This window comes from Achroia grisella, unplaced genomic scaffold, assembly GCF_030625045.1.
Source record: "Achroia grisella isolate CSIRO2021 unplaced genomic scaffold, CSIRO_AGI_Agris_v1 utg660, whole genome shotgun sequence".
NCBI lineage: Eukaryota > Metazoa > Arthropoda > Insecta > Lepidoptera > Pyralidae > Achroia > Achroia grisella.
In genome coordinates, this window is record NW_026712984.1 from 6,994,718 (window position 1) to 7,216,921 (window position 222,204).

General features: G+C 34.4%; 10 protein-coding genes across 11 annotated transcripts; 3 read left to right on the forward strand and 7 right to left on the reverse strand.

The window, feature by feature from the left end:
• The first annotated feature begins 638 nt into the window (after positions 1 to 638).
• On the forward strand, positions 639 to 22,127 carry LOC131849702 (neuropilin and tolloid-like protein 1). The gene is made up of 13 exons (XM_059199814.1): positions 639 to 645; positions 1,763 to 2,230; positions 5,832 to 5,917; positions 7,199 to 7,373; positions 8,378 to 8,523; positions 9,938 to 10,035; positions 11,717 to 11,898; positions 12,309 to 12,427; positions 12,759 to 12,896; positions 13,090 to 13,257; positions 16,312 to 16,612; positions 17,491 to 17,634; positions 21,886 to 22,127. The coding sequence occupies exons 1-13, from the start codon at positions 639 to 641 to the stop codon at positions 21,972 to 21,974; spliced, it is 2,121 nt and encodes a 706-aa protein (XP_059055797.1). The 3' UTR covers positions 21,975 to 22,127.
• Positions 22,128 to 52,457: 30,330 nt separating this feature from the next.
• On the reverse strand, positions 52,458 to 56,058 carry LOC131849703 (uncharacterized). The gene is made up of 2 exons (XM_059199815.1): positions 55,980 to 56,058; positions 52,458 to 53,226 (listed from the first exon to the last, which is right to left on the reverse strand). Exon 2 carries the CDS (start codon positions 53,196 to 53,198, stop codon positions 52,458 to 52,460), a length of 741 nt encoding a protein of 246 aa, XP_059055798.1. The 5' UTR covers positions 53,199 to 53,226; positions 55,980 to 56,058.
• A 339-nt stretch (positions 56,059 to 56,397) lies between these two features.
• Positions 56,398 to 57,471, reverse strand: LOC131849704 (uncharacterized). Its single transcript, XM_059199816.1, has one exon. The coding sequence runs from the start codon at positions 57,469 to 57,471 to the stop codon at positions 56,398 to 56,400; it is 1,074 nt and encodes a 357-aa protein (XP_059055799.1).
• Positions 57,472 to 114,003: 56,532 nt separating this feature from the next.
• LOC131849630 (digestive cysteine proteinase 1) lies at positions 114,004 to 135,421 on the reverse strand. Its single transcript, XM_059199740.1, has 15 exons — positions 135,301 to 135,421; positions 133,334 to 133,421; positions 128,213 to 128,318; positions 125,649 to 125,772; positions 125,210 to 125,345; positions 123,873 to 123,988; positions 121,455 to 121,569; positions 120,471 to 120,551; positions 119,762 to 119,883; positions 118,877 to 118,978; positions 118,329 to 118,455; positions 117,440 to 117,545; positions 115,368 to 115,457; positions 114,703 to 114,800; positions 114,004 to 114,224 (listed from the first exon to the last, which is right to left on the reverse strand). The coding sequence occupies exons 1-15, from the start codon at positions 135,365 to 135,367 to the stop codon at positions 114,038 to 114,040; spliced, it is 1,665 nt and encodes a 554-aa protein (XP_059055723.1). The 5' UTR covers positions 135,368 to 135,421; the 3' UTR covers positions 114,004 to 114,037.
• A 430-nt stretch (positions 135,422 to 135,851) lies between these two features.
• On the forward strand, positions 135,852 to 140,152 carry LOC131849629 (gastrulation defective protein 1 homolog). The gene is made up of 4 exons (XM_059199739.1): positions 135,852 to 136,526; positions 137,724 to 137,835; positions 138,532 to 138,727; positions 138,992 to 140,152. Exons 1-4 carry the CDS (start codon positions 136,002 to 136,004, stop codon positions 140,118 to 140,120), a joined length of 1,962 nt encoding a protein of 653 aa, XP_059055722.1. The 5' UTR covers positions 135,852 to 136,001; the 3' UTR covers positions 140,121 to 140,152.
• A 1,024-nt stretch (positions 140,153 to 141,176) lies between these two features.
• On the reverse strand, positions 141,177 to 148,921 carry LOC131849789 (large ribosomal subunit protein mL39-like). The gene is made up of 8 exons (XM_059199909.1): positions 148,766 to 148,921; positions 148,516 to 148,695; positions 147,493 to 147,593; positions 145,383 to 145,524; positions 144,363 to 144,581; positions 143,765 to 143,878; positions 142,274 to 142,389; positions 141,177 to 141,313 (listed from the first exon to the last, which is right to left on the reverse strand). The coding sequence occupies exons 1-8, from the start codon at positions 148,836 to 148,838 to the stop codon at positions 141,236 to 141,238; spliced, it is 1,023 nt and encodes a 340-aa protein (XP_059055892.1). The 5' UTR covers positions 148,839 to 148,921; the 3' UTR covers positions 141,177 to 141,235.
• A 4,561-nt stretch (positions 148,922 to 153,482) lies between these two features.
• On the reverse strand, positions 153,483 to 154,324 carry LOC131849829 (EKC/KEOPS complex subunit TP53RK-like). Its single transcript, XM_059199955.1, has one exon. The coding sequence runs from the start codon at positions 154,212 to 154,214 to the stop codon at positions 153,483 to 153,485; it is 732 nt and encodes a 243-aa protein (XP_059055938.1). The 5' UTR covers positions 154,215 to 154,324.
• A 791-nt stretch (positions 154,325 to 155,115) lies between these two features.
• On the forward strand, positions 155,116 to 199,029 carry LOC131849587 (coactosin-like protein). 2 transcript variants are annotated; one of them, XM_059199686.1, is made up of 5 exons: positions 155,116 to 155,481; positions 189,310 to 189,392; positions 190,009 to 190,119; positions 191,868 to 191,997; positions 198,841 to 199,029. In XM_059199686.1, the coding sequence occupies exons 1-5, from the start codon at positions 155,428 to 155,430 to the stop codon at positions 198,955 to 198,957; spliced, it is 495 nt and encodes a 164-aa protein (XP_059055669.1). In that variant the 5' UTR covers positions 155,116 to 155,427; the 3' UTR covers positions 198,958 to 199,029. The 2 variants fall into 2 exon arrangements, with proteins under 2 accessions (XP_059055669.1, XP_059055668.1); XM_059199685.1 differs by lacking the exon at positions 155,116 to 155,481 and adding an exon at positions 187,657 to 188,123.
• On the reverse strand, positions 196,916 to 198,821 carry LOC131849586 (origin recognition complex subunit 5-like). Its single transcript, XM_059199684.1, is given in 2 exon segments — positions 196,916 to 197,694; positions 197,697 to 198,821. Coding segments are annotated over 2 exon segments (1,386 nt in total). The 5' UTR covers positions 198,571 to 198,821; the 3' UTR covers positions 196,916 to 197,182.
• A 3,957-nt stretch (positions 199,030 to 202,986) lies between the features above and the next one.
• On the reverse strand, positions 202,987 to 218,192 carry LOC131849579 (probable aminopeptidase NPEPL1). Its single transcript, XM_059199674.1, has 12 exons — positions 217,995 to 218,192; positions 215,964 to 216,127; positions 215,093 to 215,275; positions 214,248 to 214,407; positions 212,358 to 212,530; positions 211,527 to 211,754; positions 209,331 to 209,476; positions 208,292 to 208,356; positions 207,194 to 207,285; positions 205,536 to 205,712; positions 204,271 to 204,381; positions 202,987 to 203,302 (listed from the first exon to the last, which is right to left on the reverse strand). Exons 2-12 carry the CDS (start codon positions 216,117 to 216,119, stop codon positions 203,135 to 203,137), a joined length of 1,659 nt encoding a protein of 552 aa, XP_059055657.1. The 5' UTR covers positions 216,120 to 216,127; positions 217,995 to 218,192; the 3' UTR covers positions 202,987 to 203,134.
• Positions 218,193 to 222,204: the final 4,012 nt, after the last annotated feature.

A 222,204-nucleotide genomic window follows, 5' to 3' on the forward strand; every position in this document is an offset into this window, starting at 1 on the left:
GATAAAATGTGACTCATATAGTCACATTTTATCGGAGGTTGACTGTATAGGGTCGTCATTCTGTTCTATTTTAATTATGTATGTAGTTTATAATATGTATGTAGTTTATGTAAGTGTATCTAGTTTAATATATGAATATTATTGTGTACATAAATTTTAATTCATATAATATTTATTATTATTTTTCTTTATTATCATTATATATTTGTTACCTTTTAGTTTTCTCCTGTTCATGTCATTTAACCTACCTGTTCGATGTTTAAATCCGTTTCCCTAAGGTTGCCTTGAAAAGATTGCTTTTAGCAATAAGGCCGCCTTATTGTAACGATACATGTGTCTTTTGTTATATTGTTTGTGCTTCTTCTTTACTGTACGTTGCAAATAAAGTATATTCTATCTATCTATCTATCTATCTATTTTATTATTTAATTGATTTAAATTATTTTATTTAATTCCGCTATCATTAGCATGTGTGAGATCACAAATATTCAGTGCGGAAACCTGACCACCGCTACTGGAAGCGTTACGACTTTCTCCATTGGTGATCAAATTCCGACTGTTATTAACTCTACAGCAATAATGTGATACGTGTTTCGTCTCTGAACTAAACATCATTAGACATCGCATATAGCTCGGATATGGCTTGTAAGCTTAGTGTTGACTGTTCGGCGACGAAACTGCGACTCTTGCACAGTTGCGGAACAGTGCATATGCAAATGGCAGTAGAATTAAACAAAATGATAGAAAACAATTACGTTGTCTATTTCATGAATATTCGAAAAAGGAATATATTTTAGTAGATTTTATTCATATAAAATTATAAATCTAACATTTATTATAAATAATTTGCTCAGTAAGTAGGCTAGGTAAGTTATTTGCTCATTCTTCTTGTACTGTATCTCTCTCTGAATTGTGCTGTTATATCGTTTTATTTACAAAAAAAAGAAGCAAAACAAATTGTATATATGACGCTGACTATCACGTCCACCTTTCACGCAATATGATTTATTATCTGTGTTAACTCACAATTTATGGCGGGAAAAAATGGCTGTACACTATGGAATTTGGCCTTTGGTATAAATCAACTAGAGAGGTGTGTAGGTGGGTATGAAATTCGAGATTGACATTGCACATTTCGAGAGCGAAAATTATACCTGATTTATAAATGAAATGGCAAACAAACTTCCTGAGTTTGTTTACCTTTATGGCTTCGGCCCCTCTACATACAAATCGATGTATGATACCACTACGATGTAAATTTTTTAGAAGTAATCGTCCTTCAAATAAACTTAATGCAAGCACTTTTGAATAGTCATATTTTTTTTATTTTACCACTAATTCAGAACGCAGACTCATCGCAAGAAGAATGAGCAAGATACTTACGTGTAGGTCTTTTCCATAAATGTTTTTAAATGAATACACATTAACAGAGAGGCATGTGTTAATTAATATAGAAACCAAACTCGATGAAATACAACCAATATCAACATTTCCCACTACTCAGATGTTTGTATAAATAATTTTTAGAATTATTCGAAACTACTAGACTTGTTCCAAAAAAAAACTGAGATAAACATAGCCCTATGTTTATGTCATTTGTATGAACAATCCAATACAGTACAAATTTTGGAAATAAAATATGCAAACAATAATATAAACTGAATTTTCAGTACAACGAAAGCAAAATCTTTACATTAACTATAACAATAGATTTTAGTTTAAATACTTTTTATATTTGACCATTCTTCTCTTTTTGTTCCAGTTTGTTCCACGATCGACACAGCATCGGAGCAAACAGCCGTTCATGACAGCAGGCGAGCCGTACGCTTCATGGATAACCGACTAGACAATATAAATACTACACTAAAAACAAATAGGACCAATTTGAATAATATTAAATATAATGGTAGAAATAAAATTGTAGAAGACGAAATATACACATCGAATGATGATATTGTAAAGAATTTTGAAATGCACAAGATTAGAATGAGAAATTTCAATGAGAAAATGAGTACAGTGCAGTATGGACCGAAGAGGAAAGTGTACACGAAGAGGGATCGATCACACATGGAGATGCCTAGGAAGAGGATGAAGCGGTCACAAGATAGCCGCTGTGAAGCATTTGAATATCACGGTCAAGACCAGAAGCAAATAAAGCATCCGTATCCTAGAGATGATGCTAACAATACCAATTATCATAGCAACATACATTGCGTCACTGTAATAAATGGTGAGTTCTGTTTATTTATTTATAAAGTAGATAGATAGATAGATCGATTTATTGCCAACATAACACAAATAATACAATTTAAAATAAGACCCAAAATAAGAAATAAAAAATAATATAGAAAGTTGGCAATAGGAGCTGTCTCAGTTGTTGCTGATATAAGTACAACCTCAATGATGTGCACCTAAACAGCGCTGGTTTTCAGGGTTTTTTTTAACAATACAGAGATACATATAAATTTATTATATTTAAGGTAACAAAACAAAATATTCAATAAGATCTGAAATAAAATATAAATAAATATATATATAACTCAAAGGTGACTGACATTGTGATCTATCAACACACAGCCCAAACCACTGGGGGGATCGGGCTGAAATTTGGCATGCAGGTAGATGTCATAACGTAGGCGTCCGCTAAGAAAGGATTTTAATAAATTCTACCCCCAAGGGGATAAAAAAGGGGACGAAAGTTTGTTTGAAACTTTGTCAATTTTAAACTGATCGGACTGAGACTTTGCATACATAAAGCTACTATGACGTAGGCATCACCTAAGAAAGGATTTTAATAAATTCCACCCCTAAGGGGATAAATTAACGCGAGCGAAACCGCGGGCAAAAGCTAGTTTATAATATAAGAAGCGAGTGGAAACGGACCAGTACAAAGCAAGGCGACGTACCGTAGCAAATACCAGCACGTATTGTCATATAAGCAAGTAGTTCCACTATGAGACAAGTTCTACAATTCACTTGGCAAACGCATCGCCCAAGATATTGTTCCGACTTCAGTATTTGTGTCACGGAACATTCCACTTTGGAACAAGGCGCAAATCTCTGGGTACATAACGGAATATTCTTGAGCAAACTTTCATAAAAATGATATTGCACTATCGCTGGGATTTACTGAGCCGTTTTTGAAGTTATTTAAGTTTGTATACACAGAGATTTCATTTCAAAATATGTTAGTGAACGGATGCAGATTTTGTTATGCACAACAAAAATCTGCAGATTTTACCAAACTGATGAGGAAACGCCACTACACATCCTATGTATGTGGTTGTAGCCCACTCATGCATAAACGTAATATCTCCTTTGGAAAGTTTACACTCTATCCTGAGGTGATAAAAACCATCGCTCCTAAGAATATCCTTCAATTCTTGTCCCTGACGAGTCTAGGCAGCGAACTCTGAATAGCGCAAAAATGTTGGTCATTGCTACAGGTCCAAGCACCTGATAATGGCCCAATACACCGATAAAAAAAATGTTAGTGAAAAATAAATTTTTAATTTAAATAAACTAAGGTAATTCAAGTTAACGCATATAACAAGTATGGTAACGCTTCTCTTAGCGGTGGTCAGGTTTTCGCATTGAATGTTTGTGGTCTCACTCATGCTAATTGTACCGCAATTAAGTAAATTAATATAACTCCATTAAGTAGTAAAAGGAACTTAATAAAATGTGTCCTGAAAATACTTTTTTTAATTTTCTGATCTTTATATATTTGTATGTATGTATGTACGTGTATGTAGTTATATTTGTATACTAGCTGTTCCGTGGAATTTAAGTTTATTTTTCTAAAATAAAAGTAGTCTAAGTTACTCCTTATTACATCAGCTACCTTCCAAAAAAAGTCCCTTCAAAATCGGTCCAGTCATTTCAGAGATTAGCCGGAACAAACAGACAGACAGACAAAAATTGTAAAAAAAATATTTTGGTGTATATGTACCGTACATTTATATTCATATGCATGTAGTAAAAAACGTTTGTATCAATATTACAAACAGACACTCCAATTTTATTTATATGTATAGATTTCAAATACCTTGTGGTCGCTGTAAGCTCCTTAGGAGGCTGTAGCAAGCTTACAGGAAATTAAGGGATGTAAGGCAGACTAGACGGCCGGTGGGGTTGGAATGAGAAATGGCGATAAATTAAGTGATAATACGAAACAGAAGAAATTTGCGGTACTTCTCTTTGTTTTTATCTATACATATAAATAAAATTGGAGTGTCTGTTTGTAATATTGCAATAACCGTTTTTTACTACATGCATATGAATATAAATACGGTACGTACAACAAAATAACATTTTTTCCAATTTTTGTCTGTCTGTCTGTCTGTTTGTTCCGGCTAATCTTCAGAGATGGCTGGACCGATTTTGACTGAATTTATTTTGCCAGGTAGCTGATGAAATAAAGAGTAACTTAGGCTTCTTTTATTTTAGAAAAATTAAGTTAAATTCCACGCAGATGAAGTCGCGTACAGCTAGTGTTATATACATATAATGCAAACGTTGTTGAGCCCTAAAATATATCGCTATTAAAAAAATAGGGGTTGATGGTAGGATGGTGAAAATTACGGATATTACGGATATACGAACAACTGAATATTCTTAAACAAACTTTCATAAAAATGATATTGCTCCTTCACCGAGATTTAGTGAACCATTTTTGAAGTTATTTAAGTTTGTATACACGAAAATTTCATTTAAAAATATGTTAGTGAAAATTGAACAAACCTATAACAAACCTAGACCTACCAACCTAGGCACAACAAAAGTTTACATATTTTGACAAACTGAAGAGGAAACGCCACTACACATCCTATGTGGTTGTAACCCACTCATGTATAAACGTAATATCTCCTTTGGAAAGTTTACACTCTATCCTGAGGAGATAAAAACCATCGCTCCTAAGAATATCCATCAATTCTTGTCCCTGACGGGTCTAGCTAGCGAACTCTGAAAAAGGGCGAGCACGATAGATCTATGTAGGTCGCAGTGCTACAGGTCCATGCACCTGACAATAGCCCTACAACAAATAAATAAAAAAAATTAGGAGCTATGGTTTTCATATAGGATAGACATTCCTTAGTAAACTTTCCAAAGTAGATATTACGCTTATGGATGAGTGCAGTAGCCCACTCGCTCCTAAGAATACCCTTCAATTATTGTCCCGGGTCAGCCCGAGCACAGTTAATCTCTTTAGGTCGCAGTACTGGAGGTCCAAGCAGTGTGCCCGGATTGAAAATTGGCGATAAATTAAGTGATAATACGAAAATTAAGAAATTTTGCGATACTTCTCTTTATTTATTTTATATACATATACAAGCTATCTCGGCATTTGTTTAGCATAAAAATGCATCGCTATTTAAAAATAGGGGTTGATGATAGAATGGTGATAATTTAGGGTTGTATCACTTTTTTATTGTTGCATCAGAAGAAACATATATACCTAAATAAACGGTTTTTTTTGGGTTGAGATAAGAGAGACGAGTCACCCTCTTATCGTATTTATATTTGACAGCCTCGGTGGTCTAGTGGTTTAGCACATGGCTATACTATCCGATTATCATGGGTTCGATTCCTCGCACGGTACAAACATTTGTATTCATGAGTATGATTGTTTGTATCGGTCTGGGTGTTTTCTATGTATAATATGTATTTATTTAGAAAAAATGTATCCATGTATTTATATCAGTTGTCTAGTATCCATAACACAAGCTCTGCTTAGCTTGGGACTAGATGGCGCTGTGTGAATTGTCCTGAGATATTATTATATTATTATTATTATGTATTGTGTTTTTTAAAGTCTTCTTTCTTTCCAGGTTCGGAGTCGTCAGTAATAGAGCTGACATTTGTAGATATCTTCCGTATAGAATATCACCCGGAATGTGCCTATGATTATTTAGAAGTAAGTACTGCTCTATAAACTTTAACAATACAAAAATAAATAAGGATAAAATGAACTCGCTTCCGATATCTGTTCGCTTAGATCTCTTAAACTACGAAACGGATTTTAATGCCCTTTGTAGCAATAGATAGATGCAAGAAGAATGTTTAGCTAGAATTATCCTTAAATAAATTTAAACATCTGTTAAGTCATATTTACTATGCAAAGCCACTCGCTAAATGATTACTTGAATGACATGCATGCATGGCAATAGTTATTCATGCACGGGATTTTCTTTTAATCTTAGATATAGACACCTATATAAATACATTCATTCATTCATAACTTTCTTAAATTATGGATGATTGAATCAATTTATATTCACCGACAAGAGCATAGCTCTTGCTGTGCTCTTGTCGGTGGAGCTCCCGACACCTTCCACGATCTTCCATCAGTCCTTTTAGCTGTTGATACGACACGACTCCAACTTTTTCTTTTATACCTATATAAATAAACATTGTAAATATACTAGCTTTTAAAAGAAACAATAAGAATTTCAATTGAGTTTCTTGCCAGTTCTTCTCAGTTGAATCTGTATACTGAATCAGACGGTAGGGAAAAAATTATAATACAAAATATTTGACGCTCATAAGCAGGTATATGGATTTTTGACTTTGAATTTAAATTTATATGCATAATATACACCTGCGTAGCCGGGGCGGATAGAAAAAATCAAATTAAACATTACTAAGTTTCTATTCTCAAAGACTATAGAGTCTACAGCATAGACAAATAATATTAAAGATAAACAATATTGATCTATTCTTTATTTGACCATACACTTTAACAATAAACAAAAGAGTATATACATATATGTGTGTATACTCACATATATACGAGAAATGTTTTTTTTATTCATTTAGTGTATTTTTTTGTGTATAATTAAAAAAATATTTATATTCTGTACTTCTCTATATTCTTATATATAAAATTCTCGTGTCACAGTTTTCGTTCCCATAGTCCTCCGAAACGGCTTGACCGATTCTCATGACATTTTGTGAGCGTATTGAGTAGGTCTGAGAAATAGAAATAGATATATTTATTTTAAGGCAAAACAACGTTTGCCGGGACAGGTAGTAAACTATAAGTTTCGTACTCGTCCGTCCGCGCAATTTTCATAAAAAAGGGTACAGAGTTTTAACTTCTTTATTCTACACACACACATAGTAAATGAAATTATATAGAATAAATGTAATGTACAAGGGCGAACTTCATATATTAATATATAGTTTCTCTTCTCAGATTCGTGATGGTTCAAAAGGATACTCATCATTACTTGGAAAACTTTGTGGGCATCAATTCCCCCGACAGATAAGGACGACAGGTCCATACGCCTGGTTGAAATTCCACTCTGATGATACTATTGAATATGAGGGATTCCATATTAACGTCGCAATTTTGAGTGGATACAACAGCCGTAAGTAATAATCATAATAACACCAGCGCCTGCACTACAATTTTCTTAAATCCTTAGTAATAACATCTCTTTCGACAACCTCTCCCACACCTGGCTGAGGCCCATGTGGGTACTACCTTCTTTTATAACAACCTATTTCTGCCACCAAGATACATGCTTTCTGGGGGGAAAGGGGATTGTTAATGTGGACTGATGGCCCCATTACCAGCCATGTACTATGTCAGGTTGACCTACATTCGATTCCGCTGGAAACCATCGTTATGAATCGTCTTAGCGAATTTGTCACGATGGGCTTACTGATCTGACCTCATGCTCATCTTATCATCCTCCACTAGAGCCCCGCCAGCGTAAACCGTTAGCACAGGCGGGTCCATTCCATTATCATCCATAAAAAAACATGCTTTCTGTTTTAGTTGAAAAGTGAGATATAGAATAGGCAGTGAAATTGCACGATAAAAGGAATGTTACGCTTGCCAACTTTTTTTACATGAAATAAACTATATTCAGATCTGTGAAGAATATTAAACATTATTATAGAAAAATGAACAGTATTATATTTATTTATTGTTTGAAATATATATTTTCAGAGCTTCTCGCCCAACTTACTAATTTACAATCTATTTTAAAAACTTCATACGCTTCTCCACAAATATAATTGAAATTAAAATAAATTTATGTGAGCGTCTAAGTATAAGACATAATAATGTGTTTGCATTTTATTGCTGAAAACAGTATTTTGTATACTTTATTTCTGGTCAACAATAAAAAGTATAATTTAGTAAAAAAACAATATAATACTGTTTAAAACAGTATAGTTGGCAACCTTAAGCTTAGTCCTCCAGACTAGCAATGCACAAATGCTATCACAATCACCATATAATAACGTGATGTCTAGCGTTGTTCATGTATATAGACATCAATTAACACTGTTCCATCAGGTGGACCATCGAAGATCCGTAAGCATTAACTTAGCTCGCAACTTTTATCGCCATTTTTCCCCACAGATAGAATACCAGACGAGTGCTACGAAGAGCTTGAGGGAATGTACGGCGATATAAATTCAGTGAAGATAGACCCGGCGTGTATTACTGGCAGTATGGGTCAGGCCCTAGACATCCTTTGGACCATCAGATCACCTGCTAACACTAGGGTATAGTAAAATTTCAATAGAGTATCTTTTAATTTGTTTGATGACTATTATAACCCCGTCATATTACTCCTAGTGAAGGTCAAGTCCTAAACATCCTTTGAACCTATCGCATCACCTAACACTATGGTGTAGTAAAATAGCAATAGAGTAACTTTTAACCTGTTTGGTAACTATTATGGACCAAGCATGTATTACTGGCAGTATGGGTCCAGCCCTAGACATCTTGTTGGACCATCAGATCACCTCCTAACACTATGGTATAGTAAAATATCAATAGAGTAGCTTTTAATACGTTTGGTAACAATTATGGACCAAGCATGTGTTACTGGCAGTATGGGTCCAGCCCTAGGATGTCTAGACATCCTTTTAGACCATCAAATCACCTTCTAACACTAGGCTATAGTAAAATAGCAATAGAGTAACTTTTAATCTGTGTGGCAACTATTATAGACCAAGCATATATTACTGGTAGTATGGGTCCAGCCCTAGACATCCTTTTGGACTATCAAATCACCTCCTTACACTAGAGTACAATAAATTTATAATAGTGTAACTTTTAATACGTTTGGTAACTATTATGGACCAAGCATGTTTTACTGACAGTATGGGTCCAGCCCTAGACATCCTTTTGGACATCAAATCACCTCCTAACACTAGGGTATAATAAATTTATAATAGTGAAACTTTTAATACGTTTGGTAACTATTATGGACCAAGCATGTATTATTGACAGTATGGGTCCAGCCCTAGACATCCTTTTGGACCATCAAATCACCTCCTAACACTAGAGTATAATAAATTTATAATAGTGAAACTTTTAATACATTTGGTAACTATTATGGACGAAGCATGTGTAACTGGCAGTATGGGTTCAGCCCTAGACATCTTTTTGGACCATCAAATCACCTCCTAACACTTATAATACGTCTGATAATTATTATAGACCCGGCATGTATTACTGGTAGTATGGGTACAGCCCTAGACGTCCTTTTGGACCATCAGATCACCTCCAAACACTAGGGTCATTTTCAATCAAGTAACATTTAATTCATTTCGATACTATTTTCATACATTTCTACATGCTGTTAGCCTGTACTCGCATAATGGCTTTTTTATCCGAGAGACTGTTCATAGGCCGCCATTTTGTGCCCCACTACTCTAGAAAGACCGGTAGTGATGAACATTATTCATTGATTTATTTTCAACTAGCTTCGATTTCACCTACGTGTAAAATATTATAGCCTATGTGTTATTCTGATGTAATAGTTATATTATTGTAAAGTTTAATTCAAGTACATTCAGTAGTTTTTGCGGCAAAGAGTAACAAACATCCACACTCACTAACTTCAGCGTTTATAATTTTAGTAAGATTACTAAGATATGTTCAATAATAATAATATTTTTTAAATTTCAGATATTTCTAGACTTTACATCGTTTATACTAGCGAAACCTAATGAATGTGAGGAAAATGTTATACAAGTTTTTGGATCCGTACTAGAATTTGATGCCAAGTAAGTATACCTAAATATATATAACTCAAAGGTGACTAACTGATATAGTGATCTATCAACGCACAGCCCTAACCACTGCACGGATCGGTCTGAAATTTGGCATGCAGGTAGACGTTATGACGTAGGCATCCGCTAAGAAAGGATTTTGATCGAGGGGATAAAATAGAGGATGAAAGTTTGGATGAAACTTTGTCAATTTTAACTTTTGTCAATTTGTCGGGCTGAGACTTTGCAGGCATAAAGCTACTATGACATAGGCATTCCCTAAGAAAGTATTTTGATAAATTCCACCCCCAAGGGGATAAAGTAGGAGATGAAACTTTGTATAAATCTTATTAGATTTTCGACTGATTGAAGTAAAATTAAAGATTGGAGCTACTATGATGAAGACGTTCGCTTAAATAGGATTTTGATAAATTCCACCCCATGGGGATAAAATAAGGGATGATGCAGGGTAAATGTATTAGTTTCAACCTATCAGTACCGAAAGGAACGAATAAATTAAGACGAACAAAATAAGTTTTAGTTCTTTAGGCTACTTTTATTTTAGAAAAATAAAGTTAAATTGTCGCGGGAACAGCTAGTCGTTTATATATAGGTATATTTACTTTATTGCCCATTGGTAGTGAAGCCGAGGTATCTGATGAACATGATGAGTCAGAGGTATTGAGGATTTACCAGGCAAAATTCGGAGATAAAGGAAAATGCGACTAATACGACAACGATATATAATAGAATGTTACAAAAAGAATGTGTCAAGAAAAATTAATTAATAAATAAAATTCAAAAATAATGTAACCGCCTTTTAATATACTTTCATTGTTCTTTGCTATTATATATTATATAGTTATTATTATTTCCTTAGTCTCGTGTGAAAGACGATATGTATAAAAATCAAATCAGAATTCATTTATTCATGTAGGACATTTAGCCGCTTATGGACGTCAAAGTTTATGTATCAATAAGTTTCCTTACCATAATATACAAATACTGTGGTATTTCTTTAAGTCAGGCTACATGGCCTATATTATAAATACCTTATAGACTAACATACATAAAAATTAATAATAAAATATACATTCGAATTATCTCTATGGTCAGTGCACTAACGACAGCAATCTGCCACGGTAGCGCCGATATACCACCTTCGGCCAGTAGTCTTTCATGAAGGTGGGCAGCATATTGGTGGGGACCCGGCCCACAAACGCTTTGAAACTCGCGTTGTGACTCGACTCCAGCTGCGTCAACTTCAATGTCAGGTTACTTCTTGTCCGTATGTAGTCGACCTCTTGAAGTACCATGTGGTCCGACCGCTGATTGCCATTCTAGTTGAAGAGAATTTGTTGTATTATTATTTATGATATTTACTGAGCAAAGCCTATTGCTAAACGATTACTTGAATGACGAGCGTGCATGGCAATAGTTGCTCATGCACGGGATTTTCATTTAATATTAGACACCTATATAAATATATATTGTAAATAAACTGGCTTTTAAAAAAAAGTAATTCAATTGAGTTTCTTGCCAGTTCTTCTCAATTGGATGTATCTACTGAACTGGACGGTAGGGAAAAATTAAAATTATAATGTAAAAAATTTGACTTTCTTAAGCGGCTAAAATGTCCTACGTGAATAAATGATTTTTGAATTTGAATTTGAATTAATTTTATAAATCTTCGCAGATTGGCTCACTACTGCGGCTCCATGGCGAATTCAGTTCAAACTAAGGGAAGGGATAGTAAGGGTGTAGGGGATGATGGTAACCTGATGTATGTTCGTATGTACGCTTCGAAAGCTGCGAAAACGGCCACTAACTTCACTGCCACATTCACTGCTTTTAAAACCCTTGATCCTAATATAGACGGTAAGTTAGTTATTATTATAAAAGTTTTTCAAGAAGAATATATTAACAAGGACAAATGAGCTTGCGATACATCTGATGGTAAGGATTAGCCGCCCGAGCACCCGCTACATCAAGGGGCTTGCTCTTTTCTAGAAGGTTTCAAAATCGTATCGGTTCGGAAGTACCATTGCTGGAAGGTGATTCCTTATTGTGGTTGTGCGTGGCAAATTTTTTCTTTAATTTCCATGATGTAGCTATGCAGACTTAAGTGTCCCTCTACCTCTTTCTATTTTTCACTCGTTAATCATCATCTACTGCTTCTTCCTTCTCACCTCGTTATCTCTCATCTCGTTTATTTGGGGTCTGCGTAATTTTCCCTCAATAAAGATCTTCATAAATTCATCGTGCCGTAATAAGTTTTATCTGTCTAGAATCCTGTGATGAAGACCAATTCAACTGCGAAGATAATACGTGTATAGCGAAGTCACTTATATGCAACGACCATGCAAACTGCAGATTGAAAACTGACGAAGACGGTGACTTATGCGCGGTAAGTATTCAGTATTTTAGTAATGACTGGCTCAGCCGTCATACTCGTGAACAGGTACGATCGATCCCCCATCCAATTCAAATGGGGATTGAAATCACGACTGCCTGAGCCGAGGTCGAATCTGCAGCGGTTCCCTCAGTTAAAGTCATCCATCAGGAGTTGGCCTACAGCCGCTCTATAAGAATATTCTCTCGTTTGGAGTGCCAGCTGCTAACATTAGAGTAATTCGGAAAAAAGCTGATAGGAACTGATCTGTTCTGATTACTGACTGATTTATTTTGTTACTAAATTTTTACTTCACATATTAATATAATGATTTAATGTTGTTTAGGCTGAGACCAAGTCGTTGATAAGCCAAACGCACATCCTGGTGATTCTGGTTATCTTCTCCCTCATCCTGTCTGGCATGAGCTTCGTTTTCCTGTTCAAATGCATCAGGAAACTGTACCAGGACCACAAAATCATCAAAGTTAGTATATATTATTATATTTTTTAGTGGGTGTGGGAACTAAGAATGGAGTGTCCACCCTGCGAGAGGATCTACTCCTTAAGCATACTGTAAACATTACACAGTGTCGCTTCTTTTTAGTCGCTTGGGGTAATTAAAATTTGTAGTAATTAAAAATAAGATATATATATATAGCTGATATTATTTTCTCCAGGAACATATAAGGCAATCGTGTGAAGACCGGCTGGACAGTTTAGTGAGCAGACGGCTCACACTTGACGCCCAGAGACTGCAGAGGGACAGTGAACCCCGACCTAGTCTAGAAAGGGACAACCATACCAACGAAATGTTTAAGCAACAAAGAAGCTTCTCCAAACATAAGGTATGTCTTAATCTACGCAAATAAAATTTAGTCTCTGTAATTTTAAATCAACCATTAAATGCATATGAAAGTAAGTATATACTTATATCACAAATAAATAAAAAAAAGTCTCAATTCTTCTTCTTCTTTGCACTATCCCACATTATTTGGAGTCGTCTTAACTCTACTAAAAATAAATAAGGCTCGACTATTTATAATTTATGAAATTTATTTTGAAATTATTTCAAAATGCAAAACATTGAAAAACAGATTTTCATTTAACGCTACTGAAAGTATATACGTATAGCCCATGAGCCCACGACGGCCAGACATACGTCATATTAGTAAACGTGAAAGTTCTTGTATGTGTGTCCCCAACACAGGTGAGAACGATCCCCAAACATGAAACCTGGATCGTGGTTCCTTTGGCAGGTAACAGGTAACAAAGGTGTAAAAAATTTCATATCAAATTCGTTATTTTAAGAAACTTCATATTTTCATATGTTGTTCGTAGCATTATTATAACTTGCGCTGCTCATTGCCAGACACTTAGTGTGGTTCCAACCCCCCGCCGGACCCCCCTAAACTATACTATTTTATAAATAAACTTACGTCATTTTAATAAAGCTAACTAATTTTTACGAGCTTACTAAGCGAACCAATTTTTACGAGAATCTCACTCGAATATAACAAATGTTATAATAAAAGTTCCGGTTTTATTTTAAGTAGACCAATTTCATTTTAGAAAATTTTATTTCACACGTGAGATAGCGCAAGTAACTGCTAGTCTGTAATAATAATTAATAGTGCATACTACTATTATAAATATGAAAGTGTGTCTGTCTATTTGTTATCTTTATTGATTATTTTCATCAACGGAGAGTCAGTCAGAACGAGCATAAACGACAACCTACAATTTATATTATAAATGCGAGAATGTCTCTCAGATTATATCACTGAAATTTATTATAGGATTAACACGAGGATATCAATTATATATAGAATGTCAATTATAAAAAGAATCATCAAAATTGGAAATATTAATATACTTTTATTAATATTTCCAATTTTTTTACTGCATTTTACGCTTAATCTTAACCAATTCTTTACCGATTTTGATGATTCTTTTTATAATTGTTATCCTATATACATTTGATATCCGATATAGATATCCAGAAATAGATTTATTCAAATAAACTTTATATAATCACTATTGAATAGTCATATATTTTTTGTATAATCTACCGCTCATTCGAAAAGCTGACTCATCACAAGAAGAACGAGCAAGAGACTTGCGTGTTGCTCTTTTAAATAAATATTGTTCAGCATTACATATTTATGACATTGTGTGAATATAAACAAGAAAATATACATATTCCACGTCCATATATTTATATATTATAATATATATATATAAAATTCTCGTGTTGGTATATATAAAATTCTCGATTTTATCATTTTATATGCATATTTAGTCTGAGAATCGGCTATCTATTTTTCATACTCCTAAGTGAGGGTTGTCTAGACCGATTTTTTTTTGACAATATTTTTTATTTCTATATTCTGTTAGATCGTCCGCGAGAATTTTACTTTATATTTCTAAAATAAAATCTATTTTTCATAACAAAAAAAGTGAAAATCGGGCCATTTCAGAGAATAGCCGGAACAAACAGACCGACAGACAGACAGACAAAAATTGTAAAATATGTTATTTTTTTGTATGACGTATTTATATTCATATGCATGTAGTAAAAAACGGTTATTTCAATATTACAAACAGACACTCCAATTTTATTTATATGTATAGATGTGGCGTTAAAAATACATATGACTCTAAATTGTCACCCTTCTATCACCAACCCCTATTTTTTAATTGCGATTTTAATTTATATACTATAACTACGTTTTTAGTGTCAACTAGTACATCTTTTAAGACATCTTTTTACTATAAAAAGATGTGTTCGGCTGTATTTATTCGTTAATCTCAAAAACTGTTGAACGCTGACATTATTGAATTGTCTAGCTGTCTGTATTCGTTAGTCTCCGCAAGTTCGGAGCGAGGACTTTATTAAATTTTTCATCATTCGATTTATTCCCGAGAGAGAGTAATATAATAATATAAATGTAATTTTTTTAATCGTTACTGATAGAAAATCTCTCCTACTACTGTCAACAAGAAAAAAGTATTATATATATATATTTATAATACTAGTATTATATCTTCGGTGAAATAGAAAAATATCAGTATTCAAAATTTACATTTTTTACAAGACTAGCATTTAAACTTTTGTTTTTTAATTTATAAATTACTGTTTCCTTTATAGTTTTAAATTTACACAAAAGTATTATATATCATTTTAAAATTATTTAGACAATGATTAAGACGGCGCGGTTAATTTAATTGACTTATATTTCAATTCGCTTCAAAATCCATTGCGTAATTTTAAAGATCAAAGCATACATAGGGACGGACAGACAGCGACGGCGACTTTGTATTATACTATGTAATGGTTAAGATTTTGTATCATAAAGCTAGCTAGCCATATAGAAGCGGTATCGTGACTCGGGAGGGGTTGGTGGTTGAGAATTTTTCTAATATTCATTCGCTTATTATTATGCTGCATAGAGATCGGCCAGTCAATATTCCACTGTGCATAATTGAGCGTATAAGAACTTAAACCTTATAAAAATTCCCACCCCTCTTACCCTCTCTACCCATCTTCTCGCTCTGTGTAGCTTCAGTTTATGAAACGGTAAAATAAGAAAGTAGGTTTATTAATACAGAAATTTCTAGATTATCATGTTTTTCATAGTTATAATAAATAAATAATAATCCTACACAATTTACACAGCGCCATCTAGTCCCAAGATAAGCAGTTCTTGTGTTATGGGTACTAGAACATAAATACATATATATATAAAAAACCCAGACCGATACAAACAATCAAACACTCGTGAATACAAATGTTTGTACCGTACTAGGAATAAAACCTGCGACTATCGGTAGTAAAGCTGTATGTTAAACCGCTAGACTACCGGGAATTTAAAAACTAATTACTTCTTCTCATTCCACAGGATAGCATAGATTCCGACTTCATTCAAGAAACGCATTTAGACGTGGACAGTGAACCCTGGAGAAGAGATGTAGACAGAGTTCCAATAGAAGTAGAAGATATACGAATTGAAAGGAACGGAAGAACAAGACGTAGCGATTTCAGTAAACGAGAGGAATCTATGAGGAGTAAGTCGAGAGACTCTAAAGAGAGAGAGAAGAAGGAAATAAGAGATGTGTCAGTCGGTGCGCCTGATACGAAAGAATCTAGTTGTCAGACTAGAGAGAGTCTGTTCCAGACTGATCCGCCGGCTAGTTCTGAAGGTAAGTTATTTGTAAAGGTAAGTTCATTCTGATGGCAAATTAATTCTGAAAGTAAGTTTAAATGTAAGTTAGTTCTGAAAGTAAGTTAGTTTCGAAAGTAAGATAATTATAAAAGTAAATTAGTTTTGAAGGTAAGTTAATTCTGAAAATAAGTTAGTTGTGAAGGTAAGTTAATTCTGAAATTAAGTTAGTTCTGAATGTAAGTTAATTCTGAAAGTAGGTTAATTCTGAAAGTAGGTTAGTTCTGAAGGTATGTTCTGTCTCACATTCTTCTGCCGCTAATCGGGGTATCCAAAATCCAGCTACAGAATTTGTTATTCATTAAAAATAACTCAATAATGAAGTAAAAAATATTTATAAAGTTTTTTCATTTTAATTATAATTTTTAACAAAGAAAATAGATTATTTAACAATATTGAGAAATGTCACAGAGTAGATAGTTACGTTTACAAAACACAGCTTACAAAGGAAGCTGCTTCTGAAAGAAGTGATTCTGTGGTATCCAAGCTGACGAATTTTATAGTCTGCCTCGATAAAATATTAAATATATATAAAACAGAGTTGTCGCCGCTGTCTGTTGTACACTGTCTGCTTAGCATAGCCTGGGACTAAACTAGACTAGACTACTATAAAACAAAGTCGCTGTCGCTGTCTGTCCGTACCTATGTATGCTTAAATCTTTTAAACTACGCAACGGATTTTGAGGCGGTTTTTTTAATAGATAGAGTGATTCAAGAGGAAGGTTTATATATGTAAACAACAATATATGTATATAACAAACATCTATCCATACTTACAAACTTTCGCATTATGCGTTGTAAAATGCGTTATTTGATGATGCTGTGAATTGTCCTGAGATAATATTAATTTTATACCAGGATCAGGCAGCAACAGCCGAGGATTCTCTACCTTCGGTTACTCAGGCGCTACCATAGTGAGACCCTCACCACCAGCCACCACCAACACTTCCGAAGTCACCATCGAGCTGTTAAGTCAAGTACCCCATCAAGATTCTGGCAAACGTAAGTACCAACTTTCAGACTTTTAAGTCTTGTTAAATATTCTATTTTATATATAGCATTCCTGGTTTTTTTTTTATAATAAGGAAATAACCCTGGACAATTAACACAGCGCCATCTAGTCTCACGGTGATCAGATTTGGTGTTATGGATGTTAGACAACCTATATAACTACTTTGTTTTGTAAATACTTAATAATAATCTCAGGACAATTCACACAGCGCCATCTAGACCCAAGTTGAGCTAGCTAAAGCTTGTGTTATGGGTTACTAGATAACTGATACAAATACATAGATATTTTATTTTTTCGTAACTACATACATAATATACAAAGAAAACACCCAGACCGATACAAACAATCATACTCAGGAATACAAATGTTTATACCATGCGAGGAATCGAACCCGCGACCATCGAAAGTAAAGCGGTGTGCTAAACTGCTAGATTACGGAGGCCATTAAATTTATTGGATGACTAGCTGTTCCCGCGACTTCGTCCGCGTGGAATTTATCTAAAATAAAAGTAGCCTAAGTTGCTCATTATTACATCAGCTACCTGCTAATAAAAGTCCCGTCAAAATCGGTCCAGCCATTTCAGAGATTAGCCGGAACAAACAGACAGACAGACAAAAATTGTAAAAAATGTTATTTTGGTTTAGGTATCGTATTTATATTCATATGCATGTAGTAAAAAACGATAAATTCAATATTACAAACAGACACTCCAATTTTATTTATATGTATAGATATATAGATAATGGAGTGATGCACCCTATACGCTAACGGTTTACGCTGACTATAATCAGATATGTACAATGTTAGTTTAAAAAAATTATCCCTCATTTATGTCAATAACATATAAACAAGAAAATTTAATAGAACAATACTTATTTACACTGTGTTTACACAAACAAAGTTTGTTTAAATTTAATATAATTTCTTTCATTGTCAAGCAATACTTCGTTTGCTTGAGCAATCCTTAATTAAAATCATTTGTTTAATCAAACACAATAATTTGTTTATACAAATTCGAAATATGAATTTCGAACACGTGAATGTATTAATATAATTAGCTCATTTGGTATGATAAAGGTAATTCAATTATTGATTTCCAATTTGGTACCAATGTACTAAATAATAAAGTACTTTATCAATTGAACTTGAATTGTTTGAAGTAGTTCAAAGGATGATTTGGATAGATAATTATTGTATTGAAATAGGGTTGCCATCTCAAAAATTTGAAAACCAAGAGACACAAGAAAACGCCGGATTTTAGAGTCCAGAACTCGGACATGTCAATAGGTTTTTTAACATAGTCAGTGTAATAAAAAATAGTTACAATGTCTTATTTTTTTTTATTTTCAGACCTTAAAATTAAATGTATTATTTTTTTCTCATCATTTTAAATGTACCTAACAAAACAGACTCTTATTACAGTTTGCTACAAATTGTTTTAATAATGGATACGATTTTTTTTGTTCTGAAAATAAAACGCAAATCTAAATACGAGTATATATAACAAAGGTGACTGACTGACATAGTGATCCACCAACGCACAGCCCAAACCACTGGACGGATCGGGCTGAAATTTGACATGCAGGTAGATGTTATGACGTAGGCATTCGCTAAGAAAGAATTTTGTTTAATTATACCCCCAAGGAGATAAAATAGGGGATGAAAGTTTGTATGAAACTTTGTCAATTATAAAACGATAGGGGGCGAGTGCAGATGGCACTCCAAACCCGCGGAAGGACTTATGGAGCTCTTGACGGATACGACTTTTTATAATCATAACATCGGTCCCCGTTTGAAATGGACGGGGGATCAATCGGAGGGGATTCTTACTGGGGTAGTCAATGATGTCGTCGACAGAAGACGTTGTTGTAAAACAAACTCAAAATATCTTTATTCATGTAGGTCTATTACAGACTCTTACGATATCTCAAATCTATCATCATTGGAGAGTCAGCCAATAATATTTATTCGTTTTTTTGGTATCACCTAGATTTGAACTCATTTTTTTGTATCGCCTAAATTTACTCACAACCTCTTTGGCGTAATTAATAGTGATATATGAAGACCTAAATTCACATAACAATAATGATATAATCAAATCACCCAATATATAAAACTCTTGTGTCACAGTGTTCGTAACAAAAGCCCTCCAAACGGATTGACTATTTTTTATGAAACTCGGGTATGTATGCAAAAGGTCTAAAAATAGGAAATAAACTATTTTAGTATATATAGTTTCATTTACCCTAGTGAGAAGGGTGGTCCACCCCTAAAAATACTTTATTTATTTTTTTCGACAAATTATTTTTCATTCAATCAGTTAGTCTTATACGATTTATAATATACTTTAAAAAAATTGGCTATTCAAATGTGTTATGGTTTTAAAGTTTATTTGAATAAACTTTATTTCTATTTATATTTCTCGTATATTCCAACGCTGATCGTAAATGAGGATCCTAAATTTAACTATATTAAGTTTATTTGAATAAATATAATTATCTATTACTCATATATGGCAACACTAATGAACGAGGCACCTATATTTAACTATATTAAGTTTATTTTAATAATTGTTAATTAAAATATCATATACATATATGATAGGCAAGACCTCCACCGACAAGAGCGTAGCTCTTAAATTATGAATGGATGAATAAATACATATATGTAGCAATTCAAATGAATGAGGCACCTAAATTTAATAAATCCATTAGCAATTATTACGTTTGTAATCACATAGTTTATTTTAATAAAGATTAAATATATTTATCATATATGGCAACCCTGATCGTGAATGAAGCACCTAAATTTAGCTATATTAAGTTTATTTTAATAAATATTAATTATAATATCATATACATATTATATGTAGCAATTCAAATGAATGAGGCACCTAAATTTAACATCTCCATTAGCAATTATTAGGTTTGTAATCACATTGTAATAATTGTCTACACTGGGCCGCACACTCAATTAGCGATCGGAAATTGGTTTCAGCTTCACAGAGAGTTCGTAATTTAGAACTGAAAATGGTTAGCGACTTGTTCTAAGTTAGATTAACTTGCATTGAACATATTGTATGGCGATCTGTAGTCGGATTAACAATATTCCGCTGCAAATTCATAGTAATGTTTTATCGATAGAAATTATTTATGTTGCCGTCAATCGAGCTTACTTGATCGCATTTTTTTAATTGAAATGAATTTATATTGCATTACAACTGTAACAGAAACAGTTTTATATAGTGTTACATAATTAGCCCACTGTTCTGAAACATGCTTACAAAGTAGTTACATTAGCATAGTTAACTTATTAAGTAACTGGAACTTCTTATTTAGTATGCTCGTAGTTAACTGTTAACGACCTCGGTGGTCTAGCGGTTTAGCACACCTCTTTACGACCGATGGTCGCGGATTCGATTCCTCGTCGAATGATACAATGTATTCATGAGTATGATTGTTTGTATCGGTCTGGGTGCTTTCTAATTAGAAATATAAATAATATATATTATGTACTAGTTGTTATTACATCAGCTATATACCAAAAATAGTCCCGTCAAAATCAGTCCAGCCATTCCAAAGAGTAGCCGGAACAAACAGACAGACAGACATACAAAAATTGTAATAAATGTTATTTTGGTGTATGTACCGTATTTACGAGTATATTCATATGCATATAGTAAAAAACGGTTATTTCAATATTACAAACTGACACTCAAATTTTATTAATATGTATAGATATATTTAAAAAATGTATCGAATGGTCGCGGGTTCGATTCCTCGCAGAGCACAAACTATGTATTAGTATCAGTTATTTAGTACCCATAACACAAGTTTAGCTCACTTAGGTCTAGATGGCGCTGTGTGAATTGAGAGATTATTATTATATCTATTAAAATAAGATTTATATCAAAATACTAACTGAGCCGCATAACGTTGTTTTGCCGTATAAATTAATATTGCTATTATAAAATTGGTGATTGAAGTGTGAAAATTTAGGAATGTATGTATTTTAATTGCTACCTTATGAAATTTAAACATTATGTGCGAAAAAATTTAAATTCTAATTTGGGGTGGACGGACTACCCTTGTCACTTAGGGGATGTGCATAGTATACCTACTATTCTCACTTGTCCAGAACCCCGATACTTGCTTGTATACTCAAGCTTTTCAATATTTATCCCGGACAATCGTGACGCGTGATCTTTCCACATCATTTTAGCCATATTTTTTTGTTACAGAAAAGAAAATCCCAGACCGTCGCCCCATGAGCACGGAGACGACTCGATCCGCTCCTGACGTCATTATAGTCTCGAAACCGATTGGCTGAGGGTGACCTTTGGGGCCCCCGCCGTGGGCCCCAATCCCCCCCGAATACTGGGACTGTAGCACCCCCCGGGAACCGAGAACATGTCCCGAGGGTTCCTACCATCCGCACACATGTCACTTTGACAGTCTCTCCAAGAGCGTGTCATTTGAGGACTGCGAAGGATATTACAGTAAATATTTCGATGAAGGACCAAAACTGATTTACGATTATTGTCTAAAAAGTGATTTTAATTGTAAGAAATCGAAGACATTGCCTAGAAATCTTGGCTCGTCAGTGGATTGTAAACCTAAAGTGTATCCGCAGAGAAGTGTGTGCTTTTATGGAATTGATGATGAAGTGTCGTGCCCAAGAAACAAGACTGTAGTGGTTCGAGCTGACATCGAAGCGCCTAGATAACAAATGTTCAATACCCAACTAAACTTTTGACTTTCGATGCTCTCATTGAAATATCAGTTGTTTTTATTGTAGAATGTGTTTTTAATTCATCATGTTTATGATTAGATGCTCTCTAATTGTGTTATCTGTTGTCATGAAAGATTTTGTTGCCTAAATCTAAGTTTGTTTGTCGAAAATTTATATTAAAATGTTATTATGAAAGTTATATTTGGAGATATAATTATATATTAAACTCGAATTCCGAAGCGAGTACACAGTGTGGTCATTATAAATTACTAAAATCAAGGGACCAATTCAAAGCATATAACTTTTATTTCCACGCCAAATAAAAAGTTCGAATTTTATTACTAAACAATTTTATTGCATAAAGTATATATTTTTGCGGGCAAGTTTGCTTTTGAAACTGTGTTTAAAAGACGAGATACGCTAGTATTACAGGGCAGATACCTCTGGAATGGCAACACATTTAAAACAACATTTATTCATATTGTAAAGCTTTAATTTGGGCTAAAAAGGACTTGTATCCAGAGCCGTAAAACATATTAATTAAAAAAATATATATTCAAAAAAGCAACACGCAAGTTTCTTTCTCATTCTTCTTGTGATGAGTCTGCGTTCCGAATGAGTGGTAGAATATAAAAATATGACTATTCTAAAGTGCTTGTATTGAGTTTATTTGAATAAAGAGTATTTCTATTTCATGATGGGTGATACGTTCATGATATGATAACGTGATGTTCGTGATGCTTTACATGTATATAGTATACTACCGGTTCTGTTCGTGTATCAGAAAATTAAATAGTGTAAAGGGAACTTGTATATAAAAATCATTACACTAGTGAATAATAGAGTAACTTTTATCAATACATAATTATAGGTCGTTTCTGTTTAAATGGAAGTGATCAATGAGAAGAAAATATAGTATATATATCGCCACACTGTGAACCTACTTCGGTTCGATTCTCGCTCGGTTGATGAAAGATTCTAACGCATTGGATCAGATTCTATTCGATAGAAGCTTTGTTGAAATTACAACTGTCCCGTGTATATCTGTTACTACATTACTACTATTATTATTATCCTTGCTTCTTCATTATAAATGCGAAAATAGCTCTGTCTGTCTGTCTCGCTTTCACCTCAAAACTACTGAACCGATTTAAATTAAATTTGGTAAACAGATAATCTAAACCCTGAGAAAGGACATAGGCTAATTTTTAATGAGAATAACGGGTTGTAAGGGGTTGAAAGGGGAGATGAAATTTGTATGTAATAATCGTCTTTTTTAAAGCTTGGACCTTGGAACTTATTTCTTAGGCTTTTGATTAAATTTTTATTTTTATTTATTCATTTATTTCAGGCAACTAGGCCCATATTATAAATACCTTATAGACTAACATACATATAATATAATATTTAAAAACTAATACAATAATATTGTCTGTGTGATCACGGCACTGAAGACGGCAATCTGCCACGGTAGCGCCGATACACCACACCTTTCGGCCAGTAGTCCTCTTTCATGAAGGTGGGCAGCAAGTCGGTGGGGACCAGGGCCACAAACGCTTTGAAACTCGCGTTGTGACTCGACTTCAGCTGCGTTAAATATAAATAAGTAGGACAATTAAAGTAAAAATGTTACCCTTAAGAGAGTTAAATAAAATAGGAGATGAACATTTGTATGGAAAATCATTTTTTAAACTAGAACGCTGAAACTTTTTTCTTCGGCTGTTTTGCGTTATATAATTGAATATTTTTTCATTATTTGGTCAAGGTCACTATACTACATATATATATAACACGCGGAGGAAGTTGTGGGTACAGCTAGTTACATATTTATGGTTTTTGTTTTAAATGATGATAATGGATTGGTGCACTCACCTGCGCTAACGGTTTACGCTGGCGGGGCACCAGTGGAGGATGATAAGATGAACATGAAGTCAGATCAGTTAGCCCAACGTGACAAATTCATCGGGAATGTATCACGATGGTTTTCAGGGGGAACCGCGTGGAGGTCGATCTGACATGGTACATTGCCAGCAATGAGATCATCAGTCCACATTACTAACAATCCCCTTCCCCCACATATTTATGGTTAAACAGTCAATACAGGCTGTATAGGACTCGTCTACTACCTTTATTGTATTCTTTTTTACAATAAAACTTCATTATCCGTGGCTAAAAAGAACTACCAAAGTAGAATTTGTTTTTCGGACTAATGCTATTGACCGCAGCTGACCTTTACAGCTTCACTGGACCATAGAGGGCGAGTGCAGATGGCACTCCAAACCCGCGGAAGACTTATGAAGCGGCTGAAGGCCAACTCCTGTCTGACGAATGCGATTTTAGTCTGAGGGTACGACGAGGAGTTCGAACCTCGGCTCTGGCCGTCGTAATTTTAAACCCCGTTTAAATTGAACGAAAGATGGATCTCGGAGGGTTCCAGATCAGAATTAGTATAATTTTAAGATATGTGTGGAATGAAAGCCAAATGTTATTTTGCTATCAACGCCATCCAGTAAGAAAAATAGGAAACAATACACATTTATTTTATCTTGCAGGAATGTTGGTAGTGCAGTGCGGTATGGTTTAACAAAACCGTACGTATTATCGGCTTCTAATAGTGCAAAATATAGATATCAACACCCATATGTACTGTTATAAATATCATTAAATCTGACACTGTTTCGATGACCGTTAGAGTTTTTTAGAACAAAATGACGGGGCGAGAACATGTTTGTTCTTTTTCTAAAAATTTTTAAAAGTCTTCCATCCAATATTGGATTTTTTTGGACAATTAATTAAACAGTTGATGAATCTTAGTTTATTTATTAAAATTAGGTAAAAAATATATACATTTAAATACGGAAAAGTTGGCTAAAGATTTCATTAACGCCCACGGAACTCGCTGGAAATAGAAAATTTTGCAATCCTTTAAAGTAGTTCTCGAAAATTCCACTAACATATTAAACAGCGAGTTCCGTGGGTGCGAAGCGAGAAACAGCCCGTATGTTCACAAAATGATGTTAATTTAAATAAATTAGATGCAAAATATAGTTGTAAGTAGACCAAATTAGTTGTAATAGAGATTGCACAAGTATTTGCAATATCAAAAAACAAAACCTGTACAGAAATATCAATTTTTGGAATTTAAATTTAGTGTATAAATATGAAGAGATGTACTGAGTACATACTTTCAATTTGGTATATTTAATACACAATTATAGCGTGTCTTTTTATCGAAATAAAAGTATATAAACTCTCAATCTAAGTCTGTTTAGGCTGGTGATATACAGTCGGTTGCTCGTCAGGTATACGTCAAACGATTGGCACGTTTAATTGTTGCGCCCATCTCTAAATACGGCGGAGTTGGCCAACTGGGTTAACCGACTGTATATCATCAACCTAATTATTCAACATAATTTTCAAAGGATTTTATTTCGAGTTTTCTGTTTCTTGTGCCGGTATTTTTTTTTTAATATCTGAGAGTATTATTAGCTTTAAGTTTGACTTTTAGAATGAAAGTTTTTAAATAAACCTGGTTCTTAATAGTGGGCGGTCTGTTTACATTGTATATAATCATAACTTGGCCGTTTTATTTTAAAACCAATTTCGATGAAAAGACCAACTACATTACATTAATATAAATATTATGAATTGGTTATTAAATATGCCAAGTATATGGTAAATATCAGAGTATATAACATGTTAAAGGCCTCTTCACACGATACGATTTCCGTCTGATCGGTTGGTTTTATCGTCCGCCATGATTGAGTCGATCCTATTCAACTGATGGGATAAAATGAATAGGTCTTTTATAGGAATGGGTAATTACTTTTACAATAAGATTACGAAGGATAATTTGAATCTATTTGTCAACAAAATCTCGTAGTAAACGGTAACTGATCGGACAAGGAATTTTTCAATATTTAAATTAATAATAATAACTCAAGATAATTCACACAGCGCTATCTATTCCCAAGATAAGCAATGCTTAAAGGTTTTTAACAACTGATGAGAAGCATAAATTTTTTTTTTTAAATCCATTTACAAGTATTAAATACATATACACGATTACCCAGACTATGTTACTTATAAATAGCCTTATACCTTACGAGAAGATGAACTTGCGATCATCGGAAATGTGCACGATGTGCTAGACCAAAAACAAATCTTTGCTTTATTTTTTGTATTGGATGAACTTAAAAATACGTAACTCAATTTCAAAAATATTTTGCACATAGAAAGCACATCATTAGTGAGGTTGTATAAAAAAAATATTCCTACAATAATAAAAACCGTACGATAAATTTAAATGTGAATGTAGATTATATCAGACAAAATGATAGAGATATGAACTACCTTGTATATGAAAATAAAGAAAATATTTAGCAGATTAGACTATACTCTGTAACGAGAGGTTTAAGTGTAATCGTCTGTCGTAGTATGGGCATGTAATACGTAGGAATGAAAATCATATCTTAAGGAAGGTGTTACATATAAATGTGGATGGTTATAAGGGCAGAGAAAGACCGAAAAAGATATGGACTGTGTGAAAGACGAACAGGGATGAATGGAAGAGAAAAACGTATTACGCCGACCCTAAATAAATGGGATAAAGAAGAAACAGATGATGACTATACTGTGTAACGTTATGTTACACTGTTTGAAGAAATACTATTACATAATATTGTTCCAAACTGATGTAATATGCGATTCATGCGCAAAGTTTATAGGACTCAAACCGTCCGATCTGACGACAAATCGTATCGTGTGCAGACGCTTTAATAGAATGTAAATTATGATGACAGCTGAATTTGCGGCGCTTGTACGTATTATCTTGTTTGAATTCGTGTTACAAATTTAACATTGTGTGACTTTGTTGTTACTAATAAATATAGAATTGGTTATAAAACTTTAATAAACAAAAGGCCGATGCTATAACCAATTATTGCTTGTTACAATGGAACTTTTTCGGCCGAACTCGCCCGGCCTCTTTGTAACTCTGTTTAAATGAATTTGCCTTTGAACAAATAGAATTAATTCACTTGGTATTCGGCCATTTTGGAAAAGCGGTTCTTGTCATATTTTGGACCGACTTCGAAAAAGGTGGATGCTGTTTTTTTTAAACAGTCGAAATGGAACTTGACTAGTGATGTCCGCTATAGATAAATAACCCTGGACAATTATCATAGCGCCGTCTAGTTCAAGGATAAGCAGAGCTTGTATTATGGGTACTAGACAACTGATATAAATGCTTAGATTTTTTTATAAATACATAGAAAATACCCAGACACATGCAAAAAGTCATACTAGCAGTCAAATATTTGCACCGTGCGAGCTATCGAACCCGCGACGATGAAGTAAAGCAGTACGAAAACCACTAGCCTACCAAGGCCGTTACATCCATGCAATCCAAAAGGAATTCGAACAAATATTCTTACAAAATTTCTATTTGAAATAAAACAAAATTATCCGTAGTTTATTAGGAGCGTATTTCTCATAAACTACAATGCGTATCCACCAGTACTCCACTGCCTCTATAAAGAGATTTGGTCCCAAAATTTCGTAGCAAAATTCCCGGCGCCTTGGTCGTAACTTTGGAACAGAAATTAAAACTTTGTACGCGTTCTGCCCTTTGAAACGAGTTGGATTGCTGAGAAGTGGCACCGCTGTCAAGATATAAATAATTCGCCGGCGAAATTTTGAAATGACTCTGTCAGCTGGAGGTCCGAAATTCCGTGAATATCTCAATTGGAAACGGTACTTTTCTTCATAGTACCTATAATACTGCATATTTTTAATATCCCAAATTTTACACAACGCCATCTAGTGGCTGGTAGGCAAAGCTTGTTATGGGTACTAGACAACTGATACAATTACTTGGACATCACTAGCTCTGCTTATCGTGGGACTAGATGGCGCTGTGTCAATTGTCCAGGGTTATTTATTAATTATTATTATTATTATTAACTGTACAACAATTCAAGATATATAAAATAAACTAAGAAAATTAAGTACATCAAAAACATGCAGACATGGCTGTATGGGCGCAGTTCCCTTTGCCTTAAATTTAAAGGACAAACAGAAACAAAAAAAAATAGTATTTCCATAAATTTATTTTATTTTATTTATTTTAACCATAAAATTCATATTAGCCAATAATAAATAAATTGTTTTTTTTTTAATTATTTTGTAATGAACTAAATATCATTGTAACATATATATATTAAGTTGTAGTGTAAAAGATATATCAAATGCTAAATTATATGTAAATGTACTAAATTTATTAATTATATTATTTATTGAGGTTTATACAGGTATATTGGACTATCATATTTAAATTAACTTTAACGGCTCAGCACTACGCCTGCTATGGTCAGAGGTTTGATTCCTGGCATGGTACAAACATTTTGTATTCATGAATACGATTGTTTATACAAGCCTGGGTATTTTCTATGTATATCATATATTTATTTACAAAATAAATGAATTTAAGTATTTCTACCAGTTTATAATATACCCATAACACGAGATCTGCTTAGCTTGGGACTAGATGGCGCTGTGTGAATTGTCCTGAGATATAATTTTGATAATATCAATTTTGCGTTGTAATGATCATAAATAAAAATATTATTATATCATAAGAAGTTCATATGTACATGATAGTGTAATAAACCTCTAAGATATACATACATATAGCTTACGCTGGTTGTTTCTGTTCCGTTGTAATACTTGTACGTTTGTTTGTTAGTGTATATAGTGTACAAATAACTTATTATAGTTTATTATATTGTTAAATTTTTAAGTAAATAAATTTTAAGGAATTTTTATTTAGTCGTTTTATTATCTATCAACTTAAAGGTACAGTTGGTTATGCTGTCTAGATTGTAACTTACCTTCCACATACTCAAATTACCTAATATGCTTCGTATACAACTATACTAATATTATAAAGCTGAAAAATTTGTTTGTTTGAACGCGCTAATTTCAAGAACTATTGGCTCGAATTGAAATATTTTGTAGTGGATAGTCCATTTGTCGAGTAAGGCTAAAGCTACCTATAAGATATGCTATATAACATTACGCTACAACCATCTATTGGTCGTAACATAATGTTATATAGCAAATAAACATTTTTCACTGATACTTCGCTAAGCATCAGTGATAAATGTTACAAAAACGGGGAAAATTATTCATATTTGAAGGCTGAACGAAGTCGCCGGCACAGCTAATAGAATATATCGGTGTTTTTTCGGACTACTCTAATGGTGTTGGCCGCAGCTGAACTTTACGGCTACCGGAAGATAGGGGGCGAGTGCAGATGGCACTCCAAACCCGCGGAAGGACTTATGGAGCGGCTGAAGGCCAACTCCCGCCTCACGGATACCTCGGCTCAGGCCGTCGTAATATCAATCCCCGTTTGAATTAGACGAGGGATCGATCGGAGGGGTTATTCTTACTGGGATAGTCAAACGTATCGTCGACAGAAGACGTTGTTGTAAAGGAAACAAAACCAAAATCAAAATATCTATTACAGACTCTAACGATATCTCAAATCTATCTATCGATCGGAGGGGACCATCTATTGGTCGTAGCGTAATGTTATATAGCTTAAAGCCTTACTCGACAAAGGACTCGGCCTCACGGATACGACTTTAGTCCGTCGCAATATCATATCAATCCCCGTTTGAATTAGACGAGAGATCGATCGGAGGGGGAATGTATCGGTCATTATGCTTTTATACGTTCTTACACGCGCAAATTTGCTTTCAAGCAAGAAAGAAAGAGCATGTAAATGTAGACAATTTTTTTTTTATTGGATTGTTTGGGCTATTGTCAGATGTGTAGCACCTGTAGCACTGCGACCTACATAGATCTATTGTGCTCGCCCTTTTCAGAGTTCGCTACCTAGACCCGTCAATGAAATGTAGACAAACTGAACGAGAAAGACAGCAATTCAGTTCGCGCATTCCCATGTCTTATGTGAATATATAACTCTGAGTTTCAATAAAAAAAACTATTGAACACCTCTATACATATATATAAAATTGGAGTGTCTGTTTGTAATATTGAAATAACCGTTTTTTACTACATGCATATGAATATACATACGGTACATACACCAAAATAACATTTTTTATAATTTTTGACTGTCTGTATGTTTGTTCCGGCTAATCTCTGGAATGGCTGGACCGATTTTAACGGATCTTTTTTTGGCAGGTAGCTGGTGAAATAAGGAGTAATATAGGCTACTTTTATTTTAGAAAAATAAAGGTAATTTTCAAGCGGACGATGTCGCGAGAACAGCTAGTTTGTAATAAGCCTGCAATAAATATAATGATAATGGGTCCTTGTGCTTTCAAACGGAACTTGGGGAATTGGTCTCGACAAATGTTATTAAGGGAGATTTTCTCGAGAGAGTGGATGTATCGGCTATTGTAGCGTCAGTAGAAAAAGTTGTCTGTGAGTGCTAAGTTTAGTACAGTCAGCAACCAATAGCAAGTACCAAACAATGTAACGGTACGTTGCTAGGAATGTACCATGTCAGGTTCTGAGTGAAACCATCGCAATGATGAATTTGTCACTATGGGCTAACTGACATGACCTCATACTTGTTCTGTCATAGATATATAGATTTTTTTTATAAATATATACATAATATACATATAAAACACGCAGACCGATACAAACAATCATACTCATGAATCAAATTTTTGCACCGATCGAGGAATCAAAACCGCGAACATCGAAAGTAAAGCGGTGTGCTAAACCACACCACCGAGGTCGTGATATATATAAATATAATTTACTTTTGTCAGGGCATGCCTGAGTAGAAGTATACTAGCCATGCATAGCAAAAAAAATTAAAAAATCACTCTAGAACATTTTAGGAAAATTTATTAAAGGAAAGATTTTTTATGTTACAATTATTTCCTTTTTAAATTTGGTACAACAAACAAGTACATTCATATCTCTGAAATAAGACCAAAGTCTCTACAAAGAGATTGCATGAAGAAAATAAAATATAAACCGTACCTGAACACAGCTGCACCTAAGGTTTTATCTTAAATTCCTGACATCATAACAAAATGAAAATCTCCCTGAAGGGATCATACATACTGGTGCATTTTTAATATTAAATGTTTTATTTAATAACTAGCTACACGCCCGAGCTTCGCACGTGTGTACATGTATTATATATATACCTTCCTCTAGAATCACTCTATCTATTAAAAAATCCGCTGCGTAGTTTTAAAGATTTGTGCATACATAGGAACAGACAGCGACAGCGACTTTATTTTATAGTATGTAATAATTTAATTTAATAAACTACGGATAATTCTATAACAAAACTGCAGAATGGTTGAACTGCCCCGTCTCATATATATATTTATGTATATATATACTCATACAGCCCGATCCATCCGTGGTTTGAGCTGTGCGTTGATAGATCACTATTAAAAAAAAACTTTCTTAACGGATGCCTACGTCATAACATCTACCTGCATGCCAAATTTCAGGTTCAGTCACCTGAAATTTGGCATGCAGGTAGATGTTATGTCGTAGGCATCCGCTAAGAAAGGATTTTGATTTATTCTACCCCCCAAGTGGATAAAATAGGAGATGAAAGTTTGTACGAAACTTTGTCAATTTTAAACCGATCGGGCTGAGACTTTGCATGCATAAAGCTACTATGACATAGGCATCCCCTAAGAAAGGATTTTGATAATTTCCACCTCTAAGGGGATAAATTAACGACAGCGTAGCCGTGGACAAAAGCTAGTTTAGAATATAAAACACATTTCTTATTGGCCAGTTACAACAGTGTGGACACACGTTTACAATGCAGCTCCTAGTATTTATTGTCACAATCTCCCAAAACGGTGGACTCTCCTGAAAATAATACTAATAGAGTGAACTCGGACGTTGCAACGGTAATGGGACAAATGCGAAGTGATATCCTCAAAAACTAACTCCAAAATTATCTTAGTAATATTATAAACGCGAGTGTGGATGTATGGTTGGATCTATATACCGAACTGGACGGTAGGGAAAAAATAAAATTATAATGTAAAAATTTGACGTTCATAAGCGGCTAAAATGTCCTACATGAATAAATGATTTTTGAATTTGAATTTGAATGGATGTTAGTTTCTCTTTGACGCAAAAATCATGAATGGATTTTAATGAAACTTTACAATAAAATAGCTTATACATCAGAATAATACATAGGCTATAATTTAAAAAAATATTAGGTAAAATGGGGGAAACATAATGCAAGTGTGACGCAGACGAGGTCACGGGTCAGCTAATTAAACATAAAAACAAGTCAAAACGTATATATTAATTAATACACACGCACACCACTCCAAACCTTTAATTAGACAAGTGCAGCTCTCGAGTACGGATGTCGGGTGTCGACGCAGGTGTCTCGACTCGCTCTTGCCGACACTAATTGCTCTCGCAGCCAGGTGAATGAGATTTAATTTAGTTTTCTGCACCGATGTCACTTAATCTTTACTTTCTGATTGTTGTGTGTACTGTAAATTAAACCTATACTAATACTAGCTGACCCAGTTGTCATGTAAATTAAAATAGCTGTTAAAAAATAGGGGTTGATGATAGAAGGGTGATAATTTAGGATTGTATGTATTTTTAATGGCACATTATAAAAAATATGCGTGTGTCCACAATTTTTTTTAAAATGTTAGGGGTGGACAACCCTTATCATTAAGGGGTATGAAAAATAGATAGTAGCTGATTCTCAGAACTACTGAATACGCATATAAAATTTCATAAAAATCGGTCAAGCCGTTTTGGAGAAGCATGGTAACTAACATCGTGACACGAGAATTTTATATATAAGATTATAAATTAGCTGTGCCCGTGGTTACAGCCACGTGATTTTTTTACTTATGTGTTATTCTGATTTATAAGCTATATTATTGTAAAGTTTCATTAAAATTCATTTAGTAATTTATTCGTGAAATGGTAACATAACATATATCTTACAAACTTATAAAGATGCTAAAGTGTATCTTTCTATATGCAGCACCACGGGGTAGCTTTCTTATAATATTTACTGAAAATAGGTTTTCATTTTATACAGACAAAGTCATAGGTTACGCCTAGCTAGAAGAAAATAGTATCACACATTCAGTTCATAAACTGTCAACACAAAGAAATAAACATGATACGTCCGTATTAAGGTCCTGTCTCACTACAGGGCCACAAGCGACGAAACTAAGAAAAAAATTAATATTGTAAACAAGAAGGTACCTGCGACTTCAACTTACTGTTCTGTCTTATATCGATACCCCGTCCAATTCAAACGGGGATCGAAATTACGACGGCCTGAACCCGGGATTGAACCCCGGTGCCCTCAGACTAAAGTCGTATCCGTCAGGAGGGAGTTGGCCTAAATTCGGTCGATAAGTCCTTTCGCGAGTTTGAAGTGCCATCTGCACTCGCCCCCTATCGTCCTGTGAAGCTGTAAAGGCCAGTTGCGGCCAACAGCATTAGAGTTGTCCGAAATAAAACGAGTACACAAGCGGCAACGCTAAAAAAAAATGAAATTCTCACTAATATCATAAACTACAAGGTACCGACTTCATTTGCTTTTTTGAGGTTAATGTTAAATCACTCTGGGATTGGATAGGTTGATGCGCAAATGTAGCGTGAAAGAGAAACATGTATGCAAGAGAGAGAAAGTAACACGGAAACAAAAGAGGCAAATATACTTCTTACAGCTCGGCGATATATCTTAATATTTCATCCGCAGCCCTTCATCATTGAGACAAGTGCCTTATATGTGGACGATGTAAGCTCGCATGCACGGACGGAGCATCCATATTAATGTTACTAGCGACCGCCTGCGGCTTCCCTTGCATTTCAGATTAATACTTGAATATAGTTTCTAAAGTACACTATGTTACTGTCACGGAATAAAAGATATGTTGACATTATTACTAGCTTTAAAGATTTGTAGGGAATGGTCTGCTCTAATCACTACGACTGATTTAATAATAATAATATATCAGGACAATTCACACAGCGCCATCTAGTCCCAAACTAAGCAGAGCTTGTGTTATGGGTAATAGACAACTGATATAAATAAATGAATGCATTTTTTTTAATAAATACATATTATACATAAAAACCACCCAGACCAATACAAACGATCATACTCATGAATACAAATGTTCGTACCGTGCGAGGAATCGAACCCACGACCATCGGATAGTAAAGCGATGTGCTAAACCACTAAACCACCGAGGCGGTCAGGTAATATTATTGTGTACTAGCTGATCCTTACATACTATCCTTTTAAATTATAGTCTATGTTTTGTATTCTGATGTATAAGCTATGTTACATCAAAATTCGTTTAGTAGTTTTTACGTGAAAGAGTAACAAACATCCGTTCTCACAAACTTACGCATTTATAATGTGAGTAAGATTTATATTTGACTCAAATTTTTTTTTTCGCATCAATCATTACCCACTCTGTACCACATATGCCACTGTTTTAGGTTGACTGGATGAGACAAAGACAAACTTGCTGTCCCCAAGTATCGTAAAAGTCAATAGGTATTTTATGGCAATAGGTATAAAAATTTACAATAAGACACCAAAGGATATATTGGAATTACCCTTCAATAAATTCAAAACATCTGTTAAATCATATTTACTGAGCAAAGCCTATTACTCACTAAACGATTAATTGAATGACGAGCGTGCATGGCAATAGTTGTTCATGTACGGGATTTTCATTTAATGTTAGACATAGACACCTATATAAATATCTATTCATTGTAAAAAAACTGGCTTTTAAAAAAAAGTAATTCAATTTTCTTGCCAGTTCTTCTCAATTGAATCTATATACCGAACTGGACGGTAGGGAAAAAAAATTCTAAAGTAAAAACTTGACGTTCATAAGCGGCTGAAATGTCCTACATGAATAAATGATTTTAGAATTTGAATTTGAGTTCTCTTAAAAGAGCAACACACAAGTTTCTTGTTTTTTTTTTTTTTATTTTTTTTAGTATATTTTCATAATTCAATACAAACAATTACAAAAAACAATCATTGTAATCCAACGCGGCACATCGAGGCAGCGTACCCAAGATACTGGCAGCGTTTCTTGTTCATTCTTCTTACGATGAAACAGCGTTCCCAATGAGCCATAGATTGAAAAAAAAATGTGATTACTATTCAAAAGTGCTTCCATGTAAGTTTATTTGAATAAATAATTTTCTATTCTATTCTACTCTATAAGATCTAATTAATTGACTAATAATCAGTGTTACCAACAATACAAAAGTGTCTCCAACAAAATTATTCTCAAATTTACCATATATACAATAGCTACTCGCCCCGGCTTCGCACGGGTCTGCATTTATAATATATATATACCTTCCTCTTGAATCCCTCTATCTACTAAAAAAACCGCTTCAAAATCCGTTGCGTAGTTTTAAAGATTTAAGCATACATAGAGACGGGCAGACAGCGACAGCGACTTTGTTTTATACCATGTAGATTATAAATATTTTATGTGTTTAAGTGCGCTGTTGTATAAATTTATAAGGATGTACAACCCTAATAGTAGTAAGTACTAAGAACCAACGAAGACCCTCAGACCACGAGCTGTGTAGACAATAAGCCAAGTTGTTGTAACGGCTTGGTAACATACGGGAACAAACGCAGACATAGTGCAACTAGACGCATCATTTTCCTTTTTTTTATTTACCAGGTCACAAACAACGTTTACATTTTACATCGACATGGAAACCGCTACACACTCATCTATGTCCAATTAAATAACATAAAAGAAGCAATACAATATGCTTGTGTTAGGGTTCACATGGATATTTTCGAAAAATACGACATTTTATATTAAACGAAGGTAGTTTCATTATTACTCGGTATCGTCAAACTAGTTGCATATAACCCCCACTCATATCTTCTATGTATGAAAGGGAGGGTTTTTGTAGGCCGCGGCAACCTCCCCACGGGCCCACCCGTTCCACCCCGACCACACTTTTCGTCTGACCTCAAACACTCAATATCGCGCATTCAACCGGGCGACTGCGCAGGGCTCCACACCGGGCCCCCGGGCGCCCCTCCGATCGATCCCCCGTCCAATTCAAACGGGGATCGAAATTACGACGGGCTGAGCCTTTCGAACCCCTAGTGGTGCACAATTTGTGCTGGTTGTATTTTAATTGCTAAAGTGAATTGTGTTAGAGACATAGTTAAATTAATGTTATATAGTTGTTATTTTATTATAATACATACTTTTACTAGTACATAGAGTTGATATATCTTACACTTGTTACATTCGTTTGGTTTAATTCTCATACTATTATTTAAAAATATTATATACTAGCTGTACCCGCGTGGAATTTAACTTTATTTTATCTATAATAAAAGATTTTTTATAAAATACAAGTAGCCTAAGTTACTCCTTATTACATCAGCTACCTGCCAATAAAAGTCCCGTTAAAATTGGTCCAACCATTACAGAGATATACAGACAGAAAAATTGTAAAAAATGTTATTTTGGTGTATGTACCATATTTATATTCATATGCATGTAGTAAAAAACGGTTATTTCAATATTACAAACAGACACTCCAATTTTATTTATATATATAGAGTACACAACTAGACGTAACTTTTTTTAATTTATAAGGACACTAACAAGATTTACACCAACACAATTACATTACATATAACACACTAGCTGACCCCACAAATGTTGTTTTGCCATATACATCTAAGTGCTAATATCGCTATTAAAAAATAGGGGTTAGTGGGAGATGGGTGAAAATTTAGATGTAGGCGAGGCCCGCATATGTTACTACCTGTGGCAAGATTAGTGTAAAATAATTAGGGTGTAAAAAAATCATGTATTTTATCAGTGTGACCTCGACAATGTACCTGTGCCGCCTACACTACACCACTAAGGAGCAGGACATTGTATACTATATACGGACCAAAAGTAACCTGACATTATTACTTTTGGTCCGTATGTATTAGAAGTAGATATTTAAAATATGAGCCAATAGCCTAAATTAAATCCTTACTTATATTATAAATGCGAAAATAACTCTGTCTGTCTCGCTTTCACGCCAAAACTATTAAGCCGATTTAAATGAAATTTGTTACACAGATAGTCTTCACCCTGAGAAAGGTCATAGGCTACTTTTTAATGCGAAAAAAGGGTTGTATTTCGGTTGAAAAGGGAGATCAATAGTTGTATGGAAGTATCGTCATTTTTAAAACTAGAAGCTTGATCTTATTTTTTAGGCCGTTGATTAAATATAAATAAAGAAAAAGGTTGCAAGGGGTTGAAATGGGAGATGTAAGGTTGTGTGGAAGTATCGTCATTTTTAAAGCTAGAAGCTTGAATCTTATTTTTTAGGCCATTGATTAAATATAAATAAAGAAAAAGCTTGCAAGGAGTTGAAATGGGAGATGTAAGGTTGTATGGAAGTATCGTCATTTTTAAAGCTAGAAGCTTGAATCTTATTTTTTAGGCCATTGATTAAATATAAATAAAGAAAAAGGTTGCAAGGAGTTGAAATGGGAGATGTAAGGTTGTATGGAAGTATCGTCATTTTTAAAGCTAGAGGAAAAAGGGTTGTAAGGAATTAAAAGGGAGATGAAAGATTGTCTGGAAGTATCGTCATTTTTACAGCTAGAGGAAAAAGGGTTGTAGGGAATTAAAAGGGATATGAAAGATTGTCTGAAGTCTCGTCATTTTTAAAGCTAGAGGAAAAAGGGTTGTAAGTAATTAAAAGGGAGATGAAAGATTGTCTGGAAGTATCGTCATTTTAAAGCTAGAGGAAAAAGGGTTGTATATATATATATATATGAAAGATTGTCTGGAAGTATCGTCATTTTTAAAACTAGCGGAAAAAGGGTTGTAAGGAATTAAAAGGGAGATGAAAGATTGTCTGGAATATCGTCAGTTTTAAAGCTAGAGGAAAAAGGGTTGTAAGGAATTAAAAGGGAGATAAAAGATTGTCTGGAAGTATCGTCATTTTTAAAGCTAGAGGAAAAAGGGTTGTAAGGAATTAAAAGGGAGATGAAAGATTGTCTGGAAGTATCGTCATTTTTAAAACTAGCGGAAAAAGGGTTGTAAGGAATTAAAAGGGAGATGAAAGATTGTCTGGAATATCGTCAGTTTTAAAGCTAGAGGAAAAAGGGTTGTAAGGAATTAAAAGGGAGATGAAAGATTGTCTGGAATATCGTCAGTTTTAAAGCTAGAGGAAAAAGGGTTGTAAGGAATTAAAAGGGAGATGTAAGGTTGTATGGAAGTATCGTCATTTTTAAAGCTAGAGGAAAAAGGGTTGTAAGGAATTAAAAGGGAGATGTAAGGTTGTATGGAAGTATCGTCATTTTTAAAGCTAGAGGAAAAATGGTTGTAAGGAATTAAAAGGGAGATGAAAGATTGTCTGGAAGTATCGTCATTTTTAAAGCTAGAGGGAAAATGGTTGTAAGGAATTAAAAGGGAGATGAAAGATTGTCTGGAAGTATCGTCATTTTTAAAGCTAGAGGAAAAAGGGTTGTAAGGAATTAAAAGGGAGATGTAAGGTTGTATGGAAGTATCGTCATTTTTAAAGCTAGAGGAAAAATGGTTGTAAGGAATTAAAAGGGAGATGAAAAATTGTCTGGAAGTATCGTCATTTTTAAAGCTAGAGGGAAAATGGTTGTAAGGAATTAAAAGGGAGATGAAAGATTGTCTGGAAGTATCGTCATTTTTAAAGCTAGAGGGAAAATGGTTGTAAGGAATTAAAAGGGAGATGAAAGATTGTCTGGAAGTATCGTCATTTTTAAAGCTAGAGGAAAAATGGTTGTAAGGAATTAAAAGGGAGATGAAAGATTGTCTGGAAGTATCGTCATTTTTAAAGCTAGAGGAAAAAGGGTTGTAAGGAATTAAAAGGGAGATGAAAGATTGTCTGGAAGTATCGTCATTTTTAAAGCTAGAGGGAAAATGGTTGTAAGGAATTAAAAGGGAGATGAAAGATTGTCTGGAAGTGTCGTCATTTTTAAAGCTAGAGGAATAAGGGTTGTAAGGAATTAAAAGGGAGATGAAAGATTGTCTTGAAGTATCGTCATTTTTAAAGCTAGAGGGAAAAGGGTTGTAGGGAATTAAAAGAGAGATGAAAGATTGTCTGGAAGTATCGTCATTTTTAAAGCTAGAAACATGAAACTTATTTTTTAGGCTGGTGAATGAATTGGATGGAATTATGTATGGAAATTCGACATTTTTGAAGCTAGAACGATGAAATTTTTTATTTGTCTTTCATTGGCTTAGATTACTAAATATATTTTTTATTATTCGGTGAAGGTCACTATTTTACGAGAACGAAGTCGCGAGTACAGCTAGTAAATAAATAAAAATAAATAAAAAAAATACATTTCCAGATGTTTTGTATCCGTAACACCTACCCACCTAGCCAGTTATTCCCAGGCCGCAGCTACGACTGATATCAAGTACTTGACTATTATTCTAGCTCCTACGTAAGCATAACTTGTTTTTACATCTGATCTCATTCAAGCTGAAATCTGACAGGAAACTAGATAAAACCCACGACTTTGCACATTTATATATATATATATATATTTATATTATGTGTTATTTTTATTGTAATATAACTGTATATTTGAATTTCACATTGTACTAACTGTTCCCGCGACTTCATCCGCGTGGAATTTAACTTTATTTTTCTAAAATAAAAGTAGCCTAAAGAAGTAAAAATTATTTTAGTCGTCTTAGTTTCTTCGTTCCATTAGGTACTGATAGATTCAAACTAATAGATTTACATCCTGCATAATCCCTTATTTTATCCCCATGGGACTAGATGGCGCTGTGTTAATTGTCCAGAGTTATTTATTTACCTCGCTGTGCTCACGGTTTGACCCGCATGAAATTTATAGCCTATATGTTATTCTGATGTATATGAAAGATTAACAAATATCCATCCATATTCACAAACTGTCGCGTTTATAATATTAATACGATTATACATATAAACGGAATAAAACACACAAAGTCGCGGGTTTAACTAGTTCAGAATGAATGTACAGTACCAGGATCCCAGAGGTCCACAGGAATCAATTTGACGTCCGGCCGTGATCTAAAACAATCTGCATGTACCGTCTTCATGCGGCGGTAAGCAGGTATACCCTAGCAAATGTCAACTCGGCGAATTTCCCGACGGGTTACAATCGATATACAGTGGAGTTTACTTATATTTGTTGCTTGAACGATAGAGGGAAACAGGGAAATGCATAGAGACGATATATAAACTAAATTTTTTATAGTATACAGTTCTACATAGTGTGGAGTTTATATCAATTTGGTGCTTGAACGATAGAGGGAAAGATGGAAATGCATAGAGACGACATATTAACTAAGTTTTTTATAGTATACGATTCTACATAGTGTGGGATTTACTTCAATTTGTTGCTTGAACGATAGAGGGAAACATGGAAATGCATAGAGACGACATATCAACTAAGTTTTTTATAGTATACAGTTCTACATAGTGTGGAGTTTATATCTATTTGTTGATTGAACGATAGAGGGAACCAGGGAAATACATAGAGACGGCATATTAACTAAGCTTTTTATAGTATACAATTTCTACATAGTGTGGAGTTTATATCTATTTGTTGATTGAACGATAGAGGGAAACATGGAAATGCATAGAGACGACATATCAACTAAGATTTTTATAGTATACAGTTCTACATAGTGTGGAGTTTATATCTATTTGTTGATTGAACGATAGAGGGAACCAGGGAAATACATAGAGACGGCATATTAACTAAGATTTTTATAGTATACAATTTCTACATAGTGTGGAGTTTATTTCTATTGGTTGCATGAACAATAGAGAGAAACAGGGAAATGGATAGAGACAACATATTATTAAAGTTTTTTATACTATAAAATTTTACTACAAAGTCGACTGCGTGCTCTGTGTCCATTATTTTTGTTTCATGGTTTGTAGATTTTTTTTAATGGGTGATGATAAATTCAGGTCATCCCATAGTGACAAATTCACGCAGGAACTTATCAAGATGGTTTTCAGGGGGAACTTCGTGCCATGGTAATGGTAAATCTGCCAGGGTACATTGTTAGCCAGTTCCCCCGCTGATTATAAGTTTGTTTATGGATGATAATCACAACCCCTTTCCCCTGCTTTTTAAATTGTAACTTGGCACAAGGAATAAGATATAACAGTTATATATCAGGATATGAAGGTATGCCATTTTACTATTTTGACAGTCTAAGTGATCTTGAAGTTTAGCATACCTGCTTCCGATGGTCTCGGGTTCAATTCCTCGCACGGTACAAACATTTGTATTCATGAGTGTGATTGTTTATATCGGACTGAGTGCTTTCTATAGATATTATGCATTTATAAATATTTCATATACACATATAGGTGTTTTCTATGTATATCATGTATGTACTCGAACTTTATTAAATTTAACTATATTTATTAACACTGCGTATTAATCCCCTACAGTATGTACTTAAATAATTAATCTATGCATTTATATCAGTTGTCTAGTACCTACAACGCAAGCCGTTTTAACTAGATGGCGCTGTGTGAATTGTCTTGAGAAAAAAATGTGATACCGCTCTGTGAATGGTCTTAAAAAAATACGATAAAATGTCGATAAATATAATCTATAATTTCCTTATCTCTCTAGATTATATTAATTTATTTTTTAAATTAATTATACGATTAAACATAAACGTTTTATGTTGCTGACGTAACGATATTAAACTTGTTTTGTTTACTAACGTTTTAATTAATTATCAGCATTACACGTAACATCTGATAGTATCAAGTTGTTTACGATAATAACGGAATTTTGTGTCTCTAATATCCTTAATTTTTCCATACAAAAATATCGTTATTGAAAATATTCCGCTTTGAGTACAATGACCTCTATAACAACAGTTAACGCTTCATATTATATTTTGGTATATGAACAATTCATAAAGCGCCGTCTATTATAAATCTGCCTGAAAAAAGATTTAAATGTCATATAAAACACTTTTTTATAGGAAAACTGAAAATCCATAGCACTGACAATATTATCTGATTACACTAATAATGAGCGCGTAGCGATTTCTATGTTGATTATCACATGCCTCTTACTTGTTATACTGTAATTATTTATATATAAAAAATCTATTCAAAAGAGCAACACACAAGTTTCTTGCTCATTCTTATTGTGATAAAACTGCATTTCGAATGAGTTGTAGAATCAAAATATGACTATTCAAAAGTGCTTATTTGACTAAAGATTTCTATTTCTGTTTCTAGACCCAAGTTAAGCTAGATAAAGCTTGTGTTATGGGTACTAGACAACTAATACAAACAAATATATATATTTTTTTAATACGTACATTTATATATAGAAAATACCCAGACCGATACAAACAATCATGCTCATGAATACAAATGTTTGTACCGTGCGAGGAATCGAACCCGCAACCATCGGAAGTAAGGCGGTGTACTAGATCGTTGGATCACCGAAGCTGTGAAATGTATTATGTATTATATAAAGAAAGAAAGAAAATACGTTTATTTGATACACATAAACAATAATAAAAAAACAAATTTTATTTTATATGACGCTTTTGCTTTCCATAGACATAAGTCCTTTTTGGGTTTTTTTGGTTTTAAATTCTTTGTTTTTCTTTCATTTGCTCTACGAAAATTATTGTGTTAAGTATGTTCCCAGTAATATAGGTTCTTTCCTATTCCCTTATACTTTATTCACTGATCCATCAATTTACAAAGATTAACACAAAGATGAAAAACCGCCCAACAGGCTGATCTCTGAAATGGCTGGACCGATTTTGACGGGAGTTTTATTGGCAGGTAGCTGATGTAATAAGGAGTAACTTAGATTACTTTTAATTTAAAAAATAAGCTAGTATTAAATATAATTTGTCTCTTTACGGTGGAAATTTAATTGTCTCTGGAACTGGTCCAGTGTTGAATGGAAAATATCTATATTTCTATACGAGACAAGAATTTCATTGTGTAGGCAAGACATTCGAACTATTGTATTATAAAAAGTATTATTTAAGTAAACCTGATGATAGATGATGTATCTAAAAATTTCACTTCAAATAACGTAAAGAGATAGCAACCCTAAGTAAATGTCATCTAATTACTCTGTATTATGCCAATAATAAATCATGGCTTACATTAGCTACATTTATCTGCGTCCGAACAAAACAGGGCTGAGTGGCGAATTTGTTATTTAGGTAGGGCTAAGGGAGTAACTAAATGGATCACGCTTATTCTTCGCTTATTAACAACTTAGATAAGTTGTTAATAAGCGAAGAATGAGCGTGCGTCAATCAACATAGAAACCGCTACACACTCGATCCTTGTGCAATCATCTGATTGCACGCTCATTCTTCGCTTATTAACAACTTATCTAAATTGTTAATAAGCGAAGAATGAGCGTGATCCATTTAGTTATTCACTTAGCCCTACCTAAATAACAAATTCGCCACTCAGCCCTGTTTGGTTCGGACGCAGATAAACTTATCTAAGTTGTTAATAAGCGAAGAATGAGCGTGCAATCAGATGATTGCACAAGGATCGAGTGTGTAGCGGTTTCTATGTTGATTGACGCATGCCTCCTTGTTAATCTGTAAAAATAAAAATAATCTTTATTCAAATAAACTTAATATAACACTTTTTAATACTCACATTCTTTTATATTCTACCACTCATTCGGATTGCAGATTTATCACAAGAAGAACGGGCAAGAAACTTGCATGTGGCTCTTTTTTAATACTCACATTGTTATTATTATATCACTCATTAGGAACGCAAACTCATCACAAGAAGAACGAGCAATACACTTGGGTGTTGCTCTTTTAAATAAATGTTAACAACATTTATTATATATATTATAGAATTTGTACACAACAAACAATATATTATAGAATATCATATTTAAGAATTTTCTGTGAATCCAGACTGCCAATAGCAAAGTTGACATAAATAAGTAATTAAGGATTTCATTTTTAAAAATTACTACATCCAAATGTGCTCAGTTTCGTTCTTGGCATACTTGTAAACGATGACTAAAATTTTCCATCACAGCGCGTCAAATAAGCTCTGTAATGCTTGACATTCCTCGGATATTTGGTTTAAGTTCATCAATTGAGCGCGGGTTTGTTCCGTAGACCATTGACTTAAAGTACCCCATAAGTCCATTGGACTCAGATCCGGACTTAGGTGGCCAAGCAATGTCTCCTCTTCGAGATATCACTTTGTTACGGAAAAGTTTTACGACCTTTGTGTGTGATGAGTTACGGCACAGATACATAGTCGCAAACTATGGATAATAAAGTCAAAGTCACTAAGAGGACACTGGAGAGGGCTATGTTTGGAGTTTCTCTGTGTGATCGTATCAAAAATGAAGAGATCCGCAGAAGAATTAAAGTAACCGACATAGCCCGCAGAATTGCTGAAGTGGCAATGGGCAGAGCACATAGCTCATAGGATATATTGCCTTTCGAGCGGTAAATTCCTCAAGTGGCAACCGCGGACCAGAAGACGCAATGTGCGAATGCTTCCGATACTAAACCGACGATCTGGTCAAGAACGCTGGAAAGCGTTGGATGCGAGCAGCGCAGAACCGATCCTCCTGGAAATTTTTGGGGGAGGCCTTTGTTCAGCAGTGTACGTCATCCGGGATGAAATGATGATGATGATGATGAGAGAAAAGGTAAAGGACGACGAGCATAGAGGTGTTAGCGATGGACGGTTGCGCCATCTTATTCATACCGGGTTGAAGCCGGGAAAATTCTGCAACTCTGGTTTTAAAAAATCCTCGAACTTTGTACCATTTGGTTAGTTTTTAATAAACTTCATAAACTAGGAAATTCACAATTATATTTCACAATACACAGTCGGTAAGAAGATTAGTTTAAACAGTAATTCTGGTATGTAATACGGTGTACAAGAAGACATAGAAATGTTTGCAAACTTGCTCATAGTCGAGACAACAAATATTTGGCGTACATAAATGGAATTGCTTTACCAAGAACTTGTCATGAGGCATTCAATTATTTACAGTAAACTAGCTTTGCCCGAGACTTTGTCCGCGTGGAATACCCAATACCGTTGACCAAATAAAGACAAAATCTAACCCAAAATCTTTCGTCGTTCTAGCTTCAAAAATTACGAATTTCCATACAAACTTTTATCTCCTATTTTTTATCCACTTATAGTAAATTTTTTTACTAACTGTTATATTTGCTTTAAAAATGACTATACCTCAATATTTATATATTTATTTATTGACATCAAAAACTAAGCGAGCCTTACAGCTTCCTAATATGCTCACTTAGGAAAAATTATGCAAGAAATATGTATATTAAAACAATAAAAACCTACAATTTTACGTATTATTTAGGACATCCATTGCCATTCTGCTAAAACTCAACAAGTTACCTCTTAATATGTCCACCTCAGGAAATCGGTTAACGACAACATATAATCTTTCGTCTCTCCTTACAACCCTTTATCGCATTGAATGGTAGCCTACTTCCTTTCTTAGCGTCTAGACTATCATATATTTGTACCAAATTATATTTAAATCGGATCTGTAGTTTTGGCGTGAAAGCGAAACAGACAGACAGAGTTACTTTCGCATTTATATTAGTCAGGACGTAAGTACTAGCACTGGCTTCACACGGATGTAATGTTCCTAACATCACATTTTTTTTATTTTTCGTATATAATAATAATAATAATAATAATATCAGGACAATTCACACAGCGCCATCTAGACCCAAGTTAAGCTAGCTAAAGCTTGTGTTATGGGTACTAGATTACTGATACAAATACATAGATAATTTTTTTTTCGTAAATTTATTTCCGATACAAACAATTGTACTCATGAATACAAATGTTTGTGCCGTGCGAGGAATCGAACCCGCGACCATCGGACGTAAAGCGGTGTGCTAGCCCGCTAGACCACCGAGGTCGTCAATTAAATATTCAATATAAAAATAAATATTCTGTACTATAATATGTACATATTTATTTATTAGGAAACCAACAGCTTACAATCTAATCAACAGTATATATCTAGAGAAACCTAATAAGCTTTTAGAGATAAGTCCACTTTTGCTCACTCTGTATATATTTAAGTTTCAACTGTATTTAAAAGTGAAATAGAGAATATATATATATATATAATAGGTTTTCAAACTTAACAAAAGAAAATAAAACAGAATGTGGCAGAAACAGAAGAGAATAATGATTAACTTATAAGTACAAATAAAACATTCCAAATTTCACAATACATAACTAATAGAAGAGTTATATATTATACATTTATTTGATATTATTATACATTTAAACCTACCTCTTAAATCACTGTACCTATTGCTGAAAACTGTATTAAATCCATTAAGTAGTTTAAAAGATTTGAGCAAATAGACAGCATAAGCTTCATTTTATACTATACTAGCTACTTGCCCCGGCTTCGTACAGGTGTACATATGTTATATATATATAAACCTTCCTCTTGAATCACCCTATCTATTAAAAGAAACCGCTTCAAAATCCGTTACGTAATTTTAAAGATTTAAGTATATATAGGGACGGACAGACAGCGACAGCGACTTTGTTTTATACTATGTAATGGTTAAGATACGTTTACAGTAATACATATACATATTATATGAACTTCTTTGTTCTTAAGCGTCTATATCTTCTATATATATATTAAATTTATTTCAGTAAATAAATATAATATGCACAGAGAGATTAAGGCCATATGAGATTCTCTACGACCTAACCTTTGGGTAAAAGCAGAAAGCGATTGAAGGGCAGTTATGGGAAAAGGCACACCTTTAGTATTTACCTAACTTATAGTAAATATATCAACACGAATATATTTACATAACAATAATTTAGACATCTATACATATAAATAAAATTGGAGTGTCTGTTTGTAATATTTAAATAACCGTTTTTACTGCATACATGTGAATATAAATACGTACACCAAAATAACATTTTTTACAATTTTTGTCTGTCTGTCTGTCAGTCTGTTTGTTCCGGCTAATTTCTGAAATGGCTGGACCTATTTTGACGGGACTTTTTTTGGCAAGTGGCTGATGTAATAAGGTGTAACTTAGGCTATTTTGATTTTAGAAAAATTCTTTCATTTTAGAAAAATAAAAATAAATTGCACGCGGACGAAGTCGCGGGAACAGATAGTATATAATCATAACATAGTATAAAATAAAGTCGCTGTCGCTGTCTGTCCTTATGTATGCTTAAATCTTTAAAACTTCGCAACAGAATTTGAAGCGGTTTTTTAATAGATAGAGTGATTCAAGAGGAAGATTTTTATATATAACGAAACGAATATGGCGAAACCGGGGCGAGTAGCTAGTTTTTTTTATAAAAATAACCTAATGCAATGCACAGAATGCTGTCTAGTCCCAAGATAAGCAGAGCTTAAATAAAAAATAATTTAATATATTTTTTAAACAACAAACAATCAAATTAATACTTAGGATTTATTACTATTTTTATATTATACATAGAAAACACTCAGACCAATACAAACAATCATACTCATGAAAATTAATATTTGCATCGAGGAATCGAACTGTCGACCATAGATAATGTCCGTTTAAAAAACAACTCTATTTACATAGCTATACAATACACATTTCAAAAGAAACCCATGTATTATTTACTTATTAATATTATAAACGCGAAAATTTGTGATTATGAATGCAATTGTTACTCTTTCACGCAAAAACTACTGAACGGATTTTGATGAAACTTTACAGTAACATAGCTTGTCTCCTGTGTGTCAGACTGTGCATCAGAGTTTGTTATTGACAAATTCCATAGTGGACATTGTCAATACCAAACTCCGATGCACAGTTCAACAATACATTATTTCGACTTTTGGTTTTTATAAAGAATAAATTTATAGCAACTAGCTGTGGAACAATTAGAAGCAGTAATAAAAGTACATAATTGTTGTGTATTCAGAGCCATAAAAATATGTGTCTATGTTTATGATTAATTACCTTGTCTATGGTCTGTCGGTGTGTCGAGTCGAGTCATATAACAAAGAGTTGTCTTGTTAAATATAATCATATATAATAAAGGAGTCATATATAATACATATGCAGTATTATTAATAATATAACAACATATATAGCATAGCATAGTATAGAGCAACGAGCAAACACGAAAATAATAATATCAACTAACTCGAAGATATAGAAATAATAAAAATTATAACGCCTGATCAATACAATTAGCAAAAGCTACGGCTACAATATTGGCTTTAACATAACATCAGAATAACACTATAAATTTCATACAGGAGATAAGTAACGGACACAACTAGTAATCTATATAATCGTATATAAAATTCTCGTGTTACTTGGCATACTCGTCCGAAATGGCTTAACTAATTTCGATGAAATTTTAAACGTATAATCGATAAGTCTGACATTTTTTATACCTCGTAAGTAATATGGAAGGCTCACACAATAAAATTTTTGACAATAAAATTTTTTGGAGGTGGCATCAAAAATACAATTTTTCCCCCACCTACTTACTACCACCAACCCCTATTTTTTTAATAGCGATATTAATTTATATGGCAATACAACGTTTGACGGGTCAACTAGTATTTACATAGTACAAAACAAAGTAGCCGCTATTGTCTGTTCGCTTATATGTTTTAAACTACGCAACTGATTTTAATGCAGTTTTCAGCAATAGATAGAATGATTCAAGGAGAACGTTTATCCTTCAATTCTTGTCCCTGACGGGTCTAAATTAACTTTGGATAAGGGCAAGCACAATAGATCTGTAAGTCGTAGTGCCACAGATCTCAATACATGACAATAGGCCACAACCCTCTGAAACGTTTGTTACCTTTTTTAAAGGCGAGATTATTGAAAAATCAAGCATTAACTGTTATAGTTGATTTTATTGAGAGAAAATACAGTAGCATGTTATCAATGTAACAGGAATAATCTGTTCAACAAACACACCCAACACCAAACAAACAATCTGTGATATTGATCAACCATCATAAAAATAAAAATAAAAAAAAAAACAAATTATATGTAGGTAGTTTGAACTAGAGATCAAGGTAAAATTAAATTATATGTTGCAGTAAATATATGCTTAGGTACAAACAAAAAACATATAACACCCTCAATGAAAAGAAATGCATCCAAAGCCGGGACGAGTAGCTAGTATATATCGTCGCTTGAATAGAAAAATGCCAGTATTCAAAATCTACATTTTTTTTTTCAAGACAAGCATTTCAAGTTTTTTTTTAATTAATTTAAATTATTTTTTCCTTTAAAGTTTTAAATTTACACAGAAGTGTTATATATCATTTTAAAAGTGTTTAGATAATGATTAAGACGGAGTGGTTAATTTAATCTAAATATATAACTCAAAGGTGACTGTCATAGTCATCTATCAATGCACAGCCCAAACCACTGGACGGATCGGGCTGAAATTTGGCATGCAGGTAGATCCGCTAAGAAAGGATTTTGACTAATTCTACCCCCAAAGGGATAAAATAGGGGATGAAAGTTTGTATAAAACTTTGTCAATTTTAAACAAATCGGGCTGAGACTTTGCATGCATAAAGCTACTATGACGTAGGCATCCCCTAAGAAAGGATTTTAATAAATTCCACCCCTAAGGGGATAAATTAACGCCAGCGAAGCCACGGGCAAAAGCTAGTTGACTTATATAAAAGGAGGCAATTCTAGCTTGTAATTTAGAAAAATGTCATTTTTCTATTCAATAGACGATATATAAAAACAATATCAAACCCGTTCAAGCTCAAAACTGGCGAAGATCCAAACACGTGATTTTTTACGACGTGTCTGCGTGTAGCCGTAGCGTTTTACTGGAATGTTACTATTAGGGGGGAATGTAAGTGAAGTTGTTAGTAATCTGAACTGAATACTCCATGGCTAATAATATACCATGTCAAGTTGACCTCCACACAGTTCCCCCTGGAAACCACTGTGATAACTTCTTAGTGATTCTACCACGACGTACTAACTGATCTGACCTCATGCTTATCTTATCCACTGATGCCTCGCCAGCGTAAACCGTTAGCGCAGGTGGGTGCACAATTCCATAATCATCCATAAAATATTTTTTTTTATATATTTTGTTTAGATTTACGAGTACATTCCGTAATAGGTCAGGTCCTTATCTAGTTTTAGGGTCAGATAATTTTCTGTCGCACTTCGACCCACCTCATATTCTGTATTTGTACGTGGGGCATTATTTATAAATAACTTTCAACAGATACTGAAATTCTGATTCTCTCAAAGAATAAAGTCATTTGAATAATATGCTGTTTATTTATATGGATATGCATATAATTGGTTAAATATATAGATGAGCCCGCGGTTTCACGCGCATTAAAATCTATGTGTTATTCACACTTTTTTTAATATCAAAGCTTATAAAAGCCTGTTTCACAATATTTATTATAATATTTATCCTTCACAGTTCACAGACTTCACACAACGCTATCCAGTTCCAAAGAATGAGAAAGAAACGTGTGTCAATTCAAAAGTGAATAGATGTTTTTTCTTATATATATAATTACATAATACTCTAATAATTATGACTGATTTCCTCTTATTAATTGTAGTGTATTCAATATTATTTCTATTTGATTATTTAATTGAATTAGTGCTAATCGGTAGTTTGTATTCACACACTTAAACTTAAATTGTAAAGTAAGGATAAATCTATTTAAAAGAGCAACACATAAGTTTCTTGTTCGTTCTTCTTGTGATGTACAACTTTCCGAATGAGCGGTAGATAAAAAAAATGTGAGGACTATTCAAAAGTACTTCAATGTAAGTTTATTTCAATAAATGATTTTCTATTCTATTCTACACAATAACACGATTTATTTATACATTAAATAAATATGTATACATTTTATTTCTCTAAAAAGCTAGCCTATGTCCTTTCTCAGGCCTAAACTATCTATGTACCAAATTTCATAGAAATCGGTTCAATAGTTTTGATATGAAAGCGAAATAAACTGACAGAGAGACAGACAGAGTTACTTTCGCATTTATAATATTATTAAATCTAAATAGAAATAGAAATAATCTTTATTCAAATAAACAAGCACTTTTGAGTCATATTTTTGATTCTACCACTCATTAGGAACGCAGACTCAACACAAGAAGAATGAGCAAGAAACTTGTGTTTTGCTCTTTAGAATAGAAGTTTTTTTATATAAATAATTACAGAATTACAATATTCATTTATACGTCATATAAATAAGTGTAGATTTTATTTCTCTAAAAACCCTATGTCCTTTCTCAAGGTCTACACTAACTGTGTACTAAATTTCATATAAATCGGTTCAGTAGTTTTGATATGAAAGCGAAATAGGCTTATAGCACAGATAATATAACATTACATACTTATAGAGAGACAAATAGAGTTACTTTTGCATTTATAATATTAGTAAGTTTTATTTATACGTCAAATAAGTACACATTTTATTTCTCTCCTTGACTAGGCCCGGTTAGGGTGGTGAAATGATATCACGTTGTGGACTGTATGATTATGTATTTTAGAATATATATATTACAAGTGTAAGAAAGTGAGAAGTGCGTGCGGTGCCCGATGCACGGAATGGCCGAGTGAGGTGTCGCGGCAGATCGGGCTCGCTGCCGGCTCGGATGCCCCGCGGCGCCCGCAGACCCCGCAGCCGTACTGTCGTCGCTTGCGCGCCAACAGACTCCCGGGGTTGAAGTGATGTCTTCAATGCTCAGGAAGAGGGCAGATGCAGTTGAAGGCACGACGAATGGTGCCCTTCTTCGTCTTGAGTTCGGCCACCCTTGTGACGCCGTCCACGCCAGGGTAGATCTTTACGACCCGACCCAGGCACCACAGTAGCGGAGGTGCTGTCTTGTCCTTGATCAGGACGAGAGCTCCAAGTTTCACCTCGTCTGATGAATGGAATCATTTTGTTTTTGCCTGAAGTATGGAAATGTATTCATTATGAAATCGTCTCCAGAAATGTTGTCGTATGTGCTGAATTCTACGCCATCTGTCCAGTCTCGAGAGGTTGACGTCAGTGTCAGTCACCTGTGGTTGTGGCACAGATAGGAGTGGCCGTCCAATTAGGAAGTGTGAGGGTGTAAGAGCCGAAAAATCATTAGGATCCGATGAAAGGGGGGTGAGAGGGCGACAATTTAGAACTGCTTCTATTTGAATGAGACAAGTTGTCATCTCTTCATAGGTAAAATGAGTTAATTTTAATATACGTCTTAGGTGATGTTTAAAGGACCTTACGGCAGCTTCTGCTAATGAATTAAAATGAGGAGAGTAGGCAGGCGTGAAAATAAATTCGATGCTCTGCTGTGCCGTTTCAGATGCGACATTCGAGGTACGCAAAAACCTTTGCATTTCATTGGATGCGCCAACGAAATTCGTACCGTTGTCGGATGTAATACTTCGAGGCTTACCTCGACGTGCCACAAACCGATTTAAAGCGGCCATATAAGCCTCGGTGGTGAGATCTGTGACGAGCTCCAAATGTACAGCTTTCACTGCAGAGCAAACAAAGATGCACATATACGATTTTGAAAGTTTGCTCCCGCGGCCCTTACGATTAGCTATCAATACTGGTCCAGCATAGTCAACATAACAATGTAGAAATGGGAATTCAAGTTGTGTCCTAGCTAACGGCAGCTGACCCATTATAGGCTGGACATTTTTAGCCTTATGTCTGAAACAAGTAACACATTTCTTTACAATTAATTTAGACAAATTTCTGCCTCCTAGAGGCCAGTAAGTATGACGAATGTGAGACAATAATAATTGAGGACCGGCGTGGAGTAATTTAATATGCTGCATTTGAAATATAAGTCTTGTCAATTTATGTTTGCTGCATATAACTATAGGATGTTTCATGTTAAAGTCGTAAGGGGAATTGTCAAGTCTTCCGCCCACGCGGATAATGTTATCATTATCTAAAAATGGTGTCAAAGCAAGTAGTCTACTTTTGTGTGGCAATGTCTGACCAGATTTTAGAATTTCAAATTCGTTTGGAAACATATCAATTTGTGACATATGTAAAATATAAATTAATGACTCTTGCAGTTCTCTCGTAGAGAGATTGCCGCACAACTTGTTACTATTATGTTTTAAATTATGAATAAATCTTTGTATGTATGCTACTATTCTTTGTATTTTAGTTAAGCTTGAATGATTTTCTAATAAATGTTGTATCAATAATGAATGAGTGTTATTAGATGATGAATTACTACATGATTGATTGTCACTACTAATAAAATGAGTTACTACTTCCGGCAAATCATGTTTCGTTTTGTTTGGCATTATTGGCCACTCATTTTCATTTTTAAGTAAAAACGAAGGTCCGGATCACCATAAAGGGGTAGTTCCGATAACGTCGGCCTTTACTCCACGCGAAACAAGATCCGCCGGGTTGTCCTTCGACGGTACGTAGCTCCAGGTATGACCGTATGTGCTTTCTTGAATTTCATGCACTCGGTTTCTAACGAAAGGATTAAGTTGGTTAGCAGGAGTTGACAACCAACCTAATACTATAGTCGAGTCACACCAGAATCTACATTTATGGATAGGTATAGTCAATGATTTTTGAACTTTGATACACAGTCTTGCACCTAACAAAGCTCCACAAAGTTCAAGCCTCGGCATTGTCGTTGGTTTAATTGGCGCTACGCGGTTTCTAGAAGCTAGAAGCTGTACACCTATAGAACCACTACCACTACACGTTCTAATGTATAGACATGTTCCATACGCCCTTTCGGACGCATCGGTAAAGACGTGTACTTCGTGAATGATAGAGTCTTCATGCAAAACCCAACGAGGAATCTTTAAACTATTAAGCGAGGACATGCTATTTTGAAATGTAGACCAAAGGTTGCTGATCTCGAGAGATATTTCGTCGTCCCAGTCATATTTCTCTAACCATAAACGTTGCAGAATGATTTTAGCTTCGACTACGCACGGGCCGACGAGTCCCAGTGGGTCAAATATTTGACTTATTACTGCAAGAATATGACGTTTAGTGACCTTATTTACTGAATTAATGTTAATTCTAAAGGTGAGCAAATCCGAATCGCAATCCCAATATAAACCTAGTGTTTTAGATTGAGAAGAGATTAAATGTTGCTCAGAAAATTCTAGGGGTGTATTCATAGTGTCATGACTGTTAGTGAGTTGTGCTAAAATAGTGGGATGATTAGAACGCCACTTACGTAAGTTGAATTTAGCAGAGAAAAGAATAGACTGCACTTGTTTAGCTACCTCGATGGTTTCCGAGATTGTGCTTCCCCCACTTAAGTAATCATCAACATACATATCTCGCTGTATTGCACACTTGACTCGATTATCCTGAATGTCATCCGCCAGACTAGCTAAGCATTTAGTAGCTAAATAAGGAGCGGAAGCGGTACCATATGTAAGTGTGTTTAATGTATAAGTTTTTAGGGGTTCTTTATGGTCAAACCGGAATACAATTTTTTGAAGAGATCTTTGGTCTGGATTCAGTTCTATTGCTCTATACATCTTTTCAATGTCACTCGAAACTACATACCTATGTTGACGAAAACGTATTAAAATGGATAATAGATCGTCTTGAACTACAGGTCCCACCATCTGAATGTCATTAAGTGACGTGCCAGAACTGGTAGGAGCTGATGCATCAAATACTACGCGCAATTTGGTAGTAGCACTAGATTCACGAGTGACGCCATGATGTGGAATGAAGTGAGTGACTACGGTGTCCTCTGTTGAAGTAGTATAGTTTGAATCCAACGTCATGTGACCTAATCGTTCATACTCGCGCATAAACTCCATGTATTTATTTTTAAATGATGGATATCGTTGAAAGCGTCGTTCTAGGGACAAAAAACGAATTTTTGCTGTGTCATAAGAATGACCTAAGGTACTAGGATCGTTTTTTAAAGGCATAGTAACTACAAAACGACCGTCATTTTTGCGATAAGTAGTTGTTACAAAATGCTGCTCACATATTTTTTCTTCAATAGACAAAGAGTGATAAGGTGATATATTATCAAACTCCCAAAATTTAGTAATATCTGGTGAATTTGAAATATTAACATGATTGCAAAACTGTGAGTACGAACATTCCGGTTGTTTAATCCTACCTGAAACTAACCATCCGAATTTAGTTTCACACAATGTCGGTAAGTGTTTGCCTAAATGAATTGAATTATTGCCCAGGACATCCCAAAATACTTCGGCCCCTACCAGAATGTCTACGACCGACGGAATATTAAAATTCGGGTCCGCTAACTGAAGACCTGCAGGGATAGGGACATGCCTGACATGCACAAACGAAGACGGTAAGACCTTTGTAATTTCAGGCAAAATGTGACACTCGATATCAATTTTGTAAGCACAGCATAAAGACTCTATGGTGAGGTTGCAAGACTGTGTACTTATAGATACGTGACTATTTATACCCGTTACCTTGGTGCTCGTACCGCGTTGTGACAAACCCAGTTTCTCCGACAGGCTCTGCGTAACAAAGTTCGCCGTGCTACCGTTGTCCAGCAGTAGACGTGCCGTGCACTTGTTGCCCGTAGCGTTGGTCACGTTCACCAATGCTGTGGAAAGTAGACAATGCGCAGAAGTAGCAAGCTGCATAGTATCGGCTGATAAAGCGACATCATTTGACAGAGAAGGCGATGCAGAAGGCAGAACATGATGAGATGGGATTGTACTATTTATTTCTATATGTAAAAGTGTATTATGTTTAACTTTGCAATATTTGCAATGAGTTAATTTGCAATATTTTGCGTTATGGCCTAAGCGCAAGCAATTTAGGCACACTTTATATTCTTTCGCCTTTTGAATGCGATTTTCTATAGATAAGGCCCTAAAAGATTCACAAGAATATAATGAGTGTGCTTGAGACACAAAGTGGACATTTAATGACAGATTGTTTATTATAAGCAATTGATTTCTTATTATGAGTAATGATAGATTTATTATTATTAGTTTGATTATTTAAAGCGACAATTGAAGTACTGCAATTAATGAAATTTGACTCGACTGACTCCAATAAGTCAGCCCTTTTATTTAAAAATGTACAAAATTGTGATAAAATGGGATCGGTAGCTAATGAGTTTTTGTGTTCCTCCCAGTTACGACTAGTTGTGACGTCCAGCTTTTTTGCCATTATAAAGATGATGAGGGTATCCCAATGATTAGTGGGCTGATTTAGAGTTGTTAGTGCCCTTATATTTTTATTAATGACATCAACGAGACCCCTAAGTGACACACTTGATTCCCTCGATATCTGTTCAACATCAAACAACGCTTGAATGTGATTATTCACAAGGACACGGTTGTTGTTATATCGCTCACACAACAAGTCCCACGCAATTTTATAATGTTCCGCTTTGAAGTCTATATTTTGAATGATTGAAGCCGCGCTACCCTTAAGTGAGGCACGTAAGTAGTGGAACTTGTTGATATCGTCGATACATGCATTGTTGTGAATCAGTGAGATGTATGTGTCCCTATACTCCAACCAGGATTGATAACATCCGTCGTAGCAAGGTAGGGAAATTTTCGGCAAACGAACAAAATTCTGTTTTCTGAGTGCACCTGAATTAGCATCTTCAGAACCCGCCACAGACCCAGCACCGTCGCGCGAAGTCGCCAGTAGGCTGCGAGCGAGAGCCACCACACGAAAGAACTGGCGTTCGAATTCCTCACGGTCGGCCAAAGCGGACTCGGCCTCGGCGTCGTCAGAAAGCACCTCGATGTCGGTCTGTAATGCATCAAAATCGGAATACATGGCCTCGAACCTATTAAAACGCTCCTCCAAGTCCAAACGTTGCAATTGAGATATATCCGCATTACTACTGATTAAATTTAAATAATTGTTAAAAACTGTAATTTTAGACTTCATAGAACTACGTTTTTTAATTAATGTTTTAATAGAATCTGCCATATTAAAGTCTTATGAAATGCTGAAGCCGAAAGAAGGGGCCGAAGGTCGCGTACGGTCACCGACACGTTCAACTGCAAGGTCAATGCATCGTACCGGTTGTTACTAAGAGCTATGTCCGTAGCGCAAGCGCAGGTAAATGTCACGTACGGTCAATGACACGGTCGAGAGTCGATGCACCGGACCGCCTGTTACTAGCTGCTTTAAGCGCGCAAATTAATTGCAATGTATATAGTAATGTAAGCTATACGTGACTGTGTATAAGAAAATAAGGGCAAAGCTAAATAATAAATAATTTAAAGAGGGATAGAAATGCAGTTTTGAATAGTAAAGAATGAGTTTTTCGGCAACGTTAAGAAATAAGAAAATAGTCTAATTGGAACGGACTCACTCAAATACAGTGCAATACTCCCACAAGTGACGTCGGTTCTTCTATGTAGGCTGTGCGACGACTCCACTCCACGAAGAGATACTCGAAGTCCAACTCGCGACCGTTATTCACGACGTGTCGGTCTTCAAATTTCTGACTTGCATATATACAGCTTGGCTCTGCTTAAGACGGCTTGTATACCGGTGCAGAAGGACCATTGACTAGGCCCGGTTAGGGTGGTGAAATGATATCACGTTGTGGACTGTATGATTATGTATTTTAGAATATATATATTACAAGTGTAAGAAAGTGAGAAGTGCGTGCGGTGCCCGATGCACGGAATGGCCGAGTGAGGTGTCGCGGCAGATCGGGCTCGCTGCCGGCTCGGATGCCCCGCGGCGCCCGCAGACCCCGCAGCCGTCCACTGTCGTCGCTTGCGCGCCAACACTCCTAAATGCCAGCCTCCCAGCTAACTGGGACGTACTTCTTTGAAATTAATTCCAATTATTTCCTCCTTCCTTCGATTATTTAAGGCTATTATGGCCTTTAAAATAAAGCGCACTTCCACATTGAGCGGAGCGGCAAAAATTTATACAATTTTACTACGTGTCTCTATGATTGAGCCAGTTTAGTGATCTACTCTGGATGTAATTTCCGTGGTCGTGGATTTGATCATAAAGATTAAATGTTATAAAATGTATGTTCTAGAAGTTTGGTATTTTCATGTTTATTTTTGAGTACAGGTTATAAGTTCTAATTTGACTGTAATGGTATTTCCGAACCGATACGATATTGAAATCTTCAAGAAAAGAGCTTATTCCTTTTTAAAAGGCCGACAACGTACTTGCAATTCCCCTGGTGTTGCGGGTGCTCATGGGCGGCGGTAATCACTTACCATCAGGTGGGCCGCATTCTCGTTTGTCCCCTGTGTTATAAAAAAAAAATGGTCCTACCTGCCTACAATCTTTAAGTAAAACTATGATATTGTGTGCACAACCCAGTTCGATTTAAATGCTCGAAGTGTAAAGTACCTACATTGAAGAAAAAAGGAGTTCAAAGTCTTCATGTTTTATTGATGGCCTCGGTGGTTTAGCGGTTAGCCTTATGTGCAATGTCGCAGTCGCGTGTTCTATTCCTCGCACGGTATAAACATTTGTATTCATGAGTATTAGTATGATTGTTTGTATCGATCTGGGTGTTTTATATCATGTATGTATTTAAATAAAAAAAACGAATGTATAAATTTATATCAGTTGTCTGTCTAGTTGACAATATCAGACTACAAGCTCTGTTTATATTGGGGCTAAATGGTGCTGTGTGAGTGTCCTGAGATATATTATCAATATTATAATATTATTTTTATTGCTGCCGACCCGTAACACTTTTGACGCGCATCGGTCGATATGAAAGCGCCCTAACACCCCAGTATCTTAGCTGTTATTTACTCAGGCGGGAGTATCGCTGTATTACTTCAATAGTTTACACAGTTCTAAAAGCTCGGCGCGCCTTTCTGAGCGTTACTGTCTTTATGACTGTACTGTGTCAATTTAACTGAGGTTGGTGCAAAGAACAATGCCCCATAACGCTTAGTCTTAATGCCATTAATCTTCATTTTATACGTTTTTTATGCACTCTCTTAGAAACCCTCTGTTTTGTGAACAGAAATTGCCAAGTTTGGCTGTAGTGGCAATAGAATAGAATAGAAAATAATTTATTCAAATAAACTTACATTGAAGCACTTTTGAATAGCCATTAATCAATCAAGTCAAAATCAATTAAGTTAATTAACGACTAGTTTCGTTTAAGAAGCAAATCTGTACTAATAATACTGCAGAATATTTTGATTGTGTGAACGTAAAGGCCTATAAGCGCTATCTAGTAAACTCAAAGTCACTCAAACGACAATGGAAAGAGCTGTGCTTGGAGTTTCTCTGCGCGATCGTATCAGAAATGAGTAGATCCGCAGAAGAACCACAGTGACCGACGTAGTCCGAAGAATTACAAAACTGAAATGGCAATGGCAGAACTCGTAGGACAGATGGCCGTTGGGGCAGTAAAGTCCTCGAGTGGCGACCGTGGACCTGAAGACACAGCGTGGGAAGGTCTCCAGCAAGGTGAACTGATCTAGTCAAATCGCTGGAAGGCGTTGGATGCGAGCATCGTGGAGATCTTTGGGGGAGGCCTTTGGTCGGCAGTGGACGTCGTCCATGCTGGAATGATGATGGTGATGATGAGAATTATAAAATATATCGGATCGGAGCTACCGAAGATATAATTTAATATGTGATTTTTTTTTAAAGTCCTGTTAATTCACGGGTGAAAGAATATGTCGTGTAAAGACAACTAATGGTTTGATGAAATCACGTAAAATATCACATGACACGGCAATGCAGACCTCTTGGCCGATGTCCAGGCGCCGGGCGGCCATGAATCAAACGGTAATAAATACGACCTTTTACATGTAGCTTTTACTCGCATTTCCCGGTGACAATCAGTGATTCTCAAAGTTTCAATATTCCCATCCCTTATTTTAGATTTAGACCCTTATTTTAGACGGTAAAGGGATTGTTAGTGATAGGAAATATCGCTAGTAATGTACCAAGTCAGGTTTTTTATGTATGATAATGGAATGGTGACTTGTACCCATGTTCATGTTATCATCTTCCACAGGTGCCCCGCCAGCGTATACCGTTAGCGCAGGCGAGAGCACCACTCCATATTCGTCCATATAAAAAAAAATATTAATAAGATACTTTCAATTAATATATACTCATAACATAATTATTTACAAGCATAATTTTTGATGATTTACCGTTTCATAGCTGCTATATTTAATTCGTAGCGACGTCACATCCGGAGCACTCCAGCAATTAAGATGTATTAACGGTGCTTCATTCAATAAACTCCATTAGAAGCGTTTAGGAAACGCGTTACATGCAGACCTTAAAAATGATTTCTATTTTACGGGAAACTAGATATGCCCGCGACTTCGCATGAAATAGTGACTTTGACCAAATAAAGATATATTTAATATTATTTCTTTATCATAAATTTAATGAAGAAATAAGTTTCAGGCTACTAAAAAGACGATAGTTCCATATAAAATTTCATCTCCCTTTTCGACCCCTTACAACCCTTTAATCGAATCAAAAAGTAGCCTATGTCCTTCTTCAGGGTCTAGACTATATGTGTACCAAATTTTATTTGAATCGGTTCAGTAGTTTTGGCGTGAAATCGAAACAGACATAGAGTTAGTTTCGCAGTTATATTAATAACTAGTTGTTTCCGCAAACGTGGTTTTGCCATATAAATTTAATTGCCATATAATATAAATATAAATTTACTAATATAATAGCGGTTGGTGGTAGAAGGGGGAAAACTTTGCGTTGTATCTGTTTTTTAAGAAAAAGAAAATGTCAAAAAAAAATATATCTTAGGGGCCGATTCTCAGACCTACTGAATATGCATATAAAATTTCATAAAAATCGGTCGAGCCATATGGTAACTAACATTGTGACACGAGAATTTTATATATAAGATTAGGATAAAGCTATTTATATCTCTCTACGTTTCGACTAGGTTGCATTAATAGAAATAGAAATAAAAATGGAAATAATCTTTATTCAAATAATCTCATTATAAGCACTTTTGAATAGTCATATTTTGATTCTACCACTCATTCGGAATGCAGATTCATTACAAGTAGAATGACCAAGAAACTTGTGTGTAGCTCTTTTGAATAGATTTTTTTTTTTATATAATACTTACAGTATAACAAGTGAGAAGCATGCGATAATCAACATAGAAATCGCTACGCACTCATTATTAGTGTAATCAGATAATATAGTCAGTGCTATGGATATTAAGTTTTTCTATAAAAACATTATTGTCGTTAACGAATTCATCAATTTTATAGTAAGCTTTTTTGCAAAGGAAGTGTTTTATATGACATTTAAATCTTTTTTCAGGCAGATTTACAACAGAATTAATCGTAGCGATGTTTTGTCGGACAATCTAATGACGGCATCCGACCAAATTGCCGGCTATTCGTTGTTACTACAGTCGTATAGTACGTAATAAATGTATGTTTTTGTTATTTTTTTTTAAAGGCACTCATATGTTACCGCCAACGGCAACCGTTGGCCAGCGTGCTCCGCTAAAGCAGATTTCAGCGACTATAACGCCATCTGTTTGATATCGGTTTGACTAAGATAACCACCACAATATATTTTTATATAATAAATGTTATTTATGCTTATAAACTGTAAAGTAAATATATAAATAGTAAAGATTAAATATGACATAAAATGTATGGTCCAGAAGTTTGATATAATCCTGTTTATTATTGAGTACAAGATATAAGTTCTGATTTGACCATAACAGTCCCACCTACCTACTGACTTTAAAAAGAACCACCATATTGTGTGCACAGATCAGTTCGGTTTAGATGCTCGAAGTGAAAAATATATATAAGTGAAAGAAGAAATTAATAGTTTCTCGTTGCTGCTGCCGCCCCGTGACACATATTAAAATGATTTTTTTAAAGGATGATAGGTGTATACGCTGGTGGGGCACTATTGGAGGTTGATAGGATGAGCATGAGGTCAGGTCAGTTAGTCCATATTGAGAAATTCACCAAGCATTTATTATAATGGTTTCCAGGGGAAGCCGCGTGGAAGTCAACCTGTCATATTGCTCGCAATGGGGTAATCTGGACTGATTATCCCATTGCGACTGATTATATCATTGCTTTCTTGATTTAATTGATTGATTTTAGAAATATGAAAGCGTAGCGGTTTTTGTATTAATTGCCGCATGCATTCTTATGTAAAATGTGAATACTATAACTATCAGATGGCAATTGTGAGTAGCTTTGACGTGGTCTAGTGTTTTGAGTAGTCATGCTCACTAAAATGTCCAGACCAGTCATTGGGCTCCCTAAAATATGGTCGAGCGCAGTGATGGCTGTCTCATCCGTCATACTCGTGAACGGGTGCTGCTTGTAGGGTCTGGTCTGCTCTAATCACTATGACTGATTTCCTCTTATTAATTGTTTAACCAGTTGGTTATGTATTCAATATATTTTCTTTTTGAGTATTTAATTGAATTAGTGCTAATTGGTGGTTTGTATTCACACACTTAAACTTAAAAATGTAAAGTAATAATAAAATTATTTAAAAGAGCAACACGCAAGTTTCTTGCTCGTTCTTCTTGTGATGAGACAGCTTTCCGAACGAGCGGTAGATTAAAAAAATGGAATGACTATTCAAAAGTGCTTCAATGTAAGTTTATTTGAATAAATGATTTTCTATTCTATTCTATTCTGTTACCCCATTACTAATAATCTCCTTTCCCCCCAATTTGACTAATATTATAAACGCGAAAGTTTGTAGATATGGACGGATAGGTGGATGTTTGTTCATATTTTCTTTAATACACGGCCTCAGTAGTGGTTTAGTAACCCGCCTCATCTCAGATGGTCGCGAGTTCGATTCCTCGCACGGCACAAAAAAATTTATTCACGATTGTTAGGACATGAAAAGTTTGAGAACATCAGATTGAGCGATTATTAATAATGGAGAATGTATTATGACATAATGTATTTATTTTGTATCGATATTACGTATCCGGTCATATTTCCGATGATACAAAAGTTACTATAATAATAATAATAAATAATCCTGGACAATTAACACAGCGCCATCTAGTCCAACGGTAAGCAGAGCGTGTGTTATGGGTACTATACAACTGATATAAACAATTAAAGATTTTTTTTATAAATACATACATATTATACATAGAAAACACCCAGACCGACACAAACAATCATACTCATGAATACAAAGTATGAACTGTGCGGGGAATCGAACTCGCAATCAAACGAAAAGTAGGGCAGTGTAATTTTCAAAAACATTTATTTAAAAGAACATTAAGTTTCTTGCTCATTTTTCTTGTAATGATGCCTTCCGGTTGAGTGATAAAACAACAAAAATATGAGTATTTAAAAGTGCTTATAATAAGTTTATTTTAATATGGATTATTTCTATTTCTATTTCCAAAGACACCACAGGAATTACCTGCAAATTTTTACACAGACAATAGTTTTATACAAACTCTATCCTAATCTATGTTAAACGTCGCTTGCATAGACAAAAAACTATGGGTCGCTTAAGAGAAATGATGTTATAAGAAATTCAGAGCAGTATATGACAAGTGGGATGCTATTATGAAGCAACTGTGCCGACATGATGTGCCGGCGATAGTTGGAGCCGGGGGCGAGGGCGGTACACCCGCCCGCATGGCTGCGTTTACAGTTTCCTTTCACGCACTCACACGCACTAGTAACGTTAGAGGTAGACTGTATTTCAGACGTCAAGCAACTGTGTAAATTCAGAATACATTTTAGAATACTTAAATACATTTTTAAAATGCATACATGACATAATATAATATCTCAGGATAATGCACACAGCGTCAACTAGTTACAAGTTAAGTAGAGCTTGTGTTATGGGTACTAGACAACTCATATAAATACATAGATATTATTTTGTAAATACACAATGTATTTTAAAAATGTAATACTTAAATACATTTTTAAAATACATACAAGACGTAATATAATATCTCAGGATAATGCACACAGCGTCAACTAGTTACAAGTTAAGTATAGCTTGTGTTATGGGTACTAGTCAACTGATACCAATACATAGATATTTTTTTTTGTAAATACATACATAATATATATAGAAAACACCCAGACCGATACAGAGCAGTATATGACAAGTGATATGCTCTTATGAAGCAACTGTGCCCACGCGATGTGCCGGCGATAGTTGGAGCCGGGGGCGAGGGCGGTACACCCGCCCACATGGCTGCGTTTACAGTTTCCTTTCACGCACTCAGATGCACCAGTAACGTTAGAGGTAGACTGTAAAAAGTCATACCTCAGTCTCACCTATTTCAGCCCTCAAGCAACTGTGTTTCTGTTGTAATGTTAGAATACATTTTAGAATACTTAAATACATTTTTAAAATACATACATGACATAATGTACTATCTCAGGATAATCCATACAACATGAACTAGTTCCAAGTTAAGTAGAGCTTGTGTTACTAGGCAAATTAATAAATTTGGCGAGCTTAATGCCATATGGCATTCTCTGCCAGCTAACTATTAGGTAAGTACAGAAAGCGGTTGATGGCAGTGGTGGGAAAGAACTAACCTATAATTTTACCTAATAGGGTTATTTATTTATTTACCACACAATTACAAAATCCCTTCGATCGATCCCCCGTCCTCCCTCCGATCGATCCTGATCGATCGATCGATGTTACGACGGCCTGAGCCGAGGTTCGAACCCCTAGTGGTGCCCTCAGAATAAAGTCGTATCCGTCAGGCGGGAGTTGGCCTTCAGCCACTCCATAAGTCCTTCCGCAGGTTTGGAGTGCCATCTGCACTCGCCTCGTCCGGTGAAGCTGTAAAGGCCAGCTGCGGCCAACAGCATTAGAGTAGTTAAAAAAAAACAATGACAAAATAAGGCTCTATAACTGTTTCAAAGTTGGATAACGAATATCGGTGTGAGTATACACAACAAGAAGTTAAGTCATCCCTCCCCGGATGTCGTATAAATCTTCACAAGACAACCGTTAAGAGGTCATATTATTTCCCTACAGAAGAAATGGTGATCTTGATACTATATTATGTAGATATAGCTGTGCCCGCGGTTTTATCCGCGTGAAATTTATAGCCTATATCTTATTCTGATGTATTGTTCGTTCATCAAAATCCGTTCAGTAGTTTTTGCGTGAAAGAGTAACAAACATCTATACTTCAAAACTTTCGTGTATATAATATTATTCTTACTAATATTATAGTGCGAAGTAACTCTGTCTATCTGTCTCGCTTTCACGTCAAAACTACTGCGCCGATTTAAATGAAATTTGATATACAGATAGTCTAGACCCTAAGAAAGGTTATAGGCTACTTTTTAATGCGAAGAAACTTGTAAAGGGGAGATGAAACGATCTGTGGAACTATCGTCATTCTTAAAGCTAGAAGCTTGAAACTTATTTTTTTATAATTATATAATCTGACTATCAATATGACATTCAAAATTTGTACATATTCTACCATTATGGGGATTACCATTTCATCCCCTAAAATAAAATAGGGGATGAAATGGAAATTCCTCATTCGTCCTCTATTCCTTGCGAAGTCGCGAGCACAGATAGTTAATAATCTATAATCATCTCAGGACAATTTACACAGCGCCATCTAGACCCAAGTTAAGCTAGCTAAAGCTTGTGTTATGGGTACTAGACAACTGATACAAACTCATAGATTTTTTTTTTCGTAAATACATACATATTATACATAGAAAACACCCAGACCGATACAAACAATCATACTCATGAATACAAATGTTTGTGCCGTGCGAGGAATCGTACCCGCGACCATAGGTCGTAAAGCGGTGTGCTAGACCGTTAGACCACCGAGGCCGTCATTATATAAAGATGTAGATAGATATATATATTACAATTATTATTACTGGGAAACGACTAGTAATAGTAAATTATATAATTGCCTGCTCGACTGCCAGTACCTCTGATTACAGAAGTACAGTCTTTGGCAATAGAACGTCAGTAATGTTCAAACTTACAATTTAAATTACTTCTGGTCTAATTTCAACCACTATGCGAACACTAGTGTTACTAACATTGCATTAGCTACCATTCTCTCACTCCCCCTTTGTAATTTGAACACTCCTTTATTGGAGCAGTTAGCGATGGTATTAATGGGATCTATAATGATCATTGCTGTCGCCACCGTTAACACATTGTCTCAATATCACAGACGCTTCTGATATCGATCGATATATCTATTTGCTTCTATTATCGAATTGTCGGGTTGTTAGTAATGTGGACTACTGATCTTATTGGTAGCAATGTACCTTGTCAGGTTGATCTCCACGCGGTTTCCCCCTGGAAACCATCTTGATAAATCTTGGTGAATTTATCATGATGGGCCAACTGACCTGACCTCATTCTCATCTCATCCTCCACTGGTGCCCCGCCAACGTAAGCCGTCAGCGCGGGTGCACCATTCCATTATCATCCACAAGAAAAAAAAAATCCTAGGGTGGCGACATATTTTAGTTTTTGCCCCGCCTCGAAAAATATTCAGATCCGGGGTCTATATCCTACTTTCTTTAGCAATTTCTCTATAAAATTCCGTCCACCATCAATCACTTTAAAACACATTTACACAACGACCCTGTTCAATTCAAAAATTCAATATTCAAAACTTACACACTCACTGCGCATAGAAGCATTCCTTACCGAACCAAAGCAGTCATCGTCAACATTTTCTCACCGCTTCCTTTTCAGTAAACACGAACAAACCAAATTCGCGGCCTTCAAGACAAAGTGTTTGGGAACTCCAAATAAAACTTCGTAACCCTTTTAATCGCTTTATAATGCTCCAGCAGTAATAAAATGTCCATTATTATTATACGGGTAATATATAAACACAATACGTACAGAATACGGCGCGTACCGTGTTTGTTAATGGTAAGCCTTCATCGTTTGTGGTGAAAACAGAGATTTATATTGCGCAGAAATTTGTTATGTTGTAACAAAATATATATTTATTTATTATTTTGCACACAATTTGTATACATGGCGGACAATGCCTGATGGCATTCTCTTCCGGCGCGGCGGCGCGTTGATCAGAGATAGTAAGGCGGTGCACTTTATAAGTATTAAAGAGATTTATATAGAAATAATTATTTATTTATTGGCTTACTACATGGTAGTTTCGGATCTTACTAACTAATAAACATGTACTACATACTACTACTACATGTACCTGATATACAGCACCCCTTAGAGGTATACAAATATTCAAATTAAATAATATTCAATTTCTACAAATATATTTAAATATCTATATTAATTAATTACTGTTAATATTTACAGTTATTAATAAAAATTATATAATGTTATCCTTTTCTTATTTATCAGCCATTTCATTAATTTGTCTTTGAACAGTTTTAAACAGAGATTTGTAATTGTAATAGGTAATTTATTATATATATTTATGCATAAGGTATAACTATATAGAAAAACAGACGAAAAGAACACGTACCAGACGAAATTGTTCAAAATCCTTCTAGGCGATGCCTAACCTATTTTAGTATTCAGTTGTAGGGTAAGAAATGACAGAGAAATTTCAGAGTAAGAAGGCATATCGTCTTAGGCTATTCATGTGTGTAAGCGACGGTTATCACTTACCATTATATTTACCTTTCCAGTTGCATAAAAAAACTTAAATTACTACAGAATAACTACTAAATCTTATCATTACATAATATAAAACAAAGTCACTGTCGCTGTCTGTCCATCCCTATGTATGCTTAAATCTTTAAAACTACGTTACAGATTTTGAAGCGAGTTTTTTTTAATAGATTAAGTGATTCAAGTAATGTTTATATATATAATACATGTACACCCGTGCGAAGCCAGGGTAGGTAGCTAGTTAATATTATATATAGGAAAATTTGTGAGTATGGATGGATGTTTGTTACTCTTTCACGCTAAAACTACTGGGCAGGTTTTGATTAAACTTTACAGTAATTCAGCTTATACATCAGAATAACTAGTAGAAAATGCACTTTGGTGTTATGTTCGATATATGTATATATATTTATTATAAAATTTATGTTTTAAAGTGTAAATATTATATATAAAATTCTCGTGTCACAATGTTAGTTAGCATACTCCTCCGAAACGGCTTGAGCGATTTTTATAAAATTTTATATGCATATTCAGTAGGTCTGAGAATCGGCTACTATCTATTTTCCATACCCCTAAGTATCAAGGAAACCACTAAATTAAAAAAAAAATTTTGGACCAAATTTTCTTTTTGATTTTTTTTTATGCGGCATTAAAAAATACATACAACACCAAATTGTCACCCTTCCATAACCAACCCCTATTTTTAATTACTTAATTTATATCGCAAAACAACGTTTGCGAGGTCAGCTAGTAAATATATAAAAATTTTTCATTTGTTAAATACACGTAGCGAGCACTACGGCAAGTAGTGCTCTTAAATACAAAGCGCTCTCATATTTAGAACTGCCAAACCCAACCGAACAAATACTTCGATAAAAAAATCTTTTTAAAATACCTATCCAATACTTGTGTACATTCTTTTGGAATTTCATCCGGCGTTTTTCTCCTGCAAAATTGCCACGAGAACGCGCAAACAATAGACGAAAATTGCTCTCAACAAAAAGGCACCGCTCCTGGCAAAAATAATAGGAAATCACGGTGTTATGCACCATCAATCACTTTATCGGTTTATTTATGCGATTTTTTTAATAGATTAATCGGATAATAAATTTCGCCGAAGGTTGTCGACGACTGATGACAACGTGTGCTGTGAAGGTTGTTTTACTTATTGGTTTGTGCGTAAAATATTATGATTTTTAATGGATGATGATGAATTTGCATGCGCTACGGTAATGGCTGTTCTATCATCACTTTGGTTAGCCCATGGTGCCAATTAAATAAATTAATCGAATCATAAATTTTGCCGAAGGTTGACAACGACTGGTGACAATATGTCCTATGAAGGTTATTTTGCTTATTGGTTTATGCATGAAATGTTAGGATTTTTAATCGATGATGATGAATCTGCCTGCTCTACGGTAATCGCTGTTCTGACATCATTTTAATTAGCCCATGGTGGCAATTAAATAGGTTAATCGAATAACAAATTTCGCCGAAGGTTATCGACGACTGGACAATATGTGCTGTGAAGGTTGTTTTACTTATTGCTTTGTCCGTAAAATATTATAATTTTTAATGAATGATGATGAATCTGACTGCGCTACGGTAATCGCTGTTCTGGTGTCCATGGTGGCAAGTCGTCAGTACTGTATTACAGTGGACCCGCGGTAATCCGGCCCCTGTCTAATCCGCCCCCCTTGTAATCCGACATTGTCTATTATTTGTTATTGAATATTACTTTGACAATATACTTCAGAGTGCATATACATACATACATATATAACATAGAATCTTATCACTGGATCTGTAATTTGTCGGATTACAAGATACTCTTTTGTAAAAAATTCCGGACTATAAGCAGGGGACCCTCAAGCAGCACTCTATAATCCGACAAATACGATGGTCCGCAAAACATTTGTCACTGCCCTGTATGTATATAATATAAAGAATCATCGTTTGATTACGGATAACTATAAGGGGTCTAGGCAGTACTCTATAATCCGACAAATTCGATAGTCCGACACTGCCCTGCAAAATGATTGTCGGACTACCGGGGGTCCACTGTAATTAGTAATTTCCTACCGTATCTAGTGCTGCTTGTAGGGACTGGTCTGCTCTAATCACTATAACTGATTTCCTCTTATTGTGTATTTAATATTTTTTTCTATTTGATTATTTAATTGAATTAGTGCTAATCGGTAGTTTGTATTCACACACTTAAACTTAAATTGTAAAGTAATAATAAAATTATTTAAAAGAGCAACACACATGTTTCTCACTCGTTCTTCTTGTGATGAGACAGCTTTCCGAATGAGCGGTAGATTGAAAAAAATGTGATGACTATTCAAAAGTGCTTCAATGTAAGTTTATTTGAATAAATGATTTTCTATTCTATTCTATTCTTGTATTATATAAAATTATTGTGTCAAAGTGTTTGTAACGAAACTCCTCCGAAACGAATTGACCGATTCTAATGAAATATTGTGTGTATATTTATTTATTTATAATTGCACATGCGTATACATAAATCTAAATATGATAAATTAACAATACACATGGACTCTGTTTAAAGAGTATGGCAATTTCGTAGATGACTCATTCCAATAATAAAATTTAAAATTTAGATCTGTTCTAGTGTCCACTTAGCTCCTATAGTACGTCTGTTAAAAATTATTTTGCTGTATAGTAAGTTTTGTCGGTCAGTAGTTCTTTAAGCCTTTTTTTAAATAAATTAATTTTATATTCTTGTTTTATGGTTTCCGGGATTTTATTATATTATATATATATTATATATCAGATCATCAGATATATCAGATCGGTTTGGAACTTCAAAGATTTGTAATGTATCCGTGGAAAGCTGGAAGGGATCGGTAGTAATATTGCACTGAATAAAATATTTTTCTTTCTTTCTTTCTTTCTTTCTTTCTTTCTTAATATATAAAACTACGACGTTCGAAACTTACATGAGATTCAACTTGTTGAAAATAGCAACATCCCTATATGAACTATCTTATTATCTATACCTACATATAAATAAAATTAGAGTGTCTGTATGTAATATTGAAATAACCGTTTCTTTACTACATGCATAATAATAATAATAATCTCAGGACAATTCACACAGCGCCATCTAGACCTAAGTTAAGATAGCTAAAGCTTGTGTTATGGGTACTAGATATCTGATATCTTGTATATAAAATTCTCGTGTCACAGTTTTCGTTCCCATACTCCTCCGAAACGGCTTGACCGATTCTTAGCAAATTTTGTGAGCGTATTGAGCCAACATCTATTTTTCATCCTCCTAAATGTTAGGGGTAGTCGCCCCTAAATTTTTTTTTATTTTTTAGCTTGAAATTACTTGAAAGTTATTTATAAGGCAAAACAACGTTTGCCGGGTCAGCTAGTATATACATAGATATTTTGTTTTTTTTTTGTAAATACATATAATATACACAGAAAACACCGACCGATATAAACAATCATACACGTGAATACAATGTTTGTGACGTGCGAGGAATCGAACCCGCGACCATCGGAAGTAAAGCGGTGTGCTAGACCACCGAGTTTTTTTTACAATTTTTGTCTGTCTGTCTGTTTGTTCCGGCTGATCTATGAAATAGCTGGACAATTTTGACGAGACTTTTTTTGGCAGATAGCTGAAGAGTAATGTAGGCTAGTTTTAATTTTAGAAAAATAAAGTTAACTTTCACGCACACGAAGTCACGGGGACAGCTAGTGTGGAATATACTTCAGTTCTGTTTCACATACAACTTTGTCAACGAGTTTGAAATGAGAGACTAAAGTTTGAGAGTTATCTCTAGACATGTATGTCATACCTAGCAATTCAGACTTTCATAACTTTCCTGACTGTACTATAATTTTAAAAACGACGACCTAAAAGACGATTATGTCTCTGCATAGGTTTTTTCAGAATGAGGTCGTATCAGTAACACGTGCGGTGCCGAAAATTTTGATTATAAAAATTAAGCATGGTCGAATACCAACTAGTAATACCAAAATCAAACAGACAAATCTAACATTGAAAGTACCAAAACAATGCAATGCAATTCAATATCGACAAATTTTCTCTCGTATAAATTGATGCAAAGACATTTGCAGAAATCTGTTCCATTTGCAGTCTCTGTCGGCGAAGTTTCTGTTCTCCGTCCAAGTTTTGATAGCACCAGACATGTCCACACGTTGTTTTAAATCTATTCTGTCTGACTAAGTCGATCGACTTAGGCCCAACTTCACCAACGAAACTAATCGCGACTACTTAGAAATAAACTCAGTTTAAATTCATAAATAATTTATTCATGTACGACATTTTATTCGCTTATGAACGTCAATTTTTTATATTATAATTATTTCCCTACCGTCCAGTTTAGTATATATGTAGATCCAATTCTATGAACTGGCAAGAAACTCGATTGAATAACTTCAAACGTTGAAATGAGTTTAAAGCTTCATTTTACATTTCACCGCTACAATCTGAACTAGGTTTCGCTAAATTCGTCTACAAATTCTGAACGTCTGATTTCCTGCGGTTAACTCTTAAGTTTAAAGCAACTGTTACTTGCCAAATAGTCGTCAATCAAATTTATAACAATATAATATCGGGAATATGAACACAATTGCCAGTTGTGTAAAAAAAAATCCTCAATAAAATAATGTTTAATAATTCACTACCTTGTTTATAGGTAAAGGTTGTTGCTATATATTTTGTAGTCAACAGTACTTGTTAAATCAAAAACTAAAATACTTATCCTAATTATCACATTGTTGAATTTCAAATATTTCTTAAAATGATTTTAGTTAAATTACCCATTGCATCAAATATTATTTTATTAGCGTGTAACACTGTGTACGAATGAAAATCTAAACTTGGTTTTGGTAAACACAAACTATCTAAAGCAGATGAATTCCATTTAAAGTAAAACTAGATCAACGTCGATCTGTAAACTAGTTTACTGAACTCAGTTTCCTTGAACTTAGTTTATACTTCGATGGTGAAATCCGGCCTGAGTGTTTCAATTGAGCAGAAACACACGTTTAAACTATTTTATTTCAACTACGTATGCTAACGTTTTGTATTTATATTTATACTAGGTCACTCCGCAGACGTTGTTTTGCCATATAAATTAAAATCGCTATTAAAAAATAGGGTTTGATAATAGAAAGGTGAATATTAGAGTTGTTACCACATTATTTCACCTGTGTACTCACTACCTATATACTACAATAAGCAATGAATTACATAAGTAGCGACACCTCATCACATCATAATTATATAATGCTACAGTAGTGAAGTGATAACCATCGCGTTGAAACGACGTCTAGTTTTCTGCATATTCTTTATATCTCGTTTAAACTACATTCCAAATTGCATTGCTGTTTTGTACAGTATTATTAAAATCTTCTAGCTGACGTGTCATAAATTACCATACGTAATATTCGTGAATATCTCTTTTAACAGCTCAAATTTAGATCAAAAATCATTTATTCATATAGACAATTTTAGCCGATTAGGAACGTCAAATTTTATATTATAATTTTTCGCTACCGTCCAGTTCAGTATATAGATTGAGAAGAACTGGCAAGAAATTCAATTGAATTTCTTTTTTCTTTCAAAGCCAGTTTATTTACAATGTATATTTATATATGTGTCTATGTCTAACATTGAATGAAAATTCCGTGTATGAACAACTATTGCCATGCACGCTCGTTTAGTGAGTAATAGACTTTGCTCGGTGTATTGTACACCTTTCATATGCATCCTCTTTCGTACAATGCACTTCCTTTGAGAAATTTAGCCGATGCAGTCAATATACCAAGACGGTGCAAGCAAATTGTAGGAAAACTAAACGTTTTACTACAAAGGTATTTTAAATAGAAATAACCTTTATTCAAATATACTTAATGTAAGCACTTTTGAATAGTAAATTTTTTGTAATTTACCATTCATTCGGAACGCAGACTCATCACAAGCAGAATGAGCAAGGTACTTATGTGTTGCTTTTTTGAATAAATGTTATTTAAAATAATTAATTACACAATAACAGGTAAGAGACTCATTCCTAGTACAAACAGATAATATTGTCAGCAAGTCAAATTAAATTAATATACCTAAACTATGTAATATTTTGTTATCTGTAATAGAAACACATTTAATTAAACATATTTTTTATTTTACCACTCATTCGGAACGCAGTCACTACAAGAAAAGCGAGCAGAAACTGTTGCTCTTTTGAGTAGATGTTAGTTAAAATAAATAATTATACAGTAACAAGTAAGAGGCGTGATATCAACATAGAAACCGCTAAGCACTCATTCCTAGTGCAATCAGATAATAGTCTCAGCGCTATAAATTTTAAGCTTTTCCTATAAAAACGTTGTTACCGTTCATTCATCCCGATACACAAAATTCCTAATTTAAAAATACTGTATTCCTAATTTGAAAATGGCGGTGTCTAGTTTTTGTATATTATTTAAACTGGTTTAAACTACATTCCAAATTGCATTGCTATGTTTTGTACAATATCATTAAAATCTTCTAGCTGACGTGTCATAAATTGCCCTACGTAATATTCGTGAATATAACTCTTTTAACGGCGTGTATTGTACACCTTTCATATGCATCCTCTTTCAAATGATGCACTTCCTTTGAGAAATTTAGCCCATGCAGTCAATATACCAAGACGATGCAAGCTTTCCAAATTGTAGGAAAAGTAAATAGAAATAACTTTCATTCAAATAAACTTAATATAAACACTTTGGAGTAGTAAATTTTTTTTTCTACCACTCATTCGGAACGTAGAGTCGTCATAAGAAACTTGCGTGTTGCTATTTTAAATAAGTAGATGTTATTTTAAGTAAATACACTTTTTTTAAATCCTTACTAATATCACAGGTAATATAATATTACATACTAATATAATATTATAAATGCGAAATTAACTCTGTCTGTCTGTCTCGCTTTCACGTCGAAACCACAGAACCGATTTAAATTAAATTTGGTACACAGATAGTCTAGACCCTGACAAAGAACATAGGCTACTTTTTAATGCAAAAAAAGGGTTGTAAGGGGTTGAAAGGTTATATAAAAGTATCGTCATTTTACGCGGACGAAGTCGCGGGCCCAGCTAGTGGATGATAAAGGAATGATGCGTCAGCCTGCGCCAACGGTTAACGCTGGCGAGGCACCAGTGGGGCATTATAGGATGAGCATTATGTCAGGTCAGTTTTCAGTGGCAAATTCACCAGGAATTTATCATGATGGTGTCCAGGGGAATCACGTGGAGGTCAACTTGACTTGGTACATTGCTAGCAATAGGTCATAAGTCCGCATTTCTAACAATCCTCTTCTCTTCGGCAAATACACATTAACAAGGTGAACGTATACGACAATCAACAGAAACCGCAAGGCACTCTTTTCAAGTCATTCTTTGTTCAATCGAACTACATAATAGAAGCTTTACAATCATCATCATCATCATCGCAGCCCGGAAGACGTCCACTGCTGGACATGGGCCTCCCCCAAAGATCTCCACGATCATCGGTCCAATGCCTTCCAGCGGTCTTGACCAGATCGTCTGTCCACCTTGCTGGAGGCCTTCCCACGCTGCGTCTTTTAGTCCATGGTCGCCACTCGAGGACTTTACCCAACGGCCATCTGCTCAAGCTTTACCATATGCTTCCTAAATTCTATTTTGGTTTATTTCACATACTATATATTTAACAATATTACATATCTGCAAAATTGATTTCTGTATTTAATAGATTTTAGTTGGAAATGCAAAATAATCCTTTACATATACAGACCATTTGTTGGACTGAGCTCACTGTGCTCTCGAATAGTTACCTCCCAGTTTGCAGCTTCAAAACCACTTAAGTTTACGTCGTGTCGCCGCCATCTTTGTGCAATCAATCCGAACCACCATTCCGAATGTCGAGTCGCATTTCACAAACAATATTTTGCTTTGTTACTGCACCGATTGGATTCTACCTGTTATTGGGATTCGAAATCTAAATAGTAGTTTATTTTTTAATTTCATGTTTGTGTCACCATTCATTAAAAAGTGTAAAATCAATAACCATGTTTCTTTATCTAAGGCATTCAGAGTAACCTGAAACGAAACGGCAGAGGCCAGAGCCTTAAATAATCTTTGTGACATTGACAAGTAGATTGATGGATGGATGGAACTGACGTAGTGGTAGTTTTGGAGCGAAATGTTGGAGTGTTTATTATTATCAGACAAATAAGAGATATGTAATTGTGAATATTGTAAGCATTGGGGGGTTTATTAGTTGGGGCTGGGAGGATACCACAAGTAGTGAAGGTGAGTGTTAATGCGTTCTAAAAGGGCCTTTTAAACCTACACCCGAATCCGTTCAGTAGTTTTTGCGTGAAATAGTAACATGCGTACTTACAAACTTTCGCGTTTATAATATTACTAGCTACTCGCCCCGGCTTCGCACGGGTGTACATGTATTATATATATAAACTTTCCTCAAGAATCACTCTATCTATTTAAAAAAACCGCTTCAAAATCCGTTGCGTAGTTTTAAAGGTTTGTGCATATATAGGAACAGACAGCGACAGCGACTTTGTTTTATACTGATAATGATAATGGTAATGATTAAGATAAGATTATAATTGATTCTGTAATCCATTAAACTACGTTTAAACTAAAAATTAGCATTAAATAATTTTAATATGAAAATTGTAGCCTACTTGTAAACAGATGTCTCCCCGCGCGGAACTTAGGAAGCGAGTGAATTTAGAAATTTATTGCACAGAGCAACGAAGGTGCCTACTCTGGCAGATATTTAATTTGACCTAAATAATTTGATTCAGTCAACTAATTGTATGGAGTTGTACACGCCGGCCATATGCGGACGAACGATTCCTTTCTTATATCGAGCTAATAAAGTTCCACGGGAATATAAAATTCAAAAACACATTATTGATTAGAGAGAGATACTCGTAAATATCTTTATTTACCATAAAATGATTAGTGTCATGACCCGGTTAACAATATAACAAACTAATATACTTTTTCTACCGTTAAAAACCAATTTGCAAAAAAAAAGTGGCAACCCTAAAACAGACCCATCATTTTAAATGGAATAAATGACTATCTTTAAAAATACAAATCTAAGATCTTAACGACAATTAAGATAGATGAGTATTCAATAAAAAAAAAGTTGAAGTGTCTGTTTGCAATTTCAAATTAACAGCGTTTCTCTAAATGCATATGAAACATGAAAGTAGTAGCTGACCTGTGCAAATTTTGCGTTTATAATAATAATAATAATAATAATAATAAATCATTCCAATCGTTATATCGGTGAACGGTCTTATCCCAACCAGTCTGGAGCAACATCTCAGACGGTTGGGATTCCGGGGCGGCTCACTCCCGGGAAAGATGCAGAAAGCGGTGCTGTTAGATTCTGCCCGCATTGTACGCCGGTTTCTCTCCCTGGGGCCCTGAACCCCGGCCGACTGTGCTTCTGCCGGGGGTAAGTTGCCATCTCCTCTCCTTAAGAGGGGAGATGAGATTTCTTTTGGAAATATAAAAAATAATAATAATCTCAGGACAATTCACACAGCGCTATCTAGTCCCAAGTTAAGCTATCTAAAGCTTGTGTTATGGGTACTAGATAACTGATACAAGTACATAGATATTATTTTTCGTAAATACATACATATCATACATAGAAAACACCCAGACCGATACTAACAATCATACTCATGAATACAAATGTTTGTGCCGTGCGAGGAATCGAACCCGCGACCATCGGACGTAAAGCAATGTGCTAGACCGCTAGACCACCGTGGTCGTCGAATAATAATATTAATAAGTAATATTATTATAAACGCTAAACGTTTGTGAGTAAATGATGTTTGTTACACTTTCACGTCAAAACTACTGAACGGATTTTGTTGAAACTTTACAGTAACATACCTTATACATTAGAATAACATATAGGCTATAAATTTCACACGAGTGTGTCCGCGGGCACAGGTTGTAATAAATAAAAAATATCTAAAAATATTTAATATACAGCTCTGATTTCGTTAAGTTTTCATTAAATGTGAAAATTTCATCCCAATATTTCAACCCGAGTAGGTGCTTTCGTATTCTCGTGCAGACTTAAATGTTGGAAGTCTGTCGAGAGTTATACGCTGCGAATCTGTTAGGAATATTTGCTGCACCCACTGACGGCGCATGTTACAATCCACTTAAGCAGTTAAAATATTTGCAATATTAAATTTTATACCAAATAATCATTACCAAACTTCTAAAATTAGAGGTAACGAAGTTCCATTGTCTTTTTGTGTATGCATGAAAATTATTATAAAACTAGTTGCAGACACATCAAACGTTGTATTGACTAATAAATTAAAACGCTATTAAAAATAAGGGTTGGTGATAGAGGGGTGAAAATTTAGGGTTATACGTATTGTTTAAAGCCACATTGTAAAAAGGAATAAATAAAATATGTTGTGTAGGGGTGGACAACTCCGATCACTTGAGGGTATGAAAATAAATGTTAAGGGTGGACAACCCTTATCACTTAGGAGTATGAAAAATAGATAGTATCCGATTCTCAGATCGACTGAATATGCATATAAAATTTCATAAAAATCATTCAAGCCGTTTCGGAGGAATATAGTGACTAACATTGTGACATGAGAATATTATATATTAGACTAGCTGACCCTCGCGATTTCATCTACATCGCATTTTCCTTGTTTTTACAATATATTCATTGCAGCTCCGCTTCTATTGGCTGTGTGAAATTACATAACCTCTCGATAAACAGGCTATCTGAAGATAAAACAATTTCCAAAATGCGTTCAGTAGATCATAAAGATTTTCCTCTACAACCTCACACACTTTACCTCTTTATAATATTAATATGGTATTTATGGTATGGGTTCCAGGGAGTCATTGCGAGTGTGTTTTAAGGAATCAATATATCCTCACCGTTGCTTCTCAATATATTTATGAAAATATCATGTATGCCAGGAAGAATATAGACAGTTTCAAAAGAGTTAGTGATTGCACTAATAAAAGCTTACGTAACAATAACAAACTGATTTTACCTAAATGTCGTTTGGCTAGAGTTAGTAATTCGTTTTATGGCAATTGCGTAAGGTTTTACAATAAAATCCAGAGTCTGTTATAAATCTGCCAGAAAAAAGATTTAAATGTCAAATAAAACAGTTCCTTTGCAAAAAAGCTTGCTATAAAATTGAAGAATTCGTTAACGATAATAATGTTTTTATAAAAAAACTTTAAATCCATATCACTGACAATATTATCTAATTACACTAATAATGAGTGCGTAGCGATTTCTATGTTGATTATCGCATGCCTCTTACTTGTTATACTGTAATTATTTATATAAAAAAACATCTATTGAAAAGAGCAACACACAAGGTTCTTGCTCATTCTTGTGATGAATCTGCATTCCGAATGAGTGGTAGAATCAAAATATGACTATAGAAAAGTGCTTGTAATGAGTTTATTTGAATAAAGATTATTTCTATTTCTACAAAACATTTATTTGTGTTTACAAACAAAATTACTAACTTAATATTATTTTTACGTCAGATCAGATCAGAAAGTAAATTTAATTGTTTGTTACTTTTATACTATAAACTGTTAAGTTTGGGTCCATTGAGTATTTTAATATCGATTAAAAATATTCTTCCTTAGCTTTTATCTGTTTCTTCGCTTTCATGCCTGCTGTTTGACCCCATGGAATATATAGCCAATTTATAATACTGTAAAATTTAATCAAAAAGCGTTAATAACTTTATTTAGAAAGAGTAACAAACGTCCATCCTTCATCTATACTCACACATTTTTACTTTCGCATTTATAATGTTAATAAGATGTTTATTAAAGGTACATAAAAATGTACTCGCAAAAAAATAAAAAATTTCGATGATTCTTTTTGCAATAAATATGAAGATCTAACGCAGAATATACTACTTTATATTGGTCAAAAATTTTACTAATTAATACACACAATAATATCGTTTCTAAATCGTTACTGTTAATGAGCCCAATCTTAATTAACCGAATGTCTCGCTAATAAAGTCGAAGTGACTTACACCCGTGTGTGGGGGAGCCTTATATAAGGTCTTACGTAGACGGAGTTTACGATACAAATAAATATATTGCAACGTTCTAAAGTAAACTCTTAATAGATATACCGGTTTTCTTAATAGGATGAATATAAAACAAGTATAAAGAGTCATTTCAACCGAAATTTCGGTTTTTCTATTTACGTTTTAATTTTTGTTTTGCCAGTGAATTAAGCGTACTAATACGTGAAGTTTCGTATTTCGAATACTTCCTTAATATAAGCAGATTGTATCACCGGTTTACTGGAGCAAAGGGCGCTGATATATAAAGGGCGCGCTATACTGGCCACCAATAAAAACATGGCCACTTAAATTTTGAATTTAAAACAAAAATATTCAATTGACAATAAGAACTGGAAGAAAAGGACGCTCCATATTTTTACTGGAGCAAAGGACGTTGATAATACTGGCCACTAATATAAACATGTAGCATAAAAACTCATGTTGAATTGACATTAACTATTGAATACAATAGCTGTATGGACTGAGTCCTTTTCCTGCCCTTCCCTGGGATGGAAATAATAAACCAAAAAAATGTCAATAAAAAAAATTATAATTAACAGAACGGCCAGGCACATATAAAATCATGTCGTATTGACATTAACTACCGAAGAGAATATCTGTATGGACTGAGTCCTTTTGCATTTCCCTGAGATCTGAAAAACAAACCAAGAAAAATGACATTAAGAAAAAATCAAAAATATAATTAAGCTGATCGGCAGGTTCGTATAAAATCATGCCGATTCGACATTAACTAACGAAGACAATAGCTGTATAGGCTAAGTCCTATTGCATTTCCATGCAATGAGAACAAAATTGTCATTGAGAAAAAAAATAAAAATATAATTAAGCAGATGGGCCAGGCAAATATAAAATCATGTCGTACTGACATTAACTACCGAAGACAATAGCTGTATGGGCAGAGTCTTTAGCCTTACACTGAGATGGAATAAAAAAATATGACATTAAAAAAAAAACAAAAATATAATTCAACTGAACGGCAGGCACGTATAATTACTAGAAACCGAGACGATATGAAATTCCGTGGCTCTCCCGGCCATCTGGCAACACTAGATTAGATTGGCGTTGGTCCGCTCCAGTAATATCCAGTAGAAAGTGTCCCCCAAATTCAAACTAAATATTCCCAAGGCTTCACTATTCCACTAAAGCACTCGTATGAATGTTAAACCTAATTTACACTGCGAAATTAGTTTCTCATTGCATAATTTTTTAATACAATTATAATAGAAACAGAAATAATCTTTATTCAAATATTGAGTTTATTTGAATAAAGATTATTTCTTGTTGTTAATTAAATATAAGTAAATCATTATTTATTTAAAAGAGCAACACACAAGTTTCTTGCTTATTCTTCTTGTGATGAATCTGCATTCCGAATAAGCGGTAGAATAAAAAAAAACTTGACTATTCAAAAGTGCTTATATTAAGTTTATTTGAATAAAGATTATTTCTATTTCTATTTCATTTATACAAGTACTATTGAATGGTCATATTTTTTATTCTACCGCTTATTCAGAGACTCATCACAAGAAGAGTGAGCAGGAAACTTGCGTGAAAGCAAAGCGTTGTGCTAAATCGTTTACCACCGAGGTCATAACTATCTACAGTGATTGACTTACAGCTTGTATGTATACACCTAGTAGATGAAACTGTTTATTTGTTTGTAATACTTTATTGTACAATAAAATTATGGACACAAATGACTTAAATGCGTACACGGCCCTCCCGTGTACAACACATACAAGAATTTCTTAGTCAATAAGTGACTGAGGAACTGTGGAGTGTTGGAAACAGGTACAATAAATAAAACGCGTCACAATGGGGGGAAGGGGATTGTTAGTAATGTGAACTGATGATCTTATTACTTTCTGTACCATGTCAACTTTTCGTGATAAAGTGATTTGACGAGGAACTGACCTCATGCTCATCTTCCACTGGTGCCCTATACCGTTATCGTAAACGGGTGCATCATTCCATTATCATCCATAAAAAAAACGCGTCACAATGAAATACATATGTAGTAGGTAGTGAATTTTTTTCTAAAATAAAATAATTTCACAATTTTCGTAATGTAAATTTGGCTTCATATAAATCTTTTATTTGTTACAAACCTTGATTACAGATATTCCACACCAGAATATATTAACGCATACATATATACATATAGAAATAATAAATAAATACAATAAACTGTGGTAGTATATAGTGAATTTATGTCTGAAATAGAATAATTTCATAATTTTCATGATGTAAATTAGGATTCATATGAATATCTTATTCAGTACAAACCTTGATTACAAATATTCAGCAGAATATATTACAACGATGCGACTGAAAAGTAGAAAAAAAATAAAATTAGAAAGGCCATTGAGGATATACGCGTCTATATTAAAAAAAAAACATATTATAAAATTGATGAGTTCTTTAACAATAATACTGTCTTTATAGAAAAACTTAAAATTCATAGCGCTGACAATATTATCTGATTGCACTCAGAATGAGTGAGTAGCAGTTTCTATGTTGATTATCGCATACCTCTACTTGTTATTGTGTAATTATTTATATAAAAATAACATATTTTTAAAAGAGTAACACTTTTCTTTAAGAGTAACAAGTTTCTTGCTCATTCTTCTTGTGATGAATCTGCGTTCCGAATAAGTGGTAGAATAAAAAATATGACTATTCAAAAGTGTACTGAGTTTATTTGAATAAAGATTATTTCTATCCGAGAATTGGACTTCGGTGGGCTATCCCGAAATAAAATCCATTTGAACCCAAACGATTTTTTAATGGATAGAGTGATTCAAGAGGAAGGTTTATACATATAATACATGTTACACCCGTGCGAAGCCGGAGAGAGTACCTAGTTAAAATAAAATACGAGTTTAGGAAACAATGTTTACAGTTAATTTGTCATCCCATAAAGTCGTATATATATTTGAAGAACGTTTATGTTGCCAGTCCAAAGGAAATGAAACCACATCTTAAATATAAGAGGCAGTATTTAGTATAAATTGCACTTGCTACAGCTTGCACGGTGTTATGGGCCGTTTGGTCCAAAGCATAAGAGATAGCGGAGATATATTTATTATAAATAATTCCACAAATTTATACATACAAAATATAATTGTTTTTATTTGAATATTTTATTTTGTTTATGCAGTGTGGGCTACAACCGCATAGGATGTGTAGTGTTTCCTCTTCACACTGCGATTTTTGTTGTGCACTCGTCCGCGTGGAATTTAACATTCCATTATCTCTTTCTAAAATAAAAGTATCTGTCCCTATATATGTTAAAACTACGCAACAGATTTTTTATTATTCATCAGATACCTGCCAATAAAAGTCCCGTCTATAAATAATAAATGATATTTTGGTGTATGTACTGTATTTATATTTATATGCATGTATAATAGTAAAAACAGATTATTTCAATGTTAAAAACAGACACTCCAATTTTATATATATGTATAGATGTATTTGAAATCCGGCGGCTCCTTGAGCTGTATGCCAGACGCGACGAACTGAAAGCCCCACCATCTGCGGCTATCAGCTATCAGCAAAAATTACTTAACATAACGTACTAAACGTAGTGCCATACTATTACAATTTAATTCTTTTTTCTTTTACTTTTTTATTATAATGTTAGCTGTAACTACCGGTGGAGGCTAAGTTACTTCTTATTACATCTATACATATATATAAAATTGGAGTGTCTGTTTTAATTTTGAAATAATCGGTTTTTACTATTATATACGCGTCTATAAAAGGCGTGCGGCCTCTAACGTCCGGTAAAGCTGAAAAGACCAGCTGCGGCCAACAGCATTAGAGTAATCCGAAAAAATAAAAACCCGAAAAAAAAAAACTTCCCTCCGATCGATCCAATTGAAACGGGGATCGATATTACGACAGTCTGAGCCGAGGTTCGAACACCTAGCGGTGCCCTCAGGCTAAAGTCGTATCCGTCAGGCGGGAGTTGGCCTTCAGCCGCTCCATAAGTCCTTCCGCGCGTTTGGAGTGCCATCTGCACTCGCCCCCTATCGTCCGGTGAAGCTGTAAAGGCCAGCTGCGACCAACAGCATTAGAGTAGTCCGAAAATAATAAAAAAAATCGTGCGGCCTCGTTTGGTCGACAGACTGAATAATACATGAATAAATGACATGACTAAACCCTGGACAACTCACACAGCGCCATCAACTCACTGACTAAACAGAGATTATGTTATGGGCACTAGACAACTGATATTTTTTATTCTTAAGAATGACCTCTAAATTTCGAGAGCGCTACTCGAACGAATCACCGTATCATACCGTGTTTGCTTATATAATTTTAGTTCTACCTTGTACTAATTTTATTAAAATTAATTATACGATTTGTTATATGAATTTCTAAGAATATATAAAATATCAGTTGTCTAGTACCCATAACATAATCTCTGTTTAGTCAGTGAGTTGACGGCGCTGTGTGAGTTGTCTAGGGTTATTATTATTATTATTATATTATCCCGTACAATCCCCAAATTTAAGTTAAAGCTTTATGAAACATAATATATTACATTGCAGGCGTTAAGTACAGCTTGACTGGTACTAAGACGAAATGGTACAATTTATACGAGGAAGCGGATATATATTAAATTTACACTGATCATACTTGTTGCTCATTTCAAAAGCGTTTTAACATTTAATTTGTAATATTGAAATAATCATTTTTTATTGCATATCAATATAAATACGGTACATACACCAAAATAACATTTTTTACAATTTTTGTCTGTCTGTCTGTCGGTCTGTTTGTTCCGGCTAATCTCTGAAATGGCTGGACCGATTATGACGGGACTTTTTTGGCAGGTAGCTGATTAATAAGGAGTAACTTAGGCTACTTTTATTTTAGAAAAATAAAGTTAAATTCCACGCGGACGATAGTCGCGAGTACAGCTAGTATAATATAAATTTAATATCATACATAGGCCTTTCCCAAGGCACGCAACTGGGACCTATCTTCAGCCTTTGTTTCCCGCAACTCTACAAATTTCGTCGCTCGACCTAATTGCAGATCTTCAAGTACTATGTTACTTCATTTGCAAAATGCTTATTATAAAATTGAGGAGTTTGTAAACGATAATAATATTTTAGTACAATAAACTTAAAATTCATAACGCTGACCATATTATCTGATTGCACTAAGAATGAGTGCGTAGCGGTTTCTATATTGATTATCACAAGCCTCTTCCTTGTTATTATGTAATTATTTATTTAAATTATCAATTATTCAAATGAGCAACACGCAAGTTTCTTACTCATTCAACTTGTGATGAGTCTGCGTTCCGAATGAGTCGTAGATTAAAAAAATATGACTATTCAAAAGTGCTATTTAGTTTATTTGAATAAAGATTATTTCTATTTCTATTTCTAGTCTTCATATTCACTCCGGGAACTATTGTTTCTAAAACAGATACAAGCTATCACTTCGTCCTACAAAATGATTCATTGAATTGAGAACGTTCCCTTTTTTAATATCGGTTCTAAATTACAATTATATTACACAGAGCTAATGTAAAAATAATAAGATTCTTTTATATTAAGGCTTATGATGAAAAATACGAGCACATCACAGAAGATGACAATATTGTATCTAGTGCCGTGTTTTGAATTGCTCTCTCATTACGGGGAAAAGAGAGATTCTAATTAAAAAAAATAATGAAATACGAACCTTAAAATAATACAATGCAATAGCGTGACGACAAAACCTGATTATAAAATGAGTATATTATGGAATTGTACATCCCAAAATGCCTACGGACAAAGAAGGTAAAAATAATCTAAATATATATAACTCAAAGGTGACTGACGTAGTGATCTATCAACGCACAGCCCAAACCACTGGACGGATCGGGCTGAAATTTGGCATGCAGGTAGACGTTATGACGTGGGCATCCGCTAAGAAAGGATTTCGATTAATTCTACCCCCAAGGGGATAAAATAGGGGATGAAAGTTTGTATGAAACTTAAACCGATTGGGCTGAGTCTTTGCATGCATAAAACTACTATGACGTAAGCATCCCCTAAGAAAGGATTTTGATAAATTCCACCCCTAAGGAGATAAGTTAACGCGAGCGAAGCTGCGGGCAAAAGCTAGTCTATACATATAAATAAAATTGGAGTGTCTGTTTGTAATATTGAAATAACCGTTTTTTACTACATGTAACTAACATTGTGACACGAGAATTTTATTTATAAGATTTTATTTTTTCATATTATTAAAGATATTGAGTTTCATATATTTATTTCTGAATTTTTTCCTTGAACAATATAATATTCATCTCAATAAAGTCATAGTTGTTACACTATAAGCCGTAATATTAAATCGAAGGTTATCTCTTAAGGGTGTGAAAGATCGACTGAGCAATGCGGTGTAACAAATCGTAAGGCATTTAGCTCAATAGCCTCAGCCGCACAGGCGTACCTCCAATAATGGCCAGTATTTGTCAAGATACAGAGTATATATTTGGCCGGAATATAAAAATGTATCAATGGACACAGATAAAAATAAGTAGAAAATATTTTTAAGAATAAATCAAGTAACTTACTGGTTATTCTTAATTTAAATTTCCTAATGTCAAGACACAGAGTATACACTTGGCGGGACTATAAGAATATATCAATTTGAACAGATAAAAAAAAGTACGAAATGTAATTTTAAAAGTAAGTCAAGTACCTTACTGATTATTTTGGATTAAAATTACCTAGTGTGGAAATATAGAGAACACAGTTGGCGGGAATATAATAATATATCAAAGAACACAGATAAAAAATAAGTAGATAATATTTTTTAAGAATAAAACGAGTAACTTACTGGTTATTCTGGATTGAAATTTTCTAATGTCGAAATACAGAGTATATGTACAGTTACTTAGTTAGTTAGTTAGTATACAGTACATAGGTGGGAATATAATAATATATCAATGTACACAGATAAAAAATAAGTAGGAAATATTTTTTGAGGATAAATCAAGTAACTTATTAGTTATTCTCGATTGTAAGTATTTCCTAAACTATTCAAAAATATATGTAACTATGTCTAATATAATCTATTATCTATTGAACACACAACTAAAATTGTTTTAATTATTTACATATACAATTTAATTACAAAGTTTGCTCTAAATTTTATTAACTTTTATTTCAATTAATATTGTACTTTATTTTATTGTTATCAATATGTCTTGTTGATGTTAGAAACTCCAACAAAAATTATTATTAGAACCTTTTTACTATTGAATTAGTAATTTACAACCAGAGAACTCTGTTTTCTCGAGAATACAATCGTCTTTTTGTTTTTTTACTTCACTTTATTGTTACAATCGTTATTATATTAAAATTATAATAAAAATATATGATTATTTTTATTAGTTAATTCACAATTTGGTATTTAAGTCTCCAACAGTTTTGATCTTGAAATTATACCAAATACATAAAAGCTTCAATTTTTTTTTATTATTAAAACAAAAAGTTATATATAAAATTATATAGGGCCCATATTGTAATAGAAATAGAAATAATAAATAATCATTATTCAAATAAACCTAATATAAGCACTTTTGAATAGTATTTTTTCTTATTCTACCGCTCATTAGGAATGCAGACTCATTTAAGAAGAATGAGCAAGAAACTTGTGTGTTACTCTTTTAAATGAATATTGTTTTAATTATATTTATATTAACAAGGATTAGGCATGCGACAATCAACATATATATATATATATCATTTATAAATCTTTAATTTTATAATAAGCTTTTTACAAAAACAGAAAATATTTTATAAGACATTTTTTCTGACAAATTGAGTATTAAAAAACAAATGTCTTATAAAATATTTTCTTTATAAAAAGCTTATTATAAAATTTAAGACTCTGGCAGTTTGTTGTAAAACCTTACACAATTTCCATAAAACGAATTACTAACTTTCGTCAAACGGCACTTAGGTACAACTAGTTTGTTGATATTACGTAAGCTTTTATTAGTGTACCTACTTTTTTAAAACTCTCAATGTTTTTCCTGGCATACATGATATTTTCGTAGATGTATTGAGAAGCAACGGTGAGAATATTTGAATCTTTAAAACACTCACTCCGTAAATGGAGCGGATATAAAAATATTATCATAAAAATATCATTAAGTTGCCTGAAATAAAATAAATTTAATATTCTTAAAAATTTAAGATTCTTTATAGGTACTGAGAAATACAAGTCATTTAGCGCGGTGGTTAGTCTTAAATATTACCACTTATCAACAAGGGAGTAAGGGGATTAAAAACTGCTAAAAACATCACGTGATCAATGGAATGTCCCTAAGCAACGAGCCAGATTACAACAGAATATTTCATTGTACAAATTTATTCAAATTTATACAACAGCGAATAAAATTCTCCCATCTTTTAACACCCGAAAACCCAGCAGTCATTTAATTTTCATATTCAGCCTTAAAGTCCCGTAAAAATTAACGAAATGTTATAAATTGCGTAAAGAGGCCAATTTAACCTTTTACCTCAGACTAGAGAGAGTTTTTTTTAAGGTACGATAATGGAATGATGCAACCCCCGGTGCTAAGGGTATACGCTGGCGGGGCACTAGTGGAGGATGATAAGATAAGCAGGTCAGGTCAGTTAACCCATCATGACAAATTCACTGAGAATTTATCATGATGGTTCTCTGGAGGAACCACGTCAAAGTTATAGCCCAAGAGCCCTTTAGGGGGGTCCGGCGGGGGGTTGGAACCACACTAAGGGTCTGGCAATGAGCAGAGCAAGTCATAATACTGTTACGATCAATATGTGAAAAAATGGAGCATCTTAAAATAACGAATTTGATATGAAATTGTACACCGTTGTTACCCAATATACGGTTTCAATGAGTCTGGTAGGATAAGGAACCAAGAAAACTGTCTGGCAATTTAGGAAACTCAGTTTAATAGTTCTCTCAATAATATACATATATAAAGTTCAGCTTTATTAAAATGACGTAAGTTTATTTATAAAATAGTATAGTTTAGGGGGTTCCGGCGGGGGGTTGGAACCACACTAAGTGTCTGGCAATGAGCAGCGCAAGTTATAATAATGCTACGAACAACATATGAAAATATTGAGTTTCCTAAAATAACGAATTTTATATGAATTTTTTTACACCTTTGTTACCTGGTACCTGCCAAAGGAACCACTATCCAGGTTTCATGTTTGGGGATCGTTCTTACCTGTGTTGGGGACACACGTACAAGAACTTTCACGTTTACTAATATGACGTATGTCTGGCCGTCGTGGACTCTTTCTCTATTAGCCTAACGTGGTATATTATTTTCATTGATGATAATTGACGACCTCGGTGGTCTAGCGGTCTAGCACACCGCTTTACGACCGATGGTCGCGGGTTCGATTCCTCGCACGGCAAACATTTGTATTCATGAGTATGATTGTTTGTATCGGTCTGGTTGTTTTCTATGTATATTATGTACGTATTTACAAAAAAAATGTATATCACAAGCTCTGCTTAACTTGGGACTACACAGCGTTGTGTGAATACTCATTGTGAAATATTACCTTTTTCGAATGCATTTTCTTTTTTTAACGCTAAATGACCTGGGACTCGTGCCAAGTTTTTTGCACGCGAAATCTTTCGCGTGACGTACCTACATCCTGTACGTCGTGGTGTTATTTATTACGCTACGTTCACGGTAAAAGAGGCACGTAATGCTCCGCCGCGTTTGCTGATTGTAGGAAATGTGGGCGGAACATTCATAAATGCCGATGCGATCTCGCATCTATGTATGTTTGCCACCCGTTTAGTCCATTATATCCGGATATGGCCAGACTAAACGGGATTTGACTGGAAAAATCCGGATTTTTCCGGTCAAATCCAGATTTTTCCAGCCAAATCCAGATTATCAATTTAAGTATTCTTGTCCAGACGTTTATAAATCCCAATGCGATCTCATATCTATGTAAGTTTGCCAACCGTTTAGTCAAGTCAAAACCAGATTTTTCCGGTCAAATCTAGTTTATCAATTTAAGTATTCTTGTCCAGACATTTATAAATCCCAATGCGATCTCATATCCATGTAAGTTTGCCAACCGTTTAGTCCGATTATATCCGGATATGGTCAAACTAAACGAGATTTGACTGGAAAAATCCAGATTTTTCCGGTCAAATCCAGTTTATCAATTTAAGTATTCTTGTCCAGACATTTATAAATACTTCATACAGACGTTTTCAGTCAAAACCAGATTTTTCCGGTCAAATCTAGATTATCGATTTAAGTATACTTACACAGACATTCATAAATGCCGATGTGATCTCGCCTCTAAGTTTGCCACACGTTTAATTTGGTCATATCCGGATTTTTTCGGTCAAATCCAGATTAAAGATTTACGTATTCTTATCGAGATACGCATGAAAAAGCTTACGTAAAGGCAGCTATTAGCATCCATAGACAGCTTCGGTGGTCCAGCAGTTTAGCACACCGCCTTACTTCCGATGGTCGCGGGTTCGATTCCTCGCACAGCACAAACATGTTGTATTCATGAGTATGATTTTTGTATCAGTCTGGGTGTTTTCTATGTACAATATGTATGTATTTACGAAAAAAATATATCTATGTATTTGTATCTGTTATCTAGTACTCATAACACAAGCTTTAGCTAGCTTAACTTGGGTCTAGATGGCGCTGTGTGGATTGTCCTGATAATAATAAAAATAGATCATTATTATCATTATAATTAGACTATAATACCACTGAACAAATTTTAAATAGAAATAGAAATAGAAAATAGAAATAATCTTTATTCAAATAAACTCATTACAAACACTTTTGAATAGTCATATTTTGATTATACCACTTATCACGTAAGTAGAATGAGCAAGAAACTTGTATGTTGCTCTTTTTAGTAGATGTTTTTTTTATATAAATAATTACAGTATAACAAGTAAGAGGCATGCGATAATCAACATAGAAGTCGCTACGAACTCATTACTAATGTAATCAGATAATATTGTGTTATGGACTTAAAGTTTTTCTATAAAAACATTATTATCCTTAACGAATTCTTCAATTTTAGTATTACGTATAACCTATAATACCAAACAATCAATAATTTAATAAGAATTTATGGACTATACACATATCATCGCAAGAACAAAGTGAAAAATAAAATTGTAATGTGTTGAACTTGAAATTTTCTCTTTTATTTTGTTTTCTCAGTTTATTTCATTTAATTTTTATGTAGTCAATAATTGTGTTTTTATGAAATCAAACTACAATAATCTTAATTAGTCTGATATGTCAAGCTCACTGATCTGTAATAGTAATAATTATTTGGCAATTCTTTTGTGGACTCCCGCGATACAGGTTCGCCTAGTGCGGTGTCCAATGTATAATCAATTTTGTAATATTTGTACGTTTGAAAATGAATAAATAAATAAATAAATCTCAGCCCGGAAGACGTCCACTGCTGAACAAAGGCTTCCCCCAAAGATCTCAACGACGATCGACGAAAAATATATAGATTCTCGTAATATTTTCTTATGCCCATCATCTATACTAGAGTATTAGTTCTAGAGTACTGCTTGTAGAGACTGGTCTGTTCTTATCATACGACTGATTTAATCTTATTGTGTATTTATATTTGACCCTAATAAATTAGTGCTGGTTGGTAGTTTGTATTCACACGTTTCAACTTGTAAATGTAAACTTACAAGGATTATTTAAAAGAGCAACACACAAGTTTCTTGCTCGTTCTTCTTGTAATAAGACAGCTTTCCAAATGAGCGGTAGATAAAAAAAAATGTTATGACTATTTTAAAGTGCTTAAATTAAGTTTCTTTGAATGAAGGAATTTTCTATTTCTATTTCTCAGTTGCAGTAATATTCAATCTATATAAACGAAGTACATACCGAAATAATCCGTTTAAATTTTAAATCGTGTGGAATGAACTTGGTGGTAAAATTAATTGAGTGAACCTTACAACAAGCCCTCGTAACAAAGTCATCTATTTTAAGTGAACGAATTCATTGAATACCAGAGTATTTTCATTCGTATTCAAGTGCTATTGACTTCAAACACACAAAGTGTCCGATAAATAAATTAACGTTTACACCCGCCCATGAAATATGTACCGTTTTGCATGGCGTTTGAGTTTCTTTTACATTGGTCTATAGATAGAATTCAATTCAGTTTGCAAGACACTTTAAAATATTGCCATCATTTTTCCGAGTACTTTGTTTAAGACATCATTGCTTGCTTTGTTTTAAAGTCGAATTGTCGCTAATTAAAAAAATGTAGTTTTCCAAACACTGTCACTAATCTACTTTCTTATTAATATTATAAACGCAAACACTTACATATAGGTTATAAATTTCATACGTTAATAAATACTATAATTCAGCAGTATCATACGAAACAAATATTATTATAATAGATACAAATTGAACTGAAATAATATTTATTCAAAAGAACTGCATTTTAAGCACTTTAGAATGGTCATATTTTTTTCTACCGCGAGTCTAATTGTCAAAGCAATTTCAGCACAAGAAGAATGAGCAAGACATTTGCATATTTTTCTCATTTTTCTATTTTCAATAAATGTAGTAACTTCGTTTTTAACTCAAAATATATATACCAACTATCAAATGATAATAATAATATAATAATCTTAGGACAATTCACACAGCGCCACCTAGTCTTAAGTTAAGTTATTCCGAACTGACGGTAGATTTGACATATCACAAGAGTCTATAATAGACCTACATGAATAAAGATATTTTGTGTTTTCTTTTTTCTAGAACTCTTCTCTTGTTCTCTTCTCTAGTTTCCATTCAATTCTATTATCTCATAGTCACCCTTGACAATAATCTGTGCAGCATCACCGCCGTCATCATGCCACGTGGAACCTCTCCCTCATTCCTAAGGACTAAAATGTCATGCTTGCAGCTTTAGTTTTCATTCAATTCTATTTACTATAAGCTATTCCCGTGACTTTCGTCGGTATGGTATTTAACTTTATTTTTCTAAAATAAAATATTTTTTAATATAAAAGTAGCCTAAGTTACTGTTCAAACCTTATTATATTACATCAGCTTCCTGCCAACGTCCCGTCAAAATCGGTCCAGCCATTTCAGAGATTAGCCGGAACAAACAGACAGACAGACAGACAAAAATTATTTTGGTGCATGTACCGTATTTATATTCATATGAATCTTATGCAAAATACGGTTATTTCAATATTACAAACAGACACTTCAATTTTATTTATATGTATAGATGTATAGTTTTTAGAATATATTCTAAAACTAAATGTGTTTAAAGGAACCCTCGACATATGATATCTACACAAGATCTGGTAACCATCCTTGTCATTAATCTATGCAGCGGACTGTACACTTAAACCCACCTTATTACACACGCTTTTAATACAAATTGAAACTGTTGTTGACTTTGTTGTTACAGTGGAAAATGCATTTACATAAGTTCGTTACCCGACACAGGTGTTGCTAGACCAAAGTTCGGCGACCCGGCCCTCAGACCGTTCATTTGAAGCTCCACTATGGGTTGTCAACTATTTTTTACAAAAAATAAAGTATAAACTAATTAAGATAGAAAAAAAATAAATATTCGGGTAAATGATTTTTTTTCTCTCAAATTTTTGACATTTCAACATAATATTGTTAATTGCACATGTGTTATCCACTCACTGTTGGGTTGACTGCTAGAGATCTCTTTTAGAGATCACTCTGTATATATTTAAGTTTATTACTGTAATTAAAAGTGCAATAAAGAAAACAAAAGGATTTTTTAAAATTGTATGTTTTTATTGCTTTAAAAACGTATTTTTATGTGCTTCTAGCACATGCAAACAATTTTTTGTTATCTTTAAATGTTGCAAAGCTCGTTTGATAATCAATATTTAAATTTAAATAAATAAACAATTCGTTTTTATCTTCAATTATAAACAAAACCAGCGGACCACTCTTGTACAATTTCGTCGATAGTGAATGACATCTCTGAGCTGTGACAAATGTCACAACTCACAACTCAGATCTAAACGTAGCGCTTCCCCTGCCACTCGCGCTGCCGGAAATATTGCCGGGCGACAACTGAGGGAGAGAGCTGAATGTAGAAACACGCTGCCACTTGCGCTGCCAGTCTTTTGACTCGCGCACGAAAAACCGACAATTGAGGGAACGCCGGGCAGCGCAAGTGGCAGTGCCAATGGCATGGGAAGTGTTTCCACTCTCGCGCTGCTCACTTCCCTGCCCACTCGGACTGAGTGTAAATTGGGCATAACATTTCGTTCAGTAATTACAAATCGTTAAGTACCCATAATGAGTATTTTGTTTTACGCATCACAGTAAAGGTTGAAAATAAAATATTTTTGCATACTATATTTGTATGTAAAAGTATGGAGTATAATTACCCTTTCTTGGACTACTTTAATACTGTTGGCCGCAGCTGGCGGTTACAGCTTCACCGGACGATAGGGGGCGAGTGCAGATGACACTCCAAACCCGCGGAAGGACTTATGGAGCGGCTGAAGGCCAACTCCCGGCTGACGGATACGACTTTAGTCTGAGTGCACCGCTAGGAGTTCGAACCTCGGCTCAGGGCGTTGTAATATCGATCCCCGTTTGAATTGGACGAGGTATCGATCGGATGGGATATAATCACCAAAAATAAAGTAGGATACGTTATTATAAAGTATGGTTGGCAACCCTAGCTCCACTATGCAAATATATGCTATTTCATTAAAGTGTAATATTACAAGAGTATTCCCACTAATATTACATGTGGTAAAGTTTCTTGTTATTATACACGTCATCTGATGTTAAAAGATTGCATCTCCTTACCACTAATGTTCTTATCCCTAATTCATAGCGTGCTACTGTGAAAATTTTCTACAATACCTAAATTATTTAACTCCATGAAATTATCCCCTCCGATCGATCCCCCGTCCAATTCCAACGGGGATCGAAATTACGACGACCTGAGTGTAGGTTCGAACCTCAAGCGGTACCCTCAGACTAGTCGTATCCGTCAGGCGGGAGTTGGCCTTCAGCCGCTCCATAAGTCCTTCGGCGGAGTGCCATCTGCAGTCGCTGAAGCTGTAAAACTGTAAAGGCCAGCTGCGGCCAACAAAATTAGAGTTTTCCCGAAAAAAATTGTTTTTCGGGAAAATTCGAAAAAATTGAAAAATAATTGAAAGTAACTGTCTGACTATCTCGCTTTCAACCCAAAACTACTGAAACCGATCTGATCTGAGAAAGGACATAGGCTACTTTTTAATGCGGATAAAGGGTTGAAAGGGTAGATGCAGGGTTGTATGAAGAATCGTCATTTTATTCTAGAACCATTTTCTTTTTTTTTTATTTAATCAACGGGTATACCATTCAGTCATCTTGCTTTAAAATGACTTTTTGATAAATTTGATACTTCCATACAAGCTTTCATATTCACTTTCAACCCCTTACAACCCTTTTATCTTTAGTTTCAAGCTTCTAGCTTTAAAAATAACAATACTTCTATTCAAATTTTCATCACCCCTTTCAACCCCTTACAACCCTTTTTCGCATTATACATAGCCTATGTCCTTTAAGGGGCCAGACTATGTATGTACCAAATTCATTTAAATCGATTCACTGGTTTGGGCGAGAAAACGAGACAGACAGACAGACAGTCAGAGTTACTTTCGCATTTATAAGTGTTAGTAAGGATTTTTGAAATAACATAAAGGCGAAAGTTTGTTGATGTGGGTGGATGGATGGATGGATGTTTGTCATTCATTCACGAATAAACTACTTAACTAATTTTGTTGAAACTTTACAGTAATATAGCTTCTACATCAAAATAACACATCTTTATATATAAAAAACTAGCTGTACTCGCGACTTCGTCCGCATGGAATATACAACGAATGAGGAATTTCCATTTCATCCCCTATTTTATTTTACCTCCTTAAGGGTGAAATTTATACAAATTTTGAATATTTATTTTAATTTAGTCAACAATCTAAAAAATAAGTTTCAAGCTTCTAGCTATAAAAATGAAGATACTTCCATACAACTTTGCATCTCCTCTTTCAACCCGTTACAATCCTTTTTTTGTCTTACAAAGTAGGCTATGTCCTTTCTCAGGGTCTGTAGATAGTCCAGACCGTGGACACTGTATAGTAAATTTCATTTGAATCGGTTCAGTAGTTTTGGCGTTAAAGCGAGACAGACAGACAGAGTTACTTTCGCATTTATAATATTAATAAAGATTGTTTGTCCGCGATGGACTCCTAAACTACAGAACCGATTGCAAATTTGATTGGCACATTGTGTGCAATTTGAACCAACTTGAAAGATAGGATAGCTTACATCTCAATTTATAGTCGCAATATTAATTTATTGTAAATTACTTTTATATATAAAGAAGCTGTTAGCCACAGCAGCGCGTGGCCGGATCTACAAGTAGACTATAAAATTCACGCGAGTGTAACTACGAGCACAGCTAGTACCGAAATAAACGTGAATCATCGGTCATCCTAAACACTTCTAATAATAACAAAACCCCATTAAAATCAATACAACACCCCACAGGTATAACCCATCGTAAATCTGAACAGTAACGATCCGGTACTAAATCTGGCCATAAAAAAAACCGTTTCGACCCTGCACCGGGTATGGCGGACCCAAATTTTATATCTTACACCTGCGGCGCAGATGTTGGGACCTTTTAAAATTGATTTTGGAATACAACGTAGGTTTTAGGTCTGGTTTTAGCATTTTCCTTGTGCCTACTTGTGTTTTTTTTATTTATTTACTAGCTGACTCGCGCAACTTCGTCTGCTTTACAATTACTTGACATTTATCATATATTTCGCCAAATTTGCATAATTCTTTTGCCACGCACCACCTCATTGTGGAATCACCTTCCAGCAATTGTATTTTCGAACCGATACGATGTTGAAACCTTCGAGAAAAGAGCTTATTCCTTTTTAAAAGGCCGACAACGTACTTGCAATTCCCTTGCTGTTGCGGGTGCTCATGGGCGACGGTAATCACTTATCATCAGATCGCAAGAGTCGCAAGTTTGTACCCTGTGTTATAAAAAAAATATCTTAGTAAATTATACTCTATGTGTTATTCTGATGTATAAGCTATATTACTGTAATGGTTAATCAAAATGGGCTGACTAGGCTCATACGTCATACTCGTGAACGAGTGCTGCTTGTAGGAACTGGTCTACTCTAATCACTACGACTGTTTTAATCTTATTGTATACTAGCTGTACTCGCGACTTCGTTCGCGTGGAATTTAACTTTATTTTTCTAAAATAAAAGTAGCCTACGTTACTTATTACATCAGCTACCTGCCAAAAAACGTCCCGTCAAATTCGGTCCAGCCATTTCAGAGATTAGCCGGAAGAAACAGACAGACAGACTGACAAAAATTGTAAAAAATGTTATTTTGGTGTATGTACCGCATTTATATTAATATGCATGTAGTAAAAAACAGTTATTTCAAAATTACAAACAGACACTCCAATATATATGTAGATTTAATATCTGACCCTAATAACTTAGTGCTAGTAAAAATTAACTAAATATATCGTTACAATTATTATTTAAAATAACAACACGCAAGTTTCTTGCTCATTCTTCTTGTACCTGGGACTACTAGTACTCTTGTTATTAAAAATCCCTTGGCCCTTTTAGAAAGACCACGGTTACATATACCATCAGCTTGTTTATCATATCAATTACATAAACACTTGCAGGTCACCAGTTGTTAATATAGAAACATCGCCTCGACACTCACTATTAATCTTGAACGGGACGACCTATTACTGTATTGATTTGCAAGGTTGTTACTCTGTTCATTGTGATAAATATAACAACTATTAAAGTATGCCGTTCTTGACTTGAACTTTGTACTCTAAATTGAAATACTGAAGGTCCACAATTGACTGTCAACATACAACATTTTATTCATATTAAGATAGTAACAATCCGCCCCGGATTCACTCGGGTCCAATATTTGTTAAACTCTTATGCCTCTTTTCACCAACGTCTACCTAAGTTTAGGGGCCACTTAACGTCAGTTTAGGGGTCCGCTAGTATGAAATTCGTTTTCACCAACCTTTAGGTAACTCCTAAGTCCTTGGAGATCCATTATACTTTAGGAGCTCGATATTTCACTCCCTAACTCTTCGGTGACAGTTATTTAGTGATTTCTAACCAAATCTTGCGTGTTAATAATCTTTTACAAAATGCAAAGTTTTATGTGGGAATATATTCTGTGTGGTAACTCGTAACGGACTCGATGATCTAGCGGTATATGACACTGCTTTACTTCAAGCTTATCCCACGTAGGCCAAGGTACGTAGGTTAAAACCCAGGTAATAATGTACTAACTTTCGTGTGAAACACCATTAATTAAAAATGGTAAAGTCGATAATCATGTACTTTATCTAAGGCATTCAGAGTAACCTGAAACGGAACGGCAGAGGCCAGAGTCTTAAATAATCTTTGTGACATTGACAAGTAGATTGATGAATAGATTGAACTAACGTAGCGGTAGTTTTGGAGCGAAAAGTTTGGAGTGTTTATCTACCTATCTATATATATAAAACTCAAAGGTGACTGACATAGTGATCTATCAACGCACAGCCCAAACCACTGGACGAATCGGCCTGAAATTTGGCATGCAGGTAGATGTTTTGACGTAGGCATCCGCTAAGAAAGGATTTTGATTAATTCTACCCCCAAGGGGATAAAATAGGGGATGAAAGTTTGTATGCAACTTTGTCAAATTTAAACCGATCGGTCTGAGATTTTGCATGCATAAAGTTATTATGATGTAGGCATTCCCTAAGAAAGGATTTTGATAAAATCCACCCCTAAGGGGATAAATTAACACGAGCGAAGCCACGGGCAAAAGCTAGTATTATAGGATAGGATAGGATACCACAAGTAGTGAAGGTGAGTGTTAATGCATTCTAAAAGGGTCCTTTAAACCTACACCCGTGTCACAAGTCTCGGGCGCTACATTGGGTTTCTCTCCCTGAACCATCGGTGGCCGGCATCAGGGTCTAAGTCGTCATCATAAATAGTGGTTTTAAAAAATTTAAATAATAACATGCGCGTTGCCAACCCTTAAGAAATCTTAGTATATATACCCTTCTTTTCTTTTTGGGGTTTTTCAAACCCCATGCTGTAGTCTCTTGAGAAAACCTCGGCAGATAGTTCATTCACAATCTAAGTGTACGCGGGAGGAAGCTCCTCTGAAACCGCACTGTCCGAGACCACTTAGGTTCCAGCGTGTGGGGATGAATTGTATTGATGAGTATAATTGTTTGTATTGGTCTGGGTGTTTTCTATGTATATTATGTATGTATTTACAAAAACTATATCTGAGTATTTATATCAGTTGTCTAGCACCCATAACAAAATCTCTACTTGCAGTGGGAATAGATGATACTATATTGATGGTACTTTTTTTAAATTATACAACAATAATTTTCTTTCATACGGACCTCGAGAAATTTGATAATGACTTTTTAAATTTTGTTTTTACAGAAACTGCAAAATTGCAACTATAAAAATCCTTATATAACGTACAAGCTGAAATCATTGACAAAGCAAACTGATGTATTACACTTGTATAGAGGACATCAATATCTTCGAATTTGTTGTTAAAAACATGTGAAGCCGGGAAAGGCCACTAGTCAGGAACATCTTCATTAGTGCTCAGATAGAAATAAATAATTATATCTTAAAGCAACTCATCCCTAGACCTAATGATACTGACCTTAAGAAAGTAGGTCACAATAACATAACATTTATATAATAAAGGACAATCTTATTGGATATTTATTCTATCTTTGACATTATATCTGAACGGATATTTCATATAAACAAACATCTCATTAAACAACAAATATAACAAAATGAAGTGCTATTTCTTAATATTATTATCTATAATTAGTGCAGAATGTGGCCTCGTTGGGAATCTTCTGAATCCACTAACAGATAACTTGCAGAAACTTGACGACAAACTTGAAAATGCATGGAATAATGCAATAGAGAATAATAGTGGCAAGAAACCTGAAGCTGTAACCCCAAAACCTACAAGTACTACAGTTAAAAATATAGATAACACAACAGAAAATGCAGAATCAATAACAACAACTACAATCAAGTCTGTACCAGATGCAACAACTACTATTAAAGTAGAAGAAACGACTAAAAATAGTAAAGAAACTAAAGCTAAGAGAGACGTACGCAATAGTAGAATAGAATAGAAAATCATTTATTCAAATAAACTTAATCACTGTTGAATAGTCATAACATTTTTTTTATCTACCGCTCGTTCGGAAAGCTGTCTCATCACAAGAACGAGCAAGAAATTTGTGTGTTGTTCTTTTAAATAATCCTTGTAAGTTTACATTTACAAGTCGAAACATGTGAATACAAACTACCAACCAGCACTAATTTATTTGGGTCAAATATAAGTATACAATAAGATTAAATCAGTCGTAGTGATAAGAGCAGACCAGCCCATACAAGCAGCACTCGTTCACGGGTATGACGGATGAGCCAGCCATCACTGCGCTCGACCATATTTTAGGGAGCCCAATGACGTAGTTATGTATGTATGACCTAGTAATGATAGTTCTTTTGTTAGTAAAACTTTTGATGCATTTACTATTTCGGATCTATCAGATTCAAAAAACGATGGAGTCAAATTATGTTCTACTGATGATGACAAAGTTTGCAAGGACAATTGACGGTACCAAATATACAATAAATACTATTAATTGTTAAGGTTTTCATTCATTCAACATTCAGAGAAGCACTATTTAAATAAAATTAATAAAATATTGATTTATTTTTTATTGTAGTTAACACACAAAATCATATATACGTACATATGACAAAAATATATAAATAAAATAAAATATTATGTTACAATTGACAAAATATAGTTTGACGACCTCGGTGGTATAGCGGTCTAGCACACCGCTTTACGTCCGATGGTCGCAGGTTCGATTCCTCGCACGGCACAATACCTTAGAAAAATGTTATTTATATGGGTACATTATAATTAACTGATTATGAATAAATTATTAATAAGCAGTCGTGTAACCGACAACATTATATCCAGTTTTTTTCTGTAAATACAAATCGGCGATTAAATAGAAAAATGACATTTTTCAAAATTAGAAGCCAGAATTGCCTACTTTTATATAAGTCAATAAAATTAACCACGCCGTCTTAATCATTATCTAAATACTTTAAAATGATATATGCCTAGTGTAAATTTAAAACTTTAAAGGGAAATTAAATTTAAATAAATGAAAGACCAAAATGAGCTATTTTTCTATTTAACCGCCAAAATCTTCCAATTGTGTGCCAGAGGCCGGGGCTGAGCGAGGCTGGGATTAGCCATTAGCTATTTATAAAGAAGAATAAATAATAATAATAATAATAATAATCTCAGGACAATTCACACAGCACCATCTAGACCCAAGATAAGCTAGCTAAAGTTTGTGTTATGGGTACTAGATAACTGATACATATACATAGATTTTTTTTTGTATATAAATACATATTATACATAGAAAACACCCAGACCGATACAAACAATCATACTCATGAATACAAATGTTTGTGCCGTGCGAGGAATCGAACCCGCGACCATCGGTCGTAAAGCGGTGTGCTTGACCGCTAGACCACCGAGGTCGTCAATATATATTTATAACCTAAATAAATATTATAGTATGCCCACGCCCCAGACAGTAAACCTAAAAGATATTTTCTAAAACTGAGTACCTAACTTCCAACATATCTGGATAAATTTACCAATGATCACAGAACCTACGAGGTATAAATTACCATAAATTGTCTGCCGTCCAAACATTTCGAGGTTATATAAATAAATGAGTAGGTATTTCGAGATTCTCATAACTTAACCCGAAAATCGTCGCACTGCAACAATAAAGGTGATTTGGGCTCGCAGATGAACATTAATTTTAATAACGGAATCCGCATTACCCTGCCCCGTCAGGTGTTCCCGCCAATATTCATGAATGGCAGCCATTTTGTAAACATAGACAATAAAAATATATTTATTATTATCGCAGATATTATACGTGGCCAAGGTACCCTGATTAAAAGAATAATAAATCATATACATTTATCCACTTATGGAATTATGGAGTTAGTAGAAGTCGATAAATAGGCGGGGTGAAACCATCGTTGGGATAACTGATCTGACTTCATATTCATCCTATCATCCTCGACTGGTGCCCCGCCAGCGTAAACCGCTAGCGCAGGCGGGAGCACCATTCCATTATCATCCGCTAAAAAAAATTTTTGGCGTCTACAGTAATTGTTTACCATTAGATGGGGCGTACACATAAATAAAATTGGAGTGTCTGTTTGTAATATTGAAATAACTGTTTTTTATTACAAGCATATGAATATACATACACCAAAAAAACATTTTTTACAATTTTTGTCTGTCTATCTGTTTGTTCCAGCTAATCTCTGAAATGGCTGGACCGATTTTGACGGGACTTTTATTGGCAGGTAGCTGATGTAATAAAGAGTAACTTAGGCTACTTTTATTTTAGAAAAATTGAATTCCACGCGGACGAAGTCGCGGGTACAGCCAGTGACAAATAAAAGTTTGAATTTAAAATTTCGGTTGTCACAAATTTCGAAGTTAATTTAGATATTATCTATAGGTATAGAATAATAGAAATAAAATAAAAATTTACATTATTTCTTATCAGACTTTCCTATTCCTTTGAAGAAACCATTATAATATAAACATATAATAACATGTCTAGATAATGTAGTAGTTTTTTAGAATTTTTACGAACTAAAACATTATTGGCCAGATGGGAACAATTTATAGAATATTTTTATTAGAAATAAATCTTCCGTCTTCATTCTCCTCAGTTATCGAATAGAGATGTAACATACTTGTATCGATAATATAATCATATCGATTAAATTTATTGGTATCGATTCAATAAAACTAATAGAAAAATTAATTTTAAATATATCATACATACGTCTAGGATATTTTATAGAGAATTTTCATATTCCCTTCATTACAGTTGTACTGTCATTGCATCCAGTATCTTCGGTATTTATAATATTATACATTTATATATTTATCTTACAATATATGGGTTTATCTATACATATAAATAAAATTAAAGTGCCTGTTTGTATTATTGAAATAACCGTTTTTTACTACATGCATATGAATATAAATACGGTACATACACCAAAATAACATTTTTTTAAATTTTTGTCTGTCTGTTTGTTTATCTGTTTCATCCGGCTAATCTCTGAAATGGCTGGACCGATTTTGACGGGACTTTCTTTGGCAGGTAGCTGATGTAATAAGGAATAACTTAGGTTACTTTTATTTTAGAAAAATAAAGTTAAATTCCACACGGACGAAATAGCTAATATACTATAAAAATAAATAATATATGATATACGTATTGTAATTTTGTAAAATTTATATCTGGTCGATGTTAATAGAAGATAAAATCTAGAATTGTATGTTTAGAAAGAATATGATTTTTGTCTGCTATTAACAACGACAATTATTCTTATAAATATATAAATTTAACAAAGTTACATTTATACGTATATTTTAGGCTAACTGCAGTTAAATAAAATCGCCAAAACATAGATTAAGAACTCATAATACCTCTTCCCATCCCTCAAAAAGATACGAACATTATCTTCAGGATATTACCGAGCGCAAGGAAATAACTACATACAGGAATAACGTGGACTATTAAAAATTTTATGTTTATAGTTCTGTCAGTACACACAGCACAGACTACCTAACATTTATGTTGTCTGTGGTTATGTTTGTGTTGATTTGTAAAGTAAAATATTTTATTTCAAATCAAATGAAAAATCATGTATTCATACAGAAGATTTTGGACGCTTACGAACCTCAAGTTTTTTGTATTAATATTTTTCCCTACAGTCCAGTTCAATTGAGAAGAACTGGCACGAAACTCAACTTAGTTTCTTTTTTAAAAGCTAGTTTATTTACGTTGTATATTTATATAGATGTCTATGTCTAAAAGTAAATGAAAATCCCGTGCATGAACAACTATTGCCATGCACATTTGTCATTTAAGTAACCGTTTAGTGAGTAATAGGCTTGCTTAATAAATTATTTATTAATAGAAGTTTTATTTATAGGTTAGTAAATGCGTCACGATGGTCTAATTCAGGGATCTCCAAACTTTCAAGCCTTAGAGCCATAATGATTTTCCCAGTATGTTCCAAGGGTCAAAACAGTTTTTCTCCCCTTGTCTAAGAGGAATAGAAATAATATTTATTCAAAATATTCAAATCATTAACTCATTTCACCTTAATATAAACACTTTTGAATAGTCACTTTTTTTATTTTACCTACCACTCGTTCGGAACGCGGACTCATCACCGAAGTACTAGTAAGACACTTGAGTGTTGCTCTTTTAAATAATTGTTGTTTTTTTTTTTTTATCTCAGGACAATTCACACAGCGCCATCTAGACCCACGTTAAGCTACCTAAAGCTTGTGTTATGGGTACTAGATAACTGATACAAGTACATAGATATTTTTTTTTTTTCGTAAATACATACATATTATACATGGAAAACACCCAGACCGATACAAACAAACATACTCATGAATACAAATGTTTGTGCCGTGCGAGGAATCGAACCCGCGACCATCGGACGTAAAGCGGTGTGCTAGACCGCTATACCACCGAGGTCGTCATGTTGTTCTAAGTAAATATACATTAATAAGAATTAGGTATGTGACAATCAACATAGAATTATTATTATTAACCGGGTCTTAACACGAATCATTTATTGCATATAAAAGTATTGACATCTCTCAACGTTTTGACTAGGTTGCACTAGTGGTCAGCTGACTGGAATAACAGCGATGTCAATGTAAATAGATGCCAGCAGTTTTTTCTTCTACAATCTAGTGTTAAGAACCAGTTAATAATAGAATAATATATATTAAACACGAATTATTAAAAATAACCGCCATAGAAACCGCTACGCACTCAGTCTTCAGTTTAGTCGCAAACTGTGCGACCTTAGCGAATTATAGGTACTTTTTTTTTACCAAAGAAAAAACATAATCGTCCAAAATTCCTTCAAGACGCTATAAATTCTCGGGAACAACTGCATGAGGGTCTATTTTCGGGCTCCTTTAAGTACCTACTCTGGATATTTAGTGGCCCATTATTGGAATAATATCAACTGAAATTTTACTGACTTCAAAATGGGGCTCCTCACTACGAGTCTATTTTTTCTGTAGTTGAAAAATGAGTACTTACAGAGAACGTCGTGAATTATTGGTTTAATAGTAGACCAGCATTTCTATTTAATTACAAATTTAAATTAGATTATCATAAATTGCAAATAGTTAAAAAATATCTCTTACCTACATAACATAAACATCATCATTCCATTGTATAAAACAAAGTCGCTGTCGCTGTCTGTCCGTCCCTATGTTTGCTTAAATCTTTAAAACTACGCAACGGATTTTGAAGCTTTTTTCAATAGATAGATTGATTCAAGAGGAATGTTTATATATATAATACATGTACACCCGTCCGAAGTCCGGGCGAGTAGCTAGTTGATTAATAAAATAGTAAAAAAAATCTTTTATACTCGAGCTTACGTTAACATTTTTAATTTTATATGACAATTTGGGAATCAAATTAATAACCCTGAACAATTAGCATAGCGCCATCTAGTATTATTCTTGTCCACTATATATATATGTATGTATATATATATATGGTTTCTATATATATATATATATATATATATATATATAAGCAGAGCTTGTGTTATGTGTACTAGACAACTGATAGAAATAAATACTCCGTTTTTTTTAATACATACATAATATACATAGTCAAACACCATTACTATAGTATGGGTCATTAGTAGCGTTAAATAAATAAATAAACAAGTTGAAAAATTCTAAACATTGCCGTGAACATATCAGGAATGTAAATCGATGAACTTCCCGCGTAACAAATGGTTCAAATTCAACCAGTTCCCAACAAAAGCACTTAAACTGAGTACGGAAGTTACGAAACGCGCCTATGTAAGCAAATGTTTAAACTGAAATAAATTTATTAATGCTGTTTGTAGGTAATATAAATTTTAACTGGATTAAGAAAATTAAATTCCCCGCTAGCTACCGAATGTATAATAGATAAATAAAAAAAATAACCCTGGACAATTAACTGATCAAAATTGTTTGCAGCTATTCAAAATAAAAAAAAAATACACTCAAAGCAAATTCTTTTTGGAAACTTGGTCAAACTTCTTCAAACTCCATGTTTAATGTAAAAAAAGTGTCATAATTGGCTAAATTGTATAAAATTAATTTAGTTTTATGTATTAATTAGGTTTATGTATTTAAAACTGTAATCCTTGTTTTGGGAAGGAACTGACTCCTGATATACAGTTCACGCTAGTTTGGGAGTCAGGACTGCATCAAACTGTACACTGACGAAGGTTTCAATAAATAAATGAAAAAAATATCAATAATTGATTGAATAGACAGCGTCATCTAGTCCCACGGTAAGCAGAGCTTACGTTATGGGCACTAGACGACTGATATAAATACTTAGATTTTTATTGTAAATACATACATGATATATATAGAAAATAACCAAACCTATACAAATAATCATACTCATGAATACAAATGTTTGTACCGTGGAATCGTAACCGCGAGCATCGGAAGTAAAACGTTCAGCATTTATTTATATTTTTATATTTTTAAGTGAAAATACTTTCGCGATCAACCAAATCCACTCAAACGCTACCTCTGCATTCAAACATTGTTTTAAATGAAAGTATACATTTTAATTTAACAGTTTTAATTTTAATGCTGAGCAACATTTAAAAGAGGAACACGCAGATCTCTTTCTTCTTCTGACGGAGTCTACTTTCAGAATAATAATAATAATCTTTATTTGTCTCAAACAAAAACTTTTCACACAACACAACTGTTGCACATACAATAATATAATTTAAAACTAATGAATGAGACAAAACGGTCTATAACTCAGTGAGGGCAGTGAGTCCACCCTCTCTGCTATTCTGTTATAGCCTTTATCAGTAAAATAATACAATATGAGATCGACGACGACGATAGCATATTAAGTTAGGTTTTAAACTACAATTAACAACGTAAACATAAAAATTGACAATAGCAAACTTAAATATATATAATCTAAACATTATTCAGGATTAGTTACTAAGAATTATTCAGGATATATAAGTGGCAAAATAGAAAATTATAACTAATCAAAAAAGTTTAATTCTAAGTTTAAAACTAACTGCATATTTAATATTCTTACTGTAATAAATACGTACCATTTGGTAGTTTGTATTCACACATGTTATCTTATAAATGAAGTACTGAACAATATGTATTTAAAAGACTTTTTTTTCGGACTACTCTAATATTGGTAGTATCCATCAATTTAAAACTGCTCTTAGAAATATACTGATTAGTAAAACTTACTACACGGTTGGTAATTTCCTGACTGATACATTGACGTAAAGACAATTGATTAATGACTATCGGTATGATGACGTAGTACAGTAATTTTATTTCATTAAACATTAATTGTAACTACAATTTCACCGAGGTTAATGTACGGATCTCAACAACATATTTATAACACCTTATTGTTTACCTACATTTGGCAAATAAAGTATTATTATTATTATTATATTGTTGACCGCAGCTGGCCAGCAGCGTACACTTCACCGGACGATAGGGGGCGAGTGCAGATGGCACTCCAAACCCGCGGAAGGACTTATGGAGCGGCTGAAGGCCAACTCCCGCCTGACGGATACGACTTTAGTCTGAGGGCACCGCTAGGGATTCGAACCTCGGCTCAGGCCTTCGTAATATCGATTCCCATTTGAATTGGACGGGAGATCGATCGGAGGGGTCGTTCTTCTTGTGACAATTTACTTACCAAATTAGTGGTAGAATAAAAAAATATGACTATTCAGAATTGCCTAAATTTAAGTTTATATGAATCTTAATCTTACTAATTTAAACTACTCTACAAAAGTCTATGAGTGTGGATGAATGGATGTTTGTTACTCCTTTACGCAAAAACTACGGATTTTGATGAAACTTTACAGTAATGTAGCTTATACATCAAAATAACATATAGGCTAATTTCACGCGAATGAAAAAGTAAAAAATATTACTCATCATCGCAGCCCGGAAGACGTCCACTGCTGGACATAGGCCTCCCCCAAAGATCTCCACGACGATTTCTTATATATATCGCGCATAGCCCTCTCCATTGCCCTCTGATGACTCTGAGCTTAAAAAATATTACTATTTCTTATATATATCGCGTACTGATGCCCGAGCCCAAAACAGTGAAAATGCTGAGCTTGAATAATTCTCGATTTACCTCGTTATATAAAAACAATTTGGACAGTTAGTCGATTCAGTCCGCGTCGATATCTCATTTCACTTGCACTTATATTGCATGGGATAATTTTGTTAATATTATAACTTGACGACCTCGATGGTCTAGCGGTCTAGCACACCGCTTTACGTCCGATGCTCGCGGGTTCGATTCCTCGCACGGCACGAGCATTTGTTTTCATGAGTATGATTGTTTGTATCGGTCTGGGTGTTTTCTGTGTATAATATGTATGTATTTACGAAAAAAAAATATCTATGTACTTGTATCAGTTATCTAGTACCCGTAACACAAGCTCTAGATAGCTTAACTTGGGACTAGATGGAGCTGTGTGAATTGTTCTGAGATTATTATTATTATTATTATAACTTTGGAAACCATATCTTTCGAAATAAACTATTTAGATTAAGTGATTTTAGTGTTGTGTGTTAAAAAGTTTTTTATTTAAACAAAACGGAGTCAGCCGCCTAACAGTACCAAGAAATTGCTACTACTGCATTTATATTATCTATAATTAAATTGCAGAATCAGCCTTACATACTTATCGATAAAGAATATAAATTAAATTTTAAAACCAATTATACGGTTTTCATTTCACTATAATGAAAACTTGTTCGATATCACTCCAACATATAGTTTTTCATTATGAATATAATTATTAGTATTAATCTTATAATATATGTAAATATATTTGCTACAGCGTATGTTGTACTAGAAGTTAATAACGTTGATAAGAAGGTTTTAGCTGATATACTAAATGAATTCAACGATAGTATAGATGCAAAAACAAAATATGATAAAGTTAATGCAAATGAAGAGATAGATAAAAATTATGCATTGGAAGTAAAAAAGGTTTTGAAAGACAAAAGTTACAATAATGAAGACTACTTTAATGATTTATTTAAAGCGAAAAATCTTGTAAAAAGCAATTATGATAATGAAGACTTTTTTAAAAGGAAGGCCGTAGTCAAAAGGGTAATACCACACGATTATCCTATATCGAAATTTGAATATGATTCTAAATATAATTCATACTATAGACCACTGGTCAGAGTACATAAAAGCAAAGCTATAGAAAAAAATGCTAATGATTTAGATAACCATAAAGATGTTTATAAGAATAAAGACATCGTTGATAATAAAAACATTATTAATAATAAAGTAAATCAGCAATTTGTTAATGAAATGAAATTTCTAGATAAAGATTTGTTAATACCATTTCAAGTTAAAGTTCCAAAACAATATAAAGTAAATAAGGAGGCAAATGAAAACATTGTTAGAAATATTAAGCATCTATTGACAAAAGTGAATGTAGCGAAGTACGATGGTAAATCAAATGTGATCGCTAATATGGGAAAATTAAGGTCGAAATTTCAAAAATCTGGTGAGGACCACGACCTGTACTCTCCGGGGAAACCGGTTCATGTTGACGTCGACGAAGATGAATCAACAGAGCAACCAAAGTTAAATTTGCCGATATATTCATATTGGAATTATTGGACGGTAGGATAACATTTTAAAACTTTTAAACTTGACACAGTCATTATTCATATGTGCAACTAACTGTACCGCGTGGATATTAAATTTAATTAAACTAAAATAAAAATAGCCATTGTTACTACTTATTACATCAACTACCTGCCAAAAAAAGACCCGTCAAAATCGGTCCAGCCATTTCAGAGATTAGCCGGAAGAAAAAGTAAAAAATTACAAAAAATGTTAGTTTGGTGCATGTACCGTATTTATATTCATATGCATATAGTAAAAAACGGTTATTTCAATATTACAAACAGATACTCCAACTTTATTTGTGTAAAGATTAGGAAAAATCACTGGATCTTACCACGTTCTATATATTTTTATTATAAAATATATCATCTCTTCAAAATATACATCCACATATACCTTCCATAACCTTACAAGCAATGCAGCTGTTGAAATTGCCAATTTGACAACTTTCTCCATGCATAAGTTATATGTAAGAATCTACCCTGTATAAAAGATTTTATTTACCATCTACCTGCTGCTGATTTGAAAATATTTCCTTTTTAATCATCCTCCACTGGTGCCCCGCCAGCGTAAACCGTTAGCGCAGGCGGGTGCACGATTCCATTATCATCCATCAAAAAAATCCAATTAAAAATGTAAGCACCAATCCAAAAAATGAGCCTTTTGAAAGAGTTTGCTACAGGCCTCGGCCTAACTTAATCCGACATTGTAATAATATAATGATAATATAACAATATAATAATATAATAACCCTGGACAATTCACACAGCGCCATCTAGTCCCACGGTAAGCAGAGCTTGTGTTATGGGTACTAGACACAGTTGTCTAGTACCCATAACACAAGCTTTAGCTAGCTTATCTTGGGTCTAGATGGTGCTGTGTGAATTGTCCTGAGATTATTATTATTATTATTATTTATTCTTCTTTATAAACAGCTAATGGCTAATCCCGGCCTCGCTCAGTCCCGGCCTCTGGCACACAATTGGAAGATTTTGGCGGTTAAATAGAAAAATGGCTGTATTGAAAATGTTCATTTTGGTCTTTTATTTATTTAAATTTAATTTCCCTTTAAAGTTTTAAATTTACACTAGGTATATATATATAAACCCTTGGTTTTTTTTTGTAAATACATACATAATATACATAGAAAACACCCAAACCGATACAAGCAATCATACTCATGAATACAAAAGTTTGCACCGTGCGAGGAATCGAACCCGCGACCATAGGACGTAAAGCGGTGAGCTAGACCGCTCGACCACCGACGCCGTCAACAATTTGTTTAACATTTCTTTTTGTTTTCAGTATGACAAACCTCTATATCAAGATCGGTGTAAAGGTAATCTTATTAGATATGGAAATCACTGTATTGAAGCTCCGCCACATTAAATCGGCGCCAAAATGTCCATACAAAATTTGCATATTCCTTAATTCCCTTCATACATACCATTTCTTCTATCGTCTGTGTTTCAAAAGTGTGTGACGTGATCCAAAAGGTCGTATCCGTCAAGTTAATAATAAGATTTTAATAAAAATATGGGATAGTTAATAGTTTGTATGTTTTATAAATATTTGTAGCCACATTGTATACAGTGTACTCCTAATTTACATAAAAAAAAAATGTCTAGTGAATATAACTTTATTATTGTAGAGGGAAGATGTAGTGGGTATGTTGTACATTAACATATAACTATTATTGTAGAACTTGAAGGTAGGTCTATTAGTTAAATAAATCAGTTGTCATCCAAAGGTTGTTTGATTCGATACACATACAACATATACCTTATGTTGAATGAACATAGAATTTCATGTACATAATTGTATTTGTCTAATAAATTCTGACATTGTAAAAAATCTTTATGTATAAAAATTACGTGTCACATTGTTTGTCAGCGATGGACTCCTAACGTACTGAACCGATCGAAAATTTGATTTGGACATTGCGTGCAATTTGATCCAAGCTGAAAGGTAGGATAGCTTACATCTCAATTTATAGTCACAATATTATTTTATTGATTTTTTTGTATATAAAGAAACTGTTAGCCACAGCAACACGTGGCCGGATCTGCTAGTTAGTTGGCTGGTTTTGAAGCTAGAACGATGACTTTTTATGTTTGACTTTTTTGGGTTAGATTATTTAATATTCTTTCTCTATTAAGTCAAGGTCACTGCTCCATACCGACGTATACACAGCTAAAAATAAAAAAATATAATAAAACAACATTTTACTAAAGACAAATTTATTTTTTTCTTATACTTTTAAACTATTTGGAATAAGAGAGCTAAGGAATCATTCATATAATGACCACAGCCATATTTATAAACTACTAACAAACAAATGAGATTGCTTTATCAAGATCTATCTTTACATAGTATAAAACGATTGCTTCCACTGTCTGTTCGCTTAGATCTAACTACAATGATTTCAGCGATAGATAGAGTGATTCAAGAGGAAGGTTTATATGTTTAATTCGTGTACACCCGTGCGAAGTCAGGGCGGGCAGCCAGTTTACGTTACATTATATAAAACCAAGTGGCCATCGCTGTCTCTCTTATATCTTTTAAATTACGCAACTGATTTTGAAGCGGTTTTTAATAGATAGCGTGATTCAAGAGGAAGGTTTATATGTATAATATATCTATGTACACCCGAGCGAAGCTATTTATATATATATATTCAACGTGCGTAAGCAAAAATTAACTTCCCAGATTTTTATTTATTTCATACTAGATACTCGACCCGGCTTCGTACGGGTGTACATGTATTATACATATAAACCTTCCTCTAGAATCACTCTATCTATTAAAAAACTGTTCAAAATCCGTTGCGTAGTTTTAAAGATTTAAACATATATAGGGACGGACAGCGACAGCGACTTTATTTTATACTATGTAATGATGATTTTCTAATTACATACAATCATATTGTACCTTCATGCAACATTGCTCTACGGTAGATTTGACATATCATAAGAATATGTAATAGACCTACATGAATAAAGATATTTTGATTTGATTTGATTTGAATAACTTACACAATATCCAATACATAATATACCTCCAGCAATTTTATATAATTTAAAACTCTACCTATTTTAATAAGTTTTTTTATTTAATATTAACGACTAAGTTGATAATTTTATGTCTGCAATATTTCACTTAATATATGTAGATTTAAACATACATTAACTAAAACAAGATAAAATATAGAAAATCGACTTTAAGGTTTGAACAATAAAGATTACATCCTAAAACTTGTAATTTTTCGTAATATTGTTAAGATAAACAAAATAAAACATTCTAATTAAAAGGTTAATTAATACGAATACAGATATTTAAGTTTCTGTGTGAGAAAGCATACGGTGTTATTTTTAATTTAACCAATAATAGACTCAGATCTGGAAATCAAGAATAGATCCACGCGAAGTAAAGTTTCTCTATAGACTTCAGCATTAGGTGTTTCATGAAAACTATATTAAGGTTGGTTAAAGGTAGGCACCGTGCATGTGACGCCCCTGGTGTATCACGCGTCCATAGACTACGATAACGTTTACTGATGGGCCAAATGGCTAGTTGCCACCGCTGTTGTATTAAAAAAAAAGTTAATAAAGTAAAAAAATACAAAATAAAATCACTTTTTAACTGGTACATATAAAAATTACATAAGCACATATGTAGGTGCAGATTCGACTCCGCAATTGTTGTCCTTACTGGACATGAGTATGTACCCATCATTACCCCATAGGTTGGACCATGAGTTCTTTATCAGCCAGTACTTCTGGCCTTTGAGTATGCCGAAACCAACGGCTAAGACCGCGTGATCGAGTTCTTCGACCTTGTTCTTGCTGTAACAAAAAAAATTGCTGTTATCTATACACCTATACATATAAATAAAATTGGAGTGTCTGTTTGTAATATTGAAATAACCGTTTTTTACTACATGCATATGAATATAAATACGGTACATATACCAAAATAACATTATTTACAATTTTTGTCTGTCTGTATGTTTGTTCCGGCTACAGATTGTAGAATAGTGTTTTCTCCATACACACAAGCTTCAGCTAGGCTACCGTAACCATTTACCATGAGATGGGCCAAATACTTGGTAGCAACCATCTTAGTCTAAAAAAAAATTCATGGCTAGGATTGTTTGTATCGGTCTGGGTGTTCTCTATATATAATATGTATGTATTTACGAAAAAAAAATCTATGTATTTGTATCAGTTGTCTAGTACCCATAACACAAGCTTCAGCTAGCTTAACTTGGGTCTAGATGGCGCTGTGTGAATTGTCCTAACATTATTATTATAAGGTACTTACCACGCTGGGTCGTAGTACACTCCATTCGAATAGAAGCTGAATGTCTTATGTGATGCATCGATTGCTACAGATACCGGTCCATGTTTGAAAATCGCCAACTATGACAAAATAAAATTATGTAATTTCTAATGAAGCGATGTTTTCATATACAGTAGCTAACAACAACAAATTTATATGAATCCTTAATCTATACATATAAATAAAATTGTAGTGTCTGTTTGTAATATTGAAATAACCGTTTTTTACTACATGCATATGAATATAAAAACGATAATACGATCAATTAAGTTTCTTGCCAGTTCTTCTCAATTGGATCTATATACCGAACTGGACGGTAGGGAAAAAAATTATAATGTAAAAACTTGACGTTCATAAGCGGCTAAAATGTCCTACATGAATAAATGATTTTTGAATTTTGAATTTTGATACTACATACACCAAAATAACATTTTTTTAAATTTTGGTCTGTCTGTTTGTTCCGGCTAATCTGAAATGGCTGGACCGATTTTAGGGGACTTTTATTGGCAGGTAACTGATGTAATAAGGAGTAACATAGGCTACTTTTATTTTAGAAAAATTCTCTGATTAACTTTTTTGTTAAAAACCACGCGGACGAAGTCGCGGGTACAGCTAGTGATATATATAAATACTGCAAAAATACTTACCCTGAGTGAGTTCTCACTATTGGTGGTAACGTTCACCCATCCCTTCATAGTGGTGACCAGCGTAACGTTGTCCACGTGGCAGTAGCCGTCCTGTAATATATCATATATAACAGTATAAAGCAAAAATTAATTTAAAAAAAAGTAGGGTAAAAGGAGGAAGTATTACAAACAGAAGTGTAAATGTTTGTCAACAAAATGTAATCATCATCATCATCATCATCATCAACAACAACATCATCACCACCATCATCATCATCATCATCATCATCAGCCTGTGTGTATCCACTGTTGGATATAGACCTTTCCCAAAGACTTCCACCATGTGCGCTCTTCCGCCTTCCGCATCCATCCACTCCTGGCCACCTTCGTAACGTCGTCGGTCCATCTTGCAGGAGGGTGCCCGACACTTCCTCGACCCATACGCGGTCTCCACTCCATAACCTTTCATCCCCATCTATCATCGCTGACTCTGCTGATATGCCTGGCACATTGCCACTTCAGCTGATATACTTTGAGAGCTATGTCGTCCACTTTGGTTCTCCGTCGAATTTCAGCGTTTCGGATCATGTCCCTTAGAGAAACTCCGAGCATAGCTCTCCATCGCTCGCTGTGCGACTTTTAATTTATGAAGTAGGCCTACGGTTAGTGTCCATGTTTCTGCACCCAACGGCGGATCCAGAGGGAGGTCATGGGGGTCATGGGGGGGGTCATAGACCCCCTCTGAGCCCAGGACTTACGTGGACCACTAATTGAACATAATGATTTTACTTATATATTTTGTCACCCTACAGATTTAATTAATATTTTTAAGTACAGTTCTTACGGACGTTAATAATATACCTACTTTTTACTTGTATCTATTGTTATCAAAATTAAATTATAAGTTCTGACGACCTCGGTGGTCTAGCGGTCTAGCACACCGCTTTACAACCGATGATCGCGGGTTTGATTCCTCGCACAGCACAAACGTTTGTATTCATGAGTATGATTGTTTGTATCGGTCTGGGTGTTTTCTATATATAATATGTATGTATTTACAAAAAAAATTCTATGTATTTGTTTCAGTTGTCTAGTACCCATAACACAAGCTTTAGTTAGCTTAACTTGGGTCTAGATGGCGCTGTGTGAATTATCCTGAGATTATTAAGTTCTTGACTTCACCACAACAGTGACCACCTCTTGGCGCCAAAGCTGGATCCGCCCTATCTGCACCGTAATTCACAACAAAATGTGCATAGTAATAATTGTGAGAAGGGGTGCAGAATAATAACACTTTTTTTTTAATTATGCATAAAAATCCATAAACAAACATACTTCACACTACCATATATTTGACACACAAACTCATATACTCTAATTTATTATTAACTAGTTACTTGCACCAACTTCGCATGGGTGTACATGTATTATACATATAAACCTTCCTCTAGAATCACTCTATTTATTAAAAGAAACCGCTTCAACATCCATTGCGTAGTTTTAAAGATTTAAGCGTACATAGGGACGGACAGACAGCGACCGCGACTTTGTTTATTTATTTATTCATAACAATAATTATTGTGTCGAATTTCAAAGTACAAAATTAAATTTAAATCTAAAATATTGTATTTTACTATGTAATGAAGTCTATGACCAAATTGAGAATCGATTAATATTGTTTATCTTTATTTGTTGTCTATGGTCTTAGTGAATTAATTATGGCGAACATTAGTTGAGGTAAATACGCTTAAACACAAATAGGATTTGTTCAACAAAATTGTAATAAATACGGGTAGAAGTTGAGAAAACCAATATGCTGATACCAAATAAGAATCATCAAAAATATTTAGGCGTTACCGTTTTGGCAATACATAAACAAGCTTATAAATATTATACATAGACACCTATATTAGCAATTAATTTAAACAAACTGGCTTATAAAAAAACCTGTAAGTTGACTGATTATTCTGTACCCTACAACCAAAACAGCTTACAAAGCAAGCTGCTTGGCTAGAATGCCGCTAATATTACCATACACTGAGGTACACACGCAGACTTTATACTAAGTGTACTTTGGTAAAAGATAACGTCACCTGTCCCAAGTAACCACCGTAGTCCTCTTCTGTGGGTAAACCGTGCTTCATGATCCACTGATACGCTCTAAAATCTTCACCCCCATCGCAGCCGTTGTTGCCAAAACTAAAAATAAACAATAATAATAAAAACCTTGGACAATTCACTCAACGCCATATAGTCACAAGCTATTACCCGCCATTGTATAAGATCAATGCGCCTTCTAAAGCGCCCACCAGAGCAAGTGTGTTTAAAATAAATTATCAGCTTACCCCCAGGGACAGTCTATCAGGGCCTGTACTGAGGGTCATCAGGTGTCCGCCGTTGTGCAGGAACAGTGCGCCTCTACAGCGCCCACCAGAGCAAGTGTGTTTAAAATAAATGATCGTAACAACTTACCTTCAGGAACAGTCTATCAGGGCCTGTACTGAGGGTCATCAGGTATCCGCCGTTGTGCAGGAACAGCTTCAACAGCTCCCACCAGAGTAAGTGTGTTAAAAATAAATTATCATAACAACTTACCCCCAGGAACAATCTATCAGGGCCTGTTAACTGAGCCTCACCAGGTTCCCGCCGTCATGCAGGAACAGTGCGCCTCTACAGCGCCCACCAGAGCAAGTGTGTTAAAAATAAATTATCATAACAACTTACCCCCAGGAACAATCTATCAGGGCCTGTTAACTGAGCCTCACCAGGTTCCCGCCGTCATACAGGAGCAGTGCGCCTCTAGAGCGCCCGCCAGAGCAAGTGTGTTAAAAATAAATTTTCATAACAACTTACTTCCAAGAACAGTCTATCAGGCCTGTTGACTGAGGCTCATCAGATGACTGCCGTTGTGTGGGAACAGTGCGCCTTCAACTGCTCGCATCCGAACAAGCGTGTTAAAAATAAATTATCGTAACAACTTACCCCCAGGAACAGTCTATCAGGGCCTGTTGACTGAGCCTCACCAGGTGCCCGCCGTTGTGTAAGAACAGCGCGCCTTCAACAGCTCCCACCGTTCCGAACGACCAGCAGGAACCGCACACGGACTGATCTGCATCATACCACATTCTTACGACCTCACCCATTGGGAGGGATAGGCAGATACTATTATCTACTACTTGTTAACTGACTAAATATTAGGAAATCTACTAAGAATTTGACTTTAATTTTTATTTGTATTATGGGTATGTTATATGGGTTTTGTTGTGTATGGACAACTGATATAAACACATATATATATTATAAATACATATATAAAACACTCAGACCGATACAAACAAACATACACATGCACCATTCCATTATCATCCATAAAAAAATACATAAACATATATATTTTCGTAAATGCATACAAATTATATATAGAAAACACCCAGACCGATACAAACAATCATACTCATGAATACAAATGTTCGTACTGTGCAGGTATCGAACCCGCGTCCATCGAAGTAAACCGCCGTCATAGTGCTTACCTTTCACAGGTGTGACAGCACCAAACAGCCTCCAGTCAAACTCGGAAGGTACCTTGTCACTCATGTCCTCGACAGCAGCTGGAGTGTACGGGAACGGGAGACCTGGCAATATTTTTTTATTTATTTATTTTACTTACTTTATTTACTTATTTACTTTATTTACTTTATTTACTTTATATACTTTATTTGCTTTATTATTTTATTAATTTATTTTAAATGAATCTGTATTACTGTAATAATGTACAAGCTAATTTTAAAAGAATAAGAGCTGAGTTTCTTATCAGTTCTTCTCAGCCCCAAAGCAGATCTGAGTGATCTGACAGTAGATTTAATACATCATAAAACTCTGTAATAGACCTACATGAATAAAGTTGAGTTAGGTCTAAAATATAAAATTCTCGTGTCACAATGTTAGTTACCATACTCCTCGGAAACACCTTGGCTGATTTTTAAGAAATTTTATTTGCATATTCAGTAGGTCTGATAATTGGTTACTATCTATTTTTCATAATCCTAAGTGATATGGGTTGTCCACCCTAACATATATTTTTTATTTTTTGGAAAAAAAATTTTTTTTTTTATTAAATAATAAAAAATACATGCAACCCCAATTTCATCCATCATCAAGCTCTATTTTTTAATAGCGATTTTAACTTATATGGCAAAACAACGTTTGCGGGATCAGCTAGTCATCATTACATAGTATAAAACAAAGTCGCAGTCGCTGTCTGTCCCTATGTATCCTTAAATCTTTAAAACTACGCAACGGATTTTGAAACGATTTTTTTTATATATATAGTGATTCAAGAGGATGGTTTATACATATAATATATGTACACCCGTGCGAAGCCGGGGCGAATAGCTAGTTATAAATGAAAGTAGTACCATGGTTGGGTCCACTGTAGCGGCGGCCCCTCAGCGCGGCCAGTTCATCATCAGATCGATCGGCGAGGTGATTCACTGCCAGCGTGAAGCCGAGACGAGCGCGGTTGCTCGAGTGGACAAATCTGTAATTACAGAATACAATATTATACTTGGGTTTTTCATTTGAACAATATGATGCCTACGGCCACATTTTACCATCGCACCGCTCGCCAGCGACAGGGAATTCATTCCCACACGCTGGAACCTAAGTGGTCTCGAACAGTGCAGTTTCAGAGGAGCTTCCTCCCGCGTACACTTAGATTGTGGAATGAACTACCTGCCGAGGTTTTCTCACGAGACTACAGCATGGGGTTTTTCAAGAAGGGTATTATATTAAGATTTCTTAAGGGTCGGCAACGCGCACGTGACACCCCTGGTGTTTAGTCGCCCTTAAGCGTTTACCATCAGATGGGCCGTATGCTTATTTGCCACCTACATGGCATAAAAAATATTAGAATATATAGAAAAACCCCATGCTGTAGTCTCGTGAGAAAACCTCGGCATGTACTTCATTCCACAACCTAAGTGTACGCGGGAGGAAGCTCCGTAATATAAATGTTTGTGCCGTGCGATCGAACCCGCGACCATCGGAAGTAAGGCGATGTGCTAAACCACTAGACCACCGAGGAAATGTATTAAGTTTATTTGAATATAGATTTCTATTACGTACCTGAGATTCTGTCTGAAGTTATTTAGACGCGTCATATGTTCTGTATGACTGTCATATTCTCTGTCGTGTTTTGTCTTGAATCTGAAATAATAGAAATAAACTTCTCTTATATAGTTTTACTAACAGACCCGGCCACGCGTTGTTCTAAGGTTCTTGTATAAGATAATATTGCGACTATAAATTGAGATGTAAGCTATCCTATCTTTCAAGTTGGATCAAATTGCACACAATGTGCAAATCAAATTTGCAATCGGTTCTGTAGTTTAGGAGTCCATCGTGGACAAACAACGTGACACGTAATTTTTATATATAAAGATTATTATATCTTAATTCTTACTAATATTATAAATACGACAGTAATTCTGTATGTCTCGCTTTCACGCCAAAACTACGGAACCGATTTAAATTATATTTGGTACACAGATAGTCTAGAACCTGAGAAAGGACATAGGTTACATTTTAATACAAAAAAAGGGTTGTAAGGGGTTGAATCCCTTTCAACCCCTTGAGATGAAAGATTATATGGAAATATCAACAATTTACGCGGACGAAGTCGCGAGCACATCTAGTAATATTATAACCGCGAAAGTTTGTAAGAATGGTTCGATGTTCGTTACTCTTTCACGCAAAAACTACTGAACGGATCTTTATGAAACTTTAACGTAATATAGCTTATATATCAGAATAACGTATAGGCTACACATTTCATGCGGATGAAACCGTGGGCTCAGCTACTAGTATATAAATAGAAAATACCCATACCAATACAAGCAATCATATTCACGAAATAACTAATATTTACATAGTGAGAGGAATCGAACTCACAACCATCGGAAGTAAGACGATGTGCTAAACCAGTGCACCATCGCGATGTCTAACAAACACCCTCTCAAATTCATAAATATTTACATAGTGTGAGGAATCGAACCTGCGACCATCGGAAGTGTGCTAAACCGCTAAACCACCGCGGTCTCTAATAATTACCTCTCAAATTCATCATCAACATGAACATCGTGTACGGGATGAACGAACTCCTTCATGGGGTTGAATGTTGCGTAGTGCCGAGACCCGGGGCCCGGGAACGAGGTGCACTGGTACCCTGTAAAAAAAACAATTGAATTTTACACTGTACTGATTAAAAAAAAACTAATTATTTTTTTTATACCACGTCGGTGGCATATAATCTTAAAAAAAAAAACTCAACCAGTTTTTACTTTAATTCTTGGCATCTACGTTATCACGAATTAAAGAGCATGATGGAAGATCGCGGAAACTGGCAAGAGCTCCACCGACAAGAGCGTAGCTCTTAAATTATGCGGTTTTTGTATTGATTGCCGCATGCATTCTTATGTGCACTGGTAACCTGCAAAAAACCAATTGAATTTTACACTGTGCTGATTAAAAAAAAACTAATTGTTTTTTTTATACCACGTCGGTGGCAAATAATCTTAAAAAAAAACTCAACCAGTTTTTTTTATATCACGTAGATGCTAAGAATTAAAGAGCATGATGGAAGATCGCGGAAAGTGGCAAGAGCTCCACCGACAAGAGCGTAGCTCTTAAATTATGCGGTTTTTGTATTGATTGCCGCATGCATTCTTATGTGAAATGTGAATACTATAACCATAAGATGGCAATTGTGCCCCGCCAGCCAGTTAGCGCAGGCGGGTGCACCATTCCATTATCAGCTATGACGTGGTCTGGTGTTTTGAGTAGTCATGCTCACTAAAATGTCCAGACTTGTGGCGGCGTGGTGGGCCGGGTCATTGGGCTCCCTAAAATATGGTCGAGCGCAATGGTGGCTGGCTCATCCGTCATACTCGTGAACGGGTGCTGCTTGTGTGGACTGGTCTGCTCTAATCACTATGACTTATTTTCTCTCATTAATTGTTTAACCAGTTGTTGTATATTGAATGTTTTTTCTATTTTATTATTTCATTGAATTAGTGCTAATCGGTGGTTTGTATTCACACACTTAAACTTAAATTGTAAGTAAGAATAAATTATTTAAAAGAGCAACACACAAGTTTCTTGCTTGTTCTTCTTGTGATGAGACAGCATTCCGAATGAGCGGTAGATTAAAAAAAAATGTTATGACTATTCAAAAGTGCTTCAATGTAAGTTTATTTGAATAAATGATTTTCTATTCTATTCTAGGAATGAATGAATGAAAGATGCCAAATAATCTTGGTAACTGATAATAAAACCAAACTTGATTGAACATTATCGTCGCTAAAACTGGTTAGTCGTTATAAGCGAAGTCGTTATAAAAGAATTCTACTTAGGGATTGCTTTTTTCAAAATGCGGGTTTCTTACGTGAATTGTTATTGAAAAAATTAAAAAAAAAACTCATTGGCTTTTATTATTTATTATTGGCGACTACTATTGTAAAAAGAAAAAAAAAATGCCTTGTGCTTTTATTTACGATTAGTTAATACTAGTAATCAATATTGCTGAGTTATGACTGTAATAAGCACGTACAATCTGGATTAAATGGACCATAATAGTTTTTTTTTGTTTCAATAAAAAAAAATTGCGTGATATTTACCGAGACCTCTCTCCAACGTAAGTTTAGATGAGATTTGACTCGACCCCCTCTCCCCTTCAACATCTCACGTAAGTTACGGACGCCCTCGATAAGACTGCCGTTTATTAATTATTATTATACGTGACGACCTGGTCTAGCGGTTTAGCACACCGCCTTACTTCATATGGTCGCGGGTTCGATTCCTCTCACGGCACAAACATTTGTATTCATGAGTATGATTGTTTTTATCGGTCTGGGTATTTTCTATGTATAATATGTATGTATTTACGAAAAAAACAATATAATATCTATGTATTTGTATCAGTTGTCTAGCGCCCATAACAAAAGCTGGACCGGTATCTGTAGCAATCGATGCATCACATAAGACATTCAGCTTCTATTCGAATGGAGTGTACTACGACCCAGCGTGGTAAGTACCTTATAATAATAATGTTAGGACAATTCACACAGCGCCATCTAGACCCAAGTTAAGGTAGCTGAAGCTTATGTTATGGGTACTAGACTAAGTACCTTATAATAATAATCTCAGGACAATTCACACAGCGCCATCTAGACACAAGTTACGCTAGCTGAAGCTTGTGTTATGGGTACTAGACTAAGTACCTTATAATAATAATCTCAGGACAATTCACACAGTGCCATCTAGACACAAGTTACGCTAGCTGAAGCTTATGTTATGGGTACTAGACTAAGTACCTTATAATAATAATCTCAGGACAATTCACACAGCGCCATCTAGACCCAAGTTAAGGTAACTGAAGCTTGTGTTATGGGTACTAGACTAAGTACCTTATAATAATAATCTCACGACAATTCACACATTTTAATTATTTATTTATTATAAAAAACTTACCGGATCCCACATCGAACACCGTCGGATCAATATCCTCGACATCGTACTCCGTGTATGTGATGTAGTAGTGATCATAATGAGAGCCAAGCAGAGAGTTGAAGCCCTTCATCTCGTACCTGTGGGACAAAAATGTAATTACTAGCTTTTGCCCGCGGCTTCGCTCGTGTAAGTATTATTATTAATTAGGTGTAGTTTTTGCGGATTTACTTTTGTTTGGCGTGTGTAAAAAATTAGGGCCTATTTATACAAACTTTCATCCCCTATTTTATCCTCTTAGGGGTGAAATTTATCAAAATCCTTTCTTAGGGGATGCCTACGTTATAGTAGGAAGAGGATAAAATGGGGGATGAAAGTTTGTAACGTTCATCAAAATACAAAATCTTAGAAGATTTATACAAACTTTCATCCCCTATTTTATCCTATTAGGGGTGAAATTTATCAAAATCATTTCTTAGGGGATACCTAGGTTATAGTAGGAAGAGGATAAAATGGGGGATGAAAGTTTGTAACTTTCATCCCCTATTTTATCCTTAGGGGTGAAATTTATCAAAATCAGGGGTGAAATTGGGCTGTACGTTTATAGATAACTATGTCAGTCACCTTTGAGTTATATATATTTAGATATTTGAGTGTGAACGTGAGCTTGAAAGTGCGTGGGCGTGTATACGTGAGTAGTGAGTACGTATGCATGCGTACACACGTGTGTGTGCGTGTGTGTGTGTGCGTGGGTGTGTAAATACATGAGTGTATATGCAGCGCACAGCGCATGCGTGAGTGTTATACATGAATTAGAAGAATTAGAATTTTTTTTTATTAACTCGTTTTTACAGTAATAACATAAGAAATACAAGAATAATTTACACATTGCGCCACAACTGTTTGATGAAAACGGACGCGCAAATATTACAATTAAAAAATACGTATACATTAACTTAATAAATCAGTGTGTATATAAATAAAGTAAAATTATATATTAATAATCTTAAAGAATAATCCTAAAACATTATATACGTAATGAATAAAAGAAAAAATAAACAATTACAAAGAAATAAAATTAAAAAAAATATATATATACCCACAGTGATGCGTACGGTGCATTTTACATATTCTAATGACGGTATCGCAGTATTAAAATAAAAATATCCATAACACTTGCTCTCTGGTACCAGCAAGTAGAGGAGTATGTGCGTGCGTGTTTGATAAAAAAACGTGAGTGTGTGTTCAAGTGCGTGTGCGTCTGTGTTCCATGTTTACACAAGTTGCGTGTGTTCAAATCCTGGGCTCAGAGGGGGGTCATGACCCCCATGACCCCCTGGATCCGCCGCTGGTTTACATACCTAACAGGTATAGCGACCGGGTCACCACGGAGCGCCTTCTTGTACTTCACCCACATGGTGTACTTGTTGATCTTGTCGCCAATAGTCTTCACCATCCGCCATTTGAACGTCTCCGAATCCTCCATCACATCTGTACCTGTTGTATATATAATAAAACTAGCTGTTACTAGCGACTTCACCCGCGTGGAATTACAATTTTTTTTCATAATCTAATATATAAAATTCTCGTGTCACAGGTTTTGTATTTATACTCCTCCGAAACGGCTTGACCGATTTTGATGAAATTTTATATGTATATTCAGTAGATCTGAGAATAGGGTTATAACTAATTTTTATACCCCTAAGTGTTAAAGGTGGCTCAAAACAAATTTTTTTTTTTCATGTTCGACAATTTTTTTTTTTTCGCAAATAGGCATAGTTCAAACATTGCGTTGCTTACCAACATAGCTAAAGTCTGTCATATCCGGTAGGACAGTTTGTACGGAAATCGCCTCATCCTTAGTACCGTTTACTTGCAGACATGTGTCCTTGTTTAACTCCTTCTCAGTAGTTACCGGCGCTATCTGTAAAGATATACACATACATAAATATATTACAAATACAAATAAAGCAACCAGACCCAGTATAAAAATTCAAAATTCAAAATATCTTTATTCATGTAGGTCTATTACAGACTCTTATGATATGTCAAATCTACCGTCAGTTTGATTTTGAGATCAGAACTGACAAGAAAATCAGCTCGTATTTTTTTTTAAATAGATGTACATATTTACAATAATACAGATTAATTTAAATTAAATTTTTTACATGAGTATGATTGTTTGACAGTCAAAAAATATATATCTATGTATATATATTTACATAACAAATATAAATATCTGTGTGACTGAATAATATAACTACAGCATAAATTTAAATTATGTTTTAGTACATTGCTGGACTACATTTCATCATAAATATTACTGAAATCGTGGGCATTAACTAGTTCTAAATGTAGCATTATATAGACAGACATAGGGGAAGCCCTAATATAAGGGTTGGGAAAGAGATTGCTAGTAATGTGGATGGTGACTTCCATTGCTAACAATGTATGGTATATTGTGAGGTTAACCTTCACGCGGTTGTCCTAGAAACCATCGTGATAAATTCTCGGTGATTTTGTCATGATGGGCTATGACCTGACCTCATCTGATCATCCTCCACTGGGGCCCCACCAGTACTACACCGATAGCGCAGGCGTAACTGTTGGTAACCCTTCCAATTACAAATAACGAATTAATCATATCCATAACATTTCAATAGAGTTAAAATAATATTTTTCGTCGTCCAATGAGTCTTTAAGTAAATATTTGACATAATTGTGTTAGGTATGTTGGAATGAGTAAGTCATGATCAGCCATTGTGTTGTTACAGCTTAATCGACTATGAGTAATTGGTATTGATATTATCGCTTAATACTGTGACATCACTTTACTACATAGTATAAAATAAAGTCGCTGTCGGTCTGTCCGTCCCTATGTATTCTTAAATCTTTAAAACTTCGCAACGGATATTAAAGCGATTTTTTTAAGGCGACACATCATAAATATTGACCTCAGATACCTTAACTTTTCTCAGCAATTACAAATCATTCGGGGCTGATATTTAGGTATTTCATTTTTCAGATCTTTGACATCATATTGACAGTTCTCGTTACATGATTGATTAACTTTTGTAGCAGAGAAAAAAATCTCAAAGATTGGTCTTATAAAATATATTTTTGATTTGTATAAGAAAACGGGATTGATTTAAGACTCGAATTTTCCAATATACATTACACTAAATACACACATAAATAGTATAATTCAGATGTATATAATAACTAATAGTTTTTATTTTAAATAAGATAAACTGTTTCCGCAAAAAGTTTCTTGCTCACAAGTTGTTTTGTATGAGAGTTAGACCAAGTCAGTCAGTCCCCGGCCCCTGCCAACGTTGGACCTGTGCTTAGCGCGGATATCCCGCCTGAGATTAAAGAGGAAGGTTTATATGTATAATACATACATAATATTGTAGAGTAACATTGATAAATTTAGAGGTCTCTAATCTGATGTCGTAAATAAATAGATTTTTTGCGCTTACATTGCAAACTGGCTGAACCCCACAAGATGTATCAAAATAATGTACTACAGTATTGTAAATCTTAAAAAGATCAACAAAAAAAGTCTACGATGATATATGTCAATCTCTTAAGGATAACCCACAATAATTTTTTTTTTATCCTTTACATTTTACGGGAAAAAATGGCTTATTTACGAATTGATGTGCACCAGTGGAGGATGTCAAAATGAGCATGAAGCCAGGTCAGTTAGCCTATCTTGGCAAATGGCAGTTTACTACGATGGTTTCCAGGTCGTCGACTGAATGCCGCGGCTCACCCAACGAAAAATGATTCTTCAACTACCGACCTCCGTATTTATAGACCGAAGTCAGTGTAAGGAAGAGAAGGTAATGGATATCTATACAAACAACTCAGTTCGGTCTATAAATACTAGATGGCGTTATTTACAATATTTGTAATAATCTTTAAATTGGGTACTTCATTAGTACTAAACACAAACTACCTTCTTTTAATTTCTTTTTAAAATATCGGATTTTTCTACAATATTGATGTGAACTCTAACTATAACTCATCGGCGACCTCGGTGGTCTAGCGGTCTAGCACACCGCTTTACGACCGATGGTCGCGGGTTCGATTCCTCGCACGGCACAAACATTTGTATTCATGAGTATGATTGTTTGTATCGGTCTGGATGTTTTCTATGTATATTATGTATGTATTTACATAAAAAAATCTATGTATTTGTATCAATTGTCTAGTACCCATAACACAAGCTTTAGCTGGCTTAACTTGTGTCTAGATGGCGCTGTGTGAATTGTCCTGAGATTATTATTATATGAGACTCCTACCACTAAGAACTCCTCGTCCAACCCCATATGCCGTAGTCGCGGGTTCAAACCTACCTTAATAGATGTGCCGTAACTTGGGTAGGCTGCTGTTGAGAGCTGGTAAGTCTTCACCATTCCGCCGTAGTAGTCGATACGGGACTTGCCATTCTTGCTGTCAAACCTGTAAAAGAACCTCAATGTAGACTTTATTTATTTATTTATTTACTAGCTACCTCTTAACAACATTTTTTAACAACCACAACACGATCAGCTCATTTGGTACAAGATTCCACTGAAAATCAGCATTTGGGCATTACAGCCCAGACAAATCTGAGTGAAAACCAATTTGGTCGCAGCTGTATTTTTAAAATAATAATAATAATAATATTTCCGGACAATTCACACAGCGCCATCTAGTCCCAAGCTAAGCAGAGCTTGTGTTATGGGTACTAGACAACTGATATAAATACATGGATACATTTTTTTTTGTAAATAAATACATCTTATACATAGAAAACACCCAGATAGATATAAACAATCATACTCATACTCATGAATACAAATGTTTGTACCGTGCGAGGAATCGAACCCACGACCATCGGATAATAAAGCGGTGTGCTAAACCACTAGACCACCGAGACTGTCAATTAAATATAATTTTTATAATACGTTTTATTATTGTTTTGTATGCGGCAAATATATATATTTTTCTTTCTTTCTGATTTCGCTACATAAAAAAACCATGAGAATTGGACCACTCTACATAGATGTATTATTTTTTTTAATGCTAAAATCTAATCCAAATAGGTAAGGGCAGTGTAGAAATTGGTGATAATATTTTAAGGAAGGTGTTACATATGAATGTGGATGGTTATAAGGGCAGAGGAAGGCCGAAAAAGAGATGGATGGACTGTGTAAAAGGTGATGGGGTAAGAAAAGGAGAAAGTTACAAGATGACTGCGAACAGCGATAAATGGAAGAGAACAACATATCACGACGACCACAAATAAATGGGATAAGGAAAAAGCAGATGATGTTTATATTGATCTGTATGTTCGATCAGATTCGAAATCACGTCCTTGCGTCGTAACTCAAACACATTAACCACTAAGCCACAAAGATCTCAATTGTAATATTGTACAGTGTATTAATATTATTACAGATTGCGTTGTCTAGATAAGTCAAAGTGCTATCCAAGTATATTTGCTCCATAATATAGATCAGGGCTGTCCAAACTAGATAAAATCTAGGGCCAATAAAGATAAAACCATTGAGGGGCCGCAAAATATTTGTAAAAAATAAATAAATAAGCCCACAATACATAAATAAATAATTAACACAGCGCCGTCATATAAATAAATCATATTATTATTATTTTTTTTTTCCAAATATTCTCATCTCCCCTCTTAAGGAGAGGAGATGGCAACATACCCCCGGCAGAAGCACAGTCGACCGGGGTTGGGCCCCAGGGAGAGAAACCGGCGTACAATGCGGGCAGAATCTAACAGCACCGCTTTCTGCATCTTTCCCGGGAGTGAGCCGCCTCGGAATCCCAACCGTCTGAGATGTTGCTCCAGACTGGTTGGGATAAGACCGTTCACCGATATAACGATTTGAATGATTTCGGTGGACATCACCCCCCACATTTCGGTCACCTCGTGAGCCAGGTCGAGATATTTTCTCTTTTTCTCAGTTTCGGCTTTATTATTATTATTATTATTATTATTATATACCGTAGGGGTAAGCAGAGCTTGTGTTATGGGTACTGTACCTACTAGACAACTGATATAAATACTTTTTTTTAACATACATAATATACATAGAAAACACTCAGACCGATACTCTTGAATACAAATGTTTGCACACTATGAGGAATCGAACCCGCGACCATCGGAAGTTAAGCGGTGTGTAAAACCGCTAGACCACCGGGGCCGTGGTCCTAATGCGGATATAATATCATTATTTTATTATTGAATTACCTTTTTATTAACTTATCTTTTAGAAATAAAAATGTTTTTATTAATTTATCTTTTACAATTCTGTCAACATCAACCTCAATATTGGTAGTAACTAGACGCAGTGCACGCTTTCAATATAGAGCAGAAAAGAAAATAATTTGTTCATCCAAACATTTGGGATTATAATATACATATTATATACAAGCTGATCCGCTCAACTTCGTCTGCGTTTCATTTCCCCACATTTTTCCCGAGCATCTCCGCTCCTATTGGTCATAGCGTAATGTCATACAGCTTAAAGTCTATAGACAAATAGACTATCCAACACAATTCAAAAATCATTTTTCAATTCAAAACAGTAGTTCCTGAGATTAGCGCGTTTAAACAAACAAACAAACAAACTCTTCAGTTTTATAATATTAATATAGATATATAATTGTGTCTACACAAAAATAAAGAAAAAGAAAATATTTGCGGGCCGCATCAAAGTCGCGAGCCGCACGTAGCCCGCGGGCCATGGTTTGGACAGCTCTGGTGCAGATAATTATTTTTACACAGAGATTGTTTGTGTTTTGATCGTACGAACTACACCAAAGGTCAACGAGTTGCCTGATAAGTTGTGACTATTTAAGTTTATTAACATTGTCTGTAAATAATATAGATAACAGAAATTGTCTGATTAATTTTCTACATTTCTCAATATATTATTTACAAGAGATATTCGATTTACGACGATTTTGACCCTACACTGGTTCTTGTAACTTAGCAGCAAAATTAACTCATCATCTGCTTCTTTCTTATCCAATTTATTTAGTGTCAATTTTAAACGTTCCATTTTACTGTTTATTATTATTTATTATTTAAAAGAGCAACTGTGTGTTGCTCTTTTAAATAATTCTTAGTTTCTTGCTCGTTCTTCTTGTGATATAACAGGTTTCCAGATGCGCGGTAGATTTAAAAAAAATGTGATGACTATTCAAAAGTGCTTCAATGTGAGGTTATTTGAATAAATGATTTTCTATTCTATTCTATACTGAAATCTATATTATCAAGGCGTAAAAATATTTTAGGCGTAATATATTTTCAGATTCTTTCTTAACAATTATTTTTGATGGACAATTCACACAACGCGATCTAGTCCCAATGTAAGCAGAGCTTGTGTTATGTGTACTAGACAACCGATATAAACACTTAATTGTTTTGTAAATACATACAAAATGTATATAGAAAACACCCAGAACGACACATACATCATACTCATTAATACAAATGTTTGTACTGTGCGAGGAATCGAACCGGCGACTAGTGGAAATAAAGCGTGTTAACCGCTAGACAACCGAGGCTGTCAATAATACCATAGCCGTAGATAAAACCTTATACATTCCAATTGAAATGTTTATTAAATAACTAACTACTCGCCCCGACTTCGCACGGGTGTACATACATCTTATATATAAAATTCTCGTGTCACAGTTTTCGTTCCCATACTCCTCCGAAACGGCTTGATGATGAGAATCGGCTCATGAAATTTTGTGAGCGTATTGAGTAGGTCTGAGAATCGGCCAACATCTATTTTTCATCCACCTAAATGTTAGGGATAGTCCAACCCTAATATTTTTTTTTATTTTTTAGACAAAATTTTAGTTTCTATTTTTTTTAATGATACAACATACAAAAATATATACAATCCTAAATTTTCACCCTTCTATCATCAACCCCTATTTTTTTATAGCGTTATTAATTTATATGGCAAAATAACGTTTGCCGGGACAGCTAGTTATATATATAAAACTTCCTCTTGAATCACTCTATCTACTAAAAAAACTGTAGTTTTAAAGATTTAAGCATACATAGGGACGGACAGACAGCGACAGCGACTTTGTTTTATAGTATGTAATGATAAGCATAAAACTTTTTAATTTGAGTAAAAGACCTTCAGACATTGTCAATGATTTAGCGATTACTACATAGTCCTACCTTTATGGATATCTCAGTATAGTAAAAAAAACTATATGATTAAAAAAAAAACATGTAAAAAAACAGTAGGTGATGATTATTAGTAATTATTGCATGTAAAATTATGAGCAATTCTAAAAATAATTGCATTCTGAATCTGGGTCATGATATCATGAACAAACCTAATAGTAATTGAAAATTGCATATTAAAAATAACTATGTATATTTTTCTAGTTATTATATAGAATATATATAAATTTTTTTTTTTCGGACTACTAACTAATGCTGTTGGCCGTAGCTGGCCTTTACAGCTTCACCGGACGTTAGGGGCGAGTGCAAATGGCACTCCAAACCCGCGGAAGGACTTATGGAGCGGCTGAAGGCCAACTCCTGCCTGACGGATACGACTTTAGTCTGAGGGCACCACTAGGGGTTCTAACCTTGGCTCAGGCCGTCGTAATTTCGATCCCCGTTTGAATTGGACAGGGGATCGATCAGAGGGGGCTAGTAATACTATACATTTCTATAGGCAAGGATATTTAGTATAATATCTTTGTTAGTGGAGTTGTGTTCCCACAACTACTATTTTAATAAAAACCAAATACTAGTAAAAATGTGTATTCTTCCCAAAAGGGCTCACAGCGAGAAGTAACAAAACAATATATAATTAGTCAAAAGTGACGTATAAAAAATAGATATAAAAAATAAAAATATAAAGTTTATAAAAAGAATGGTGTCTACCTATTTTTTATATCTATTTTTTATACGTCACTTTTGACTAATTATATATTCAAAATCTTTTAATAGTATTAATACAAAATAATATGCATTACAGTGTTATAGTTGTACAATACAAGTAAACAGACCAATATCCCCATTAGTAATAATGTATCTATAGACAATATACAGACAAAGCATAGCTATGTACCACAGATAAGATAATATAACATACAATGTATGAGAATTAGTCGCAAGATTTGTTGAGGGCTCTTTAAATTGTAGTCAAAACATTCTACTCACTCTACTCATACCTAGACTATAAAAGTATTTTTTTTTCCATAACACCTTTTCGGGAAACCAGTAAGCTCGTCATATTCCTTTTTAAAGAAAAAGGAGGGAAACAACTTTTTTTTTTTTATGCGAACTGATAAGGTACAGGAAACTAGTAAACATAAATCGAATAGATCGTAAGATATGAATATTTTACGCAGAGTAATAAATAAAAATAGCGGCAAAATTCTAGAATACAGAATGTTAATATTAAATCTATAATTATACTCACCAGGCATAGAAAGGCTCACGAAGCTCAGCATAGGGTATGAATAGCAATCCTTTGACTGTGTACACTGGATTCCATTCTGGAATGGGCTCTAAAATTGTAATAATAAAAGAACATTATAATAAAGATATTTATAAGGCATTTCACCATGCTTTGAATTTAAATTTGAACAACCATATTATGTTACCTTTAAATAAATCTGTTAAATCATATTTATAGAGCAAAGCCTATTACACACTAAACAATTACTTGAACGACAAATGTGCATGACAAAAGTAGTTCATGTTTGGGATTTTCACTTAATGTTAGACATAGACACCTACTTAAGTACATAACATAAATAAAATGGCTTTTAAAAAAATCATTGAGTTTCTTGCCAGTTATTCTGAATTCTATCTGTATACTGAACTGGATGGTAGGGACAAAATATTAATGTAAAAAATATATGTTCTTAAGCTGCTAAAACGTCCTACATGAAAAAAAATATTTTTTATTTGGTGCCACAATGCTAATTTTCAGTGGGTAATAATTGTAAATACAATGGTAAATTTACGCTGTACCCTAAAAGCAATTTAATAAATACATCCCTCATAGTTGGTAATTTTTTGATTTTGTTTATTATTTTTAAGAGTTATTATGATTAGTTTGTAATATGTATGCTTATTTTCCACCATCATAGTAAAAAAAATATGGGGTTGATATGTTTAAAAACAAAAACCCCAAAATAAATATAGATAAAACCTTTTTTTTTATCTACACCCTTTTATATTAGTTTATAAACCGAATTATGTGGGTAGGTATATAGACATTCTCACCAACTTTCTACAAAGACAGGTCTCTCACTTATTTTAGTCACCACATTGTTTTTAAGATATGTTTTGGTTTAAGCTGGTAGGGCACCAGTGGAGGATGATAAAATGAGCATGAAATCATGTCAGTTAGCCCATGATAAACGGCAATTTACCACAATATTTTCCAAGGGGACTGGCATGGAGGTCAATCTGACGTGTTACATTGCTAGCGATGGGGTATTAGACCACATTCCTAACAACCGTCTTCCCCTATCTGCTAATATTGACAATTTACCATGGGAGCCATGTGGAGGTCAATCTGACAATGGTATGTATATTACTAGCTATGTGATTATTATCCCATTTATTTGTGGTCGGCATAATGTTTTTCTCTTCCATTCATCCCTGTTCGCAGTCATCTCGTTATTTACTTCCTTTCTTACCATATCATCTTTCACACAGTCCATCCATCTCTTTTTCTGCCTTCCTCTGCCCTTATAACCATCCACATTTATATGTAACAATAATACCCTATCCCCTGCTGCATTTTAATTTAATATGTGACACATAACAGTAAAAAAAGGAAAAAAATCTTTATTTAAATAAACTTAATTTAAGCACTTTTGAATAACAGTTATCCTTCTTATAATCTACCGCTCATTCGGAAAGCTGTCCCATCATAAGAAGAACGGACACGAAACTTGCGTGTTGCTCTTTTAAATAATCGTTGTACCTACATTTTTAAGTCGATAAGTGTGAAATTATAGGATAATCGAGACGGACACCTTAGTCATTAGGAATAGAAAATAGGGTAGGCCAAGGAAATCTTATTGTAATCTTAATATATATCTCTTTTATAATTATAATAATACAATAAAGCCTAATATTAATACACATCCCTCTCATAACATATATATTATAATATAATAAAAATAAAAACATTTACAATATTTCTCAAAAATATTTCGATTAACAATTTAAAGGCTGTTTATTGAAATACCCTACTCTATAAAAAATGTGAAGGGAAATAAAAATGTAATTGCAGACATTAGATGAAACATGAAACACTGGATATAACAATTGACCATAGATTTTAATTACTCAAGCAACTAAATTTTAAACAATAAAAGTAATTTCCCAGACTATATATAATAGCAATGAGAAATAATTATTACTTACTTTTATCTAATTGTAAGTAGCCAATAGACGACCCCACGAAAAGGAAAAGCAAAGCAATCGCGAACATTGTAAACAAACGTTCAGATGGAAACAAAATAATCCATCGAATGAATGTATTAATTAAAATCGTTTTAAAACCAAGAAGAGCGACTAAATGACACTAGCATGAACATGGCTGACACCAGTACTGACAGCAGCATTATCATCAGCATAGAGTAGACTCTTGTAATCACCGAAGTGCATAAAAGAATAATGAATCCGGTTTTTTAAACGTGTACGTTTTATACCTTAATATTTTAGATCATCTCTAAATAAGTTTAATTATCTCGTACATATGAAATATTTTATGTTTTACCATAATGAAATAGCTAGGCGACATAACGAAAAATATCTATTTATTTGACTGAGATCGTTTATTGTACTCACTCAGTCAAGGCAGTGCTTTCAATCATTGTCAGTTAATCACTTGACTATTTTGATCTGTACACCTGTCTGTGTTTTTCTAGGATATTAGTTTTCTGTGCTGTTTATTATTTATTATTGTAAATATTTAATTGTTTCTTGATATTATTCTAATATATATTCGTTTATTTGTTTCATATTAACTTAAATTATTCATTATAATCTTTACCTAGGGGTAAATAGAGAGAAAAGTGTCATTCCTTAGTATTATGTATCCAAAGTCGTAGAAACTAATAAAAATGAGTAAGAAACCGATTTCGTTTGGTAAAATAAGTTTCAATTTGAAGAAAGACGCCGATACCAACAAAAACGATGAACAAACTGCCTCAGGATTTGGCACTTTTGGACGTACTCCTATACAGGAGCAGAAAGAAATAGAAGAAATAGCTGAGGATTTGGAGAACCAGCATGTCCAGCAAGTTATGGGCATCAAGAACTTCGGTAAGAAAGCGAAGAATTTCAACATAGAAGAAATGATGGAGCAGGCAAGAAAAACTGCTTCTGAAGTGAATAAAAGGAAACTGGAAATTGAGGATAGTAAGAAAGCTGTGGAGACAGAGGAAGTACATGAGAGTGATGATGAGGATTTAATAGGTCCTCCTCTACCTCCAGGATTGTTTCAAGGTGCTCCATCTGAGACAGATAAAGTAAGAGAGGTGGATAAAAATAAAGAGGATGAAAGTGATGAGGATAGTTATGATGAATTGAGTGGGTCTGATGATGAAGAATTAAGCTTGGAGAAACGGATACCCAACACACATGAGGTAATTGCACATGTAATCATAATCTTCTATCTGTTCCTCTAGTGTCATAGAACTATAAACAAAATTCATTTCTTTGATGCGCTGGCAATAATTTTAATAAACTATCTGAAAGTGTTAATTATGATTGTGTGGGACTATGTATAGGGCACTGGGGTTGGTGCAGCCAACAATGGTGGCAATTAAAGGCGCAATATTTAAAAGTAACAGTATATTATAAAAATATATGTTGTAACATATAAGAAAGCAAGAGCAATAGAAGGAATAAGGAATTATAACAAAACCATAGCAACCAATATAAAACATAAATATTTAAAAACTAACTGCCCCGCATGACTTCATCTGCATCACACTTATTATATATATAAAAATATATTATATAAATTGGGTGATACATAATTATCACCCAATTTATATAATATATTTTTAAATTGTAGCATATATGATATTTAACCCCTTAAGGGTAAAATTTTTACAAACTTTGAATGTCATATTAATTCATATTTAATCGACAGCCTCAAAAATAAGTTTTAAGCGTTTAGCTTCAAAAATGACGATTCTTCCATACAAATTTTCATCCCCACTTTCAACCCCTTACAACCCTTTTTTCGCATTCAAAAATAGCCTATGTCTTTTCTCAGGGTCCAGACTATCTGTGTACCCAATTTCATTTAAATTAGTTCAGTAGTTTTGGTGTGAAAGCGAGACAGACAGAGTTACTTTTCATTTATAATATTAGTAAGGAAAAGGAATTGCTATACCAGCCAGTGGCCTGGATGTAAGGAGTCCTGTATAACAATGGCCACGGTAGTTCATTGGTTTACCACACTTTACCTCTAATGGTTGCAGGTTCAATTCCTCACACAGTATAAACATTTGTATTCATGAATATGATTGTTTGTATCAGTCTAGGTGTTTTCTATATGTATGTATTTATAAAAAAAATTATGTCTTTATACAAGTTTTGCTTTGCATTGGAACAAGAAAGCGCTGTGTGAATTGTCCAGGGTTATTTATTATTATTATAGTAACCTCTTTTAAAAAATTCATAAACAGTGAGAGATGGCAAGAATTGTATTGCTTAGGACTCCTACTTTAAGGAATTCTGTAGAACAAATAAGTTATAAAACCAACTTGTGAATAGTCTTAACATAAATGTAAAATCTATAAATTAATTCTTAAAATCACACTGTTTTCCAGGTGGAAATGCAGCATGGTACGAAGGCAGTGGTGGCACTGGCTGTGGATCCATCTGGTGCCAGATTAGCCACAGGATCTATTGATTATGACGTCTCTTTCTGGGATTTTGCTGGTGAGTTCATAACAGTGCTGTAGTAAACTTTATATTGACAAAATGCTAAAAAATAAAATAAATCATTAATCGAATAAATTTAAGAATAGAAAAAAAATATATAAACTTGTATTTAAGCAGTTTTGATTCTTACTTTTTAAATCTGGATGACCTCAGTGGTCTAGTGTTTTAGCAGTGTTTTAGCACAGCTTTACATCCAATGGTTGTGGGTTTGATTCCTCACATGATGCAAATATTTGTATTCATGAGTATGGTTGTTTGTATCAGTCTTGGTGTTTTCTATGTTTATTATTTACAAAAAAATTATCGAATTATTTATATCAGTTGTCTAGTACCCTTAACACAAGCTCTACATACCGTGGGACTAGATGGCGCTATGTTAATTGTCTAGAGTTATTTATACCAATGAATGAATGACTTTTTATACCAATATTTCTTATTCTATTATTTGCCCATAGATCTTCATGATTACATAGTATAAAATAAAGACGCTGTCTGTCCGTCCTTATGTGCGCTTAAATCTCTAAAACTACAACAGATTTTGAAGCGGTTTTTAATAGATAGAGTGATTCAAGAGGAAGGTTTATTTATATAATATATGTACACCCGTGCGAAGCTGGTGCGAATAGCTAGTTTATGAATAAAGCATAGGGACCTAAGTGAATAAATAACATGAGTTACAATCTAAATCTTCAGGTATGGACTCATCTCTTCGTTCCTTCCGGACGCTCCAGCCATGTGAGAACCATCCTATTAAAGCACTACAGTACTCCGCTACTGGAGACTCCATCCTGGTGGTGAGCGGCTCTGCCCAGGCTAAGGTTTTGGATCGCGACGGCTTCGAAGTCCTGGAGTGTGTTAAAGGAGACCAGTATATAACGGATATGGCAAGGTATTTTAGATAAATGATCTAAATATATATAACTCAAAGGTGACTCACATAGTGATCTATCAACGCACAGCCCAAACCACTGGACAGATCGGGCTGAAATTTGGCATGCAGTTAGATGTTATGTTATTAGTTCTACCCCCAAGGGGATGAAACTTTGTATGAAACTTTGTACAAAGTATAAAGAAAATATTTCCATAAAAAAAACTTGTGTATGAAATTTTCCGTCAGATGATTCCATTCGATAACCAAACTTATTATTTACAGAACAAAAGGCCACACGGCTTCTCTAAACAGCGGATGCTGGCACCCACATATTCGAGAGGAATTCATGACCTGCGCCCAAGACGGTACCCTCAGATTGTGGGTCACAGAAAACCCCAAGCAGCACAAGGCAGTCATAAAGCCACGGCAACAAGGAGGCCTGAAAACTAGTCCGACCTCTTGCGTCTTCTCGAGAGATGGCAATACTGTAGCATGTGGTTGTTACGACGGTTCCATTCAAATGTGGGATCACAGAAGAAACTTCGTCAATACAACACTAGTGTTAAGAGATGCACATCAAAAACAGTCGGAAATTTCAAGTGTAGCGTACTCTTATTTAGGTTCATTCATAGCCAGTCGAGGCAATGATGACACTTTAAAATTATGGGATTTAAGAAACTTTAAGAAGCCTTTGAAAGTATTCGACAATCTCTTTTCGAGGTATGAGCAAACTGATTGTTCTTTCAGTCCAGATGATAGCATGGTATTCACAGGAGAGTCACTCCAGAAAGGTCAAGATGTTGGTAGGTTACTGTTCTACAATACGAAGACTTATGAACCAGTTATGCACTTAGATGTAACAAAATCACATGTAATCAAATGCATTTGGCACGCGAAATTGAACCAAATATTCGTTGGATGCGGAAACGGCGTTGTCAAATGTTATTATGACCAGAAACGAAGCTTGAGAGGCGCTAAGTTGTGCATCGTAAAGATTCATAGAAAGAAACATTCGGTAGAAGTTGTTAGCTCACAACAGATCATCACTCCACATGCGTTGCCACTCTTCAGACAGGAGAAGTTGCGTACGAGCAAGAAAAAGATGGAGAAGGATCGCTTGGACCCCGTTAAGTCTAGAAGACCAGATTTACCCATCACTTCCGGTCAAGGTGGCAGAGTTGCTGCATCGGGTAGCACCCTAAGTTCTTTTGTTATTAGGAACTTAGGGTTAAGTAAAAGGGTTGACGATGAACAGGATCCGAGGGAGGCCATCTTGAAGTACGCGAAGGAGGCAGAGGAAAATCCCTTCTGGGTCGCGCCGGCGTACAAGAAAACGCAACCCGAAACTATATTCCAGTATAATGAAAGTGAGGACGGCCCGTCAGATGCTAAGAAACAAAAACAATCGTAGAATGCAATGAAATTATTGTAAATAAATTAATATTGTTTATTAATTTTCCTTTTTATTTATAGACTAAGTGTTATATCGCCACTTCGTCCGCATAAAACATAGTGTTCGTCTCTGTGGACAATTTATTGTCACATCGTCACATCTGAGTTTTGTTTTAGTCTTAAAAATTTATCCTTGCAAACAACACATTGATTGACTGATTTTGAAAGTACGACAATGTAGTAGGTATCACAGATTTTGAATTTCTAAAAATTTTAATGCATGAATTTTATTCAAATTATAGTGTAGTGTGATATTTAAATTTAGCAAATTTAAATATGTAATTAGTCATTCATACAAATATTATAAAGTACTCCGAAACTGATCAATTGAAAAAAAATCATAATCATATAAGGATTATTACAAACTCTTATGATATGTCAAAACTCGCGTCAGTTTAGAGTGCTTTCGAGCTAAGAACTGTCAAGAAACTCAGCTCTAATTAATTTCAAATAAACTCAAGATTACAAAAATATGGAATGTTGTACCACCAGCATATGCTGTTGCCGTTTTGTCAAAAGCAAATAATCAGTGGCCGTAACACAACCATGATGGTATTCTGGAAGTTTTGGGTTACAAAACTACTATTTGAATGTCAAAATTAATAATATCCTGATATTAAAAAACAATTCCACTATATTTAAATATTTATAATTTCAGGCAAGTCAGTCTTTAGGTATACAATAAACAAAAGAAAAAGGCGAATTACTCACCACGAATTATCTTACTAATATATAATCGCGAAAGTTTGTGAGTATGGATGTTTGTTACTCTTTCACGCAAAAACTACTCAACCGATTTTGATAAAGCTTTGCAGTAATATAGCTTATATACATAGGATATAATTTTAAAAGATATTATGTGAGCGAATATCAATGAGAAATGTCAAGTAAGTCTGATGCAACAAAGAACGCGAAGAAGTTTCGCGGATCAGCTAGTACCGTAATATGTGATAAACTCTTATATACTCATATTTTCTTAGATATAAAGAAAAAATAAAAAACCAACATATATGCTTAAATATATTTATGTTTACAACTTATAAATGCTATCTACAGACTACAGACTGAGGTAATTCATCGCGCGCGCGCCGCTACGATCTCGCTGGCATCGTGTCTTTCCACGTATTTGTTGATGGGCGACCTTGCTGGATTCTGTAATTTAAACATCTAATGAGTTAGTAACAATATGCTGAAACTCAGGTAGGGTACCCCCTCCAATCAAGCCCCGTCATACTTTTACACACACACGACACCGTCCTCGCCGGATAAGACGACGACCTCAAATCAACGTAGCGCGCAATCAACCAGGTGCCTACGCGCGCCCGGGCGCCCCACACCGGTACCCCCGTCCAATTCAAACGGGGATCGAAATTACCACGGCCTCAGCCGAGGTTCAAACTCCTAGCGTGCCTTTGACTAAAGTCGTATCCGTCAGGCGGGAGTTGGCATTCAGCCGCTCCATAAGTCCTTCCGCGGGTTTGGAGTGCCATCTGCACTCGCCCCCTATCGTCCGATGATGTAAAGTAAAGTGCTGTAAAGGCCAGCTGCGGCTAACAGCATTAGAGTAGTCCGAAATAAAAAAGTAAAAAAATTACAATAAACAAATAAAACTCTTCATGATCAATAAAGACCTCTTTCACAGATTTCTTAACCGCCTTACTTCCGATGGTTGCGGGTTCGATTCCTCGTACTATACAAACATTTGTATTCATGCGTATGATTGTTTGTATCAGTGTGGGTATTTTCTATGTATAATATGTATGTATTTACGGAAAAAAATATATATCTATGTATTTGTGTCAGTTATCTAGTACCCTTAACAGAAGCTTTGGCTAGCTTAACTTAGGTCTGGATGGCGCTGTGTGAATAGAATAGAATAGAATAGAAAATCATTTATTCAAATAAACTTACATTGAAGCACTTTTGAATAGTCATTACATTTTTTAATCTACCGCTCGTTCGGAAAGCTGTCTCATCACAAGAAGAACGAGCAAGAAACTTGCGTGTTGCTCTTTTAAATAATTTTATTATTACTTTACATTTTTAAGTTTAAGTGTGTGAATACAAATTGTCATGAGATTAATATTAAATAGTCTTAGATAATAAACTTACCAATTTCTTAGCTCTCTCCGTAAGTATAGAGAAGGCGAAGTGATTTAATATGACTCCTGTAGGTAAAGCTACACCTTGGAACCTGTGCAGCTGTTTGACTTCACTGTCTGTTGAACCTATAAAGAATTAAGTACATTATTTTTTTAATAGATAAAGATCTAAAAATAGAAATAATCCATATTTTAACTCAAAGGTGACTAACATAATGATCAATCAACGCACAGCCCAAACTACTGGACGGATCGGGCTGAAATTTGGCATGCAAGTAGATGTTATGACGTAGGCATCCGCTAAGAAAGGATTTTGATTAATTCTACCCCCATGGGGATAAAATAGGGGATGAACGTTTGTATGAAACATTGTCAATTTTTAACCTCGGGCTGAGACTTCGCATGCATAAAGCTACTATGACGTAGGCTTCCCCTAAGAAAGGATTTTGATGAATTCCACCCATAAGGGGATAAATTAACGCGAGCGAAGCCGCGGGCAAAAGCTAGTACTTAAATAAAATTACAACATGCAAATCTACAAAATTTGACCGAATTGCAGAGGTAACGCCACTACACATCTTATGTGGTTGTAGCCCACTCATGCATAAACGAAATATCTCCTTTAGAAAGTTTACACTATCCTGAAGATATAAAAACCATCGTTCCTAAGAATATCCTTCAATTCTTGTCCCTGACGGATCTAGGTAGCGAACTTTGAAAAAGGGCGAGTACAATAGATGTATGTAGGTCGCAGTGATACAGGTTTTAAGCACCTGACAATAGCCCAAATCCCTCAATAAAAAAAAACTCAAACTTTATATAAGCACTTTTGAATATTCATATATATTTTTTATTCTACCACTCATTTGGAAAGCAGACTAGGTACAAGAAGAACGATGAAGAAACTTGCGGGTTGCTCTTTTAAATATTTTTTTTTTCATCTTTACATATTTATGTATTTGTGTAAATACAAACTACTAAATAGCAATATAGGCATAAGTAATATAACAGAATTATTGTTATTCAATTTTATCTATATCATGAGGGATGAGAAACAATTGATTTTGAACAATATCGATCATTTTTCTACAACTAAACGATATTTCTGAATGATAATATTCTAAAAGTTACGATTATGTATTTAATATCGATATTTTTATACAATTTTTCTATTCATGTGGCCTAAAAACAACAATACCTTATGCCCAATTTACACTCAGCCCGAGTGGGCAGGGAAGTGAGCAGCGCGAGAGTGGAAACACTTCCCATGCCATTGGCGCTGCCACTCGCGCTGCCCGGCGCTCCCTCGATTGTCGATTTCTCGTGCGCGAGTCCAAAGGACTGGCAGCGCGAGTGGCAGGGGAAGCGGCTGAATGTAAACCTAGCATTAGGACCATTGTTAACTAAAGTAATTCATGGAATGGAAAATATAATGACTACTATAAAAAATAATCGATTTTTTACATTGTCATATTGCAGTAATTTTGTACTAGTAAATTACCAGTTAATTTGTGTATAGAGGTGATTGATACTCGTCCGATTTGCGCCGTATTGCTGATCAGAGGGCCCTTCGATATGTCCACGTGCTTGCCCACTCTGTAGAGAGTGACTTTGCCTGCAAATATAAAGTAAATAAAAATAATAAAAAGTATATTCGGGCCCCGTGTGCTCTTATGGTAAAGACGGTATTGTGTGTATGGTAATATTATCTAGGACAAAAGAACAGAAGACAATCCTCGATGTTCTTTTATCACAATTGTGGTTAAATCCTTGTGAATTCAGCGCGATGTGCTAACTGACCTGACTGACTGAATCATTCATTATATTTTCCTATACGTTATACTGATGTATAGCTATATTACTGTAAAGGTTGATCAAAATCCGTGCTGTAGTTTTTGCGTGAAAGCGTAACGAACATTCATCCATCCACACTTGATATTAAGAAACCTATTATTAGGTATACTATTGGTTTTTACGTTCTGTTTCTATGTATTCTATGTGCTGTTGGTTTCAATAAATAAATAAATAAATACTTAAACACTTTCGCGTTTAAAATAACAAAGAGATGAATCTTTCCTCACTGTACAAATTACACTCACCGTTAGTTTTGGCTATGTTTGGTATTTGACTAGATTTATGTTCATTTTCTATAAACATCTCCAGAGCCAAGTCTTGGCTGACCTCCAGCCTCTCTATAAGGTGACCTTGGCGTGCAAACTTGACGAATTCCGCTGTAATGGTGTACAGCTCGTGTTGACTTGGCGTCCAGTCTGGTAGGGATGGGAGATCTATGTCGTATATAAAGGAACCGCTACGAACTGGAAAAAACAACAATAAAATGACTTAATAGATTTGTATTACTATTTTTTTCAGACTACTCTAATGCCGCATCTGGCCTTTACAACTTCACCGGATGATAGGGTGCGAGTGAAGATGGCACTTCAAAGCCGCGGAAGGACTTATGGAACGGCTAACGGCCAACGCCCGCCTGACGGATACCACTTTACTCTAAGGGCACCGCTAGGACGTTAGATCCTCGGCTTAGGCCGTAGTAATTTCGATCCCCGTTTGAATTGGACGGAGGATCGATCGGAGTGGATTATCACATGCTTCTTACTTGTTGCTACGTATTTATTTACTTAAAATAACATTTCTTCAAAAAAGCAAGACGCAAGTTTCTTACTCGTTCTTCTTGTGATGAGTCTATGTTTCAAATGAGTTGTAGAATAAATAACATAACCATGAAATATGCTAGTAAAATAAACTCAATATTTTGAATAAACATTATTTCTATTTTTGTTTAATTCCGGTTTCATTAGTATCTGTGAGACCACGAATATTTTTTTTTTAACTATGATGGACAAACAAGAGTATGGACCATCTGATGGTAAACGGATACCGTAGCCTATGGACGCCTGAAACACCATGGGTCTCACGTGTACCTTGCCGACTCTTACGAAATCTTAATATATTACTAGGAAAACCCCATGCTGTAGTCTCTAAAGAAAATATATATTTTAGTTATTTTGTTGTCTAGTACCTATAACAGAAGCTCTGCTTACCGCGGGACTAGATGGCGTTGTGTTAATTATCTATGGTAAAGAAAAAAATATACTAACTGTCAGGTCCGGGAAAACTGTGCAGTTTAACAGTAACATCATTCTTGAACGCTATAGACGCACACGCTCCTAGCACCAAAGAGCATGTCTTCCAGAACGCCTTGTTCACTTGCTGAGGTTCAGCTACTGTGAAGTTCTGGAACTGAGCAATATAATACAAAATAAATATATATAAACATACCAAGTACTTTTTTTTTATAGTTTTTTTTTATTTATTATACAGTGTTTTGTGTGTACTCGATTTTGGGCTACTCTTCTCCAGTAGGGACCTGCTGTTAGCTTGATTTCATCCTCCTAGCGTCTCTGTGGTCTACCTCTTTTTCTTTTTGTTTCCCTTAGATACCATTCAGTTACGCAAGTAGATAGATAGTTAGATAACATTTTTATTCACGTTAAAGACACACATGTTTTTAACGTGAATAAAAATTTTACCCCTACTGGAGAAGAGCATCCCAAAATGGAGTTCACTGGAAGAAATTAGAGGAGGCCTTTGCCATAAGGCACTCTGTCTGTAACCGATGGAGGCACGCTAATCGATGAAATTTTGGTCTCGATCGGTCAAGCCGTTTCGGAGGAGTATCGTTACAAAGTGTGAAAAGCTGATCTCTGAGATGGCCCTGCGTTTCGCGCTCCGTTCAATTATCATTACATAGTTAGTATAAAAGAAAGTCGCTGTCGCTGTCTGTCCGTTCCTGTATATGCTTAAATCTTTAAAAGTACGCAATGGATGTGTTTATATGTTCATCATCTGCTTCTTCCTTATCCCATTTATTTGTGGTCGTCGTAATATGTTTTTCTCTTCCATTCATCCCTATTCGCAGTCATCTCGTTATTTACTTCCTTTCTTACCATATCATCTTTCACACGGTCCATCCATCTCTAATAAGGCATAAGGCACTCTGTACTGTGGGATATAATATAAATAATGAAATTAATAATTAAATAAAGAAAATCAAACTACTTAACAAATGTGCAAATAATAATAGTAAAATATATCTTATATATAAAATTCTCGTGTCACAATTTTCGTTCCCATACTCCTCCGAAACGGCTTGACCGATTCTCATGAAATTTTGTGAGCGTATTGAGTAGATCTGAGAATCGGCCAACATCTATTTTTCATCCCCCTAAATGTTAGGGGTAGTCCACCCCTAAATTTTTATTTTTATTTTTAGACAAAATTTTTAGTTTCTGTTTTTTTATGATACAAGATACAAAAATACATACAATCCTAAATTTTCACCCTTCTATCATCAACCCCTATTTTTTATAGCGTTATTAATTTATATGGCAAAACAATTTTTGCCGGGACAGCTAGTATATATATAATTATATAATAATAATAAATTTATAGTATAATATAATAATATAAATGAACATGAATGTAACAAAAAAAAATGTATTAAAAGTACAGAAATAATGGCTTCTTTATCTTAAACATACCAACACAATTATTCTGCCAGTAAGGGTATCTTATGGACCACAATGAAATGATGCACCCGCCTGCGCTAACGGTTTACGCTAGCGAGGCAGCAGTAAAGGATGATAAGATGATCATGAATTCAGTTCAGCCCATCATGGTAAATTAACCATGATTTATCACAATGGTTTCCAGGGGGAACCACATGGAGGTAACATGACATGGTACTTTGTTAGCGATGGGGTTATTTTCACATTACTAACAATCCCCTTTCCCCCAGAAAGAGTAATGTGAGCATTGTGAATATTGTGGGTGCTTACCCACAATATTGACAATGTTCACCTTTATGCTTATAAAGGTTGTGTAGTTTTTATTGATTCACCTTGATAATAATAATAATCACAAAGCGCCATTTAGACCCAAGTTAAGCTAGCTAAAGCTTGTGTTATGGGTACTAGACAATTGATACAAATACATAGATATATTTTTTCATAAATACATACAATTATGCTCAAGAGTACAATTTTTTGTGCCATGCGCAGAATCGAATCTACAACCATCACATGTAAGGCGGAATGCTAAACCACTAGACCATAGACGCTGTGCAATATTATCTTCTATTTTAAAAAAAATTAAAGTTACAAATAACTGTTAGTAAATCACAAGTGAAGTTAAAGAAACTATACATACCTCTAAAGTGCAATTTTCTGTAAGAGGTCTGTGCATGTCCCAGTACACATTTCCATCAATCAATGCTAGAGCACTAGACTCAACATGCCACTCGCTCATATCTGAAAATGAAATGTAGATAAATTAATAAAATAATCCACTTGTTATAGGAATTTTTTTTTATTGGGTTGTTCGGGCTATTTTTCAGGTGTTTGTAGCACTTGTAGCACTGCGACCTACATAGATCTATTGTGCTCGCCTTTTTTCAGAGTTCGCTACCTAGACCCGTCAGGGACAAGAATTGAAGGATATTCTTAAGAGTGATGGTTTTTATCTCCTCAAAAAAGAGTATTCCAATATTTCAGTGATATTTCGTTTATGCATGAGTGGGCTACAACCACATAGGATGTGTCATGTGTGTCATTTGCCAAATGTTATAGGATACCATAAGACCATTTATTAACATATATTATTATTACATCATTCCTCAAATTAATAATATATATTAGCAATTAATAAAAAATTATACTAACATTAATAAAATATTCTTTCTTATAAACTACTTTCGGAATTATTCTCATTTAAAGGTTTTTTTTAAATTAGATGGTAATTCTTATCTTTAATTTTTGCCACTTTACCATACTAAAAGGTGATATATAGAAGCTATATAAATTTATATAAATTTATATATATATATATATATGATGTCTATCAAAATTCTTTATTAGAGGGTGTTCATTATACAAAAATATATAACAATGTTCTTAATAGAAAATACAATATATGTATATATTTGTATAACTCTTTATGTTTATGTTAGATTATACAATTTATAATTCGATTTTTTTTATTAGTGTTTGTCATTTTATGAACACCAATTACCCACTCACACAACATAACACTTATGTCACTGTTTTGGGTTGACTGAAACTGATCTCTTCTAGGGATAAGTCCACCTCTGCTCACATTGTCTCTATATTATATTATTAATGCATTATCTGTGCAATAAAGAATATATTATAATAAATTCAAAACTAAACTTACGTTTAGCACAATCGTAGGGCGTAGAAATATCTTTATTCATAACCAAAGTCACATTTTTCGGAACACCTTTGTAATTAACTTCAATTTTTTCTATTCTCCCAATCTTTTCCTGTTGCCGTTTTTTTTCTAATGTAAAAAGATGATTGCGGCGGTCTGTTGCCTCTTGAGTACTAAGATATCCTAAAAAAACATAAAACAAATGTTTATTTTTTATATAAAAAAATACAGTAATTATAATAAAACAACATACTTGCAACCGGTATTGTTTTAGCATGATTGTTCTGCATAAGTATCCTCGATAAACATGTAATATGTCGCTTCATAATTTATATTATTGATTTTGAATTGTTAAATTAAATATTCAATTTGAGGTTATAATTTATATTTTCTTTTCGAGTTCATGGACAATGACAGTTGATTGACATTCAGACGCAACGAGATGACATTCTGATTGATATTAACCGTATTTTTTTTTATTGTATTCCTTTCAACATAGCAAAGTAACTATGTTGGGTAAAAAAGGGAAACTAAGGACCAACCTGGTTCGTGTCGTCCCCGCGTGCAGGTCTTATTATACGCGTAGCCGTTTCACTTTAAAAACGCACAACACTACGATGAATTTCACTGGATGATGTACTAATCAGATGATTGCGCGAAGATCGCGGCTGATGGTTCCGTTAACGTTGATTCGCGGAGAATATGTCGATTTGCGTGTGCTCGACGCGACGTACAACGAACGACTCATTTTGTTGATGCTACCCCCAGATTTGGTGGATAAAAATAGGAGTAGGATTTAGGGTAGTAACATATTGCAAGTTGGCTAGAAATTAGTAGATTTATATCAACCATACCGCCCCCCAAAGAGCCTCTAAGCTCTTTAGAGAATAAAAAAAAAAGTAAGATATGAAACTGCAAAGGTTTCCAATAATGTTAACTATAAAAAAAAAAAAATAATAATGAGATGTAACTAAACTAATAATACTATAAGCTAAGGTTCGATAGCATAAGAATAATGATCGGCTTTAGGCACAAGGTAATAATGGACAAATCTTGACTACTGGTCGAAGTAACGTACCAGTAGAAGTTTTCAACTCTACCACCCTAACAGTACCGTCAGAACCTGGACAAATTTTAGTTACCCTAGCAATTTTCCAACGAAATGGTGGCAAATTGATCTTTCAGCAATATATATACTTGAACGTTAGGTAGTTTAGCAAGCCATTTGGGTCGCTGTTGTAATGTATGAAGATATTCGGATTGCCAACGCTTCCAAAAATTATAGACGAACTGTGCGTTATTTGCCGTACTAACTGCCAACGCTTGAGAAGATTTGATTCTATTATTTCTTCTTCAGGTAATGAAGATACCGATGATAAAATGGCCAGGAGTTAAAACGTCCAGGTCATTTGGATCATTTGTCATAGGTACTAAAGGACGTGAAAAAAACTTTAGTGAAGATGGTAGCTAATTCTTCGTAAACCAGTGAGCGATCGCCAATTACACGAGTAATGATTAATTTGGCAGAGCGAACAGCACTCTCCCATAAACCACCCATGTGTGGACTCGGGAGGATTCAAATGCCAAACTATTTGTTGATGAGCTAAATATTTATGGATTTCCTCATGAGAATTTATAATATGTTGCGTAACATCTTTTATAATTCCGAGCACCAACAAAATTGGTCAATCGCTAAATACGTCGCTAGAAGTCCCCTACGAGAAACAAACCGATCGAAGCATGCAAGAAACGCTTCAGTAGACAACTCTGAAACAATTTCCAGATGAGTACATTTGGTAGTAAAACATACAAAAATACAGAGATACGATTTTACGGACTTGGCGTTTCGGATACGAGAAGTTGTTATGAAAAACGGGCCCGCAAAATCGATCCCAACCTTTTGAAAAGGTCGACAGGATGTTACTCGGTGGGAGGGTAGATCTCCCATAAACGGTTCAATAGATCTAGGTCGTGATCTATAACAACGTTGACAACGAAAAATTTGTTGGCGGACAATTCGACGCGCTGATATAATCCAAAAGTATTTTTGTAATAAATTTAGAAGGGAATTTAGACTAGGATGTAAAAAGACATGATGATAATAGTCAATTATCAATCGTGTCACGTGGTGTGCCTTAGGAAGTAGCAATGGATGCCTTGTGTGGTACGGCAAATTAGAATTGGTAAGCCTTCCACCTACTCTTACGAGACCGATGTTGTCGAAAAATAAATTAAGTCTCATGAGACCACCTTTAATAGATTTGTTTTCCTGTAGCCTTTTAATTGTTCCAGAGAATTCCGAAGACTGAACCAATCGAATGATAGTGTGAGTGCTATCAATCAACTCGGCCACACTAATTGGTCCAGTTCTTCGTTGTGAAGGCTTGCGTAGATTGTGACAGAAACGTTTGCTCAAGCTACTATACATCGTAACTTGGTAAACGAGCTGTACTTGGTGAGAAAAGGAGGCTCCGTAATAGTATGCGTGACATAAGCTGCAGGATAGGAGGACCGTACACCAGGCAAGTCGGCTTCGCTAAGTTCTGATGATTCATTAGGCCATGTTGAATCGTCCATTTCAAGCCATGATGGACACCACCATAAGGGATGATCAACTAATTCAGTAGGAGTAAGGCCTCGACTGGCTGAATCAGCTGGATTCATCATGGACGGTACGTGTTTCCACGTGACATTGGAAAATAAATTTTGGATTTGGGATACACGGTTCCCTTCATAAGTTTGAAGTTTGTGAGGTGTAAGCCACGATAGGACTATGTTCGAATCACACCAAGCAATGACAGTAGTGATTGACATTTTGACATTTAAAATGTCAAACACGTGTTTGGTTAAGCGAATGAGTAAAAGTGCACCGTTTAATTCCAATTTGGGAATAGTTAGTTTTTGTTTGAGTGGTGCTACCCGTGATTTTGCAAGTAATAATTTAACATAATTACCATGAGTATTTTGAATACGCAGATAGATGCAAGCGGCATTCGGACGCATCACTGAAACCGTGCAATTGACATACAAACGGTTGATCAGTGATAACGTAACGTGATATAGATACTTTATTAAGATGAGGAAAATCTGCTATTAATTCCTCAAATTACATTCTAGTGGCCCCTTGGTGCTTCGTAGAAAGTGACTATTAAAATATGGATCGTAAAGTCTCCCAACTTCTATAAGAACTTTAAATAAGAATAGCCGTTTATTTATAAAATACTTAAAGGATGGTTACTATGTGAAAAAACAATATTATAATGTGAGAGAGTGATTATTTGAATGATGTAGTTTAGTTTTTATGTAACATTTAATTAATGTATATTATAATATATAACTGGATGAATAATATTAAATTATATGTTATAACTATTTATAATAATAGTAATAATAATGTTATGTTTGCGTTTGACCCTAAACAGTGGTCCATAATGATCGAAATCATATTATAAACATCTTTCACTGTAATATTATGGTCACTTGATATGCAATAAATATTCAATGTAATCCCTTGAAGGCAACATAAAGTTTGCAACTTCTCATAAGCATGAGTATATATAAATTTATATAAATTTATATATATATATATATATGATGTCTATCAAAATTCTTTATTAGAGGGTGTTCATTATACAAAAATATATAATAATATTCTTAATAGAAAATACAATATATGTATATATTTGTATAACTATTTATGTTTATGTTTGATTATACAATTTATAATTCGATTTTTTTTATTAGTTTTTATCCTTGTTTTACTACAATTACCCACTCAATAACACTTATGTCACTGTTTTGGGTTGACTGAAACTGATCTCTTCTAGGGATAAGTCCACCTCCGCTCACATTGTCTCTATATTATATTATTAATGCATTATCTGTGCAATAAAGAATATATTATAATAAATTCAAAACTAAACTTACGTTTAGCACAATCGTAGGGCGTAGAAATATCTTTATTCATAACCAAAGTCACATTTTTCGGAACACCATTTTGTAATTAACTTCCAAAAATTTAATTAAATTCTCAAATGTAGGTATAGTTTTTTCTATTCTCCCAATCTTTTCCTGTTGCCGTTTTTTTCTAATGTAAAAAGATGATTGCGGCGGTCTGTTGCCTCTTGAGTACTAAGATATCCTAAAAAAAACATAAAACAAATGTTTATTTTTTATATAAAAAAATACAGTAATTATAATAAAACAACATACTTGCAACCGGTATTGTTTTAGCATGATTGTTTTGCATAAGTATCCTCGATAAACATGTAATATGTCGCTTCATAATTTATATTATTGATTTTGAATTTTTAAATTAAATATTCAATTTGAGGTTATAATTTATATTTTCTATTCGAGTTCATGGACAATGACAGTTGATTGACATTCAGACGCAACGAGATGACATTCTGATTGATATAAACCGTATTTTTTTTTATTGTATTCCTTTCAACATAGCAAAGTAACTATGTTCATACAACTTTAAATTGTATTATTGAAAGATGATGGAAAAAGGTAGATATACGCTAAGACTAATATGGCCTAAGTGTTAGCTTACACCTTATTAAAAAAAAATAACAGTTTTGTTTTCTTAGATCACAGGTTGTATGTATGTGAAAAATAATATCTTGAGCCAATAAATATTCAACTTTTAGAATTTATTCTTTTAGCATTTTGCCTGCTTAGTTTCAAATTAATGCAATGTGTAATTTTTGTTTTAATATACAAATAAAAATAATTAACAAAATTAGTAGTGTTTATAGTTACATACATAACTACAAGTTAATAAATGAGTATATTTCAAGACAATTTAAGTTGTAGCACAGATAACATAATATTACATAGTTGTAGTAATAATGCTTGTCAAGTTCAACAATCAAGTCATAGTAATAATGCCAGTTTAAACTGAAATAATTTTTATTTCAAAATAATTATAAACAACAATGAATACTATATATTATTAATACATATTATCCAACCATAGTTCTCTTCCTGCCTCTTGCTCTTACATCTTCAAACTTAGCCAGAATTTCTTTTACATTATTATGTTTACTGTAATTCTTATAAGCATCTAGAATCTTATTGAATAAGTTTGGAAAATCATTGTGTGTACTGATTAGAGCTCTTTCCAGCACATACAAATCCACACCCATATCTTCAGTGCTCGAGTCGACATATGATAAACCAAAGTCTATCATTATTAACTCTATATTATTTATTTGAAGCCATCTTGCATCATCATCAGTACCTTTAGGTTTCTTTTCAACGAGTAGCATATTGGAAGTTGTTAAATCACCGTGAATTATATTATTTTCATGTAATTTTTTGACAGTGTGGCCTATCATGGTAGCAACAGAATTTAAAACATTCTCAGTATCGCCGGCACCATTTTGCTCCGTCTTTTTGACAATATTAATGATAAAATCTTTTACGGTTATACTGTTTTCAAAATGTTGCATATAAATTCGACGACGTTCGAAATCTACTAAATACAATGACGGCGTTCGAACTCCCGCCGTTTTGCATCGCACTATAGATCTGGCTTCGTTTTTTATTCGTTCTTTCGTGATAGTAGCATCAAGGTCTGGGTGCCTATAGTTTTTTTTAAATCTTTCTTTAATTAACGTAGGCCGGTCCAAGTACTTGCATATATACAGTTTTGCCTCCGCACCTTGTTTCAAGATCTTCAATTCTTCAGCCATAATTGTACCTTTTAATGGTAATCGAAATGCTGAAAATAACCGGGATATACATATAATGTAGTATAAAAAATATGTACTTCTAAGATTTCACAAATTTAATATATTAATAAATAAACATTATGGCATAAACATATAAACATAATAACATAACCTCTGTTAAAGTCACTTATACCACAGACTATTTATGTACTAAGCTAACTGTGGAGTACGGTTGTATCAAAAACCACAGACATTAAAAACTGGTGTAACCGGTTTTTACAAAGATTAAATTTATTGAATATTGAAACCGTTTTAATTTTTCATTTTGATTGTGTGCCTAATAAAAATGTAGACGAAAGATTTGGTTTGGGTATCTAACAAAACTGAAGATTATTTTGAAGATACAGTTCTCGGACGTTCATTTTGCAAGCACATATTAAATTTTTTTTATTAAGCACTTCACTGACTTAATCTGACTTTTTTCTTCATGTATTACTGGCTGGTTATAGTTTTTTAAATAATTTCTTAAATGTCTTGTCACCTAAAGCGTTTATTAAACAGTAATAATAGATACTAGGTCATATTACTGGCAACTTACTAAATTACAGTAATAAGGAGGATAAACATTCCTTAATGTAAAAAATAAAAACAAAGATAGCGCGGGTAGTTTTTTTATGTGAGTATAATTGAAAAGAAGCTGATGATTGACCTAATAAAAAGCGGTTAGCTGTCGCTTATTATAAATGAACAGCATCATGGACATCAAGACATCAAGTGTAAAATAATTCTAGTGTCAATTCGAATGTTCGCACAAGTTCGACATAGATAGACCGCACGTCGACTGATGTAGCAAGTACGTAGGTGGATACGTATTTCAAGTTTTAGGTATCCACTTTCTATATCTACCTACCTACTATAACTTCGTACATATGTATGTATTCACTCACTGGAGTGGAGAGCGATCGAGGGAGGCTGCGACTGTGGTGCTTGATATTGGTTATTTCAACAGTGCCGGCCGGCGGTACCACGTATAATTTAATTCATGCACAGAGTTCCCATCGAATTCTTTAATGGAACCAGTGATTTATATTAACTGTTAGCATTTTAGTGTTAGTTTGACGTTCGAACGCTCCGCTGTCTCATATAAATACAAAAATCGTGTGAAAACATACCAAAAATTTAGTAAAATTTTTGTAGTGTGAATTTTTGCTGTGAGTTTTTATAATAGTGAAAAATGTCTGTGGAAGGTTTGGAATACGAGACAATCGTCCAAAATGGACCAAAAAAAGTAAGTATTTTTTTTATTATTTAATTATAAATGTAATTATGAGGCAAAGGATTGATTTTGATAATTCTTAATTCATTATCCCTTTATGACAATGCTCTCGCCTGTCGTTCAAAGAGTTATTAATATTAAGTAAATCCACGATGGAGGTTTCGTCTGCGAATTCCGAAATACATGTGTAGAGTCGTAGTTTTGTTGAAAAGGGGTGGTGAGGTGGGGTGATGTGCTATACAAACGTCTGGGTGCATTTGATAGGTATATACAGACTGGCGTGGACGGGCACGTCTGCAGTTGCGTCTAGAAGTGGCGTCTGATGTGATTTCCTCTTGATTACGACCCACGCACGATGCAATTTCCTTAATTAATTTGGTATTTATCAATCTGTTGCACTGTGTATTCAGGTGAATATTCAATCGTGCGTGTAACAAAGTCAACAAGAAAAATTATATAGAAATGTTTTTATATATTTATGTTGAATAATAATAAATCTATATGTAGCCATTATTGATAAACATAATAATTAATTATGCTTGGCAATATGTAGATTGCGTAAAAATAATGATTGCACTCCAGGCGAGCATTTTTAATTATCTTAGTATATTATTTATATTTATCCAAGTATAAGTATAAATAAATATTATCGAATCGGCCATAACTAATAACCAAAATACATAAGGGAAAAAAATATTTTTGTTTTTTTTCAATATTTTTTTTCTAATGAACTAAAATTACGTCATCATATTTAAAAAATAAATTGGTACCTACTGATATTGCCGGGAAAGGAACCGCGCCCAATTTTTTTATGCAATATGACGGACGACAACCATAAATATACAGTCTATTTAGTTTAAAATTCAAAATTTCTCTATCTTCATGGGTGATTTTATAATTTACAGGTTTAAGTTAATTATTTTTGCTTACGCAATATCTGCACTGGAACTGAACTGATTTTTACGGTTTTTTTTGTAATAAATATTTTCTGATTTCATTGTTTTTTTTTATATAAGCGGTAATGTTTACTCAGCTTACTAATTTTGTTTTCATTAAATTCGTTTCTGTGGAACAAAGGAGTATGTTTTTAGTTACGTTTACAATGATTCACAGGATGAAATGTGAAATTTTTGTGAATCATTCCTGAATATAAACTTATAACTCACTATCTTTTGCCCGCGGCTTCGCTCGCGTTAATTTATGCCCTTTAGGGGTGGAATTTATTAAAATACTTTCTATGGGGATGCCTACGTCATAGTAGCTTTATGCATGCAGTCTCAGCCCGATAAGTTTAAAATTGGCAAAGTTTCATACAAATTTTCATCCCCTATTTTATCCCCTTGGGGGTAGAAGTAATCAGAATCCTTTCTTAGCGGATGCCTAGGTCATAACATCTACCTGCATGCCAAATATCAGGCCGATCCGTCCAGTGGTTTAGGCTGTCCGTTGATAGATCACTAGGTCAGTCACCTTTGAGTTATATATATTTAGATTTCTCAGCCGTTGATCTTAAAATAAATAAATTATTGTGGGTTTTGGTATTATTTGGGAAGATTGCAAATGAATATAATAAATTGTACGGTGTATATATTATAGTTGTTGCTAATAAATAAATAAAACCTATGTGGTCTAACGGTTTAGCACATCGTCTTACTTTCTATAACCTCAAGTTGCATTCCTCGCAGAGTAATAACATTGTATTCATGAGTTGTTTTTTTTTTGTCATGGCTTGGCACTATGGTGCATTTGCCAATCATGAGTTGTTGTAATCTAGGGTTTACATATCTATACATATAAATAAAATTGGAGTGTCTGTTTTTAATATAGAAATAACCGTTTTTTACTACATGCATATGAATATAAATACGGCGCATACACCAAAATAACATTTTTTACAATTTTTGTCTGTCTTTCATCCGTTTGTTCCGCCTAATCTCTGAAATGGCTGGATCGATTTTGATTTGACTTTTATCGGCAGGTAGCGGATCTAATAAAGAGGCTACTTTTATTTTAGAAAAGTTAAATTCCACGCGGACGATATCACGGGAACAACTAGTATACAATAAAATCATTCATGAATAAAAACATTTTTTTTAAGTGCGATATGAAATATGATCTACAGTGACAGGGAGAGGGGGAGTGGGGGGGATTTTAAAAATAAGTATGACGTTATTTTGGATGGCTCCGAATGTCGATGGGTCGAGCCGCAAGGTCCTTTACCCCCTACAATCAAACGCAAAAGTTTGTGAGTAGGGATGGACAGACAGATGTATGGATGTTTATTACTCTGCACGCAAAAACTACTGAACGGATTTTAATGAAACTTTACAGTAATATAGCTTATACATCAGAATAATACATAGGGTACAAATCGTATGCAAAGGGATGTTTGTTACTTTATTACACAAAAACTACTGAACGGATTTTGTTGGAATTTTACAGTGATATATTAATGCCTATAAATTCACATCAGCATAACATATAGACTATAAATTTGATGCGTGTGAAATCGCGGGTACAGCTATATATATATATAAAAGTTAGAGTTGAAGTTATTTTAAAAACTATCCTAAATTAACGTGAATACAGTTAGTTTTTGAATATATAATTGTATTATAATTTATGTATAATATAACGGGTACATTAAAAGGTCATGCGAACGTAGTCAGGTTACCAAACAATTCATTTATCTCATCTAACGGGGCCTCACTACCTCATACTGCGACTCTGTTTAATTAAAATTAATTATTTGTACGTGACATATATCGTTATATTTCGCCTAATTTACATAATATCTATTAAAATTATAGCCTATGTGGTTATTCATAAAGTTTCATCAAAATCCGTTCAGTAGTTTTTGCGTGAAAGAGTAACAAACATCCATCCATACTCACAAACTTTCGTGTTTATAATATTAATAAGATTAAGGTTTTTTACTTTTTTTTATACTTCAGTAGTAGTAGTTGATTTTATAATTACTAAAGTAATATGTTGCAACTATATATTATACTGTACTAACTGTTATACCTCTAGTTTTATATATTTATATTATACTAGCTGTCCCAGCAAATGTTGTTTGGCCTTAAAATAAAAAAAAAAATAGGGGTTGGACTAAACATAAAAAAATAGATATTGGCCGATTCTCAGACTCACCCCAAAATTTCATGAGAATCGGTCAACGTTTAGGAGTATATGAACGATGACACGAGAATTTTATATATATATAGATGTGTGACTTTCCATACTTCTAATTTATATGCTATTCAATAGGTCTGAATCGGCTACTATCTATTTTTGACCTCCACATCTAAGATTATTTAAAAAATACGCTACACTATAGAAACCCTTTTCATAGAGAATCGGTCATGGATGGGCCCAAGTTCCATAGAAATGACAAGTCATTGATACAATGTAAACTATATATAAACCAAATATGTATAAATAATAAATTATATATAAACCAAATATGTATAAATAATAAATTAGTATATGGTCACTACATGCTCTCTAATTGAATTAAAAAATAATCTTTTATTTTGTAATAATGTACGCGCTCATTTGAAAAGAATAAGAGCTGAGTCTCTTGTCAGTTCTTATCTCTTGAGCATTCCGAACTGACGGTAGATTTGACATATCATAAGTCTGTAATATACCTACATGAATAAAGTAAATTTGTTTTGATTGAAAAAAAAATAGATAACTTTGTTTTTTTTTATTGCATTATCTTCACACGGAAATGAGTGAGTGGGGTGCCAAATTAAATGTAACCCGTAGCTTTTGTAACTATTGATTATTACGGCACTGGCTACCCAACACTAAAGAATTTTCAAAATTCGAACAGTTATACCAGATTACCCTGTACGTAAGCACAGGGTAACTTAAATACGTCATTATTATATTAATATAGATTATTGTACTGTAATTAAGGATAAATCCACAGCTTTCCTGTTTACAGTCTTATATATAATATTAAAAATGTTAAGTAGGTTAATTAATTTATTATATATATATAGGTATATATATTTGTCATTGTTAAGAATTACAAAAAAATGTTATAAGTACCCCATTTATGGCTATTGGCAATACAAACCGCCGGAGCACAAAAACTTTTCACATAAACCTGTCAAATTTGGTTCATATATTGAGACTTGCGAGATATATGTGTTCCAAATTTCATAAACATATCTCAAACGGTTATTTAGATATTAACGTCCAAATATCGTCATTTTTATCACTGATCAACTATAGATCAAAATTATAACCCACTTCCAGACGACCTAGGAAGTTCAAATTTGGCATGTAGATAGGTAATTAGGTGAATATAAAGGAAATGTACTGTAGCCTAAGGTCTAACTTGGCTAGTTTTCATATACGAAATATACTGTAGCTTTCGCAAGTTCTAAACATGTTACTTGTCGGTTCCTATTTTATTATTAGTAGTAACTAGCAGTCGAAAGTAATAATTGGTATATGAGAACTGACCAAGTTAGACCTTAGGCTACAGTATATTATCCTTAGTTATAAGAAGAAATGATATTTTATATTGTTATAAATACATTTCAGGACAGACCATTGAACTTGGCACCCATTTAGATCTCACCTCTTTTGTCGTAGAAGTCAACAATCAAGGCATATATCATAATATTAAACTCGGCTATCATTTCACATTTATGTTTTTGATGGGTAATATTATAAACGCGAAAGTTTGTAAGTATGGATGTTTGTTACTCTTTCACGCAAAAATTACTCAATGGATTTTGTTGGAACTTTACAGTGATATAGCTTACATCAGAATAACATATCTATTATATAAAAATGAATCGCTAAATGTGTTGGTAAGCCCTAATCTCGAGAACTACTGAACCGATTTCGATAATTCTTTTTTTAGAATATTCCTTGAGGTACGAGGATGGTTCTTACGGAGAGAAAAATTTAAAAATTGTCTAAAAATGCCTAAAAACGACGCTTTTCTGTAATCCCATACAAACGATTCTTAATGATACTTAAAAGTCAAATTGATCTTTAATACCATACCATAAAGTTCAAATATAAGTAGAGAGGTTCCGGGAAGGTATGTGTCAATATTAGTCAAAAATAGGTGGTCAGTGGTAAAATGTCACTTGAAATGTACATGTCTCGTTGATGTGCATATATATAATATTACTACAAATCCCGGCATACTGAATAGCAGAATAAGTATTAAATAAACTAAAAAATTAAAGAATCGACTGTTAGGCATTACGAAGTACGCCGGCTCAGCTAGTAGGCTATAAATTTCACGCTCGAAAGTGCGAGCACAACTAGTCATCCATAAAAAATTCGGGTTAGGTTTAAGGGTCTCAATTTAGGTCCTTTTAATGAACCCTAAAACAAGTGAATGACAACACTGCACTGATTAAAATACATTAGACAGTTTGTAGATTAAAATGTCTTTGAAACTAGTAAACAATCATGTTGACCGGTGTATGACATCATACAATATTTAAAGTTATCTTTTGTTTTGTATCATACACAATATTTTGTGTTGAGTGATGTAGTGACAGTTATCAGGCGACGACAACGAAAGTAACGAAAACATGGTGGCCAGTAGTAAACCATTACCAAAATGATTTTTGTATCTGTGCACCATTTATTTTTTTAGCAGAGCAGATTTGGAATGTATTGTTTGCATAGATGTTAGAGTGTCTAACTGTAATATTATCTGTGGTCTAACCAAGTAAGAGTCAATATAATTTTTTTTTTTTTGTAAAACTGATGTGCAAACTTATTTTTTTAAATTATTACTTTACTTCGGGTTACAGCTACTAATTAGTCTATTTTGTTTTGACAAAATTGCAATAGCATCCAGATCCATACCACCATCAGATTTAGAAAAGAATCTGTCTTTTTTTTAAATCATGTACAAGATTATTTGAAAATAATAATAGCTAAGTTTCTTGTCAGTTCCTCTCAATTCGAAAGCACTCCGAACTAACTGTAGATTTGACATATCATAAGAATTTGCAATAGACCGTCATCAGAGGTTCCCAAACTTTTGTGTCGTAGACCCCTTGCCATATTTTCGGTTTTGGGTAGACCTGGGGGGTCTACCCAAAACTCTTACCTGGTATTGATTTTTTGTAAATTTCTAACTGTAGTAAAGTTTAGTGTTAACAAAGCAAAAACAACAAGATGACAGCTGTCATAGACCCCTTGCAGTTTGTTATGTACCCCTGGGAGTCGATATAGACCACTTTGGGAATCACTGACCTACATGAATAAGAAACTTTGATTTGATTTGAGTATGTTGCATATATTTAATTTTAGTTCAATTCACACAAGTACCAACTCTTTTAAACCAACTGTTGGCATAGACAAACTTTTTTATAGTTTTTTAAAATATATTTTTATTGCAATTTATATTTTGATGTTCCGTTTTTTAATAGATATTTTTTTATATCTGGGATAGACAGATAGAATATACTTTATTTGAAACATACAGTAAAAAACGGCATATACATGAATCATTACAATAAGGCGGTCTTATTGCTGAAAGCAATCTTGGGATTGGATTGGACTTTCCTTGAATTATAAATTTTTAAAAACCGTATTTTTTGTTGCGCATTCTAATTATGTACAAATTGCTTCAACTTCCTACACTTTATAGTATCCAACACTCTACCCAGGCAAATATATATTTAAACACAACGATTGCTACAACTAACATGATGGATTGATAAGATTATTCTATATCACATAAAGACAAGTGGCTCTTGAACGCAATCTGAGGTTTTGTTTTCGTGTGTAAATATTTGTAATCTAGAACGGGCGTTATGAATATCTATTCGTTTTGATTTAGGTGGGACAGTCTCGTTTTCAGCCATTCTGATGCTGTTACTCGTTTTTAATGGATGATAATGGTATGGTTCACCCGTGGGCACCAGTGGAAGATAAGATGAACATGAGGTCAGGTCAGTTAGCGCATCGTGGTAAATTCACCAGCTAATAGACACTAAGCTAAGCTAATGTATCATTGCAGCTATTATAGCTAGGCAAGGGACGCGTAAAATATAAGTGACACAATTTTTACCTATTTCTATATTATTGTTAACTGTATGTTTTTATTATTCATATTCTTGAATTGTATTTTTAGGCATTTAACTTAGATTAAGTAATACATTTTTATGTTTATCTTATAGTTATGACTCACAATTAATCAAGAAAGAATAAAGAATCATAATACTCATAAATAGCTTATGATTAATTCTGAGTATATATATATATATACATATACATATGTTTTAAAAGAATCATAATACTCATAAATAGCTTATGATTAATTCTGAGTATATATATATACATATACGCTTTTACAACAAAAATCTAAGTGTTTATATCAGTTGTCTAGTATCCATAACATCTCTGCTTACCGTGAGACTAGATGGCGCTGTATTAATTGTCCAGGGTTATTTTATTTATATACACGTTTTAAATTGGCCGCGGGATATGTATAGCCTATATGTTATTCTAATATATAAGCTATATTATTGTAAAGTTTAATTAAAAACCATTCAGTAGTTTTTGCTCGAAACATCCATTCATTCATCCACACTCACAATTATCCACGTTTATACTATTAAAAAAGGTGCAAACAAAACATCATTTGACTAATGTAGAACTAGAAAGTTTCTAGTGGTTTCAGCTACTCTGTGCATCGTCTCATATGCAGTAGGTGTATGTATTATACATTTATATAATCTGTGGTTTGCAGTGCGGTAATTGATATATATTATTGAACATTAGTAATAATATGCACTGTTTTAAATTGTTTTGGAAGTTAGGGGCAGTTGGTCGTACTTAAAAATAAGTCGCAAGCTAGAATATATCCTAAAAAGTCGATGTGATGCAATGATTACTAGATTTTTTTTTATAGCACAGAGGACAAACTAGTTTGTTTCTTACCTGATGGTAAGTGATTACCGCCGCCCATGAGCACCAGCAACACCAGGGGAATTACAAGTGCGTTGCCGGCCTTAAAAGGAATAAGCTCTTTTCTTGAAGGTTTCAATATCGTAACGATTCGGAAATATCATTGCGAGATGGTGATTCCACAATGTGGTTGTGCGTTTTGCTACGTTTACATTCAGCCGCTTCCCCTGTCAGTCGCACTGCCGCAAATATTGCCGGGCGACAACTGAGCGAGAGGGCTGAATGTAAAAACACGCAGCCACTCGCGCTGCCAGTCCTTTGACTTGCGCACGAAAAACCGACAATCGAGGGAGCGCCGGCAGCGCTAGTTGCAGCGCCAATGGCATGGGAAGTGTTTCCACTCGTGTTTACACTCTCGTGCTTCTCACTTCCCTGACTGAGTGTAAATTGGGCATTAGAGATGTAGAGTATATGAAAAATATATTGTTTTAGTAGAGTTATAGTTGTGAATAGTCTCCAGAAGTCAATGTGATACAGTTAGTGTGTTTTGTCTTTACTATCAATTGTTTTCCAGTAGTAGAGGTGATGGTGTATATAGAAAAATAGTAAACAAGACAGATTTGTCAATTCGTTATAAAAAAATAAACCAACTTATATTTTGCTGCATTGTTCATACGTCACTCACTTTCAAACGCTCACACATTCACATATCCATATACACACACACACAAAAACCCAATGAGAAAGCAGACAGACGTAAGGAAGTAAGGAATTGGTGCAGTAAAAGTATTGTTATTTATTTAAAGTATATCGCACTAGATGTGCCATCAGTGAAATATGTTGCAAAAACGTGTAAAATTATTCATATTTGAGGGCTTCCGTTGCGTGCGCTGCGTAATGGTTGAAGTTACCCAAAAATATACATGAAAGAAATATTCCTCTTGAAATGATCTAAAAAAATGTCCGCGACAGTATATGTCTATCTTTTAAGATTTTGTTTTTGATAGCCACGCGAAAGAAGTCGAGGGCACAGCTAGTTTTAAATACACATACGTGAGTTTCACAAATCAGTCTGCATAGAGACCACCCAAGCAGTTCATAAACATAGAACATTCTTCACTCCTTCAACTAAAACAAACATCCAATCACGTGATTACACTATATTAGGTACATTCTGTCACTTGTTAACACCTTTTTTTTATTTATTGGGGGTCTGGTGCTAAGACCTATAACCAGAATCACACAAGACAGAACAGAGTGGAAAAGATTGGGAGGCCTTCAACGGCGGATCCAGGGGGGATCGTGGTGGTTATGACCCATCGTGATAAATTTACCAGGAATTTAACACGATGGTTTCCAGGGGGAACCGTTTGGAGGTCGACCTGACAAGGTACATTGCAATCAATCCACATTACTAACAATCCTCTTCCCTCCGGTACATGTATTATACATATAAACCTTCCTCTTGAATCACTCTATGAAAAAATCCTTTGCTTAGTTTGAAAGATTTAAGCATACATAGGGACAGACAGACAGCGACAGTGACTTTGTTTTATACTATGTAATGATGTACTTTTTTCCAGGTGAACCGATTCTGATATTTCTTTTTTTATTTAAAATCTAATTCTTATCATGTGATCCCATGTAAATATGATATACATCTAACCGTTATATATTGAGTAATCTTTACTGCGGCTGTGGTCGATTTTGCAGCCTTAATTGAAGGACAGTATTAATTATTTATACTGCGACTTCCCTTTATATATTGATTTTTTAACGTTTGTAACGCTTACCTAACAACGCCATTATATACAATGGCTTTACGATGATCAGTAAGAAATAGAAATAGAAATAATCTTTATTCAAATAAACTCATTACAAGCACGTTTGAATAGTCATATTTTGATTCTACCACTCATTCGGAATGCAGATTCATCACACGAAGAATGAGCAAGAAACTTGTGTGTTGCTCTTTTTAATAGAAGTTTTTTTATATAAATAATTCAATATAACAAGTACGAGGCATGCGATAATCAACATAGAAATCGCTACGCACTCATTATTAGTGTAATCAGATAATATTGTCAGTGCTATGGATTTAAAGTTTTTCTATAAAAACATTATTATCGTTAAGGGAAGGATAATAATAAGTCTGAGAATCGGCCAATATCTATTTTTCATCCCCCTAAATGTTAGGGGTAGTCCACCTCTAATTTTTTTTTTTATTTTTTAGAAAAAAGTTTTAAATTCTATTTTATTATGATACAACATACAAAAATATATTTTTTATAGCGTTATTAATTTATATGGCAAAACAACGTTTGCCGGGACAGCTAGTAATATATATATTACGATAATTCCCTGATTTCCTTCATCGCCCACCTCTCTCGATGTTTCCACTAGGTTGCCCTAGCCGTGGTTGCGAGGTGACTGGAGTAAATTAAATTATTCGTTTTAAAATCCGTTTAACTATATTACCACAGATAACAGAATATACTTAATGTGTACTTAATGCAAAAGTTTAAAAATGAGTAACATATCTTTTCTTAATATGTTAACTACATAATAAATTATATATTTTCATTAATGTTTATGCAAGCTACTAGTATAAACCACCCATGACGGTCACGGGTCGATGGTACACAATCACGGGTTGAATGCTCTTTTTAGGGTCCCATGGTTGTAGCGAAGAACCCTTCAAAAACGGTTTTGCATCGAGCTCGGGCCTACTGAAATTCCTGACAAAGTTAGGTATGTTAGATCCGTTTCTGGAAACGGTTTTGCATCGAGCTCGGGCCTACTGAAATTCCTGACAAAGTTAGGTATGTTAGATCCGTTTCTGGAAACGGTTTTGCATCGAGCTCGGGCCTACTGAAATTCCTGACAAAGTTAGGTATGTTAGATCCGTTTCTGGAAACGGTTTTGCATCGAGCTCGGGCCTACTGAAATTCCTGACAAAGTTAGGTATGTTAGATCCGTTTCTGGAAACGGTTTTGCATCGAGCTCGGGCCTACTGAAATTCCTGACAAAATTAGGTATGTTAGATCCGTTTCTGGAAACGGTTTTGCATCGAGCTAGGGCCTACTGAAATTCCTGACAAAGTTAGGTATGTTAGATCCGTTTCTGGAAACGGTTTTGCATCGAGCTCGGGCCTACTGAAATTCCTGACAAAGTTAGGTATGTTAGATCCGTTTCTGGAAACGGTTTTGCATCGAGCTCGGGCCTACTGAAATTCCTGACAAAGTTAGGTATGTTAGATCGGTTTCTGGGTATACCATTGATTTCTATTTATTTCTTTCGGATATCCATCCATAGTTCTGGCCCTTATTCCATGGCAATAAAATTATACAATTAGTTACCGGATATAATGAAATTAAGAAAATAAATACAATCAATTAGCTAGCTTAACTTGGGTCTAGATGGCGCTGTGTGAATTGTCCTGAGATTATTATTAAACTTAGGAGCTGTCCATTAATCACTCTAACACTCTTTTTAGTATCTTGTAACCCCCCCCTCACCCTTGTGCACCCTGGTGCAAGTAGTGAGGTTTAGGGCAACATCTCGTGTATTTTTGTGCCTGCGAAGATTCTTGTGATGAGACAGCTTGAAGCCGAATGGGCGGTAGATTAAAAAAAATGTGATGACTATTCAAAAGTGCTTCAATGTGAGTTTTTTTTTTAATAAATGATTTTCTATTCTATTCCTTATTCTATGGCAATAAAATTATACAATGAATTACCTGATATAATGAAAATAGGAAATAAATATAATTAGCTAGCTTAACTTGGGTCTAGATGGCGCTGTGTGAATTGTCCTAAGATTATTATTAAACTTAGACGGAAACGGTTGTCTTCCTGCTCGCGTGTTTAACGCTAAGTTACATAAAATATTTTTTTTTTTAATCTCTAAAGTGTATTTTGTAATCTCATGTAATAATACGGAACCGTAGTTACACATGCCTGGTTCACGCTTGACAGGTTTTATAAAGGCAATCTCATGGGACATTATTTCGAAAAAAAATCGACATATTAAAGTAATCTAATTTCTATCTAAAATAATCTAAATGAATGAAGTATTAATTACTACACTTGCGTAAGGAATAGTGCGGTGTATCTTTATGGACTGCTGTAGTGCAGTCCATAGTTTGATTCCCAATTGTTTAAATTAGTCAAATCGTGTGGTGGTATATCTTTTGATAGGTATATATTAATACGTAAAGCAAAAACTTTGTACCCATTTTTATAAAAATTGCGCGAACAGAGGAGTATGGAATTTCGCACGCTTATCTATACATATAAATAAAATTGGAGTGCCTGTTTGTGATAATTTTTTTTATAATTTCTGTCTGCATGTCTGTTTGTTCCGGCTAATCTCTGAAATGGCTGGTCTGATTTTGACGGGACTTTTAATGGCAGGTAGCTGATGTAATGAAGAGTAACTTAGACTACTTTTATTATCGAAAAAATATTTTATTGAAAAAATAATGTTAAATTCCACGCGGACGAAGTCGCGGGTACAGTTAGTATATCTATATATATAGTCATATATACATAACGACCCGCAACAGCTTCGCACGGATGCATTACAAAATTATTCGGCTATATCTATAATATATACGCATGTATTATCCGTCATATGCATCTATATTTGTATATATGTGCATTAAAGATTAAATAAATACCTGTTCAAAATCTACCCTGTACCATCGTAAGCACAGATTATTATATTAGAGTCCTTTAGTTTCTGTTCCCGCGCTTAACCTTCCTGTTGAATCACTCTATCTATTGCTAAAACTGCATTAAAATCCGTTGCGTAGTTTAAAAGATATAAACGTACAGACATCGGGGACGTCTTTATTTTATACTGTGTACGGAGATATCTACAGATATAGTATGTGTGCATGAGGCATAGTATAGAAGAAGTATACAGAGAAACAGACAGACAAATAGTGATTATATTTATAACATTTATAGAAGCATCAGTTACTATCCGTTATACTCGTGAACGGGTGCTGCTTGTACGGACTGGTCTGCTCTAATCACTATGACTGATTTCCTCTTATTAATTGTTTAACCAGTTGTTGTGTATTCAATATTATTTCTACTTGATTATTTAATTGAATTAATGCTAATCGGTAGTTTGTATTCACTTAAACTTAAATTGTAAAGTAAGAATAAAATTATTTAAAAGAGCAACACACAAGTTTCTAGCTCGTTCTTCTTGTAATGTGACAGCTTTCCGAATGAGCGGTTGATTAAAAAAAATGTGATGACTATTCAAAAATACTTCAATGTAAGTTTATGTGAATAAATTATTTTCCATTCTATTCTATTCTATTCTATTCTACTACATTCACAATGCCGCTGCTAACTAGTAGCAGCTTGATCGCCATTAAAACTCATAAAGAATCAAAAGTCAAAAGCTTCGCAATTATTTTCCTGAGCCACATCTTTTTTATAAAACTATATATTATCTATGGCCAATAGTGTCTGCCAATAAAAACGAGAATCCAGAACCGTACAAAATCGTCGATAAAAAGCGGCCCAAATCTCGTATACATGTGTTAATCTTGTTATATAGGATCGAAACTAGACGACGCGGGTCATCGACCCACACCCACACTTGCTGCAAGCATTATCCAATTCGATAACTTATTTTATACTAGCCGAGCCCGTGACTTCGTTTGCGAGGAATTGAAATAAATACAATCGTTACATAGTATAAAACAAAGTCGCTGTCGCTGTCTGTCCCTATATATTAGTAGTATTTACATCAGTTGTTTAAACCCTAACACATATACAATTTGATAAAAATCGGTCAAGCCATTTCGGAGGAATACGGTAACTAACATTGTGACACGAGAATCATTACATAGTATAAAACAAAGTCGCTGTCGCTGTCCGTCCCTATATATAAAAAAACTGCTTCGAAATTCGTTGCGTAGTTTTAAAGATTTAAGCATATCTTTAAAACTACGCTACGAATTTTGAAGCGATTTTTTTAAATAGATAGAGTGATTCAAGAGGAAGGTTTATATGTATAATACATGTACACCGTGCGAAGCCACTTATATCATTAGCTATCTGCAAGTGAAAGTCCCATTATAATCGGCCCAGCCGTTTCGGAGATTAGAATAGAATAATCCTTTATTCAAATAAACTTAATTTAAGTTTAATTTAAAAAAAACCGCATCCAAACCCGTTGCGTAGTTTTAAAGATTTAAGCATATATAGGGACGGACAGACAGCGACAGCGACTTTGTTTTATACTATGTAATGATATACAGTTAGTGAAAAGTTATTAATTTGATATTACAAATAGACACTTCAATTTTATTTGTATAGATGTATCTAAGCTAGTTAGCCGAGATTGATCTCAAACTCTAAAATTAGCTGGTAGAATTTTGACCTGCGTGACGGGTATATATTTTTTATACATTCACATATACACATATTGATTGGAAAAAGTCTCATTCTCTAAAAATAATATCTCAGAACAACTCACAGCGCCATCGAGTCCCAAGCTAAGCAGAGCTTGTGTTATGGGTACTAGACAACTGATATAAATGTTACGATACATTATTTTTGTAAATACATACATAATATAAATAAAATAAATTTTTGCCTTTCAAAAATAGACTTTATAATTGGTTATTACAAAATTGTTTTTATAGTATTAAGGATTATTTTATAATTTGAAATAATTTTTTTTTGACATGATTTATTTATTTATTTATAAGTATTTATTGCACCTTTAAAAAAATACATGTTGTAGTTTTATTATATATGTATATAGGTAAAAGGAAATAAAGATACAAGTTAATTATACTTCATTATATTCTATTGTCAATACCATCCATATATATATACTAGCTGTCCCGGTAAACGTTGTTTTGCCTTACAATAAAAATAAAAAATAGGGGTGGACTACCCCTAACATTTAGGGGGATGAAAAATTGATGTTGGCCGATTCTCAGACCTACTCAATACGCTCACAAAATTTCATGAGAATCGGTCAAGCCGTTTCGGAGGAGTATGGGAACGAAAACTGTGACACGAGAATTTTATATATAAGATTTTCTCCATATACCAAGTCTTTATTCCTTTTACTTATATACAAATATAATAAAACTACAACAATACTTTTTTTTTTCGGACTACTCTAATGCTGTTGGCCGCAGCTGGCCTTTACAGCTTCACCGGACGCTAGGGGGCGAGTGCAGATGGCACTCCAAACCCGCGGAAGGACTTATGGAGCGGCTGAAGGCCAGCTCCTGCCTGACGGATACTTTAGTCTGAGGGCACCACTAGAGGTTCGAACCTCGGCTCAGGCCGCCGTAATTTCGATCCCCGTTTGAATTGGATGGAGGATCGATCGGCCTTCAAAACGCATAAATCTTTCGCATTTTACAATAATACTGTATATATTGTATTGTTGTAGTTATACATATTATGTATGTACAAAAGGCGGTCTTATCGCTTAAGCGATCTATCCCAGACAACCTTTGGGTAGAAAAGAGAAGACGGAAGATGGTGGTTGGCGCATGATGGAATGAATAAACATAAATAATAATAATAATATATCATATATAATGTAAATAATATAAGTGATTTTTGATTTTGATATTGGTTGTCCCGCAATAATTTGACAATAAATTATTTTTTATTTTGATATTATTATAGGGACTGGTTTGCTCTTATCACTACGACTGATTCAATCTTATTGCATATTTATATTTGGCCCAAAAAATTAGTGCTGGTTGGTAGTTTGTATTCACACGTTTCGACTTGTAAATGTGAACTTACAAGGATTATTTAAAAGAGCAACACGCAAGTTTCTTGCTCGTTCTTCTTGTGATGAGACAGCTTTCCGAACGAGCGGTAGATAAAAAAAAAATATTTAACTATTCAAATGTGCTTAAATTAAGTTTATTTGAATAAATGATTTTCTATTCTATTCTATTCTATTTTTCCCACAATAATCTGACAGTAAATAATATTAGATTTTGTATTGGTTTTCCTGCAATAATCTGAGAATAAATTATTTTTGATTTTGATATTGGTTTTGCTGCAATAATCTGAGAATAAATTATTTTTGATTTTGATATTGGTTTTGCTGCAATAATCTGAGAATAAATTATTTTAGATTTTGATATTGGTTTTGCTGCAATAAACTGAGAATAAATTATTTTTGGTTTTCATACAATAATCTGACAATAATTTATTTTTTTATTTTGATATTGGTTGTGCCACTATAATCTGACAAAAAATGATTTTTGATTTTGTTTTCATAGAATATACTGACGTCTTCGATGATCACCGAAAATATCGAAATATCGAATACAACCGTAATGACTACGAGTGACTGTTAATAACATACATCCCGTAACAGTAACCGAACCCGGATCTATTGATTAAAGTGAATGCATCGTCACTATTGCGTCATGATATGTAATATATAAATCTAGCTACTTGCCTCGGCTTCGCACAGGTGTACATATATTACATATATATATAAACCTTCCTCTTGAATCATACTATCTAATCGCTTCAAAATCCGTTGCATAGTTTTAAAGATATACATACATAGGGACAGACAGCGACAGTGACTTTGTTTTATACTATGTTATGATTCTCGTGTCACAATGTTAGTTACCATATCCCTCCGTAACGGCTTGACAGATTTTTATGAAATTTTAGATGTGTATGGGTACTAGACAACTGATGTAAATACATACATAATATACATAGAAAACAACCAGACCGATACAGTCATATTCATGAATACAAATGTCTGCACCGTTCGAGGAATCAATGCGACCATCGAAAGTAAAGCGGTGTGCCAAACCGCTAAACCACCGTCATCATCATCATCATCATCATCATCGTTAGATCATTATATGTATCATCATAAAGTAAATTTATTACAAAAGCATTCAAGTAACTGGATTACAATTATATTTAAACTTGTAACAGCAAAAATGAACAAATTAAATACTTGAGACCAATATTGTTGGAGGCTGATAAATCTGAGGACCCCACGTAAACATCGACAGGGAATTCATCCATACACGCTAGAACCTCGTCGTCTCGGACAGTGCGGTTTCAGAGGAGCTTCCTCCCGCGTACACTTAGATTGTGGAATGAACTACCTGCCGAGGTTTTCTCACGAGACTACAGCATGTGGTTTTCAAGAAGGGTATATTAAGATGATACCCCTGGTGTCTCAGGCGTCCGTAGGCTACGGTAATCATTTACCATCATATGGGTCATATGCTTGTTTATCACCATCGTATTATATATACATATTGTATATATCTCCCGTTTAATTCCAACGGAGATCGAAATTACGACGGTTTCCTAAGGGTCGGCAACGCGCAAGTGATAGTGTTTCACGTGTCCATAGGCTACGGTAATTTTTCTTTTATACCACTTAGGTGGCAAACAAGCATACGGCCCATCTGATGGTAAACGGTTACCGTAGCCTATGGAAGCCTGAAACACCAGGGATGTCAGATACGCGTTGCCGACCCTTAAGAAACCTTAATATACCCTTCTTGAAAAACCCCATGCTGTAGTCTCTCGAGAAAACCTAGGCAGGTAGTTCATTCCACAATCTAAGTGTACGCGGGAGGAAGCTCCTCTGAAACCGCACTGTCCGAGACCACTTAGGTTCCAGCGTGTATGGATGAATTCCCTGTCGATGGCGAGCGGTGCGATGGTAAAAGGTAGCCGTAGGCATCATTTACCATCAGATGGGCCGTATGCTTGTTTGCCACCATAGTAGTATAAAAAGACTTTGTATAAAGTAGACATTTCTATAAGTATTTATAAGAAAAATTGGGTAACAAAATTTACTACATTCGCTGCCTCGCTTAACAACGTAACTCTTACATTTATGGGCAAATGTAGTAGAACGACTTTTCGCGTATGGTGAAGTGGGTTGGTTTTGCATGTAGTGGGCCAATGGGTCAGGGTTTGAATCCGGCTTCAATGTAAACCACTTGATAAGTATTATAATGTGTTACATAATATTTTAATAAATATAAATATGAGAAATATATACTTGTACTCAAGAATTGCTAGACATACAAACACTAGCTTTTAAATAAAAAAAATAATACAGACAGGTAGATATAAAAATCTGTGTGTTTTCTATGTATAATATGTATGTATTTGTATCAGTTATCTAGTACCCATAACACAAACTTTAGCTTAACTTTACTTAGTTAGCTTAACTTGGGTCTAGATGGCACTGTGTGAATTGTCCTGAGATTATTATTATTATTAATCTAACAATTGCCAAATCTCCTGATCCTATAATCCTATTCCTAAATTACTAGTTTTTTTTAATACGCGTCGATCTCCCCACTTTTTAAACGGCAGTACACATTCTATGTGGTTGTAGCCTACTCATGTAAACAAAATATCTCCTTTGGAAAGTTTACACTCTATACTGAGGAGAAAAAAACCATCGCTCCTAAGAATATCCTTCATTGACCCTCACAGGTCTAGGTAGCGAACTTTGAATAAGGGCGAGCACAATAGATCTATACAGGTCGCAGCACCTGACAATAGCCCAAATACCCCAATAAAAAAAGCACGACCTATGAAGCAGGGCGAGGTCGCAGCACCTGACAATAGCCCAAATACCCCAATAAAAAAAGCACGACCTATGAAGCAGGGCGAGGTCGCAGCACCTGACAATAGCCCAAATACCCCAATAAAAAAAGCACGACCTATGAAGCAGGGCGAGGTCGCAGCACCTGACAATAGCCCAAATACCCCACTAAAAAAAGCACGACCTATGAAGCAGGGCGAGGTCGCAGCACCTGACAATAGCCCAAATACCCCAATAAAAAAAGCACGACCTATGAAGCAGGGCGAGGTCGCAGCACCTGACAATAGCCCAAATACCCCAATAAAAAAAGCACGACCTATGAAGCAGGGCGAGAGCGACCTACTTCGCCCTACTCCATTGTGGAAGCGTGTACCCACGCGCGCACAATTTCCGGGGTAATTTAGTTAAAGCGTTCCCTCAATGTTGGTAACCCTGGATGAAACTTAACTCCATATTTGGACACACCTCCCTCTCGATCCGATTCTGCCAGTCGTCTCGCGATCGTCTATTATTAGCCCGTGGCGTTACTCATCATTAAATTCTCCCACAGACTGCTCTAAATATTCTAAATACCTGGCTAATTATAAAATTAATATAGAGTACCGAGCGAGATGGCATGTCACGTGTTGCATTCACCGCGATATCGAGAGTTGACAATGCTGGCTACCCCATTTCGGATAATTGTCTTAATGATATGGTTTTATTCTGTATCGTCATAGTAGCTTTATGCATGTAAAGTCTCAGCCCGATCGCTGAGACTTTACATGCATAAAGCTACTATGACGTAGGCATCCTCTAAGAAAGGATTTTGATAAATTTCACCCCTAAGGGGATAAATAACGCGCGCGAAGTCGCGGGCAAAAGCTAGTGAATATAAGAGGTTACTTAACTAGGGATCATACTTAGAATTCTAGGGTATATATTTACTTAACTAAGGACTATACCTTACAATAGCCCTGTAATATTACAGGGGTATTGTAAGGTATAGGTAAGGTATACCCCTGTAATATTACAGGGGTATTGTAAGGTATATTTTTCTAGGTGTATTTTTACTACTAGTGCTTATTCTATTGTTATTTTTCTATTAATCTTTATAACTATTTGCGCGTTCAAACAAATAAGATCATCAGTCTCAGTGCAGTGAGACAAGTTTTGCTGACTCTATTGCATGTGATGGACCAAATGCTTTTAAATGAGAGCACTGCAAGCGCCATATTGTTTACTTAAATACCCTGACCCCACTTAACATGACGTTTGATAAAAATAAACTTGTATTGGCATACGTCCAGAATTACAGATTTACCATGAGTTTTTTTATGGGTGACTAACTGTACACGCGACTTTGTCCACGTGGAATTTTACTTTATTTTTCTAAAATAAAAGTAGCGTACGTTTTTTTTTTTTTACGTACGTTAACGTTTTTCGCGTACGTTACTACTTATTACATCAGCTACCTGCCAAAAGTGGCCTGTCAAAATCGGTGCAGCCATTTTAGAGATTAGCCGCAACAAACAGACAGATAGACATAAATTGTTATTTTAATGTAAGTACCGTATTTATTTTCATATAATAGTAATAGTATAGTAATAATAGAATTTTAGGACAATTCACACAGCGCCATCTAGTCCCAAGCTAAGCAGAGCTTATGTTGTGGGTACTAGACAACTGATATAAATACATGGATACTGTTTTTTTTTAAATAATATACACAAAAAACACCCAGACCGATACAAAGAATCATACTCATGAATACAAATGTTTGTACCGTGCGAGGAATCGAACCCACGACCATCGGATAGTAAAGCGATGTGCTAAACCACTAGACCACCGACGCTGTCATATGTTAATGGAGTTATTAGTTTACAATCTTCCTCAAAATATATGAAGAACTGTTGATATTATTACCGACTTCAAAAAGTTTTACATTTATATGATCATAAACAGAACATCGCCGGGTCATTGCTCTTGTATTATACCCGACAGAGCTCCATTCAACTCGGACAGACGGACAAACAAAGCGCCGTTGTAACTGAACATATGGGACGTACTTCCGTATATATATTTTTTCTATTGTACCAAATTCTTGGTTGTTGTATAGAAAATAAAAGAGGAAAGCGCAATCGCTCTTCATAGATTCCGAATACAATATATAACATATTTTTTCCTTAATAAATAACTAACTGTGAATGAAGAAAAAATATTCCACAATCTAACCCAAAAAATACAAAGAAAAATATTTCATTGTTCTAGCTTTGTTCTTTAGTAATGACATAACAGTAATAATATTGACATATAATGACTAAATAATAATATAGATATAATAATTTCTTAAAATTGTATAATATAATAAATGTAAATATTTACAGAAGCATAACTAATATAAAATTTTGCATGTCTTCATATAAGACGATTTGTATGGAACCATATGTACTTTATAACATCTGTGCACACCACATTTCTCGCAAAATAAAATCATTTCATTTCATTTCATTTCATTCCCTATTTTATTTAGAGAAATATTTTTACAATTTTTTTTTAATGTCATATTTATTTATATTTAATGGATGGATGGATTGTGTGAAAGATGATATGAATAAAAGAAGAGTATGTTTAGATATGACGACTGATAGAGAGCAGTGGAAGAGAATGACATACTGCGCCGACCCCAAATAATGGGATAAAGGCAAGGCAATGATGATGATGATTTATTTATATTTAATGAACAGCTAAAAATAAGTTTCAACCTGTTGGAACTTAAATTTATATCTGGCCGTTATTGGTAGAAGATAATTTGAATTTTGTATAAAGATAATATCTTCTATTGTTCGTAAGATTTTCTATTGACATATCGTATGTGAGCCTTGTTACTTTTACCAAATATATATATTTTACTTTCTTATTTCACTATATTTACTGCCGCTGTGCATTCTACCACTACACAACCTTCTAGTTTTAAAAATGACAATATTTTCATACAAACTTTGAACTTCCCTTTCAATCCCTTACAACCCTTTTTCGCATTAAAAAGTAGCCTATGTCCTTTCTCAGGATCTAGACTATTCTAGACTATCTGTGTACGAAATTTCATTTAAATCGGTTCAGTAGTTTTGGCGCGAACGCGACACAGACTGACGGACAGAGTTTTTGCATTTATAATATTAGTAAGATAGTAAGGATAGAATAATAATATCTCTGGAATTCTCAGACATTCAGAATTCACACAGCGCCATCTAGTCCCAACCAAAGTAGAGCTTATTTTATGGGCAGCCCCGGACCTAGGGGAAGGGCAACACGGGGCCCAGGGGAAGGGTATCGTTAAGAATGTGGAATAATAACCCCATTTCTAATGCATCATGTCAGGTTGACCTCCACGTGGTTGCCCCTGGAAACCATCGTGATAAATTCATGGTGAATTTACCATAATGGGCCAGCGTAAACCGTTAGAGCAGGCAGGTGTACCATTCCATTATCATCCATAAAAAAAATACGTGACTATGCGCCGGACGGGAAGTGGGGGAGTGGGGGTGGCAAATTCGAATTTAGTAGATGAATTCACATTCGCATTTTTCAGTTTATGCCCCGCCGAAAAAATGTACATCCAGGACCATCTGGATCATGATATCATATTCATATGGATAGACTAAAGAGAAAACACCCAAATAAAAACTCATTATCATACTCATTATTACATCTGACAACGAAAAAATTATTTTTTGACGAAAATAAAAAAGTGACCAGCAAAAAAATAAAAATCAAGAATTGTACTAAAAACATTTAACAAAAGCAAGTAAATATCTGAAAAGAGGTCTATCAGCAACACTTACGATTACAAATGTCACCGTGCGAGGTATCGAACCCGCGACCATCCGAAATAAGGCCGTGTGCTAAACCACTAAACCATCGAGGGTAATAATTAGTTAGCTTATTAGATCGTAAAGCCTTACAGCTGAGCGGAGCTGGCGATAACGTCTGATAACCTTATCATTAACATGTAACTTGTCGTGTACTAATGAGAGACGTTTAGGAAATTTCAACAACAAACAAAAAAAAAAACATTAAAATTAGTATTTTTTTTATTGGGGGGTTTTTTTTTTAAGTGTGATAATGGAATGATGCACCTGCCTGCACTAATGGTTTACGCTGGCGGGGCACCAGTGGAGGATGATATGATGAACATGAAGTCAGATCAGTTAGCCCAACGTGACAAATTCGCCGGGAATGTATCACGATGGTTTCCAGGGGGAACCGCGTGGAGGTCGATCTGACATGGTACATTGCTAGCAATGAGATCATTAGTTCACATTACTAACAATCCCCTTCCCCCCTATCGGGGGGTTTGGGCTAATATCAGGTGTACCTGTATAGATCTATTGTGCTCGCCCTTATTCAAAGTTCGCTACCTAGACCCGTAAGGGACAAGAATTGAAGGATATTCTTAGGAGCGATGGTTTTTATCTCCTCAGGATAGAGTGTAAACTTTCCAAAGGAGATATTTCTTTTATGCATGACAGATCTATAGCCACATAGGATGTGCAGTGGCGTTTTCTCTTCTGCTTGTTAAAATTAGTAGGTATGGGTCTAGTTCTTAAGTTAGATTGCGTTTAATTATATATTAAAAATAGTAAAAATACCTATCAAGGAGTTGGCTACAATCTATTTATTTATATTCCTACTAGATGCCCACTTCGTCTGCTTCACACTTACTTGACATTAATCATTATATTTCGCCCAATTTACATAATATCTTTTTAAATTGTAGCCTATGTATTATTCTAATTTATAATCTACTAGCTGATCTGGCGAACTTCGTATCGCCTAACTGTCGATTCTTCCTGATCAGTACGATTAGATGAGATTCGTTGCATTTCGGGCTCTTCTGTCTAAATATTTCCGCCGCCTATGGAACTTGCAGACCTTAGACTTGACTGTTGAACATTATGGAGGCATATCTTATAAGAGGCTTGTCGAGTATAAATGAGTTACAATCACACAACACTTATTAAATTTTTCTTTTAGATTTGTAGTAATATTATAAATACATATCAATGAGACATTTACATTTCAAGTGAGATTTTATCCTGACAACATGTTTTTGACTAATATTGACACATACCTTCCCGGAACCTCTCCACTAACATTTGAACTTTATGGTATGGTATTAAAGTTCAAATTGACTTTTAAGTATCATTAAGAATTCACAGAAAAACAGAAACCTGTTGTTTTTAGGCATATTTAGGCAATTTTTAGAATTTTCTCTCCGTAAGAACCATCCTCGTAACTCAAGGAATATTCTAAAAAAAGAATTATCGAAATCGGTTCGGTAGTTCTCGAGATTAGCACTTACCAACACATTTAGCGATTCATTTTTATATATAAGATATTACTGTAAAGTTTCATTAAAATCCGTCGAGTAGTGTTTGCGTGAAAGAATAACAAACATCCATCCATACACATAAACTTTCGCGATTATAATATTAGTAATATTAAATGAGCAAAAGAAATGTTTCTTGCTCATTCGTATTATGAACGGGTTCCGATTTCCGAATGAGTGTCAAACTAACAAATATGACTATTCAAAAGTGCTTATATTAAGTTTATTTGAACATAGATTATTTCTATTTCTATTTTATTATTCTAGAGTAAGTAGGTCAGGAATATAAATTTAAAACAATGAAAGACCTTCTCAAAACGATGCAGTGGTTTTGGATTAAACATTTACTGTCACTAAATTTACTGGTATATCTGAATTGTTTTCTTAGACCATATAAATCTATGTTTTATAAGACCATTCTTTGAGATTTTATCCCTGCTACCAAAGTTAATAAATCATGTAACAAGAACAATTAATATGATATTAAAGATATGAAAAATTATATACAGAAATATCAGCCCCGAATTATTTGTAATTGCTGAGAAAAATTGAGATTTCTAACGTCAATATTTGGGATGCGTCGTGTTAAAAAATTAAGAATATTTTTTATTGGAACGCATCTGTGCACTTTTATTTTAGAAACCTATAGATGTTTATGCATCTATGAGATCTATGCGGTTGTCTATACTATTAAGACTCTACATATTATCATTTAAAAGAAATAGAAAGTTATATGCAACCTCTTTGCTAAATTGTATTTTATTGTAGAAAAGGACCTGTCAGATTTGCACACGTTTTTTTTAATTATTACTTTTTACGGCTCTGGATACAATATAAATAAGTCACCACTATTCCTTTACAGCAGCATGAAATACAAGTTTTATTATATAAATCTATTATATTACATCAAAACAAAATACAGTACAAAGAGCGATTGTGCAAGTGAATTTCAGAAATAGTTTAATCGATTTGAAAGTTGATTTCACTTTTGTTTCATTACAATTGATGTACAAATAAAAGAGTTAGATAAATTAATGTTTATTGCTATTATTTGAAGAACAACGATCGTAGGTACAACGTGTTATTAAATAAATAAATAAATTAATAATTATTTTTAAACTTTCGTGCTTAATATATTATTAAATTATAAAGAGGGTCTTAACACGAATAATTTTAGTGCAAATAAAGGTATTTACCTCTCTCGACGTTTCGACTAGGCAGCACTAGCCGTGGTCACGAGCATCCTAGCCGAAACGTCGAGAGACGTAATACAAATAATGAATAAATAAATAAATAACCCTGGACGATTAATACAGCGCCATCTAGTCCCACGGTAAACAGAGCTTGTGTTAAGGGTCTGATATAAATACATAGATACATTTTTTTACATAAATACATAGAAAACACCAAACCAATTAAAACAATCATACTCATGAATACAAAAGTTTGTGCCGTACGATGAATCGAACCCGCGACCATCGGACTTAAAGCAGTGTACTAGACCGCTAGACCACCGAGGCCATCAAATAATTAGTAATAAAATATTAATTAATTAGTAATCGTTTAAGAACATCAAGATGTAATTGAAACGAACTAACAAGAAACCTTTTTTTTTTTAATTCAGTTTATTAACATTTTTTCTTATTTAGTTAGGTGCCTATATTGTTCATGTCTATCGTTACACATCGTCGATTAAATAGAAAAATGACTATTCAAAATGTACATTTATTTGCAAGACAAGCATTTTAAAGTTTTTAAATTTATTTAAATGATTTTTTTTAGAGTTTTAAATTTACACAGAAGTGTTATATATCATTCTAAAAGCATTTAGATTATGATTGAGACGGCGTGGTTAATTTAATTGACTTATATAAAAGGAAGCAATTCTATCCTCTAATTTTGAAAAATTTCATTTTTCTATTTAATCGACGATATATACAAGTCTGTACTCAATTTGCCAGAAAAAAAATCCATGTGTTATAAAATATTTTCTTTGTAAAAAAGCTTTTATAAAATTGAAGAATTTATAAATGATAATAATGTTTTTGCAGAAAATATCTAACTTAAAATTCATAGCGCTGACAATGTTATCAGATGGAACAGAGACTAGTGCGTAGCGGTTTGTATGTTGATTGTCGCATGCCTAATCCTTGTTGTTAATTAAATATTAGTAAATCAATATTTATTTAAAATAGCAACACACAAGTTTCTTGCTCTTTCTTCTTGTGATGAGTCTGCATTCCGAATAAGCGGCAGAATAAAAAAATATGACTATTCAGAAATACTTATATTAAGTTTGTGTGAATAAAGATTATTTTTATTTATATTCAATCATTGCACATTATTTATTCGTTACGATTGATGAAAATTGAACTATTATTTGAGGATTACAATATAGAATTCTACTCATTTATTACGGTTTCATTAGTTTAATAAAAACATTAATCCTGAAGCCAACGTTTCAACCTTCATTCAGTCGCTAAATAACAACTTACATATAAACACTTATGTTGAGGAAAATAAATGCAACTATAAAAGTACCAATTAAGTGTGTTATGTTGCAATTTTCATAGAAACGATATCTGTTATTGATTTACAGCTATATTTACTTATTATATGAATCAACTTACTGAACTGATTGAGGATTACTCGCAATAGTACCAATCTATACATCTATACATATAAATATAATTGGAGAGTCTGTTTGTAATATTCAAATAACCGATTTTTACATGCATATGAGTATAAATACAGTACATACGCCAAAATAACATTTTTTTACTATTTTAGTCTGTCTGTCTATTTGTTTGTTCCGGTTAATCTCTGAAATGGTTGGACCGATTTTGCCGGGACTATTTTTGACAGGGAGTAACTGATAGTAATATTCCAGACGAGTAACTTAGGTAATAGGTAATATTATTATAAACACGAATATCAATATGGATGGATGTTTGTTATTCTTTCACGCAAAAACTACTGAATGGATTTTAATGAAATTTTACAGTAATTTTAGTTTTATTTATTTATTTCATGCCACTAGGCCCATATTAATAATTTAAATATTTATATAAATTAAATATTTTATAGACTACACATATACATACATATGAAATAATATAAAATTAAGATATTAAAATTGTCTGTGTGATCACGACACTGACGGCAATCTGCCACGGTATAATCGTTTACATGAAATATTCCCAGGACACAAACGCCTTGGGAAGCTGGAGTCGCCTAGCTTATACATCAGAATAATATATAGGCTTATTAGTTAGTAATGTGGATGAATCTCCGAATAAGCGGTAGACTTTGACATATTCATTATTAAGTTTATTTGCAAATGTCACGTGGGTTGACAGCTCACACGCAAGGTAGGCAGAGTTTATTATGGGTACTAGAAAATTTATAGAAATACTTAAATACATTTTTTCCTGGAAATCATACCATGTTTGCACCGTAAGATAAATTCCTAGGGTAAATCACCATCTAGTCCCAAACTAAGCAGAGCTTATGGGTACTAGAAAACTGATATAAATACATAGATTTTTTAAAGAAATCACAGAATAACTGTCACTTTAGAGTTAGGGAGTGAAATATCGAGCTCCTAAAATATAAGGTATTCCTAAAGAATTAAGAATCTTTGGTCTTTGAAAAGGTTAATGAAAATTAATTTCATACTAGCGGACCCCTTAACTGACATTAACTGACCCCTATTTTTTTATTTTTTGTTGGAAGGTTTGGGCTATTGACAGGTGCTTGAACCTGTACCACTGTGACCTAAATATTATATCACCCGTCGCCGCTAACGGTTTACGCTGGCGGGCCACCAGTGGAGGATGATAAGATGTCATGGTCAGGTCAGTTAGCCCACGTGAATTCACCAAAAATTTAACACGATACTTGCTAGTAATGAGGGGTTATTATTCCATATTATTAACAATTCCCTTACCCTCTACATAGATCTATTGTGCTCGCCCTTTTTCAAAGTTCGCTACCTAGACCCGTCAGGGACAAGAATTGAAGGATATTGTTAGGAGCGATGGTTTATCTCCTCAGGATATTGTGTGACCCCTAAACTTAGACGTTAGCGAAAACGCGCAAAAAACGTGCATATCTTTACCTGTTTAAAAACGCGTGCGTCGTGACAACTAAGATCCTGTATTTTAAGAAGACACTCACATCCTTTTCTGTCTTATGCAGTGTGACAGGGATGGCACTATATCCAGCTTTGGCACATTACTCTCCATACCAGCATCTGGCGTTTCAACCAAGACAAGGTCAATAGTTTGATATAAATATACGATGTGACGTAGCGAGTTGAATGAACCAACTACCGGTTGGGTTTGTCACAAATATTTGTCATACGGCATTTGTTAATTAGCGACGCTCACACCGAAATGCATTTCCATGGCGCAGTCAATACTGGGTTATATCGGATCAGCGATGTATTAATTAAAAATAACAACTCGACGGACTATCCAGACAACGCCTATATACAATCTATTTCCAAGCTAAGCAGAGCTTGTGTTATGAATGAATGAATGAAAAACTCCTTATAGTTCCTCTCACAGAAAGAAAATAACAATTACATAAATTAATATGTACACCAAATATAGAAAAAAACAACAATTACAATATAGAAGTAACAATGGGCGGCCTTATCGCTAAATAGCGATTTCTTCCAAGCAACCTTATGCACAATTTACACTCAGCCCGAGTGGGCAGGGAAGTGAGCAGCGCGAGAGTGTAAACACGAGTGGAAAGACTTCCCATGCCATTGGCGCTGCCACTCGATTGTCGGTTTTTCGTGCGTGAGTCAAAGGACTGGCAGCGCGAGTGGCAGCGTGTTTTTACATTCAGCCCTCTCGCTCAGTTGTCGCCCGGCAATATTTCCGGCAGCGCGAGTGACAGGCGAAGCGGCTGAATGTAAACGTAGCATAAAGATGCAGAGGAGTGATTAGTCTGCGTCTGGTCGAGGCATAAGAATTAGTTATTGCAAGTATTATTAAATAAACACAAATAACATATTACACACGTACAACTACATAATGTACATAGAAATACGTAAATACTTTTATATACATAACTAGCTGTTCCCGCGATTTCGTCTGCGTGGAATTTAACTTTTTTCTTCTAAAATAAAAGTAGCCTAAGTTACTCCTTATTACATCAGCTAACTGCCAAAAAAAGTCCCATCAAAATCGGTCTAGCCATTTCAGAGATTAGCCGGAACAAACAGACAGACAGACAAAAATTGTAAAAAGTGCTCTTGGTGTATGTACCGTATTTATATTCATATGCATGTAGTAAAAAACGGTTATTTCAATATTACAAACAGACACTCCAATTTTATTTATATGTATAGATAATAATATCACTGAACAATTAACACAGTGCCATCTAGTCCCAAGCTAAGCAGAGCTTGTGTTATGGGTACTAGACTACTGATAAAATATATAACAATGTAATATAATATATATATGTTTTCTTATAAATACATACATAATAGGCATAATATAAAAGCAATCATAGTTATGAATATAAATGTTCGAACCGTGCGAATCGAACCCGCGACTATCAGAAGTGAAGTGTGCTAAACCCGCTATACCACAGGCCGTCAAATCGTGACGGTACATTATTATTCTATTATTAAAATAATAGTTTTAAAGTAAAACTTTATAATTTTCTCATCGAAATCTCCGTAACGGCGCGGTTTTGGACAATTTACGATTATTTTCTATTCCAAGGTCCAAGTAACACGCGTACGCACGTAACACGCGTTCAACGTCACACACCGTAAAAATTATAATTACAAACTAAGAATAAACAGAAAATTAGTCAGTAGTCTCTGTACATCATATTTAGGGGTTGGTCTCAGTTACGAGCTGTCGCGGTTTAAACTTTTCAATATTCAACGCTCAAGAAATTTGAATATTAAATGATTTCAAATTTGGAACAGTGTTTTTGTTACTTATTTATTCTTTTGCACACAAATATATATATTATATATTTCAAAACGGGAAAAAAACTCTTTTTTTAAATTACACATTTCAAATAACATATCTCTTTTTTTAAATAATTATTATAAAACAAAAACAAAAATAGATTAAACTATAATAAATATGCATTTAATATCATAGAATATATGTCCAGATAGTAGTTTTAGCTATATATAAACTATACTTCAGATAGTAGTTTAGCTAAATACTTTCGAATAATGTTCACGCAAAGATTTCTTCGAGGTGAATTTGGTTTGATATCTTCTGAGACTGTTGTTGTTTCTATGTGTCTGTTTTGTTATCTTTTTATATCATAATCATAATTACACCCTACAACCTCACAAGGTCAACCGATTATGAAAATCCTTTTGGTGTTCATAGCCCAGTTATCTAGGAATGTTATAGGATATATAGCGTCATGCTACGACACATTGCAAAAAGAGGAAGTTGTGCAGCTAGTTTATAATAATACTATGAACATTTCAGGCGTCTATAGTCTACGGCTCACTGTAGTAACCAATTGATGGTAAACATCAAATGTGCTGTATGCTTGATTGCCAGCATAGCTGTATAAAAAAAGAAGAATCATTATTCAAATAAACTTAATATAATCCCTTTTTAATAGTCACATTTTTTTAAGTTACCATTCATTCGGAACGCAGTCTCATCACAAGAAACTTGTGTGTTGCTCTTTTATATAATGTAAACATTCAAACTTCAAAATTATTTATTTAGCTAACACAATTTTTACTACATTCTATATAGTTGTTGCAGACTTCTTTTAAGCTTAAAAATGTCTGTGCCAGGAGGCTCCACTCTTCTATATAACTTTTGTAAAATGTTTCTAATTCATTATAGTCTAGCTGTTCCCGTGACTTCGTCCGCGTGAAATATAACTTTTTTTTTCTAAAATAAAAGTAGCGTAAGTTACTACTTATTACATCAGCTACCTGCTAAAAAACGTCCCGTCAAATTCGGTCCAACCATTGCAGAGATTAGCCGTAACAAACAGATAGACAGACAAAAATTGTAAAAAATGTTATTTTGGTGTATATACCGTATTTATATTCATATGCATGTAGTAAAAACGGTTATTTCAATATTACAAATAGACACACTAATTTTATTGATGTGTAGATATTCCGCTCAAATCTAGTGGCTTGTGCCGCGTCTCACTGCTCCAGATACTGACAGTGCAGTTTCACTGAAATGAAAGTGATCTGATGAAGTCTCCACGCTCGAGAGTGCGCATACCGCGGCATTCCGACTGTCTTACGGAAATCAGTTTTTGTCAGCCTCCTCTCGATGCTCGATGGAATTTCTTAATTGCTGCGATCTTATTGCAGTCTTTAATATGACTGGGTGTACCGTGATGGGAACATTTCATTTGGTTCTAGACTGAAAGCGAATTGAACATTTACTATAGAATAAATAATTCAGAAAAAATACGTTTCGTGACAATTAAATGTGTTTAAACATAGGTCGACAAAAGTTAAAAAATAGCTAGAGTAAGAAACTTTTACTTACTACTTACTACCTACGTTCTACTTACGTTTACAAAAGGGATGCAATCATTTTATGAATATTTTCTATGCATCACCTACATTTGTATTAATTTGTTTACTAATAAAATAACAGATAAATAGAAATTTCATTTATTGTTATCATTTGATTTATCATCAAAATAATAATATAATATATAATCTCAAGACAATTCACACAGCGCCATCTAGTCCCAAGTTAAGCCAGCTAAAGCTTGTGTTACGGGTACTAGATAACTAATACAAGTACATAGATATTTTTTTTCGTAAATACATACATATTATACATAGAAAACACCCAGACCGTTACAAACAATCATACTCATGAATACAAATGTTTGTGCCGTGCAAGGAATCGAACCCGCGACCATCGGACGCTAAGCGGTGTCCTAGACCGCGAGACCATCGAGGTCGTCAAAATATGGCGTCTCCAAATATACGCGCTCATGAAGTTGCACCAGTAGTTACATAATAAATATTCTGTGGTTAGATTCTTTCTGTGGTTACGGCTTCTTGAACCATGCCATTTTGCACGTTCTGCATTATTATGCCACTTAATCAGACAGTATCGGTTACTGCAGCTCTTACCTTTTTACGTAGTAAAACCTCAACAAACCTTCTTTATAACTGTCGGCGGGAGTTGAAGGATCAACCATACGGTCATTGGTCGGCACCACTTGTATTTTTTCTTTTACATTCACAACTGGCCATAAACAAGTTACATAAAAAAATAAACAGGAAACGTCAAAAGAGACAGCTTTGTTGATATCAAAGGCAAAGATTTTGGAATAGCTATTCCAAAATCTTTGATCTAAAGCATCAAAAATAAACAATAGAGTATATGCAATAACATGAGTAGAGGAAACCATTATGATGGATAGCGACTGCAAAACGCATATAGAAGGTCCATACAAGTCCTTGCAGGATCACATAAACAAACTGACAGAGAACCAGAACAGTATTGTAAAGAAATTTGACGTGTTAACAAATAATGTCGATGAATTGAGGAAGATTATCACGCAGTTTTCCGAGAAGGTTGTAGCATTGGAGGAGGTGGCAACTGATAGAAGACGGTTGAAGACCGAAATAAAGGTGTTGAAGAACAGAATAGACGAATTGTACGCTATAGTGAAGGAAGGTAAAGAGGATGACTCGTGTGCAAGCGACGTGCAGGAGGTGGAGTCTTGTCATTCAGGATTTTCTTCGTCATCCAAGGTACATTTGGTTTTAACATTTCGTCTAAGAATTAATCAGGGAGATTAATTTAAATTAACATTCAAAACACGTGTATTACAGACTCTTATGACATGTCAAATTTACCGTCAGTTCGGAGTGATTTTGAGAAGAGAAGAACTCAAGAAACTCAACTCGTATTCTTTTCAAATAAATGTTGTACATGTTTATAATAATACAGATTCATTTTTAAATTCAATTTTGGGAGAATATTATAATATCGATAATCTTATGTCCATTATAGAAGGATATAGGATGATCGATATTTGTAACATTAAACTCAAATTCAAAATTGTTTATTCATATAGGACTAGTATCTGTATATAGTCGTAATTTGTGTATATAACTATTTCGCCCGTTTATGCACTTAACAATTCGTACAGTGCAATTTGGCTAGCTAAAGGTGTATTAAGGTTTCTTAAGAGTCGTCAATGCGCACGTGATACTCCTGGTGTTTCAGGCGTCCATAGGCTACGGTAACCGTTTAAAATCAGATGGGTGGCATGCTTGTTGGTGCAGTATATCAGCTTCTTCCACCGGTTCCTATTAGCCGTCATTTCGCTAGTCTTATTGGTCAACTTCCTTACTCTCTTATTGGTCAACCGCCTGCTGGCAACCTATTAAGCATTGGTACCATTGTACCTTGGATGTTAATAGAATTTTGTAGTATAGTCTTTTTAAAATGGTACATTTTTATTGGTCAATGTTTTTACTGTATATATGACTATAAATGTTATTATTAATTATAATAATCTTTATTTAAACCACAGGGTATTAGGCGTGATACCATATTCTCACGTGTCTGAATACGAGGCTTTACTTAATCCGAATTCCAGTTTATATTTATTTGACGGTCTCGGTGGTATAGCTGCTAAACAGCTAGAGACACTGCTTTACTTTCGATGGTCGCGGGCTCGATCCCTCGCACGTTACAGTTTGTATTCATAAGTATGATTGTTTGTATCGGTTCGAAATTTTTTATGTATATTATGTATGTATTTACAAAAGAAAACTTTCTATTTACATCAATTGTCTAGTACGCATAACACAAGCTCTGCTTAACTTGGACGCAGGCGCTGTGTGAATTGCACTGAGATGTTATTATATTGTAATATAATAATGTTTAATTGGGATTTATTTACTAAAAACATTATCTCTTTGTTTACAGGTAACCATGACGACCGGTTTAGATCGGGATACGATTCGCTCCGCGTATGAAGACGTGCGATCGGACGCTAGCCCTACGGAATGGTAAGACTCTATCTATACTATCGAAATTAAACTATCTACACCATATATGTTATACGTATCGGCATATTTCTTTAAGTTATATTCCTAATATTATAATGGCGAAAGTTTGTGAGTATGAATGTATAGATGGATATATGTTTCTTACTCTTTCACGCAAAAACTACGGAATGGATTTTGGTGAAACTTTATAGTTCAATATATAAAGATTTTAGCATATGTCATTTTTACTATACCTACGAATAGGTAACTAGTTTTGCTCGCAGTTTCACTCGCTTGAAAATAATTGCGTTATTCTGATGTATAAGCTATATTATTGTAAAGTTCACGGTGTGCTTTGGGGTCGTTGACATTATCGGGGTGGACGATGTTGTGTTGATGTGATAGCATTGTAAAGAAGGAGCGGGAGAAAACATAGGGATTTTTCCTGACTTTATAGTATAGTCGGGGTGAATAAGAACCTGTCTCAGACGGCTTGTCAGATAGTGGACCATACTGATGTATAATGGAAGAATTCGAGTGTGATTGGGCGGAATTGAAGTAGCATCAAAACGCTGAAGAATTGCATGAAGAAACTATATGTATACTGGTATTTACCTTTACATTCTGAAATATATAGGGCGGTGTTCAAGTTCGACGGTGCCCGGATCGTGTGTTCAGCGCGCGGCAGTGACTTCACAGAATTCCGTACACAGTTCTCCGACGACGACCGCGCCTTCGGTTACCTCAGGTGATACTTTGTCTCTTTTAAACTTGCTAGCTTATAAATATTCTGTCTCTTGTCAACATAAGGGCTAGAGCAGACGATGAAATTTTGACTAAGTATATTTTTTTTATTAATGATTATGAGATGGTGTAGTGGATATGGTGCCTGCGCTAACGGTATACGTTTGACGTTCATAAGCGTCTTCAATGACCTACATGAATAAAATATTTTTTACTAGGTTTAACATTACTAAAGGGGAGACGGGGATTGTTAGTAATGTGGACTGTTGACCCCATTGCTAGCCATGTACCATGTCAGGTTGACCTCCACGCGGTTCCCCCTGGAAACCATCGTGATAAATTCTTGGTGAATTTGTCACGATGGGCTAACTGACCTGACCTCATGCTCATCTTATCATCCTCCACTGGTGCCCCGCCAGCGTAAACCGTTAGCGCAGGCGGGTGAACCATTCCATTATCATCCATAAAAAAAACACTCCCCAGATCATCAAGAACGTCCTAGAATCCTAGATCATCAAGGTCATTGTGGTCGCCCTAGATCAAGACAATGTACCCGAGATGACATAATCATTGCACGGCTATCACCGCAATTTTGGAACAATTCCAAAATATCATAGGAATATGATACGCACAACTATCGAACTGGGGCGAACTAAAATAAATACCAGTTTAATGAAAATTTTCATTCACAATAAAGCTTCCAAGAGCTAATTATTTAATTGGAATAGCAAACAAGCTGATGGTACACCTGATGGTAATAGCAACAAAAGCCCATTGCACTACGGAAATGACGTCATCGTGTGACGCCCGTGGAACCTCTGAAGCGTTGCCATTCTGTTTATTTGTATATTAGTTTAGTCATACATTTGTTTATGACATACATATTTTGTTATCCCATGCAATAAGTTATATAATAAGGTTTTTTCATCTTTAGATTGATACATAGATATTTAATTTATTGCCAACATAACACAAATATTATAATTTACAAATAATACACAAAATAAAACATAACATAGAAAGATGTCAATGGGAGCTGCCTCAGCTATTTCTGGTATAAGCACAACCTCAATGAGGTGCACCTATACAGCGCTAGTTTTCAGGCAGCGCCCATTACTCATTAAAAAAACTAACATGCGGGTATTTTTACTATATACACATAAATTTTTTACTATATATCATACATTTATATCACACATATAAATGTATGATAATTAAGACAACAAAAAATATTAAAAATGGGACCTGGGATATATTCACAAAAATTAATAAATTGTATTATAATATTCAATGCTCATAAAAACCAGATCAGTTACAATAACAGTATCAAAGGGAAATATTACTTTATTTTACCTATTGTTAGTCAGGTCAGTCAGTTAGGTCCACTTGATAAATGGCAATTTACCAAGATACTATTTGCGATTGCTAGCAATGTACCTACCATGTCAGGTTAACTTTCGCGCGGATCCCCCTGGAAACAATCGTGGTTAATTCCTAGTGAATTCGTCACAATGGGCTGACCTCATGCTCATCTTATCATCCTCCACTGATGCCCCGCCAGCGTATACCGTTAGCGCAGGCGGATGCGCCATTCCATTATCATCCATAAAAAAATGACATTATTAGTCGACATTACTAACAATCCCCATCCTCCTAAAATGGGGTTATCAGTCTACATTACTAACAATCCCCATCCCCCTAAAATGGGGTTATCAGTCTACATACTAACAAATCCCTTCTGTCCATATGCAGGTTACAAATGGGTGACGAGATGTCAAAACGGAAGAAGTTCATGTTCGTGACGTGGGTGGGGCCCAACGTGTCTGTCATCAACCGAGCCAAGATGTCCACAGACAAAGCGATAATCAAAGACATCATATCCGTAAGTAAAGATTACATCAAATATTTTTACAGCCTCGGTGGTCTATTATATGAAAATATAACGTGGTGGTTATCTCACTCAAACCAGATGGCGTTGTAGTCACTGAAATCTGCTTTAGCGGGACAAGATGGTGAACTGTTGCCGTTGGCGGTAACTGGTAGAAATTTTAAATAATTTATTTGCTAGAACATTTACAGTACAGACGTGTTAGGTACAAGTGTTCACTTCATTCAGGAGGCATGCAAATTATAATTCTTTGTCATTTATCATGACGACTGGATCGGTGGTCTAGCGGTCTAGCACACCGCTTTACGTCCGATGGTCGCGGGTTCGATTGCTCGCACGTTGCAAACATTTGTATGATTGTTCATATCGGTCTGGGTGTTTTCTACGTATGTAAGTATTTATATCAGTTATCTAGTTACCCATAACACAAACTGTAAGTAGTTTGTGTTATGGGTAAGTTCGGTAGTATGGTATCGTAAGTTGATTCATTTATCTGGCAGATTTAGGATGTACTCTGGCAGTTGTAAACCTTACGCAATTCCCATAAAACGAATCAGTAACTTTAGTTAACGGCATTCAGGTAATTGCTAACTTTTTTGAAACTCTTATTTAATACAAAATGTATACGTATAATTTAATAATTATATTTCTAGTACAGTTCGTGTGAACATTACTAAAACTAACATAATTACTGAAACTAGACGTACCAACAATACCGACTTTACCATACAAAATGGGCACATAAAACGAATCAGTAACTTTAGTTAAACGGCATTCCCTTTTTTTGAAACTCTTATTTAATACAAAATGTATGGGGCCCCCAAAGGACTGACAATTTTTCTCACACATTTATTCTCAAAAGTTTTTTTTCACCTTTTCTTATACCTAATGAGCTTTTTTTTTACTTTTTACCATAAGGGCACACGGGGCCCGTGCCCGGGGCCCCCAAAGGACTGACAATTTTTCTCACACATTTATTTTCACAAGATTTGTTTACACCTTTTCTTATACCTAATGAGCTTTTTTTTTGCTTTACAAAAGGGCCCCGAAATCGTGTGTCCCCAAGGGCCCCAGCCTAGTTTAAGACGGCGGTGCGTACCAAATATGGATAGAAGTCCCTAAATTAATAAAGAAATGAAAAAACAACTACCATTCTTATATACATACTAGCTGTTCCCGCGACTTCGTCCCTGTGGAATGTAACTTTACTTTTCTAAAATAAAAGTAGCCCAAGTTACTCCTTATTACATCGGCTACCTACCAAAAAATGTCCCATCAAAATCGGTCCAGCCATTTCAGAGATTAACGGGAACAAACATACAGACAGACAAAAATTGTAAAAAATGCTATTTTGGTGTATGTACCGTATTCATATTCATATGCATGTAGTAAATAACGTTTATTTCAATATTACAAACAGACACTCCAATTTTATTTACATGTATAGATATATGAATGGTAAGAATTATCAGGTAGGCCGTAAGCTTACTGTCTATTAAAATGATTGGCTCACACTACTATAATTGTATTTCACATTGTTGATTTCGTACTAGATTTTTTTTATCATCGTAACCAATGTGATATTTTCTCATAAATACCTTATTGTTCATTGTGACTGCTACGAGCTTTGTTAGAGGTACGACCCAATGTCTTTGGATCACACATGAGTGACCCAGAGTGGGTCGTATCTGAGGCGGGTCCATAGGTACGTCTGCTTTTATTACTCACTAGCTGCACCCGCGACTTCCTCCGCGTGGAAATTAACTATTTTTCTAAAATAAAAGTAGCCTAAGTTACTCCTTATTACATCAACCTACCAATAGAAGTCCCGTCAAAATCGGTCCAGCAGTTTCAGAGATTAGCCGGAACAAACAGATAGACAGACAAAAATTGAAAAAAATGTTATTTTGGTGTATGTATCGTATTTATATTCATATGCATGTAGTAAAAAACGGTTATTTCAATATTACAAATAGACACTTCAATTTTATTTATATGTATAGTTTTTGTGTAAATTTTGAATGTCCTTTTTTTATAGTTTTAGAATTGTCACATATATCTTTGCGTTGTTACCTACTATACATTTACTTGCGTACGTATTTACCGTTTTATATCCGTTGTTTCATTAATCTCACACATTCAGGTCATCCATTCTATCACCCACATTTTCGATCGCACAAACATATTATAAATCTACCTTATACTAGCTAAGGCAATAAAATAATATTGCGACTATAAATTGAGATGTAAGCTATCCTATCTATCAAGTTGGATCAAATTGTGCACAATGTGCAAATCAAATTTGAAGTCGGTTCAGTTTCGGAGACAATCGCAGGCAAACAACGTGACACGTAATTTTTATATATAAAGATATTGGTGTAGCTTTTAAAATTGCAATAAAGAAAATTTGCAATCGGTTCTGTAGTTTCGGAGACAATCGCAGGCAAACAACGTGACACGTAATTTTTATATATAAAGATATTTATATTAATGTAGTTTTTAAAATTGCAATAAAGAAAGTTTTTTGTGTTTAAATGTTTGAAACGTTTGAAAAATGAAAGTAAATTTTTGCAATACATTAATTTACTTCCCGTGTTAGATTATTATAAATTTTGTAATGTCACTGTTTTTTTACTGCCAAAAAGTAGTTCGAATAAAACTTCATATATTTTTTCGTGTTTGTATACCTACTTGAGTCTAGAAAAAATTACATTTTTGCAATACATATATATAACTTCCCGTGTTAGATTGTTTGTAATATGTAACGTCACTGTTTTTTTTTATGATATGAATAAACTACGGTACATACAAAAATTCATATACTAAAGTGTCCTCGGTTTAGAGAAACTTGAAGTTCTGCCATCGGACCGTCATCAAGGTATCTATATCTATACTTTATATAGAAAAATAAAAATTTCCACGCAGAGTGTCTGCGAGAAATAGTTGAATATAATCGACTCTTTAGTTTACATGCATATGAATATAAATACGAATAACATACACCAATTATTTTAAAACACTTTAGATTTTTGTGTGTCTAACGTCTTTGTTTATTCCGCCTAATCTCTGAAATGACTGGCCCAGTTTTTTTTGACGAACAACTTTTATTGGTAAGGTAACAAATGACTCTTTGTTTTTTTTAATAACGAACGAACTTAGTTTTTTATTATAGAAAAATCCTTAGTTTTTTCACGGTTAACGAAGTCTTTAGTTTTTTTAGTTTAACGAACGACTCTTTAGTTTTTTTAATATAAACGACTCTTTAGTTTTTTAGTTGTAAATTAGTAACGAATAAAATTTAAGTCATCAATTATTTTAACGAACGACTCTTTAGATTTTTTTGTAAGGTCGTAACGAACAACTCTTTAGTTTTTTTAGTTTAACGAAGTTAGTTTTTTTAGTTTAACGAACGACTCTTTAGTTTTTTAGTTGTAAGTTAGTAAGGAACGACTCTTTAGTTTTTTAGTTGTAAGTTAGTAACGAACGACTCTTTAGTTTTTTAGTTGTAAGTTAGTAACGAACGACTCTTTAGTTTTTTAGCTGTAAGTTAGTAACGAACGACTCCTTAGTTTTTTAGTTATAAGTTAGTAACGAATAAAATAATCTACTCTAATAGGTTTTTTTTATTCCTCCCACGACCAATTCGTTGTTTATTTATGAGGTACATAAAAATGAAATTTATCGCTTGTCGAAATTTAGTAACGTAGTGCTATTATTAACTAGATGCGCCCGCGGTTTCACCCGCATCAAATTTATAGCCTCTCTTATTCAGATCAGCCTGTCAAATTCAATATTATAAACGTGGAAGGCATGTTTGCATCCTCTGAGGATAACCGAATGGGAATGAAGGTAGTCCATTGAGAATCACAATGCATTCCAGGGACCACGTGGAATCCGACCTATCATGGTGCATAGAAGTGAGCCACTTGTTTCTATTATTAACAATACCCTCCTTTGTCACATTCAAATCATAGAAATCACAAAAAATTATATCTCTTATATATAAAATTCTCGTGTCACAGTTTTCGTTCCCATACTACTCCGAAACGGCTTGACCGATTCTCATGAAATTTTGTGAGCGTATTGAGTAGTCTGAGAATCGGCCAACATCTATTTTTCATCCCCCTAAATGTTAGGGGTAGTCCACCCCTAAATTTTTTTTTATTTTAAGGCAAAACAACGTTTGCCGGGACAGCTAGTAATATATAAAATTTGATCATTATTATATAAGATCTGCTCTAAGTAAATACCAATATTTTGTAAGTAAACATTCATTTCATGTAAGAAATCATAATCATCATTACATAGTATAAAACAAAGTCGCGGTCGCTGTCTGTCCGTCCCTATGTATGCTTATATATTTAGAATTACGCAACGGATTTCGATGCGGTTTTTTTAATAGATAGAGTAATTCTAGAGGAAGGTTTATATATATAATACATGTACATCTGTGCGCAGCCGGGGCGAGTAGCTCGTACTTGTATAAAAAAAATGTGTCTGTATTTGTGACTTTTATGAATACCAATATTAATAATACCCAATGTAATATTAATTAGAAATTCTAGCCATAATACCCAATCAGAAAAATATAATATATAAAAATTTAGTTTCAGCGTTTGCTATAAAAATACTATGAAAGAGCTTGACTGATTTATTATTAGAAATTCTAGCCATAGTACCCAATCAGAAAAATATAATAAATAAAAATTTGGTTTCAGTGTTTGCTATAAAAATACTATGAAGGCACTACTCATGAATATCCAAACACATACGCATACACTTTGCAAGTAAATAATAAGCTTGGGTTAATACCTTATTTAATTGTCTTTTTATAAATTGTAATTCTCACCTTTGTGAATTGTAAGAGGGAACTGGTACCTAAAATACAAGTTTCTGCTTAGTTTAGGTACCAGGGAACAATTTAAATTGTAAATATTGGATGCAAAATAAAAATTATTATTATTATTATTAATATCAGGCCATTATCTTATGTATATTTGTCAGGTCTGAAAATAGTGACAAAGGGTAGCCAAGGGTAGCCTTTGTCAGAAAAATATTGGTCTGGTCTACCAGTAAAACTACATTTTATGCATAAATTATTATAATACGAAGACACAAATTATTACAATAAATAAAAGAGCATTATCATTCCCAAATCTGTTCAAAAACATAATAAGCGTCATATGAAATCATATAAATATTTTCTGACACTGAACCCAACTGTTTGAGCCACAGCCGATATGAAATCATAACCAACTATACATTTGTACTTTGAAACGTCCAAGTCCATCTCTTTACTGCCTGCAATCAGTTTTAGTTCTACCAACGTCGCAATCTGAGCTAGCAAGTTGCTCGTCAGACCGATCTTGTCCTGTAATATTGCATAGAATATAGCTAGCAAACGATCCAGTGTAAACACTTTAGGTCCGAGTTGTGTATTCAGTTTTTCACTTATTTTGGCTTTTGCTTTAACCTGCTGTAAACGCTTCCTTTGCTTGCCATGGTTCTTCATGAACAACCTCTTATCCTCTTTGGGGGGGTTGTAGCTAGCCAGATAAGCTGCTATTAGCAAGAACTTAGCATAATACGGCAACTCAAAACTCTGCGCAAATGTTTTTGTTGATGTGAGCTCATCTTTGAGAGTATGCTCAAAGTTATAGCTTTCTTGACATTCATAGTCAGTGTTCTCTTACCTGGAGAAGATTTTGTTACCTTTGATGAACTTATACGTAAATATAACAACTCTAAACTAGTTTTCAGTATGGGCGATATGTGTCTCCATAATTTAGATAAATCTTGAGCTTGTATTTCATGTTTAATTATAGGCTCGCAGTATTTCATGAAATCTACACGCGCCATATGCTGTAATTCAATTAAATCTCGACACGGTCTATAGAATACGCTGAGAAATGCATTCAGAAAGTTTGCGAATAACTCTGGTTTTTCAAGTTCTTCTTTTGTCGCTCCGTCTACATCATGATTGTTGAGTACATGGCGAATTAACGATTTTTGATGTAAAAATATTATTTTAAATAGCTCCTCTTTGTTGTAATTGGGAAAGTAAATCTTTATAGGCTCCCGGGCACCCATTCTGAAGTAAAAGTTATCGTAAACGAGATGCGTGATAAAAATTGTACATATATTCAAGTTACATAACTCCCGAAGTCTTAGAAATGCACACATCACGTTCTGATCCATAGTTCGGAGTCTCTCAGCTCTATCGAACACTAACACAATAGGTTTATACCGGGTAGCACTATTTCCTAGTCGATTTAATGCATTAGTGAAATCTAGCATACTGTCACATTTTACATCTAAATCGCATTCTAGTTCAGATATGATGGTTTCGTACATCAGTTTTTGTGAATAGCATTCAATACAATCAACAACAACATGTTTGTACCCCAAATATTTTATAACAGACTCTACACACAAACTTTTACCCGTTGCCATACTGCCACTTATAAACAAAGAATACGGTAACGGTTCGTCGTCATCACCGAGTAAATTGAATAAATCATGTAACTGGTTTTCTCTACAAGGCACTTTGGTGTATAATTCTTCCATATTGTATATTAAAATAAATAATATTATTAATAAGAAAGTTCTTCAAAAATATATGAACGCGAGATTGCCGGCTTTGTTACTGTCAGTCAAATTTCATGCATTAGATTGATATTGTTTTCAGTTTTACGACTGACAGCTTACTGAACTGACTAAGTTTGAAATGCGGTCTTGTTACGCCGAATATCAGAACGAATCATGTCGAAAAAGTCTATTTTCACTACAGCTAAAACACTACAGAAAACCGATTTAATTAAAAATTTTACGTTTCAGAATTTTGCAGTGGAGCTGCAGCTGGAGAGCCAAGCTGAAATAGACATTGATCAATTCAAAGACGCCTTGAACAGGGCAGGCGGAGCAAATTATGGTACAGGAATCAGGGATTTATGAATTACACAATAAAATAAACTTAATATAAAAATGTATCTTCTACAAACAAATATCTTTTTAATAAATTTCATTCAAGAAAATTATTTTCGCAACATTGTAGTTAGATATTTTTTATAAAATTTTGGCCATTATCGGGCCTCAAAATTTATTTTTACAATAAACTTATTTTAACATAATTTTAAATTAGTCATTTCACAACAAATTTAGTCTTATTTTTGTCATATTAAAAATTATTTATTTTTTTTAAATTCGATATCGGGGTATATTTTTTTTATATTGTAATTGTTCTAAGAGTACTCATTATATGTATATTTATTTAGCAGCATATTGTGCAATTACTTTGGTATCGTAATTTAAGATTTTTGCCAAAAATTTTAGCAAATGTTGCCATGTAGAAGGCGCGGATAAGTGCATTTATTTTTTGTCAACATGTATTTTATGACCATGTCGAAATTTTACAATGTATACAAATATTTGGATTTTATGGGCTTTTATACATTGAATAGTGTTATTACTCAGCATTATTATTGGTAAAACAACTGAAATACAATTAACCAACATATTTATAGTGTTTTTATTTCTACCTGCTTTATATAAATAAAATTAATACATTAAATTATTATACGCAAATATTCTACTAGTCTACCCACTGAATTCAATGCAATGAACTAGCTACTGTCGATATCTTTTTATGTTATGTTCCCCTGTCAGTACGACGGTTGCTGATACAATATTATTACTTGTACCTACCTACACCTATTTTTAAAAGCGACATTTCGATATAAGTTTGGCGAATTCCAAATGCATTATGTAAATATTACAAAAGTTTTGGTTACCTTAGTAATGTTCATATAAATATGAATAAATCAGTTGGGATATTTCGTGTAAGCGTTTGGGGACAATAAAATCTAAATCAGAGTTTATCAATTATTTATTCGTTTGAGTAAGACTCAAATTAATAGACGGTCTGTGGTTTAGGAGTTAAGCATACCGCATAACTTCTAATTGTAAGGGGTTCAAATCTGGCACGATATAAAGTCTCAAGTATGATTGCATTGATTTGTATGTTTTATTATGTATGGATGTATATTTTATAAACTTTACCAGTTATTTAGTAACAGCTCTACTTAGTTTAGGTGTAGATGGCGCTGTGTGAACTGTCTTGGGTCTTGGTAAGTATAGAACTGTATAAACGACTTGAATATTATATAATTAAGGGTAAATAACAATATACACAACATAATCAAATATATGGAATTGATGTGTTTCTAAACTATAAAACGCTGCTTACTTTTATGGTTGACTGGTAGAGAATGCCATTAGGTGTTAAGTTCGTTATATATAGTACTTGTGCATTAAATTTTAAATAAATAAAAAAATTAAGAATTCTTCGTACATCAAAATAATAAAAAAAAATAAAACAAAGCTTATCTAAATATAAATTTTATTCAGCAAAAACCTGTTAACGCAAAAATACATTTATTACAAAACTGTACTTATTGTGTAATTATTAATGAACATGAAATAACATGGCTTATTGATTTGGCTCTATCGAACACACTTTTAACTTATATCTAAATTATTTTGATTTATATCCTACATTCATACATATTTTTACTGTGCAAGCATATATTATATATTCTGTTCTATTAAAAAAATATCTAAAAAACAAAGTAATAAAAAAATTATAAAAAAGAATTAGTATACCGAAATATTATTAATATTAGTATGTTTAATGTAAAAAAAGAAAAACACTAGAAACATAGCTTAATTTTTTTTTTGTATAAATCAATGTAAATACATTTATAAAATATTACATAGTTAATAATGAAGTTATATAATATGTAATATAATAAACTAATTTCATTGCATTATGCAAGTAAATAATCAGATATAATGCAGTGAAAACGGATTCCTGACCTTGTAATTTTATCTTAATAATTTTGCAACATTACAGACTGGTTTTTAATACATTAACCTCAATTTTGCAATAATAATTTCCATACAGTTATAAAATATACTGCAAAATGAACATGAGTTATTTTGCAGTAATATTTTACAGCTTTATTACTGCAAAATAACTCATGTTCAATGTTTATCATCATTATTATTACATAGTATAAAACAAAGTCGCGGTCGCTGTCTGTCCGTCCCTATGTATGCTTATATCTTTAAAACTACGCAACGGATTTGAAGCGGTTTTTAATAGATAGTGATTCAAGAGGAAGGTTTATCTATATAATACATGTACACCCGTGCGAAACGGGACTAGTAGATATTATATGTTTATTAATTCTGTGCAGTTTAAATAGTTTTCTATATCTCTCTTAACATACGGTTGACAGGTGTGTAAAATGTGCTAAAGGCATCGGTGTCTCAAAAGCATTATACAAATATAACAATCACTTCATTATTCATATAATTTAACCTACTTTTTAGATTAATATAGTTAATTGGATTTTACCACGAATAGTGTGTGGTGCAATCCAGTCGAAACCTCAAGATTAAAAACATTCATTCAAATTCAAAATATGTTTATTCACGTAGGTCTATTACAGATATATGATATGTCAAATCTACCGTCAGTTCAGAATAATTTCGAGATGAGAAGAACTGACAAGAGATTGTGTTAAGACCCAATTAACTATATTAATAATGTTAATAATAATAAACGCGAAAGTTTTAAAAGAACTCGATAGATTCAGATTTAAATAGCTTTTTTTAATATAAAAGTAAATTAAAAAAAAACTCCCCAATAATTATAAATTATACAAAAAAAGCATATCATTAACTAACAATACATCTGCGTTGCAAATATTATATATATTTTAGGTTTGTATTTGCATATTTAAACATTTAAAGCATATCATTAACTAACAATACATCTGCGTTGCAAATATTATATATATTTTAGGTTTGTATTTGCATATTTAAACATTTACCCTTAAATTCGAGATGGATCTGAAAAAATAAATAAAATAATTTTAATTTGATTCGATTTTAGAATGTTTTAATTAATAAAAACATACCTTTTACTTAAATAAATGCGTGATTTATTCAAATAAACTTAATATTAAATATTTTTAATGTTATTTTTGCTGTGAAATTAATGCGGACTTTCAGACTGATTGTATGTACTATATAGTCGTATCAAAGTTCTAATACGTTACCGTACTAATAGCGTATTCAACTATTTATTGTACTTTATTGCTTTATGTGTATTTATTTTGTTGACTAACTACAAAATTAGCATTTATTACTTCATTACATAGTATAAAATAAAGTCGCTGTCGCTGTCTGTCCGTCCCTATGTATGCTTATATCTTTAAAACTACGCATTTTGAAGCAGTTTATTTAATAGATAGAGTGATTCCAGAGGAAGGGCTATATATATAATACATGTACACCCGCGAGTAGCTAGTATTCTATAATTAACAATTTTGAAGAAAGTGCCATTTATAAATGACCCTCAGATTTGCAATAATAATTTTCACACAGTTATAAAATATTACTGCAAAAATGAACATGACTTTTAAATATACATAGCGGCCGTTCAAGTATTACGTAAGCACTATGAGGATTCGAGGGGTCTCTGTTGTCCTTATTTTGGATGACATGGGCGTGGGGCAGTCTAGATGATGATTACGTCATCGGCAATTACAGTGGACCCCCGATTATCCGTCAAACGTTTTGCAGGGCAGTGTCGGACCATCGAATTTGTCGGATTATAGAGTGCTGCTTAAATGTCCTATTTAGTCCGTAATTTTTTACAACAGAGTATCTTGTAATCCGACAAATTACAGATTCAGTGATAAGATTCTATGTTATATATGTATGTATGTATATGGACTCTGTAGTCAAAAAAATATTCAATAATAAATAATAGACCATGTCGGTTTAAAAGGGGGGCCGGATAAGACAAGGGCCGGATTACCGCGGGTCCACTGTATAAACATTTTTTACGAATGGCAACCCTCACGTTATCTTGAAAAGTTTTAAAAATTGCTAAATAATGATTTTTAAATCTATCAATTTGCATTCTCTCGTGTTTGAAAATAGCTTCTTACCACATAGCTAATTTAAATTAGAAAACTAATTCCGTGCAATATGAAAATAGCTTTCGTAATGTAAATTAGGGTTTATGGACTAATTGAGAAATGGCGACAGCGGACTACACTCAGGAGTCGGCCGGCGGGGACGGCGGCGGAGGCTTGGTGGCGCTGCCTTCGCGGTTGGAGACTCCGCCTGCTGCAGGGGGGCAGAGCGCCCGCAGCAATTTGCTTTGCGTGTACTGTCCGAACAGGACGCTCAGTAGCGCCACACCGTAGCCGGTTGCTCTCTCGCCCTGTAATGTGTATACAAATAGTAACAAATTGTTCGGATTATTGAAATGAAATGAAATGAAAATGAAATGAAATGAAATTGAAATGAAATTTGAAATTGAAATGAAATTTATTTATTTGCGTATTATACAGTTCGATAATATGTCCAGGTAATAATATTATTATTATAATAATATTATAGCAACTGTTTAATTGCCCCAATTTACGGGCATGCAAATTTTGGGTATATTAAAATGGAATAATCTATAATATTATAATTTAAAATTAATGTCTTATGTACCATTCTAATTATATAGTAATAAAAAAAAAGTCAACAATCATCAGATAAATATTCTTTGATGTCATAAAAACACTTGTCCAGTAACCAGTAATATAATCGATTTTTTAATTTATTTAAGGGCATTTTCCTCAAGTCCGGTGGCAATTTATTAAAAAAATTTTGTGCCATAAATGATACAGTTTGATTTGATTTAGTTTTTAAGATTCAGTGTAGGTGCTTGGACCTGTAGCACCTACATAGATCTATTGTGCTCGGAGTTTGTTATATTACACAGTGCCAAAGGGACCTCTAGGGGCCGTTCAATTATACGTAAGTACCAGGGTGGGTTGGGGGGGAGGGGGGAGGGAGAGTGGGGGGGGGGGTTTGTTTTGCTTATTTTGGATGATATGTGGGGTAGGGGAGTCTATATGATAATTACGTCATCACTAGTTATTTAGTTTTTCACACGAATGGCAACCCTCACGTTATATATTCTATAATATACTTTACAAAGTTGCAACACCAATTTGGATACTGTGTTATGGTGTATATAAAAAAATAAATATTATATAGACATTTACACAAAAAATATATACGTATTTATATCAATTATCTAGTACCCATAACACAATATCTGTTTAGCTCGGGATTAGATGTGTATGAAATGTTGAAAATAAAAAAAAATGCATTAACATGGGTATGTTTACGTACGGAGTGCGCGGGAGCGGCCATGTCGACGTGAAGCCAATTCCCGGGGAAATCGAACCCAAGATGCGCCAGAATGAAGAGGCCGGCGCACGAGGGCTGCGCGTTATTCCGATCCTGTAACACAATATGTTTAACCTTAATATTTACTAATATTATAAATGTGAAAGTAGGTATGTTTATTACGCTTTCACGCAAAAACTACTGAGCTGATCATCATGAAATTTTATACACATGTTCTTGGAGGTATTGGAATGAATATAGGATAGTTTATATTTAAAAAACTAATATTTTTTATTCAATGCGAACGAAGCCACGGGTAAAAGCTAGTAGAATAAAATGAGGTCGGTTCTACTGTCTGTTCGCTTGGATCTTTTAAGTTGAATTGTGTCAAATTTAAGTTTATTTAAGGAGAAAAAGTAAAACTTATTTTAAAAATTACAGAAACCTATAGTCTTAATATTCGAGCTTCACTTGTTTCTACTGTCCGAGAACCCTTTCCACTGTAGCCTTTTTTTCTTTTAATTCCACCAGCTCCACGGTAAAATTGCGTTTTTTAACTTTTAGAGGCATTTTCGTATTATAACAGTGCAATCGGTGCCAGTAACGGTAGGCAGACCAACTGCCAGAGGTCTGATGACATCAGGAAGACGTCAGAACCGACCTGGACAAGACATGCCACAGACAGGCTGAAGTGGAAAATTATGCAAGAGTCATACGTCCAGTAGTGGACAAATGTATGCTGAAAGAGAAGAGAAAAATCGGTGACAGTTGTAGAAATCAGCGCTTATGCCATGTATGTAAAAAAAATTCCACCTTTTTTGCAAAAAGAAGTATTACTATGTACTATCGGAGTGGAAAGGGTTAATGTGTTATATATATATGGTGTTGGCGCAAAATGTTAGGAATATCATGGACGGAGCGCCGCACTAATGCATCTATTTTGGAACAACTGGGTATCAGAACTCGTCTATCTACTGTGTGCTTCCAGCGTCTGCTAACTTTTTTCGGCCACGTGGCCCGTCGAAAACGAGATTTTGAAAAATGTGTAATGGTAGGCCACGTGGACGGTAGAAGGGGCAAAGGTAGGGCACCTGCACGTTGGACTAATCCTGTACGAGAGGCCGTCAAACGAAATATACAGTCGGCGGCCCACTTAGCACAAGATAGAAATGCCTGGAGAGTTTTGGTTGGAAGAAGCATTCCTGGTGGTCACGACCCTCAGTCTTAAGGACAAAGAAGAAAGAAGATATATATAGAGTGGGTGTTACCGCGACGCTGTTCTTCATGTCCGCGACGGCGCTGCTGAACTCTCCGAAGTGCAGCTCGGGCGCGTACGGCAGCGCGTGCGCCAGGTCCCCGGCTCTCCGGCCAGCCGTCACAGTGGCCGCCTCCAGCCACCCGCGGTTGCACACCACGCCTGCGTGGTACTTGCCCGTCGCCGTGCCCTGACAACATACCAATGTTATTACCATCCACCAGCGTTGACCACTCATACCGCATCACCAGCTCTCACCACTCGCCACATCACCATGACCACTCATACCATCATCGTCATTACCAGTGGCCGTGCCCTGACAACACACCATTGTTATTACCATCCAGTGTTGACCACTCATTCAAATTCAACATATCTTTATTCATGTAGGTCTATTACAGACTATTATGATATGTCAATTATACCGTCAGTTCAGAATGATTTCGAGATGAGAAGAACTGACAAGAAATTCAGCTGTATTTTTTCAAATAAACGCTGTACATGTTTAATCGTGCCATCTGACTAACACTAGATGAGCGAAGTCTCCAATACTACCAATTTATTTCAGGCTACTAGGCCCATATTATAAATACCTTATAGACTAACATACGAAATCATTCATCATTGCATTGCATCCCATTATTTGGGGTCGGCGCAGTATGTCATTCTCTTCCACTGCTCTCTATCGGTCGTCATATCTGAACATAATCTTCTTTCACACAATCCATCCATCTTTTCTTAGGGCGTCCCCTCCCTTTACATCCATCCACATTCATATTATACACTTTCCATAAGACATGATCCTCGTTCCTCCGCATAACATGCCCATACCAGCTCAATCTGTTACCTAGCAAATTTTCTATAACCGGCACAAAACGAAATAATAATAAAATATAAATTCAAATTGTCTCTATGGTCATGGCACTGACGACGGCAATATGCCACTCACATTCGCGTTGTGACACGATTCCACCAGATTAATAATTTGCAGGATGATAGGATGTTTTGACCTTATAGACATCCTATCATCCTGCACTGGTGCCCCGGGAGCGTAAATCGTTAGCGCAGGCGAGTGCGCCATTACATATTCAAGATACAGGACATTATAGACTATATCTAGACTAAAAGTAACCTGACATTGAGGGTGACGAATCAGTTAGCCCATCGTGATAAATTCACCAGAATTTATTAATAAATTTATTTATTTATTCATTTGCACATAAAACAGGGCGGACTTAACGCCTGATGTCATTCTCTACCAGTCAACCGTCGCGTTGATCAGAGATAGTATAAAGGGTGCAATTTAAAATAGATTAATAATTTATCACGATGGTTTCCAGAGAAAACCGCCTGGAAGTCAACCGGACGTAATACTTTGCTAGGAATATGGTTATTAGTTCATATTACTAACAATTCCCTTACCCACAAAATACCACCGTTACTACAACCCACCCTTATCACGATCCAGCAGTGGCCATCAATCATGTCGCATCACCTGCGCTAGATCACTAGCTTAGAGAGAAGGGAATTGTTAATTTGGGCTGTTGACATCAATGCTAACCATGTTAGATGAAACTCCAAGCGCGTAAGAGGGAGCACAAAAAGTAATAATTTTTTTCTTTTATGTTTACTATAGTGTAGCGTATATCAATAATTTTCTTTCTTTCTTACCTGTGCGCCAGTGAGAGTGGCAACATCTACGATAGTGTCAGCATGGAGGTCGCGGGACGCATACACCACACCGTCGCTAAGCACCAGGCGACCTGGTTCACAAAACATTAAATAGAAATAACCTTTATTAAAATACTAACCTGATATAAACACTTTTGAATAGTCATATTTTTTTTATTATATCACTCATTCGGAATGCTTCATTACAAGAAGAAAAAGCAAGAAACTTGCGTTTTGCTAAATAAAATAATAATAAAAGTTATTCAGAATTACATTCTATTATATACAGTTTAATATAATACTGACTGTTACTGACGTTGTCTGCGTGGAATTAAAATAAATATTTTCTTCAAATTCAAATGTCATTTATTCATGTAGGACATTTTAGCCGCTTATGAACGTTAAATATTTTACATAATTATATTATTTTATTCCTTACCGTCCAGTTTTTAAACAAAACCAGCCTCGAAGTTCTCTACCTAGAACCTATAAGGAGTAACGTAACTCCTTATAGGTTTTAGAGATGATTGAACTTTTATAAAGTACCCATAACACAAGCGCGCATAATAGATTCTTGCAGGTAGCTTACAGGTCTTAGCACCTGAGAATAGCCCAAAAATCAATAAACAAAAATAATCCTTATAAATAATATCCCCTTCAGATCGACCAGTATCTAATTCAAACGGGGGTCGAAATTACGACGGTCTGAGATGAAGTTCGAACCCCTAGCAATGCGCTCAGACTGAAGTCTTATCCGTGAGGCGGGAGTTGGCCTTCAGCCGCTCTATAAGTCCTTCCTTTGGTTTGGAGTGCCATCTGCACTCACCCCATATCGTCCGGTGAAGCTGTAAAGGCCAGCTGCGGCCAACAGCATTAGAGTAGTCAGAAAAAGTTTCATAAAAATCTTTTTGTAATTATTTTTAATAAATTATCATTTTAGTAAAAATTTATTGATTTAAAACTTTAGCTTAAATTTTTGTATTGATAAAATGATTTCAATTTAAAATGAATCAGTACCCACGTACCTACCTTGATAGAAGTTAATTTACCTACATAGTTTTGATTGTTTAAGATATAGTTAAAACGCAATGAGTGTACCTTCAGCATCTGTGTTATTGATCTCGACGGTGCGCCCAGAGTACAGTTGGTGAATATCGTCTGGCCTGTAAAGAAGACCAAGTTAATACATTTATTTATTTATAGGTTCTCTTGAATGTGGCACAACCACATTGTAGAATCACCTTCCAGCAGTGGTATTTCCGAACCGATACGATATTGAAACCTTCAAGAGCTTATTCCTTTTTAAACGGCCGACAACGTACTTGCAATTCCCCTGGTGTTGCGGATTACCGCCGCCCTCATGGGCGGCGGTAATCACTTACCATCAGGTGATTCGCATGTTCGTTTGTCTCCTGTGTTATATAAAAAAACATGGGAAGGTTAGCTTATGCTAACATCGTCAATTATAACATTCAAAAATCATATTTTATTTAGTTATGAACGTAGTAAATTTGAAATATCTATTAGTTTCGTAATATAGTAATCTACTAAGTTGTGTCGATGAATATATGTGTGTACACGCGAGTCCGCGTCTGATGGTATATCTTATATATAAAATTCTCGTGTTACAGTTTTCGTTCCCATACTCCTCCGAAACGGCTTGACTGATTCTCATGAAATTTTGTGAGCGTATTGAGTAGATCTGAGAATCGGCCATCTATTTTTCATCCTCCTAAATGTTAGGTGTAGTCCACCCCTAATTTTTTTTTTATATTAAGGCAAAACAACGTAACAAATATATATATTGTTAGTTGTAACTTCCGCTGGTGGCGCCACCGTCGTGCGGCGCGTCTATAAAAGGCTGCGAAACCCGGTGTGCGGCCTCTTTTGGTCGACAGACGTACTCTCGAACGAATCTCCGTATCATACCGTGTTTGCTTTATAAGTTCTTTTACTAATTTTGTTAAAATTAATTATACGATTTGTAATAAGTTTCTTTTATTTAATTAAATTTAGAGGTCATTCCTAACAATATATACAATTCTAGCTTCTAATTTTTTTAATTGATGCAGTAGTATGTTTGATCGATCCGTGCCTGGTGGAAGTAGCTGGTAGTGAACGTAGTGGTAAGTGGTACCTGGTGGCGAGAGGTCCTACAGCGTTCTCTGCGAGACACAGCACGGCGTGGAGGTTGACCGTGGGGCGCGCGCGGACCGCAGCCGCAAACGCACCCAACACGGCCGCCGCGCCCGCACAGTCACCCTTCATACCCACCATCGATGTCTGCAACATACGTATAAGTTACACTTGCGATATAATCGTAATAAAAGCAGTAATGGCTTATTTTTTTTTATTGAGTTATATGGGCTATTGTCGGATGTGTAGCACCTGTAGCACTGCGACCTACATAGATCTATTGTGTATGTGTGATCTATTGTACCCTTTTCAGAGTTCGCTACCTAGACCCGTCAGGGACAAGAATTGAAGGATATTCTTAGGAGCGATGGTTTTTATCTCCTCGGGAAAGAGTGTAAACTTTCCAAAGGAGATATTTCGTTTATGCATGAGTAGGCTACAACCACATAGGATGTGAAGCGGCGTTTCCTCTTCAGTTTGGCAGAATCTGCAGATACTTGTCGTGCATAGGCCTAGTTTAGCCATATGCTTGTTTAATTTGCAGTGTCCTGTGAGAGCCCTAGTCATCATGCATATGTTGTTTTTACTCAATAGCAGTAGTCTATTGGAGTATTTGTTCGAGAAGCCCGATATTAGGTCTTTTGAATGTGTCAATCTTGGCATTTCTCGCCAGTGATTCAGTGCTTCTCGTTTGGTTATTAATTTGAGATGTCCCAGTTGTAGGCAACGAGGCACACCACAGAAGGGTTCGGGGCCCAGTTGGACGGTTTTTGCCCCTAACTTTGTCAGATGGTCGGCATTCAGTAATGGCCTAAATCAGTGGTTCCCAAATAGTTTTTGATGCGTACCACCTCAAAAAAGGCCTGAAACCTTGCGTACCCCTTATTGTTGCAATCACACTAATATTATAAATGACGTTAAAAGCCAAACTGGCGGGAAGCGGGAACGGGTGACCGGTGGCGGGAGCAGCCAAATGACGAGATGCGGCAGGCGCGGGATACCGCATGGTCGGTCATAGTGCTTAGTGCTCCGTGTGAATCGGATGAACAATGATGATCGTTATAAAATAATATTTTGGAAATTGTTCTTTTACTGATAGTCGCACGTACCCCTCGATGCAACTTCCTTACCCCTGGGGGTACGCGTACTACTAATTGTGAAACACCGGTCTAAATCAATACTAATATTAGCAGACCCGGCCACGCGTTGCTGTGGCTAAGATTCTTGAGTAAAACAATATTGCGACTATAAATTAAGATGTAAGATATCTTATCTTTCAAATTGGATAAAATTGCACACAATGTGCCAATCAAATTTGCGGTTCAGTCTTATAGGAGTTCATAGAGACAAACAACGTAATTTTTATATCTAAATATATATAACTCAGTGATCTATCAACGCACATCCCAAACCACCGGACGGATCGGGCTGAGACTTTGCATGCCTAAATTTACTATGACGTAGGCATAAAATAGGGGATGAAAGTTTGAATAAATCTTCTTAGATTTTCGACTGATTGAAGGATTTTGATAAGGGGATAAAATGAAATTAAAGATTATATTTCTTATTATGATGAACTGAAATTAAAGATTGGACCTACTATGATGAAGATTTTGATAAATTCAACCTCCATGGGGATAAAATAAGGGATGATGCAGGATGTAAATGTATTAGTTTGAACCTATCAGTTAAACTAAATGGATGGAACGAATAAATTAAAACGAACAAAATAATTTTTAGTTCTTTAGGCTACTTTTATTTTAGAAAAAATAAAGTTAAATTCCATGAGGAAGAAGTCGCGGGAACAGCTAGTATAAAGATAAAGTGGTTGTGTAACTAAATTGTAGGAGTTCATGCTAATTGAATTGTCTGTGCCGGAGGTCGGGTCTGTCGGGACATCGGGGTCCCTAAGATCTAGCTGACCACAACTATAGCGTCACATTCGTGATTTGCTTATAAAGGAGTGCTTAGTTTGTACAAAAAAATTAAGTATTTATACCAGTGGTATAAAAATCATAACACAAGCTTTGCTTAGCTTGATGGCTTGAGATCAGATAACGCTGCTATATATATATTTAAGCCTTAAAAAGCTCGTTTAACAAGATGATATATCTTATTAAGAGGAGTGTGATACAGTCGCAGTACTACAAAATCTCAGATGTACCTAGTCCATTATAACAAAGATATAAATATTGACCCTGGCTTTGATGGAGAGGCCGCCGGTGTCGTAGACGATGCCCTTCCCGACCCAGGCCACGGTGGCGGCGGCGGCCGCGGGCCGGCAGTGCAGCGCCACCAGCGCCGGCGCCCGCGCCGCGCCCGCGCCCACCCCGTACAGCCCGCCCATGCCGCGCGCGCGCAGCTCCTCGCCGCGGATGATGGTCGGCTCGGGCAGCTCCAATTCCTTCGCCACTTGGCACGCTTCCTGTGGAGAAGAGCACGGTTATGAGTTACGTCACACTCCGTCGACACCTGACACCTCCTACGGAGAATAACACGATGTTATACGTGGAGAATTATAAATTACGTCACATGTAAAGGAGGAGACGGCTAAAATTACAAGGGGTGATAGCACAATTATAAGTTTTATGTCACATGTAAAGGAGGAGGGAACAAAGTGTGAAAAGGGATGAAAGGGGGTCCGAATATCAAATCATTTATTGATGTAGGACATTTTGTCCACTTATGAAAGTCAAATGTTCCGTATTTTTTAAATAGTTAGTAATTTTAGCTCTATTTACGTATTAGGGAATAATCTCCCCAAAGCATAAACAACTTTTTATTATTTTTCTACTTATAAAACAAGTCCTGGAATTCGGGGAATATTCATATTACTCTATCATATCGCAAGTATGTAAAATAGTTCTACCTACTCCGATCACTCGTTATGACTCGTTTTTGTACGTCGTTCAAAGTTATATCGCTCATTCGATCCCGACCTGTCATAAACGCAAACTCTGAGCGGTCGGACTGTAATATTAAGATTAAATGAATTTCTTCCTTCAATGTAATAATCAAACAAACTTACTTCAATGAATTTATCCACATCCATAATATTGGCTGGCGTGTCCGCTATGCGAGCGGCAAGTCTCGTAGCGTCTGCAGCATCCTGCAACGTCGCCAAGTCCTCGGACGACAGCGTGTTATCTAAGAGGTACGGATCTATGGGACCCACGTCGTCGTCATCCGAACCGTCGCCATCTGGAATAAATCATTATATTTGTAGCACATCATTCGCGCAATACAGCTGCGCGCTAACAGCTACAGCATTTTTTTTCGGACTACTCTAATGCTGTTGGCCGCAGCTGGCCTTTACAGCGTCACCGGGCGATAGGGGGTGCAGATGGCACTCCAAACCCGCGGAAGGACTTATGGAGCGCCTGAAGGCCAACTCCCGCCTGACGGGTACAACTTTAGCACCGCTAGGGGTTCAATCCTCGGGTCGGGCCGTCGTAATTTCGATCCCCGTTTAAATTGGATGGGGGATCGATCGGAGAGGACTGCCAGCGCAACGCGAGCACCTCGCTTATATTAATAAACTCGGTGCGAGCGGGAACGCTCGAGTATTGTCGTCTCCCTCACTACTGACATGCATATTTGGTAATACATCTATCATATTTGAGGCATATACATAACTTGTAAATTGTTCGAAATAAATGTCCACAAATACAAATAAGATAGTGGTTTTATTTCTACCTATACTCAGCCACTACATATTAATATCTGAAGCAAAAACTTTTTATTTGCGGACATCGTTATAATTTATTTTTCATACTGCTTTCTTGATATATGATAGCGTAGCGGCTTTTGTATTGATTGCCGCATGCATCCTCATGTAAAGTGCGAATACTGTAACTACCATATAGTAATTTTTGTAGCTGTGACGTGGTCGAGTGGAATGAGTAGTCATGCTCACTAAAATTTCCAGACATGTGGCGGCGTGGTGGGCCGGGTCATTGGGCTCCCTAAAATATGGTCGAGCGCAGTGATGGCTGGCTCATCCGTCATACTCGTGACCGAGTGCTGCTTGTGGGGACTGGTCTGCTCTTATCACTACGACCGATTTAATCTTATTGTGTTTTTATATTTGAGCCTAAATAAATTAGTGCTGGTTGGTAGTTTGTATTCACACTGGTTGGTAGATTGTTTAAAAGAGCAACACACAAGTTTCTTGCTTATTCTTCTTGTGATGAGACAGCTTTCCGAATAAGCGGTAGATTTAAAAAAATGTTGACTATTCAAAAGTGCTTAAATTAAGTTTATTTGAATAAATGATTTTCTATTCTATTCTATTCTAAACTTTGTACTCCTTTTTACGAAAATTACGCTAACGGAGGAGTATGAAATTTCGCACACTTATTATTTATTAGTGGTTGCTCATTGGTCAAAATTCAACTACAATTAATTTAAATTATATTTATGTTTTATATTCAGAAAGACTATTAAAGACAAACAATATTAAACCATTCTGTAGACCGCTTGAATATATGACTTACTAGCTTTTACCCGCGGCTTCGCTCACATTTAATACATTAAACAATAATATTACTGGCTGGTAGATGGCGCTGATTTATAACTTCATTACTGGCTGCTGGAAAAAATATTTGTTTCTTTTTTTCATTCTAATACCTCCAAGAATATGTGTACAAAATTTCATGATGATCGGTTCAGTAGTTTTTGCGTGAAAGTGTAGCAAACATCTCTACTTTCACATTTATACCATTAGTTAGGATTATTTCGTATGTATGTTAGTCTATAAGGTATGTATAATTGTAGTATATATAGTTTTTGGCATAATTAATATTGTTCATAACGTACTCTGTGCAGTTGACAGAGCCTGATTGTAAAAATGGCGGGAACGGCCTAATTAAATGTTAAGCGCAATTTAGCATTTTATTTACACAGTACAATAATATACCTTGTGCGTCCTCGACGAGGAGTATCTCGACGACGACGGTGCGAGGCGGCGGCGGAGGCGAGGCCGCGAGCGGCGCCGCGCCCGACCGCGCGCTGTACAGCGGGAACGAGCGGGCGATGCTCACACAGCTCGCGTACAAGTTACGCTTGGAGCACGTCAACTGGAACGGAAGTTAGCATCACGACACTGACGGTGCAAAATGGACTTTACGGCAATTGACACTGATTGGGGCAAAATTGACCGCGGCAGTCTTTGTTTGGAAAGCATCATCAGGACGCTGAGGCTGATTGGGGCAACATTGACCGAGGTAGACTTTGTTAAGTTTACGACACTTGACGGTGATTGAGGCAACATTGACCGAGGTAGACTTTGTTAAGTTTACGACACTTGACGGTGATTGGGGTAACATTGACCGCGGTGACTTTGTTAAGTTTACGACACTTGACGGTGATTGGGGCAACATTGACCGAGGTAGACTTTGTTAAGTTTACGACACTTGACGGTGATTGAGGCAAAATTGACCGCGGTGACTTTGTACAGAAGTTATCATTACGACACTTATTGGTGATTAAGGCAAAATTGACAGAGGTACACTTCCGCGGCAGACATTGTACAGAAGTTACCATCAGGACACTGAAGGTGATTGGGCAAAATAGACAGAGGTAGAATTTCTAAGGAAATTATCCTTGCGACACTGACGGTTATTGGGGCACTATTGACCACGGTAGACTTTGCATAAAGCGTAGGTATCTATCTTCTTCTTATTGCATACCCTCTTGACAGAACGGTCGTCATAATTATACAGTGATATATTATGTAGTTTAATATTTTATGTAAAGACTCACCACAATGAATTCATCCGTAGAGCGCTGTAGGTTCCTGACAATTTTGGCTAGAGCGTGACACCGTGACGGCGCCGCGTGCCGCGAGCGGCGTGCTGGCAGAGACGCCAGCGAGACAGCTCGAGGCCACAGCTCCACCGTGTCCCCCGGTGATGATGTCACGCACGCTATACCGCGCTGCCATGTCTACAGAGTTAAGTGGATAGCAGAGAACATTATAATTCAATACATTTAGAGGATAAGGATGGAAAGGATTAGCTGGAAAGATAAAGTAAGAAACATAACACAGGGTGAAATAAAAAAGGTAGATATTGAATAATAATTGTTAGTATGTGGACTGACGACGCCATTGCTAACAATATACCATGAAAGGTTAACCACCTTGCGGTTTCCCCTGGAAAACATAGTAATACATTCCTGGTGAATTTGCCATGATGGCCTAACCGACCTGACCTCATGCTTATCTTAACATCCTCCACTAGTGACCCGCCAGCATCCTGAGTTAGGGCTTCAAATGTATCCAAGGACATTGCCCGACACTTTAAGTGAAGTAACTTTTTACATGTTTCCCTTGAACACTCCATGTAAGAAACATCCACTTTAATTAATAGTGATTATATAAAAACATCAAAATAAAAGCTACCTGCCAAAAAAAAGTACCGTCAAAATCGATCCAGCCATTTAAGAGATTAGTCGGAACATAAGACAGACAGACAAAAATTGTAAAAAATGTTATTTTGGTGTAAGTATGTACCGTATTTATATTCATATGCATGTAGTAAAAAACGGTTATTTCAATATTACAAACAGACAGTACAATTTTATTTATATGTATAGATGTATAGATTAAAGAGGTTTACTTATATCAACTTACCTCTTCTGATACTCTGGTCTCCAGCTTGCACCTCACATCATCCCATCTGAGAAGGTCAAGATGTGCCACCTGCCCCACCACAAGCACCGGATTCCGCTCGGGGTCCGACGCCGTCAGACCCCAACGGAACTTGATGTTCACAGTTGCGTTGGACATACTGCGAACTGCATATTTATTTATCATTAATATAGTGATATCAGGTTTAAACTTCCAATGACATATAAAGTTCATTAATATACATACTAAAATCACTAGTAACCCTGATGACTTCGGCGTGATGCCGGTTGACCAGGGAGAGAAACCCCAAGTAGCGCCCGAGACTTGTGACACGGGTGTAGGTTTAAAGGGCCCTTTTAGAATACATTAACACTCACCTTCACTACTTCAATATTCCCATTCTTACCTGGTATTGATTTTTGTCAATTTCTACAAACAGAGAACTTTAGTAATAGTTTAGTGTTAAAAACATGATTTTTTGTATATTTCTAACTGTAGTAAAGTTTAGTGTTAAAAACATAAAGTAAAAACAAAAAGATGACAACTGTCATAGACCCCTTGCAAATAGTCATAGACCCCTGGGGGTAGATACAGACCACTTTGGGAATCACTGGTCTAAAGGAAGTAGGTCTAATTCCATTGGTATCACTCCATTAGCAGTGGAAAAACAAGTTATGATTAATAATTAAATGAGTCCACATATTTAATGTATATGTGGTCACAATAATTTAGAAATATATAATTATCCTACATACATTTTTATATTCATATAAATATACATATATAAAATTATAAATTTATTAGATGTCTGTTACTCTTTCACGCAAAAACTACTGAACGGATTTTGAAATGTACGTGTGAACATTCACAGTAAGTGGTGAACGTGTGATTTTTAATAATTCTATGTATAAATAATGACCGCGTCAAATTTAAAACAATATATAATACATAAATATTCAGTGTATCATATCCACAGCATTGAACCATCTCAAACATCCTGACAGTAGATCTCATGGATGATAATAGAATGGTGGAGCCCTGTACCACTATTAGTTTTAATACAAGACAGTAAACCATAGGAGAAAGTATTCCCTCAAAATTAATTCAAACTGAAAGCTGGAGTAAATCATTACATAGTATAAAACAAAGTTGCTGTCCATACCTATGTATGATTAAACCTTTAAAATTACACAACAGATTTTGAAGCGGTTCTTTTTAATAGATAGATTGATTCAAGAGGAAGGTTTATATGTATAATACATGTACACCCAGGAAAAGCTAGGGCGAGTAGCTATTATTATAATACCACATTTATACAGTATTTATAATATAAAAAAGTAGCTATTACCCATTACTCTGTCTGCACAAACTTTCATCCCTTATTTCATCCCTTTCTACATTATTGAGATGAAAGAAAGCCTATTTCCATCCTTCATTATCATGGTAAGATATGGTAGGACTTAAAAATCCATACAGATTAAAAATATTTAAAAATGCAATTCTATTCCTACAATTTCATATTTCTTTTTTTATACTATTATTATGTTGGCATACAAGCATAATTAATTTTAAATACTTAAAGAAATTATTAAAAAAATAACAATTAACTTACAGGCAGTTATATCAGAGAACTATAGTTATTCTAAAAATAGGTAATCACTTATTTATTCTGTGTCATCAGACTAAAGCATGAATGTTACATATATATATACCAGTATATATACAGATTACTTGACACTTATGAGTAATTTATTTCTCTATTACCTACAGAATGAACCTTAGAAAGTTTAAATAAAAAAAAAGTACATAAAGGCACAGAAAATTAATAATAAATGGATACGATAAAAATAAATCGGTCATTCACCTTTCATGAAAAACGAAGCGTGTTTATTCTGTTTAAATACACATTGAATAGTATTAAGTATTCGTAATATTAACATGGTTACTTATATAATGTTAAAACTTGTCAATAATGCAAACAAATATGATAAAGCACGAACAATCAGTCATACTAGCGCTATATTTAAAACTTACCGTTACACCAACGCGATTTTCACAACGGTACTCAAATATTTACATGAATAGTACAACTAACACTAGATTCCATACAAAAAGTTATAAAATCAAGACTTAACGTTTAATTACTATAAAATGAACAAAGAAATGAAATTAAAATTGTTATTCAGTTCAAAGTTGTAACTTGCCAAATCATTGATGATATGTTTGTCAATTTTGTAATTACTCTGTGCTGTCAAGTGTCATATAGACATATCGGACAGTATCATATCACTCTAATTGACTGAGAAAATTACCACTTCGAAAATAATAGAAATCTTTGTACCCACTTTGCACAAAAGATTAAACTCTCAAAAAAAATTATGGCATCGTGTTCTATACGAAGTTCATTTTTGTTAGTCATACTATTTTTGTTCAAAGACGACTTATACTGCGTCAAATATTTTGTAGAGAAGGTGTGAGAGGGTATCTCATGAGCTCAAGCATGAATGTGAAATTAGAAAGCGGCATTAAAATTATAAAGGTGTGCGGTAAACGGTAGATACTAGCCATTTTACTAGTGACACACTAAAGTCGGCGCTCTGTCATAAAGTAGGAAGTATGATTTTTTTTATTTATAAAGGATAACTTAAAAAATAATTAAAGGACTATACGTTGTATGCCCATCATAGAGTATATCTTATGATTAAGAACTTCTTATAAGAAGTCCTGCATTTTCACATGTTAAGATTTTTTTTTTTAAACTTATATCCTCGCAACTGTTATTGTATTTGGGGTACTTAGAGGTATCTTCCGCATACATATCAGTATATGAGGTCAACGTGATACTTGGTATGACCGCATTTTATTGATTTATTTGACTTAACGTTCGTTCAACTATAGGCACAAAATGGATAAGTGTTGTGTATGACTGAAATGAAAGTCGCTGGAAGAGGCTTATGCCAAAAGGTACACTGAAATTAGAGATATATTTTTTATAATTATTAATTAAATCTAGCGATGAAATGATACTTTAATTTTGCAATAATATTGATCGTCAGCCGGTTCGTCACAGTTAGTCATATTCGTGACAGTGTCGCCTCCTAGTGTGACGTCACATGTTTTGCAATCCACCAGTAAATCAGTAGATGAATTATGTTTAAGATTATCAAAGTCAAAATTTGAACTAGATGCTAATTAGTAGTTAAAATTTCGACTTATTTATAAATTTTGCAATGTTACGATGTCACAAAATTTAGCCCCCTTGTGTGACTTGTATGACAAATTATGGATGCCCCCTAAAGGGAGATACTATATCATTTTAAAATTAAATAAAAAACATTTCTACAGGTCAATACTTTAATATCTTACAGACCAGTAATTTTATGTAATTAAAACATTAATTTAATATCATTTTCGCATACTAAATACCAAATTAAAAATAATAAAAATTGTGACAATTAAATAACATTCCAATACAAACAACATTATTATGCGTTTTTTTCTAATATAAGGCAATGAATTACATTTCATGAGGTTATATTCATTCTTTATGTATACATATATAGACTTTATGAATTGAATTGGGTATAACGAGCATACCAAATAAAAAAATATATTACATGGGCATGAGGCATTGGTACATTTTCTATCCATCGAGTAAAATATTTCAAACTTCATACATAATGTTCTCTAGTTATGTAACACAATTACTGCAAAAGTTGGCACTAAAAACAATGTATGGACTTTTGCGTCTGCCCACACCCATATATACTAGGACTAGTTTCATTAGTCGCTATGGTATAAAAACAAAACTTGATATCCAATTACAATTGGGGGAAGGTTTAGTGACTGCATGGTTAGCAATGTCATGTCATATCCACGTGGTCCCATTGAAAACCATCATGGTTAATTCCTTGTGAATGTCATGTTGGGCTAATTGACTCGACTTCATGCTCATCCTAACATACACACTGTGTCCTGTGCCTTAGCTTGTGTTATGGCTAATCTATGTCCTGTACAAACCGTTAATACAGGCGGGTGCACCTTTTTAAAAAAAAAAGCAATTATATAATAATTATAGTGCCATGCTGTCTTTTTAATATCAACATCCGACAGCGAAACCGGTAGAAGGTACAAACTGTTTCTGTTTATTTCCAATATAGAACAAACTATATTAAAATAATCACCATAGGTATTAAGTTTTTTTTAATAATAAAATAGATATGGAGTATCAAGTTCCTCCTTATGTCTTCACGTAAGAGTGTCACCACCCTATGCGCGATACTAAGTTGGAATCAAGTTATATTACGTTTACGACACCTTTCACTTTTTGTCACACAATGTCACCTTTTGTGACACCTTTGTCGCTACCAAAGTGTGACATATTTTATAGACGGCTCTTAATCTGATCTTGCAATTAAGAAATATGAGAAATATATTTCAATACCATTTTACCATAACGACAATACGTTACAAATCAAATCGTGATAAATAAATTGAAGTTGTCATACAAAAATACACTCGAATTATTATAATTGAACATCACACAAGGCAATATATAAATTTGTTGAATTAAAAAATAAATGATAATTTGCAATATTTTTATTAATAGTTTAAACACTTCAACCAACTGTATATCAAAATAAGAATATGCTTTGTTAAGAAACGTTTATAAGCTTATGTATATTAGAGGCCATTCATAAATTCAGTAATTTATACCCCAATGGGTGGTTCTCAGTACTAGTTTTCTTTTAGATGAAGTTTGTGACTCTACCAACCACTTTATACAATGTCACACTTTGTCAAACTCCCCAAGTAAAGTGTGACGTAATTTATGGATGACCCCTTATGTTTTGAATTGAAATTTGTGAATAATTTATAATAAAAAAAAAATACAAACATTCTCGAAAATTCAGTTTAAGAGAATTAATTTGATACTTCATTTGTAGGATACAATTTAAAAGAATAGACTTGTCTTTTACGCTTAAATACAATATTATGTAAAGGAGTGTCGGCAGTAATTATCTAATCGAACAATAAATAAACTTGAAGCTCGTACAATCATCAGGAACGAAAGTAAATGAATTACTTGACGTTTGGTTATGTTTTGTTATACTTTGTAGCAGGCTCAGCACAAAAAAGGTTCTAACATTAACGACGTACACACAAATTGGTAAAATTTAATTATTCAATAATTAATACATTTGTATAATTTCATTAATATAACATTTTACAACAATAATATTAATTTTATACACAAAACATTTTATTGTCATTTTTTTAAAAGTGACAAAGTTAATTAATAATTACAAAGAATGTGACCCAATAAAAATACTGAACAAGAAAACAACCTAAAACCCGTATGTTAATAGGAGCAAAAAAATGGCTGATTTAAAAAACATAAATTGAACGTTTTTATTTTGAAAATGGAAAGTGATTTTTATAAATATAATACCTAATTGGAACTGGCTTAAAAACTCAATAATAAAAAAATAGATACTAAATTCATATTGTAAATGGGAATGAAATATAATAATTTAAAAATAAGTAGAATATCGTAGTAGAGAAACGAGAACAGGGTAGTACCTAAGTAGATGAATTCATTTTAACTTTATGGTTGACATTTGAATAAAGAATAAAATTTTATATAATATTTAAATTTATTTCTATATACATTTTCGGAAGCCATATTTTAAAATCAGCCCATACAGCCTTATAATAAAGGGGGAAAAAGTAAAGTTTAACTTTTATTATTTTACTTAAATACTATTTTAATATCACCCCCTTTATTCAGGATGTACAGATACATTATCAGAATTTCATAACAAGTCCTATATCTTTTATAACAATCTATGTTAGAAAAACAGTTCTATGTTTTTTTTATTTCAATGACACTACTATATATACGTATCATATACATTTAGATGTAGTGTATGTACTTTTAAGCGTATATATTATGCATGAGAATGCTTGAGACCAGTTATAAAAACTTTAGTACTTCGTTCTAAATATAAAGGGACCTTAGGGACCCACTAGCTTGTAGATATTACATTTTACAACATAAAAACGTTCAAAAACAATTTCAAACCAAAATTAATTATCTATATACAAATATCTATATATATGTCTATAAATTTAACTAGCAACAACATCCATTTAGTCTATTCACAGAGAATTATCGTTATAAGCTTCAAACTCGACCTAGAAGCAGAAGGCATAGAGTATATTACAAATAACCTTGTACATA

Coding starts and splice junctions, on each gene's coding strand:
- LOC131849702 (XM_059199814.1), top strand. Junction 11,899..12,308: donor CCTTGATCCTAATATAGACG/GTAAGTTAGTTA, acceptor TTATCTGTCTAG/AATCCTGTGATGAAGACCAA. Junction 17,635..21,885: donor CCATCAAGATTCTGGCAAAC/GTAAGTACCAAC, acceptor TTTTTGTTACAG/AAAAGAAAATCCCAGACCGT.
- LOC131849703 (XM_059199815.1), bottom strand. CDS start 53,198: ATGGGTCAGCTGCCGTTAGCTAGGACACAACTTGAATTCCCATTTCTA.
- LOC131849704 (XM_059199816.1), bottom strand. CDS start 57,471: ATGGCAGATTCTATTAAAACATTAATTAAAAAACGTAGTTCTATGAAG.
- LOC131849630 (XM_059199740.1), bottom strand. CDS start 135,367: ATGTTCGCGATTGCTTTGCTTTTCCTTTTCGTGGGGTCGTCTATTGGC. Junction 121,570..123,872: donor GGTGTTCGATGTGGGATCCG/GTAAGTTTTTTA, acceptor TTTTTTTTACAG/GGTACCAGTGCACCTCGTTC. Junction 118,979..119,761: donor CTACAGTGGACCCAACCATG/GTACTACTTTCA, acceptor AAATATTGCCAG/GTCTCCCGTTCCCGTACACT.
- LOC131849629 (XM_059199739.1), top strand. CDS start 136,002: ATGAGTAAGAAACCGATTTCGTTTGGTAAAATAAGTTTCAATTTGAAG. Junction 136,527..137,723: donor GGATACCCAACACACATGAG/GTAATTGCACAT, acceptor ACTGTTTTCCAG/GTGGAAATGCAGCATGGTAC. Junction 137,836..138,531: donor CTCTTTCTGGGATTTTGCTG/GTGAGTTCATAA, acceptor CTAAATCTTCAG/GTATGGACTCATCTCTTCGT.
- LOC131849789 (XM_059199909.1), bottom strand. CDS start 148,838: ATGAAGCGACATATTACATGTTTATCGAGGATACTTATGCAGAACAAT. Junction 144,582..145,382: donor CAGTTTTCCCGGACCTGACA/GTTAGTATATTT, acceptor TGTTTTTTCCAG/TTCGTAGCGGTTCCTTTATA. Junction 143,879..144,362: donor AAACATAGCCAAAACTAACG/GTGAGTGTAATT, acceptor TTATATTTGCAG/GCAAAGTCACTCTCTACAGA.
- LOC131849829 (XM_059199955.1), bottom strand. CDS start 154,214: ATGGCTGAAGAATTGAAGATCTTGAAACAAGGTGCGGAGGCAAAACTG.
- LOC131849587 (XM_059199685.1), top strand. CDS start 187,779: ATGATGGATAGCGACTGCAAAACGCATATAGAAGGTCCATACAAGTCC. Junction 188,124..189,309: donor GATTTTCTTCGTCATCCAAG/GTACATTTGGTT, acceptor CTTTGTTTACAG/GTAACCATGACGACCGGTTT. Junction 189,393..190,008: donor GACGCTAGCCCTACGGAATG/GTAAGACTCTAT, acceptor TGAAATATATAG/GGCGGTGTTCAAGTTCGACG.
- LOC131849579 (XM_059199674.1), bottom strand. CDS start 216,119: ATGTCCAACGCAACTGTGAACATCAAGTTCCGTTGGGGTCTGACGGCG. Junction 214,408..215,092: donor CTACGGATGAATTCATTGTG/GTGAGTCTTTAC, acceptor CTTCCGTTCCAG/TTGACGTGCTCCAAGCGTAA. Junction 205,713..207,193: donor CCACTCTCACTGGCGCACAG/GTAAGAAAGAAA, acceptor GTATGTTGTCAG/GGCACGGCGACGGGCAAGTA.